A 244,024-nucleotide genomic window follows, 5' to 3' on the forward strand; every position below is an offset into this window, starting at 1 on the left:
TGGCAGGGAAGCTCTCTGGATTGCACAGGCCAGAACTGGTATGCAGTCTCTGGGCAACAGGAAGGAATCCTCCAGGCATGGGTGGTGCTCAGGAGAACCACAGGTAGGGGCAGAGTGCAGGTGTGCAGAGGGAGTGGGGACACAGGTGCAGGCAACAGGCCTGGAGCCCACAGTGGCCTCATCAAAAGGACACTCAAAGCCATGGAATGTATGGTGTGTGAAGAAAAGTGTTTAAAAAAGAGTTGATGTGATAAATTTTGGTGGATTCACACAGTGAACTTCTGTTCTGCAATGGAAGTGAATAAATTGTAGATGCATACAACAGAATAAAAGTTCTATAAATATTGAGTGAAAAATGCTAGCAACAAAATGATGTGCATAGGATGATTCCATTTGTATAAAATTCCATAATGAGCCAAACTATACAGTTTTGTTATGTGTATGTGGAATTTCAAAATGTGAATCAAGGAAGTGATTATTATGAGATTCAGAAAAATCATGAAGGAAGGGTAGTGGTTGGTAAGGGTGGAGTGGATTTCATTAGGATGTGGGTTAGGAATGTGCCAGGTCATGGTGAGATCTTGGTGACAACTAGGTTGTTGTTAATCAAAAGTGTGCATGTGTGTGTGTTTTATACAATTTTCCTTGAGATATTTTAAAATAAAGTTTTAAATATTAAATATATATTTAGATACATAGAATTTCACACATGTATTGACATACGAAAAATAATATCCTCAAATGGCACTGGTTTGACAGAGTATTTGGTCAGTTAACATTTGCTGTATAAATTAAAAAATAAAAACAAACTGAATCTAAGAAAGGTTTAATTCTATCAATAATCATGTGAGATGATAAAACAGTTATACTTTGTTCTAATTTATTTATATTGTCAGTTCAAACTTCTCTTCTGAGTTCTAAATTCAACATTCCTGTGTGTCTCTATGGCACTTCTAGCTCAGTATCTCTGGAACCTATCTCATGATCTTTACACCTCCACACAAGCAAACCCCACCCAATGCCACCCAAGGGAAGGAGCAGCACACATCCTGTTGTCTCAACCAGAATCAGTGGAGTCATCCTGGACAATACTCTTTACCTCAGCACTCATAGCCACATTGTGTCAATCTTGCAACCACTTTTTCCCCAAAACATCCACTTCTTCCTAACTCCATTGTCATGACTTTAGAACAACCCACCAACATCTCTCTCCTGGATTCCTGAAATAAATTCCTAACTGGTTTTCTAACATATATTCTTTTTTTTTATTAATTAAAAAAATTTAACAAAATACTTAGAAATCATACCATTCTACATGTACAATCAGTAATTCTTAATATCATCACATAGCTGCATATTCATCATTTCTTAGTACATTTGCATCGATTTAGATAAAGAAATAAAAAGACAACAGAATAAGAATTAAAACGATAATAGAGAGAAAAAAAAAACCTATACCTCACATGCAGCTTCATTCAATGTTTAACATAATTGCATTACAATTAGGTAGTATTGTGCTGTCCATTTCTGAGTTTTTATATCCAGTCCTGTTGCACAGTCTGTATCCCTTCAGCTCCAATTACCCCTTCTCTCTTTTTTTTAATTAATGGAAAACAATAAATTAACCCAACATTTAGAAATCATACCATTCTACATATGCAATCAGTAATTCTTAACATCATCACATAGATGCATGATCATCGTTTCTTAATACTTTTACATCGGGTTAGAAGAACTAGCAACACAACCGAAAATGATATAGAATGTTAATATAGAGAAAAAAACAAAAGTAATAATAGTAAAAACAAAACAAAACAAAACAAAAACCTATAGCTCAGATGCAGCTTCATTCAGTGTTTTAACATGATTACTTTACAATTAGGTATTATTTTGCTGTCCATTTTTGAGTTTTTGTATCTAGTCCTGTTGCACAGTCTCTATCCCTTCAGCTCCAAACACCCATTATCTTACCCTGTTTCTAACTCCTGCTGGACTCTGTTACCAATGACATATTCCAAATTTATTCTCGAATGTCCGTTCACATCAGTGGGACCATACAGTATTTGTCCTTTAGTTTTTGGCTAGACTCACTCAGCATAATATTCTCTAGGTCCGTCCATGTTATTACATGCTTCATAAGTTTATCCTGCCTTAAAGCTGCATAATAATCCATTGTATGTATATACCACAGTGTGTTTAGCCACTCTTCTGTTGATGGGGATTTTGGCTGTTTCCATCTCTTTGCAATTGTAAATAACGCTACTATAAACATTGGTGTGCAAATGTCCGTTTGTGTCTTTGCCCTTAAGTCCTTTGAGTATATTCCCAGCAATGGTATTGCTGGGTCGTATGGCAATTCTATATTCAGCTTTTTGAGGAACCGCCAAACTGCCTTCCACAGTGGTTGCACCATTTAACATTCCCACCAACAGTGGATAAGTGTGCCTCTTTCTCCGCATCCTCTCCAGCACTTGTCATTTTCTGTTTTGTTGACAATGGCCATTCTGGTGGGTGTGAGATGATATCTCATTGTGGTTTTGATTTGCATTTCTCTAATGGCCAGGGACATTGAGCATCTCTTCATGTGCCTTTTGGCCATTTGTATTTCCTCTTCTGATAGGTGTCTGTTCAAGTCTTTTTCCCATTTTGTAATTGGGTTGGCTGTCTTTTTGTTGTTGAGTTGAACAATCTCTTTATATATTCTGGATACTAGACCTTTATCTGATACGTCGTTTCCAAATATTGATATGCATTGTGTAGGCTGCCTTTCTACTTTCTTGATGAAGTTCTTTGATGCACAAAAGTGTTTAATTTTGAGGAGTTCCCATTTATTTATTTCCTTCTTCAGTGCTCTTGCTTAGGTTTAAGGTCCATAAAACTGCATCCAATTGTAAGATTCATAAGATATCTCCCTACATTTTCCTCTAACTGTTCTATGGTCTTAGACCTAATGTTTAGATCTTTGATCCATTTTGAGTTAACTTTTGTGTAGGGTGTGAGATACGGGTCTTCTTTCATTCTTTTGCATATGGATATTCATTTCTCTAGGCACCATTTATTGAAGAGACTGTTCTGTCCCAGGTGAGTTGGCTTGACTGCCTTATCAAAGATCAACTGTCCATAGATGAGAGGGTCTATATCTGAGCACTCTATTCGATTCCATTGATCGATATATCTATCTTTATGCCAATACCATGCTGTTTTGACCACTGTGGCTTCATAATATGCCTTAAAGTCAGGCAGTGCAAGACCTCCAGCTTCGTTTTTTTCCTCAAGATGTTTTTAGCAATTCGGGTCACCCTGCCCTTCCAGATAAATTTGCTTATTGGTTTTTCGATTTCTGAAAAATAAGTTGTTGGGATTTTGATTGGTATTGCATTGAATCTGTAAATCAATTTAGGTAGGATTGACATCTTAACTATATTTAGTCTTTCAATCCATGAACACGGTATGCCCTTCCATCTATTTAGGTCTTCTGTGATTTCCTTTAGCAGTTTTTTGTAGTTTTCTTTATATAGGTATTTTGTCTCTTTAGTTAAATTTATTCCTAGGTATTTTACTCTTTTAGTTGCATTGTAAATGGGATTCGTTTCTTGATTTCCCCCTCTGCTTGTTCATTGCTAGTGTATAGAAATGCTACAGATTTTTGAATGTTGATCTTGTAACCTGCTACTTTGCTGTACACATTTATTAGCTCTAGTAGTTTTGTTGTGGATTTTTCCGGGTTTTCGACGTATACTATCATATCGTCTGCAAACAGTGATAGTTTATTCTTCCTTTCCAATTTTGATGCCTTGTATTTCTTTTTCTTGTCTAATTGCTCTGGCTAGAACCTCCAACACAATGTTGAATAATAGTGGTGATAGTGGACATCCTTGTCTTGTTCCTGATCTTAGGGGGAAAGTTTTCAATTTTTCCCCATTGAGGATGATATTAGCTGTCCGTTTTCATATATTCCCTCTATCATTTTAAGGATGTTCCCTTGTATTCCTATCCTTTGAAGTGTTTTCAACAGGAAAGGATGTTGAATCTTGTCAAATGCCTTCTCTGTATCAATTGAGATGATCATGTGATTCTTCTGCTTTGATTTGTTGATATGGTGTATTACATTAATTGATTTTCTTATGTTGAACCATCTTTGCATACCTGGGATGAATCCTACTTGGTCATGATGTATAATTCTTTTAACGTGTTGTTGGATACGATTTGCTAGAATTTTATTGAGGATTTTTGCATCTATATTCATTAGAGGGATTGGCCTGTAGTTTTCTTTTTTTGTAATATCTTTGCCTGGTTTTGGTATGAGGGTGATGTTGGCTTCATAGAATTAATTAGGTAGTTTTCCCTCTGCTTCGATTTTTTTGAAGAGTTTGAGGACAGTTGGTACTAAAGCTTTCTGGAATGTTTGATAGAAATCACATGTGAATCCGTCTGGTCCTGGACTTTTCTCTTTAGGAAGCTTTTAATGACTGATTCAATTTCTTTACTTGTGATTGGTTTGGTGAGGTCATCTATGTCTTCTTGAGTCAAAGTTGGTTGTTCATGTCTTTCCAGTAACCCGTCCATTTCCTCTAAATTGTTGTATTTATTAGCGAAAGTTGTTCATAGTATCCTGTTATTACCTCCTTTATTTCTGTGAGGTCAGTAGTTATGTCTTCTCTTCCATTTCTGATCTTATTTATTTGCATCCTCTCTCTTCTTCTTTTTGTCAATCTTGCTAAGGGCCCATCAATCTTATTGATTTTTTCATAGAACCAACTTCTGGCCTTATTGATTTTCTCTATTGTTTTCATGTTTTCAATTTCATTTATTTCTGCTCTAATCTTTGTTATTTCTTTCTTTTTGCTTGCTCTTGGGATTAGTTTGCTGTTCTTTCTCCAGTTTTTCCAAATGGATAGTTAATTCCTGAATTTTTGCCTTTTCTTCTTTTCTGATATAGGCATTTGGGGCAATAAATTTCCCTCTTAGCACTGCCTTTACAGCATCCCATAAGTTTTGATATGTTGTGTTTTCATTTTCATTCGCCTTGAGGTATTTGCTAATTCTCTAGCAATTTCTTCTTTGACCCACTCGTTGTTTAGGAGTATGTTGTTGAGCCTCCACGTATTTGTGAATTTTCTGGCACTCCACCTATTGTTGATTTCCAGCTTCATTCCTTTATGATCTGAGAAAGTATTGTGTATGATTTGAATCTTTTTAAATTTGTTAAGACTTGCTTTTGACCCAGCATATGGTCTATCTTTGAGAATGATCCATGAGCACTTGAGAAAAATGTGTATCCTGCTGTTGTGGGATGTAATGTCCTATAAATGTCTGTTAAGTCTAGCTCATTTATAGTAATATTCAGATTCTCTATTTCTTTATTGATCCTCTGTCAAGATGTTCTGTCCATTGATGCGAGTGGGGAATTGAAGTCTCCAACTATTATGGTATTTGTGTCGATTTCCCTTTTCAGTGTTTGCAGTGTATTCCTCACGTATTTTGGGGCATTCTGGTTCGGTGCATAAATATTTATGATTGTTATGTCTTCTTGTTTCATTGTTCCTTTTATTAGTATATAGTGTCCTTCTTTGTCTCTTTTGACTGTTTTACATTTGAAGTCTAACTTGTTAGATATTAGTATAAACACTCCTGCTATTTTCTGGTTTTTATTTGCATGAAATATCTTTTCCCAACCTTTCACTTTCAACCTATGTTTATCTTTGGGTCTAAGATGTGTTTCCTGTAGACAGCATATAGAAGGATCCTGTTTTTTAATCCATTCTGCCAGTCTATGTCTTTTGATTGGGGAATTCAGTCCATTAACATTTAGTGTTATTACTGTTTGGATAATATTTTCCTCTACCATTTTGCCTTTTGTATTATATTTATCATATCTGATTTTCCTTCTTTCTACACTCTTCTCCATACCTCTCTCTTCTGTCTTTTCGTTTCTGACTCTTGTGCTCCCTTTAGTATTTCTTGCAGAGCTGGTCTCTTGGTCACAAATTCTCTCAGTGACTTTTTGTCTGAGAATGTTTTAATTTCTCCCTAATTTTTGAAGGATAATTTTGCTGGATATAGGAATCTTGGTTGGCAGTTTTTCTCTTTTAGTAATTTAAATATATCATCCCACTGTCTTCTAGCCTCCATGGTTTCTGCTGAGAAATCTACACATAGTCTTATTGGGTTTCCCTTGTATGTGATGGATTGTTCTTCTCTTGTTGCTTTCAAGATCCTCTCTTTCTCTTTGACCTCTGACATTCTAACTAGTAAGTGTCTTGGAGAACGCCTATTTGCGTCTAATCTCTTTGGGGTGCACTGCACTTCTTGGATCTGTAATTTTAGGTCTTTCATTAGAGTTAGGAAATTTTCAGTGATAATTTCTTCCATTAGTTTTTCTCCTCCTTTTCCCTTCTCTTCTGCTTCTGGGACACCCACACCACGTATATTTGTGTGGTTCATATTGTCCTTGAGTTCCCTGATACCCTGTTCAAATTTTTCCATTCTTTTCCTGATAGTTTCTGTTTCTTTTTGGAATTCAGATGTTCCATCCTCCAAATCACTAATTCTACCTTCTGTCTCTTTGAATCTATCATTGTAGGTATCCATTTTTTTCCATCTTTTCTACTTTGTCCTTCACTTCCATAAGTTCTGTGATTTGTTTTTTCAGTTTTTCTATTTCTTCTTTATGTTCAACCCATGTCTTCTTCATGTCCTCCCTCAATTTATCGATTTCGTTTTTGAAGAGGTTTTCCATTTCTCTTCATATATTCAGCATTAGTTGTCTCAGCTCCTGAATCTCATTTGAACTATTGATTTGTTCCTTTGACTGGGCCATGTTTTCAATTTTTTGAGCATGATCCGTTATCTTCTGCTGGTGTCTGTGCATTTAGACAGATTTCCCTGGGTGTTGGATCCAAAAGTTTGCAAGATTTTTCTGTGAAATATCTGGGTTCTGTTTTTCTTATCCTGCCCAGTAAGTGGCACTCATGGCACACATTTGTCTGCTGTTCCCACCAGTAAAAGGTGCTATGGGTCCTTTAACTTTGGAAAACTCTCACCGTCCGGGAGGTTCGCTAGCCGAAGTGACTTGGAAGAGTGCCAGCCGGCCCGGGGTCCGAACACAGGGAGGGTCGCTGGCCGCCACAGCCCGGGAAAGCGCCCGTCCGAATTTTCTGTTGGCCCGGGGCGCCAAGCGTGGCAGGAGGGCACCAGCTGCAGCGGCCCGCCCGGGAGAGTGCACCATTCCCAGGGAGTCACGTGTTTGGAAGGGGCCTCCCCCATCACCGTTCTCCGCGGCCTGGGGATTTCCAATCCATTTCTCTCAGTTGGTCCGGGGGCCGCACGTGGTGTGGGCACCAGGCGCCGCAGTTTGAGGGGACTGCCTGTCCAATTCTCCCAGCCGGCCCAGGAAGGGGGAACGGAGTGACTCCGGCTGCTTTCCGCCCCACCCAGTGAAGCCCGCACCCCTCGGCGATCTCAGCACAGCGTGTTCTCTCAGCCAGCCAGCCGTTTCTGGATGGGGTACGCTGTCTTTTTTATCTCTGTCATGGCTTTGGGAGCTGTTCTGTATCGTTTCTACTCCCCTAGTAGCTGTTCTGGAGGAGAAACTAAAATCCGCGCATCTTACTAAGCCGCCATCTTCTCCAGAAGTCTTACATATATTCTTGACATTCTTTTTAAAAATAAGTTCACTTCACTAAAGCCAGAGTGATATTTTTGAAAGGCAAATTTTGTCATGCCATCTGGTTGCTTAAAAACCTACTTTAAGCATGACACTTTATTTAAATTTGCCTATGGTTAAACTAACTAAAGTATCCATTCTTGGAGGTCCTAAGTATATTGTTTGCTTTTTTGTAAATAAAAAAATGAAATTAAAAACTAAAAATAGAAAATGCCGTCCCCGTTCTCAGTCAACGCCTTCCTGGTCAGCATTCCATCAGTGATCACGCAGACAGACTGGACTGAGCCATGGCTGATAGGACTTGCCCTCTTCTGTGTCCTCAGCTTGCTGCTCACTTGTTTCTCATTCCAAAGTTATAAACTGCAGATTGGGCATTTTCTATGCCTAGTAATTTTAGTCTATTGTGCTGAATATATCAATGAAGTAGCTGTAATGAACTGGAGGTTGTTTTCAAAACACCAGTATTTTGATTCAAGAGGGATTTTATATCTATAGTATTTTCAGCTCCACTGCTCTTTAATGCCATGGTCATTGTGATTATGTGGGTATGTAAGACTTTGAATGTAATGATTGACCTGAGGAATTTACAAGAGAAAAGACAAAGAAAGAAGAGGAGAAGAAAAGAAGAATAATAGTATAACAGTTACTTTGGATTTTTTATGTTAATTTTTTTTCTTCCACCATCATTTCCAGTGTTAATGTATACATGTTATAGATATCCTTTAGCAACTGAGTCATTGTTTGAAAAGGTGAAAGATTGTTTTATTGTGAAATTCACAGTGATAGAGCACATGCTAAAGTTGTTTTTAAAAGAAACACTAATATCAGTCAGATTCATTAAACATAGTTCTATATTTATAATGTTTGCTGTGTTTCTAGTCACACTGTGTAAATAGTCTTTAATCAGAACCTTTCATAATTTGCTAATTAGTTCACACCATTTATGTAGTCAGTATTAATTAGAAAATGTTAAATCAATATAGAAATGTTAAACTTAAATAAAATTTACTGATATTCTACTCGTGGGCACCATTACCTATTTATCATGTTGTGTTTTTTAGTTTACAGCAGTGGTTCTCAACCAAGGGTGATTTTGTTCCCCTGGGAACATTTGGCAATGTCTGAAGACATTTTTTTTTTTTTTTTTTTTTTAAAGGAAAGACAGAGAGAAGGAAGGAAGGATAGAAGGAGGAAAGGGAAACATTTTTAAACATTTTCTTGTTTTTTTTATTGTATTCTGTTTCTCCGTTTTTGTTACATGGGGTGGGGCCGGGAATCGAACCGAGGTCCTCCGGCATAGCAGGCAAGCACTTTGCCCGCTGAGCCACCGCGGCCCGCCCCTGAAGACATTTTTGATTGTCATGACTGGTTGGTGCTATTAGTGTCTAGTAGGTTGAGCCATAGGATGCTGCTGAACACACTGCAATGCACAGGACAGTCCCCCACAACAAACGATTATCCAGCCTGACATATTAACTCTTCCAAGGTTGAGAAATCTTTTTAAAAAAGACTTTGGAACAAGGTCTTGAAAAAAATATATTTCAGTTTAATAATCCAATTCTTATGGCATTAGGTCTCTGTAAACATCCAGACAGAACCCATCCTATCAAAACAAAATGAATTTAGAGCCTACTTCACTTTTCTGTAATGGTGAAAAATATTGATAATGGAAACCATTAAGTCAAGATTCTACAGAAAATAATATGTTGAATGGGCCCTTTGTTTTTATTTTTCAGGATACAAAAATTTGAAGTGTAGAAATTTTGAATGAATATTTTAGCTTTTTCAATTAATAAGACTTTATGAGAAATAGAATGATTGCTTATATTCCTTCTTAAATTTCATATTTTTTTCTGTACTTTGGGTGCTCAGGAACACAAGGCTATCACTTTTATTAAAATAGGTATAATATGACATTATAATATTTAGTTTATCAAATAGTTCTTATACAGTAGGTTTTTGGTTCCTTTCAAATCTGGAACCTTAACTAGAGAATGATGAAGTGAATAAAGGTCCAAATTTTTTAAAATATGATGCTTAATAAAGGAAATGGTAATTGACTCTTGCTTTTGGTTTTAAAAAAAATGTATTGGGAGCATTTTTTTTTTAATTTTAACAGGCTTTTCCACCCAAAGTGAAATGTAGATTAAAGGATTTATATTTAGCAGTTAAAAGTTGACACTTTCTTGGATTATAAAATTAAATTTCAAATTTCAAATATATAACATTTTATAAATAATTTAAATGTTCTTAGTAGAAAAACCGTTTCTTGAATTTTCACTTTAGTTTTAGAACTAGACTTATTAAATTAAAACTAGACTTATTAAGTTTTCTTGATAAGTCTACTGGAAATCTTATCCTGAAATTTTTACCAGTCCTTGATTTGTTAAACTTTTCTGTTGAACATTTAAAAGTACTTTAAAAATATTTCATTGTTAAGTCAAATTTTAAACTTTAAGTTACTCTATTTATTAAGGATTGTATACCTGGTGTCCTGATAACATGCGTAATTTTACATTTCTGAAGATTTACCAGTTCAGCATGTTTAATGGTATTATGGGTTCAGAAGAATTCACTGCATCACAAGTTGATATTACAGAGTATAAAATCAAATCGGACCACTTATATTCAACTTGTGATGTAAATATACAAGAATGGTAGAGGATAATGCTGAGCTGTGTGGAGCTCTGCCACTGTAGGTTCCGCACTTCCCAGGCCTTTGTGGGGAGGCCTTTGTGCCTGATAATAAGAAATGGAATAAGAAACTGTTAGATAATGGATTCTACTCTTGGTATTGTCAAGTCAGCTGTGATACAGTTGACATAAAAAATGTAGGAAAAACTTTTAAAAATTGTACATTTTCATTATCCATAAATTATTTTGACTATCGAAATATGGACCTATCTGACTAAATCTGTTTTACTGGGAAAAATAGTGTAACAGTATTGTTAATTTTGCCTTAACTTTGTTTACGATGTTAACGGCTTATATCAATGTATAAACATGGCACGGGGTCTTTTTGTTTTGCTTTCTTTTTATATTTTGGAGTGGGGAGATGGAGGGCACTTATATTGATGGGTCTGTTTCAAAAAAAAACAAACTTCACTCGATTTTGAACTGTTTAATAAATTCTTACTCAGTGAAAACAAAAAACAAAAAACTAAAAACAAATAATAAAAAACCCTACATAATGTGGGGAGCAATTGTAGTTCAATGGTAGAATTCTCACTTGCTGTTGGCAGGCCTGCATTTGATACCCAGCCCATGTATTTTCCAAAACAAACAATAAAGCTAACAAAAAAATCAACAAATCATGCTGCAATAAATGGATAGTCATGTGGAAAAAGAATGCAATGTGACCCTGCCTTAAAGGATACAAAAACACACAAACACACACATGCGCACAAAGCAACATGATTCCACTGCACTAAGCTAAACACACACAAACACACAGACATAGAAGGTCCTTCCTTTACATGCATGATGTAAAACATGCATATTTTACATCAAATTTTGCATTTCCTGATTTTCTTCCATCAATATCAGCTACCCCTTCAAACTTAAATGTTGAAAGACAGACTTATTTTTTAATTACTTATTGCCATTAATATAAAGCAAATACCCAGAAATGTATTTGATGTATAATAGCCTCTCAATTAGAATTTATTTAATAAATGAAAAATGAAAAGAGAAATCAATGAAGAAAAGCCCTAACTATAATAAATTTACTCAGAAATATAACACTAAAATAGAATAATCAATTGTTTAATGCAATGATGTAAAGCATTCTAGCTTTAATGGAAGCGTAGATATGTGAGCATGAATAAATACCCAGGGGAAAGAAACTAGGTAGAAACCTAGTGCTGTTACATATGAAAACAATGTCTCATTGTTGACAAAGACTGTTCCCATCTCTTGACCAAAATGCCAGCCTCACTGCTTCGTGCCCCTTTCACACCAACTCCCTCCTTCTCACCACCTTCACACTAGGGAGCACAGAGAAGGACAACTTGAACTGCAGGGAATAGACAAAAACATGGCACGTTCAGACCCTAACTATTCTAAATACCAATGTGCCAGGAATTCTCCCTTATATCCCCCCCAATGAGACTCCTAACATGGCAGCTCTTTTTCTCCCTCCTCCTGTCTCTCTGCCCTTACCGGCTCCAGGCAACCACAGTACCTCCAAGGAAAGATTTTCCAAACCAAGTGGTTAGAAGTACAGAATTGCCTTTGAAGGAATGAGTAAAGGAAGGGGAAAAAGTGAAGGAAAAAGGCAGTTAGAAAGGAGGTAGAGTATAACCACTTCAGTAACAAGGACAAGGAAAGTTTGAAGGAAAGACAGAGTCCATTGACAGAAAAAGTAAGACAGGAAGACTAACTACTAGACAGAAAGTTTCAATATGAGGAGGCAGGAGGAGGGGGAGCAGCTGCTGCTGCAGGACTCAGTGCCCCACAGCTGGGAGAGGAGGTTTGTGTTCGAGGCTGAAGCACTGTGGGAGGAGAGCTCTTAAGTTGCTGACAGTAATAAGTGGCCACATCTTCAGCCTGGGCTCCACTGATGGTGAGAGAGAAATCTGTCCCAGACCCACTGCCACTGAATCGGTTGGGGACCCCAGGTGCCCGTGTGGATGCATAGTAGATGAGTTGTTTGGGAGACTGTCCTGGTTTTTGCTGGTACCAGCTTAAGTGGTCCTTCTTGCTGGAGCTACCCAAAATACTCTGGCTGGGCTTGCAGCTTATGGTGACCATCTCCCCTGGAGTCACAGCCACAGAGACTGGAGACTGGGTCACCACGATGTCCCCACTGGCACCTACAGGCAGAAAAGAACAAGATCACACAATAGATCACAAGTATACAAAATGCATATTCACATGTAGGTTTCCTCATTTATCAAATATAATCAGATATGTTTGAGATGGAATAGTCTGCACACTCTGCATGTGAAAACCATCTCTCCAGCTTTGTAAAGAGATTGCTCTTCTGAAGCTCTCACCTGAGACCCAGAGCCCCAGGAGGATGAGGAGTTGGGACTGTGACAGCATCTTGCTCACTGTCTGGTGCACTCAGGCCCCATCTCCAGGGAATCCCCATTAATAGAGTCTGAGCAGCTGCCGAGTCCCCAGGAGTCTACGCAAATCAGCACAGGGTATAAAGGGAAACACTGGGGTGCAGTAAGCTGTGAAGACAGATAACAGAAAGAAGGGGACAAAACAATATTACAACAGGAACTGTGAGTGTAGTCATGCAAAAGTCCCAGAAATCAACTGCAAACTATATTTTTCAACAAACTCTAGCAAAATTATGAAATTCAAAGCATTTTACTACCCACTTCTTATTTCAACCTAGCTGCAATCATCTTGTGTACCTAAAATTAATTTTGTAATAGAATATATATTTATATATATACCAGTGAGTGCAAAGTTTCTGAACATAATTGAACTTTTAAAATATTGGAGCAGGAACTATGTGGAATATATTCATATCATGGGATAGAATGAGGATGTAGTGCACAAATTATGTATCTGTCCAGTGTTCCGGACTTTAAATATGTATATGAAGTTATTTTTTCACATCTCAAAGTCACCTCAGTGTGTCCACAACCAGACCTCTGATACTGCTCTCAACCCAAATAATGTCTCTGAAAATGAGTCACCAGACACATAAAAGTTACCCTTGATCCTGCCCATTAGAACATGAGTTTTCAAATTACAAAGGAAGAGATTTCCAGCCTAAGAAGAACTGCACCACCTTGTGGTAATATGGAAAATAACCCCACCTCCCAAGGTCCCAGAGTAGGTTGTTTACTTACTTCTTCCAAAAATAAAAAAAATATGTGTAGAATTATACAAATAACAATATGAACCTCTCTACACCTAGGACATTAAATTATGAGAAAATGAAACAGAACCCCTTACTTCTTAACCTTTCACTTATCTGAGAGAGACAGACAATGAACAAGGGACATAATCTCAGCCTCTCATATCTAGATTCTCTGAGATTTCCCCCCTGCCACAAAGCCATTGATACAGGAAAAGTGGGGTGAGATGCATCCCAGGTCCATTTCATGGCCATCTCTCATCATGGACAGAGTCAGAGGAAGAGATAAAATTTGAGAAAGTTTAGCAATCTTATACGCAACATAATTTCTCCTGTTTCATAATGTCCACTTTTCCTGCAAAGCAACCACCCTTCTGCCACCAAGAAGTTTCCCTCAATGTGACACATACAAAGGCAGATATTGTTCCAGTTCTAATTAATGATACATTTATTTTTTCTTAGCTGTGTCCATATGAACCCAGTACATTAGGTGAAGCTGCAATTTCCAGGCATTCAGCAATGGGGTGACATAGACCCCAGGAAGACATTCCTACTCAGTCAAGTGTCCACCCTGTTCTTGGCCCACCACATATATGGGTTTTGAAGATGGTAGTACTTGCTTCATGTTTGCCCTCATCCCTCATGGTTTATTTTTGCTGCTTTTCCATGAAGTTAATATGCATCTATTCTTAATTTAAATTTCTGCTTTGTAATTGACCATTTTCTTGCTTCAATATAATAGAAGCTGCTTCCTGTGCCCACATGTATTAAAAAACTTGAGATTGTCATGAACAACATGGTGCTGCAGCAGGTTGTGTCATGTGAATGACAGCATCAGGGAGCCATGTAAAATGTAAGGAAATGTCCTCTCTGAAGAGTAGGGAGTTGACCTCTTGCATGAATAAATAGAGACTTGGCTTGCAAATCTCAGGGAAGAACACTTCCAAAAATGCACAGGATGTGGTCTTGGATGATTAAGAAAGTCAAAACTGTGAAAAGCAGACAAGGGCCTGATTCTAGGCAGCCATTAAATTCAAGATGAGCACTGAGGGTTTAGATTAAGTGCAGTTAAATACCATGGAACACAAATGACAATTGATTATTTGTTCGGCAGATATTTTTGTGTCATTTTATGAGCATTAACACTGTGAAGAACTGGGTAATGTGGAATCAGTACCCTTTCTGTGCCAGCTGGAAAGATAAAAAAAACTTCTATCATCTTCTCTAAAGCCATATCCTGTTTTTTTAAATTTAAGTTTTCTCAAACTCCTCACTGTCAAAAATTAAAATGTGGGCCAAACAATACTTGATAAAACCTAAAAAGAGCATTGAGGTAAGTAGAATTCTAAGAGGTTCCTAAAGTTTGCTGGCTGCCAGCAAGTACAAACCCTCTCCCAGTTGTTCAAACACTAATTTATATTCTGCTTTGAATTGATTTTGTATATTTAATGAAACCTTTGAATTTAATTGCAAATGAAATAAAATCTGTTGACATTAACAAGGGGAGACTATTAAAATGGGCCTGACCATTTCACAGGAACCCTTTACATATCATGCTGTATTGGCCAGAGATGGAGAACTCAGTAAAATTCATAGATAATTAAGATGTGACATGGCAGAAAATATCAAATGTTGACTATGGAGGCTGAGAGTCCACATGGCAAGGAATGAGGGCAGTCTCTAGGAGTTGAGGACACCCAGCCAGCAGGGAAATAGGATCTCAATCCTACCACCCAGGGAACTGATTCTGTCCAACAACATCAACTTGGAAGGGAAATCCAACTCTGGAAAGAACAGAGCCTCATGGACTCCTTGATTTCATCCTTCTTAGCCCCTGATCAGAGAACCCTTCACACTGTGCTCAGACAGACTCTTAACCTACAGCACTGAGAACTAATGAACTGTTCAATGGTTATTAACTAATAAATACTAATATGTGTTTATCAATCGATCTCCTGTTAAAGGAGCTTCCTGAACCCAGAGAGAAGAAACTGTCATCCCATTTACTTCATTATTGAGTGATGCTGATTCCTCTCTCCTCCAGTACAATGAGTGTGTTTTACACCTCTTCTACCCACGAATGATATCCTGTCATTAGACCACATCCACAGGATATGGGATGAATATTGGGCTATGAAAACACAAGGAAGAAAAGAATTAGCTGTAAAAATGGTCAGAATCTGTCCCTTTTTTGACTATATCTTCTTGCTCTCATATTGACAGAATTCCAAGCAGGAATCTGTCATAGAGGGTAGTGATCTTGGAACTTTTCTTGAAGAACTGAGCCACTCTGCTGCATATATTTTTTCTCACACTGCCCCATGCCCTTACTTAGGGAAACTCGGCACATGTGTTCCTGTTGCAGATCAGGCTAAGTGAGTTATAAAGGTTGAATCACACACAGGCAGCTTTAATATGCATCAGCATTCTCAAATAATTGCAGTCAATGTCATGTTCATTCCCGTTGCAGCTGCAGTGCCTGATGAAATTGCCCAATTATGTTGTAGGAAGAATAAGCGCATGTGATGAGTTAGCAAATTGTTACTAAAGAAGGAAAAGCTAATTGTTCATATTAAAATAATGAGATTGTTTGAAAATATATGGAATATTTGTGTATAGATTAAAATACTCTGCTATTCATTTCAAATGGGAGCGTTGCATTAGCAGTTACCACTATGGTCTTATGTAAGCCACTCAACATTCTTTCAACAAATTCGTGGAAAGCATATACAACATATTGTGCTGCTTTGAATCTCTTAACAGGAAAAATACATTAGAAAACATGGTTAAACCCAAATAAAGTCTGGAGTCCAGTTATTATTTTACCAATATAAACAGTGCAGTTTTGAAAATGAACCATGATCATGTAAGAAGTTATCATCAGGAGGAAGTGGGTGAGGCTGCACAGGAATTCTCCATACTATCTTTGCAACTTTTCTACATGTCTAAATTATTCCACAATAAATTTAAAAATTGAAAGAAAAGCAATTTACAACGTGGCATGTTGCTTGGGAAATGCTGAGTGAGACTATATTGCTACCGAGTGAGGTCTGCCGAAGGTGACAAAGTATTAACAAGCCTCTAAAACCAGACGTCATCTGGAGTAACATTATAGATCTTGCTCTGACTTTCAACATTTTATTTGCAAGTGAGAGCTGGACACTGCTTGAAAAACATCCTTCTCTGACGCCTTATGTTCCTCACTTTTAGGACCACTGAGTAGAAACACAATCCCTTAGAACAGAACTATTCTAGCCAGAGTATATGTCACAATGGATGGATGCAAAGGTTTTCCCAGAGGTTCATGGGCATGACAAGCTTTAATACACTTACTTTCTACATCTTTGTATTCTGCTCAAAGTCTTTCCTAAATGGGTTAGTCTAAGATAAGTCAAGTTGTGCTGCTGATTCTTTTTTCCACATCCAAGATCACATCACCCTCTTCAGATTTAATTTTAAAAAGCTGCTACTCAACCCATCATAAGCATTTCCTTGCATCCAAGCCTCTGTAGACCTGACTGAAGGGAATTCTAACATTCCCACTAGTGTCAACATAAAGAATGAATGACTCTGAAGACTGCAAACACTCCTGTGGTGCCCAATGTTTGGCATTCCACAAAATGGGAGAATCAAATTGAACAGTTGGTCCAAATATTCCACATTTAAGTTATGAATTACAAAATCAAATCACTGGTCTAGTTTTCATTGTTTAATATTTTTTGTCCCCCTACTTGCATTTCATATCTATCTGGTGAAAATTCTACTCGGAATTATTGAACCTAGCTAAGGTCAGCAAAATTGAGATTTTGCCACTTCCATGTACAATTGGAATTTACATTTCCAAATGATTTTGAACAATACTTGAAAAAAATTTACAGAATATTTTTCCAAATATTTGTTATCAATTAGGACATAATGGGTTGCTATATACAATTCTATAAGATCTCAAATTTCTGGAAATTAACTTATAATTGACATCAGAGTGAAAATGTATGGACTTTAATATTTTGTTTTTATTTACTATCAACATTGTATAAATCCCTATACAGTTACTGTGTTTGTGTATGTGTTTGTGCTTGCATGTATATTAACATGTGTGGTTAAACACATATAATATTTATATAAATCAATGCAGATTTTACCACTGGATTTTCCCTTTGAGTTAGTAGAAGAGTGCAGGCTACTTGGACATAATCATGAACATATGCCAAACAAAATCAATTACAAGAAAATTTCTTTACTTTTGGTATTCTAACTTTCTGAGAAAATTATTTTTACCACCACATTTTGCTAATTGAGAAAACCACTTTAGCAGAGATTTTATATTTTCCTCTATTATTTTCTAGTGTGACCTCCAGACACATTCTACCTACAAATATTTTACACTTAATTCACCTATGATTTCCATTGTTCTCTACTGTCCAGTCCAAGATACACCTGGCATCTTTGTGCACCAGGAGGACACACCACAAACTGAAGAACAATGAGCCACTGCACCAACAGACTGGAGGGACAGATGCATCCAGTACTTCACCCATCACCTTCTTAGGCTGCATGGAGTCAGTGATCCCAGCATGTAAAGGTGCATGGCCAGGAAAGCAGGAAGAGATTTTATAGGCCTCTCAGATGTAACTAATGGTTAAAGTGAGAGCTCTGTTCCCACACAAGAATCTCATAAACTTAGGTGAGGACAGAAACTGGGAGTAAAAGACCAAATAAAAGGTAATTGTGACCATCATGAGTTCCTTAAATGCAGCTATTATTAACACATTTGAAATGGGAATCTTAAACTTTTCAACTATGTATACACCCACCCCAGTATTATGGAATCAATAAACTTGTTATTTATTTATTTCTTCAACAGATAGAGATGAATTTTGCTAGAAAATGAATCTTATTCAGAGTGTCATCGATACTTGATATCAATGATTTAGATGATGTTTTTAGAATTTTGAACTGATGCTATTTAGGTGAAGCTTTGGAATAGCACTGCGGCTTCAATGGGCTGAGATGTTTGAGCATGTTGGAATTGGGAAAATGTATTTTGCATGTAGGATGAATGAATAATTTGGGGGCTGCAGGGAGACATTGGAGACTGACTAAAAGCCTGAGAATACCTGGTCCTAAATCTTGGCACCCATAGGTGTTACAAAATGTCAGAAGGGAAGGTAATGGAAGGGCAGAGCATAGGAAATTTGAAGATGCTGGACTTGAAGATTGGAGAAATATATTTAAAAAATAAAGCGAGAAGGGGTTCTGCAGCCACAATCAGTTGATGGAAGGGAGGAATATATTCATCCCAAAGCATCCCAAAGGAGTGCAGACTTAGAGACACCTTGATTTCAGACTAGTGATGCTGATTTCAATTTTTCAGCCTCCAAATTTGTGAGAGAGCTGATTTTGGTCATTGTATGTCATCAGGTTTCTCATAATTTGTTAAAGCAGCAGCAGAAATATAATTTAATCATTAAAACTTATTAATAATGGAGAATCAAAGGCATTTTTTGAATGAGACATGAAAATGCTATTAAAGATTGTGCCCAAATATTTTCTATACATCAGGTGCTGTTCAAAGCATTTTACGTGTCATGAATCACTTTGCCTCAAAATATCCTACAAAATACATGTAATTTTTATATCCACAATACATCTCAAAAAACTTTCCACTAGAAAGTATGTCATTTACTCAAGGACATATTGCAAGAAGGTATCAGAGGTATAAAAAAAATGATGCCTGAAGAAACAAAGCCATGGGGGAATTTGCACACATTTCTAATTAGGGTTAAAAATTGGGGAATGGCCTTTAATAGGAAGAGAATGACTAAGAGTAATACATTTCTATTGTTCAAAAATATTTTTGTTTTCCAAAGAAAACATAGAAATGAAAAGACCTGGGACAGGACTGTACAAGTACAAACAGGAAACCCTGAGCAGAAAGGCCTGGCTGGAACCGAGACTGCAGTATGGAAGAAGGGAGACAGGCAGACAAGGTTTCTGGTGGGAATTTTGACCTGAGAGGGCCAGAGTTATATCTTGATTTTTATCTGGAGGGTCACAGCCAGGAAGGGAGGTAATCACAGGTGACATGAAGGACACTGAGGGGAGTTGACATAGGAACATTTATGTCAAGAAGGCACAGGGAACTGGTAGTTGACACATCAGAGGAGAAAACTATTTGATCTCACATAGCAGAGGGCAGAGCTGCAGCTTTGCTTGTTCACTCATGAGAATCTATCTCTATGAAAAAAGGAGTTTTTGGTGATCCAGTAATCTCCTGATAACACAACAGAGGCTACATGGATAGAGGTGGTAGGTATATGTCCAAAGTATCTCAGGGTGTCAACACCATAATCCCTGGAACACATGCATATGTTACTTTACATGGCAAAAGGAACCTTGGAAATGTGATTAAGATATAGAGCTTGAATTGAGGACATGAACTAAATCAATTTGCATGAGTCCCAAAAATTGCAATCCCACAGGATGTGTTGAGAAAGATGTAATTGTGGAAGAGGCATCATAGAAATTCAAATTTTCTCTATTCAAGGTGGGAGTAAGGGGGTCTCAGTGTGGAAGCACCAAAAGTCAAAGAAATATATTCTTTACAAGAATCTCCTGTATGGAATGCAGCCATGCCAGCATTTTGATTTTTCATCACTGAGATCCTTTTATGAACGTGTCACTTCCCAGAGTATAAATGATGAGATTCTAACTTATTTTAAACAAAATAAGTTTGTGTTATTTTGTTTCAGCTCCCATAGAAAACAAATAGATCTTTACAGCATTTTCCTACACCAACTTCAACAACAGGAGATCCAAAAGTCATTTTGTCCTTAATTGTCAGGATAAACATCCTCTCTGGGAATCTGACAAGTTGTGAAAATCGAGGCCTGAGTGGAGAGGACACAGCAAGTGAGAGACTGAAAGACATAGAAATTGGTGTCTAATATTTTGAATAAATGTTCAGAAGTTGAAATATAAATTAGATTTGCAAAATCAATACTTTTTATTCAACACATGACATCCAAAATAGTGGTCTATGTAGAGCCCCTATTTTTAGTTCATCTATATCTTAATGTCTATACCATCTTAAAACAGTTATCATAAAAAAATACAGTATGATATTTTGAATGTCCTGTAGACAAGGAATGTATTAGTCTTAAAGGTGATTTGGTCAGGAATATGTTGTAAAACCTTGGCCTTGCATTTTAAATTCTGGCAAAGGCTAGAGGGGCAGAAGTGGGCTCTAATGTCCACCAGGTTGGAAAGGTCTCAGGTAGACCAGTACTCCCTTAACCTGGGATTCATCTGGGCCTCCATCCTCAGGGGAGCAGCTAATGACATCTGGAACAAATCTTTCTCTATGTCAAATGCCAGGAATTAGACCCACCCTGGTGGGTGCGTCTGGAGTTTTTGAACTTGACTTTGGTTTGGAGTCTATTTGGTAGCAGAAATAAATTTAAAACTTCTCTTGAGGAGCGCACTCCAGTCAAAAGTCTGAAGTATTCTTATGAGTAATTTTTGAGCTGCCAATATTAACAAGATGTCAGAGACTTCTCCACATCTTCAAAAGTAAGAGATCCTAAACATGAAAAGCATGAGTAATTACAGAGTCACAACAGCAGATCAGTCCCATTAGACTATAGATTTTCAAATTTCAAAAATTTTTTAAGGGAATGGCAAAAATGTGAAAATCTTCATAAAAAAACTATAATTGATAACATTGCACTCTCAATAAAGAACCTCCCTCCTAAAAACCACAAACCCAAGCCTTTTCCTTTGTTCATTATCTGAATTGCCACTTTCATGTGAACCCATGTGAACAGGCTTTTTAAAGATGTGACTTTTAGTTAAGGCATGGGCAACTAAATCAATTCAGGTTTTAATTGTGATTAACTGGAGTTTTTTTTTATAAACAAAATGAAATTCAGATATAGGGGAGAAGTCAGAGAGCAGCAAGATGTTGGAAGACAATAGAACTCAGAAGAAATAGAAAGTATTGCTGTGTGCATTGCCCTGTGAGGGGGGAGTCAAAAGCCAGGGGATGCTGACAGCCAGCCCCAGGGTACCACATCCTTTGTGGGGAAAGCAGCGCCTTGCTGATGCCTTGATTCTGGACTAGCTTATTCAAAAGTGTAGGTAAACTGTATTTCCTTATAGCAAAAAATTCCAGGGTGTGCCTGGTTCTTGACTGGTGGGGTGCAGTGCTCTGAGTGAGGTTGCAGAGCCCTCCCTTCATGAAAAGAGGGAGGGAAGGAGTAGTCATGACACAAATATTGGCTGCTAAATAAAATAAGATGGCAGGTACCCACAGCCTTAGTTCCTTCTGGACAGGCTTCCCCAACATTGTGAGACAGTCATCCCCATGTACATTAAAAAACAGGGGGACATGCACGGGAGGGGTCAAGATGGTGGTTTAGCAATGTGTGCATTTTAGTTCATCCTCCAGAATGACTACTAAATAACCAGAAACAGTACAGAACAGCTCCCGGAGCCCCGTCAGTAACTGAACACACAGTGTACCCCAGTCGGAACCAGCTGGATCGGCTGTGAGTCTCCAGAACCATGAATTCCCCAAGCTGCAGCAGCTGGCACCTGGTGCCCCTTCCCCACAGGTGTCTTCCTGAAGGGAAGGAAAGAGATTCTAACAGTAGCAGGGACTGAGTCCAACCAAACACCAATTGTGGCATTGATAAACAAATTCTGACTACTAAAAATAGGCCCCCAGCTCAGGCAAAACTGGTCAAGGCAGAGGTCACTTATTGGGCTAACTGAAAAAGAGGAAAGGGGATGAAACAGGTTTTTGTGACTGTTTCTACAGAGGCTTGGCTGCCTCTGGATTCAGCGGTGGGACTACTCGGGCTGCAACTGCCCCAGGAATAGGCAGAAACAGACTGCTTTCAGGGCTATATCCCACGTGTGCTTTCCCCAGGGGAGGGGTGAAGCTCAAATTAAGTAGAATTCCTCTCTCAAGCAATTCAGACCCCAGGGCTTGGCAATTTGAAGCCATTAAAACCAGCCTACAGCCTCTCCTCTGTCTCCACCACGACCCCAGCAGGGAGAGCCTTCCAAAGTTAAAGGAGCCACAACATCTTTTGCTGGTGGGACCCACAGACATACAAGCACCACATACTGGGCAGGATAAGAAAAGCAGAGCCCAGAGACCTCACAGGAAAGTCTTTCAACCTGCTGGGTCTCACCTTCAGGGAAAACTGAAGCAGGTGACTCCTTCCCCCTGATAGGAGGCCAGTTTAGTCCGGGAAAACCCGGTTGGAGTCTGTAATACCTATGTAGACCTCCTAAGGGTGGGGAGGGAAAAGGCACCTTACAAGTAGGACAAGAAACAAGAAACAAGAACTGAAAATTTACCCTCTGTTTAAACAAAACTTAAGCTAGAGACCCTGAAAAAGCTTAATTGAAGGTCAAAGAATAGATAAACAACAAACTCATCTAGCAAGAAAACCCTAGATAAGATAAGTGAAAGCAATCTCCAGAATGAACTAATTAAGGTAATTAAATGTTCAGACACCAGCAAAAAATAACAAATCACAACAGGAAAATTGAAGATATGGCCCAGTAAAGGGAACAAACCAATAGTTCAAATGAGATACAGGAGCTGAAACAACTAATTCAGAATATATGAACAGAAATGGAAAACCTCATCAAAAACTAAATCAATGAATTGATGGAGGACATGAAGAAGGTAAACAATGAACAAAAAGAAGAAATGGAAAGTCTGAAAAAACAAATCACAGAACTTATGGGAATGAAAGATACAGTAGAAGAGATGAAAAAAAAAAACAATGGAAACCTACAATGGTAGATTTCAAGAGACAGAGGTTAGATTCGTGAACTGGGGGATGGAACGTCTGAAATCCAAAAAGAAACAGAAATTATAGGGAAAATAATGGAAAAATATGAGCAGGGACTCAGGGAATTGAATGATAATATGAAGCGCACAAATATACGTGCTGTGGGTGTCACGGAAGGAGAAGAGAAGGGAAAAGGAGGAGAAAAACTAATGGAAGAAACTATGACTGAAAATTTCCCAACTCTTATGGGAGACCTAAAATTACAGATCCAAGAAGTGCCCTAAGAGAATACATCCAAATAGATGTCCTCCAAGACACTTACTAGTCAGAATGTCAGAGGTCAAAGAGAAAGAGAGGATCTTGAAAGCAGCAAGAGAAAAGCAATCCATTACATACAAGGGAAACCCAATAAGACTATGTGTAGATTCTCAGCAGAAACTATGGAAGCGAGAAGACAGTAGGATGATATATCTAAATTACTAAAACAGAAAAACTGCCAACCAAGAATTCTACACCCAGCAAAATTTCCCTTCAAAAATGAGGGAGAAATTAAAACATTTTCAGACAAAAAGTCACTGAGAGAATTTGTGATGAAGAGACCAGCTCTGCAACAAATACTAAAGGGAGCACTAGAGACAGATGTGAAAAGATAGAAAGGAGAGGTGTGGAGAAGAGTATAGAAAGAAGGAAAATTAGATATGACATATAAGATACAAAAGGCAAAATGGTAGAGGAAAGTACTACCCAAACAGTAATAACACTAAATGTTAATGGATTGAACTTCCCAATCAGATGACAGACTGACAGAATGGATTAAAAAACAGGATCATTCTATATGCTGTCCACAGGAAACACATCTTAGACCCAAAGATAAACATAGGTTGAAAGTGAAAGGCTGGGAAAAGATATTCCAGGCAAATAACAACCAGAACAGAGCAGGAGGAGTTATACTAACATCCACCAAAGTAGACTTCAAATGTAAAACAGTAAAAAGAGACAAAGAAGGATACTATGTACTAATAAAAGGAACAATCCAACAAGAAGACATCACAATCATAAATACTTATTCACCGAACCAGAATGCCCAAATATATGTGAGGCAAACACTGCAAACACTGAAAAGGGAAAGAGACACATCTACCATAATAGTTGGAGACTTCAATTCCCCACTCTCATCAATGGACAGAACATGTAGACAGAGGATCAATAAAGAAACAGAGAATTTGAATATTACAATAAATGAGCTAAACTTAGCAGACATTTATAGAACATTACACCCCCAACAGCAGGATACACCTTTTTCTCAAGTGCTGATGGATCATTCTCAAAGATAGACCATATGCTGGGTCACAAAGCAAGTCTCAACAAATTTAAAAAGATTGAAATCATACACAACACTTTCCAGATCATAAAGGAATGAAGTTGGAAATCAATAATAGGCAGAGTGCCAGGAAATTCACAAATACGTGGAGGCTCAACAACACACTCTTAAACAATCAGTGGGTCAAGGAATAAATTACAAGAGAAATCCATAAATATTTCCAGGTGAATGAAAATGAGAACACAACATATCAAAACTTATGGGATGCAGCAAGGCAGTGCTAAGAGGGAAATTTATTGCCCTAAATGCTTATATCAAAAAAGAAGAAAAGGTTCTCCAAGATGGCAGCTTAGTAAGGTACATGCGTCTTAGTTCCTCCTCCTCTAAAGCAACTACTAGGTGAACTGAAACAGTGCAGAACAGCTCCCGGGGCTACGGCAGGGAATGGACACACAGCGTACCCCAGTCTGGACTGGCTAGTCTGACTGCGAGACTCGGCTGCGGTGAGATCCCCGAGTGGTGCATGATTTCCCGAGCAGCAGCAGCTGCGGCGGTCGGAGCTACTCCCTCCCTCTTTCCTGGGCCGGCTGAGAGTCTCGGAGAGGCAAGTTTCCCAAGCCGAGGCGGCTGGCGCCCCTCTTTTGCAGGTGGCTTTGAGTCTCGGCTTCAAGTCCGCGGCTACGAGCCTCGGATCAGAGGGCTATCCAAGCCGTGGTGGCCCCCCCCACGGGCGGCTTCCTGGTCAGGTGGAGAATTCCCCGGGCCCGCTGTGGCCAGTGACCAGCCACAGGGTCCCGTCAAGCCGTGGCGGCTGATGCCGCCACCACGCACGGCCCCTGAACCAACGGAGAGAATTGGATCGGAAATCCCCAGGACGCGGAGATCAATGACCGGGGGGATCCATTCCAAACACTTGAGACAAACATGTGCCACGAGCGCCATTTACTGGGCAAGATAAGAAAAACAGAACCCAGAGATTTCACAGAAAAAACTTACAACCTTGTTGGGTCCAACACCCAGGGAAATCTGATGAAATGTGCAGACGCCAGCAGCAGAAGATAACTGTCCACGCTCAGAAGATTGAGAATATGGCCCAGTCAAAGGAACAAACCAATAGTTCAAATGAGATACAACAGCTGAGACAACTAATGCTGAATATACGAACAGAAATGGAAAACCTCTTCAAAAATGAAATCGATAAATTGAGGGAGGACATGAAGAGGACATGGGCTGAACATAAAGAAGAAAAAGAAAAACTGAAAAAACAAATCAAAGAACTTATGGAAGTGAAGGATAAAGTAGAAAAGATGGAAAAAACAATGGATACCTACAATGATAGATTTAAAGAGACCAAAGATAGAATTAGTGATTTGGAGGATGGAACATCTGAATTCCAAAAAAAAAACAGAATCTATCGGGAAAAGAATGGAAAAATTTGAACAGGGTATCAGGGAACTCAAGGACAATATGAACCGCACAAATATACGTGGTGTGGGTGTCCCAGAAGGAGAAGAGAAGGGAAAAGGAGGAGAAAAACTAATGGAAGAAATTATCACTGAAAATTTCCCAACTCTTATGAAAGACCTAAAATTACAGATCCAAGAAGTGCAGCGCACCCCAAAGAGATTAGACCCAAATAGGCGTTCTCCAAGACAGTTACTAGTTAGAATGTCAGAGGTCAAAGAGAAAGAGAGGATCTTGAAAGCAGCAAGAGAAAAACAATCCATCACATACAAGGGAAACCCAATAAGACCATGTGTAGATTTCTCAGCAGAAACCATGGAAGCTAGAAGACAGTGGGATGATATATTTAAATTACTAAAAGAGAAAAACTGCCAACCAAGACTCCTATATCCAGCAAAATTATCCTTCAAAAATGAGGGAGAAATTAAAACATTCTCAGACAAAAAGTCACTGAGAGAATTTGTGACCAAGAGACCAGCTCTGCAAGAAATACTAAAGGGAGCACTAGAGTCAGAACCGAAAAGACAGAAGAGAGAGGTATGGAGAAGAGTGTAGAAAGAAGGAAAATAAGATATGATATATATAATACAAAAGGAAAAATGCTAGAAGAAAATATTATCCAAACAGTAATAACACTAAGTGTCAATGGGCTGAATTTCCCAAACAAAAGACATAGATTGGCAGAATGGATTAAAAAACAGGATCCTTCTATATGCTGTCTACAGGAAACACATCTTAGACCCAAAGATAAACATAGGTTGAAAGTGAAAGGTAGGGAAAAGATATTTCATGCAAATAACAACCAGAGAAGAGCAGGAGTGGCTACACTAATATCCAACAAATTAGACTTCAAATGTAAAGCAGTTAAAAGAGACAAAGAAGGACACTATATACTAATAAAAGGAACAATGAAACAAGAAGACATAACAATCATAAATATTTATGCACCGAACCAGAATGCCCCAAAATACGTGAGGAATACACTCCAAACACTGAAAAAGGAAATAGACTCATATATCATAATAGTTGGAGGCTTCAATTCCCCACTCTCATCAATGGACAGAACATCTAGACAGAGGATCAATAAAGAAAGAGAATCTGAATATTACTATAAATGAGCTAGACTTAACAGACATTTATAGGACATTACATCCCACAACAGCAGGATACACCTTTTTCTCAAGTGCTCATGGATCATTCTCAAAGATAGACCATATGCTGGGTCACAAAGCAACTCTTAACAAATTTAAAAAGATTGAAATCATACATAACACTTTCTCGCATCATAAAGGAATGAAGTTGGAAATCAATAATAGGCGGAGTGCCAGAAAATTCACAAATATGTGGAGGCTCAACAACACACTCCTAAACAACGAGTGGGTCAAAGAAGAAATTGCTAGAGAAATTAGCAAATACCTCGAGGCGAATGAAAATGAAAACACAACATATCAAAACTTATGGGATGCAGCAATGGCAGTGCTAAGAGGGAAATTTATTGCCCTAAATTCCTATATCAGAAAAGAAGAAAAAGCAAAAATTCAGGAATTAACTATCCATTTGGAAGAACTGGAGAAAGAACAGCAAACTAATCCCAAAGCAAGCAAAAGAAAAGAAATAACACAGATTAGAGCAAAAATAAATGAAATTGAAAACATGAAAACAATAGAGAAAATCAGTAAGGCCAGAAGTTGGTTCTATGAGAAAATCAATAAGATTGATGGGCCCTTAGCAAGATTGACAAAAAGAAGAAGAGAGAGGATGCAAATAAATAAGATCAGAAATGGAAGAGGAGACATAACTACTGACCTCACAGAAATAAAGGAGTTAATAACAGGATACTATGAACAACTTTATGATAATAAATACAACAATTTAGATGAAATGGACGGGTTCCTGGAAAGACATGAACAACCAACTTTGACTCAAGAAGAAATAGATGACCTCAACAAACCAATCACAAGTAAAGAAATTGAATCAGTCATTCAAAAGCTTCCTAAAAAGAAAAGTCAAGGACCAGACGGCTTCACATCTGAATTCTATCAAACATTCCAGATAGAATTCGTACCAACTCTCATCAAACTCTTCAAAAAAATCGAAGCGGAGGGAAAACTACCTAATTCATTCTATGAAGCCAACATCACCCTCATACCAAAACCAGGCAAAGATATTACAAAAAAAGAAAACTACAGGCCAATCTCTCTAATGAATATAGATGCAAAAATCCTCAAGAAAATTCTAGCAAATCATATCCAACAACACATTAAAAGAATTATACATCATGACCAAGTAGGATTCATCCCAGGTATGCAAGGATGATTCAACGTAAGAAAATCAATTAAAGTAATACACCATATCACAAATAAAAGCAGAAAAATCACATGATCATCTCAATTGATGCAGAGAAGGCATTTGACAAGATTCAACATCCTTTCCTGTTGAAAACACTTCAAAGGATAAGAATACAAGGGAACTTCCTTAAAATGATAGAGGGAATATGTGAAAAACCCACAGCTAATATCATCCTCAATGGGGAAAAATTGAAAACATTCCCCCTAAGATCAGGAACAAGACAAGGATGCCCACTATCACCACTATTATTCAACATTGTGTTTGAGGTTCTAGCCAGAGCAATTAGACAAGAAAAAGTAATACAAGGCATCAAAATTGGAAAGGAAGAAGTAAAACTATCACTGTTTGCAGATGATATGACACTATACGTCGAAAACCCATAAAAATTCACAACAAAACTACTAGAGCTAATAAATGAGTACAGCAAAGTAGCAGGTTACAAGATCAACATTCAAAAATCTGTAGCATTTCTATACACTAGCAATGAGCAAGTGGAGGGGGAAATCAAGAAACGAATCCCATTTACAATTGCAACTAAAAGAGTAAAATACCTAGGAATAAATTTAACTAAAGATACAAAAAACCTATATAAAGAAAACTATAAAAAACTGCTAAAGGAAATCACAGAAGACCTAAATAGATGGAAGGGCATACCATGTTCGTGGATTGGAAGACTAAATATAGTTAAGATGTCAATCCTACCTAAATTGATTTACAGATTCAATGCAATACCAATCAAAATCCCAACAACTTATTTTTCATAAATAGAAAAACCAATAAGTAAATTTATCTGGAAGGGCAGGGTGCCCCGAATTGCTAAAAACATCCTGAGGAAAATAAACGAAGCTGGAGGTCTTGCACTGCCTGACTTTAAGGCATATTATGAAGCCACAGTCGTCAAAACAGCATGGTATTGGCATAAAGATAGATATATCGACCAATGGAATCGAATAGAGTGCTCAGATATAGACCCTCTCATCTATGGACATTTGATCTTTGATAAGGCAGTCAAGCCAACTCACCTGGGCCAGAACAGTCTCTTCAATAAATGGTGCCTAGAGAACTGCATATCCATATGCAAAAGAATGAAAGAAGACCCATATCTCACACTCTACACAAAAGTTAACTCAAAATGGATCAAAGATCTAAACATTAGGACTAAGAACATAAAACAGTTAGAGGAAAATGTAGGGATATATCTTATGAATCTTACAATTGGAGGCAGTTTTATGGACCTTAATCCTAAAGCAAGAGCACTGAAGAAGGAAATAAATAAATGGGAACTCCTTAAAATTAAACAGTTTTGTACATCAAAGAACTTCATCAGGAAAGTAGAAAGACAGCCTACACAATGGGAGACAATATTTGGAAACGACATATCAGATAAAGGTCTAGCATCCAGAATTTATAATGAGATTGTTCAACTCAACCACAGAAAGACAGCCAACCCAATTACAAAATGGGAAAAAGACTTGAATAGACACCTCTCAGAGGAGGAAATACAAATGGCCAAAAGGCACATGAAGAGATGCCCAATATCCCTGGCCATTAGAGAAATGCAAATCAAAACCACAATGAGATATCATCTCACACCCACCAGAATGGCCATTATCAACAAAACAGAAAATGACAATTTCTGGAAAGGATGCGGTGAAAGAGGCACACTTATCCATTGTTGGTGGGAATGTCAAATGGTGCAACCACTGTGGAAGGCAGTTTGGCGGTTCCTCAACAAGCTGAATATAGAATTGCCATACGACCCAGCAATACCATTGCTTGGAATCTACTCAAAGGAATTAAGGGCAAAAACTCAAACGGACATTTGCACACCACTGTTTATAGCAGCGTTATTTACAATTCCAAAGAGATGGAAACAGCCAAAATGTCCATCAACAGACGAGTGGCTAAACAAACTGTGGTATATACATACGATGGAATATTACGCAGCTTTAAGGCAGGACAAACTTATGAAGCATGTAATAACATGGATGGACCTAGAGAACATTATGCTGAGTGAGTCTAGCCAAAAACTAAAAGGCAAATACTGTATGGTCCCAACGATGTGAATCGACACTCGAGAATAAACTTGGAATATGTCATTGGTAACAGAGTTCAGCAGGAGTTAGAAACAGGGTAAGATAATGGGTAATTGGAGCTGATGGGATACAGACTGTGCAATAGGACTAGATGCAAAAACTCAAAAATGGACAGCACAATAATACCTAATTTTAAAGTAATCATGTTAAGACACTGAATGAAGCTGCATCCGAGCTATAGGTTTTCGTTTTGTTTTGTTTTGTTTTGTTTTGTTCTTACTATTATTACTTTTATTTTTTTTCTCTATATTAACATTCTATATCTTTTTCGGTTATAGTGGTAGTTCTTCTAAACCGATGCAAATGTACTAAGAAACGATGATCATGCATCTACATGATGATGTTAAGAATTACTGATTGCATATGTAGAATGGTATGATTTCTAAAAAAAAAAATGGACTGCACAATGCTACCTAATTGTAATGTAATTATGTTAAAACACTGAATGAAGCTGCATCTGAGCTATAGTTTTTTTTTCTTATATATTTTTGAATTTTTTATTTTTATTTTAAATTTTTCTCTATATTATCATTTTATTTCTTTTTCTGTTATCTTACTATTTCTTTTACTAAATTGATGCATATGTACTTAGAAATGATGATCATACATCTATGTGATGATATTAAGAATTACTGATTGCATATGTAGAATGGAATGATTTCTAAATGTTGTGTTAGTTTGTTTTTTTAATTAATAAAAAAAGAAGAAAAGGCAAAAATTCAGGAATTAACTGTCAACTTGGAAGACCTGGAGAAAGAACAGCAAACTAACCCCAAAGCAAGCAAAAGAAAAGAAATAACAAAGATTAGAGCAGAAATAAATGAAATTGAGAACATGAAAGCAATAGAGAAAACCAATAAAACCAGAAGTTGATTCAATGAGAAAATCAGTAACATTGATGGGCCCTTAGCAAGAATGACAAAAAGAAAAAGTGAGAGGACACAAATAAATAAGATCAGAAATGGAAGAGGAGACATAACCACTGACCTCACAGAAATAAAGGAGGTAATAACAGGATACTATGAACAACTTTACACTGATAAACACAACGATGTAAATGAAATGGATAAGTTCCTACAAAGGCATAAACAACCAACTTGGCTCAAGAAGAAATAGATGATCTCAACAAGCCAATCACAAGTAAAGAAATTGAATCAGTCATTCAAAAGCTTCCCAAAAAGAAAAGTCCAGGACCAGACGGCTTCACATGTGAATTCTACCAAACATTCCAGAAAGATTTTGTACCAACCCTGCTCAGACTCTTCAAAGAAATCAAAGTGGTGGGAAAGCTACCTAATTCATTCTATGAAGCCAACATCACCCTCATACCAAAATCAGGCAAAGATATTACAAAAAAAGGAAACTACAGACCAATCTCTCTAATGAATATAGATGCAAAAATCCTCAAGAAAATTCTAGCAAAGTGGATTCAGCTACACATTGAAAGAATTATACATCATGACCAAGTAGGATTCATCCCAGGTATGCAAGGATGGTTCAATATAAGAAAGTCAATTAATGTAATACACCATATCAACAAATAAAAGCAGAAAAATCACATGATCATTTTAATTGATGCAGAGAAGGCATCTGACAAGATTCAACATCCTTTCCTGGTGAAAACACATCAAAGGATAGGAATGCAAGGGAACTTCCTTAAAATGATAAAGGGAATATATGAAAAGCCCACAGCTAATATCATCCCCAATGGGGAAAAATTGAAAACTTTCCCCCTAAGATCAGGAACAAGACAAGGATGTCCACTATCACAAGGATGTCCACTATCACCACTGTTATTCAACATCGTGTTGGATGTTCTAGCCAGAGCAATTAGACAAGATAAAGAAATGCAATCATCAAAATTGGAAAGGAAGAAGTAAAACTCTCACTGTTTGCAGATGATATGATACTATACATCGAAAACCCTGAAAAATCCACAGCAAAGCTACTAGAGCTAAGCAACGAGTACAGCAAACTAGCAGGTTACAAAACCAACACTCAAAATTCTGTAGTGTTTGTATACATCCATAATGAACAAGCTGAGGGGGAAATCAAGAAACGAATTCCATTTACAATTGCAACTAAAAGAATAAAATACATAGGGATAAATTTAACTAAAGAGACAAAAGACCTATACAAAGAAAACTGCAAGAAACTGTTAAAAGAAATCACAGAAGACCTAAATAGATGGAAGGGCATAGCATGTTCATGGATTGGAAGACTAAATATAGTTAAGATGTCAATCCTACCTAAACTGATATACAGATTCAATGCAATACCAATCAAAATCCCAACAACTTACTTTTCAGAAATAGAAAAACCAATGAGCTAATTTATCTGGGAGGTCAGGGTGCCCCAAATTGCTAAAAGTATCTTGAGGGAACAAAGCAAAGCTGAAGGTCTCACGCTGCCTGACTTAAGGCATATTATGAAGCCACAGTGGTCAAAACAGCATGGTACTGGAATAAAGATAGATATATCGACCAATGGAATCGAATAGAGTGCTCAGATATAGACCCTCTCATCTATGGTCATTTGATCTTTGATAAGGCAGTCAAGCCGTCTCACCTGGGACAGAACAGTCTCTTCAATAAATGGTGCCTAGAGAACTGGATATCCATATGCAAAAGAATGAAAGAAGACCCGTATCTCACACCTTATACAAAAGTTAACTCAAGATGGATCAAAGATCTAAACATTAGATCTAAGACCATAAAACAGTTAGAGGAAAATGTAGGGAGATATCTTATGAAACTTACAATTGGAGGCGGTTTTATGGACCTTAAACCTAAAGCAAGAGCACTGAAGAAATAAATAAATAAATGATATCACCTCAAAATTAAACACTTTTGTGCATCAAAGAACTTCATCAAGAAAGTAGAAAGGCAGACTACACAATGGGAGACAATATTTGAAAATGACATATCAGATAAAGGTCTAGTATCCAGAATTTATAAAGAGATTGTTCAACTCAACAACAAAAAGACAGCCAACCCAATTACAAAATGGGAAAAAGACTTGAACAGACACCTACCAGAAGAGGAAATACAAATGGCCAAAAGGCACATGAAGAGATGCTCAATGTCCCTGGCCATTAGAGAAATGCAAATCAAAACCACAATGAGATATCATTTCACACCCACCAGAATGGCCATATCAACAAAACAGAAAATGACAAGTGCTGGAGAGGATGCAGAGAAAGAGGCACACTTATCCACTGTTGGTGGGAATATCAAATGGTGCAACCATGTGGAAGGCAGTTTGGCGGTTCCTCAAAAAACTGAATATAAAATTGCCATACGACCCAGCAATACCATTGCTAGGTATCTACTCAGAGGACTTAAGGGCAAAGACACAAACAGTCATTTGCACACCAATGTTTATAGCAGCATTATTTACAATTTTGCAAAGAGATGGAAACAGCCAAAATGTCCATCAACAGAAGAGTGGCTAAACAAACTGTGGTATATACATACGATGGAATATTATGCAGCTTTAAGACAGAATAAACTTATGAAGCATGTAATAACATGGATGGACATAGAGATCATTATGCTGAGTGAGTCTAGAAAAAAACTAAAGGACAAATACTGTATGGGCCCACTGATGTGAACCGACATTCAAGAATAAACTTGGAATATGTCATTGGTAACAGAGACCAGCAGAAGTTTGAAACATGGTAAGATAATGGGTAATTGAAGCTGAAGGGATACAGACTGTGCAACAGGACTAGATACAAAAACTCAAAAATGGACAGCACAATACTACCTAACTGTAATGTAATTATGTTAAAACACTGAATGAAGCTGCATCTGAGCTATAGTTTTTTGTTTGTTTGTTTGTGTTTTTTGTTTTTCTTCTCTTTTTCATTTTTTATATATGTATATATTTTTTATTTTTTATTATTATTATTTTTATTTTTTTCTCTATATTATCATTCTATATCTTTTTCTGTTGTTTTGCTAGTTCTTTTCCTAAATCGATGCAAATGTACTAAGAAATGATGATCAACATCTATGTGATGATATTAAGAATTACTGATTGCATATGTAGAACGGAATGATTTCTAAATGTTGTGTTAATTTTTTATTAATAAAAATATATATATATATGTGTGTGTGTAATCAAGTTGGTCCAAAATCTTGAGATGAACCCTGGCAAAACCAAAGTTGAGATATAGATTTCTCTACAAACCAAGTGGGAGACTTCAACACACCACTCTCTGCAATAGCACATCTAAACAGAGGATCAACAAGGACAAAGAGAACCTAAATATGATAATTAAACTAGTTCTAGCAGACATATATAGAACATTAAGTAAAAAACAGCACTATAAACATTCTTCTAAGTGCTCAATGGAAAGTTCTCCAGGACAGACCCCATGCTGGGGTAGAAACAACTCTTAATGTATTTGAAAAGATTGATATTGTAGAGCGTGCTTTCTCTGATCATAATGAAGTGAAGCAGGAAATCAATAACAACCAGAGAATTGGAAATATCTCTAACATATGGAGGATAAACTACATGCTCTTAAAAAATATTGCATCAAAGAAAAAATTGAAAGAGAAATTATGTTTTGTATTCATTGTTCCTGTTCCTTGTATTTTTTGTTTTTATTTCTTCATGGTTTTCTTGCTTTCTCTGGTTCTTTTGGAATCATTTATAATTTGATTTTCTTTTATTTATTTGCATAGCATTAAGTTCTTTTTAAAATTATTTTAATGCTTGCCCTAGACCTTACAATATATATTTACAAGTAATCTATACAAATTTTCAACCTACACTGTCACATTTCACGTGTACTGCAGGTAACATAAAACTTGTTCCAGTTCTTCCCCATCTCTTACAGCATTGTTGTAATGTATTGCTTGACTATTTCATAATATAACATAGAGACAAGTCATTTAACCATAAATTATCCAAAACAATAATGCTATTTTTAAGAACAGTTATCCAATATATCAGTTAAAAAAGGACAGAAAAGATTCTATTTTGCCTACATTTATTCCTTCTCAAATGCTTTTCCTTCCTCTAGATAAATCTGAGCTTCAAACCTATACCATTTCCTTCCTCTCTGAGCAAGTGTGTTTAACATTTCTCACAGGAAAAAACTCCAAATGCCTAGCAGTTTGTTTGTCTGAGACACTCTTTATTTCTCCTTCAATTTTAAGGGTAGTTCTGGATGCAGAATCCTAGATTATGGGTGTTTTTTTCTTACACTAAATATCTCACTCACCTCTTCTTGCTTGTATGGTTTATGAAAAGATGTTGAATGCAATAATTACCATTGTTTCTCTAAAGGTAGGATATTTCATTTCTCTGGCCTCTTTCAAAATTTTCTGTTTGTTTTTTATCCTCTGCAGTATGAATACAATACATATGGCTGTATTTGTGGGGACTTTATTTTTATTGGTGTTCTCTGAGCTCTCTGGACATGAGGTCTCATGTTTTTCACTAGTTTTGGAAATTTTTCAGCCATTACTTCATCAAATATTTCTTCTATCAATTTCTTTCTTGTCCCTTGGTATTCATGTTTGCATGTTACACATTTTAATTGCATTACAGTCATCTGATATTCTTCCATTATTCTCTTTTCTCACTTTGTTTTTAAGATTTGGTACATCCATTGCTATATCCTCCGTAGTGGAAAATGGATGTCCAGTCCTACCATCTAAGGAACTGATTCCATCAAACCACGTCATCTTGGGTTTCAACTTGCTAATGCTGTCAGAATGAAATACACTAGAAATGGACTGGCTTAAATAATGGGGATTTATTATGTTACAAGTTTGAATCTTAAGACTATGAAAATGTCCAAATTAAAGATCCAAAATAAGGATACTTTTTCAGAGGAAAGTCAGTAGCTTTCTCTCCAAACATCTGTAGACTATCATGTAGCTCCTTTGGAAACAATTCTGGCATTTGTTCTCTTAGTTTCCCTTGGTTCTCTCCAGGTCCTGGCTATTCCTGTGAGTCATTGTTTATAACTAGGGTAATTCTGCCTGTATCTTCACATGTCTTGGGCAAGGAAAGTGGATTCTCCCATGTATGTGGAAAGCATGAGTTTGCCCCAAAGGCAGAGAGTGGACATTCCTCCTCAGTGTTCAGGAAGGGTTTTGCTGCTTCAATGCTCTAAGTCTAGAAAGATTGTAGCTCTACTTCCTCCTTGATTTTAGGCTTGTTAGACCCTGAGCAGAGAACCTTCCACAGTATATCCAGACAGCCTCCTGACCTGTAACACTGTGATCTAATATATTGCTAGTTGTTTATTACATGATAGAAAATTTGTTCATTAATGTACCTCATGCTATACAAATAATTATATATTCAGAGAGAAGAAATAATCATCCCATTTAGCCCCTGGTCAAGATTCTGATGGCACTTCTGCTTCCTGAAGCAATGTGCTGTCTATCCATTTCACCCACAAATATTTTCCTAATACGTTTCCACATCACACAGTCTGGATTGAATACTGTGCTATAAAAATTAAAACAGAATTAACTTTAAGATGATCATGGTCTGTCCCTGATTGTTGTCATGGTCATATCCTCTGAGGATGGAAACAGCCCTCAGAAGGGCTCTCTTTTAGAGATGGGAGTGAGCTGGGGCCATCCCAAGCAGACCTGAAACATGCTGCTTAATTGTGCAGAAATGTCAGATGTACCAATGTGGATGTTTCCTTCCACCTGGGGCATCATTTAACTGTTTGCATCTTTGGCTTGATCTAAAAAAAAAAAACAAATTATTATTCTTCAATTTCTTTTAGATTGTATACATCCAATGTTAACATGGGAACAATCTCTTAATTAGAGATAAAATTTTACCTGGCATCCCCTTTTACATTTACATGGGAGCTCATAGTGCTCCATGCTCTTACTTGGAACACTCAATACTAGGTTTCTTGTTGCAGACATGTCACCAGACTGAGTGAGGTGTAAGGGTCAATTCACTTGCAACCACCTTTACCATTCATCAGCATTCTCAAATAACCTCTCATGGTCTCTGGGATCTCCTTTCCTCACTTGGCTCCAGGGCCCCATGAAGGTGACCAACTACCTCTTCTGTATAAATCAATGAATGTGATGAGTTTGATAATTGTTAACAAACAGACAAATGCTCCTCAGTAACATTGAAATAATGAGATTGGTGGACAAACCCATAAAATACTCATGGATAGAATAAAACATTATGCTATTCATATAAGATTGGAGCACTGCATTAGCAGTGACTATGACATTCTTTGGTAAAGATCACATAATTATTCTGTAACTAATTCATGAAAACCAAGTTGAATGTGGTGTCTTGGATCAGATCCTAGAAAAGGAAAAGGACATGAGAAAAGAAATGATTAGTATGATTAAAGTCTGTATATATTTAATATGACTCTGTCATGTAAATTACTTAGTTTCATAAATGTGGGATGATCATATAACATGTTACCTTAGGGGCAAGTGGCTGAGTTTGTATAGGAACATTGTACTATTTATGCATCTTTACAATAAAAAAAAACAAAATTTATTCCAGACTTAATACTTATTTTTAAAAGCAGATGGAAGGATTCCTTTGTATGTGTGAATTAATATTGGATCAGTCTGTCATGAATGACAATGTGAGGTCATCCTTCCCCCTTCTGGAGAGACATTTTAGCTCTTGTCTAGGCATTCAGCATCTCCCCTTGCAAGTGAGACCTGACAGTATTTGCAAAATATGTTTCTTTGACACCTGATTTTTCTTACCTCATTAGACCCATTTGTCCAAGCAAACATCACCTAGAGCAGCCCTCTCAAATTGGAGAAGTGTGCCCCTGGGTGACACCAAGGTTTTCTCAGAGCTTCATGTGCATAACAAGCTTTAAATCATTTAAATTTTTATAATCTTTTCTCTTGTGTAAAACTCTTTCCTAAAATAGATAAAGAGAAGAAGAGTATGGTTGTGCTGGTGACATTCCTATCCTATCTTCAAGTTAGATAATTTTTCTGATTTGTGCTTTAGTAATAAAAACATTCCAGCACTCACCTCACCCTAGATATTTCCTTGGGAACCAGAACCTCTGCAGCTTCAAATGCAGGGACATTCACACTGCCACCAGGATGGACATTGCAATTTGAATGACACCAGAGATGGGCTACAGTCCTGTGGTGCCCAATGTTTCATTCAATGAAAGTAAAAGAGGATCTAATTGAATTGTCAACCCAAATATTCTGGAATGCAATTATGGAATTTGAAAATTAAGTCATTGCAGGATTTCTTGCTCAATTTCTTCTTTCCTACCCAACTAACACTATCCAGTCCAGAAGCTCTTCTTTGATACTAAAACTTTCATTAAGAAAATTTAAATTATTAGAGTTAAAATGTGTTCTTTTGAAGTATATGAGTTTATTCATATATTATAGACATTTTTGTACTCTCTACAAAACTGTCTGTCTGCTAAGGAAACCAAGCAAAAGATGTGTCATTTTACATTTCTTTTTGCCCAAGGAAACATGGAATCAAAGATATAGAAAATAAATTTAGAAGAACCCTGATTTTATATAATGAAAAATCATCCCTCAGAATGATACTTAACTACTCAGCAGATAAAAATGGCAAACTGCTGTTAGGCCCAGTGTTCTTAAAACAAATTTTCCTTGGGAAATGCATATAAACATCCTTACACAGATGAATGACTTCTAGTTTTCATGTGTCCAGCCCCAAGACAGATGGTAAATAGCAAGTGCTTTATGTAAGTAACACATTTATCATATTTTTCTTATTGAGAAAGAAAAATTCAGTGGGTGATTTTTGTTTAACACTCACTTTTATTTATTTACCTTATTGCTCCCAAAAATGGTGCCATGTAATTTAAAAACAAACTGCAAACAAACAGTAATATTTTCACAATATACACCTACACTAAATGGAAGAAAAGAAACCACAGTAGTAAGATACAAACTGTCCTTTATTAACTGTACAGTTGTGCAGCAGGGCTCCTGAGCATTTACTCCAAAAACATTTTTTCAAATACATAACTGGCAGCTTCCAACACTAACACTGCAGCCACTGAGTGCACGTGGCCACTTCATGCACCAACAAGTGCACAGCACAGAGCAAAGCACAACTGGGCAGGGTACTAAGAGGCTGCAGGGACAGACACACCAACCAGGAGGATTTGGGTGTCCCAAGGTGAAAAAGGAAAGGGCCAGGACCAAAAGAAAGATGATCACATTCTCTCTCAGATTGAGCTATGTTTTTGAGACTTTTTTCCTTCACCACACTTAGATCTCATAAAGTAATTGTATCAGATGCTGAGAGTAAATTGTTAATAAATAAAATGTCTTTAAATCTGACATGACTTCTTTAAATGCAGCTATTAGTGACACTTTAATAGAAAATTAATAAATAACTGAGACAAATGCTTAGCTGGATTGTACTCTCTGTAAATTTATATGAAAAAACACTATTCAGAATGTATGAAGACAAAAATTACCCTCGATAGGAATGAATTCATCCACAAAGTGTAAATGACTCAAGGGCACATCATCTGCAAGGATTGTCACTGTCTCCCAGATGAGCTGCAGAACAGAATCAGGTGGGAAACTTGTTGTAAATATGACTCTTTCACAACTATACAAACAGTTCCAAGTTCCCCAAATTGGGATTTCAGAATCAGCACTTTAGCAAAATTTAAAGATTTTGTTTTTGTAGCCTGTCTCACCAGTCAGTGAACAGGCATTTAGAAACCAACTCTACAATACATAAGCAGTTCCCAGCAACATCGGGAACAAGAATAAAACTTATTTCACCTGGTTTATACGAGGATGAAAGCAGGTATTTGAAACATATTTTAAGATTTAGTTATTATCATAATTATCCAAATATTAAAGTATGGACAACCCAGCTAATGACTGAACATGACTGTTCAATGTAGAAATTAGTAATCCATGGCTGAATGCACTGTGAGGTGGGGTGAATGGAAAAGGACCAAGGTGCCGAGTATTCAAGCAAAGTAGGGCAACAAAAATGTTAGGCAGTAACAGGAGGACTCTGAAGTTGGAGGATATATTTATATTTTGATAAAAATTGAAGATGTAATAAATGGAAAGAAAGAGGCACTTGTGCAGCATGGAAACGATGGCAGTTCCCAAATGTGGTCCAGGTGCAAGGAATTGCTCAAAGCATTTACAAGTATTGGCTTATTGTGCCTCATGTCATTCCTAGAAAATAGAAGTAGTTACTTCAGCCATTGTACATATGTGAAAACCCAGTCACAGAATAGTAAACAAAGTTCCCAGAGCTAGCAAGGGTGAAAACAGTACAAAATAAATTTCATAACTTAAGGATCAAGGTCATGTTATACTCATTTATGGTATTTTGGTTTTCTAAAGCTGCCAGAATGTCATATAAGAGAAATAGGTTAATTTTGTTTCAGGTTTATTTGGTTACAAAATTACAGTTCCTAACCCATGAAAATGTCCAAATTAAGACATCAAGAGGAAGAAATCCTCTCTGAGGAAAGGCTGTTGGCATTCAGGGTTTCTCTGTCACAAGACACAACACATGTTATATCTGTTTGTCCTGCTCTACTGGTCCTGGTTTCAATGATGGTATCCAGAATATAACTGGGTATTTCTCTCTCTATTCTCCTGATTCACCTGATGTTCAAGTTTGCAAACTGCTAGAATGTAATATACCAGACACAGAAAGGCTTTTACAAACAGGAATTTATTATTAAGTTGCAAATTTATATGTTCTAAGGCTGTGAATGTGTTGAAATTAAAGCAAGATTATCCAAGATTAGAAGTGTCCAAGATAAGATATTCAGTGAAAGATTCCTTGGTTTAAGAAGACTGATGATGCCCACAGTCTCTTTATCAACAGGAAAGACAAACACAAACACGGGGACATCTGCTAGCTTTCACTCCAGGCTTCTGGTTTCATAAAGCTCTCATAAGGACATTTTCTTTCCTCTCTAAAGGTCTCTGGCTGTATGGGCTCTAAAGCCCTTTCCAAAATAGTTTCCTTTTAAAGGGCTCCAGGAAGCAATCCCACATTGAATGGGTTGAGACTCACAACATGGGAAAAATCAGAAAGCTCCCATTCCATAATATTGAATGAGAATTAAAGGATGTGGGTTTTCCGGGGTCCATGATAGATTCAAAATGGCACACATCCCTTTTAATCTCCCATAAAGGACTCCTGTGAAGGATTAAGACCCTCCACAACTCAAATTAAATATTCTAATGGTAGTTTCCCATCCATATTAGGTCTATCAGCACAAGAATGGAGTAAAAGAGCACTGTGTTTTGGGGGGATATATAACTGCTCTAAAACAGTGTATGTGGATACTTAGGTTTACAGAATTAGAGAAAGGTCTTCAGAAGGAGCGTCTATGAGAGAAATGACTTTCTTTCTTTTTGGTTTTGCTTTCTTTTGCTTTTAAAAGAAATGACAGAATTGAGCAAAGGAATTAAGGAGGGCCCTAAAGAGCTACAGCCAGAAAATGATGAATAGGAAGTCCTGGCTGGAAAGAGGGTCCAATAGGAAGGGACAGTGAGAAGCTGTACAGAATCAGTGGTAGGGATTTTTCATCTGAACTGGCCAGGATTATATCTTGAAAACCTTTGAAAGGGAGAAAATGGCAGGGAACAGTGAAAGAGAAGGAGATTGAGAAAGAATTAAAATGGGAAGTTTTAATACTGATTCATCAGAGTATAAATCTCACTGGGTCTCAAACAAGTCAGGGTTGCGTGGAATTTCCTTGCATCAGTCATGTGCATCCATCTGTACAGAACTTACTGACAATGGTCCTGACAATGTGCAGAACACAGAAGGTTTAGTGAGTCAGATTAATAACCCCAAAGACAATCTCAAAACTAATTTTGACTCTACAATCTGTTATCATGTATGGCAAAAAGGACTTTGAAAATATCATGATGTTCATAAATGCTGAGATGGCAAATTACCCTGGATTATCTGGAAGCCCCTGTGAAAACATATGAGCCCTTAAAAGAAAAGAATCAGGTTTGATAACAGTAATTCAGTGGCAGAATTCTTACCTGCCATGCTAGACACCAGGTTTCCATTCTCTTGCCTGCCCATGAAAAGGAAAGGAAAGAATCTCTCAGGACTGTGTTCAGAGAAAGATATAACAACAGAAGCAGGGTTAGGAGATGAAGTGCTTATTACTATGAAGACCAATGAAAGAACACACCAGCCAGGGCACTGGGAGTTCTCCACAAGCTGGAAAGGCAAGAAACAGATTCTCCCCTGAGGCTATGATAAGGGGGCACTACCACACAAGGATTTTGGCTGAATGACATCCATTTTGTTCTAATGATTTGCAGAACTGTAAATGAGATATTCTTAATGTTTGTGGGAGTTGTAACAAGAGCAATAGGCAACTAAAACAGAGATCTTTGCTGCATTATACTGCAGTGACCATCACAGAAAGAGATTAAAGAGACTGGACCTCTTAAATGTCTTCTGGACCCTGAAAACCTTCTTGAAAAGAAATCAGGAGGCAAACTCAAAAGCACATAGAGGAGGTAGGTAAGTCCAGGGTTGTGTGAACAGTAAACAACTGCTTCATAAGAGATTCACTGAAAAGCAGCACAAAGGAGGATGTTGTATTCAACAGTGACTCACAAAGGATAGTTGTAATGTTTCATACAAAATAATCTGCACATCTGCAGCCTGGAGCCCACTGATGCTGAGAAGGAAGTCTGTTGTTATCAACTGCCAGGGACCTGTAAGGGATGTCAAATGTCCAGTGGATTATGAGGTAGTGTGCAGTTTGGGGCCTGTCTTGGCTTCTGCTGGGTGCCAGTTTGAAAGTATCATGACCCCAGATAAGCCATGTTTGAATCCTATTCCAATCTGATGGGAGTGCCATTTCTATTAAAGCTGATTCAAATTGTAGGGTGGATTCTTTTGATAAGACTATCTCCATGAATTGTGAGACACCCAATTGTTGGAGTGACTTTTGATTAGAGGGAGATGTGACTCCACCCATTTCAGGAGGGTCTCGATTATTTTACTGGAATCCTTTAAAAGGAAATATTTTGGAGAGAGTCAGAATTGACAGAGGCCTCAGAGCTGACAGAGTTCTGAGCTGACACAGATGCTGCCACTGGGAGAGCAGAGACATGGATGTGTGGAGGTGTTTGGAGCCTAGGAAATGTCACCATGAGATGTTAAACAAGCCAGACCATAGGGGAGAGAAGGGAAGCCAATGGATGAAAGCCAGCCCTGGAGAAGCAAAGTGAGGAGCCCATACAGGAAGAGAGGCTGAAATCAATGGAGCCCAGGAGTAAGGGAACTGAAGATGTCAGCCATGTGACTACCCAGCTGACAGATGTGCTCCTGAACCATCAGCTTCCTTGAATTAAGGTATGTTTCCTTGGAGGTCTTAGTTTGTAAGACCTAAAGAAACTATAATTTCTTACAGTTCACAATGGTAAAATTGTAACTTAAATTCTCCTTTTTAAAAGTCATTTTGCATTCTGGCAGCTTGCAAACAAACATATGATAGTACCAGGCTAAGTAGTTCTTCTGACTGATGCTCCATAAAATACTAGGACTGGACTTGCAGCTGAAGGTGACCCTCAGACCTGGAGCCACAGCCAGGGAGACTGGAGACTCAGTGCCCCACAGGCAACTGCAATCAGAATGAACAACTAACACAGATGCAAGGGTTATGCCAACAAATTCAAAAACAGCTTGTCTACACTGTTTCCTTGTGATTATACATATCTCAGAGGCCTATTTCATACAATATTGTATATAATACTTTGCAGAAATTACAACTATTTCCATCTGTATCTAAAGTAGTCCTTCCTAGTATACAAAGATCTAAACTTTGTTTGATTGAGGTTCTTTTACACCTTCCACCAGAGTCCCAGAGCTGCAACATCAGAAAGAGGTAGGTATGTGACCATGACAGGTCACCCCTTGTCAACTTGGCACCTTGGGCAAAGTGGATACCAATAGCCAAAAGTGTGAAAGAGGACACTTACCTTACACTCTACACAAAAATTCATTCAAAGTGGATCAAGCACCTATATAAAACAACTGGTATAATGAGGCCTCTATAAGAAAATGTAGGGAAACATCTTCAAGACCTAGGAATAGGAAGTAGCTTCCTAAAACTTTATACCCAAAGCACAAGCTGCTCATCATACCTCATCTCAGACTCACAGCTCAACCCAGTCCTTTGGAGATGCAGAAAGGAATCAACCAGAGGAAAGTTGTTGGAACCCAGAGACCTGGAAAAAAGGCCAGCAGAGATCACCCTGTGCCTTCCCATGTAAGAAAGAACCTCAGATGAAAGTCTGCTGCCTTTCCTCTGAAGAACTACATGTTTTTAATAAATTTAAAAAAATGATATTTTATTAAAAATCAACCCATTTCTGGTGTGTTGCATTCTGGCAGCCAGTAAAGTAAAACACCTTCAAACTTGAACCCTAGAGACAGACTCATGTCTTTAACTGCTTAAAACCACTATTATAAAGCAAATATATTAGACTCCCAGAATTTATTTAAAAACTGTAAAATGCAAGAGAAATTAATGAAGAAAAGCATTGACTATAACAAATCCATTCACAAATATAACACTAAAATAGAATAATAAATTGGGTAATGCAAGCATGTAAAATATTCTAGATATAATGGAAGTGTAAAGACATTACTATAAAATAAATACCCAAAGGAAAAGAAACCTGATGGACATTTAGTGCTGTCACATATGAAAACACAGTCTTATTGTTGACAAAGGCTGTTTCCAATCCTTGATCAAGATGTCAGCCTCACTCCTTCATGCCCCTGTCACACTGACTCCCTCCTCCTCACCACCTCCACACCAGGAAGAGCAGAGAAGAACAACATGGCACATTCAGACCCTGACTATGATAAATACCAATGTACTGGGAATTCCCCCTTACATTTACCCCCTGAGAGACTCTTAACTAGGCAGCCCCTTTTCTCCCTCCTCCTGTCTTTCTGCCCTTACAGGCTCTAGGTGGCCTCAGTACCTCAAAGGAAAATATTCCCAACCAAGTGGTTAGAACTACAGAAATGTCTTTGAAGGAATAAGTAAGGGAAAGAGAAAGTGAAGGAAAAGTGCAATTAGAAAGGAGGTGAAGTATAACTACTTCAGTAACAAGGACAAGGAAGGCTTCAAGGAAAGACAGAGTCCATTGAAGGAAACTGTAGGAAGAAAGACTAAGTACTTGGCAGAAGTTTCAATATAAAGAGGTGGGAGGAGGGGGAGCAGCTGCCACCCTAGGACTCAGTGCCCCACAGCTGGGAGAGGAGGTTTGTGTTCGAGGCTGAAACACTGTGGGAGGATAGCTGTCATCTTGCTGACAGTAATAAGTGGCCACATCTTCAGCCTGGGCTCCACTGATTCTGAGAGAGAAATCTGTCCCAGACCCACTGCCACTGAATCGGTCAGGGATCCCAGATTCCCGGTTGGACGCACGATAGATGAGCAGTTTGGGAGCCTGTCCTGGTTTCTGCTGGTACCAGTGTAAGTAGTTGCTAACACTCTGGCTGGCCTTGCAGCTCATGGTGATGGTCTCCCCTGGAGTCACAGCCACAGAGACTGGAGACTGGGTCATCACGATGTCCCCACTGGCACCTGCATTCAGAAAAGAACAAGATCACACAATAAATCAGAAATATATAAATTCTATCCAAATGTAGGTTTCCTCATCTATCATATATAATCAGATCTATTTGATATGGAATAGTCTGTACACTCTGACCGTGAAAACCATCTCTCCAGCTTTATAAAGACATTGCTCTTCTGAAGTTCTCACCTGAGACCCAGAGCCCCAGGAGGATGAGGAGTTGGGACTGTGACAGCATCTTGCTCACCATCTGTTGCACTCAGGCCCCATCTCCAGGGAACCCCCATTAATAGAGACTGAGCAGCAGCCCAGTCCCCAGGAGTCTATGCAAATCAGCACAGGGTATAAAGGGAAACATGCTGTGCAGTGAGCTGTGAAGACAGATAAGGGAAGGAAGACGACAAAATAACATTACTACAGGAAAGGCGAGTGTAGTCCTGCAAATGCCCCAGAAATCAATGGAAAACTATTTTTCTCAGCAAACTTTAGAGAACTGCCGAATAAAATATTTAATTATCAACTTTATCATTCAAACTACCAATAATCCTCTTGTATGCTTAATATTTTAATGGACTATATTTGTCTGTGAGTGCAAAATATCTGAGTTAGTTGACCTAAAAATATGGTACCTGAAACTGGATGTAATACATTCATGTGATTGGATAGAATGAGGATTTAGTGCACAGATTATGTGTCTATCTCAGTCTATTCTGAATTTTAAGTATATATTTGAAGTTCTTTGACATCTCAAATCCCCTATAGATATCTCAATCCAGACCACCGATATTGTTCTGAACCCAAATAATGTCTCTGAAAATGAGTCACCAGATATTTACAGGTTGCCCTTGGCACTGCCTTTTACATCCACCAGTTTCTCAAATCACCATTCCTCAAACCAGTTTCACAAATAAAATATTACTTCACACACCTAAGGGGTAACTGCCCCACCTAGTGGTAATAGATTAAATAACTCCACCTCCAAAGGTATCAGAGCAGATTTGCACTAATTCCTACTGAAAACAAAAATATTTATAGAATTATACAAATACCAATACAAATCCTTCCAGGCCCAGAACATTGGGTTATGAATAAATGAAACTGAACCCCTGACCTCTTGAACCTTTCAATTATCTGGAGGAGGCAGACAATAAACGAATAATATTTCTGCAGCCTCTCTTATTCTGCTTTCTGTGATTTACTTCCTGTAGCAAAGCTGCTAATACAGGACAAATGGGGCAAGGTTCACCCAGGCCCATTGCATAGGACATCCCTCACCATAAGCAGAATCAGAGGAAGACTGAAAAAAATTGAGACAGTTTAACAATTTTGCACATAGCAAAATCTGTCCTGTATCATGATTTCCACTTTTCCTGAAAAGCAAACACCTTTCTGCCCCCAATAAATTTCCTTAATGTGGAACATCCTAAGGCATGTATCATTTCAATTCTAATTCATAATACATTTATTTTTCCATAGTTTGTCTCCTCATGAGCCCATTGTGTTATGTGAGGGTGCCATTTCCAGGTATCAGGAATGGGGTGGCACAGACCCAAACCAGCAGGAAGACATTCCTACTCAGTCAAAGGTCCACGTGTTCTTGGTCCACCACATATATGGGTATGGAAGATGCCAGTACTTTCTTCGTGTTTGCCCTCATCCCTCATGTTTTTTTTTCTAGCTGTTCCATGAAGTTGTTAATATACATGTATACTTAATTTGAACTTTACTTCATAATTGTCAGATTTCCTGCTCTGTTGCAGTAGAATTTCCTTCCTATGCCAACATATATTAAAGAACTTGAGATAGTCATGGATGACATGAGATGAAACAGGTTGTGTCATGTGAATGACTGAGTCAGAGGGGTCCACATGAAACATTGTGTGTGGAAATGTCCTCTTTGAAACTTGGGCAGTTGTCCTCATGCATGAGTGAGGCAGGGAGTTGGCCTGCAAAGCTCAGGGAAGAACACTTCCAAAAATGCACAGGATGTGGTCTTGGATGATTACAAAAGACAAAATTGTGAAAACCAAACAAGGGCCTGATTCTAGGGGAACCTTAAAGATTTGATGAAAGCTGAGGGTTTAGATTAAGTGCAGTGTGAGTCCATGGAACGCAAGTCAGATTTAATTAATTTTTTTTTAGCAGATACTCTCTGGCTTATTTTATGTGCATTAACACTGTGAGGAAATGGGAAGTGTGGAATGATTATCCTTTCTGTGCCAGCTGGGAATTTAACATTCCTATCCTCTCCTCTAGATTTTAAATTTAAATTTCCCCACTGCCAAAAATAAAATAGGGGTAAAACAATACTTCATAAAAGCAGCATTGTGGTAAGTAGAGTTCTAAGAGAGCTCTCAAGGTTCCTGAGTGCTGGCATGTAAAAACCCTATCCCAGTTCTTCAAACACTAATTGTATTCAGCTGTGAAGTGATTTGTGAACTTTATTTGCATATGAAATGAAACCTATTGACATTAAGATGAGTAGGTTATTCAAGTGGGCCTGACTATTTCACAGGACCCCTTGAAATATTCTTGTACTGCTCAGAGAATAAGAACTCAGTAAAAGTTCTTATTCTCATAGATAGGATTTGACATGGCAGAAAATATCTGATATTGGCTACCAAGGTTGAGGGGCCATGTTGGCAGGAAATGAGGGCAGCCTCTAGGACATGAGAGGCACAGACAGCAAGGAAATAGGATCACAATACCATGACCCAGGGAGCTGATTCTGTCCAACCACAACAGCTTGGAAGGGAACTCCAAGCTCTGGAAAGAACAGAGCCTCACTGACTTCTTGATTTTGTCCTACTAAGTCCTGGAGCAGAGAACACTTCACACTGTGCTCAGCCAGACTCCTGACCTACAGCACTGAGAACTAATGAACTGCTCACCGATTATTCAAAAATAAATACTAATATGTGTTTATCAATCAATCTCATGTTAAAGGAGATTCCTGAACACAGAGAGAAGAAACTGTCATCCCATTTACTTCATTGTTGAGTGATGTTGATTCCTCTCTCCTCCAGTACAATGAGTGTGTTTTACACCTCCATTACCCATGAATGATATCCTGTCATTAGACCACATCCATAGGGTTCAGGGCTGAATATTGTGCAATGAAACCAAAAAGAAGAACAAAATTAGCTTTAAAGATGGTCAGAATCTCTCCCTTCCTTGACTATAAGGCCATGTCCTCAAACAGTTGAAGGAATTCTGGGCAGGAATCTGTCATAGAGGGGAGTGATCTGGGGCCATCCCTAGAAGACTTGAACCTTTCTGCTGCCTGTGCATTTGTTCTCACTACCCCATGCCCTTACCTAGGAGCACGCAGCACACACTCACCTTCCTCTTGCAGATATGACATCAGGCTAAGTGAGTTATGAGGGTTGATTCACATGCAGCAGCTTTAACATGCATCAGAATCCCAAAGAATTATTGTGGTCTATGTAATTTTCGTTCTCCATTGTAGCTGCAGTCTCATGATGAATGTGATAATTTTCATTTTTGGATGAATGAGTGTACGTGATGATTTAACAAATTGTTACTAAAGAGGCAAAAACTAATTGTTCATATTAAAATAATGAGATTAGTTGGAAAACACATAGAATGTTCATGTACAAAATAAAATACTGTTCTACTGATTTCAAATAGGGGCATTGCAGTAGCAGAGACCAGGATGTCACAACATTCTTACAACAAATTCATGGAAAGCTCATATGACATGTGCTGATTTGGATCCTAGAATGGGAAAAATACATTAGAAAGCAAATGGTTAAACCTGAATAAAGTCTGGATTCCAGTGATTACTATTTTACCAGTATAAATAGCTCAGTTTTGCAAATAAACATTGATTATGTAAGAAGTTAGCATCAAGAGGAAGGGGGTGAATATGTAAAGGAACTCTCTGCACTGCCTCTGCAAATTTTCTATGAATCTAAAATTACACCAAAGGAAAATAAACATTATAGAAAACATGGAACGCTGCTTGGGAAGAGCTGAGTGAGACTGTGGTGTTACCAAGTGAGGTGTGCTAAAGATGACCTAGTGTAAGTTACCATTCCCAAAAGCCACACCCCACCTGGAGTGACATTAGTGATCTCACCCTGACATTCAGCATCTCAAATGAAAGTGAAAGCTGGACATTACTTGGAAAATGTGCTTCTTTGACTGCTGATTTTCCTCATCTCATTGGATCCTTTGGTCTGAAACACATCCTTCAGAGCAGAAATACTCAAGCCAGGGTATGCATCACCAAGGGTGGATGCAAAGGTTTTCCCAGAAGTTCATGGTGCGATCAGCTGTAATGTGCTTACTTTCTACATCTTTGTGTTCTGCTCAGTCTTTCTTAAATGGATCAGTCCAAGATCAATCAAGTTGTCCTGCTGATTCTTTTTTCCCACTTTCAACATCATATTAAAGCTTTTCTGCTTAAATTTAATTTTTTGCTTTTAATTAAGAAAAAAATGGTACCACTCAACTCAGCATAGGCAGTTCTTTGGGATCCAAACCTCTGTCATGACAAATGAAGGGGACTCTCACATTTCCACTAGTGTCAACATTAAGAATAAGTGATTCTAAAATCTAGAAACAGTTCCGTGGTGACCAATGTTTTACATTCAACAATATGGAAAGAGAATCTAATTGAATTGTTGGTCTAAATATTCCACAATTCAGTTATCTAATTTCCAATTCAAATCTATGGTCTAGTTTTCATTGATGATTGTTTTTTGGCTTCCTGCTTAAATTTAGTAACTGTCTGGTGAAACTTTTCCTGTTAATAATTGCACATAGCTAATGTCAGCAAAGTTAAGTTGTGCTACTACTTTGTATAACTGGAATACACATTTCCAATTTTTTTTTTACATTTTTTATTGTATAATATAACATACATACAAAGCAAAGAAGAGAAAGTGTGACTACATTTGAGCAACTAAACAGGTCCTCCAGATGTCACTCTTAGGCATACTTATAGGTAGGCCAAGCTTCTCCACTACCTACATACGTTTCAAAAGTTTAAGCCTCAAGACTAAGGGCTTGACCTATTGCTTTGGGTGTCTCTAATATTTCACACAATATCAGGGCATTCCCTCATGGTAAAGTGTAATAGTTCCACATTTTATCTCTCCTCTCTCAAGGGACTTTGCCAATACTTTTTGACTTTCTTCTTAATATATTCTTGGATGTATCCAGGCATTACATTACAATATACAGGATTAAATGCCCTCATTCTTATTCTGAGTTCCCTGTGTTTCAATCATTCAATAAGCTATCCAGAAGGCCAAGTTAGATTAAGTGCTTTTGAAAATCTTGGTTTCAGACAAAATAAACCTTTCTTCCCTTGGTCTCAAAGAGTAAGTGCAGTTCTAAATTATAAATAATGTCTTCCTAACCCTTGTGTTCTCAAATACTTTAATCCCAAACCGATCAGCTTTCCTCTTATCTCTCAATACCAGATTGTAGATATATATATAAAACAGCCTTTCAAAATCCAGAAATAATAATTTCCTCTTTGGACTAAATGTGTCTTCTATAAGAGCTTACAATCTAGGCCTCTTTTCTTACAAGTATATTCCAAAGGAGACCATTCAATAATTGTTCTTTAGTTTCTGGCTTATTTTGTCTTACCAAATGTCCTACAGGTTCATTGACATCGCCACATACCTCACAACTGTGTTCCTTTTTGTAGCAGCACAATATTTGGTCATACATATACACCATCATTCGCCAATCTCAGTCAGTGCATCCTTCAACCACCTGCATTGATTAGGCATCATGTATACTGCCTGAAGTCCACAGTCCATCAACACTCTAAATTTTTGATAATTTCATTGTTCCCCAGAGAAAAATAGCCAACAAACACCCTCTCATGAAATAGGAAAGCTAAACCTCCCCTTAACTCTTGTCACTCCACCCAGTGCTTATCCCTACTGTTGCTGTGGTACTGCTGTTGCTTTCCTATTAAACATCACCCATTGCATGCAATTGCAGTTTTCTTCCTGAGTTCTGGACTTAAACATTCTTTGAACATGAGTCATACAACTGAAGCAGTTCTTGTGAGAACTAATGTATATTTCTCATGCTAATCAGTGGGACACACAGGTCTATACAACCCCTTTAAATCTTGTTCACCTTTATTATAGTAATATTACTTATAGATCTCCTAAAGAACCACCTGCACTTCTATCTATTCCCTTCCATTTGAGTTCAACCATATTAGATAACTGTTCACCCATCTCTAGCTTTTATGTATCTCTAAGTCACTTATATCCTGTATTATAAGGCTCTAATTTGACCTTTACTGTGGCCATAAAAATGAAGTCTTACAGTATCTATCCTTTTATGCTTGGCTTATTTCACTCAGCCTTATGTCCTCAAGGCACATCCATTCGTCATGGACTTCAGGACATCGTTTTGTCTTAATGCTGACATTTTGTTAATCCACTCATCTTTTGATGGGAATTTGGACTGTTTCCATCTTTTAACAATTGTGAAATACGCTTCTATGAAAATCAGTGTGCAAATGTCCACTTGTGTCACTGTTCTCAGCTCTTCTGGGTATGTACCAAGTAGTGCTAGTGCTGGGTCATAGGGCAATTTGATATTTAGTTTCCTAAGGAACCACCAAACTGTATTCCATAGTGACGGTAAATTCCCACCAGCAGAGCATAAGTGTCCCAATTTCTCCACAGCCTCTCCAACATTTGTAGGTCACTGTTTGTTTAATAGCAGCCATTCTTATAAGTGTGAGGTGGCATCTCATTGTAATGTTGATCTGCAGTTCCCTTTTAGCTAATGAAAATGAGTATAGCTTCATGTGTTTTTGAGACACTGTATTTTCTCTTCAGAAAAATGCCTATTCATATCTTTAACCATTTTTAATTAGGTTGTTTGCTCTTTTGTTGTTGAATTGTATGATTTCTTTGGGTATGCAGGATATCAAACTGTCCAATATGTGATTTCCAAATATTTTCTCCCATTGAGTTGGCTGCCTCTTCACCTTTTAATGTAGTCTTTTGAGGAACAGAAGCATTTTATTTTGAGGAGTTCCCATTTATCTATTTTTTCTTTTATTGCTTGTGTTTTGGGTGTAAAGTTTAGGAAGATACCTCCTATTACTTGAAGGTAATAGTCTTGAAGATGTTTCCCTACATTTTTTTCTAGGAACTTTATGGTGCTAGTTCTTATACTTAGGTGTTTAATACATTTTGAGCTAATTTTAGTATGGGACAGAAGATACAGGTCATCTTTCATTCTTTTGGCCTATTGATATCCGGTTCTGCCACACACATTTGTTGAGAACACTATTTTGTCCCAGTTCAGTTTATTTGATGGCCTTATCAAAAATCTGTCGACCATAAATTTGGGGGTCTATTTCTGCACTCTCAGTTCAATTCCATTGGTCAATGCCTCTATCTTTGTATTATAAGGCTCTAATTTGACCTTTACTGTGGTCATAAAAATGGAGTCTTACAGTATCTATCCTTCTATGCTTGGCTTATTTCACTCAGCCTTAGGTCCTCAAGGCATATCCATGCTATTTTGAACATGATGGTTTTATAATAAATTTTAAAGTCAGGAGGTGTTAATCCTCCCACTTCATTCTTCTTTTTTGGATATATTTAGCTATTTAGGGTCCCCATCCTTTCCAGATAAATTTAGTAACTACCTTTTACAAGTCTTCAAAGTACGTTGTTGGAATTTTAATTGGAACTGTGTTGAATCTGTAGATCAATTTGGGTGGTATGGATACCTTAACTATATTTAACCTTCCTATCCATAAGCAGGGAATGTCTTTTCATCTATTTAAATCTGCTTTGATTTATTTTAGTAATGTTATGTAGCTTTCTATGTACAAGTCCTTTACATCTCTAGTTAAGTTCATTCCTAAATCCTTGGTTCATTTAATTGCTATTTTGAATGGATTTTTTTCTTTAACTGACTCCTCAGTTAGTTCATTGCTTGTGTTTAGAAATGTTACTAATTTTTCAAATAAATTTTATATCCTTCTACCTTGCTGAATTTGTTTATTAGCTCAAGTCACTTTGTTGTAGATTTGGCAGGATTTTCCAGTTATAATATCATGTCATATGCAAATGATAAGAGTTTGACTGCTTACTTTCCAGTTGATATGCCTTTTATTGCTTTGTCCTGCTTGATTCAGCTAGTTAACACTTCTTGTACAATAATGAAAAATAGAGGTGACAGTGGGTGTCTTTGCCTCATTCCTTATCTTGTGGGGAAGGTTTTCAGTTCCTCTGCATTGAATATGATGCTGTCTATTGATTCTCATATATGCCCTTTATTATACTCAGGAAATTACTTTTGATTCCTATCTTTTGAAGTTTATTTATCAGAAATGGATGTTGAATTTTATCAGATGCTTTCTCAGCATCAATCAAGATGATCATGTGCTTTTTCCTTGTGATTTGTTAACAAGCTGTATTACATTAATTGATTTTCTTGTGTTGAACCATTCTTGCATTATTGGTACAAATTCCAATCAGTTGTTGTGATTTGATTTGCTAATATTTTGTTGAGAATGTTTATATCTATGTTCATTAGGGTGATCAGCCTAAAGTTTTCCTTTCTTATAGCATCTTTACCCAGCTTTGGTATTAAAATTATATTAGTTCCATCAAATCTCTTAGGTAGTGTTCCTTTTTCCTCAATTTTTTGGAAAGGTTTGAGCAGGATTAGTATTAGTTCTTTTCAGAATGTTTGATAAAATTCCCCTGTGGATCCATTTGGCACTGGCATTTTTGTTGTAGATAGATTTTTCTTGCCTGACTGACACTTTATGATTTTGCTTGGAATGTTAGCATAAAATAATGCCCAGGGGAAAGAAACTTGATGGGCATTTAGTGCTGTCAACTATGAAAACAGGGTTTCGTTGTGAATAAAGATTGTTTTCCATCTATTGATCAAGGTGCCAGCTTCAATCCCCTCTCCCATTCCCTGCCCCCTCCTCACCAACTGGAAACCAGGTGTGGGAGAGCAGAGAGCAGCTTGAACTGCAGGGAATAAAAGGAAAAAGTCACACACTCAGACCCTAACTATTCGAAATACCAATGCACCAGGAATTCCCCCTTACATTTCCCCTCTGGGAGACTCCTAACTAGGCAGCTCCTTTTCTCCCTCCTCCTGTCTCTCTACTCTTACAGGCTCCAAGCAACCCCAGTACCTCAAAGGAAAATATTTCCAACCAAGTGGTTAGAACTACAGAATTGTCTTTGAAAGAATGACTAAAGGAAAGAGAAAGAGTGAAGGAAAAGGGCAGTTAGAAAGGAGGTAGGTATAACTGCTTCAGTAACAAGCACAGGGAAGGCTCCAAGGAAAGACAGAATCCATTGAAGGAAACAGTAAAACAAAAAGACTGACTAACTACTAGGAAGAAAGTCACAAAATGAAGAGGTGGGAGGAGGGGGAGCAGCTACTGCTGCAAGACTCAGTGCCCCACAGCTGGGAGAGGAGGTTTGTGTTTGAGGCTGAAGCACTTTGGGAGGAGAGATGTTTCTTTGCTGACAATAATAACTGGCCACACCCTCAGCCTGGGCTCCACTGATTCTGAGAGAGAAATTTGTCCCAGACCTATTGCCACTGAATTGGTTGGGGACCCCAGAAGCCCGGTTGGATGCAAGATAGATAAGCAGTTTGGGATCCTGTCTGGGTTTCTGCTGGTACCACTTTAAGTAGTTGTAAACACCCTGGCTGGCCTTGCAGCTCATGGTGACAGTCTCCCTTGGAGTCACAGCCACATAGACTGGAGACTGGGTCATCACAATGTCCCCACTTGCACCTGCAGTCAGAAAAGAACAAGATCACACAATAAATCACAAGTATATAAAATATATATTTACATGCAGTTTTCCTCATTTATCAATATAATCAGATCAGTTTGAGATGGAACAGTCTGTACACTCTGCACGTGAAAACCATCTCTCCAGCTTTATAAAGACAATGCTCTTCTGAAGCTCTCACCTGAGACCCAGAGCCCCAGGAGGATGAGGAGTTGGGACTGTGACAGCATCTTGCTCACTGTCTGGTGCACTCAGGTCCCATCTCCAGGGAACCCCCATTAATAGAGTCTGAGCAGCAGCCAAGTCCCCAGGAGTCTATGCAAATCACAACAGGGTATAAAGGGAAATATGCTGCGCAGTGAGCTGTGAAGACAGATAAGGGAAGGAAGGGGACAAAATAACATTATCACAGGAAATGTGAGGGTAGCCTTGCAAATGTCACAGAAATCAACTGAACACTGCATTTCAACAAACTTTAGGAAAATGTTAATTTAAAATATTTTATTATCAACTTTATGCTTCAAAAACTACCTGTCATCATCTTGTATACTTCATTTTGTAATTGAATATATGTGTAAGTGAGTGTAAAATTTCTGAACTTAATTAATTGACCTTTAAATATATGGTGCCAGAAACTATGTGGAATGTATTCATACAATTAGACAGTATGAGGACGTATTATGCAAATTATGTGTCTATTCTGAACTTTAAATATGTATTTGAAGTTCCTCTTTGACTGGTCAGTGTCACCTCAGTATATCCAAAACCAAACCACTGATATTGCTATCAACTCAAATGATGTCCCCAAATATGAGTCACCAGATACCTACAACTTGCCCTTGGCACTGCCCTTTAGGTCCACCAGTGTCTCAAATCACTAATGAAACATTCACAGACTGAAGGGGTCACTGCCCCACCTCATGGCAATGCATAAAATAGCTTCAGCTCCCCAAGGTCTCAGAGCAGATTTGTCATTTATTTCTACCCAAACCAAAAATATTTATAGAATTATACAGATATTGATACAAACCCTTCCAGGCTTAAGACATTAGATTTTAAATAAATGAAACAGAACCCCTGACCTCTTGAATATTTCTATTATCTAGGAGAGACAGACAATAAACAAGGGATATTTCTGCAGCCTCTGCTATCCTGCTTCTCTGAGATTTACCCCCTGCAGCAAAGCTGCCGATAAAGGATATGTGGGGCCAGGTCGATCCAGGTCTGTCACACAGGACATCCCTCACCATGAGTCAAAGGAAGAGAGAATAAATTGAGACAGTTTAACAATTTTGTCCATAACATAATCTCTCCTTTATCAAGATTTCCACTTTTCCTACAAAACAACCACCCTTCTGCCTCCAAAAATTTCCCTTATTGTGGAACATCCTAAGCATGCAGTATTCCAATTCTAATTAACAATACAGCTATTTTTCCATATCTTGTATCCTTATGAGCACATTACCTTAAGCAGGGCTGCCATTTCCAGGCATTCAGAAATGGGGCGACACAGACCCAAACCACCGGGAAGACATAGGATCACTATGTTTTTTGTCCACCACCTATAAGTGTTTGAAGATGCCAGTACTTGCTTCATTTTTGCCCTCATCACCCATGGGTTTTATCCCTTCTTTCCATGTAGTTAATACACATATAGTCTTAATTTAAATTTCTACTTTGTAGTTGACAATTTTCCTGCTTCAATACAGTAGAATGCCCTTCCTATACTGACATAGATTAAAAACTTGAGATAGTCATGGATGACATGAGATGAAACATGTTCTGTCATGTGAATGACTGAATCAGAGGGGTCCAAATGAAACATTGTGTGTGGAAATTTCCTCTTTGAAACATGGGCAGTTGTCCTCATGCATGAGTGAAGCAGGGAGTTGGCTCGCAAAGCTCAGGGAAGAACACTTCCAAAAATGTAAACGATGTGGTCTTGGACGATTAGGAAAGACAAAATTGTGAAAGCAGACAAGGGCATGATACTAAGGGAAACTTAAAGATTCAGTGAAAGCTGAGGGTTTAGATTAAGTGCAGTGAGAGTCCATGGAGCATGAGTCAGAATTAGCTATTTTTTTTTAGCGAGTACTCTCTAGGTCATTTTATGTACATTAACACTGAAATGAAGCAAGAAATGTGGACTCCTCATGCATTCTGTGCCTGCTGGGAAGCTAGCACTTCCATCCTTTCCTCTAAAGCCATATAATGAGCTTTTAAATTTATATTTACTAGAACTTCCCAGTGCCAATACAAAAAAATTGAACAATACAATATTTGATAAAGATAAAAACAGCATGTGGTAAGTTGACATTTTAAGAGGGTCTTCAAGCTTCATGGCTACTGGTATGTACAAACTCTATTCCAGTTCTTCAAACAACACTTATATTCTGCTGTGAAGTGATTTTGCATATTTAAGGAAATCTGTGGATTTTAACTACATATGAAATGAAATCTGTTGACACTGAGAAGGGGAGATTGTTCAAATGGGTGTGACCATTTCACAGGAGCCCATTAAATATTGCTGTACTGGCCACAGACTAAGAAATCAGTAATGTTCACCGATAATCAGGATCTGACAAGGCAGGAACTATCTGATGTTGAATGTGGAGGTTGAGGGACCGCGTGGGAAGGGATGAGGGCAGCCTCTAGGATATGAGGACAGTTAGCCAATAAGGAAATAGGATCTCAAGCCTACCACTCAGCGAACTGATTCTGTCCAACCACATAAGCTTGGAGGAGAATTCTAAGCTCTGGAATGAAGAGAGCCTCACTGACTCCTTGATTTACCCTCCTAAGACCTTGAGCAGAGAACCCTTCATGCTGTGCTCAGTGAGACTACTGACTTTCAGCACTGAGAAATAATAAAGTGCTAACTGGTTATTAACTGATAAGATCTAATATGTATTTATGAATGAATCACATGTTAAAAAGGGATTCCTGAATCCAGAGAGCAGGAACTGTTATCCCATTTACTTCATTGCTGAGTGATTTTTACTCATATTTCTTCCAGTACAATGAGTGTGTTTTATGTCCCTTTTACCAACAGATGATTTCCTATCTTTACAGCACATCCCCAGGATCAGGGCTGAATACTGTGCTATGAAAACACAAAAAAGAACAGAATTAGCTTTAAAGGTTTTCAGAATCTTTTCCTTCTTTTACTATAAGACCACATTCTCAGAAAATTGAAGGGATTCTAAGCAGGAATCTATCACAGTGGGGAGTGATCTGGGGACATCCAAAAAAGACCTGAACCTCTCTTCTGCCCGTACATTTGCTCTCACTACCTCATGCCCTTACCTGGGAAAATTCAGCACACATGTTCACCTTGCAGATATAACATCAGGCTAAGTTGTAAAGATCAATTCATACACAGCCAGCATTAACATGTGTCAGAGTTCTCAAACAATTGCTGTTGTCTATGTAAGGTTCTTTTCCCATTGTCACTACAGTTCCCTCATGAAAGTTCCCAATTACATTTTCAGATGAATTAGTAAATGTTATGATTTAGCAAATTGTTAATCAAAAAGCAGAAAAATTGTTCTTATTAAAATAATGAGATTGGTTGAAAACATATATAATGCTCATGTATAAAATAAAATACTGTGCTATTAATCTCAAATAGCAGTGACCATGTCATTCTTCAGTAAAATGTACCCAAAATTCTGGGAACAAATTCATGGAAAAACACATACAACATGTGATGCTGGTTTGGATCCTAGAACAGGAAAGGAACATTTAAAAAATGGTTAAACCTGAATAAACTTGGAGTCCAGTTAGTATTATTTAACCAGTTTGAGAAGTTCATCTTTGCAAATGAACCAGGATTTATATAAGATGATAGTATCAGGAGCAAGAGGGTGAAGGTGTAATGGAATTATCTGTACTTTCTATGTAACATTTCTATAAATTTAAAATGATTCCAAAAGTTTCTTTAGAGAAACATGGAATGACACTTGGGAAGAGCTGAGTGAGACAATACTGTTGTCAAGTGAGAGTTTCCAAGCATTATGAAGTGTAAGGTAACATTCCCAAAAGCCAGACCCCATCAGGAGGGATGTAGCTCTTGCTCTGACATTCAACATCTCATTTGCAAGTGAGATCTGGGCACTACTTGAAACACATGCTTCTTTGACCCCTGATTTTCCTCACCTCTTTGGATCCTTTTGTCCAAACACATATTGCTTAGAACAGAACAATTCAAACCAGGGAATGTGTCACCATGGGTGGATGCAAAGGTTTTCCCAAAGGTTCATGGGCATGACAAGCTGCAATGCAATTCCTTTCTACATCTTCAAGTTCTGCTCAAAGTCTTTCCTAAATTGGTAAGTCCAAGAAGAGTCAAGTTGTGCTGCTGATTCTCATTTCCCACTTTCAAGATAAAATTAACCATCTTCAAACTTTAATTTTAAAAAAAATGCTGCAATTGAACTCATTATAGGGATTTTCTTGGGATCCACACCTCTGTAGAACTAAATGAAGTGAATTCTTACATTCCCACTGGTGTCAACATTAAGAGTGAATGACTAAAGGTGGAAAAAGTTATGTAGTACCCAAAGTTTTCATTCAACAAAATAGAAGACTGACAGGACTGGGATGAAAGGAAGATGTAACTATGTAAGAGGCATCATAGGAAAGCAATGATCCTCCATTGAAATGTGGAAGAAAGGGGTCTCAGTGAAGGAGACCAAAAAGTCAAGGAAATATACTTCCCACAAGAGCCTGCAGGGTGTAAAGCAGCCATGCCAGCATACTGATTTTTAGTCAGTGTTCTAGTTTGCTAGCTGCCAGAATGCAATATGCCAGAAATGGAATGGCTTTTAAAAGGGGGAAGTTAATGAGTTGCTAATTTACAGTTCTAAGGCTAAGAAAATGTCCCAATTAAAACAAGTCTATAGAAATGTCCAATCTAAGGCATCCATCCAGGGAAACATTCCTTGGTACAAGAAGGCCAATGAAATTCAGGATTTCTCTCTCAAGTGAGAAGGCACATGACAAACTCAGTCAGGGCTTCTTTCTCAGCTGAAAGGCTACATAGTGAATGTGGCATCATGTGCTAACTTTCTCTCCTGGCTTCCAGTTTCATGAAGCTAATCAGGAGATGTTTTACTTCTTCATCTCCAAAGGTCACTGGCTGGTGGACTCCCTCTTGTGGTGCCACAGCATTCTCTGCTCTCTCTGAATCTCACAATCTCCAAAATGTTTCCTCTTTTATTGTTCTCCAGTAAATCAATCAAGACCATGTCATCACTAATCCAGTTGAACAATCTCTCTTGACTAAATCACATCATCCAGGGAGATGATCTGATTATAGTTTCAAACATATAGTATTGAATAGGGATTACTCTACCTTTATGAAATGGAATTTTGAGTACAACATGGTTTTTCTAGGAGGCATACATCCTTTCAAACCAGCACAGTCAGTGAGACCCTTTTTTATGGGCTTCTTACCTCCAGGAATGTGTAATGATGAGTTTCTAATTTTTGAGTCAATAGATCTGTGGTATTTTGTTTTCATCTACCATAAAAACCAATACCAAGATCTTTACTGCATTTTCCTATAGTAACTTCCCACAATGGGGAATCCAGAAGACATTTCATATATTAATTGTCAGAGCGCACATACTCTCTGGGAAACTGACATGTTGTGCAAATCCAGGCCTGTGTTGGGAGGAAGCATAGGGTGAGAAGTAGAAGGATTTGTGCTCAAGGAAGGCTCAGTGGGAGGACAGCTGTCATGTAGCTGAGAGAGAAGCCATCCGCCACACCTTTAGCCTTGAGCCTGCTGATGCTCAGAGTGAAATTTGTAGCTGACGCCCTGCCACTGAATCAGTGAGGAACCCCATTCAGCCAGGTAGATACACAGGAAAGGACAGTTTAGTGGCCTGTCTTCATTTTGCTGGATCCAGGCAAAGTAGATCTTCTGGATGAAGCTCTATGAAATGGTCTGGCTATATAGAGAGATTCTCTGTAGGAGACACAGAAACTGAGACCAGTGTTGACAAAAAAATCAGTTTGGACAAAAATGTAATATAAATGCGTTATGTCCAAAAAATTTTTTAAATATTTATTTACAATAACATGCATAAAATCGATAGAATTCATTATTGCACTCTTTATCTAATATCAGTTTTCCTAATTCTCAAAGATAATAATCTGGATGAAGGAAAGTGTTTAAGCCTCTCACCTTGGAATCAGCAACAAAACTGAGGATCTGTGTCTGTGACATCATCATCCTGTTGTTGACATGTTAGTCACTGCTTGGATTACATTGCAGAAAAAAAGGCCCATTGGTAAAGCCCTAGCAGCTGCCTAGGCCCAGAGGGGTATATTAGAATGCAGAGAGCAATTACAGAAGCAAATTCAGTGAGCAATCAGCTTTGAATGTATAAAAAGTAAAGGAAGAGCCGAAGACATCATCGCAGATAATATGACTCTGTGATGATGAAAGACATTGAAATCAGTATTTAAATTTCTAATAAATGTTCAGAATTTGAAATATAAAATGGATTTGCAAAATTAATAATTTCTCATTTAACTCCCTACAAGCAATAAGGTGGTCTATGAAGAGCATCTATTTTCAGGACATCTATATGTTAATATCTGTACCACCTTAAAACAGCTAAGACCTGAAAAGATAGTATGATATTTTGGATGTCTTATAGACAAGGAATGTATTAGCATTGAAGGTGCTTTGTTCAGGAATATATTGAAAACCTTGAATCTGCATTACAGTTTCTGGGAAAGACCAGAGGGACAGAAGTGGTATCCTAAAGTCCACTGGTTGGAAAGTTCTCAGGTAGACCAGTGTTCCCTTGACCTGGGATTTTCTTCACCTCTATCCTCATAGGAGTAGCAAGTGAAATCTGGAACAAACCTCTCTCTCATCTCAGATGCTGGGAATTAGACAGGGTGAATGAAGATCAAACACTTCCCTGTACCAACAACCCAGGTGGGTGGGTCTGGAAATTTCAAACCTTGAATTGGGTTTAAACTCTATTTGGTAGCATCCAAAAGCACAGGGAAGAAAGACATCTAAAACCTCTCTTGAGGACAGTGCTCTACTCAAAAGTATCAACTATTCCTATAAATTATTTTTGAATTGCTGAAATCAGCAAGATGTCAGAGACTTCTCACACCAACAAAAATAAGTGTATCTGAACATGAAAAGCCTGAATAACTACAGAGTAACACACAGCAGACAAGTTCTATTAGACTTCAGTTTTCAAATTTCCAGTGCTTTATTAAAGGAAATGATACAAATGTGAAAATATCTGTAAAGAAAGGAAACTATAAATAATAACATTGCACTCTTACTAATTCCTTCCCAAAAACACAGAGCCAAGCCTTTTCCTTTGTACATTATCTGAATCATGCCTTGCATGTGAACCCATATTAGCAGGATTTTTAAAGATGTGAGTTTTAGTTAAGACATGGGCAACTGATTAATTTGGGTTTTAATCAATATTAACTGGAGTTGTTTATAAACAGAATGAAATTCAGATTTACGGGAAAAGCCAGAGTGCAGCAAGACATTGGAAGACAACAGAACCCAGAGGGGATAGAAGATGTGGCTGTGTGCATTTCCCTGTTCCTTATCCTCTCTTGAGGACTCTAGAAAAGATGATTAACACCAACCTTGAATTGGGTGGGTCCTATGCCCTTGGAAAGAACCTAATTAAAATGTCCTGCCAACAATAAAGGATTAGAAGACCATAGCTTTTTTGGGGTACATACCTGATTCAAACCAGCACACATTTTCTTTTATCTTGAAAAAGGACAAACGGAAATAAGTTGTTGATCTGACAAATAAAAACCAAAAGTTGAAATGATTGAAGTAAGGATGATTTTCACAGTAATAACACTGAATGTTATTGGATTAAAGTCCTCAAGAAAAAAGACACATATTGGCATAATGGATAAAATACAGAATCTGACTATGGGCTTTTTAAAAGTGGCTCATTTTAGACAAAAGAATACGAATAAGTTGGAAGTGTAAGTACATAAAATCATATTGCACACAAGAAATAATGAAATAAAAGCTGGGGAATCTATACTAATACCAGAAAAAATAGACTTTAAATGCAATAAAATGCTATAAAGGATAAAGAAGGACACTATATACTGGCAAAGAGAAAATTCACTAGGAAGGAATAGCATTCACAAATATGCATATATCTAATCAATGTGGCCCAAATTCATGAGCCATACCATGGTGTGCTGGTTTGAAATGATGTATGTACCTTAGAAAAGCCATGTTTTAATCCTAATCCCATTTTATAAAGGCAGTCATTTCTTCTAATCCCTATTCAGTATTGAATGTTTGAAACTGTAATTAGATCATTCCCCTGGAGATAATGATTTTATCAAGAGTGGTTGTTAAACTGGATTAGCTGGAGGCATGTCTCCACCCATTTTGTTGGGTCCTGATTAGTTACAGAAGTCATATAAAACAGGAAATATTTTGGAAAAGGAGAGATTCAGAAAGAGCAGAAAGTCCTGTGACCACGAAGCAGAGTCCATCAGCTGGCAGCCTTTGGAGATAAAGAAGGAAAATCCCTCCTGGGAAGCTTCATGCAACAGGAAGCCAGGAGAAGAAGCTAGCAGATGATTCCGTGTTTGCCATGTGCCCTTTCAGATGAGAGAGGAACCCTGACCATGTTCACCATGTGCCTTCTCACTTGATAGAGAAACCCTGAACTTCATCAGCCTTCTTGAACTAAGATATCTTTCCCTAGATGCCTTAGATTGGATATTTCTATAGACTTGTTAGGGACATTGGGACCTTCTCTTGGTCTTGGAAATGTAAACTAGCAACTTATTAAATTCCCCCTTTTAAGAGCTATTCCATTTTGGGTATATTGCATTCCAGCGGCTAGCAACTAGAACACATGGCAAAACTGAAGTTGAGAAATAGATTTCTACATAAAAATAGTGGGAAATGTCAATGCACCACTCTCTGCATCAGAGCAGCTAAACAGAGGCTCAACAAAGACAAAGTGAACCTAAATAATATTATAAACAAACTAGATCTAACAGACATATAGAGAATATTGAATCAAAAAACAGCACTATAAGCATTCTTTGACATGCTCATGGAAAATTCTCCAGGATAGACCACATGCTGGGGTACAAACAGGTCTTAAAAGTTTTTAAATTATTGAAATAGTACAAAGTGCTTTCTCTGATCATAATGGAATGAAGGAGGAAATCAATAACAGATGAAGAACAGGAAATTTCACTTATATGTGGAGGGTCCAGAACATGCTCTTAAACAATTTTGCATCAAAGAAGAAACTGTAAGAGAAATTGTTGTTTTGTTTTCATTGCCCCTGTACATTTTATCTTTTGCTTTTATTTTATTGTGTTTTATTTTTCAACTATTTTCTTGATTTCTCTAGTTTTCTTTTGGTGATGTATATAATTTGATTTTGTCTAAACTTTTGCATATAGATTTCATTCTTTTTAAAATTATTTTACTGTTTGTCCTTGACTTTACAACTTAACTACATGTATTTTTAACCTACACTTTTGCACTTCACGTATAGTGTAGGTAACAGAAGAGTCCTTCCAACTTTTCCCCCATCTATTATAACATCGTTGTCATGTTTTGCTTTATTATTTTATAATACGATATTGTTTCAAGTCGCTTATCCATAAATTATCCAAAATAGTGTTGCTATTATTAAAAACAAACTGTTATCTGCTATTCAGTTAAGAACAAGAAACATAAAAGACTCTACTTTACCTATATTTATTCCTTCTCAAATGCTTTTCCTTTCTCTTGACACATCTGCATTTCCAACTTCTATCATTTCCTTTCTCACTCATCAACTTTGTTTACCATTTATAGCAAGAAAAAATTGTGAATTCCACCCAGGGTTTGTATTTCTGAGATCATCTTTATTTCTCCAGCAGTTTTAAGGGTAGTTCTGAATCTAGAATCCTAAATTTGTATCAGTGTTTTTTTCTTACGTTAAATATTTCACTCAATTCTTCATGCTTGCATGGATTATGGATAGATGTCCAATGCAACAAATACCCCTGTTTCTGTTGAGGTAGGATTTCTTTTTCCTCTGGCTTTTAAAAAATCTTCTCTTTGTTTTTGATTTTTTGCAGGTTAAATATAATATGCATGGCTGTCTTTGTGAGAGATTTATGCTTCCTGGTGTTCTATGGGTTCATAGATCTGAGGTCTCCTATTTTTCACTAAATTTGGACAATTTTCAACCATTATTTCATCAAATATTTCTTCTCTCACTTTCTTCCTTGTCCATTTGTTATTCATATTATACATGTCACACATTATTAATTACCTTCCAGCTGTCAGATATTCTTCCATTATTCTTTTTTTCTCACTTATTTTTCAGTTGAGAAAGTTATTAATATATCTTCAGGAAGAGGAAAAAGGATCTCAGTCCTACTATCTGAGGAACTGATGCTGCCAAACCATGTCAGCTTGTGTCTCAGCTTGCTAATGCTGTCAGAATACAATACACCAGATATGGTTTTGGCTTTGATAAAGTGGATTTATTAAGTGTCAGAAAGAGTCAGATGCACTGATATGGATGTTTCCTTCATCCTAGGACATTGTATAAGTGTTTGTAGTTTTATCTTCATCTTGTTAAAACATTACCATTCTTTAATTTCTTTTGGAATTTATAATTCCAAACTTAAGTTATTTACTAGATACTGCCAATATTAACGTGAGAACACTCTTTGAATTACAGATAAAATTCGGCGTGAAACAACCTTATACATATATTTGGCACAGCTCAAACTGCCTCATGCTCTTACCTGGGACACTCAACAGAGTGTCCCTGTTGCAGACATATCATCAGACGGAGTGAGTGGTAAGGGTCGAGTCACATGCAGCCACCTTATCATGCATCAGATGCTCACACAACTGCTCATGGTGTGTGGGATTCCCTTTCCTCACAGTAGGAGGGAGAAGAAGGTGCCCAACTACTTATTTGTATGACTGAGTGAATGTAATAAGTTAGATAACTGTCAATATAGAGGCAAAGGTTCATCAGTAGTCATGAAATAATGAGAATTTCTTTTGCATGGACAAAATCATAAAATGCTGACATAAAGAATACAATTTTATGCAATTCATGTAAAATTAGAGCACATTAGCAGTGACCATGACATTCTTCTCTTAAGATCACATTTTTCTGTAACAAATTCATGGGAAGCACATGCAATGTGGTGTCCTGGATTGGATCCTAGAAAAGGAAAAGGACATAAGTAAACAAAAGGTTAGCCTGAATAAAGTCTGGATTTTGGAGAATATGAGTCTTCCAATGTAAATTTCTTAGTTTGATAAATGTGCTGTTATTACATAATATGAAGTTTAAGGGTAAATGGTTGAGTGTATATAGGACATTGTACAATTTTTGCCCCTTTACAAAAAAAACTAAAATTATTCCAAAATTAAAACAATTTTAAAAGCACAGGGAAAGATACCTTAGTATAGCTCAGTGAATATTGGATGGGACCAAGGGAGTCTGTCACAAATGACATAATGTAAGTTAACCCTTCCTAAAAGTGAGACCCCATCTGGAGTGATATTGTAGCTACTGTTTTAGACATTCAGTCTCCTTCCTTGCAAGTGAGACCTGACAGTACTTGCAAAATATGCTTCTTTGACACTTGATTTTCCTCACCTTATGGGACCCTTTTGCCCAAGTATGCAACACCCAGAGCCGCCCTCTCAAACCTGGGTAAGTGTCCCTCTGGGCGACACCAAGGTTATCTCAGAGGTTCATGTCTAAAAAGAGCTTTAATGAAATTAAGTGCTAGATCTTTGTGTCTTGTGCAAACTCTTTCCTAAAATAGGAATGGTGGAGAACAGGCCAGTTGTGCTGCTGACACTCCTTCCACTTCCAAGTTCACTGTCAACCTTTGCTGCTTTAATATAAAAACAAATTCCAGCACTCATCTCACCACAGATATTTCCTTGGGTACCAGAAACTCTGCAGCATCAAATGAAGGGATGATTCTCACTCCCACTAGGGTGGACATTAAGAAAATGAATGAATCCAGAGGTGGCAACAATGTTGTGGTGCCCGATGTTTTGCATTCAACAAAAGTGAAGTAGGATCTAATTGAATTGTCTGCCCAAATATTCCAGAATGCAATTATGGAATTTGAAAGGTAAGTCATGACTGGAATTCTTGTTTAATTTCTTCTTTTCCTGTCTGAGTATATGATCTTTTCCATAAGTTTTTCTTTGATACTATAAATTTGATGAAGAAAATTCAACACATTATTGGAAATAAAATATATTCTTTTGTGTCATGTGAGTTCATTCACATAAAATAGGCACTATTATACTGTTTGCAAAATTATTATTCTGCTAATGAAGCCAAGCAAATGATGTGTCACTTTAAATTTCATATTTGGCCAAGAAAATGTGTAATCAAAAATAAGGAATACAAATTTAGAAGAATTCTCACTGTATCTAAGGAAAAATCATGCTTCAGAGTGATATTTAACTCTTCAGGAGATAAAAATGGCAAATTGTTGTTGGAACCCATGTTGTTGAAATAAATCTTTCCTTAAGACATGGATATAAACATCTTTTCAGGAATGAATGACTTCTAGGTTTCATGTGTTCAGCCCAAGACATATATATGGTAAAGAGCAGCAAGTGTTTTATGTATATTACACATGTATCACCTTGTACTTATTGAGAAAAAAAATTCAGCATGTGATTTGATGTTTTATTGGTTTACTGTATTGCACCCTAAGTGCCATACACTTTTATTGGTTTACTGTATTGCACCCTAAGTGCCATAAAATGTATAAACAAACTCTCATGAAATAATATTGTTACTATATACACTTACACTAAATGGAAGAAAAGAAACCACTGCAGTAAAAAGCAAACTGTCCTCTCTTACTTGTAAAGTTGTACAGTAGGACTCCTGAGTGTCTTTTCAAAAGTATAGTTTTTCAAATAAATAACTGATAATTTCCAACATTAATCCTGAACCCACTGAGTGCAACTGGCCACTTTGTGGACCGAGCCGTGCACAGCACAGACCAAAGTATATGTGGACAGTGTGCCAAGAGGCTGCAGGGACAGACACATCAAGCAGGAGGATTTGGCTGTCCCAAGGTGAAAAGGGAAATGGTCAGGAACAAAAGAAATATTATTGCAGGTCTCTCTCAGACTGAGTTGAATTTTAGAGAGTCATGACTTCACTGCACTTGGATTCACAAACTAATTGTGTCAGAGGCAGAAAGTTAAATATTAGTGCATAAAGTGTTTTTAAATGCCTCATGATTTCTCCAAACTGAGTGATTAGTGACACTTTAAGAGAAAATTTTTAAAAAACTGAAGCATGCTCACCTGGACAGTCATCTCAGTAACAGTATATAGACAGCACTGTTTCAGAATGTTATAAAGACAGCAGTTACCTTATTTAGCAAAAACTTCATCCATATAATGTAAATGACACACAAGGACACATCTTCTGCAAGGAATGTCATTGTTTCCAAGATGAGCTGCATATTAGAATCAGATTGGAAATATTGAAAATATGACTGTTTAGGTACAATACAAACACTTCCAAATTCCCAAAATTGTGATTTGTGTATTTGCATTTAAGTAAAAGCTAAAGATTTTGTTTTCATAGCCAGTCTCACCAGTAGGTGAAAAGGCATTTAAAAACCAACTCTGCAGCACATAAACAGTTCCCAGCACCATCAGGGAAAACAAGAAAACATTATTTCATCTGATTTAAATGAATATTAAAGGAGGTATTTGAAACATAGCATACATATTAGCTGTTATCATAATTATCTAAATATTAAAGTATTGAAAACCTGGCTAATGATTGAAGCATGACATTTCAATACAGAAAGTGAAAATCCATGGCTGATTTCCCTGTGAGGTGCAGTGAGTGGAAAAACACCATGGTGTCCACTGTTCAAGCAATATATGGCAACAAAAATGTTAGGCAGTAAACAGAGGACTCTGAGTTTGGAGGATTAATTTATATTTTGATAAAAATTAAAGATACAGTAGAGTGGAAAGAGGCACTTGTGCAGCATGGAAATGATGGCAGTGCCCACGTATGGTCCAGGTGCAAGGAATTGCTTGAAGCATTTACAAGGATTGGCTTATTTTGCCTCATGACATTCCTACAAAATAGATGCAATTATTTCAGCCATTGGATGCATGTGAAAACTAGACATAGAGCAGTAAAATAACTAAGTTCCCAGAGCAAGCAAGGGACAGAACAGCACAAAATAAATTTCATATTTTAGGGATCAATGTAAACTCATTTATTGTATTTTGGTTTCCTAAAGACACCAGAGTGCCATATACCAGAAATAGATTGAGTTTCATCTCAGGTACAATTTGCTTAAAATTTACAGTTCCAAGGCCATGAAAATGTCCAAATCTGGTATTTCTCCCTCTGTTCTGTTCCTTTACCTGCTGGTTAGATTGCAAGCTATTGGAATATGATGTACCAGAAACAGAACAACTTTTTCAAAGGGAAGTTAACCATTAGGTGCAACTTTACATGTTTTAAGGCTGTGAAAATGTCCAAATTACAGCAAGCTTATAGCAGTGTCCAATCTAAGTCATCCAGGGAAAGGTACCTTGGTTTAGGAAGATCAATGACAGCTGAGTTTCTCTCCCAACTGGAAAGGCACACATGGCCACATCTGCTAGCCCTCTCTCCAAGCTTCTTATTTCATGAAGCTCCCATAGGTGTATCTTCCTTCTACATCTCCAAATGTCTCTGGCTGTATTTGTTCTAAAAGTTTTTCCAATATAGTTCCTTCTTAAAGGGCTCCAGTAAGAAAGCCACATTGAACGGTTGGAGACACATCACTATGTGAACAATCCAAGAGCTCCCATCCAACAATGCTGAATGAGGATTAAAGCACATGGCTTTTCTGGGGTCCATGACAGACTCAAACTGGCACATCTAACTTTTGACCTCTCATAAAGGACGCCAATGAAGAAATAAAATGCACCTTGAATGAGTTGCATCTCCTCTCAAATGAAATATCCAAATGAAAAGTCCAAAGCACATTAGACCTAACCCACAAGAATGAAGTAAAAGAACATGGCCTTTATTGGGTTACATAGCATCTCTAGAACAGCACCTGTGGATACTATTGTTTACAGAATTAGAGAAATGTCTATAGAAGCAGTGTGAATGAGAGAAATGACTTTCCATCATTTTGGATTTGCCTTCTTTTGTTTTTAGAGAAAAAGCAGAATTGAACAAAGAAACTGAGTCTGACTACAGAGAACTATGGTCAGAAAGTGATGAGCAGAAAGTCTTGGCTAGAAAGATGTTCCTGGAAGGAGAGAGGGTGAGAAGCAGAACAGAGTCAGTGGTGGGGATTGTTAACCTGAAGTGGTGAGGATTATATCTTAAAAAGCCTTTGATGCGGAATAAAATGACAGAACAGTGGAAGAGTAGGGGATTGAGAAAGAATTAGAAAAGGAAAGTTTAATATTGATTCATCAATGTATAAATCTTGCTGCACCTCTAACCAGTCAGTGCTGCATGAGCTCTGCTTGCTTCAATCATGTGCATCCATCTGGATAGAATGTGCTGACAATGGAACTGATGATGTAAGGAACAAGAAAGATTAAGGAGTTATATTAATAATCTCTGAAGAGGGGACTGTATGCTGCTACCAAATGTGGCAAAAATGATTTTGAAAATGTCATGAAGCACACAGATGCTAAGATGGGGAAATACCCTGGATTATCTGGGTACCCCTGTGAAAACATATGAGTCTTTAAAAGGAAAAAAACCTCTTAGAATTGTGTTCAGAAAAACATGTAACTACAGAAGCAGGGTCAGGGGATAAAGTATTGATTACTATGAAGAACAGTGAAGGGGAGCAACATTCAGGGAATTGGGGGGTCTCTATAAACTAGAAAGGGCAAGGAAGAGCTTCTCCCCTGAGTTATCATAATGGGACACTGCAACACACTGATTTTAGCTGACTGAGATCCATTTTCCTCTAATGATTGGTAGAACTGCAAATGAGGCATTTCTAACATTTGTGGGAAATTTAAAGGAGCAATAGGAAATGAAAACAGAGATCTTTACTGCATTTTCCCACAGTGACCATCACTAAAAGGGAAGAAAGAGACCACATCCCCTAACTATTTTCTAGACCCTGAAAGCCTTCTTGGAAAGAAATCAGTGAGAATGCCCCCCTTTATCACAGGAAGAGATACTAAAAGCAATGGAGCCCAGCAGATGCCAGCCATGTGACAGCCAAGTGGACAGATGTGTTCCTGATCCATCAGCCTTCCTTGAACTAAGGTATCTTTTCTTGGAGACCTTATGTTGGACTTTTTTATGCTTTAGAACTGTAAAATTTTAACTTATTTAATTTCCTTTTTAAAAAGCTGTTCCAGTTCTTGTATATCACATTCTGGGGACTTGCAAACTAACACATGCTGGTACCAAGCTAAAAAGTTCTTGTGGTTGAGACTGGATAAAATACTGGTACTCACCATGGCACTGATGTTTAACCTCAGACATGCCACAGAGCCAGGGAGTCTGGAGACTCAGGCTTCACAAGTTCCCATGGGTCACCTGCAATCAGAATGAACCATTAGCACAGATGCACAGATTATGCCAACAAAATCAGTAAATGCTAGTCCACTCTTTGCTTCCTTCTGATTATACTTATCTCAGAAGCCTATTACATTCAATATTGGCTGTAATGGTTCAGGAAATTACAGCTATTTCTATGTGCAGCTGAAGTAGATTTTCCTAATCTAGAAAAATTAAAATCTTGTGTGATTGAGCTCCTTTTACACCTTCAACAAGAGACCCAGAACAGCAAAATCAGAAAGAGGTAGTGTGTGAAATGATCAGTTCTTTTGCCCTGCCAATTACAGCTCTTTTCACATCACCAAGGCACAGAGCCTGACTGGAGACCTGTGAGCAGCTGTGCAGTGCCAGAAGGGACTGTGCAAAGCAGGTAGGATTCATACAAGAAAATTGCATTGTGGATTGTGGAAGTATGTAATGTTAAATGCCAAAAAAATCATCAGAGAAAGTGTGACTTATTGACCATGAAACATGTAGTAACCAATTTAAAAAATGGAATTTGCAATAATTAATTTTAAAGTAAATATGTATTCAAAATGGATAGCATTCTCTTGTTACAAAAGCAGCAATCAACAATACAGGACAATCTAAATAAGATCCTCATATTGAATGTGTATATCTCCTTAATAAAATTCATCATCTGAAAAGGAGCACTGTCTTGAAAACATCTTAAGGGCACTGCAAATATGTGCCTTGACTCCAGATCCATTCAAAGGTCATGGCAGTGAAAGCCCAGAGCCCATCCAGGTGAGAAATTCTGAAGGCACATGCGCAGCATGAATCATAAGTGTATTCACAACAGCATTTCTCCTTATACTGCAGATTTTGAAACTATCACAGAGTTTATTTAAATGAATGAATAACAAATATGATAATATATAGAGAGAAAGCTAAACTTAAATGATGACCTTATACTCTCAAACATAACCAAATCAAAGTTTCTAGATCTTGTATAAGGAAAACCAAAATTGAAAACTGAATGTAGGCAATTGAGAGAAGTAGATAATTTACAGAACTAGAAGCCAGGGCAGAAGAAACTTTTCAAAAATACAATACTGGGAAAGAAAAATATGGAAAACAAATCACAGACATAAAGGATACAGGGAGCTGCACAAAGAGAACTAATATACATCTGAGGAAGGTGGATAATGGTCACATGTATATTTGAACAAATAATGATTGAGAATTACCCAGAATTAGTGGAAGAAACCAATTCACAAACTCAAGTGCCATCATACCAAAGCCAAAGTAGTCAATAGTCAATTGTAGTCCATAATGAAACCCATCTCAGAAAACTGCAGAATATCGAAGACAAAGAGGAAAACACGCAGTCATACATAAAATCACAGATACCTTCAGTGCAGCGATTCTTTAACATGGCATAAATAAGTTATATTTGGTAGCCCATTATCTTTGCCTAGGGATAAGCACTCCTTATGAGTGACCACCCCAGCTAGCCCTGCCTTCCTTGTAACCTGGTTCTCAGCCTGCAGCTCCATAAGGACTGGGTGGTAAGAGCTGCCCTCAGCTTCTCTGAATGGCCCCTGCTGCTCCTTTTCTAGACAGCCCTTTGCCATCTCAAGCCTTATAATTATTAGAAGGCCTGTAACTGCCCAGGCTTTGGATGATCAGAATCTGCATTCAGTTTCTCAAAAGAGGTGGCCTTGGCCACATCCATTGTTCTGTATAGTCTGAAACTTGTAATCTCCAGTACCTGTGGTTAAAGCCTTACTTTCCTCTCTGAGGCAAAAAAAAAGTGGCAAAATAAAAGTAAGAATCCATGTCCCTTCCATGACAGTTACCCTCACCTCCATAGGGGCCAAGTTTAGGTAAGCTTGGAATCCTCAACCAACTTTATTCTCCCCTTTCCTCCTCCATGTTCTTTAAGTCAATATAGCTGTCCTTTTCTGCACTCAAGTCTGGCTACCTAATTGTGCTTCTTCATTATCACCCAAAGAACTTCCACATATCATTCAAAACAACTGGCCTGGGAAGCAGGGTGATTTGATGCTGATTAACAAACCCAGGTGGGAATGCATTCAGATGCTCTTGGCTTAATTATCAGCTGTCCCAGTGGCCAGCACCATTTGGGAGGCCTCATTACTGGATGGTGTGCATTGGTGCTGCCTTGCACTGCTGCCCTCGGTGTATTCTGGGGTTACTTAGGTACCATCCCCAAGCCGTGGACCCATTAAAGGGCCAATATTCTGCAGAGAAACATGATACAGTTCCCTGGACACTGAAAATTTGGCTATCTGCCTCTGTACGGCCAGAGGGAGCTCCCAGAAATGGAGCAAAGGACTGGGTGAGACCATTGCAAATTCAGTGTAAATTAATTGGACTTAGTTCTGAAAAGATATAGAGGATGCAAAGTAGGAGCAGGTCCCAGATCCATTGTCCTCAGACCACTCAGAGCAAGTCCTCCTGGCCCTTCCTTTGGCTGTGCTGACACATCAGCCTGGTGCCCAAAGATAGCAATGAGAATGGGGGCTATGTTGACTGTCCTGTCTGAGCTGTGTCTTCCAGAATTTCTCCAAGGGTTTCACATCACCCCTAGGTGAGGGGAATTTTCCAGGGCCAGAGCCCTTACAGAGGGAAATATTCCTGCTGGGATAATAAGGCCCCACTTGGACAAATGTCCACTAAGATCTGAGACCCTTACGTTGCTGCTGTCTGCACTGTGGTCACTTGCCTCCCCTACTCCATGGGTTTAAAGGCTCCAATCCTTGATGCTCAGTGGTTAAGGATCTCATGGGAAAATGCTAGTGACCTGAGCACCTTGTTTGGGCTCTGCTGAAGACCCATAAAGAGCTTCCACCATACTGTAGAAAGGTGAGACACCCAGGTTGCGGGGCTGGGCTTGGTTGAGCACCACATCTTGTCAGAATGGTAGAGGGCTGCTCTCAAGTGCATGGGGTCTGGGAGCCTTGCACAGCAGGTCAGCCACTCAGAGGGTGACACCTGTTTGGCCCTTCCCCCTCTGAGCTTCAGCAGGACACCCTGGGGAGACAGAAGAATTGGAGACAGGACAGAGGGACCAGAAACGGTTTTCCTAATGACCTACAAGGTTAAACAAAACATGGATAGGAAGAAATTAAATCTGTAAGCAGAAATATTACCAGACTAGAAATTCAAATGCTTCTCAAGGGATTAGTTCAGAAGAAATATGAAACAGTAGCTGGCTGGCAACCTGCATTTGGGTCTTTTCACCCAAAGAACTTTCACATACCATTCAAAACATACTAAGAGAGCTGTCTTTTTCAGTAACGCCAATGAATTCAAAAGACAATATATCTTCAGAGTTGGAAGAAAATATCTACATGTCTAGAATTCTAAATGTAAAACTATCCCTCAAGAATAAAGGTGATCTCAGGAGATTTCTTGACTACCAATGAAAGCATAATTACGATCAGCAACTTCCCAGGGAATTTCCAAAGGATCTTTATGCTGATAGAATATCTCCACTGTGGCATGTTCAGGTACAAAGATAAGCGGAAAGTGATAAATATGGGTAATAAAAATGCACATTAATTACATAAACAGTAACACTGATATTTAGTGAAAGGTAAAGGAAAAGTAATGTGCTTAAAATAACTGTCAAAATTTGGGAAATAAACAGAATTTCAGTAAAATTCTGACTATCTAATCTAAGGATATTGCTTTAGCCATAAGGACAGTTGAAGATTGTATTCAGTTGTTAAATACTGCCAGAATGTAATATACCAGAAATGGAATGGCTCTTAAAAAGGCAATTCATTAATTTGTAAATTTACATTCTAAAAGTATAAAAATGTGCAAACAAAGGCATCCAGAAAAAGATATCTTGACTCAAGGATAGCTAATGGGTCCCGCACACTTCTATCAGGTGTGGCTGGAATCTGCTGATCCTTTAGCACCTCATTTCAAACAGCCTCCCTGGAGGCATTTTCTTTCTGCATCTAGAAATATCTGGTCTCCTGTTGACTCTGACAACTCTGTCACCTGTATCAGCTCTGAAGCTTTTTCAAAAATGGTTCTCTCTTTAAGGACTCCAGTAAGAAGCCCTGCCTGTAATGGGTGGAGACACCTCCTCAAGGAAACCACCTGTTCACAAGGCCCCACTCACAGTGGCTGGGTCACATCTCCATGGACACAACTTAGTCTAAAGACCCCACCAAGCCATATTTAATCAGGATTAAAGAGTCACTTTTCTGTGGTTCATATCGGTTTCAAACCACTGCAAAGATTTTAATTGATTTTGGTCACTAATATTGTAATGTGTGATTGAATTTATTGAGTAACCATTAAAAGAATTAAACGCCATTATATATAATGCCCTAAAAAAGAAGGCAACATTTCTTCTTCAACTAAAATGTAAAGTTCATCACATTTTGAGTCACACATAACCATGATCTTAGTCATTAAAAGGGGACACATTAAGGAATTGTAAAGCTAAAGAAAGATTGAAAGTAAAAGAATGGAAAATTATATGTATAGATTTATTTATTTACATATAATTATGATATAATTATAATTTATTTTTTATTTATATAAATAATATACACACAATTGTATATACAAATATAAATTATTTACATAAACTCTATGTTCATAAAATTACAGCATTAACTAAAAAAGTAAGATGGTTATAATAATATCAAAAATGCATATGATTTAAAACAAAAATCATTACTGGGGAAAACACTTCACTTCATGGTGATAAATGTTTCAATTCGCCATTAAAATGTAGCTACACTAAATTTTATGCATCTAATAACCAAACTTTAATAGGCAGAGAGCAAAAGGTGAACAATTGTAGAGAGGAAAAACATAAACACACAACGGTAAAAGTGGTTTAACTGATCCCCAATTTCAGCTTTGACAAACAACCAGTAAAATTTAATAAAAATAAGAAAACCTGAAAAACAGCAGAAAAGTTGTGAAAACCTGAACAGATTTACGCATTCATTCCATGGCACACATGGAACCACATAAAAAATGATCACATTGCGGGCCACAGTGGCTCAGCAGGCAGAGTTCTCACCTACAATACGAGGGACCTGGGTTTGATTCCCAGTGTCTGTCTGTGCTAAAAAATAAAAATAAAAAAATATCTTGGACAGAGACAGCAAACAAACATGAAAACATTTCAAAACACTGCGCACTCTCAAAATGTTTTCTCTGACTTTCAGACTATTGAGCTCGAGATCCATAATAAAACATGATTTAAAGATATCCATACATTTTACAAATAGTAATTTCATGTCTATGTTCCACTTCTGAAAAGCACAAGTAAGCTCCTACCAGACAGAATGTTCCAAAGGTAAAATAAACTCACTACCACATTCAAAATACTTGAAGCACTGGGTCCCAAACAAAGCCTGATAAATCCTGGATGAGAATCAACTTTTGGTAAAGGGAAGTTTAATATAAAGTATTGTTAAACTGTGACAGAAGCAACTTTGAGATGTGAGAGAACATCCCATGGCATCTGAGCAGAGGATATATCCCTGAGAGAAACACAGGGAAGTGGGGGACCCTCCCCAAGACTGGCTTTTAAACCTTCTTGGAGAAGGTGTCCTTTCAATCCTCTAAATGGCAGGGAAGGTCTCTGAATTGCACAGGCCAGAGCTGGCCTGCAGTCTCTGGCAACAGGAAGGAATCCTCCAGGCATGGGTGGCACTCAGGAGAACCACAGGTAGGGGCAGAGTGCAGTTGTGCAGGGGGAGTGGAGACACAGATGCAGACAACAGACCTGGAGCCCACAGTGGTCTCATCAAAAGGACACTCAAGGCCATGGAATGTATGGTGTGTGAAGAAAATAGTTTAAAAAAAGAGTTGATTTGATAAATTTTGGTGGATTCACACAGTGAACTTCTATTCAGCAATGGAAGTGAATAAATTGTAGATGCATACAACAGAATAAAAGTTCTATAAATATTGAATGAAAAATGCTAGCAACAAAATAATGTGCGTAGGATGATTCCATTTGTATAAAATTCCATATCGAGCCAAACTATACAGTTTTGTGATGTGTATGTGGAATTTCAAAATGTGAAGGAAGTGGTTATTATGAGATTCAGAAAAATCATGAAGGAAGGGTTGTAGTTGGTAAGGGGGGAGTGGATTTCATTAGGATGTGGGGCAGGAATGTGTCCGGTCATGGTGAGATCTTGGTGCAACTAGGTTGTTGTTAATCAAAAGTGTGTAGATGCATGTGTGTTTTGGAATTTTCCTTGAGATATTTTAAAATTAAACTTTAAATATTTAATATATATTTAGAATACATAGGATTTCACACATTTATTGACACATATGAAAAATAATATCCTCAAATGGCACTGGTTTGACAGAATATTTGGTCAGCTAACACTTGTTCTATAAATTAAAAAATAAAAACAAACTGAATCTAGGAGAGGTTTATTTCTATCAATAAACATGTTGGTTTATAGAACAGTTATATATTGTTCTAATTTATTTATATTGTCAGTTCAAACTTCTCTTCTGAGTTCTAAATTCAACATTCCTGTGTGTCTCTATGGCACTTCTACTTCAGTATCTGTGGAACCTATCTCATGATCTTTACACCTCCACACAAGCCAACCCCATCCAATACCACCCAAGGGAAGGAGCAGCACACATCCTGTTGTCTCAACCAGAATCAGTGGAGTCATGCTCGGCAACACTCTTTACCTCAGCACTCACATCCACCTCCTGTCAATCTTACAACCACATATTCCCCAGCACATCCACTTCTTCCTCACTCCATTGTAATGACTTCAGAACAACCCACCAACATCTCTCTCCTGGATTCCTGAAATAACTTCCTAACTGGTTTTCTAACATATATTCTTGACATTCTTTTTAAAAAAATAAGTTCATGTCACTAAAACCAGAGTGATCTTTTTGAAAGGAAAATTTGGTCATGCCATCTGGCTGCTTAAAATCCTCCTTTAAGTGGGCCACTTTATTTAAATTTACCTATGGTTAAACTAACTAAAATATCCATTCTTGGTGGTTCTAAGTATATTGTTTGTTTTTGTAAATAAAAATATGAAATTAAAAACTAAAACTAAATAATAAAAAAGCCCTATGTAACCTGGGGTGCAATTGTAACTCAATGGTTGAATTCTTGCTTACTGTGTGACAGGCCCAGATTTGATACCTAGTCCATGCACTTTCCAGTACAAACAAATAAGCTAAAAAAATCAAGTGATGCTGCAATAAAGGGATACTCATGTGGAAAAAGAATGCAATGTGACCCTGCCTTAAAGGATACAAAAACACACAGATGCACACATGCACATACAGAAACACATTTCCACTGCACTAAGCTAAACACACAAACACACACAGACATAGAAGGTCCTTCCTTATTGACCTCAAACATGCATATTTTACATCAAATTTTGCAATTCCTGATTTTCTTTCATCAATATCACCTACCCCTTCAAACTTAAACCTTGAGAGACAGACTTATGTTTAATAGCTTATTGCCATTATTATAAAGCAAATACCCAGAAGTATATTTGATATATAATAGACTCTCAAGTAGAATTTATTTAATAAATTAAAAATGAAAAAATAAATCAATGAAGAAAAGCCCTAACTATAACAAATTCACTCAGAAATATAACATTAAAATAGAATAATCGATTATTTAATGCCATGATGTAAAACATTCTAGCTTTAATGAAAGCGTAAATGTGTTAGCATGAAATAAATACCCAGGGAAAAGAAACTAGGTAGACACCTAGTGCTGTCACATATGAAAACAATGTCTCATTGTTGACAAAGACTGTTTCCCATCTCTTGACCAAAATGCCAGCCTCACTCCTTCATGCCCCTTTCGCACTGACTCCCTCCTCCTCACAACCTTCACACCAGGGAGAGCAGAGAAGGACAACTTGAACTGCAGGGAATAGACAAAAATGTGGCACATTCAGATCCTAACTATTCTAAATACCAATGTACCGGGAATTCTCCCTTATATTTCCCCCTTGAGAGACTTCTAATCTGGCAGCTCCTTTTCTCCTTCCTCCTGTCTCTCTTCCCTTACAGGCTCCAGGCAGCCACAGTACCTCCAAGGAAAGATTTTAAAATCAATTTGTTAGAACTACAGAATTGCCTTTCAAGGAATGAGTAAAGGAAAGAGAAAGAGTGAAGGAAAAGGGCAATTAGAAAGGAGGTAGAGAATAACTGCTTCAGTAACAAGGACAAGGAAGGTTTGAAGGAAAGACAGAGTCCATTGACAGAAAAAGTAGGACAGGAAGGCTAACTACTAGACAGAAAGTTTCAATATGAAGAGGCAAAGGGAGGGGGAGCAGCTGCTGCTGCAGGACTCAGTGCCTCACAGCTGGGAGAGGTTTGTGTTCGAGGCTGAAGCACTGTGGGAGGATAGCTGTAATCTTGCTGACAGTAATAAGTGGCCACATCTTCAGCCTGGGCTCCACTGATGGTGAGAGAGAAATCTGTCCCAGACCCACTGCCACTGAATCGCTCAGGGATCCCAGATGCCCGGTTGGATGCACTATAGATGAGCAGTTTGGGAGCTTGTCCTGGTTTCTGCTGGTACCAGGCTAAGTAGTACACCGATAAGATACTGTGTGAAAGACTCTGGCTGGCCTTGCAGCTCATGGTGACAGTCTCCCCTGGAGTCACAGCCACAGAGCCTGGAGACTGGGTCATCACGATGTCCCCACTGGCACCTGCAGGCAGAAAAGTACAAGCTCATACAATAAATTACAAGTATGTAAGCTATATATCCAAAGGCCGGTTTCCTCATTTATCATATGTAATCAGATCTGTTTGAGATGGAATAGTCTGCACACTCTGCATGTGAAAACCATGTCTCCAGCTTTATAAAGACATTGCTCTTCTGAAGCTCTCACCTGAGACCCAGAGCCCCAGGAGGATGAGGAGTTGGGACTGTGACAGCATCTTGCTCACCGTCTGGTGCACTCAGGCCCATCTCCAGGGAATCCCCATTAATAGGGTCTGAGCAGCAGCCATGTCCCCAGGAGTCTATGCAAATCAGCACAGGGTATAAATGGAAATGCACTGTGCAGAAAGCTGTAAAGACAGATAATGGAAAAAAAGTGTCACAAAAATAACATTACCACAGGAAATGTGAGTGTAACCCTGCAAACATCCCAGAAATCAACTGAACACTATAATTTTCAACAAACTTGAGTGAAATTATGAAATTTAGAATATTTTATTATCTACTTTATGCTTCAGACTACTTACAATCACCTTGTATTACTTAAATTAATTTTGTAATAGAGTAATGTGTCAGTCAGTGTAAAGTATCTGAACTTAATTGAACTTTTTAAATATGGTGCCATGAACTATGTTGAATATATTCATATCATGTTGTAGAATGAAGATGTAGTGCACAAATTCTGCATTTATCTCAGCTTATATTGAATTTTAAATATGTATTCAAAGTTCCTCTTTGACAGCTCAAAATCCCCTCAATATGCCCACACCCAGATCTCTGATACTGCTCTCAACCCAAATAATGTCTCTGAAAATGAGTCACCAGATACTTACAAGTTACCCTTGGTACTGCCCATTAGGTCTATGAGTTTCTCAAATCATAAGAGATTCACAGCCTAAGGGGCAACCACCCCACCTAGTGGTAATAGGTAAAATAGCTTCAGTTCCCAAAGACTCAGAACAGGTTCTTTATTTACTCATACCAAAAAAAAAAATTAACAGAATTATACAATAACAATATGAACATTTCTAGACCTAGGAAGTTTGATTATGAATAATGAAACAGAACTTCTGACCTCTAAACTTTCATTTTTCTGGGAGATACAGACCATAAACAAAGGACATTTCTGCAGCCCCTCCTATCCTGTTTCTCAAAGAGTATGTGTGGTTCTAAAATATAGACCCTGTCTTCCTTACTCCTATGTTCTGAATTATTTTAACCCCAACATGATTGGCTTCACTCTTATCTCTAAATATCAGATTATATATATGTATATATATATATACATATAATCTCAAAATCCAGAAATAATATCAGCACTCCAGACATAATGCAGATGCTCCAAAAGCTTACAGTCTAGGCCCCTGTTTTTCTTATAAGCATTTTCTTAAGGTGACCATACCATTGTTGTTCTTTTGTTTCTAGCTTATTTTGCCTCACGAAATGTCCCACGTGTTCATTTATACCATTGAATGCCTCATGACTTTGTTCCTTATTGTAGCAGCACAGCCATCACTCAGAAGTATACACCATCATTTGTCAATCTAATTCTCAGTCACTGCATCCTTCAGCCACCTACATTCATCAGACCTCATGTAGAGCCCAAAGTCCACAGTCAACCAACATTCTCTCTAGGTAATTTCATTGTTCCCATGAGAAAGAAAACTAATAAACATGCCCTTGCCAAATAAGAAATCTAAACCTCCTCTTAACTCTTCTTCCTCACCCCATTATTTACCTCTGCTGTTGCTGTGCTAGTGCTGATGGTTTCCTTTTGAACTTCACAGCATGCAATAACAGGTTTCCCACTCTACCCCAGATTTAATCACACGTATACAAGAATCAAATCTTTGAAGTAATTCTTGCAAGAGCTAATTCATATTTCTAGTGTGAATCAGTGACATGTAGGTCTATACCACCTGTTTCAATCTTGTTCATCTTCAATATGGTAATATTACTGATAGACCCACTAGAGAATCACCTTTGCTCCTACCTATTCCCTTACATTGGAGATCAACCCCATTACCTAATGGTTCACCCATCTCTAGCTTCTACATACCTCTCAGTCCCCTGTGTTCTGTATTATAAGCCTGTTCTGTATTATACCTATTTGCTGGTCATAAATTTGGAGTCATACAGTATCTATTTTATTGTGTTAGCTAATTTCATTCAGCATTATGTACTCAAAGGTCATGAATATTTTCATGTGCTTCAGCATGTCATTTTTTCTTACTGCTGCATGATGCTTTTTGACAGTGAAAATCTCCAAACACAACCTAAGACCAAATGTATAATTTGGGTCAATTGTTATTTGGTAAATAATAGAGTAGGATAATATACTACATAGAATTCTACAATGGTATTAAAATTTCTGTGCTGCTGATATATACATACCTCTCTCAACTCTTCATTGCAACACTAATTTATATTCTGTTTGGAGGGGTTGTTCAGATAAAAGAAATTCATTTACTTAGTGAGATTAGCAGAGAGAGCCTGAGTTTATCAATAAGTGCTTGTTCTGAGTGGAGAGGTCAGAGAGTGTGATGCCTGAAAGATTCAAAATATGAGAGGCATTCAAGGAGTGGAAGATTCTCTGAAGCTGAATCTGGAATGGAGGGGGCAATGACAAGGACTAAGGGCAGCTTCTTAGAGCTGAGCTAGCAAAGAAAGAGGGACCTAAAATTTACAACTGCAATGAACAGATTATGCCATGACAACTATGTGGGATTGGAAGTGGGCACCAAATTCTGGAAAGAACATAGCCCAACAGACACTTAATTTTTGCCTTGTAAAAACCCAAGGGAAAAACTGACCACCTATGTAGGGACTTAGATATACAGAACTCTGAGCTAATATGTTTCTGCCCAATAATTCATTATGAAACAGTAGAAAGCAGATACAGATAAAAATGGACTGCACATTAAAAGATGGGCCCTAAATCTAGATACAAGAAATGTTCTTTGCACTGCATTTATGGTGAAGATGAGATGCTTAACATTTGGCTCCTTATGTGAGATGATATGATTTCTGTGCTCTTTCTCCCACAACAATTTCCTAAATGTGTCCATGGCCACATGGTCATAGGGATAAAATTATTTTTGCCCCAGTAGTTTTGCTTTACCACATTTTTGTCAACTTCACAAAAAGATTGAGGACTTTAACTTAGTTAACAATAGTCAACTGTAATATAAGATATTTCACCACCAACAGAATGAATCTCCAAACCATTTTAAGGTGTCAAAAATTGCATGAGAAAAAATAATAATCATAGAAATAAATTGATTTTCTATTTGAAACATGAGGTTACTGATATCAAAATGGCATTATTTAATTATCTTCAAAATTATTCTTCTACTAATGAAACAAGCCATGAAAGTTATCATTTTGTTTTTCCACTCAGGAAAACAGAGATTTATTTTACAAGAACCTTTATTTATCTAGATGAAAGCTCACAATTCATAGTGGCACATAAATTCACCTTCAGCAGCTACACACGGTAAATTGCTTTGGGGACTAGTGCTCTTAAAATCAATACTTATATCTGAATTGGATGCTTATGTTGTTTAACAGATTCATGCGTTATTGCTTTCATGAGGTCAATATCATAGCACACAGTCAATATCAGCCAACTCTTTTGATGTCACACGTTTATTATTTCCTACTGGTTGAGAAAAAAAATCAGAAGTTAGTAGTTTGTGAAGGATGCCCTTTCAATTTTGTTTATGTTACTGCTGCCAAAAATGATTTCTTGGGAAAGAGGAAACTATTACAAACTACAAATAAAGAGTCACTGATTTGTACCATGCACAAGATGAGAAAACCACCTTAGCAAGAGTCTTCTCAGTATTCCCTATTTCTTCTATGGCAGCACTGCTCTGTCTCTATAACCCTCAAATATTGACCACAAACTAATTTCCAATTTCCAGCATTTTCCACTAACCCAGTGTTCTGGACTTAATTGTATGATACAAAAACATATGTCCAAGTCCTAAAGCCAAATCCCCTGAATGTGATCAGGTGTGGAAATAAGATTCCTGAAGATGTTGGATAAGGTAAGGCCAAAAAAGGACTATGGTGAGCCTTTACCTAATATGATTGGTAGCCTCCTAAGAAGAGGAAATTTAACTCAGATGGACAGACAGAAGAAAGTCACCATGTGACATGGAAGTCAGAAAATATCATAGATTCCTGGGAAGCCAATGGTAGAAATGGAAACAGAGCCATGCAAAATAATCTCACCTACAAGTTTAAGGGGAAACATGGCCATGCTTATGTATTAGTCATGGTTCTCTAGAGAAACAGAATCAACAGAAGATACCTCTAAATATGAGATTTATAAAAGTATATCCCAACTATATAGATGTTAGAGTCCAAAATCTGCAGGCAGGGTGTCAGCTGGCAGCTCCATTGAAGGTCCTCAGAGAATTCTCCAGGAAAGGATGGCTGTTTGAAGTGAAAAGGGAGTTTCTCTCCTCTGAATTCTCTTTAGAAGTTTTCTATTATTAAAGTAAGCATCACTCATTGCAGAAGACACTCCCCTCAGCCAACTACAGACATGGATGCACCCAACTTGCTCATGATTGAGAGTGATTTGTTCAGGAATATGTTGCAAAACCTTGAACTTGCATTTTTGAGCCTGGCAAAGGTCACAGGGTCAGAAGTGGGCTTTAAAGCCCATCAGGTTGGAAAGTTCTCAGGTAGACCAGTCCTCCTTTAACCTGATTTCCCTTGGGGCTCCATCCTCAGGGGAGTAGCAAATGAGATCTGGAACAAACCTTTCTCTGTGTCAGATGCTAGGAATTAGAGGGGGTGAATGAAGGCCAACACCTCCCCTGGATGCACAACCCAGGTAGGTGGGTCTGGAATTTTTGAACCTTCAATGTGGTTTGAAGTCTATTTGGTAGCATCCATAAGCATTTAGCAGAAATAAATTTAAAACTTCTCTTGAGGAGAGCCCTCCAATCAAAACACTCAGGTATTACCATAAGTAATTTTTGAACTGCCAGTATTAGCAAAATGTCAGAGGTTTCTAAATATCTTCAAAAATAAGAGATCCTAAACATGAAAACGTGAGTAACTACAGAGTCACAATAGCAAATAAGTCCACTAAAGTTAAGATTTTCAAATTTCCAAATTTTTTAAGTAAACGTAGAAAATGTGAAAATCTTTGTAAGAAAGGAAACTGTGAATGAGAACATTGCACACTTAATAGAGAACCTCCCTCCAAAAAATACAGAGCCAAGTCTTTTCCTTTGTTCAGTGTTTGAATCATGACTTGCTTGTGAACCCATGTTAACAGGCTCTTTAAAGTTGTGACTTTTAGTTAAGGCATGGACAACTGAATCAAATTGGGTTTTAATAGGGATTAACTGGAGTTTTGTATAAACAGATTGAAATTCAGATGTAGAGGAAAAGCCAGAGAGCAGCAAGATGTTGGAAGACAACAGAACCCAGAAGAGATAGATGTAGCTGTGTGCATTGCCCTGTGAGGTAGGAACCAAGGGTGAACGGTTGTTGGCAGTCAGCCCCAGGATACCACATCCTTTATGGAGAAAGCAGCGCCTTGCTGATGCCTTGATTCTGGACTAGCTTATCTCAAAAGTGGAGACAAACTGCATTTCCTTATAGCAAAAGTGTAGACAAACTGTATTTCCTTATAGCGAAAATCCCAGGGTGTGCCTGATTCTAGACTGGTGAGCTGCAGTGGTCTGGGAGAAACATGGAGACCCCTCCCTCTGGGAGAATATGGAGGGAGGGAACAGTCCTGACACACATATTGGCCTCTAAATAAAATCAGATGGCAGGGACCCACAGCCTTCATCCCTTCTGAACAAGCACCCCCAGGACTGTGGGACAATTATACACTAAAAAAAGGGGGTCAGAAAGCAGAAAACATAACATACCTATGCAAAGCTGTGGGTTATAGGTGACCAAAGAGCACCATCTGCTTAGAAGGCTGGGGAAGTGCAGTCTGAGAGACTGCTTTCCTGTCCCTTTCTCTAGGGACTTTTGGAAGGGGGCTGTGCTCCCTGCATGGGAACATGGTTCTGAATAGGCTGTGAAATACAGCAAAAATGAACCTTCAACAGAACCCAATCAAAAACTAAACCTTAGACAAGACAGGGAAAATACTTGTCAAGATAAACTTATCAGGATAATCAGATGTGCAGAAACTATGAAAAATTACAAGACACATTAACAAACAAGAAGATATGGTCACACAAATGATCAAATTAAAGAGTTAAAGGAAATAAAGAATTTACAATATTGAATCAATTATATTCATGCAAAACTGCTAAATAATTTCAGTAACAGTTAAAACAAAGGATATTGAGTAGCCATACGAGAACATAAAGGATTTTAAAAATACATAAAAATAGTAGAGTATGAAAATGACAGTTACTATAAATGAATTAAAAAATATTCTAGAAGCACAATTGCCAATTTGAAGGGGCAGAAGAAAGGATCAGTGAAATAGAAGACATAATAACTTAAACATGCTAAAACACAACTGGAGAAAGATATGGAAAAATTTGAGCTGGGTCTCAGGGAAATGATTGCCTAAACAAAGCATGCAAATATCCCATCCATGTTAAAGACAAAAATATGCAAATCAAAGAAGCCTAATTCTTTCAGTTTGCTAAAGCTTCCAGAATGCCATATACCAGAAAATGATTGGCTCTTACCACGGGGATTTGTAAGTTAGAAAATTATAGTTCTAAACTCAAAAATGTCCAAATGAAGGCATCCTGACAAAGACACCATACCCTGACTCTGAAGAAAGCCCTATGGCATCTGTATTTCTCTGACATGGGAGACACAATGTAATGTCTGCTGGCTCTTCTCTCTCTGACTTTCTGTGTGTCCTTGCTTGTGCATCCTTGAACATTTCTGCATCTGAGCTCTCTCCAAAATGTTTCTGGCTTTTATACTCTCTTAAAAGACTGTGGAAAAGAAGATTAATAACAACCTTGAGTTGGTTTGTCCCTATCTCCTAACCCAAAAGGGTGCCATGACATTTAAATACAAATTGTTACCAAAGAATAATTTTGTCACAATGTACACCTACACTAAATGGAAGAAATGAAACCACTGTAATAAGATAACAAATATCCTCTATTACTTGAACAGTTGTGCAGAAGGACTTCTGAGCATCTTCTCCAAAAATATCTTTTAAATAAATAACTGACAGCTTCCAACACTAACACTGCAGCCACTGAGTTCACTTGGCCACTTCGTGCACTGAGGAGTGCACAGCACAGAGCAAAGCACAACTGGGCAGGGTGTCAAGAGGCTGTAGAGACAGATGCACCAACCAGGAGGATCCAGCTTTAACACGATGGAAAGGGAAAGGGCCAGGGGTGGAAGAAATTTCTCGCAGGTCTCTCTCAGACTGAGCTGCGGTTTAGAGACACTGATTTCCCCACCACACTGGGATCCATAAACTAATTGTATCAGAGGCTGAGAAGGAAAACATTAATGAATAAAATATCTTTAAATCTGACATGGTTTCTTTAAATGCAGTGATTAGTGACACTTTAAGAAAACTTTTTACAATATGAGCAGATGCTCAGCTGGACAGCATTCTCAATAAACTGATATAAACAGCACTTTTCAAAATGACACAAAGGAAAAAGTTAACCTTGGTAGGAATGAATCCATCCACAATGTGTAAATGTGACAAGGACACACCATCTGTAAGGATGTCACTGTTTGCCAGATGAGCTGCATATTAAAATCAGGTGGGAGCCTTTGAAAATATGACTCTTTAGCTACCATATGAATAGTTCCAAATTCTAAGAATTGGGGTTTGTGAAACTGCATTTTAGCAAAATCTAAAGATTTTGTATTTGTAGCCTGTCTCACCAGTCAATGACCAGGTATTTAGAAAGCAGCTCTACAACACATAAGCAGTTCCCAGCAACATCAGGGATAATAATAAAATTTATTTCACCAGGTCTATATGAGGATTAAAGGAGGTATTTGAAAACATATCATAGGTATTAATAATTATCACAATTATCCAAATAAAAAGTATTGACAAACTGACTTTTAGATGTAGAAATTAAAAATCAATGGCTGAATTCACTGTGAGATGGGGTAAGTGGAAAAGTACCGTGGTGCTTTGTGTTCAAGACAGTATGGCAACAAAAATATTAGGCAGAAACAGGAGCACTTTGAGGTTGTAGGACATAGTTATATTTTGATAAAAATTGAAGATATAATAGACTGAGAAAAATTAGGCACTTGTGCAGCATGGAAATGTTGTTTCATGAAGCTCCCCTGGAGGTGTTTCCCTCTTCATCTCCAAAGATCTCTGGCTATGTGGGCTCTAAAGCTTTTTGCAAAGTGGTTCCCTCTAAAAGGGCTCCTGTAAGCAACCCACCTTGGATAGGTGGGGGCACATCACCACAGGAATAAAAAAAAAACTCTCATCCAAAAATATTGAATGAGTATTAAAGGACATGGCTTTCTGGGATCCATGACAGACTCAAACTGGCACACCTGTGTTTTACCTTTTCATAAATGACTCCAATGAAGGACTAAGACTCATCTTGAATGAAGTGGGTCACATCTCAAATGAAATATCTTAACCAAAATGTCCAACCCACAATAGGTATATCCCCACAAGAATGGATTAAAAGAACATGACATTTTGGGGGGTACATAAAAGCTCTAAAACAGTACCATGGATACTTAAGTTTAGAGAATTAGTAAAAGATCATTAGGAGATGTACATATGAGAGAGATGACTTTATGTTTTTTTATTTTACTTACTTTTTGTTTTAGAAAAATGCCAGGACCGAGCAAAGAAACTGAGGTAGGACAACAAAGAATTATGAAGAAAATGATGAGCAGAAAAGCCTAGGGGGAAAGAGGGTCCAGTAGGGAGGGAAGACAGGAGACAGTCCAGAGTCAGTGGTGGAAATTCAAACCTGAAATGGCCAGGATTATAACTTGAAAACCTCTGATGTGGGACAAAATGTCAGGGAACAGTGGAAGAGAAGGAGATTGAGAAAGAATTAAAATAAGAAAGTTTAATATTGATTCATCAGTGTATACATCTCACTGAGTCTCAAGCAAGTCATGGTTGCATGGACTTTGCTTGCCTCAGTCATGTGTGTCCATCTCTACAGAACTTACTGACAATGGCCCTTACAATGTGAGGAAACAGAAGGGATTGTGTGTCACATTAATAACCCCCAAGGACATTCCCAAACTAATTCTGAGTCTGCAATCTGTTACCATATAGGACAAAAAGAACTTTGGAAATATCATGAAGTGCATAGACAATGAGGCCAGAAATTACCCTCAATTATCTGGATGCCTTTTGGAAACATATGAGCCCCTAAAGAAAAGAACCAGGTGGTGTGACAGTGGCTCAGTGGCAGAATTCTTACCTGCCATGCTGGAGACCCAGGTTCCATTCTTGGTGCCTGACCATGAAAAAAAAAAGAAAGAATCTCTCAGTCCTGTGGTCAGAGAAACATGTGACCACAGAAGCAGGGTCAGGGAGAGGACGTGTTGAATACTATGAAGACCAAAGAAGCAGAGCACCAGCCAGGGAATTGGGAGGTCTATCAAAGCTGGAAAGGACTGAAGCAGATTCTCCCCTGAGGCTTCTACAAGGGGACACTGCCACAGCAGGATTTTAGCTGAGTGAAATCCACTTTGCTGTAATGATTTGCAGAACTCTTAATGAGTCACTTTCAATGTTTTTGGGAAAGCTTACAAGAGCTATAGGAACCTAAAACAGAGATCTTTACTGCATTATCCCACAGTGAGCATCACAAAAAGGGATTAAAGAGACCAGACCCCTTAAATGTCCTCTGGGCCCTGAAAACCTTCTTGAAAAGAAATCTGGAGGCAATGTCCAAAACAGATAGAAGAGGTAAGTAAGTCCATGGTTGTATGAAAAGGAAAAGTTTACTTCATAAGAGGCTAACTGACAAGCAGCACAGAGGAAGATGTTGTTTTACAATAGTGAATTGCAAGAGGAAAGTCATAACACTTCAGACAGAAGAATTCTGCCCATTTTCAGCCCAGAGCTTGCTGAGGCTGAGAGGGAAGTCTGTTGTGATCAACTACCAAGGACTTGTCAGGGATGCCAAATGTCCAGTGGATGTAGAGTTGATCAGCAGTTAGGGGCCTGTTCTGGCTTCTGCTATTTGCCTGTTTGAAAGTATTATGAACTCCAGAAGAGCATTTTTGAATTCTGATCCAATCTTGTGGGAGCAGCTGTTGCTATTAATCTTGATTCATCATTGTAGGTTGGAATCTTTTGATTAGATTATCTCCATGAATTGTGAGACACTTAATTGTTGGAGTGACAGTTGATTAGAAAGAATTGTGACTCCACCCATTTCAGATGGGTCTCAATTACTTTCCCAGAATCCTTGAAAAGAGGAAATGTTTTGGAGAGAGTCAGAATTAACAGAAGCCTCAGAGCCAACAGAGCCCTGAGGTGACGCTGATTCCAACACTGGGAGTAAGATACATGGGTGTCTGGAGATGTTTAGAGCCTGAGAGATGTCACTATGAGGTTTTAAACAAGCTAGACCCTAGGGGAGACATGGGAAGCCAAAGGATGAAAACCAGCCCTGGAGAAACAAAGTGAGCAGCCCATAAAGGAAGAGAGGCTGAAATCAATGGAGACCAGGAGCAAGAGAACAAAAGATGCTAGCCATGTGACTTCCTCAAGGAAGGCTGGGAAAGTGCAGTCTGAGCAGCTGCTTTCCCGTCTCTTTCTCTATGTCTTTTTGGAAGGAGTCTGCACTCCCTGCATGGGACCATGGTGGTGGTTAGGCTGTGAAATAAAACAAAATGAAATGGTCAACTTGAACCCAATCAAAAACAGAATCTTAGACCAGGGAGGGAAAATGATTTTCAGGATAAACTTAGCAAGATAATCAGGTGTCCAGAAACCCTGAAAAATTATGAGGGACATAAACAAACAAGAAGATATGGCCACACAAATGATCAAATTAAAATGTTAAAGGAAATAAAGTATTTAGAACCTCTAATCAATTATGTTCATGCAAAACCCCTAATTAATTTCAGTAATGTTAAGAAGATAAAGTATATCAACAAGCACAAGGAGAGCATAAAGAAGAATTCAAAAAATACATAAAAATAGTATGTTATGGAAATGAAAGATACTATGGATGAATTTTAAAATATTCTGAAAGGACAACTGGCAATGTGAAGGGGCCAAAGAAAGGATCACTGAAGTAGAGGACATAGCAACTTAAACACGCAAAAGAAGAAGTGGAGAAAAATGTGGAAAATTTTGAACTGGGTCTCAGAGAAATGATTGCAGTTCTAAACTTTAAACAATGATTCCACTTCTAAACTCAAAAAAAGTTCAAATGAAGGCATCCAGAAAAGACAACATACCCTGACTCTGAGGAAATACTGATGGCATCTGTATTTCTCTGTGACATGGGAAGGCACACAGTGATGTCTGCTGGCTCTTCTCTCTCTGACTTTCTATGTGTCCTTGCTTGTGCCTCCATGAACATTTCTGCATCTGAGCTCTCTCCAAAAAGTTTCAGCCTTTTATCCTCTCTTAAAGGATTCCAGAAAATTTCATTAACCACAACCATGAAATGGGTGGATCCTATGCCCATGAAAACAACCTAATCAAAACATCCTGCCAACAATAATGGATTAGAAGAGGGTAGCTTTTCTGGGGTACATAACATATTCAAACATGCACACCTTTTTATCTTAAAAATGGATAAATAGGGAGATAAGTAATAGATCTGACAAAAACACTCCAAAGGATAAGCATTGAACTAAGGGTGATGTACTGTTTTTAGGTTGACTGTTAATGGATTAAACGCCTCAAGAAAAAGAAACATATTTACATAATGGATAAAATACAAGGTCCAACTACTGACTTTTTAAAAGTGACTCCTTTAGACAAAGGGATACAAATAAGTTAAAACTGTAAGGACAGAAAATGATATTCCACACAAGCAGTAATGAAATAAAAGCTTGGAAAGCTAGCTCCTAATACCAGAAAAAAATAACGTTAAATGCAAAAGTTCTATAAGGTATAAAGAAGGAAACTATGTATTAATAAAAGGGACAATTCACCAGGAAGAAATAGAAATCATAAATCTGTATATATCTAATCAAGGTGGCCCAAATTCTTGAGATAAACCCTGGGAAAACTGAACTTGAGAGATTGGTTTCTCCACAATCATAGCAGGAGACTTCAACACACCACTCTCTGCAATAGCACATCTAAACAGAGGATCAACAAGGACAAAGAAAATCTAAATGATATGATAAATAAACTAGGTCTAACAGACATATATAGAATATTAAGTCCAAAAACACCACTATAAACATTCTTCTAAGTGCTCATGGAAAATTGTCCAGGATAGACCACATGCTGGGGTACAAACAGGGCTTAAAATATTTGAAAAGATTGAAATTGTAGAATGTGCTTTCTCTGATCATAATGAAGTGAATCAGGAAATCAAGTACAACTATAGATCTGGAAATATCACTAATATGTAGAGGTTGAACTGCATGTTCTGAAATAATTTTGCATCAAAGAAAAATTGAAAGAGAATTTATGTTGTGTATTCATTGTTTCTGTTTCTTTTATTTTTTGTTTTTATTTTATTTTGTTTTATTTCTCCATGATTTTCTTGCTTTCTCTGCTTTTCTTTTGGTGTCATATATAATTTGATGTTCTCTTATCTATATGCATAGCATTAAATTCTTTTTAAAATTATTTTAATGGTTGTCCTAGACTTTACAATATATATTTACTATTTATCTATATGCATTTTCAACCTACACTGTCACAATTCACATGTACTGAAAGTGACATAAGAGTTGTTCCAATTCTTCCCCCATCTCTTATAGCAGTGCTGTCATGTACTGTTTTATTATTTTACAGTATAACATGCTGTCATGTTACTTAACCTTTAATTATCCAAAATAGTATTGATATTATTAAGAACAAATTGTTATTTACTATATCAGTTAAAAAAGAAACAGAAAAAATTCTATTTTATCTACATTTATTCCTTCTCAAATGCTTTTCCTTTCTCTAGATAAATCTGAATTTCCAACCTAAATCATTTCCTTTCTCTCTGAGCAAGTATGTTTAACATTTCTCACAAGAAAAAATTACAAATGCCTCACATTTTGTTTGTCTGAGACACTCTTTATTTATCCTTCAATTTTAAAGGTAATTCTGGATGCAGAATCCTAGATTTTATGCATGTTTTTCTCTTACATTAAATATCTCACTCATCTGTTCTTGCTTGCATGGTTTATGAGTAGACATCCAATGTAATAATTACCCTTGTTTCTCCAAAGGTAGAATATTTCATTCCTCTTGTCTCTTTCAAATTTTTCTTTTTGTTTTTTATCCTCTGCAGTTTGAATATAATACACAAGGCTGTATTTGAGGGGAATTTATCTTTCCTGGTGTTCTCTGAGCCCTCTAGATTTGCAGTCTCATATTTTTCACTGATGTTGGAACATTTTCAGCCATTATTTCATCAAATATTTCTTCTGTCAATTTTTTCTTGTTCCTTGGTATTCATATTTGCATGTTTCACATTTTAATTGCATTACAGTTGATATATATTCTTCTGTTATTCTCTTTTCTCATTTCATTTTTAAGTAGGTAGATCCATTGCTATGTCCTCAGTAAGAGGAAAATGGATGTCAGTCCTACCACCTAAGGAACTGATTCCATCAAACCATGTCAGCTTGGGTTTCAACCTGCTAATGCTGTTAGAATGCAATATACCAGAAATGGATTGGCTTTAATAATGGGGATTTATTATGTTAGAAGTTAAAATCTTAATACCATGAAAATTTCCAAATTAAAGAACCAAAAAGAGAATACTTTCTCAGAGGAAAGTCAGTAGCTTTCTCTCCAAACATCTGTAGACTCTTACTTAGCTCCCCTGGAGCCAATTCTGGAATTTTGTCTCTTTGTTTCCCTTGGTTCTCTCCAGGTCCTGGTTATTCCTGAGTGTCCTTGCTTATCACTAGGGTAATTCTGCCTGTATCTCCACGTGTCTCAGGAAAGTAGAGTGGATCCTCCCATGTACATGGAAAGGATGAGTTTGCCCCAGAGGCAGAGTGTGGACTTTCCTCCTCAGTGTTCAGGAAGGATTTTGCTGCCTCAATGCTCTCAGGTCTGAAAATATTATAGCTTTACTGACTCCTTGACTTTGGGTCTGTGAGACCCTGAGCAGAGAACCTTTCACAGTGTATCCAGGCAGCCTCCTGACCTGTAACACTGTGATATATATGTGTGTAATATATGCTAGTTGCTTATTATATGACAGAAATTGTTTATTAATGTACCTCATGCTATAAGAAGAATTATAAATTCAGAGAGAAGAAATAATCATCCCATTTAGTCCCTGGTCAAGATTCTGATGGCGCTTCTATCTCCTGACGCCATGTGTTATCTGTCCATTTCACCCACAAAGATTTGCCTAATGGGTTTCCACATCACACAATCTGGATTGAATACTATGCTATAAAAATTAAAGCAGAATTAACTTTTAAGATGGTCATGGTCTGTCCCTGATTGTCCTCATGGCCATATCCTCTAAGAAGAAAACAGTCCTCAGCAGGGCTCTCTTTTAGAGATGGGAGTCAGCTGGGGACATCCCAAGCAGATCTGAAACATACTGATTAATTTGCCAGAAATTTCAGATGTTCCAATATGAATGTTTCCTTCCACCTGGGGCATCATATAACTGTTTGCATTTTTGTCTTCATCTCACAAAAAAAAACACAAATTATTATTCTTCAATTTATTTTAGAATATATAATTCTAAACTTAGGTTTATTACTGGGTACATCCTCTGTTAACATGGGAACAATCTCTTAATTAGAGATAAAATTCTTCCTGACACCCCCTTATACATTTACTCGGCAACTCACACTGCCACATGCTCTTACTTGGGACACTCAATACAAAGTTCTCTGTTGCAGACGTGTCATCAGACTGAGTGAGGTGTAAGGGTCCATTCACATATAGCCACCTTTACCATGCATCAGGGTTCTCAGATACCCATTCATGGGCTCTGGGATCTCCTTTCCTCACTCAGCTCCAGGACCCCATGAAGGTGACCATCTACCTCTACTGTATAAATGAATGAATGTGATGCATTTGATAATTGTTAACATAGAGGCATATGCTCATCAGTAACATTGAAATAATGAGAATGGTGGACAAGCTCATAAAATACTCATGGATAGAATAAAATGTTATGCTATTCATGTAAAATTGGAGCACTGCATTAGCAGTGACCATGACATTCTTTTGTAAAGATCACATAATATTTCTGTAACTAATTCATGAAAACCAAGTTGAATGTGGTGCTCTGGATTAGATCCTAGAAAAGGAAAAGGACATGAGAAAAGAAATGATTAGTATGATTAAAGCCTGAATTTTGTTTAGCATGACTCTGCCATGAAAATCTCTTAGTTTGATAAATGTGGCATGATCACATAACATGTTACCTTTAGGGGTAAGTGGCTGAGTTTGTATAGGAACATTGTATTATTTTTGCATCTTTTCAGAAAAAAATACAAAATTTATTCCAAAATTAAAACTTAATTTTAAAACACATGGAAGGATTCCTTTGTATATTTGAATGAACATTGGATGGGACCAAGGGAGTCTGTCATGAATGACAATGTGAGATCATTCTTCCCCCTTCTGGAGTGACGTTATAGCTCTTATAATAGACATTCAGCATCTCCCCTTGCAGGTGAATCATGACACTGTTTGCAAAATATGTTTCTTTGATACCTGATTTGTCTTGTTAGACCCTTTTGTCCAAGCAAACATCACTACAGCAGCCCTCTCAAATCTGGATAAGTGTGCCCCTGGGTGACACCAAGATTTTATCAGAGCTTCATGTGCATAAAGAGCTTTAAGCAATTCAATTCCTATAATTTTGTGTCTCGTGCAAAACTCTTTCCTAAAATAGATGAGGACAAGAATTGACTAGTTGTGCTGCTGACACTCCTTTCCTACCTTCAAGTTAGGTAATTTTTCTGGATTTGTGCTTTAGTAATAATAAAATTCCAGCACTCACCTCACCATAGACATTTCCTTGGGAACCAGAAACTCTGCAGCATCAAATGCAGGGACATTCACACTGCCATCAGGATGGACATTAGAACTTAAATGACGCCAGAGACAGGCAACAGTGTTGTGGTGCCCAATGTTTCATTCAACAAAATAAAGGAGGATCTAATTGAATTGTCAACCCAAATATTCCAGAATGCAATTATGGAATTTGAAGATTAAGTCATTGCAGGAGTTCTTGCTCAATTTCTTCTTTTCCTTCCCAATGAACACTATCCAGTTGAGAAGCTATTTTTCCATACTAAACATTTGATGAAGACATTTCAAATCATTATGAAGTTAAAATATATTCTTTTGAAATATATAAGCTTATTCATATATTATAGACATTATTGTACTCTTTGCAAAATTATTTATTTGCTAAGGAAACCAAGCAAAAGATGGGTCACTTCACATTTCTTATTTTTCCCAAGAAAACATGGAATAAAAGATACAGAAAATAAATTTAGAAGAACCCTCATTTTATCAAAGGAAAAATCATGCTTCAGAATAATACTTAACTATTCAACAGATAAAAATGGCAAATTGCTGTTGGGCCAGTGTTCGTAAAGCAAACCTTTCCTTGAGAAATGCATGCAAACATCCTTGCACAGATGAATATCTTCTAGTTTTCATGTGTCCAGTCCCAAGACAGATGGCAAATAATGAGTGTTTTATGTATGTAACACATTTATCATCTTGTTCTTATTGAGAAAGAAAAATTCAGTCAGTCATTTTTTGCTTAGCATTCAGTTTTGTTTGTGTAAATTTTTGCTCTCCAAAAGGATGCCATGAAATGAAAAAAACTGTTACCAAACAATCATCTAGTTACAACATATACCATACACCGAATGGAAAAAAAGAAACTACTATAATGAGATAACAAACTGTTCTCTATTACTTGCACAGTTGTACTGCAGGACTCCTGAGCATTTTCTCCAAAGAATATTTTTCAAATAAGTAACTGATAATTTCCAGCATTAAAAACTGCAGCCCAGCCTCTGAGTGGCAATTGGCCACTTCGTGCACCTAACACTACCCAGCACAGAACAACGTGCAATTGGATGGTGTGCCAAGAGGCTGCAGGGACAGATGCATCAAACAGGAGGATTTGGCTGTCCCAAGATGAAAAGGGAAATGATCAGAGAAAAAAGAAATATTATTGCAGGTCTCCTCAGATTGAGCTGCATTTTAGAGAGTGATCTCTTCACCACACTTGGATTCACAAACAAATTGTCTCAGAGACAAAGAGTAAAGTATTAATAAATAAAATGTTTTTAAACCCCCCATGATTTCTTCAAATGCTGTGATTAGTGAAACTTCAAGATAAAATTTTAAAAAAACGGAAACATGCCCAACTGAAAGTTATCTCAGAAAAAGTATATAGACCTCAGTTTTTCAGAATGGCACAAAGACAAAAGTTATCCTATATAGCAAAAAATTCATCCATAAAATGTAAATGACTCAAGGACACATCTTCTGCAAGGATGGTCATTGTTTCCCAGATGAGCTTCATATTAGAATCAGATTGGAAACATTGAAAATATGACTGTTTTAGTACAATAGAAACAGTTGCAAATTCCCAGAGTTGGGATTTGTGTATCTGCATTTCAGCAAAAACTAAAGATTTTGTTTTTATAGCCTATCTCAGCAGTTAGTGAACAGGCATTTAGAAACCAACTCTACAGCACGTAAGCAGATCCCAGCAACATCAGGCCCAACAATAAAATAAATATTATTTCACCTGATTTAAATGAATATTAAAGCAGGTATTTGAAACATATCGTAGGTATTAGTCATTAACATAATTATCTGTATGTTAAAGTATTGGCAACCTGACTAACGATTGAAGCATGGCTATTCAATACAGAAATTAAAAATCCATGGCTGAATTCACTGTGAGGTATAGTGAGTGGAAAAACACCATTATGTCCACTATTTGAGCCAGATATAAAAATACAAATTTTAGGCAGAAACAAGAGGACTCTGAGGTTGGACGATATAGTTATATTTTGATAAAAATTGAAGATATAATAGAGTGAGAAGAAAGAGGAACTTGTGCAGCATGGATGTGATGACAGGGCCCATGTGTGGTCCAGGTGCAAGGAATTGCTCAAAACAATTTACATGTATTGGCTTATTGTGCCTCATGACATTCCTACAAAATAGATGCAATTATTTCAGCCATTATGCATATGTGAAAAACATCCATGAGTAGTAAAATAACTAAGTTCCCAGAGCAAGCAAGGGTCAGACAGGACAAAATAAATTGCATACTTTAGGAATCAATGTGTACTCATTTATGGTATTTTGGTTTTCTAAAGTCAGCGGAGTGCCATATACCAGAAATGGGTTGAGTTTCATTTCAGGGATGATTTTGTTATAAATTTACAGTTCCAAGGCCATGAAAAATGGCCAAATTAATGAATCAGGAGGAACAAATCCACTCTGAGGAAAGGTTGCTGTCATCCAAATTTCCTCTGTCACATGAGGCCACACATGAGGGTGTCTGTTTATCCTTCTCTATTGATCTTAGTTTCAATGCCTGTCTCCAAAATGTACTCTGGGTATTTCTCCCTCTCTTCTCCTTCTTTCTCTGCTGTCTAGATTTCACACCACTGGAATATGATAAACCAGAAACAGAACAACTTTACAAAGGGAAATTGATCATTAAGGTGCAAGTTTACATGTTCTAAGGCTGTGAAAATGTCCAAATTAAAGCAAGCTTATGGCAGCATTCAATCTTAGGCATCCAGGGAAAGGTTCCTTGGTTTGAGAAGGTCAATGATCTCCAGAGTTTCTTTCTCAACTGGAAAGTCACACATGGCCACATCTGCTAGCTTTCTCTCCAGGCTTAGTATTTCATAAAGCTTTCATAGGTGCATTTTCTTTCTTCATCTCCAAAGGTCTCTGGCTGCATTGGTTCTAAAGGGTTTTCCAATATAGTTCCCTGTTAAAGGGCTCCAGTAAGAACACCACTTTGAATGGTAGGAGACACATCTCTTCATGAACAATCCAAAAGGCCCCATCCAACAATATTGAAAGAGAATTAAAGACATGGATTTTCTGAGGTGCATGACAGACTCAAATCCAGCACACCTACTTTTTAACCTCTCATAAAGAACTCCAATGAAGGAATAAGACTCACTTTGAATGGGATGTGTCTCATCTCAACTGAAATATCCCAACCAAAAAGCCCAATGCACAATAGACCTAACCCCACAAGAATGAAGTAAAAGAACATGGCCTTTATTGGGGTACACAACATCTCTAAAACAGCACTTGTGGATACTTAGGTTTACAGAATTAGAGAAAGGTCTTTAGAAGGAGGATAAATGAGAGAAATTATTTCCATCACTTTGGTTTTGCTTTCTTTTGTTTTTAGATGAAAAGGTAGAATTGAGCAAAGAAACTGAGTCTGACTGCAAATAACTATGGTCAGAAAATGATGAGCAGGAAGTCCTGGCTAGAAAGAGGGTCCAGGAGGGAGAGTGGGTGAGAGGCAGGACAGAGTCATTGTGGGGATTTTTAACCTGAAGAGGTGAGAATTATATCTTTAAAAGCATTTGGTGTGGAAGAAAATGACAGAGAAGAGTGGACAAGTAGGAGATTGAGAAAGAATTAGAATAGGAAAGTTTAATACTGATTCATCAGCACATAAATCTCACTGCACCTCTAACCAGTCAGTGCTGCATGGGCTTTGCTTGCTTCAGTCATGCACATCCATCTGCAGAGAACATGCTGACAATGGAACTGATGATGTAAGGAACAAGAAGAATTAAGGAATCAGATTAATAATCTTTGAAGAAGGGACTGCATCATGCTATTTAATGTAGCAAAAAGGATTTTGAAAATATCATGAAGTACACAGATGCTGAGATGAGGAATTACCCTGGATAATATGGGTGCCCCTGTGTGAACATGTTAACCCTTAAAAGGAACAGACCTCTCAGAACTGTGATCATGAAACATGTGCCAACAGAAGCAGGGTCAGGAGATGAAGTGTTGATTACTATGAGGAGCAATGAAGGGGAGCAACAGCCAGAGAACTGGGAAGTCTCTACAAGCTATAAATGTAGCTTGTAACTTTTTCCTTGAGGTTTTTCCTTGAGGTTATCACAAGGGAACTCTGCAACACAGTGATTTTAGCTGAATGAGATCCATTTTGCTCTAATGATTGTTAGATCTGTAAATTAGGCATTTCTGTGATTTGTGGGAATTGTTATACGAGCAAAAGAAACTAAAACAGAGATCTTTAATGCATTTTCCCAGAGTGACCATCATAAAAAGAGAATGAAGTGACCAGATCCCCTATTTCCTAGACCCTGAAAACCTTTTTGGAAAGAAATTAGTAGGTAAACCCTGAAGAAGATAGAGGAGGTAGGTAAATACAGGAAACAGCTACTTCATAAGAGACTCACTGACAAGCAGCACAGAGGAGAATGCGGTATTCAACAGTGAATCATAATGGGAGGAAAGTCATAATACTTCTGACAGAAGTAATCTGCCCATCTTCAGCCCATGGATGCTGAGAAGGAAGTCTGTTATTATCAACTGGCAGGGAACTGTCAGGAAACCCAGAACTTGGTAGATGCTGGAGATGAGCAGCTGGGGAACTGTCCAGGTTTCTGGTGTATACAGATTTGAAAATATTATGAACCCCAAAAAAGCCATGTTTTGTTCCTGATCCAATCTTGTGGTAGCAGCTATTCCTGTTAATCCTGATCCAATACTGCAGATTGGAATTTGATGAGATTATCTCCATGGAGATGTGGCATACCGAATTGTGTATATAAACTTTTGATTAGATGGTGATGTGACTCCATCCATTTCAGGTAGGTCTTGATTATTTTACAGGAATTCTTTAAAAGAGGAAACATTTTGGAGAAAAGAACTCTCAGAGCCAACAGAGCCCAGAGCTGACACAGAAGCTGACACTTGGAGAACAGAGACATGAATGTTTACAGATGCTTAGAGCCTACAGATGTCACCATGAGATATTAGGAAGCCAGCACCTGGTGGAAGTTATGGGAAGCTAAGAGATGACAGCCAGTCTGGAGAAACAAAATGAGGACACCCCCCTTTACGACAGGAAGAGATACTAAAAGCAATGGAGCCCAGCAGATGCAAGCCCTATGACTGCCAAGTGGACAGAAGTGATCCATCAGCCTTCCTTGAACTAAGGTATCTTTCCTTGGAGGCCTTGGCTTGGACTTTTTCATGGTTTAGAACTATAAAATTTTACCTTATTTAATTTCCCTTTTTAAAAGCCCTTCTAGTACTTATATATCACATTCTAGGGACTTGCAAACTAACACATGCTGGAACCAGGCTAAGAAGTTCTTGTGGTTGAGATTGGATAACATACTAGGGCTGGACATGGTGTTGATATTTAACCTCAGACATGACCACACACCCAGGGAATCTGGAGACTCAGACTTCACAAATTCCCCTGGTCATCAGCAATCAGAATGAACCATCAACACAGATGCATGGATTGTGCCAACAAATTAAAGTACACCTTGTCCACTCTGTTACCTTGTGGTTATACTTATCTCAGAGGCCTATTATGTTCAATATTGGCTGCAATGGTTTGGAAAATTACAGCTATTTCAGTGTGCATCTAAAGTAGTTTTCCTAATCTACAAAGATTCAAATCTTCTTTGATTGAGCTCCTTTTGCTCCTTCAAAAAGAGTCCCAGAGGAGCAGAATCAGAAAGATGTAAAATGTGACATGACCAATTCCTTTGCCCTGTCAATTATAGCTCTTTTCACATCACCAACATGCAGAGCCTAAATGGAAACCTATGAGCACCTGGGCAGTTCCAGATGGGTCTGTGCAAAGCAGGTAATGATCATTAAAGGAAATTGTATAGTAGATTGTGGAAGGATATAATGTTTAATGCTAAAAATATCATCACAGAAAATGTGACTTATTGATCATGAAATGTGTGGTAATCAATTTCAAAAATGGAATTTGCAACAATCAATTTTAAAGTAAATATATAGTCAAAATGGATAACATTGTCTTGATGCACAAGATGCAATCAACAATACAGAGAAATCTAAATAAGAACCTCAAACTGAATGTGTGTATCTCCCTAATAACATTCATGACCTGAAAAGATATTGGATGACTGGTAACTGGAGATATTTTAGTACCAAAGGAGCATTGTCCTGAAACCATCTAAGAACACTGCAAATATGTGCCTGGCTCCAGATCCATGCAAAGGTCATGGCAGTAATAGCCCAGAGCCTATCCAGGTGGGAAATTCTGAAAGCACATGGATATGCCTTCAGAATCATAAGTGAATTGACAACACAATTTCTCCTTACACTTCAGATTTTGAAACTATCACAGAGTTCATTCAAAGGTATGAATAACAAATATGATAATATATATAGAGAGAAAGCTACTTTTTAATGATGACCTTATACTCTTAAACATAACCAGATTATAGTTTCTATATCTTGTATAAGGAAAATCAAAATTAAAAACTCAGTGGAGGCAATTGAGAAACATACAAAATCTACAGAACTAGAAGCCAGAGTAGAAGAAACTTTCCCAAAATATAATGCAAGAAAGAAAAATTTGGAAAAAAACCTCACAGACATAGAGGATGTTGGGTGAGACCAATTCAAATTTAGTATGAATTAGTTGGCCTTTGTTCTGAAAATATATAGAGATGCAAAGGAGGAACAGGTCCCAGATCCATTGGTCTTAGACCACCCAAAGCAAGTCCTCCTGGCCCTGCCTTTGGTTGTGTCTGACACATCACCCTGATGCCTGCAGATGGCAATGAGACTGGGGACTATGTCGACTGTCCTGTCTGAGCTGTGCCTCCCAGAATTTCTCCAAGGGTCTCACACCATCCCTGAATGAGGAGAAATTTCCCTGGCCAGAGCCCCCAGGGGACTATTCCTGCCAGGGTATCAGGGTACCCTATGGACAAAGGTTCACTAAGATCTCAGACCCCTATGTTGCTGCTATCTGCACTGCAGTCACTCACCTCCCCTACCCCATGCATTCAAAGTGTCCAATCCTTGATGCTCAGTGGCCAAGGATCTCATGGGAAAATGCTAGTGACCTGAGCACCTCATGTGGGCTTCACCTTAGACCCTTAAAGGAGTTTCCACTCTACTGAAGAAAGGTAAGAGACCCAGGCTGCGGGGTTGGGCTTGGCTGAACACCACATCCTGTGAGCATGGTAGAAGGCTGCTCTCAAGAGCTTGGGGTCTGGGAGCCTTGCCTTGATGTACAGCCACACAGAGGGTGACACCTGTGGGCCCTACCCCTTTTGAGCTTCAGCAGGACACCCTGGAGAGACAGACAGCAGAACTGGAGACAGCACAGAGGGAATAGAAATGGCTTTCTTAATAACCTACAACGTTAAACAAAACCTGGATAGGAGAAAATAAATTCTGAATCCAGAAACATTACCATATTAAAAATTCAAACACTTCTCAAAGGTTTTGTTCAGAAAGAATGAGAAACAGCAGCTGGCTGGCAACCTGCATTCAGACCAAATTCTAAGGTAAAACTATCTCTCAAGAATAAAGCCTATCTCAGGAGATTTCTTGACTACCAATGAAAGCATCATTACTATCAGAAACTTCTCAGGGAAATTCTAAAAGATCTTTAGGCTGATTGAAAATATCCATTGGGGCATGTTGGGAAACAAAGATAAGTGGAAAGTGATAAATTTGGGTAATTATAATGCATATTAATTACATAAACAGTAGCACTGATATATAGTGAAAGATAAAGGAAAAGCAATGTACTTAAAATAACTGACAGAATTTGGGAAATAAATAGAAATTCATGGATCTAAGGATATTGCTTTAGCCACTAGGTCACTGAAGATTTTATTCATATGTTAAATGCTGCCAGAATGCAACATTACCAGAAATGGAATAGCTCTTAAAAAGGTAATTCATTAAGTTGTAAATTTACATTCTAAAACTATAAAAATATCCAAAGAAAGGCATCCAGAGAAAGATATCTTGACTCAAGAAAGGTTGCTGGGTCCAGCACTGCTCTGACAGGTGTGGCTGGAATTTGCTGATCCTTTAGCTTCTCATTTCAAACAGCCTCCCTGGAGGCATTTTCTTTTTGCATCTCAAAACATCAGTGTCCACTCTTGTCTCTGACAACTCTGTCACCTGTGTCAGCTCTGAAGTTTTTTCCAAAATGATTCTCCCTTAAATCACTCCAGTAAAAATCCCACCTTGAATAGGTGGAAACATATCTCCATGGAAACCACCTGTTCAAAATATTTCAGCCACAATTGAGTAATGAGGGTCATCCCCATGACATGGTGAGTTTTGGATGAACTGTGTGTGATAAGTGATGCTGTCAAGTCCTCTTACTGGCAGACTAGTTATCATTTCACTTGAGAACAGACATGTTGTATCTACCTGCTTTTGGATAAGGTGATATTTTGTTGTTTTTGCAATCCTTTTAGGGGATTGCCTGGATGTGTATCATATTCTGATTTAATTCAATAATCAAACTGTTTTCTTGTGGAGGCACTTCATGGATTGGCAGAAGATTTTGTTTTGAATTACATTTCCAAAACAGCTCTATTCAAAAGGATAGCATTAATCTGACAATTCTTAAATTGAACAGATTATCTGAAGGAATTGTGACCATGTAACATTTAAGTAAGTGATTCAGAATTATAAAGAAACACTCACTTCTAACTCTTCCTTATTTGGGGATTCTAGACAGATGAACTACATTATTGAATAAGCATTTTTATTATGGATTCAAAAATCCCATCAGGAGTACAATGGGGTGGGATAATATTGAAAGCCAGTACATTATCTACAGGTCCATCTCTTAACGATGTAATAGCTCCCTCTGTTATATTTAGAATGGGCTTATGAGAAAACAGTGTGGATGTTGCCTGAGGAAGATTCCCTTGCTTTGGAAATATTGAAATATTTGTTGGGGCTCTTAGGCTGCATCTCATGCAAATAAATTAAAGGGATTGATGGAATTCATACCATTTTTAAAGGAAATGAAAAGATTGTATGGATAACCAGAAAGAAAAATTAAGAAAAATGGAAGTGGAACTGTGAAAATTAAAGGCACTCTCACATTCATGGTGGCCTCCTCTTTTTTCTGCTGTAAGAAAATGATGGAATGAGATGTAGGTGAAAGTCTAAGCTACTGTGCACGTCAGGCAGGCCCATTTTGGTTAGATCCAGGCTTGATTATCAAGATAAATTTTGACTTGGGTGGGTTAGTTTTGGGCTGACCAAAGACCTTCATTAATAAACATTACGGCCTGTCTTTAGTGATTAAAAGACTCTAAAGCTTAAAAACTGGATAACTGGGTACAAATGTTGGTTAGTTACAAGGTTTTCACAATCACAGAGGCAGAAGATAAGGGCTATATAATAATTTTCAGAGATTAAGGCAGCCAGATTACAGTTTAGAGATTTCAGGTATTTCCTCTGTCTACTCCAGTATACCAGAAAGCAAAAAGAAGTATCTATATAATGATTCAGTAACCAAAATCATCCCTTAAATTCTGGTTTCTCAATTACAATATTCTCAGGAAGGAAAAGTTCTGGGCAAGACTTGCAGTAAGAGACAGGAATGAGCTGGGTACATCACAAGTAGATCCAAACCATGCTGCTTAAGGAGCCAGAAACTTTCAGATCCATTGATGTAGATGTTTCCACCTGGTGTCTCATGTGATTTAGGGTTAGAGAATTAGAGAAAGGTTTTTAGGAGGAGTATGAATAAGAGAAAGGACTTTCAATCTTCTTTGTTTTGCTTTATTTTGCTTTTAGAAGAAAAGGCAGCACTGAGCAAGGAAACTGAGGTAGGACTGTGAAGAACTACAATTAGAAGATGATAAGCACAAAGGCCTGGCTGGAAAGAGGGTCCAGGAGGGAGGGAAGGAGGGAGGGAGGCAGTCCAGGTCAGTGATGGGGATTCTGAATCTGAAGTGGCCAGGATTATAAATAGGAAAAAACCCTGATGTGGAGGAAAATAGCAGGAAACTGGAAGAGAAGGAAACTGAGAAGAAATTAAAATAGGAAAGTTTTTAATATTGATTCATCAGAGAATAAATCTCACTGAGTCTTTTATAAAGCAGTGGGTACAGTTGGGAGTTTGCTTAGTTCAGTCCTGTGCATCCATCTGTACAGAACTTACTGACAATGTGCCTGACAATGTAAGGAACACAGAAGGTTCTAATTGTCAAGATAATAGCCCCCAAATATGTGCCCAACCTAATCCTGGAACCTGCATTTTTTTTTTATCATTTATACCAAAAGGGGACCCTGGATTATTTGGGTGTCACCTAGGAAAATATATGAGCCCTTAACAGAAAGGAACTTCACAAGACTAGGTGAAGAAAGATATGACTACAAAGTAGGTTCAGGGGACTGCAGTGTTGATTATTATGAAGAATGAGGAATCAAGAGGTCTTTACAAGCTGGAAAAGACAAGAAACAAATTCTCCCCTGAGGCTACCACAAGGGGACAAGTCCTGTCACGCCTTGATTTTAGTTTAGGGAGACCCATTTTGTGCTAATGACTTGTAGAATTGTAAATGAGACATTTGAATGTTTGTGGGAATTGCTACAAAAGCAATAGGAGACTAAAGCAGAAATCTTTACTGTATTTTCCCACAGTGACCATCCAAAAAAAGGGATTAAAGAGACCCAAACCTAAATGTCTACTAGGCCCTGAAAACCTTCCTGAAAAGAAATCAGGAAGCACAGCCTCCTAGACAGATAAAGGAGTTAGGTTAACCCAGAAAAGAATGGACAGGAAGCAGCTGCTTCAGCCAGAAATTCACTGATCAACAGCACAGAAGAGGAGGTTGTATTCAACAGTGAATCACAATGGGAGGGAATATGGCTTTTCTAGGGTACACACATCCTTTCCAACCAGCACATTCCATGCTTTGGACCCTAAAAAAGACATGTTTTTTCATACTTATACAAAATACATTAATTCCATCACAATATCAGAAATCCTAAAACCATTTCAGTAGCAATACAAATGAAATATGAAGTTAGAAACAGTATAAACTCTTATCAAAGTTACTTACAGGTGTGGTCTGTTCTAAGGCAAAATTATCTTCAGACTCTGGACCTGTGAAACTCAGACATGTTATTTACTGCCAACATACAAAGGAGGAACTGTCATAGGATACATAATAACCGTTTCCGTACAGAAGAAGGAATGCATGGGTCACCAGACCCATATAGTTTCATAAACCTGCAGGGCAAAGTCCATTAGAATTCAAAGTCTGAGAATTATTTACCTTTGGGGCTTTAGAAAGCAGCAGTTCCACCCTTTCCAAGGGCCTATGCAGAGGCATGCCTCTCTCTGAATGCAATCGTGGGGGACATTGGGGAGACCACCTTTTTCTCAGCCCCACCCTCTCCAAGTCTCAGGGCTGCACCCAGGCTCTCTGCCATCTCCAGGGCACACACTCACCCCCTCCATATGGTGGCAGTCAGACTCTCCCCAAACCCCAAGGAATGTGCTTTGCCTTCTCCAAGGCCTGAGGTAGCATGATTCTTCCACTGAGATGAGGTGGAAGGCCCATCCTTGCCTTCCAGGCAAACTTACCTTCTCCAGGTGCTTGGGTGGGTCCACTCTCCTGGCTCAAAGATTCTTGACTTCAGACCCCAACCTCCATGGTTTTGCCTCAGAAGTTATTTTTCCTTCAATGTGTCCCTTCTCTGTCTCTCTCAGTCCTGACTGGCAGTGGTTCTCTTTATACAGATCTGCAACACTCTCTTTGGCTTTCCATGCAGTAGCCTTGGATTGTGCCCATCAGACATAAGGAATTTCCACAAATTCTTCCTGGATAGCTTCAGGTCCAATCCTGGCTTCCTCTGAAATAGCTGACTGGTTCTACATTTGGCCAAGTTCTCACTTAGGGCACTATTCTCTGGGCTCTCCCTTCCTGGAAGCCCAGAATTTTCCAAAACATCAATTTCTGGTTTCTTTGTACCCAAGAGTTCAGTTCTCAGCCTATGACTCTCCAGTCACATTTCACTATAATCTGTGAGAAGCCAGGATGCAGTTTCCACAATTAATTTGATCACGTCTGCTAAATATCCAAGTTCGTGGTTTTTAAAATCTGTCTTCAGCCAAAGCCATTAATCAATTTTTCCAGATTATCTGCTATTTTAAAATAAGTACTGCCTTCCTTCCAGTTTGTAATAACATGAGCCTCATTTCTGTCTAAGGCCTTATCAACAGTATTTTTAGAGTTTGCATTTCTAGCAACAGTCTCTTCAAAGCATTCTAGGTCTTATTGATAAGCTCCTCACAACTCCTCCAAAATCTTCCCCTTATTCATTTAAAAAGCCATTCCAGGGGCGGGCCGCGGTGGCTCAGCGGGCAAAGTGCTTGCCTGCTATGCCGGAGGACCTCGGTTCGATTCCCGGCCCCACCCCATGTAACAAAAACGGAGAAACAGAATACAATAAAACAAGAAAATGTTTAAAAATGTTTCCCTTTCCTCCTTCCTTCCTTCCTTCTATCCTTCCTTCCTTCTCTCTGTCTTTCCTTTAAAAAAAAAAAAAAAAAAAAAAAAGCCATTCCAACATGTTTGATATTTGCAAACCACAACAGCACACCACTTCTCTGATAACAAAATCTGTTCTAGTTTGCTAGCTACCAGAATGCAATAAACCAGAAACAGAATGGCTTTTAAAAAGGAGAGTTTTTATAAATTGCAAGTTAACAGTTTTTAGGCCATGGAAATGTCCCAATTACAGCAAGTCTATAGAAATGTCCAGTCTAAGTTATCCAGAAAAAGATGTCTTGATTCAAGAAAGCTGATGAAACCACTTCAGGGTTTCTCTCTCAAATGGAAAGGCACAGGGCAAACACGGTCAGGGTTTCTCTCTCAGCTGGCAGGGCACACAGTGAAAACAGCAGCATCATCTGCTAGCTTCCTTTCCAGTGTCCCTGGAGGAGTTTTCCTTCTTCATTTCCAAAGGTTTCTGGCTGGTGGACTCTGTTTCATGGTTCTATTGTTCTTCTCTGCTCTCTCCAAATCTCCTGCTTTCTCCAAAATGTTTCCTCTTTTATAGGATTCTAGTGAAGTAATCAAGACCCACCTAGAATGTGCAGAGACACATCTCCACCTAATCAGGTTTAACACCCACTCTTGAGTGAATCACATCTTCATGGAGATAATCTAATTAAAGTTTCCAACATGCAGTACTGAATAGGAATTAGAAGAAATGGCTGCCTTTACAAATGGGATTAGGATTAAAACATGGCTTGTCTAGGGTGCATATATCCTTTTTAACCAGCCCCAAATGTTTCACATAATGACCTGCAAGGATAAATGAAACCTGGATAGGAGGAAACAGAGTCTGAAATCAGAAATATATACCAGATTAGAAATTCAAACCCTTCTCAAGGATTTGTTTCCGAAGGAGTGAGAAATAGCAGCTGGCTGACTATCGGCATTTGTGCCTTATCACCCAAAGAACTTTCACATAGCATCCAAAACACACTTGAACAGAGAACTGACTGTTTCATTAGCAACAATGAAAGCAAAAGACGGTAGAATGATATCTTCAAAGTGTTGGAAGAAAATCTCTACATATCCAGAATTCTAAATGTAAAATAATCCATCAAGTATAAAGGCTATCTAAGGAGAAGTCTGGACACACAAAAAATAAAAGTATGTATTGCTAACAGAAACTTTGTAGAGACATTCTAAAGGTTGTTGAGGCTGAGAAAAAATATTCATAATGGAATGTTGAGAAGCAAAGATCAGTAGAAAGTGATAACTGTGGGTAATAAAAATATATGTTAATTGCACAAACAGTAACTGATATTTAGTGAAAGGTGAAGAAAAAGTAATGGACTTAAAATAACTGACAAAATGGTAAAAGTCAGTAAATAGAATTTAAGAGATCTAAGAATTTTGCTTTAGCCAGGAGGACAGTTGAGGGTTTCAACTAATTGTAGACATTAATAATATTGCTATGTGTGTTACAATTCAACAAATAAATCACTAAAATAATTAAAAACACATTATTTGTAATGTACTAAAGAGAAGAAGGAATAATAGAAATTACCCGGTCTACCCTGTATAAAAGGCAAAAGAATAGAAAAAACTATTGTAAATAAGGTATAATAAATAAAAAGCATGTTAAGAATTAATATACATTAGTAATTATTTTACTTATCAGATTTTCCTACTAAACTACAAAGTTATTCACATTATAAGAATCACACACACCCAAAACTGTAGTCCTTAAAAGGAAACACATCTAAAGCATCATAAAGCTTTAGAAAGGTTGAAAGTAGAAGAATGAAAAATTATATATATATATATATATATATTTATAAATTCATGAAATTAACCAAAGAAATAGATAGCTATAATAATATCCAAAATGCATATGCTTTAAGGCAAAAACATTACTGGTTAAAACACTTTAGTTCATGATGATAAAAGTTTTAATTCACCCTTAAGATATAACAAATCTTCTCGTCTTCCATGCTGGAGAGTCCAGTTTTATTTCTGGTGCTTGCCCATGCAAAAAAAAAAGATACTACAATACTAAATTTTATCCATGTAATAACCAAACTTCAAAATAAAGAGAGCAAAAAGTGAACAATTATAAGGAGAAAAAGCATTAGTACACAGCAATGGGTGTTATATTATCTCCCCACTCTCAGGTTTATAAAACAACCAGGAAAAGTTTAAAAAATAGGAAAATATGAAGAACAAGCAGAAAAAAAGTATTAAAGCATTAACAGAGCTATACATTCACTTCAAAATGCACACGGAACCACATAAAAAATTGATCATAGGCAGAGACAGCAAACAAACATGAACACATTTCAAAACACTGAAATGTACTGAGAATATATTCTGTGACCTGCATGCAATTAAGCTAGAAATCAATAAATAACATAATTTCAAAATATCTGTATATTTAAAAAATAATAAATTCATGCATACATACTACTTCTGATAAGCACAAGTAAGCTCCTAGCGGACAGAATGTCCCACAGATAAAATAAACTCACCACAAAATACAAAATACTAGAAACACTGGGTCCTGGGCATAACTTGATAGATTCTGGAAGAGAGTCAACAGTTGGGATACGAAAAGTTTAATATAAAGAATTATTATTATGATACAGGAGTAACTTAAAGATATAAGAGAACTCCACATGGTACTTAGGGCTTAGGGAGCATCCCTTAGAAGGACAAAAAAGGGATGTAGGGGTCCGGTCCCCAAGACTGGCTTTTAGAACTTCTTGGAGAAGGTGTAGTTGGAATCACTTGGATGGTAGGGAAGTTTGCTGGATTGCACAGGCCAAAGCTGGTGTGCAGTCTCTAGGCAACAGGAAGGAACCCTCCAGGCATGTGTGTATACACAGTGAAATTCCATTCAGCAATGAAAGTTAATAAACTACAGATGCATACAACAAAATAGATGCTCTACAAATATTGAGTGAAAATGCTAGCAACAAAATAATGTGTACAGGGTGATTCATTCCATTTATACAAAGTCCCATAATAAGAAAAACTATCTGGTACAGGGATGTATATGTGGAATTTTAAACTGTGAATCAAGGAAAAGATTATGAGATTCAAAGTAAGAGTTAATATCAAGTAACTAACCAAGGGTTATGGTTAGTAAGGGATGAGTAGATATCAGTGGGAGGGGGGACAGAAATGTGCTAGGTCATGATGAAAACTTGGTGACTACTAGGTTGTTGTTAATAAAAAATGTGTATGTGTGTGTTTTCTGCAATTTTCATTGCCATATTTTATAATAAAATTTAAAATAATATTTATCATACATATAGTTTCACAAATTTATCATTATGTATGAGAAATATTATCCACAAAGTATCCAGCACTGTATTTCACTTATAGTATTTGGTTAATTAATATTTTTTAAATAAATAATATATAAAAATAAACTGAACAAAGCATTAATTCTATCAAAGTTCATATAAGTGGATAGAACAGTATACCTTGTACTAATTTATATCACCAGTTCAAACTTCTTTTCTGAATTCTACACTCTTAGCATTCTCGGATGTCTCTATGGCACTTCCAGCTCAGTATCTCTGAAACCTACCTCATGATCTTTACACCTCCACACAAGCCAACCCCACCCAATTCCATGCAAGGGAAGAACAACACACACCCTATTGTCTAAACCAGAATTAGTGGAGCCACCCTTGACAACACTCTTTACCTCAACTGATCTAATCACAGACCTTAAAAGCTCTCTGTCCTCTGTTTAAACAGAGCTGAGGTCTATTCCCTCTGCTGGGTATATAAGCTCCTGAATAAAGTCATTCTTGCTGGTTTAACATTGTCGGTTGCAGTTTTTTTTTTCTTTGGCATTGATCAAGGATTTGGATGCAGTGAACAGAAACCAGTTGAGTCTCCCCTAAGCTGAAAATGAAATGACAAAGACTGAACATTCATAGTTTACAGATTTGAGGAGGAGTTTAGAGAACATGGTGTAGAAAATGTGCTGCTACCTAGATGGCATGGGTGGAGTCCAACATCCACAGAAATAAGTTTAACATGATCCTACTGTCACCACGAATAGGCAGTGGTCACCAGTCATAGGGCATTGTATAGTGGAAGCCTCTACTTCTGCCCCCATGGGAAAGAATTCTGTCAGCAATTATTTCACATCTGAGATTTGAGGATTAAGACAATTTCCAAATATATTCTTTCAAGAAATGCTTCATCATGAACAGATTTCTGTTCCTAGTGGTTGTAACAGCAATATTAAAATACAAATATATCCCTCTTTTTTTGTTAGCAAAAGTTACCCTCTTCTCTCATAGACAAAACCTAAGTAAATAATAAGAGCTTATAGTATTTTTAAACCAAGCCTGTGGTTTCAACTTCCTCCTCCTGTTTCTTTGCAGAAACATCCCCCAGCCACTATCCTACATCAATCTTATGATTTGAGCCTCATGAATAGAACCTTTACTGGGCTTTGGAGAACATCAGTCAGAAGAGAAGCTGCGAGATGATGTCACCAGCCCAGAGCCTCTGAATTCTGCTCTACTGTGTTCCAGATAAAAACATATTTGCCAGCTTAGAGCTATAGTTTTTTCCTCCAGAGGCATCTTTCTATTCAGATAGATCCATGGTATTAAAATGAAATACAAAATTAATGCTAAAGTAGCACAGGCCTGTCCACTTATCACAGGTATAGATTATTACAGCATCATTTTTACTTCTGTCCCTGAGTGGCACAGCATCTTCATATTCCTTCTCATTTCACACTCGGCACATGTGTTCCTATTGCAGATGTAACATCAGGCTAAGTGAGTTATAAGGGTTGATTCACACACAGACAGCTTTAATATGCATTGACATTCTCAAAAAATTGTGGTCAATGTAATGTTCATTCCCATTGTAGCTGCAGGGCCTGATGAAAGTGCCCAAATATGTTGTAGGATGAATGAGTGCATGTGATGATTTAGCAAATTGTTACTAAAGAAGGAAAAGCTAATTGTTCATATTAAAATAATGAGATTGTTTGAAAATACATGGAATATTCGTGTATGGGTTAAAAATTCTCTGCTATTCATTTCAAATGGGGGCATTGCATTAGCAGTGACCAATATGCTCTTGTGTTAGCCACTCAACATTCTTTCAACAAATTCATGGAAAGCATATGCAACATATGGTACTGCTTTCATTCTTTAAAGAGAAAAATACATTAGAAAAAATGTTAAACCCAAATAAAGTCTGGAGTCCAGTTATTATTTTTTTTACCAATATAAACAGTTCAGTTTTGAAAATGAACCATTATCATGTAAGATGTTAGCATCAAGAGGAGGTGGATGAGGCTGCACAGGAATTCTCTATACTATGTTTGCAAGTTTTCTACATGTCTGAAATTATTACAAAATAAATAAAAACATTAAAGGAATAAAACAACAACAACATGGCCTGTTGCTTGGGAAATGCTGAGTGTGACTATACTGCTACCGAGTGAGGTCTGCCAAAGGTGACATAAAGTTTTGACAATTCCCTAAAGTCAGACATCATCCGGAGTGGCATTACAGATCTTGCTCTGAAGTTCAACATTTTATTTGTAAGTGAGAGGTGGAAACTGCTTGGAAAACATCCATTTTTGATCCCTGATTTCCCTCACTTCTTGGACCGTTTGGTAGAAACACAATCCCTTAGAACAACTATTCTAACCAGGGTATGTGTCACAATGGATGGATGTAAAGGTTTTCCCAGAGGTTCCCAGGCATGGCAAGGGTTAACACAATTACTTTCTAAATCTTTGTCTTCTGCTCGAAGTCTTTCCTAAACAGGTTAGCCTAAGATCAGTCAAGTTGTGCTGCTGATCCTTTTTTCCATATCCAAGATCAGATCACACTTTTCTGATTTATTTAAAAGAAAAAAAAATTGCTACTTAACACATTATAGGCATTTTCTTTGGATCCTAACCTCTGTAGTCCCAAATGAAGGGAATTCTCACATTCCCAATAGTGGCAACATAAAGAATGAATGACTCTGAAGACTGCAAACACTCCTCTGGTGCCCAATGTTTTGCATTCCACAAAACAGGAGAGTCTAATAGAAGTGTTTGTCCAAATATTCCACACTTCAGTTATGAATTTCAAAATCAAATCATTGCTCTAGTTTTCATTGTTTAATTTTTTTGTCTTCCTACTTGCATTTACTGTCTATCTGCTGAAAATTTTGCTTTGAGTAATTATACCTAGCTAAGGTGAGCAAAATCGAGATTTTGCTACTTATGTGAACAATTGAAATTTACATTCCCAAATGATTTTGAATAATACTTGAAAATTTTTACAGAATATCTTTTCAAAAGTTCATTAACAATTAGGACATATGTGTTGCTATATATAATTCTATAATGGCTCAAATTTCTGGAAATCAACCTATAATTGACAGCAGAGTGACAAGTTATGGACTCAACTACTTTCTTTTTTTTACTATCAACACTGTATAAGTTTCAATTCAGTTACTGTGTGTGTGCATGTGTTTGTGCTTGTGTGTATATTAACATGTGTGGTTAAACACATATTTTATATATATATAAATAAATATTAACATACATATATATAAATAAATATTAATATACATATATATATATATATATATATATATATATATATATATATATATAAAAATCATGGTAAATTTGCCACTGCAGTTTCTCTTTCAGTTAGTGTAAGAGTTCAGGGTGCTTGGACACAATCATGAACATGTGTCAAACAAAATCAATTAAAAGAAAATTTCTTCACTTTTGGTATTCTCAGTTTGTGAGAAAATAATTTTTACCACCACATTTTGCTAATTGGCAAAACCACTTTAGCAGAGAATTTACATTATCCTCTATTATTTCCATGGCTGGCCTCCTGAGTCTCTCAACAAACAAATATTTTATGCTTAATTCACTTATTATTCTCTACTGTTCAGGCGAGGATCAACCTGGCATCTTTGTGCACCAGGAGGACAACGCACAGTCCAAAGCACAATGAGCCACTGCACCAACAGACTGGAGGGACAGATTCATCCAGTACTTCACCCATAACCTCCATAGGCTGCATAGAGTCAGTGATCCCAGCATGTAAAGGTGCAGGGCCAGGAAAGCAGGAAGAGATTTTATAGGTCTCTCTCAGATGTAACTAATGGTTAGAGTAGGAGCTCTGTTCCCACACAAGAACCTCATAAACTAAGACCAGGACAGACTGGGAGTAAAAGACCAAACAAAAGGTAATTGCAACCATCATGAGTTCCTTAAATGCAACTATTACTAACATATTTGAAATGGGAATCTTAAACTTTTCAACTATGCGTGCCCCCACCCCAGTATTATGGAATCAATAAACTTGTTTTCTATTTATTTGTTCAATAGATAGAGATTAGTTTTGCTAGAAAATGAATCCAACTAAGAGTGCCATAAATACTTCGTATCAATGATTTAAATGATGATTTGAGAAGTTTGAGCTGATCCTATTTAGGTGAGGCTTTGTAATAACACTGTGACTTCAATGGGTTGTGATGTTTGATCATGTTGGAATGAGGAGGATGTATTTTGCTTGTGCGATAAATGAATAAATATGGGGCTGCTGGGTACACACTGAAGACTGAAAAATAGCCTGAAAATACCTGAAAAATAGCCAGAAAGGGAGGTAATTGCAAGTGACACGAAGGACACTGAGAGGAGTTGAGGCAGGAAGGTTTACATCAAGAAGGCAGAGGGAACTGGTAGTTGACACATCAGGGGAGAAAACTCTCTGATCTTACACAGCAGAGGGCAGAGCTGCAACTTTGCTTGTTCAGTCATGAGCATCTATCTCTATGGAAAACGCAGTTTCTGGTGATTCAGTAATCTCCTGCTAATATAACAGAGGCTACATGGAGAGAGGTGATAGGTAGATGTCCAAACTCTCTCAAGGTGTCAATACTGTAATCTCTGGAACACATGCATATGTTACTTTATGTGGGAAAGGAACTTTGGAGATGTGATTAAGATACGGACCTTGAATTGAGGAAATCATCCTAGATCCTAGATTGTCTCCATGAACTAAATCTATTTGCATAAGTCCAAAAAATTGCAACCCCACAGGTTGTGATGAGAAGATGAAAGTATGGAAGATGAACCAGAGAAATTCAAATTATCTCTATGTGAGGTGGGAGGGAGGGGGTCTCAGTGTGGGAGCCCCAAAAGTCAAAGAAATATATTGTTTACAAGCATCTGCAGTATGGAATGCAGCCAGGCCAGCATTTTGATTTTTCATTACTAAAATCCTTTTATGAGCTTCTTACTTCCACGAATGTAAATGATGAGTTTTTAACATTTGACCCAATAAGTTTGTGTCATTTTATTTCAGGTCCCATAGAAAACAAATAAAATCTTTACTGCATTGTCCTACACTGACATCAACAACAGGAGATCCAAAAGTCATTTTGTCCTTACTTGTCAGGATAAACATCCTACCTGGGAAGCTGACAAGTTGTGAAAATCCAGGCATGAGTGGGGAGGACACATTGAGTGAGAACTACAGAGATTTGTGCACAAGACTGAAGTGATGTGGGAGGGACAACTGTAATGTAACTGAGAGAGAAGTAATCCACCACACTTTCAGCCTTGAGCCTGATGATGCTGAGACTGGAACATGTAGCTGACCTACTGTCACTGAATTGGTAGGGAACCCCTTTTAGCCAGATGGATACCCAGGAATTGGCAGTTTTGGGGTCTGTTTCTGTTTTCTGGATCCAGGCAAAGTAGATTTTCTAGATGAAGCTCTATGAAATGGTCTGAGTAAATAGTACTTTTCTTCAGGACACCAGAAGATGAGACCATAGTTGACAAATGAAATCACTTGGTCAAATATCTGATATAAATGCATTATTTTGAAAAAAATTTAAAAATATGTTTTACATCATTTTAAAAATCATTAGAATTCATTATTTCACTCTTTATCTAATATTAATTCTCTTAATCCTCAAAGATAATAATCTGGATGAATGAAAGTGCTTAAGTTCTCACCTGGGAATCCAAGCAACAGCATTTGAGGATCTGGGTCTGTGACATCATCATGCAGTTGTTGCCCTATTTGTCCCTGCTGAGGTCACAACGCAGCAAAAGGGCCCATTTGCAGCCCTGGCAACTGACTAGGATGCAGAGAGTCTGTACATTGCAGAGAGCAATTATTGAAGCAAACTGAATGAGCTGAGTTGTGGATGCATAAAAGGTAAAGAAAGAGCTAAAGACATCATCATTGCAAATAATATGACTCTGTGACACTGAGAGACACAGAAATCAGTGTCTAAAATTTCCAATAAATACTCAGAAGTTGAAATATAAAATAAATTTGCAAAATCAATAGTTTTATTAAACACACTTTGTCCACAAAGATGGTCTATGCAGGGTCTCTATTTTTAGTTCATCTATATCTTAATATCTATACCTTCTTAAATAGTTATCTTAAAAAATATAGTATGATATTAGTCTTAAAGGACTCCAGAGAATGTCAATAACCACAACCATGTATTGGGTGGATCCTATGTCCATGAAAACAACTTAATCAAAACATTGTACCAACAACTATTGATTAGAAGAGGGTAGATTTCTGGGGTACATAACAGATTGGAACCAACACACCTTTTAATCTTAAAAATGGATAAATAGAGAGGTAAGTGATAGATCTGACAAATAAATGCCCAATGGTAAAAGGGTTGAACTAATGATGAATCACAGGAATAATGTTGACTGTTAATGGATTAAACTCTTCAAAAAAAGACACATATTGGCATAATGGATAAAATATAAGATTCAACTATAAGCTTTTTAAAAGTGACTCCCTTTAGACAAAAGAATACAAATAAGTTAAAAGTGTAAGGACAGAAAATGATATTCCACACAAGCAGTAATGAAATAAAAGCTGGGAAAGGTATACTAACATCAGAAAAAATAGACTTTAAATGCAAAAGTGGTATAAGGTTTAAAGAAAGAAACTATATGTTAATAAAAATGTCAACTCACCAGGAAGAAATAGAAATCATAACTATGTATACACCTAATCATGGTGGCCTAATTTCTTGAGATGAATCCTGGCAAAACTGAAGCTCAGAGATAGATTTCTCTACAATCATAGTGGGAGACTTCAATGTACCACTCTCTGCAATATTGCATCTAAACAGAGGATCAACAAGGACAAAGAGAACCTAAATAATATGATAAATAAACTAGGTCTAACAGACATATATAAAACATTAAGTCCAAAAACAGCACTACAAACATTCTTCTAAGTGATCAATGGAAAATTCTCCAGGATAGACCACATGATTCAGTACAAACAGGTCTTAATATATTTGAAAAGACTGAAATTGTAGAAAGTTCTTTCTCTGATCATAATGAAGCAAAGCAGGAAATCAATAACAACTGGAGAACTGAAAATATCACTAATATATGGAGGTTAAACTGGGTGTTCTTAAAAAACATTGCATCAAAGAAAAAATTGAAAGAGAAATTATGTATTGTATTCATTGTTCCTGTTCCTTTTATTTTTTGTTTTTATTTTATTTTGTTTTATATCTCCATGATTTTCTGGCATTCTCTGGTTTTCTTTTGGTGTTGTATATTATTTGATTTTCTCTTATCTCTATGTATAGCATTAAATTCTTTTAAAATTATTTTAATGGTTACACTAGACTTTACAATACGTACTTGCAACTTATCTATACACATTTTCAACCTACACTGTCACACGTCACATGCACTGCAGGTAACATAAGAGTCGTTCCAATTCTTCCCCCTATCTCTTAAAGCACTGCTGTCATGTATTTCTTTATTGTTTTATGGTACAACAGAGATCATGTCATTTAACCATAAATTATCCAAAATAACAATGCTATTATTAAGAAAAAACAGTTACCTACTATATCACTCAAATAATAAACAGAAAATATTCTCTTTTACCTACATTTATTTCTTCTCAAATACTTTTCCTTTCTCTAGATAAATTTGAGTTTCCATCTATATCATTTCCTTTCTTTCTGAGCAAGTTTGTTTAACATTTCTCACAAGAAAAAATTGCAAGTGCCTCACATTTTGTCTGAGACACTATTTCTCCTTCAATTTTAAGGGTAGTTCTGGATGCAGAATACTAGATTATGGGTGTTTTCTTCTTACATTAAATATCTCACTCACCTCTTCTTGTTTGCATGGTTTATGAATAGACATCAAATGTAATAATTACCCTTGTTTCTCTAAAGATAAGATATTTCATTCCTCTGGCCTCTTTCAAAATTTTCTCTTTGTATTTGATCCTCTGCAGTTTGAATATAATACACATGGCTTCATTTGAGGGGACATTATCTTTCCTGGTGTTTGCTGAGCTCTCTGGATACAGGTCTCATGTTTTTCAATAGTTTTGGACAATTTTCAGCCATTATTTCATCAAGTATTTCTTTTGTCAATTTCTTTCATGGCCCTTGGTATTCATATTTGCATGTCACACATTTTAATTGCATTACAGTCACCAGATATTCTTCCATGATTCTCTTTTCTCACTTTATTTTTAAGATTAGGTAGATACATTGCTATATCTTCAGTAAGAGGAAAGTGGATGTCAGTCCTACCACCTAAGGAACTGATTCTGTCAAACCATGCCAGCTTGGGTTTCAACTTGCTAATGCTGTCAGAATACAATATACCAGAAATTGATTGGCTTTAATAAAGGGGATTTATTATATTACAAGTTAGAATCTTAAGACCATGAAAATGTTCAAATTAAAGAACCAAAATGAGGATACCTTTTCAGAGGAAAGCCAGTAGCTTTCTATCCAAATATCTCTAGACTCTCACTTAGTGCCTCTAGAGACATTCTGTGATTTGGTATCTTTGTTTCCCTTGCTTGTCTCCAAGTCCTGGCTATGCCTGTGAGTCCTTGCTTGTTGCTGGGGTATTTCTGCCTGTATCTCCAAGTGTCTCATGCAAGAAAAGTGGATCCTCCCATGTATGTGGAAGGGATGAGTTTGCCCCAAAAGCAGAGGGCAGACCTTCCTCATCAGTGTTCAGGAAGGGTTTTTCTGCCTCAATGCTCTCAGGTCTAGAAAGATTGTAGCTCTACTGACTCCTTGATTTTAGGCTTGTTAGACCCTGAGTAGAGAACCTTCCACAGTGTATCCAGGCAGCCTCCTGCCCTGTAACACTGTGAGCTAATACATTGTTAGTTGCTTATTACATGATAGAAAATCTGATTATTAATGTACCCCATGCTATGAGAAGAATTATAAATTCAGAGAGAAGAAATACTCATCCCATTTAGTCCCTGGTCAAGATTCTGATGGCTCTTCTATCTCCTGAAGCAGTGTGTTATCTGTCCATTTCACCCAGAAAGATTTTCCTAATGGGTTTCTACATCACACAATCAGGATTGAATACTCCGCTATAAAAATTAAAGCACAATTAACATTTAATACAGTCATGGTTTGTCCCTGATTGTCCTCATGGCCATATCCTCTGAGGAAGGAAACAGTCCTCAGCAGGGCTCTCTTTTAGAGATGGGAGTGAGCTGGGGACATCCCAAGCAGACTGAACATACTGCTTAATTGTGCAGAAATGTCAGATGTACCAATGTGGATGTTTTCTTCCACCTGGGACATCTATAACTGTTTGTATTTTTGCATTCATCTCAAAAAAAAGAAGAAAATAAACTATTATTTTTCAATTTCTTTTAGAATGTATAATTCTAAACTTAAGTTTATTACTGGATAGATCCTCTGTTAACATGGGAATAATCTCTTAATTAGAGATAAAATTCTACTTGACACCTCCTTGTACATTTACTTGGCACAGCTCACACTGTTACATGCTCTTACTTGGGACACTCAGTACAATGCTCAATGTTGCAGACATGTCATCAGACTGAGTGAGGTATAAGGGCCCATTCACATGCAGCCACCTTTACCATGCATCAGGGTCCTCAAATACCCATTCACAGTCTCTGGGATCTCCTTTCCTCACTTGGCTCCAGGGCCCATGAAGGTGACCAGCTACCTCTTTTGCAGAAAAGAATGAATGTTATGAGTTTGATAATTGTTAACAAAGAGGCATATGCTCCTCAGTAACATTGAAATAATGAGATTGGTGGATGACCTCATAAAATACTCATGGATAGAATAAAACATTATGCTATTCATGTAAAATTGGAGCACTGCATTAGCAGTGACCATGACATTCTTTTGTAAAGGTCACATAATATTTCTGTAACTAATTCATGAAAGCAAATTTGAATCTGGTACTCTGGATTAGATCCTATAAAAGGAAAATGACATTGGGAAATAAATGATTAGTATGATTAAAGTTTGGATTTTATTTAATATGACTCTGCCATGTAAATTTCTTAGTTTGATAAATGTAGGATGATCACATAACATGTTACCTTTAGGGCCAAGTGGCTGAGTTTGTATAGGAACATTGCACTATTTCTGCATCTTTTCAAAAAAAATCAAAATGTATTCCAAACATAAAACTTATTTTTTTAAAGCACATGGAAGAATTCCTCAGTATATTTGAATGAATATTGGATGTGACCAAGGGAGTCTGTCATGAATGACAATGTGAGATCATCCTTCCCCTTCTGGAGTGACATTATAGCTCTTATACTAGACATTCAGCATCTCCCCTTACAGGTGAAACCTGACAGTATTTTCAAAATATCCTTCTTTGATACCTGATTTTTCTCATCTCATTAGAACCTTTTGTCCAAGCAAACATCACCTAGAGCAGCCCTCTCAAACCCGGATAAATGTTCCCCTGGGTGACACCCAGATTTTCTCAGACCTTCATGTGCATAAAGAGCTTTGAAGCATTCAAATTCTTATAATCTTTTCTCTTCTGCAAAATTCTTTCCTAAAATAGATAAGAAGTGTCTAGTTTGTTGCTGACACTCCTTTCTTACCTTCAAGTTAGGTAATTTTTCTGGATTTGTGCTTTAGTAATAAAAAAATTCCAGCATTCACCTCACCATAGACATTTCCTTGGGAACCAGAACCTCTGCAGCATCAAATGCAGGGACATTCACACTGCCACCAGGATGGACATTACAAATCGAATGACACCAGCGATGGGCAACAGTCCTCTGGTGCCCAAAGTTTCATTCAACAACAGTAAAGGAGGATCTAATTGAATTGTCAGCCCAAATATATTGGAATGCAATTGGGGAATTTGAAAATTAAGTCATTGCAGGAGTTCCTGCTCAACTTCTGCTTTTCCTTCCCAACTAAGACTATACAGTCTAGAAGCTCTTCTTCGATCCTAAAAATTTCATTAAGAAAATTCAAATCATTAGAGTTAACATATGTTCTTTTGAAGTATATGAGTTAATTCATATAATATAGGCATTATTGTACTCTTTGGAAAATTGTTTCTTTGCTAAGGAAGCCAAGCAAAAGACATGTCACTTTACATTTCTTATTTCCCCAAGAAAACATGGAATCAAAGATATAGAAATAAAATTTAGAAGAACCCTCATTTTATCTAAGGAAATATCATGCTTGAGAGTGATATTTAACTATTGAGCAGATAAAAATGGCAAATTGCTGTTGGGCCCAGTGTTCTTAAAACAAACCTTTCCTTGAGAAATGCATGTAAACATCCTTGCACAGATGAATGACTTCTAGTTTCCATGCATCTAGCCCCAAGATATGGTAAATAGTAAGTGTTTTATGTAAGTAACAGATTTATCATCTTGCCCTTATTGGGAAAAAAAAAGTAAGCATGAGATTTCTGCTTATCACTCACTTTATCTATTTACCTTATTGCTCCTGAAGGCAGTGCCATGAAGCTTAAAAACAAATTGTAATCAAACAGTGATATTGTCACAATATACACCTACACTAAATGGGAGAAAAGAAACCCCTATAGTAAGAAAATAAACTGTCCTCAGTTACCTGTAAAATTGTGCAGCAGGACTCCTGAGAATTTACTCCAAAAAAAAACACAAATAAATGACTGGCAGCTTCCAATACTAACACTGCAGCCACTGAGTGTACCTGGCCACTTCATGCACTGAGGCGTGCACAGCACAGAGCAAAGCACAACTGGGCAGGGTGTCAAGAGGCTCCAGGGGCAAATGCACCAACCAGGAGGATCTGGCTGCCCCAAGGTGAAAAGGGAAAGGGCCAAGAACAAAATAAATATGATCACATCCTCTCTCAGATTGAGCTATGCTTTTGAGAGTTTAATCTCTTCACCACACTTAGATTTCATAAAGTGATTGTATCAGATGCTGAGAGTAAATCATTAATAAATAAAATATCTTTAAATCAGACATGATTTCTTTAAATGCAGCTATTACTGACACTTTAATAGAAAATTAAAAAAAAACTGAGACAAATGCTTAGCTGGATGGTACTCTCAGTAAATTCATATGACAAAAGCACTGTTCAGAATGGCATGAAGGAAAAAATTACCCTTGATGGGAATGAATTCATCCAAAAAGTGTAAGTAACTCAAGGGCACATTATCTGCAAAGATTGTCACTGTTTCCCAGATGAGCTGCATGTCAGAATCAGGTGGGAAACTTGTTGTAAATATGACTCTTTCCCAACTATACAAACAGTTCCAAGTTCCCCAAACTGGAATTTCAGACTCTGCATTTTAGCAAACACTTAAGATTTTGTTTTTGTAGCCTGTCTCACCAGTCAGTGAACAGGCATTTAGAAACCAACTCTACAACACATAAGCAGTTCCCAGCAACATTGGGAACAAGAATAAAACTTATTTCACCTGGTTTGTATGAGGAAAAAAGCAGGTATTTGAAACATTTTAAGAATTAGTCATTATCATAATTATCGAAATATTAAAGTATGGACAACCCAGCTAATGTCTGAACATGACTGTTCAATGTAGCAATTAATAATCCATGGCTGAATGCACCGTGAGGTGGGGTGTGTGTGGAAAAGCACCAAGGTGCTGAGTGTTCAAGCAAAGTATGGTGACAAAAATGTTAGGCAGTAACAAGAGGATTCTGAAGTTGGAGGGTATATTTATGTTTTGATAAAAATTGCAGAAGTAATAAACAGAAAGAAAGAGGCATTTGTGCAGCATGGAAATGATGGCAATGCCCAAGTGTGGCCCAGGAACAAGGAATTGTTAGAAGTATATTACACATATTGGCTTATTGTGCCTCAGGACATTCCTAGAAAATAGAAGCAATTATTTCTGCCATTAATCTATGTGAAAACCCAGCCACAGAGTAGTAACCAAAGTTCCCAGAGCTAGTAAGTGTCAAAACAGTAAAAAATAAATTTCATACCTTAAGGATCAAGGTCATGTTATACTCATTTATGGTATTTTGGTTTTCTAAAGCTGCCAGAATGTCACATAAGAGAAATAGGTTAATCTTGTTTCAGGTTTATTTGTTTACAAAATTACAGTCCCCAGCCCATGAAAATGTTCAAATTAAGACATCAAGAGGAAGAAATCCTCTTTGAGGAAAGGCTGCTGGCATTCAGGGTTTCTCTGTCACAAGACAGCACACTTGGTGATGTCTGTTTGTCCTTCTCTACTCGTCCTGGTTTCAATGATGGTATCCAAAATGTAACTGGGTATTTCTCTCTCTGTTCTCCTCATTTACTTGATGTTCAAGCTTGCAAACTGATAGAATGTAATATACCAGAGACAGAAAAGCTTTTACAAACAGGAATTTGTTATCAAGTTGCAAATTTACATGTTCTAAGGCTGTGAGGTGTCCAAATTAAGCCAAGGTTGTCCAAGACTATAAGTGTCCAATGTAAGGCATCCAAGGAAGGATTCCTTGGTTTAAGAAGATTGATTATGCCCACAGTCTCTTTCTCAACAGAAAAGACAAACAGAGACATGCAGACATCTGCTAGGTTTCGCTCCAGGCTTCTGGTTTCATGAAGCTCTTATGGGTACATTTTCCTTCCTCTCTAAAGGTCTCTGGCTATATGGGCTCTAAAGCCCTATCCAAAATAGTACCTTTTAAAGGGCTCCAGTAAGCAACCCCACATTGAATGGGTGGAGACACATTCCGTGGGAAAAATCAGAAAGCTCCCATCCCATAATATTAAATGATAATTAAAGGACATGGCTTTTCTAGGGTCCATGATAGATTCAAAGTGGCAGACATACCTCTTAACCTCTCATAAACAACTCCTGTGAAGGATTAAGACCCACCTTCAGAGCTCAAATGAAATATTCTAATGACAGTTTCCAACCCATATTAGGTCTATCAGCACAAGAATGGAATAAAAGAGCACTGCATTCTTCGGGGGTACAAAATCACTCTAAAACACTATATGTGGATACTTTGCATTAGCAAATTAGAGGAAGGTCTTTAGAAGGAGTATCAATGAGAGAAATGACTTTCCATCCTTTTGGTTTTGCTGTCTTTTGTTTTAAGAAGAAAAGACAGAATTGAGCAAAGGAACTAAGTAGAAACACAAAGAGCTACAGTCAGAAAATGATGAACAGAAATTCCTGGCTGGAAAGATGGCCCAGTAGGAAGGGACAGTGGGAAGCTGTACAGAGCCACTGGTGGGGATTTTTTAATTTGAAGTGGCCAGGATTATATCTTGAAAACCCTTTGATGTGGGAGAAAATGACAGGGAAAAATGGGAGAGAAAGAAATTGAGAAAGAATTAAAACAGAGAGGTTTAATATTGATTCATCAGAGTATAAATCTCACTGGGTCTCAAACAAGTCAGGGCTGCACGGACTTTGCTTGCTTCAGTCATGTGCATCCATCTGTACAGAACTTATTGAAAATGGGCCTGACAATGTGAGAAATGCAGATGGTTTTGTGAGTCAGATTAATAACCCCCAAAGACATTCTCAAAACTAATTTTGAGTCTGTAATCTGTTACAATATATGGCAAAAAGGACTTTGAAAATATCATGAAGTACATGGACGCTGAGATGGGAAATTACCCTGGATTATCTGAGTGCCCCGCTGAAAACATATGAGCCCTTAAAAGAAAAGAACCATGGGATGTGACATTCGTTCAGTGGCAGAATTCTCTTACCTGCCATGCTGGAGACCAGGGTTCCATTCTTGGTGCCTGCCCATGAAAAAAAATAAAGGAAAGAATCTCTCAGGACTGTGGTCAAAGAAACACATGACAACAGAAGCAGGGTCAGAAGATGAAGTGCTGATTACTATGAAGAACAGTGAAGGGGGCACCAGCCAGGGAATTGAGGTATCTCTAAAAGTGGAAAAGGTAATAAACAGATTCACACCTTGAGGCTGAAGGGACACTACCATACAAGGATTTTAGCTGAATGAGATCCATTTTGCTCTAATAATTTGCAGAACTGTAAATGAGACATTTCTAATGTATGTGGGAGTTGTTGCAGGAGCAATAGGAAACTAAAACAGAAATCTTTACTGCATTGTTCACAGTGATCATCACAAGAAGGAATTAAAGACACCGGACCTCTTAAATGTCCTCTGGACTCTGAAAACCTCTTTCAAAGTAATCAGGAGGAAACCTTCAAAGCAGATAGAGGAGGTAGGTAAGTCCAGGGTTGCGTGAACAGGAAACAGCTACTTTATAAGAGACTCGCTGAATAGCAGCACAGAGGAGGATACTGTATTCAACAGTGAATCACAACAGGAAAGTTGTAATACTTCAGACAGAAGTAATCTGCCCATCTGCAGCCTGGAGCCCACTGATGCTAAGAAGGAAGTCTGTTGTTATCAACTGCCAGGGACCTGTCAGGGGTGCCAAATGTCCAGTGGATTATGAGGTAATGTGCAGTTTGCAGCCTCTCCTGACCTCTGCTTCTGCTGTGTGACAGTTTGAAAGTATTATTATCCCCAGGAAAGTAATGTTTGAATCCTATTCCAATCTTATGGGAGCAGCCATTTCTATTAAAGTTGATTCAATTTTTAGGTTGGAATCTTTTGATAAGATTGTCTCCATGAATTGTGAGACACCCAATTGTTGGGGTGACTTTCAATTAGAGAGAGATGTGACTCCACCCATTTCAGGAGGGTCTCGATTATTTTCCTGGAATCCTTTAGAAGGAAATATTTTGGAAAGAGTCAAAATTGACAGAGACCTCAGAGCTGACAGAGTCGTGAGAAAACAATGGGAGAACAGAGACATGGGTGTCTGGAGATGTTTAGAGCCTGAGAGATGTCACCATGAGATTTTAAACAATCTAGACCCTAGGGGAGACAAGGGAATCCAAAGGATGAAAGCCAGCCCTGCAGAAGCAAAGTGAGGAGCCCATACAAGAAGAGAAGCTGAAATCAATGGAGCCCAGGAGTAAGGTAACAAAAGATGCCAGCCATGTGACTTCCCAGCTGACATAGGTGCTCCTGACCCATCAGCTTCCTTTGCTATCTTTCCTTGGAGGCCTTAGTTTGCACATTTTTATAGTTCAGAACTGTAAAATTGCAACTTATTACATTCTCCTTTTTAAAAGCCATTCCAGTTCTGGTATATCACACTCTGGTAGCTTGCAAACTATCATATGCTAGCACCAGGCTAAGTAGTTCTTCTGACTGACACTCCATAAAATACTAGGGCTGGACTTGCAGCTGAAGATGACCCTCAGACCTAGAGCCATAGCCAGGGAGACTGGAGGCTCAGTCTTCACAAGGTCCCCACAGGCACCTGGAATTAGAATGAACAAATAACACTGATGCACGGGTTATGCCAACAAATTCAAAAGCAGCTTATCCACACTGTTTCCTTGTGATTATACATATCTCATAGACTTATTTCATTCAAGATTGTGTATAATACTATCTGGAAATTACAGCTATTTTCATGTGTATCTAAAGTAGTTTTTCCTAATCTACAAGGATTTAAACCTTTTTTGCTTGAGGTTCTTTCACACCTTCCACCAGAGTCCCAGAGCAGCAACATCAGAGAGAGGTAGGTAACTGACCACGACAGTTCACCCCTTGTCAACTTGGCAGCTTGGGCAAAATGGATACCAGTAACCAAAAGAGTGAAAAAGGGACACTTACCTTACACCCTATACAAAAATTCATTCAAAGTGGATCAAGCACCCAAATATAAGAACCAGTACAATGAGGCCTCTAGAAGAAAATGTAAGGAAACATCTTCAAGACCTAGGAATAGTAGGTAGTTTCCTAAAACTTTTTATACACAAAGCACAAGTGACTCAGCATACCTCATCTCAGACTTGCAGCTTGGCCCAGGCCTTTGGAGATGCAGAAAGGAATCACCCTGGGGAAAGTTGTTGGCACCCAGGGGCCTGGAGAGAAGGCCAACAGAGATCACCCTGTGCCTTACGGTGTAAGAAGAAACCTCAGATGAAAGTTACTGCCTTTCCTCTGAAGAACCACTTGCTCTTAATAAATTTAAAAATTTGGCCTTTTATTAAAAGTCAACCCAATGCACCTGAGCAAGATGGTGGCTTAGAAGGTGCACGTGTTTTAGTTAGTCCTCCAGAGCAACTACTAAGTAACCAGAAAGAGTACAGAACAGCTCCTGGTGCCATGACAGAGACCAGACACACAGCGTACTCCTGTCTGGACCAGGTGGACTGACTGTGAGTCTCCAGAACAGTGAGTTCCCCGAGCCGCGCACACTTCCCCAAGCCGCGGTGGCTGGTGGCCAGCGCCCCTCCCCCACAGGCGGCTTCCCAGACTGGCTGCGAGTCTCTGGAACAGCGAGTTCCCCAAGCTGTGGCAGCCGGTGGCTGGTGCCCCTCCCCCACAGGTGGCTTCCCAGACTGGCTGTGAGTCTCTGGAACAGGGAGTTCTCCAAGCCACAGTGACTGGTGACTGGTGCCCCTCCCCCACAGGTGGCTTCCCAGAGGGAAAGGAAAGAGTCTCCAACATTAGCAGGGACTGAGTCCAATCAAACACCAATAGTGGCATTAATAAACAAATTCTGACTACTAAAAATAAGCCCCCAGCTCAGGCAAAACTGATCAAGGTGGAAGTCACCTATTGGGCTAAATGAAAAAGAGGAAAGGGGATGAAACAGAGCCTTCTGTGGCTGTTTTTACGGAGGCTTGTTTGCCTCTGGATTCAGCGCCGGGATTACACAGGCTGCAACTGCCCCAAAGGCAGAAACAGGCTGCTTTCAGGGCTGTCTCCCACCTGAACCTTCCCCACAGGAGGGGTGAAACGCAACCCAGGTGGAGTCTTTCTCTCAAGGAATTCAGATCCCAGGGCTTCGCAATTTGAAGCCATTAAAACCAGCCTACAACCTTTCCTCTGTCTCCACCACGCCCCCAGCAGGGAGAGCCTGCCAAAGTTAAAGGAGCCACAACATCTTTGGCTGGTGGGACCCACAGACAGACAAGTGCCACATACTGGGCAGGATAAGAAAAACAGAGCCCAGGGACATCACAGGAAAGTCTTTCAACCTGCTGGGTCTCACACTCAGGGAAAACTGATGCAGGTGATCCCTTCCCCCCAAAAGGAGGCCAGCTTAGTCCGGGAAAACCCGGCTGGAGTCCATAATACCTATGTAGACCCTCCTAAGGGTAGGGAGGGAAAAGGCACCTTACAAGCAGGACAAGAAACAAGAAAATAAGAACTTAAAATTTACCCTCTGGTAAACAAAACTTAAGCTAGAGGTCCAGAAAAAGCTGAACTGAAAGTCAATGAACAGATAGACAACAAACTCATCTAGCAAGAAAACCCTAGGTAACATAAGTGAAAACAATCTCCAGAATAAACAAATTAAGGTAATTAAATGTCCAGACACCAGTAAAAAATAACAAATCACACCAGGAAAATTGAAGATATGGCCCAGTCAAAGGAACAAACCAATAGTTCAAATGAGATACAGGAGCTAAGACAACAAATTCTGAATATATGAACAGAAATGGAAAACATCTTCAAAAACCAAATCAATCAATTGAGGGAGGACATGAACAAGGCAAGGAATGAACAAAAAGAAGAAATGGAAAGTCTGAAAAAACAAATCACAGAATTTATGGGAATGAAAGATACAGTTAAAGAGATGAAAAAAAAACAATGGAAACCTACAATGGTAGATTTCAAGAGACAGAGGTTAGAATTAGTGAACTGGAGGGTGGAACATCTGAAATCCAAAAAGAAACAGAAACGATAGGGAAAAGAATGGAAAAATTTGAGCAGGGAATTGAATGATAATATGAAGCGCACAAATATACATATTGTGGGTGTCCCAGAAGGAGAAGAGAAGGGAAAAGGAGGAGAAAAACTAATGGAAGAAATTATCACTGAAAATTTCCCAACTCTTATGAAAGACCTAAAATTACAGATCCAAGAAGTGCCCAAAGAGAATAGATCCAAATAGATGTTTTCCAAGACACTTACTAGTCAGAATGTCAGAGGTCAAAGAGAAAGAGAGGATCTTGAAAACAGCAAGAGAAAAGCAATCCATCACATAAAAGGGAAACCCAATAAGTCTATGTGTAGATTTCTCAGCAGAAACCATGGGGGCAAGAAGACAGTGGGATGATATATTTAAATTACTAAAAGAGAAAAACTGCCAACCAAGAATACAACACCCAGCAAAATTGTCCTTCAAATGATGGAGAAATTAAAACATTTTCAGACAAAAAGTCACTGAGAGAATTTGCGACCAAGAGACCAGCTCTGCAAGAAATACTAAAGGGAGCACTAGAGACAGATACGAAAAGACAGAAGAGAGAGGTGTGGAGAAGAGTGTAGAAAGAAGGAAAATTAGATATGATATATAAAATACAAAAGGCAAAATGGTAGAGGAAAGTATTACCCAAGCAATAATAACACTAAATGTTAATGGACTGAATTCCCCAATCAAAAGACATAGACTGGCAGAATGGATTAAAAAACAGGATCCTTCTATATGCTGTCTTCAGGAAACACATCTTAGACCCAAAGATAAACATAGGTTGAAAGTGAAAGGTTGGGAAAAGGTACTTCATGCAAATAACAACCAGAAAAAAGCAGGAGTGGCTATACTAATATCCAACAAATTTGACTTCAAATGTAAAACAGTTAAAAGAGACAAAGAAGGACACTATATACTAATAAAAGGAACAATTAAACAAGAAGACATAACAAACATAAATATTTACGACCGAACCAGAATGCCCCAAAATACGTGAGGAATACACTGCAAACACTGAAAAGGGAAATAGGCACATCTACCATAATAGGTGGTGACTTCAATTCACCACTCTCATCAATGGACAGAACATCTAGACAGAGGATCAATAAAGAAATAGAGAATTTGAATATTACAATAAATGAGCTAGACTTAACAAATATTTATAGGACATTACACCCCACAACAGCAGGATACACTTTTTTCTCAAGTGCTCATGGATCATTCTCAAAGATAGACGAAATGCTGGGAAACAAAGTAAGTCTCAACAAATTGAAAAAGATTGAAATCATACAAAACACTTTCTCAGATCAAAAAGGAATGAAGTTGGAAATCAATAATAGGCAGAGTGCCAGAAAATCACAAATACGTGAAGGCTCAACAACACACTCTTAAACAACCAGTGTGTCAAGGATGAAATTACAACAGAAATTAATAAATATCTCGAGGCAAATGAAAATGAAAACACAACATATCAAAACCTATAGGATGCAGCAAAGGCAATGCTAAGAGGGAAACCTATTGCCCTAAATGCCTATATCAAAAAAGAATAAAGGGCAAAAATTTGGGAATTAACTGTCCACTTGGAAGAACTGGAGAAAGAACAGCAAATGAACCCCAAAGCAAGCAAAAGGAAAGAAATAACAAATATTAGAGCAGAAATAAATGAAATTGAGAACATGAAAACAATAGAGATAATCAATAAGACCAGAAGTTGGTTCTATGAGAAAATCAACAAGATTGATGGGCCCTTAACAAGATTGACAAAAAGAAGATGAGAGAGGACGCAAATAAATAAGATCAGAAATGGAAGAGGAGACATAACTGACGTCACAGAAATCAAGGAGGTAATAATAGGATACTATGAACAACTTTATGCTAATAAATACAACAATGCAGATGAAATGGACAAGTTCCTAGAAAGGCATGAACAACCAACTTTGACTCAAGAAGAAATAGATGACCACAACAAACCAATCACAAGTAAAGAAATTGAATCAGTCATTCAAAAGTTTCCCAAAAAGAAAAGTCCAGGACCAAACATCTTCACATGTGAATTCTACCAAACATTCCAGAAAGAATTAGTACCAACCCTGCTCAAACTCTTCACAAAAATTGAAGTGGAGGGAAATCTACCTAATTCATTCTACGAAGCCAATATCACCCTGCAAAGATATTACAAAAAAAGAAAACTACAGACCAATCTCTATAATGAATATAGATGCAAAAACCTCAATAAAATCCTAGCAAATCGAATCCAGCAACACATTAAAAGAATTGTAGATCATGACCAAGTAAGATTCATCCCAGGTATGCAAGGATGTCTCAACATAAGAAAATCAGTTAATGTAATACACCATATCAACAAATCAAAGCAGAAAAATCACATGATCATCTCAATTGATGCATAGAAGGCATTTGACAAGATTCAACATCCTTTCCTGTTGAAAACACGTCAAAGCATAGGAATACAAGGGAACTCCCTTAAAATGATAAAGGAAATATATGAAAAACCCACAGCTAATATCATCCTCAATGGGGAAAAATTGAAAATTTTCCCCCTAACATCAGGAGCAAGACAAGGATGTCCATTATCACCACTGTTATTCAACATTGTGTTGGAACTTCTAGCCAGAGCAATTAGACAAGAAAAAGAAATACAAGACATCAAAATTGGAAAAGAAGAAGTAAAACTCTCACTGTTTGCAGATGACATGATACTATACGTCAAAACCCCTGAAAAATCCACAACAAAACTACTAGAGCTAACAAACACGTGTGGCAAAGTAGCAGGTTACAAGATCAGCATTCAAAAATCTGTAGTGTTTCTATACACTAGCAATGAACAAGCTGAGGGGGAACTCAAGAAACAAATTCCATTTACAATTGCAACTAAAAGAATAAAATACTTAGGAATAAATTTAACTAGAGACAAAAGACCTATATAAAGAAAACTACAAAAAACTGTTAAAAGAAATTGCAGAAGACCTAAATAGATGGAAGAGCATACCATGTTCATGAATTGGAAGACTAAACATAGTTAAGATGTCAATTCTACCTAAATTGATTTACAGATTCAATGCAATACCAATCAAAATCCCAACAGCTTATTTTTCAGAAATGGAAAAACCGATAAGCAAATTTATCTGGAAGGGCAGGGTGCCCCGAATTGCTAAAAGTATTTTGAGGGAAAAAACGAAGCTGGAGGTCTCACGCTGCTGGGCTTCAAGGCATATTATGAAGCCACAGTGGTCAAAACAGCGTGGTATTGGCATAAAGATAGATATATCAACCAATGGAATTGAATAGAGTGCTCAGATATAGACCCTCTCATCTATGGACATTTGATCTTTGATAAGGCAGTCAAGCCAACTCACCTGGGACAGAAAAGTCTCTTCAATAAATGGTGGCTAGAGAACTGGATATCCATATGCAAAAGAATGAAAGAGGACCGATATCTCACACCCTATACAAAAGTTAACTCAAAATGGATCAAAGATCTAAACATTAGGTCTAAGACCATAAAACAGATAGAGGAAAATGTAAGGAGATATCTTATGTATCTTATAATTGGAGGTGGTATTATGGACCTTACACCCAAAGGGAGAGCACTGAAGAAAGAAAGAAATAAATGGGAGCTCCTCAAAATTAAACACTTTTGTGCATCAAAGAACATCAAGAAAGTAGAAAGATAGCCTACACAATGGGAGACAATATTTGGAAATGACATATCAGATAAAAGTCTAGTATCCAGAATTTATAAAGTGATTGTTCAACTCAACAACAAAAAGACAGCCAACCCAATTACAAAATGGGAAAAAGACTTGAACAGACACTTCTCAGAAGAGGAAATACAAATGGCCAAAAGGCACATGCAAAGATGCTCAATGTCCCTGGCCATTAAAGAATTGCAAATCAAAACCACAATAAGATATCAACTCACACCCACCAGAATGGCCATTATCAACAAAACAGAAAGCGACAAGTGCTGGAGAGGATATGGAGAAAGAAGCACACTTATCCGCTGTTGGTGGGAATGTAAAATGGTGCAACCACTGTGGAAGGCAGTTTGGTGGTTCCTCAAAAAGCTGAATATAGAATTGCCATATGACCCAGCAATACCATTGCTAGGTATCTACTCAGAGGACTTAAGGGCAAAGACACAAATGGACCTTTGCACACCAATATTTATAGCAGCATTATTTACAATTGCAAAGAGATGGAAACAGCCAAAATGTCCATCAACAGAAGAGTGGCTAAACAAACTGTGGTATATACATACGATGGAATATTATGCAGCTCTAAGACAGAATAAACTTATAAAGTATGTAATGACATACACGGACCTAGAGAACATTATGCTGAGTGAGACTAGCCAAGAACTAAAGGACAAATACTGTATGGTCTCACTGATATGAACCGAAATTATTGAATAAATTTGGAATATGTCATTGGTAACAGAGACCATCAGCAGATAGAAATAGGGTAAGATAGTGCGTAATTGGAGCTGAAGGGATACAGATTATGCAACAGGACTGGATACAAAAACTCAGAAATGAACAGCATAATTCTACCTAATTTTAATGTAATTATGTTAAAACATTGAATGAAGCTGCATGTGAGAATGATAGAGGGAGGAGGGCTGGGAACATAAATGTAATCAGAAAGAAAGATAGGTGTTAAAGATCGAGATGGTATAATCTAGGAATGCATAGAGTGTATAATAATAATGAAATGTACAATGTACAAATTTTAAAAATGTTTTTGCATGAGGAAGAACAAAGGATTGTCATTATTGCAGGGTGCTGAAAATAGATGATATCTAATACTTTAAAATGTTCACATTATGTGTGAGACTAAAGCAAAACATGTTTATTTGTTACAAAGTTTAGATTTTGACTAGAGCATTTCCTTATATAACTAATGTAGATAATTTGATTGAATGTCATAAGTACTTGGAATCTCAGGTAGCACATGAGTTTTTGTTGGTTTTCCAGAGTAATCCCCCGATGAATCCCAGAATGATTTGATCAGTGACTGGAAAGTATTTGTAAGTCCCCTTCAGGGAATGGTGAGAGTGGGGAGAAATTCAACTTCCCCAAGTTGAATTCTTGATATTCTCACAAGCAGTATGGACAACCAAAGCTATAGGCTGAGCCCCCAGTCTTGGGGTTTGTTCACATGAAACTTAAACCCACAAAAGGTAGGTGAAGTCTACTTAAAATTTAGGCCTAAGAGTCACCCCCAAGAGAGCCTCTTTTGTTGCTCAGATGTGGCCTCTCTCTCCAGCCAATATGATGAGCATTCTCACCACCCTCCCCCTCTCTGCATGGGACATGACTCCCAGGGGTGTGGACCTTCCTGGCAACGTGGGGCAAAGATCCTGGAATTAGCTGAGACTCAGCATCAAACGACTGAGAAAAACCCTAGAATGAGCTGAGAATTAACATCAAGAGAGTGAGAGAACCTTCTCAACCAAAAGGGGGAAGAGTAAAATGAGGCAAAGTGTCAATGGCTGAGAGATCCCAAACAGAGTTGAGAGGTTATCCTAGAGGTTATTCATATGCATTAAGTGGATATCACCTTGTTGTTCAAGATGTAGTGGAGAGGCTGGAGGGAATTGCCTGAAAATGTAGTGCTGTGTTCCAGTAGCCATGTTTCTTGATGATGATTGAACAATGATATAGCTTTTACAATGAGACTCTGTGAATGTGAAAACCTTATGTCTGATGTTCCTTTTAGCTACTATATCAACCGAAGAGTAGAACATATGGAATAAAAATAAATAACAAGGGGAACAGATGTTAAAATAAATTCAGTGTGAAATAGTGGTGGGTGAAGTTGAGGGGTAAGAGGTATGGTACGTATAGTTTTGTTTTTTTTTCTCTCTATTATCGTTTTTTTATTTCTTTTTCTAAGTCAATGCAAATGTACTGGGAAATGATGAATATGCAACTATGTGATGATATTGGGAATTACTGACTGTATATGTAGAATGGAATGATTTCTAAATGTTTTGTTAGTTAATTTTTTTTAATTAATAAAAAAAAGTCAACCCATTTCTGTTGTGTTGCATTCTGGCAGCTAGCAAAGTAAAACACCTTCAAACTTAAACCCAAGAGGCAGATGCATGTCTTTAATTCCTTAATACAATTATTATAAAGCAAATATAGTAGACTCTCAGAATTTATTTTTTTTATTTTTTTTTTATTTTATTTTATTTTATTTTTTTTTTGATTTTTTTTTATTAATTAAAAAAAGAATTAACAAAACAATTAGAAATCATTCCAATCTACATGTACAATCAGTAATTCTTAATAACATCACATAGTTGCATATTCATCATTTCTTAGTACATTTGCATCGATTTAGAAAAAGAAATAAAAAGACAACAGAATAAGAATTAAAACAATAATAGAAAGAAAAAAAAACAAAAAAAACAAAAACAAAAAACCTATACCTCACATGCAGCTTCATTCAGTGTTTTAACATAATTGCATTACAATTGGGTAGTATTGTGCTGTCCATTTCTGAGTTTTTATATCCAGTCCCGTTGTACAGTCTGTATCCCTTCATCTCCAATTATCCCTTCTCTTTTTTTTTTTTAATTAACGGAAAAAAGAAATTAACCCAACATTTAAAAAAAAAAGAAATTAACCCAGAATTTAATAACTGCAAAATAGAGAAATTAATGAGGAAAAGTATTAACCGTAACAAATTCATTCACAAATATAACACTAAAATGGAATAATGAATTGTGTATGCAAGCATGTAAAATACTCTAGATTTAATGGAAGTGTAAAGACATAAGTATAAAATAAATACCCAAGGGAAAGAAACTTGATGGACAACTAGCACTGTCAAATTTGAAAACACTGTCTTATTTTGACAAAGAATGTTTCCCATCCTTGACTAAGCTGCCAGCCTCAATCCTTCATTCTCCTTTGCATTGACTCCCTCCTCCTCACCACTTTCACACCAGGGAGAGCAGAGAAGAACAACTTGAACTGCAGGGACTAGACAGAAAACATGTCACATTCAGACCCTAACTATTCTAAATACCAATGTACCGGGAATTCCCCCTTACATTTCCCCTCTGAGAGACTCCTAACTAGGCAGTTCCTTTTCTCCCTTCTCCTGTCTCTCTGCATTTACAGGCTCCAGGCAGCATCGGTATATTAAAGGAAACTAGTCCCAATAAGTGGTTCGAACTACAGAATTGTGTTTGAAGAAATGAGTAAAGGAAAGAGAAGTGAAGGAAAAGGACAGTTAGAAAGGAGATAGAGTATAACTGCTTCAGTAACAAGGATGAAGAAGGTTTGATGGAAAGACGAAGTCCATTGAAGGAAAAAGTAAAGCAGGAAGACTAACTAAGACCAGTCACAAAGTTTCAATATGAAGAGGTGGGAGGAGGGGAACAGCTGCTGTGGCAGGACTCAGTGCCCCACAGCTGGGAGAGGAGGTTTGTGTTCGAGGCTGAAGCACTGTGGGAGGATAGCTGTAATATTGCTGACAGTAATAACTGGCCACATCTTCAGCCTGGGCTTTGCTGATAGTGAGAGAGAAATCTGTCCCAGACCCACTGCCACTGAATCGGTTAGGGACCCCAGATGCCCGGTTGGATGCACCATAGATGAGCAGTTTGGGAGTTTGTCCTGGTTTCTGCTGGTACCAGGCTAAGTAGTACACCGGTAAGATACTGTGTGAAAGACTCTGGCTGGCCTTGCAGCTCATGGTGACAGTCTCCCCTGGAGTCACAGCCACAGAGCCTGGAGACTGGGTCATCACGATGTCCCCACTGGCACCTACAGGCAGAAAAGTACAAGCTCATACAGTAAATTACAAGTATATAAACTATATATCCAAAGGCCGGTTTCCTCATTTATCATATATAATCAGATCTGTTGGAGATGGAATAGTCTGCACATTCTGCATGTGAAAACCATCTCTCCAGCTTTATAAAGACATTGCTCTTCTGAAGCTCTCACCTGAGACCAGGAGCCCTAGGAGGATGAGGAGTTGGGACTGTGACAGCATCTTGCTCACTGTCTGGTGCACTCAGGCCCCATCTCCAGGGAATCCCCATTAATAGAGTCTGAGCAGCAGATGAGTCTCCAGGAGTCTATGCAAATAAGCACAGGGTATAAAGGGAAATGTGCTGTGCAGTGAGCTGTGAAGACAGATAGCAGAAGGAAGGGGACAAAATAACATTACCACAGGATATGTGAGTTTGTCCTGCAAATGTCCCAGAAATCAACTAAAACTAGTTTTTTCAACAAACTTTAGGAAACTGCTGAATTTAAAATATTTTATTATCAACTTTATGATTCAAACTACCAATAATCATCTTTTATGCTTAATTTTGTAATAGAATATATTTGTCTGTGAGTACAAAATCTCTGAGTTAATTCACCTTTTAAAAATATGGTACCAGAAACTGTGTGTAATGCATTCATGTAACTGGATAGAATGAGGATGTAGTGCACAGAATGTGCATCAATCTGTCTATTCTGAGTTTTAAATATATTTGAAGTTCTTTGACATCTCAAATCCCCTCAAGATATCTCAAACCAGACCACGCATATTGTTCTGAACCCAAATAATGTCTCTGAAAATGAGTCACCAGATATTTACATGTTACCCTTGGCACTGTCCTTTAGATACACCAGTTTCTCAAATCACCATTCCTCACATCAGTTTCTTAAATAAACTATTCACTATCTTGTGAATACTTTACACACCTAAGGGGTAACTACCCCACCTAGTGGTAATAATTAAACAGCTCCACATCCCAAGGTCTCAGAGCAGATTTGCACTTATTCTTTCTAAAGCCAAAAATATTTATAGAATTATACAAATACCAGTACAAACCCCTCTAGCCCCAGAAAATTGGGTTATGGAATGAGTGAAACAGAGCCCCTGACCTCTTGAACCTTTCAGTTATCTGGGAGAGGCAGACAATAAGCAAAGGACATTTCTGCAGCCTCACCTATCCTACTTTTCTGTGATTTACCTCCTGTAGAAAAGCTGCTAATACAGGACAAATGGGGCAAAGTGCACCCAGGTCCATTGCATAGGACATCCCTCGCCATGAACAGAATCAGAGGGAGACTGAAAAGATTGAGACAGTTTAACAATTATGTACATAGCATAATCTGTCCTGTATCATGATTTCCACTTTTCCTGCAAAGCAACCACACTTCTGCCACCAAGGAGTTTCCAAAATGTGGAATATCCTAAGGCATGTATTGTTCCAATTCTTATTAATAATACATTTATTTTTCCATAGTTTGTCTCCCTATGAGCCCACTACACTAGGTGAGGGTGCCATTTCCAGGCCTTCAGGAATGGGGTGGCACAGACCCAAACCAGCAAGAAGACAATCCTACTCAGTCAAAGGTCCACCGTGTTCTTGGTCTACCACGTATGTGGGTTTTAAGATGCCGGTACTTTCTTCATGTTTGCCCCGATCTCCATGTTTTTTTTCCCTGCTGTTCCATGAAGTTAATATATATATATATATATATATATACATGTATATATACTTAATATGAATTTTACTTCATAAATGTTCTGTTTCCTGCTTCAATGCAGTAGAATGTCCTTCCTATCCCAACATTTATTAAAGAATATGATGACATGAGATGAAACAGGTTGTGTCATACAAATGACTGAGGCAGAGGGGTCCACATGAAACATTGTGCGTGGAAATGTCCTGTTTGAATATGGTCATTTGATCTGCTGTATGAATGAAGTAGGGAGTTGGCCTGCAAAGCTCAAAGAACATGTCCAAAAATGCACAGGATGTGGTCTTGGATGATTACAAAAGACAAGCAAAGCTGTGAAAATCAGACAAGGGCCTGATCTTAGGGGAAACTTAAAGAGGATAAAAACTGAGGGATTAGATTAAGTGCAGTGAGAATTCATGGTGCATGAGTCCAAATTAATTATTTTTTTAGCAGATACTCTCTAGGTCATTTTATGTGCATTAATATGGCAAGGAAATGGGAAGTGTGGAATGATTATGCTTTCTGAGCCAGCTGGGAAACCAGTGCTTCTATTCTCTCCTCTAAAGTCTTATAGTGATTTTTTTAATTTAAATTTCCCCAAACTCCCCGCTGCCAAAAATAAAATTGGGGTGAAATAATACTTGGTAAAAAGAGCATTGTGGTAGGTAGAGTTCTAAGAGGGCCCTCAAGTTTCCTGAGTGCTGGCATGTACAAACCCTATCCCAGTTCTTCAAACACTAATTATATTTGGCTGTGAAGTGATTTTGTGGACTTTATTTGCATAAGAAACAAAAACTATTGACATTAAGATGGGTAGGCCATTCAAGTGGACATGACTATTTCACAGGAGTCCTTTAAATACTTTTGTACTGCTCAGAGACTAAGAACTCAGTAAAGCTCACAGATAGTTAGGATTTGACATGGTAGAAAATATCTGATGTTGGCTATCAAGGTTGAGGGGCCATGTTGGCAGGGAATGAGGGCATCCTTTAGGAGATGAGAGGCACAGACAGCAAGGGAATAGGATCACAATACCATGACCCAGGGAGCTTATTCTGTCCAACCACATCAGCTTGGAAGAGAACTCCAAGCTCTGGAAAGAACAGAGCCTCACTGACTCCATGATTTTATCCTTCTAAGTCCTGGAGCAGAGAACCCTTCACACTGTGCTCAGTCAGACTCCAGACCTACAGCACTGAGAAATAATGAACTTCTCAGTGGTTATTAACTGATAAAAAACTAACATGTGTTTATCAATCAATATCATATTAAATGAGGATTCCTGACTCCAGAGAGAAGAAACTATCTCATTTACTTCTTTACTGAGTGATACTGACTCCTCTCTCCTCCAGTAGAATGAATGCATTTTACACCTCTTTCACCACAAATGATTTCCTGTCATCAGACCACAACCACAGGTTCAGGGCTTAATATTGTGCTATGAAAACCAAAAGAAGAACATAATTAGATTTAAAGATAGTTCAAATCTGTCCCATCTTTGACTATAAGAATCATGTTCTCAGACAGTTGAAGGAATTCTAGGCAGGAATCTGTCATAGAGGGGAGTGACCTGGGGACATCCCTAGAAGACTTGAACCTCTCTGCTGCCTGTGCATTTGCTCTCCCTACCTCATGCCCTCACTTGGGAACACTCAGCATACGTGTTCCTGTTGCAGATATAACATCAGGCTAAGTGAGTTGCAAGGGTCAATTCACATGCAGTAGCTTTAACATGCGTCAGTCTCCAACACTTGTTGTGGTTTATGTAATGTTCATTCCCCATTGTAGCTGCAGTCCCATGATTAAAGGGCTAATTTTCTTTTTTGGATGAATGAGTGCATGTGATGATTTAAAAAATTGTTGCTAAAGAGGCAAAAACTAATTGTTCATATTAAAATAATGAGATTAGTTGAAAAACACATAGAATGTTCATGTACAAAATAAAATACTGTGCTACTGATTTCAGATAGGAGCATTGCATTAACAGAGATCAGGATGTTCTTCTTAAAATCATTCAGTGTTCTTGTAAAAACTTCATGGAAACCTTATACAACATGTGCTGGTTTGGATCCTAGAACAGGAAAAATACATAAGAAAACAAAAGGTTAAACCTGAATAAAGTCTGTATTCCAGTTATTATTATTTTACCAGTATAAATAGCTCAGTTTTGCAAATGAACCATGCTTATGTAAGATGTTAGCATCAAGAGGAAGTGGATGAGGATATCAGGAATTCTCTGTACTGTCTCTGCAAATTTTCTATAAATCTAAAGTTACACCAAAAGAATAAAGCGTTATAAAAAAACATGGAATGCTGCTTGGGAAGAGCTGAGAGAGACTGTGGTGTTACCAAGTGAGGGCTGCTAAAGATGACCCAGTGTAAGTTACCATTCCCAAAAGCCACTCCCCATCTGGAGTGACATTAGTGATCTCTCCATGACATTCAGCATCTCAAATGAAAGTGAGAGCTGTACATTACATGGAAATGTGCTTCTTTGACCCCAATTTTCCACATCTCATTGGATCCTTTGGTCCAAAACACATCCTTTAAAGTAGGAATATTCAAACTAGGGTAGGTGTCACCATGGGTGGATGCAAAGGATTTCCCAGAGGTTCATGGGCATGACCAGATGTAATGTACTTATTTTCTACATCTCTGTGTTCTGCTCAGTCTTTCTTTAGTGGATCAGTCCAAGATCAATCAAGTTGCCCTGCTGATTCTTTTTACCACATCCATCATCATATTAAACCTTTTCTGCTTAAATTTAATTTAATTAAATTTAATTTTTTGCTTTTAATTAAGAAAACATAGTACCACTCAACTGAGCATAGGCAGCTCCCTGGGATCCAAACCTTTGACATGACAAATGAAGGGGACTCCCACATTCCCACTAGTGTCAACATTAAGAATAAATTACTATAAAATCTGGAAACAGTTCTGTGGTGACCAATGTTTTACATTCAATAAAATGGAAGGAGAATCTAATTGTATTCTTGGTCCAAATATTCCACAATTCAGCTATGAAATTTCCAATTCAAATCTTTGGTCTAGTTTTCATTGATCATTGTTTTTTGTCTTCCTCCTTAAATTTAGTATCTGCCTGGTGAAAATTTTGCTGTTAATAATTGCACCTAGACTTCCAGAGAAGATGGCAGCTTAGTAAGACGTGCGGATCTTAGTTCCTCCTCCAGAACAGCTACTAGGGGAGTAGAAACGATACAGAACAGCTGCCAGAGACACGACAGAGATAAAAAAGACAGTGTACCCCACCCTGGAACGGCTGACTGGCTGAGAGAACCCACTCCGGTGAGATCGCCGAGGGGCGCGGGCTTCACCGGGCGGGGGATTAAGTGGCCAGAGTCCCTCCCTTCCCCCTTCCTGGGTCATCTGGGAGAATTGGACAGGCAGTCCCCTCAAGCCCTGACGGCTGGCACCCACACCATGCATGGCCCCCCGGACCAACTGAGAGAATTGGATTGCAAATCCCCAGGCCGCAGAAAACGGTGATGGGGGGGCCCACTTCCAAACACGTGACTCCCCGGGAACGGTGCACTCTCCCGGCGGGCCGTGGTGGCTGGCGCCCTCCCACCGCGCTTGGCGCCCCGGCCCGACTAGGAAATTTGGACGGGCGCTCTCCCGGGCTGCAGCGGCCGGCGACCTGGCCTACTTTCGGACCGCGGGCCAGCTGGCACTCTTCCAAGCTGCTTCAGCTGGAGAACCTCTCCGACGGTGAGAGTTTTCCAAAGTAAAAGGACCCACAGCACCTTTTACTGGTGGGACCCGCAGACAAACGTGTGCCACGAGCGCCACCTACTGGGCAGGATAAGAAAAACAGAACCCAGAGATTTCACAGAAAAATCCTCCAAATTGTTGGGTCCAACACCCAGGGAAATCTGACTAAATGCCCAGACGCCAGCAGAAGATAATGGATCATGCTCAAAAAATTGAAAATATGGCCCAGTCAAAGGAACAAACCAATAGTTCAAATGAGATACAGGAGCTGAGACAACTAATGCTGAATAAATGAACAGAAATGGAAAACCTCTTCAAAAACGAAATCGATAAATTGAGGGAGGACATGAAGAAGACATGGGCTGAACAAAAAGAAGAAATAGAAAAACTGAAAAAACAAATTACAAAACTTATGGAAGTGAAGAATAAAGTAGAAAAGATGGAAAAACAATGGATACCTACAATGATAGATTTAAAGAGATAAAAGATAGAATTAGTGATTTGGAGGATGGAACATCTGAATTCCAAAAAGAAACAGAAATTATTGGGAAAAGAATGGAAAAACTTGAACAGGGTATCAGGGAACTCAAGGACAATATGAGCTGCATAAATATATGTGTCGTGGGTGTCCCAGAAGGAGAAGAGAAGGGAAAAGGAGGAGAAAAACTAATGGAAGAAATTATCACTGAAAATTTCCCAACTCTTATGAAAGACCTAAATTTACAGATCCAAGAAGTGCAGTGCACACCAAAGAGATTAGACCCAAATAGGCATTCTCCAAGACACTTACTAGTTAGAATGTCAGAGGTGAGAGAGAAAGAGAGGATCTTGAAAGTAGCAAGAGAAAAACAATCCATCACATACAAGGGAGACCCAATAAGACCATGAGTAGATTTCTCAGCAGAAACCATGGAAGCTAGAAGACAGTGGGATGATATATTTAAATTACTAAAAGAGAAAAACTGCAACCAAGACCCCTATATCCAGCAAAATTGTCCTTCAAAAATGAGGGAGAAATTAAAGCATTCTCAGACAAAAAGTCACTGAGAGAATTTGTGACCAACATACCAGCTCTGCAAGAAATACTAAAGGGAGCACTAGAGACAGATACGAAAAGACAGAAGAGAGAGGTGTGGAGAAGAGTGTAGAAAGAAGGAAAGTCAGATATGATATATATATAATACAAAAGGCAAAATGTTAGAGGAAAATATTATCCAAACAGTAATAACACTAAATGTTAATGGACTGAATTCCCCAATCAAAAGACATAGATTGGCAGAATGGATTAAAAAACAGGATCCTTCTATATGCTGTCTACAGGAAACACATCTTAGACCCAAAGATAAACATAGGTTGAAAGTGAAAGGTTGGGAAAAGATATTTCATGCAAATAACAACCAGAAAAGAGCAGGAGTGGCTATACTAATATCCAACAAATTAGACTTCAAATGTAAAACAGTTAAAAGAGACAAAGAAGGACACTATATACTAATAAAAGGAACAATTAAACAAGAAGACATAACAATCATAAGTATTTACGCACCAAATCAGATTGCCCCAAAATACGTGAGGAATACACTGCAAACACTGAAAAGGGAAATAGACACATCTACCATAATAGTTGGAGACTTCAATTCCCCACTCTCATCAATGGACAGAACATCTAGACAGAGGATCAATAAAGAAATAGAGAATCTGAATATTACTATAAATGAGCTAGACTTAACAGGCATTTATAGGACATTACATCCCACAACAGCAGGATACACCTTTTTCTCAAGTGCTCATGGATCATTCTCAAAGATAGACCATATGCTGGGTCACAAAGCAAGTCTTAACAAATTTAAAAAGATTGAAATCATACACAACAATTTCTCAGATCATAAAGGAATGAACTTGGAAATCAATAATAAGCCAAGTGCCAGAAAATTCACAAATATGTGGAGGCTCAACAACACACTCTTAAACAATGAGTGGGTCAAAGAAGAAATTGCAAGAGAAATTAGTAAATACCTCGAGGCGAATGAAAATGAAAACACAACATGCCAAAACTTATGGGACGCAGCAAAGGCAGTGCTAAGAGGGAAATTTATTGCCCAAAATGCCTATATCAGAAAAGAAGAAAAGGCAAAAATGCAGGAAGTAACAGTCCACTTGGAAGAACTGGAGAAAGAACAGCAAACTAATCCCAAAGCAAGCAAAAGGAAAGAAATAACAAAGATTAGAGCAGAAATAAATGAAATTGAAAACATGAAAACAATAGAGAAAATCAATAAGACCAGAAGTTGGTTCTATGAGAAAATCAATACGATTGATGGGCCCTTAGCAAGATTGACAAAAAGAAGAAGAGAGAGGATGCAAATAAATAAGATCAGAAATGGAAGAGGAGACATAACTACTGACCTCACAGAAATAAAGGAGGTAATAACAGGATACTATGAACAACTTAACGCTAATAAATACAACAATTTAGATGAAATGGACGGGTTCCTGGAAAGACATGAACAACCAACTTCGACTCAAGAAGAAATAGATGACCTCAACAAACCAATCACAAGTAAAGAAATTGAATTAGTCATTCAAAAGCTTCCTAAAAAGAAAAGTCCAGGACCAGACGGCTTCACACGTGAATTCTACCAAGCATTCCAGAAAGAATTAGTACCAACTCTCCTCAAACTCTTCAAAAAAATCTAAGCGGAGGGAAAACTACCTAATTCATTCTATGAAGCCAACATCACCCTCATAACAAAACCAGGCAAAGATATTACAAAAAAAGAAAACTACAGACCAATCTCTCTAATGAATACAGATGCAAAAATCCTCAATAAAATTCTAGCAAATCATATGCAACAAAACATTAAAAGAATAATACATCATGACCAAGTAGGATTCATCCCAGGCATGCAAGGATGGTTCAACATAAGAAAATCAATTAATGTAATACACCATATCAACAAATCAAAGCAGAAAAATCACATGATCATCTCAATTGATGCAGAGAAGGCATTTGACAAGATTCAACATCCTTTCCTGTTGAAAACACTTCAAAAGATAGGAATACAAGGGAACTTCCTTAAAATGATAGAGGGAATATATGAAAAACCCACAGCTAATATCATCCTCAATGGGGAAAAATTGAAAACTTTCCCCCTAAGATCAGGAACAAGACAAGGATGTCCACTATCACCACTATTATTCAACATTGTATTGGAGGTTCTAGCCAGAGCAATTAGACAAGAAAAAGAAATACAAGGCATCAAAATTGGAAAGGAAGAAGTAAAACTCTCACTGTTTGCAGATGACATGATACTATACGTCGAAAACCCAGAAAAATCCACAACAAAACTACTACAGCTAATAAATGAGTACAGCAAGGTAGCAGGTTACAAGATCAACATTCAAAAATCTGTAGTGTTTCTATACACTAGCAATGAACAAGCTGAGGGGGAAATCAAGAAACGAATCCCATTTACAATTGCAACTAAAAGAATAAAATACCTAGGAATAAATTTAACTAAAGAGACAAAAAACCTATATAAATAAAACTACAAAAAACTGTTAAAAGAAATCACAGAAGACCTAAATAGATGAAAGGGCATACCGTGTTCATGGATTGGAAGACTAAATATAGTTAAGATGTCAATCCTACCTAAATTGACTTACAGATTCAATGCAATACCAATCAAAATCCCAACAACTTATTTTTCAGAAATAGAAAAGCCAATAAGCAAATTTATCTGGAAGGGCAGGGTGACCCGAATTGCTAAAAACATCTTGAGGAAAGAAAACGAAGCTGGAGGTCTCACGCTGTCTGACTTTAAGGATTATTATGAAGCCACAGTGGTCAAAACAGCATGGTATTGGCATAAAGATAGATATATCGACCAACGGAATCGAATAGAGTGCTCAGATATAGGCCCTCTCATCTATGGACATTTGATCTTTGATAAGGCAGTCAAGCCAAATCACCTGGGACAGAACAGTCTCTTCAGTAAATGGTGCCTAGAGAACTGGATATCCATATGCAAAAGAATGAAAGAAGACCCATATCTCACACCCTATACAAAAGTTAACTCAAAATGAATCAAAGATCTAAACATTAGGTCTAAGACCATAAAACAGTTAGAGGAAAATGTTGGGAGATATCTTATGAAACTTACAATTGGAGGCGGTTTTATGGACCTTAAACCTAAAGCAAGAGCACTGAAGAAAGAAAGAAATAAATCGGAGCTCCTCAAAATTAAACACTTTTGTGCATCAAAGAACTTCATCAAGAAAGTAGAAAGACAGCCTACACAATGGGAGACAATATTTGGAAATGACATATCAGATAAAGGTCTAGTATCCAGAATTTATAAAGAGATTGTTCAACTCAACAACAAAAAGACAGCCAACCCAATTACAAAATGGGAAAAAGATTTGAGCAGACACCTATCAGAAGAGGAAATACAAATGGCCAAAAGGCACATGAAGAGATGCTCAATGTCCCTGGCCATTAGAGAAATGCAAATCAAAACCACAATGAGATATCATCTCACACCCACCAGAATGGCCATTATCAATGAAACAGAAAATGACAAGTGCTGGAGAGAATGTGAAGAAAAAGGCACACTTATCCACTGTTGGTGGGAATGTCAAATGGTGCAACCACTGTGGAAGGCAGTTTGGCGATTCCTCAAAAAGCTGAATATAGAATTGCCATACGACCCAGCAATACCATTGCTCAGAATCTACTCAAAGGACTTAAGGGCAAAGACACAAATGGACATTTGCACACCAATGTTTATAACAGCGTTATTTACAATTGCAAAGAGATGGAAACAGCCAAAATGTTCATCAGCAGACGAGTGGCTAAACAAACTGTGGTATATGCATATGATGGAACATTATGCAGCTTTAAGACAGGATAAACTTATGAAGCATGTAATAACATGGATGGACCTAGAGAACATTATGCTTTGTGAGTCTAGCCAAAAACTAAAGGACAAATACTGTATGGTCCCACTGATGTGAACCGACATTCGAGAATAAACTTGGAATATGTCATTGGTAATAAAGTCCAGCAGGAGTTAGAAACAAGGTAAGATAATGGGTAATTGGAGCTGAAGGGATACAGACTGTGCAACAGGACTAGATACAAAAACTCAAAAATGGACAACACAATAATACCTAATTATAAAATAATCATGTTAAAACACTGAATGAAGCTGCATCTGAGCTATAGGTTTTTCGTTTTTTTTGTTTTTTTGTTTGTTTTGTTTTTGTCTGTCTGGTTATTTGTTTGTCTTTTTTTACTATTGTTATTACTTTTATTTTTTTCTCTATATTAACGTTCTATATCTTTTTCTGTTGTGTGGCTAGTTCTTCTAAACCGATGTAAATGTACTAAGAAACGATGATCATGCATCTATGTGATGATGTTAAGAATTACTGATTGCATATGTAGAATGGTATGATTTCTAAATGTTGGGTTAATTTCTTTTTTTCTTTTTTTTCCGTTAATTAGTAAAAAAAAAGAAACAAAAGAAAAAAAAAAAACAGTGTCAACTGGCCTAAACAGAAGTTATCCACTGAAATAGCTTTCTGAAAGCAGATGTTAATTAATCCTAGATGGATGTAGTTGTAGCCTACTAAAGCATTAGGGCGGTGTTAAATATTACTAAGCTCAAACCAAGGACATTCTCCTTGATTCTTGATACAATCAAAATAATTGAAAATTAATTAAAAAGGGGATAACTTTTCAAAAAAAATAATAATTGCACCTAGCTAATGTCAGCAAGATTGAGATTTTGCTACTGCCTTGAATAATTGAAACATGCATTTCCAAGGTTTTTTTTACATTTTTTTAATTCTATAATATAACATACATATAAAGCAAAGAAGAGAGAGTGAAGCCACATTTGAGCAACTAAGCAGGTCCTCCAGATGTCACTCTTAGGCACACCTGTAGGCAGGCTAAACTTCTTACTACCTATGTAAGCTTCACAAGTTTAAACCACAAGACCAAGGGCTTGGCCTATTTCTTTGGGTGTCCGTAATATTTTACACAGTATCAGGGGATTCCCTGACGGTAAAGTGTAATAGTTCCATATTTTCTCTCCCATCTCTCAAGTGATTTTGCCAATATTTTTTATTTTTCTGCTTAATATATTCTAGGATGTATCTAGGCATTACATTATGATATACAGGTTTAAAGGCCCTCATTCTTATTCTGGGTTCCCTGTGTTTCAATTGTTCAATGAGTTATTCAGAAGGTAGAGTTAGATTAAGTGCTTCAGAAAATTTTGGTTATAGACAGAATAAACCTTTCTTCCTTTGGTCTCAAAGAGTAGGTGCAGTTCTAAAATATAAATAATGTCTTCCTTACCCATGTGTTCTCAAATTCTTTAATCCTGATGTGCTCAGCTTTCCTTTTATCTCTCAATACCAGGTTGTAGATATATATAAAACAGTCTTTCAAAACCCAGAAATAATAATTACCTCTTTGGACTAAATGTGTCTTCTATAAGAGCTTACAATCTAGGCCTCTGTTTTCTTGCAAGTATTTTCCAAAGGAGACCGTTCAATAATTGTTCTTTAGTTTCAGGCTTATTTTGTCTTATCAAAGTTCCGACAGGTTCATTGACATCACCACATGCCTCACAACTGTGTTCCTTTTTGTAGCAGCACAATATTCGATCATATGTATGCACCATCATAGACAATCTACTTCTCAGTCAGTGCATCCTTCAACCACCTGCATTCATTAGGTGTCATGTACACTGCCTAAAGCCCACACTCCATCAACACTCTCAATTCTATATAATTTCATTGTTCCCCAGAGAATGATAACTAATAAACACCTCTCATGAAATAGGGTTAACTCTTGTCACTCCCCTCATTGTTGACCCCTACTGTTGCTGTGGTACTGCTGATGCTTTCCTGTTAAACATAGCCCATCACATGCAATTGCAGTTCTCCTCCTGAACTGTGGACTTAGACACTCTTTGTGCATGAATCAGACATTTGAAGAAGTTCTTGCAGAGCTAATGCATATTTCTCATGTTAATCAGTGGGACACATAAGTCTATAAAACCCTTTAAATGTTGTTCAGCTTCAATATGGGTATATTACATATAGATCCCCCAAAGAACCACCTGCACTTCTATCTATCCACTTATATTTGAGTTCACCCTCTGTGCTGGTTTGAAAGGATGTATGGACACTAGAAAAGCCATTCTTTAATCAAAATCCCACTTTGTAATGACAGAATAATTCCTATTCAATACCATATGTTTGAATCTGTAATTAGACATCTCCCCAGAGGTGTATCCCAATCAAGGGTGGTTGTTAAGCTGGATTAGGAGAGATGTGTCTCCACCCATTTGGGTAGGTCTTGATTAGTTTCTGAAGTCCTATAAAAGATGAATCATTTTGAAGAATGGGAGATTCAGAGAGAGCAGAGAATGCTGCAGCACCACAAAGCAGAAAGTCCATGAGCCAGCGACCTTTGGAGATGAAGAAGGATAACGCCTCCCGGGGAGCTTCATGAAACAGGAAGCCAGGAGAAGAAGCTAGCAGATGATTCCATGTTCACCATGGGACATTCCAGTTGAGAGAGAAGCCCAGCCTGTGTTCCCCATGTGCCTTCTCACTTGAGAGAGAAACCTTCAACTTCATCAGCCTTCTTGAACCAAGGTATCTTTCCCTGGATGAAAACCTTTGATTGGTCATTTCTATAGACTTGTTTTGATCAGAACATTTTCTTGGCCCTAGAACTTTAAACAAGCAACTTGTTAATTTCTCCTTTTAAAAGCCATTCCATTTCTGGTATATTGCATTCTGGCAGCTAGCAAGAAGGAATAACCTCATTAGCTAACTGTTCACCCATCTCTAGCTTCTATGTACCCCTAAGTCACTTATATTCTGTAGCATAAGGCTCTAATTTGATCTTTACCATGGTCATAAAAACGGAGTCATATAGTATCTATCCTTTTCTGTCTGGCTTAATTCACTCAGCATTATATCCTCAAGGCACATCCATCTGTCATGGTCTTCAAGATGTCATTTTGTCTTAATGCTACATAATATCCCATCATACGTATATACCACATTTTGTTAATCCACTAATCTGTTGGTGGGAATTTGGACTGTTTCCATCTTTTGACAATTGTGAAATATGGTGCTATGAACATCAGTGTGCAAATGTCTGTTTGTGTCACTGTTTTCAGCACTTCTGGTCATATATCAAATAGTGGTATTCCTGGGTCATAGGGTAATTCGATATTTAGTTTCTTAAGGAACTGCCAAACTGTGTTCCATATTGGCTATACCATTATAAATTCCCACCAGCAATGCATAATTGTTCCAGTTTTTCAACATCTGCTCCAACATTTATAGTTCACTGTTCATTTAATAGCAGCTATTAGGTTTGAGGTGGCATTTCATTGTACTGTGGATCTGCAGTTCCCTTGTAGCTAATGAAAATGAGCATAGCTTCTTGTGTTTTGGAGCCATCTGCATTTTATCTTCAGAAAAGTGCCTATTCATATCATTAACCCATTTTATAATTAGGTTGTTTGCTCTTTTGTTGTTGAGTTGTATGATTTCTTTCTGTATGCAGGATATCAAACTTTGTCCGATATGTGATTTCCAAAAATTTTCTCCCATTGAATTGGCCATCTCTTCACCTTTTTGACAAAGACTTTTGAGGTACAGAAGCATTAATGTTGAAGAGTTCCCATTTATCTATTTTTTCTTTTGCTGCTTGTGCTTTGGGTGTAAAGTTTGGGAAGCTACCTTCTATTAGTATCTCTTGAAGATGTTTCCCTACATTTTCTTCTGGAAGCTTTATGGTGCTAGTTCTTATATTTAGGTGTTTGATAGATTTTGAGTTAATTTTTGCCTGGGACATAAGGTATGGGTCCTCTCCCATTCTTCTTGATATCCAGTCCTGCCATGCATATTTATTGAAAACACTGTTTTGTCCCAGTTCAGTGGTTTGATGGCCTTATCAAAAATCAATTGACCATAGATTTGGGGTCTATTTCTGCACTCTTAATTTGATTCCATTGGTCAATACTTCTATCTTTGTGTGAATACCATGCTGTTTTGATCACAGTGGTTTTATAATAAACTTTAAAGTTAGGAATTGTTAACCCATCCACTTCATTTTTCTTTTTTGGATATTTTTAGCTATTTGGGTCTCCTTCCTTTCCAGATAAATTTGATAACTCACTTTTACAAGTCTTCAAAGTAGGTTGTTGGAATTTTATTGAGAATTATGTTGAATCTGTGACCAATTTGAGTTGAATGGACATCTTAACTATATTTAACCTCCCAGGAATGGAGAATGTCTTTTCATCTATTTATGTCTTCTTTGATTTCTTTTAGCAAATCAAATGTTACACACTTTTCTGCATACAAGTCCTTTACATCTCTACTTAAGTTCATTCCTAAATGCTTGATTCTTTAAGTTGCTATTTTGAATGTATTTTTTTTTGTAACTGACTCCTCAGCTAGGTCATTGCTTGTATATAGAAATGTAGGTAATTTTGCATGTAAATTTTATATCCTGCCACCTTGCTGAATATGTTTATTAGTCAGTTAACTTTGCTGTAGATTTTTCAGGATTTTTCAATATAATATCATGTCACTTGCAAATAATGAGAGTTTTACTGCTTCCTTTCCAATTTGGATGTCTTTTATTTCTTTGTCCTACCTGAATGATCTAGCCAGCACTTCTAGCACAATATTGAAGAGTAGGGGTTACAGCAGGTGTCTTCGTCTCTTTCCTTATTTTGGGGGGAAAGCTTTCAGTTCCCCCCCCATTGAGTATGATGTAGGCTGTTAATTCTCATATATGCCCTTTATCATATTCAGGAAGTTATCTTTGAATTCTGTATTTTGAAGTTTATTTATCAGAAATGGATGTTGGTTTTTTTGGAATGCTTTTTCACCATCAATCAAGATGATCATGTGATTTTTCCTTTGTGATTTGTTGACATGCAGTATTACATTAATTAATTTACTTGCATTGAATCATCTTTGTATTCTTGGTACAAATCCCAATCAGTTGTGATGTGTATAATTTTCTTAATGTCATGTTGGATTCAATTTGCTAATGATTTGTTTAGAATGTTTGCTTGTATGTACATTAGGCAAAATGACGTGTGGTTTTCTTTGCTTATAGCATCTAAACTCAGTTTTTTTGTATTAAAATGTTCTCCAATACATTTAACTCTGTTTTAACCTTTGATATTTAGCTTCTATTTGCTTTAATGTTAGTTTGCTGTTCTTTCTAAAGTTCCTCCAGGTGAGCCATTAAGTCCTTGGATTTTGCTTTTTCTTGTTTTTTAAAATCAGGATTTAGGGCAATAAATTTCCCTCTGAGCACAGACTTTGACACATCCCATAGGTTCTGACATGTATTTGTTGTGGGGCATGCCCAAAGAGAGACCACACAATTCAAACTGCAAGCCAATTTGGAGTCTTTGTTAGACAGCTGACAACTGCCTCAGAAACTTCCAAGAAGGTAGATTCAGCAAGCAGCCCCTAGAGGTTTCAAGGTGTGCTTATAAAGGCTCAAATTTTGTGGTGGTTTTGCAGTTGCTAGCAAGCAAGTGTATCATAGAAGCAGAAAAATACCATTAGCTGTTGCCAAACACATCCCATTCTCTCAGTTTCCTAACATTGGTTACTGTTTAACTCTTGGGGACATTCCACCCCAGTGTTGTGGGGACTTTCCCTACTTGAGCCAGATTGATTGTTCCCATCCCTCCACGTTCCCCACTGGTTTTATGAGAGAATCAAATCATTGTTTCTTTATTTTGATTATAAATTTGCTGATACTGGGTTCCAAGGACTAATAATTTAATGGTTTGTATTTTTCTTTGCACGTATGAGGTTAGGCAGTTGATTATATCCCAACATTAAGCCTAATAACATGAGAATTAGGGACCCTGCTATGGCAGACAAGAGCGTGGTCAGCCATGGGGACCAGGAAAATAAGTTTTCATATCACTGGCAGAGGTCCCGCCCACCAGGCCTCCAAGGTGGCTGGCTGAATCTTCTTTGTCCAGACTAGGTCTCCACGCTGCACCTGAAATAGATCTTTTTTGGGGGCAGGATTTATCGTTCCCTGATTGGCTACTTTTAACATTTCCCGAGTTGACTGGGTGGTAGATTGTAGGGCCTATAATGATTTTAGAAGAGAATGGTTATTTAATTCAGCTATTTTCCCCCCAGTTTAGGGTTTACTGGAGGTGGTCATTTAAACATGATTTTATATAGAGTAATTCCCTTAACATAGGGAGTATATTTAGTTTTTAGGAGGGCAAATGGAAGGAGACTCACCCAGTTTTCACCAGTCTTGAGCTTTAGCTTATTTAAAGTTTCCTTTATTGTTTTATTCATTCTTTCAACTTGCCCTGAACTCTGTGGCCTATAAATGCAATGTAATTTCCATTTGATATTTAATATTTTTGCTAACAATTGGGTAACTTGGGCGATGAACACCAGCCCATTGTTGGACTCCATTGCAGTTGGGAGGCCAAATCAGGGGACAATTTCAGAAACTAGCTTTTTTATTATTATTTGTGCTGTGTTGGTTCTGGTAGGAAATGTCTCAGTCCATCCGGACAAGGTGTTGATGAAGACTAATGGGTATTTGTATTCATATGGACCAGGTAATATTTCCTTGAAATTTATTTCCCACTGTTCCCCTGGGGCTTGTCCCCTCAGCCTAGTTCCTTGGGGCATTTCTTTTCCTTGGCCAGAATTTAACTGGGTGCAGTTGTGGCATCTGGATGATACCTGCCGGGCTTGTTGTTGCAATTGTGGAATGTAGTAATCTCTCTGTAATAGTTTAGTTGGTTTCATACTGCCCAGGTGTGTATTTTGGTGAACCTGGGAAACCAAATTTTTCCCCAGGTGCTCTGGCACTAGGATTCTCTCATCTGGGAGAATTTTTCAACTGTCTGGATCTGTTCTAGTGCCCAGAGTTTCTTCCAGTCTAATTTCTCCCCTGGTATATTTTGGAGGGCTTGGCAGCACTCACCCCTGTAAGACAAGAAGTATCTGTTGTGTCCCCACTGGTTTTTGGGTAACCTCTTTTGCCATTTTATCAGCCAGGGCATTTTCTCTGGCAATTTGGTTTTGGCAGTCTGATGTCCTTTGAAATGTATAATGGCTGCCCTTTTTGGCAACCAAATAGCCTCTAGCAAGGTGAGTATTTCTGGCATATTTTTATTTCCTTTCCTCCAGATGTCTAAAGTCCCCGGTCCTGACATAGTGCCCCATGGACATGCTCAGTTGTGAAGGTGTATCTGCTGTCCATGTAGATGTTGACAACCTTTCCTTTTCCCCATCTTAGAGCCCTGGTTCAGAGCTATTAGTTCAGCCTTCTGGGCCAAAGTCCCATGTCCTAGGGCCTGAGCCCAGATGACCCGGTCCACAGTTACCACTGCTGCCCCCACATATCTGATACCCTCTGAGACATAACTGATCCCATCTGTATATAATTCTTCATCAGGATTTGGCCAGGGGTTGTCAGTGAGGTCTGCTCTCAGGTTCATGAAAGATTCCAAGTTCTCACGACAGTCATGTATGGGCTCGGATGTGTCACCATCCGGAAGCAAGGTGGTGGGGTTAAGAGCTGACATTTTTAGGAAGGAGATTCTTGGGGGATCCAGTAGCAATACCTGATACTGGGTTATCCAGGCATTTGAGAGCCATCTCTCAGGCAGTTTCCTTAGTAATGTTTCTATTGAATGTGGGGCCACTATGTGTAAGTCTTGACCCAGATCAATTTAGATGCTTCTTTTATTAAAATGGCAGTGGTGGCAATGGCTCAGAGGCAGCTTGGCCACCTGGCTGCCACATAGTCTGTTTTCTAGACAGGTAGGCAACTGGCCTTTTCCATGGTCCTAGCATTTGGGTGAGGATTCCTTTTGCAATTCCTCAGGTTTCAGCGACATGTAGTTGAAAAGGCTTGGACAGGTCAGGCAAGGTTAAGGCAGGGGCACTCACAAATACCTGTTTCAGCATTTTAAAAGCTGTTTTGCTCAACCTCGGCCCAGGTTAGAGATTCCTCCTTCCCCACTGTGTACAGGGGTTTTGCTATTCCTGCAAACCTGGGAATCCGGAGCCAGCAAGATCCAACTGCTCCTAAAAACTCCCATACCTGCCTTTTTGTTTTTGGCTGGGGTATTTTTAGGATAGCTTCAATCCTATTAGAAGACAGAATTTTTTTTCCCCCTTCTAATTCATACCCTAAGTATGTTGCTGAACTGGTACCGAGTTGGGCCTTTTTGGCTGAGACCTGAGAGCCCAACTGGGCTAGTTTCTGTAGTAAGTTTTTGGTTGCCTTTTTGCAGTTTGACAGATTATTAGCTGCCAGTAAGAGGTCATACACATATTATAGGAGGATTATGTCTGGATGGTGTGGCCTAGAATGAGCCAGATCCTGGCTTAAGGTCTCATTGAACAAGGTGGGAGTATTTTTGAAACCTTGCAGCAACCGAGTCCATGTTAGTTGTCCAGAGAACCCCCCTGTCTGGGTCAGTCCATTCAAAAGCAAGTATAGGTTGACTTACTGCAACCAGGGGAAGGGAAAAGAAGGCATCCTTTAAGTCCAGAACACTGTAGACCTGCTGGTGGGGCGGTAACAAGCTCAAGAGTGTATATGGATTAGGCACAGTGGGGTGAATCATTTCAATTCTTTTGTTTACCTCCCGTAGATCTTGCACTGACTGGAAATCATCGGTCTTGGGTTTTTGGACTGGTAGAAGGGGGGTGTTCCAGGCCGAAAGGCAGGGGACCAGAATACCTGCCACCAGGGGTCTTTTGATATGGCCTGCAATGCCTCTTTAACCTTTAAGCTTATTGGGTATTGTCAGACTCTGATTGGGTTGATGGTGCTAGTCAGCTGGACAACAATGAAGGACCGGTGGGCAGCTAATCCTGGTAGATTAGCTTTTGCCCATACACCTGGTATTTTTCCTTTAAATTACCACAGATATGGGCCTGGGGCTGGCAGCACCATCTCTGCAGTGATTTAATACTCTTCCAATAAGGGGCAAGTGAGGAGGACTGCTGAGGGGTTTGTATTGAAGGACAGCTCAGTCAAATCGTTTTTGAAAGAGATGGTGGCTAGTAATTTCTGGAGAAATCTCTCCCCAAAAGGGGGTATGGACACTCTGGCATTACAAGAAATGAGCTGGTGACAGTTCCTTCCCCAAGGTTAGTGATCCTAGTTTTAGTCCATGGGTAAGACTTTGTCTTTCCCATTGTTCCTTATATGGGGATTTTTTTATTAGATATGGGCGCTTCTGGTTGCTGGAGTGTGGAGAAGGTCACCTCAGTATTCACAAGAAATTTTATAGGCTTGCCCCCAATTTCTAAGGTGACCCTGGGCTCCGGGATACTCAACAGAATGGAGCCCCGACCCCGTCAATTTGCCTCTTCAACCAGAACAGGGGCCGGTTTCATTTCTTTAAGTCCTCTTTTAGGGCATTCATTTTTCCAATGTCCGCTCTTTTTGCAGTGGGTGCATTGGTTTGCACCTAGGACCAACATTTTCCTTGGCTTTCCTTTTTTCAATGGTTTTCCCATTTTTTTTTTGTTTTTCCTGTTCAACCATTGTTATTCTCATCTCTGTTATTAAAAGTATTTTGGGGGCGGGCCGCGGTGGCTCAGCGGGCAAAGTGCTTGCCTGCTATGCCGGAGGACCTCGGTTCGATTCCCGGCCCCAGCCCATGTAACCAAAACAAAAAAACAAAATACAATAAAACAAGAAAATGTTTAAAGATGTTTCCCTTTCTTCCTTCCTTCCTTCCTTCTCTCTGTCTTTCCTTAAAAAAAAAAAAAAAAAAAAAAAAAAAAAGTATTTTGGGCAATCTCTACCAGTTCGGACAGTAGTATGCCTCAAGGAGGTGCTCAAGGAAAGCAGCTGGAGATTTGTCCAGCTTTTGTACAGTTTTGCTTACTTGAGACAAATTGTTTGGCTTCTTGGCTGCCACTCTCCCCAGAACAGAGTCTGGCAATACCAATCGAGAGCCTCATTAACTTTATCAGTGTTGGGGTCCCATCCGGGATGGGTGGAGGGGAACACAGCCTCTAATCAATTTGATTCAGTAGTAGGTTGTCCATTAGGTCTAAGAATTAACTTTTTTACCTATCTCCTGACTCGGTCTCATTCCTCAGAGGTGAAGAGGGCCTGGAGCTTTTGGCAGTCATCCCAGGTGGGCTGGTGGGTAAAAAAGACAGTCTCCAAGAGGGAGATGAGCCCTTGGGGCTTTTCAGAGAAAGAAGGATTCTGGCTTTTCCAATTATATAGATTGCTAGAGGAAAAGGGAATATAGACCATGAAAGGTGGGCAGTCATCCCCCAGGCAGGGCCAACCTACCGCAAGGGTAAAATTGGAATTCCAGAAGAATCCGGTGATTGTAAACCAGAAGAAGGGTGGTAAGTAGAGCCACTTCTGGTATGGGGGGATTGAAGGTCACCTCCAAGCTATCAGAGGGGCTGGTTGCAACCTCTTGGCTGTTTTTCCTCTCTGGTCTTAGAGGAGGCAGAGGGGCTGCTGGGTATGGGGGAGGGCCAATCAAGAGCGGATCCTCTGATGGTCCTGTCAATACTGGGATCCCATTAGTCTTTTATTTTAGAGAGTTTTTATTAAGAGGGCCACTTTGGCTCGGGGGGGGCTTTCTTTTTGGGACCCCAGTCAAGACCGTAACCACTTGGTCTTTTCTGTTAAAATTTTAACCCAAATCAGTATATAGGGGATTTGGTCAGTGTGGCCTGGATTACCAAGAATTGTCCTTTGGAGTTTATAAGCCACAGATAGATCTGTGGTTCCCTCAGGAGGCCACCCATAACTAAAAGTTGGCTACTCCCATGAGCAGAATTTTTTCAAGTTCAAGGCGTTGACAGGGGCTCTGCAGTCTCCAGCCTTCCACTGAAATTCCTGGAAATTTTTCAAAAACATTGAAGAGGAGTACAGAAAGATAAGCTTGACTGACCCATGACAATTATGACAAGATGACACAGAATGTGACAGAGTGACACAGAATGTGATGAGACCAACGGATGAGAGAAGGGACAAAGTAAACCAAGACACACAAAAGCCTTATCCTTAATTGATTCCTAATCAGAAGCCCTGGGCAATGTCTTGCTCCCAGACCTGACCTTGGAAGTAATGCTGCGTCCAGCCTTCCAGAGGTCTCCACTGGATCCAAAAACAGACCTGTACTCACTGGTGAGGTTTCCAGAAACAGATGACTCCACCAGATTTTGTAAAATTTTGGAGGGTCCTGTAGAACCAGCCTGGTTCCTGGTCCTTGCCTGGGGTGGAAGAATGTCTCTCTGAGGCCTTCCCCTAGGCTGGACCTCTGGGGTGATCCCCAGGACCTCTGGTCACCAGATGTCCCATTAGGGATTATCTCATTGGGGCCTCCAAATGTTGTGAGGCACACTGAAAGAGAGACCACATAATTCAAAACTGCAAGCCAATTTGTAGTCTTTATTAGCTGGCTGGCAACTTCCTCAGAAACTTCCAAGAAGGAAGATTCAGAGAGCAGCACTTAGAGGTTTCAAAGTGTGCTTATAAAGCTGAAATCATGTTGTGGTTTTGCAGTTGCTAGCAAGCAAGCATATCATAGGAGCAGAAAAATGACATCAGCTGTTGCCAAAACATATCCCATCCTCTCAGTGTCCTTAACATTTGTTATTGTTTAACCCTTGGGGACATTCTGCACCAATGTTGTGGGGACTTTCCCTGCTTGGGTCTGATTAATTGCACCTGGCCCTCCACAGTTTCTCATTTTCATTCACCTCCAGATAGCTACTGATTTCTTTAGCCATTTCTTCCTTGAACCACTGGTTGTATAAGAGGGTGCTATTTAATCTCCATATATTTGTGTGCGTTCCCATTCCTTGGTGCTTATTGAGATCACTCTTCATTCCATTTGGGAGCAGAGAAAGGTTTTAATTATTTTAGTGTTTTTAAATTTATAAAGACCTGTTACTTTGATTGATCTATTTTGGAAGTTGATTTCCTTCAGTAGTCTAAAGCCTTGTATTTCAGGGATGGATGTGAAACAGGAGGCAGGGCACAGGGAGGGCACAACAGTACAGTGATGCATTGTACAGAACTTCCTGACAATGATCCTGACAGTGTAAGCAACACAGAAGGTTTGGCAGTCAGATTAATAACCTCCAAAGATGTTCTTAACCTAATACTCAAGCCTGCAAAATGTTACCATATGTGGCAAAAAAGACTTTGAAAATATTATGAAGTACACAGATGATGAGATTGGAAATTACCCTGAATTATGTGGGTGCCCCTGTGAATGCATATGAGCTCTTAAAAGGAATGAACCTCTCAGACAAAGACACGTGAGAATAGAAGCAGGGTCAGGAGATGAAGTGCTGATTACTATGAAGAACACTGAAGGGGACGCTGGACAGGGAATTGGGAGGTCTCTACAAGATGGAAAGGGCAAGAAACAGATTCTCCCCTGAGGTTGCCGCAAGGGGACACTGCCACACCAGGATTTCAGCTGATGAGATCCATTTTGCTTTACTGTTTTGCAGAAGTGTAAATGAGACATTTCTAATGTTTGTGGGAATTGTTACATGAGCAATAGAAACTAGAACAGAGATCTTTACTGCATTTTCCCACAGTGACCATCACAAAAAGGATTAAAGAGACCAGACCCTCTAAATATCCCCTTGCCCTGAAAAAAACTTCTTGAAAAGAAATCAGGAGACAACCTCCCAGGAAGATAGAAGAGGTAGGTATTTCCAGGGCTGTGGGAACAGGGAGCAGCAACTTCATAAGAGATTGACCGACAAGCAGCCCAGAGGGGGAGGTTGTATTCAAACAGTCAATCATAATGGGGGAAATTCATAATATTTCTGACAAAGTAATCAGCCAATTTTCAGTCTTGAGCCCACTGATGCTGAGAGGACAGTCTGTTGTGATCAGCTGACAAGGACCTTTCAGGGATGCCAGATGCCCTGTGGATGCTGAGGTGATGAACAGCTAGGGGACTGTCCTGGCTTCTGTTGTGTGCCAGTTTGAATCTATTATGAACCCCAGAAAAGGCATGTTTTAATCCTGACCTCATCTTCTGGGAGCAGCCCTGATTCTATATGGTAGTTTAGAATCTTTTGATTAGATTATCTCCAAAGATGTGGCATGTCCAATTGTGCGTGTGAACTTTTGATTAGATGGAGAGGTCTCCACCCATTTCAGGTGCATCTTGTTTATTCCACTGGAATGCCTTAATAGAGGGAATATTTTGAAGAGAGTCAGAAATGATCAAATCCTCAAAGCCGACAGTGCCCTGGGCTGAAAGAGATGCTGACACTTGGAGAATAGAGACATGGATGTTTGGAGATGTTGGAGCTTAGCATGAGCTGTTAAGCAAGACAGAACCTAGAGAGAGCCAAAGGAAGCAAAAAGATGAAATCCAGCCCTGTAGAAGCAAAGTGAGGAGCCACATAAGAACAGAGGGTGAAAGCAATGGAGCCCAGGAGCAAGGGACAAGTACATGCCAGCCACATGACTATCCAGCTGACAGAGGGGTTCCTGAATTTAACTTGTTAAATTCCACTTATTTCTTCTTTTCTTGTCTTTTTCTTTTTAATATGCAATGCTTCATGAATTTGTGTGCCATCCTTGCACAGGGGCCTTGCAATTCTTCTCTGAATTATTCCAACTTTAGTGTATGTGCTACTGAAGTGAGCACAATTTCACTTTTTAAAAGCCACTCCAGGTCTGGTATATCACCTTCTGGCACCTTCAAAACTAGCACATCCTTGTAGCAGACTGGTTCCTGTGGTTGAGACTGGAGGAAAGACTAGGGCTGGACTTGCAGGTAATGGTGACCCTAAGGCCTGGTGAGTCAGTCAGGGAGACTGGAGACTCAATCTACACAGGTTCCCCTGGGACACCTGCAATAAGAATGAATGATAATGCAGATGCACAGATTATGCCAACAAATTCTAAAACAGCTTGCCCACACTTTGTTTTCTTGTGGCTACAACATACCTCAGAGATCCATTACATTCAATACAGTCTGTAATATATCTGGAAATTATGGTTATTTCAGTATGCATCTAAAGTAGTTTTCCCTAATCCTCAAAGATTTAAACCTTGTTTCATTGCGGCTCTTTTACACCTTCCACTAGAGTCCCAGAGCATCAACATCAGAGAGAGGCAGGGATATGCCATTACCAGTGTCCTTTGCCCTGCCAATCACAGCTCTTTTCCCATCACCAAGGCATAGAGCCCAGCTGGAAATTTATGCACAACTGGGCGGTACCAGAGGGGCCTGTGCAAGGCATACAGTGGTCAGAGAAACAAATTGCATAGCAGATTGTGGATGGATGTAATGTGAAGTCCCAAAAATATCATCACACGAAATGCAACTTTTTGACCATGAAACATGTAGTAATCAATTTCAAAAATGAAATTTTCAGTAATTTATTTCAAAGTAAATATGTATTCAAAATGTATAAAATTCTCTGTTTACACAAGCAGCAATCAACAATAAAGAACAATCTAAATAAGAACCTCATATTAAACATGTCTATCTCCTTAAAAAATTCATGATCTGAAAAGATATTTGATTGCCTCTAGCTGGAAATATTTTGGTATCAAAGGAACGCTGTCCTGAAGACACTAAGGACACTGCCTACATGTGCCTTGGGCACTGGATTCATGCACAGGCCACAGCAGTGAGAGCCCATAGCACCTCCAGGTGGGAAATTCTGAAGGCGCATGTGCAGCATGAATCATAAGTGAATTGACAACTGCACTCTCCTTATGGTTCCAGATTTTATAGGTATCAGAATTTTTTTAAAAGAATGAATAAAATATAATATAGTACATATATAGAAAACTAAATCTTAAGGGTGATATTACACTCTTCACTATAACCAAACCACCAAGCCAAAGTTTCTAGATCATGGATAAGGAAACCCAAAATTGAAACTGAATGAAGGGAATTGAAAACAGTAGAGAATTTACACAGTTAGAAGCCAGAGTAGAAAATACTTTCCAAAATACAATTCTGAGAAAGAGAAAGATGGACAAAAAACCCACAGACATAGAGTATCCAGAGGGATGTACAGTGAGAAGAACTAATATATATCTGAGGAAGACAGATAATGGACAGATGCATATTTCAACAAATAATGGTTAAGAATTACCCAGAGCTAGTGAAAGAAACCAATTCGCAAACTCAAGTGCCCATGATACAAAGTGAAATTAATAAATAAGACTCTATACTGAGACACATCTCAAAAACTGCAGAATTTCAAAGACAAATAGGAAAACAGACAGTCATACAGAAAAATTACAGCTCCCTTTCAGTGTGGCAATCTTTTATAGTGGCACAAAATAAGTTGTGCTTGGCAGCCTATCATTTTTGCCTATGGATAAGCACTGCTCTTGACTGACCACCACAGATAGTCCTGCATTCCTTGTAACCTGGTTCTAAGACTGCAGCTCCCTGGATGGGGTGGTAAGAGCTGCTCTCAGCTTCTCTGAATGGCCCCTGCTTCTTCTCCAAACATCACTTTGCCATCTCAAGCTTCATAATTATTAGCAAGGTTTGTGTCTCCATAGAGTTTGGATGATCAGAATCTGTACTCAGTTTCTCCAAAAGGCCTGTCTCTTGCACTTCTGCTTTTTGCTCCATTTAGTTTGAAACTTGGAATCCCCAGTATCTGCAGGTAAAGGTTTGCTCTCAAATCTGAGAGACAATAAAAGCAGGAATCCATGACCAATCAATGACTGTTACCCCCTTATCGTATAGGGGCCAGATTTAAGTAAGCTTGGGATACTCGACTATCTTTATTCTCCGCTTTCCTCCTCCATGTTCTTTAAGTCAATATAACTGTCCTTTTCTGCCCTCAAGCCTGGTTGACTAATTGTGCTTCTTTGTTATCACCCAAAGAACTTCCACATACCATCCGAAACAAGTGGCCAGGAAGCAGGGTGATATTGATGCTGCTTAACAAAGCCAGCTGGAAATGCATTCAGGTGCTCTTGGCTTAATTATCAGCTGCCCTGCCTTGAATGGTAGAGACACTTCTCTGAGGAAACCACCTGTTCAAATGGTCCCACCCACAACTGGGTGAGTTACATCTCAATGGAAGCAATTTAGTCTAAAGATCCCACCAAGTAATATTGAATCAGGATTGTAGAATCGTTTTTCTGGGGTGCATGACAGTTTCAAACCAGCACAAATATTTTAATTAATCTTGGACCTTTATGTTGTTATGTATGTTATAATTTGTCAAATAACCACTAAAAGAATTAAAATCAGATTATATATAAGGCACTAAAAAAGAAGAAGAAAGGGTAATAACAATTATCCATCAACACAAAAGCATGGTAGGAAATAACAAATATTTTAGTAATTATCTTGCAGATCAGATTCTGCAATTAAAATACAAAGTTCATCACATTTTATGAATCACACTCTCCCAGAATCATAGTCCTTAAAAGGAGACACATCTAAAGCAGCATAAAGCCATAGAAAGCTCAAAAGTAAAGTATGGAAAATCATATAACCATATATATATATATATAATTACAACCTTATCCAAGGAAAGGGCAGTTATAAAAATATAATAAAGCATATAAATGCATATTCTTTAATGCAAAAATCATTACTAGGTAACACACTTCACTTCACATTGATGGATGTTTCAATTCACCCAAAAGAAAAAATAATACTGAATTTTACCCATCTAATAACCTCAAATATGAAGACCAAAAATTGAACAATTATAAGGAAAACAAGCATAAATACACAAAGGTAAAGGTGGTATGTTAGATCCCCACTTTCAGCTTTATAAACAACCAGGAAAAATGAATAAATACAGGAAAATCTGAAGAACAAATAGAAAAAATTATGAAAACATTAACAGATATACACATTCACTTCAAGCCACACATGGAACAACCAAAAAAAAAATGCTCATAGGGGTGCATGGAGAGCGTAGCTGTTAGAGCTCCTGCCTGCCTTCCATGCAGGAGACCTGGGCTCATTGTCTGGGCCATGCACTCAAAAAAAGAGCTGATAGGTAAAGAGAGAAAAAGGACATGAACACATTTCAAAATATGGAGTACTCTGACCTGCAGGAAATTAAGCTAGAGATAAAAAATAAAAGAAGATTTAAAAATATCTATACACTTTAAAAATATTAATTTTGTGTCTATGCTCCACTTTTGAAAAGCACAAGTAAACTCCTACCAGACAGAATGTTCCACAGATAACAATAAATTCACCATAGAATTTAAAATACTAGAAGCACTGGATCCTGAAAAAAGAAGACAGATTTTAGAAGAACATCAACAGATAGGAAAGGGGAAATTTAATATTAAGAATTATTAAACTATGATAGAGGAGTAACTATGAGATGTAAGAGAATGTGACATGGGACCCTAAACTGCAGGTAAAGGTTTGCTCTCACATCTGAGACACAATGTGAGATACAGAGGGAAGTGGGGGTCCCTCCCCAAGACTGGCTTTTAGACCTTCTTGGAGAAGATGCAGTTTCAGTCCCCTGAATTGTAGGGAAGTTCACTGAACTGCACAGGCCACAGCTGGTCTGCAGTCTCTGGGCAACAGGAAGGAACCCTCCAGGCATGGGAGGGGCACAGGAGAACCACAGGTAGGGGCAGAGTGCAGGTGTGCAGAGGGAGTGGGGACACAGGTGCAGGCAACAGGCCTTGAGCCCACAGCGGTCTCATCAAAGGGACCTTCAAGGCCATGGAATGTATGGTGTGTGAAGAAAACTGTTTAAAAAAGTGTTGATTTGATATATTGTGGTGGATTAACACAGCGAAATTCTATTCATCAGTGAAAGTGAATAAATTGCAGATGCATACAACAAAATAGTTGTTTAATAAATATCTAATGAAATATGCTAGCAACAAAATAATGTGTTCAGGATGTTTCTATTTATATAAAGTTCTGTAACAAGCAAAACTACATGCATTAGTACTATCTGTCTGGAATTTAAAAATATGAATCAAGAAAGTGATTCTATGAGATTAAGAGAAAGGAAGAAGAGAGTGTTATGGCTGGTAAGTGAGGAGTGGATTTGAGTAGGATGTGGGGCACAAATGTGCCAGGTCATGGTGAGATTTTAGTGACTGCTCAGTTGTTGTTTACCAAAAATATCTATGTGTGTGCATTTTATGCAATTTTCATTGCCATATTTTATAATAAAAATAATATTAAATACAAATCTATGATACACATAACTTCACACATTTATTGTTACATATGAAAAATAATATCCTCAAATTACCCAAGCATTGTATTTGACAATGTATTTGGTCAACTAGCATTTGCTGAGTAAATTAATAAAAAGAAATAAAATGATTAGAGTAAAGCTTTAATTCTATCAATATTCCTGTTAGTTGATAGAACAGTTTTATGTTGTACCAATTTATTTATATTTACAGTTCAAACTTCTCTTCTGATGTTGAACATTCTTGAATGTCTCTTTGGCACTTCCAGCTCAGTATCCCTGGAACCTATCTCATGATCTTTATGCCTCCACACAAGCCAACCCCACCTAATTCCACCCAAGGGAAGGAGCAGCACACATCCTGTTGTCTAAGCCAGAATCAGTGGAGTCATTCTTGACAACACTCTTTACCTCAGCACTCACCTCCACCTCCTGTCAATCTTACAACCACATATTCCCCAACATATCCACTTCTTCCTCATTCCACTGCCATGGCTTTATACCAAGCCACCAACATGTCTCTCCTGGATCCCTGAAATAACTTCCTGATTGGTCTTCTTACATCTTTTCTTTATTCTTTTTTTTGAAAGTTAACTCCACTAAAACTTGAATGATTTTTCAAAAAGGCAAATTTAGTCATGTCATCTGTCTGCTTAAAAACCTACCAAATCTTTCCATAACATTAAGGTAAGCGCACACACATGCAAACATAGAAGGTATTCCCTGTTGGCCTCATGCATACATATCCTAAAAAGCTTTGCATTTTATGACTTTCTTTTATTGATATCTTTTACCCCTTAAAACTTAAATTCTCAGAGACAGGCTCATGTTTCAAATTGGTTATTACTATTATTATAGAGCAAACATCCAGAAGTGTACTTGGTATATAATAGATTCTCAATTAGAGTTTATTTAATATATGCAAAAGGAAAAGAAAAATCAATGCAGAAAAGCAAACTCATTTGCAAATATAGCACTAAAATAGAATAATGAATTGTTTAATGCAGTATATAAAATAATCTAAGTTTAATGTAAGTGTAAAGCATTTAGTATGAAATAAATACCCTGGGGAAAGAACCTGATGGACATCTAGTGCAGTCATATATGAAAACACAGTTTTGTTGTTCACAAAGACTGTTTTCCATCTCTTGACCAAATTGCCAGCCTCACTCTTTCATGCCCCTTTCCCACTGACTCCCTCTGCCTCACCACTTTGAAACCTCATGTGGGTGAAGAAGAACTGGAACTGCAGGGGAATAAAAGGAAACAAGTGGCACATTCAGACCCTGACTATTCTAAATACCAACATACTTGGAATTGCCCCTCAAGTTCCCATGCCTTACAGATTTGTAACATGGTAGCTCCTTTTCTCCCTTCTCCTGTCTCTTTGCCCTTACAGGATCCAGGCAGCCTGAGTACATCAAAGGAAAATATTCCCAACCAAGCAGTCCAAAAGGAAACTTCAGTGAATCCATCTCGCACTCTTGTGACCAACAGCAAGAATCTAATGCCTTTTCTCCAGCATACGCAAAGTCATTGTAAAGCATATAGACTTTTGTTTAAACAAAGGTGAATTCTACTCCCCATAACTTGCTATATATGGCCCTGAATAAAGTCACTGTGGCCTGTTTAACATTGTCTGGTCCAGTTTTTGTTCTTTGATTTTGGGCAAGGATTTGGATGCAAACAACAGTAATGTGTTGGGGCCCTTCTAAGCTAAAGCTGAAATGGCAAGCAACATCCATGGTTTACAGATTTGAGGAGTCTAGGGAACAAGGTGGACAAAATATATTGGAATGAGGATGGCATGTATGGAGTCCAAGAAATCACAGAAATAGTTTCATATGCTGCCATTGTCAGCACAGATGGACAGCAGACAATCCAGTTGGCCCATTCGCAGTGGACTCCAGTCATGGGACGTTGGATAGTAGAAGCCTCTACTCCTGCCCTCATCAGAGAGATTCAGTCAGTAAATGCTTAAATTTCATGATTTAGAATTCAGAAAATTTCCACATATATTCTTTTGTGGGTCATCATGAACATATTTCTGTTTTGAGCACCTGTACCCGCACTGCTAAAATATCAATATAACTCTCTTTGGCTTGTGAGAGAATCCCAGGCAAAAGGTGTCATCTCCTCTCATAGTCAAAATGTAAGTAAGGAATGAGAGCTTATAATATTTTAACCCATCCCTGGGGCTTCAGCAATCTCCTCTCTTTTTCTTTACCGGAACATTCCTGAGGCACCCCCTTGCCTCAACTCTGATGATCTGACCCTCATGAATGGAGCCTTTTTAGGGGGTTGGAGAATATCAGTGAGAAGAGAAGCTGTGAGATGGTTTCACCAGCCCAGAACCTCTGGTTTCTGCTCTACTATGTTCCAGATAAAGACATATTTCCCAGCTTACATATGCAGTTTTTCCACCAAATCATCACTCTATTTAGTAAAATCTATGACGTTAAAATAGGATATGAAATTAATGCTAAAGCTGCACAGTCTATCCAACTATCACAGTTAAAATTACTACCACATCATTTTATCTTCTGTCCCTGAGTGGCACTGCATGTCTGCAGCAGTACCTTCTCATGTCCTCAACACTGATGTTAAACAAATCATACCCTCTCAGTCCACTCCCTGGGCCCTCTGTGGTTGATCAATTGATATAATCTCCCAAATATTTGATGTCTCCCTAGATCCATTTCTTTTTTTTTTTGTATGCTGTATATTGGAAGTCACATTTCATTATTTTTCCATGTGAGTATTCCATTATTGCACCAACATTTCTTGAATTTTGTTTCTTTGTTTGCTTGTCTGTGGGGAAATTCATTGGCCTGGAATTGATCCCAGGTCTCCTGCATGGCAGGCAAGAATTTTACCACTGAAATGCACTTGCGCCCCCATGATCCATTTGTTTTGAAATGTATCTCTGTAGCCTTCTCATAAACAAGCATAGCAACTTGCCCTCTCATTTAATACAATCTGGTCATGTGAATTACATTGAACAAGAGAATGGAGTCTAAGCTTGAATTAACCTTTTAAGCTTTTACATTTCCTCTTGCAAACCTGACAAGAGTCATCAGAATCAGCAATGACTATTCTGGCAGAAGATGCAGAGATATGGACCAATCAACTCAAAGCCAAGCTGATGGCCAATAAAAGTCATGTGAAAGACAAGAGATATGTTTGTGCCTTTCTAGGCCTGGGAGGTCTAATGGGGTCTGGAAGCTACCTGGACATACAAGGACAAACCCAGTCAAGATGAATCAAGTCTACCAATATCAACAGAGCTAACCAATCAACAAGACAGCTTTGAAAATGCTTTTCATAAAAAGCACTGAATTTTGAGGTGGTTTATGATGTGGCAATAGCTTATACACCATTTTCTTTTCTTTCTTTTTTTGTTATTAATTTAAAAAATTAACAACAAACAAAGAAAACAATAAGATATCATTCCATTCTACATACTGTACTTTCAGGGATCATTTCTCTACTCCATTTTCTTTTAATACTTACCCTCTTTTACTATGAGAAAATATTTCCCCTCGCCTTTAGTTCTCTTCATAGCAAAATGACATAGGAAGTATTATGCTTATGTGTGAGCTTATTTTCTTTCTCAACAACTAGAATAGAAGGAGTGACCTTTTTATCTGACAAATAGTAAGCAATTAGTAATATTTTTAAAGGCTTTCAATTTTTAATATCAACTTTCAGAATCGTTATGTAGGTGTGTTCAGTTTACACTGCTCTGGCTTTCTCAGATAGTTCCTGAAACTGAAAATCTTAAACCAGTGTGTTGGAGAAAGTTGTGCAGAAATAAAACTAGTTCGCATGAAGTTTTCCTGTTTATGCAGCATAAATAAACATGTTAATTAAATATTTTCCAAAATATTCCACTTATAGCACACATAAAAGCCATGAATTTAGTCAATCAGAGATTATGGAAAGAGTGACAGAATTAATGGATGGCAGAACTGTTTTTGAAGGAATGACTATAATGGAAAGAGAAGTAGCAAAGGAAATGGGCAGTAAGAAAGGAGGTGGAGGATAAATACTTCAGTAAGAAGGACAAGGAAGGCTTGAAGGAAAGACAGAGTCAATTAAAGGAAAAAGTAGGACAGGAGGCCTAGCTACTAGACAAAAAGTTTCAATATTAAGAGGCAGGAGGAGGGGAACAGATGTTGCTGCTGCAGGACTCAGTGCCCTACAGCTGGGAGAGGTTTGTGTTCGAGGCTGAAGCACTGTGGGAGAACTTCTACTTTGCAGACAGTAATAACTGGCCATGTCTTCAGCCTGGGCTCCACTGATGCTGAGAGTGAAATCTGTCCCAGACCCACTGCCACTGAATCGGTCAGGGACCCCAGATGCCCGGGTGGAGGCCAGGTAGATGACTAGTTTGGGAGAATTTCCTGGTTTCTGCTGGTACCAGGATAAGTAGTTCTTCTGGTTGGAACTATACAAAAGACTCTGACTGGCCTTGCAGCTCATGGTGACAGTCTCTCCTGGAGTCACAGCCACAGAGGCTGGAGACTGGGTCATCACGATTCCCCACTGGCATCTGAAGGCCGAAAAGAACATACAATAAATCACAGATGTATAAAATATATACCCAAATGTAAATTTCCTCATTAATCATATGTAATCAGATCTGTTTGAGATGGAACAGTCTGCACACTCTGAGTGGGTAAACTGTCTCTCCAGCTTTATAAAGACCTTGTTCTTCTGAAGCTCTCACCTGAGACCCAGAGGCCCAGGAGGATGAGTAGTTGGGATTGTGACAGCATCTTGCTCACCATCTGATGCACTCAGGCCCCTTCTCCAGGGAATCCCCATTAATAGAGTCTGAGGAGCAGCCCATTCCCCATGAGTCTATGCAAATCAGCACAGGGTATAAAGGGAAACACACTGTGCAGTGAGCTGTGAAGACAGATAACGGAAGGAAGTGGACAAAATAACTTTGCCACAGGAAATGTGAGCATAGTCTTGCAAACATCCTAGAAATCAACTGCAAACTATACTTTTCAACAAACCTTAGCAAAATTATGAAATATTAAATATTTTACTATCCACTTTATGCTTCAAACTTTCTGCAATGATCTTGTGTACCTAAATTAAATTTGTAATTGAATATATGTTAGTTAGTGTAAAGTATCTGAACATAAATGAATTTTTAAAATATGGTAGCAGGAATTATGTGGAATATATTCATATCGTGGGTTAGAATGAAGACATAGTGCACAAATTATGCATCTGTCTCAGTCTATTTTGAATTTTAAATACATATATGAAATTCTTTTTCTACATCTCAAAGTCATCTCAATATGTCCACAACCAGTCCTCTGATACTGCTCTCAACCCAAATAATGTCTTCAGAAATGTGTCAACAGACATATAAATGTTACCCTTGATGCTGCCCATTAGAACATGAGTTTTCAAATCATAAATGAAGAGATTCCCAGTCTACAGGGAAATGCACCATATCATGGTAATATGGAAAATATCCCCACTTCCCAGGGTCTCAGAATAGGTTCTTTACTCACTCCTTCCAAAAATAAAACAATATGTGTAGAATTATTCAAATAGCAATATAAACCTTTCTACACCTAGGACTTTAAACTACGAGAAAATGAAACAGAACCCCTGACCTCTTAAACTTTCATTTACCTGGAAGAGACAGACAATGAACAAGGGACATATCCTCAGCCTCTCATATCTGGCTTCTCTGAGATTTCCCCCCTGCCACAAAGCTGTTGGTACAGGACAAGTGGGGCAAGGTGCATCCAGGTCCATTTCATGGTCATCCTTCATCATGGACAGAGTCAGAGGAAGAGATAAAATGTGAGACAGTTTAGCAATCTTATATGCACCATAATTCCTCCTGTTTCATAATTTCCACTTTTACTGCAAGGCAACCATCCTTCTGCCACAGAGAAGTTTCCCTTAATGTGGCATGTACTAAGGCAGATATTGTTTCAGTTCTAATTAATAATACATTTATGTTTCCGTAGCTGTCTCCATATGAACCCAGTATGTTAGGTGATGGTGCAATTCCCAGGCATTCAGCAATGAGATGGCACAGACCCAAACCACAAGGAAGACATTCCTACTCAGTCAAAGGTCCACCATGTTCTTTGTCCACCACGTATAGGGGTTTTGAAGATGCCAGTACTTGCTTCATGTTTGCCCTCATACCCCATGGTTTATTTTTGCTGCTTTTCCATGAAGTTAATATACATCTATTCTTAATTTAAATTTCTACTTTATAATTGACCATTTTCTTACTTCAGTACAATAAAAGCTCCTTCCTATGTCTACATGCATTAAAACCTTGAGATTCTCATGGACAACATGGTGAGTCAACAGGTTGTGTCATGCAAATGATGGCATCAGAGGTCCCCATAAAATGTATGGAAATGTCGTTTCTTAAGAGTAGGTAGTTGACCTCATGCATGGATAAATGGAAGCATGGCTTGCAAAGCACAGGGAAGAACACTTCCAAAAATGCACAGGATGTGGTTTTGGATGATTAAGAAAGTCAAAAATGTGAAAAGCAGACAACAGCCTGTTTCTAGGCACCCATTAAAGTCAAGATGAGAGCTGAGGGTTTAGATAAAGTACACTGAGATTTCATGGAACAAGTGTCAGAATTTATTATTTGTTCAGCAGATATTTTCTATGTCATTTTATGAGCCTTAGCAGTGTGAAGAAGCAGGAAGTTGGGATCACCAGCCTTTATGTGCCAGCTGCTCAGATAAAACTTCTATCATCTTCTCTAAAGCCATATCAGGATTTTATTAATTTAAGTTTTCCCAAACTCCTCACTGCCAAAAATTATAATTGGGGCAAAACAATACCTGATAAAACATAAAAAGAACATTGAAGTAAATATAATTCTAAGATGGTCCTCAAGTTTCCTGGCTACTGGCATGTACATACCCTATCCCAGTTGTTCAAACAGTAATTTAGATTCTGCTGTGAAGGGGTTTTGCATATTTAATGAAATCTATTGACTTTGATTGCAAATAAAATAAAATCTGTTGACATTAGCAAGGGAAGCTTATTCAAATGGGCCTCACCATTTCACAGAAGCCCTTTACATATCATGTTGTACTGGCCAGAGACAAAGAACTCAGTAAGGTTCATAGATAATTAGGATGTGACATGGCAGAAATTATCTGATGTTGGCTGTGGAGGCTGAGGGGCCATGTGGCAAGGAATGAGGGCAACCTCTAGGAGATGAAGGCACACAGCCAGCAGAGAATACATCTCAATCCTACCACCCTGGGAACTGGTTCCATCCAACCACATCAGCTTGGAAGAGAACTCCAAGCTCTGGAAAGAACAGAGCCTCACTGACTCCTTGATTTTATCCTCCTATACCCCAGAACAGAGAACCCTTCACTCTGTGCCCAGTCAGACCCCTGACCTACACCAGTGAGCAGTAATGAAATGCTCACTGGTTATCAACTAATAAATGTTAATATGTGTTTATCAATCAATCTCATGTTTAAAAAAATCCTGAACCCAGAGAGAAGAAACTGTCATCCCATTTACTTCATTGCTGAGTGATGTTGATTCCTCTCTCCTCCAGTACAATGAGTGTGTTTTACATCTCTGTTACCCATGAATGATATCATGTCATTAGACCACATTCACAGGATAAGGGGTGGAAATTGGGCTATGAAAACACAAGGAAGAAATAATTAGTCGTAAAGATGGTCAGAATCTGTCCCTTGTTTGGTTATGTCATCATGCTCTCACATTGATAGAATTCCAAGCAAGAATCTGTCATAGAAGGGAGTGATCTTGGAGCATTGTACAAAGAATGGAACCACTCTGCTGCTGACATATTTGCTCGCACTACCCCTTGCCCTTACCTAGGAAAACTCAGCACATGTGTTCCTGTTGCAGATATAACATCAGGGTAAGTGAGTTATAAGGGTTGATTCACACACAGACAGCTTTAATATGCATCAGCATTATCAAAAAATTGTGGTCAATGTAATGTTCATTCCCGTTGTAGCTACAGTGCCTGATGAAAGTGCCCAATTATGTTGTAGGATGAATGAGCGCATGTGATGATTTAGCAAATTGTTACTAAAGAAGGAAAAGCTAATTGTTCATATTAAAATAATGAGATTGTTTGAAAACACATAGAATATTCATGTAGAGATGAGAATACTATGCTATTCATTTCAAATGGGACATTGCATTAACAGTGACGAATATGTTCTTGTGGAAGCCACTCAACATGCTTTCAACAAATTCATGGAAAGCACATGCAACATACTGTGCTGCTGTGGATCTTTTAACAGGAAAAAATGCATTAGAAAAACATATGGTTAAACCTAAATAAAGTCTGGAGTCCAGTTATTATTATTTTACCAATATAAACAGTGCAGTTTTTAAAGTGAATCAAGATTATGTAAGAAGTTACCATCAGGAGGAAGTGGGTGAGGTTGCACAGGAATTCTCCGTACTATTTTTGCAACATTTCTACATACCTGAAATTATTCCAAAATAAGTAAAGAAACTCAAAGAAAAACAGCACCAACAACATGGCCTGTTGCTTGGGAAATGCTGAGTGAAAGTATACTGCTACCGAGTGAGGTCTGCCGAAGGTGACATAAGGTGTTAACAATTCTCTAAGCCAGGCATCATCTGGAGTGACATTATAGATCTTGCTCTGACGTTCAACATTTTATTTGCAATGGGAGCTGGACACTACTTGAAACACATCCATCTTTGACCCCTGATTTTCCTCAGTATTTGGACCATTTGGTAGATATGCGATTCCTTAGAACAGAATTATTCTAGCTAGAGTATGTGTCCACAGTGGATGGATGCAAACGTTTTCCCAAAGCTTCATGGGCATGACAATCTTTAATAGTTACTTTCTACATTTTTGTCTTCTGCTCAAAGTCATTCCTAAATGGGTTAGTCTAAGATCAGTTAAGTTGTGTTGCTGATTCTTTTTTGCACATCCAAAATCACATCACCCTCTTCTGATTTAATTTTAAAAAACAGCTACTAGTCAATCCATCATAGGAATTTTCTTGGGATACAAACCTCTATAGTCCCAAATGAAGGGAATTCTCACATCCTACTAGTTCCACACAAAGAATGAATGACTCTGAAGACAGCAAACCCTCCTCTGGTGCCCAAAGTTTTGCATTCCACAAAACAGGAGAATCCAATAGAACTGTTGGTCCAAATATTCCACACTTCAGTTATGAATTTCTAAATCAAATCATTGCTCTAGTTTTCATTGTTTAATTTGTTTGTCTTACTGCTTTCATTTAGTATCTATCTGGTGAAAATTTTGCTTTGAATAATTGCACCTAGCTAAGGTCAGCAAAATTGAGATTTTGCTACTTCTGTGAAAAATTGGAATTTAGATTCCCAAGTGATTTTGAATAATACTTAAAAAAAATTACAGAATATCTTTCCAAAAGTTCATGAGCAATTAGGACATATGTTTTGCTATATATAATTCTATAATGGTTCAAATTTCTGTTAATTAACCTATAATTGAAACCAGAATGACAAGGTATGGACTTGACTACTTTGTTTTAATTTACTATCAATACTGTATAAGTTCTTGCATGTTTGCATGTGTTTTTGCTTGTGTGTATATTAACATGTGTGGTTAAACATGTATAATAGGTTTATATAAATCATCATAAATTTTGCAATGGCAGTTTCTATTTGAGCTAGTAGAAGAGTCCAGGGTGTTTGGACACAATCATGAACATATGTCAAACAAAATCAATTAAAAGAAAATTTCTTCAGTTCTCTATATTCTAACTTTGTGAGAAAATTGTTTTTACCACCACATTTTGCCAATTGACAAAACCACTTTAGCAGAGACTTTACATTATTCTGTATTATTACCTAGAGTGGCCTCCTGACTCTCTCAACCTACAAATATTTTACACTTAATTCACCTATAATTTCCAATGTTCTCTACTGTCCAGGGCAAGGTTACCCTGGAATCTTTGTGTATCCAGGAGGACAGAGTACAAACCAAAGCACAATGAGCAGCTGCACCAACAGACTGGAGGTACGGATGCATCAAGTACTTCACCCATCACTTCTTTAGGCTGCATGGAGTCAGTGATCCCAGTATGTAAAGGTGCAGGGCCAGGAAAGCAAGAAGAGATTTTATAGATTTCTCAAAGATTTAAATAATGGTTAGAGTGAGAGCTCTGTTCCCACACAAGAATCTCATAAACTAAGACCAGGACAGAAGCTGAGAGTAAAGGATCAAATAAAAGGTCATTGCAACCATCATGAGTTCCTTAAATGCAGCTATTATTAACACATTTGGAATGGGAATTTTAAACTTTTCAACTATGTGTGCATACACCCTAAAATTATGGAAGAAAAAAAAAACTTGTTTTCTATTTATTCATTGAACAGATAGAGATGAATTTTGCTGGAAAATGAATCCTACTCAAAGTATCATCCATGCATGATATCAATGATTTAGATGATGATTTGAGAATTTTGAGCTGATGCTGTTTAGGTCAGGATTTAGAATAGCGCTGCAGCTTCAATGGGTTGAGATGTTTGAGCATGTTGGAATGGGAAGAATGTATTTTGCATGTGGGATAAATGAATAAATTTGAGGCTGAAGGTTACACACTGAGAGACTGAATAATGGCCTGAAAATACATGGTCCTAAATCTTGGCACCCATAGGTGTTACAAAATATCAGAAGGGAGGATGGAAGGGCAGGGCATAGGAAATTTGAAGATGGAGGACTTGAAGATTGGAGAAATATAGTAAAAAAATAAAACAACAAGGGGTTCTGCAGCCACAATCGGTTGATGGAGGTGAGGAATATGTTCTCCCCAGGAGCATCCCAAAGGAGTGTGGCCTTAGAGACACCTTGATTTAAGACTAGTGATGCTGATTTCAATGTTTCAGCCTCCAAACTTAATGACACATTGCAAGGAGGTGTCAGAGATGTAAAAAAAAAAAAGATGGCCGAAGAAACAAAGCCATTGGAGAATTTGCACACATTTGCAATTAGGATTAGAGATTTGGGGAATAGCCTTTAATAGGAAGAGAATGACTGAGAGCAATAATTTTCTATCTTTAAAAATATTTTTTTGTTTTCCAAAGAAAACATAGAAATGGAAAGACCTGTGATAGGACTGTACAAGCACAATCAGAGAACCCTGAGCAGAAAGGCCTGGCTGGAACTGAGGCTGCAGTAGAGAAGGAGGGGGACAGGCAGACAAGGTCTCTGGAAGGAATTTTGACCTGAGAAGACCAGAGTTACATCTTGATATTGATCTGGAGGGTGACAGCCAGAAAGGGAGGTAATTGCAAGTGACATGAAGGACACTGAGAGGAGTTGAGACAGGAAAGTTTACATCAAGAAGGGAGAGGGAACTGGTAGTTGACACATCAGGGGAGAAAACTCTCTGATCTTACACAGAAAGGGGTGGAGCTGCAACTTTTCTTGTTCAGACATGAGCATCTATCTCTATCAAAAAGGCAGTTTTTGGTGATCCAGTAATCTCCTGATAATATAACAGAGGCTACATGGAGAGAGGTGATAGGTGGATGTCCAAACTATCTCAAGGTGTCAATACTGTAATTCCTGGAACACATATATATGTTACTTTACATGGCAAAAGGAACTTTGGAATTGTGATTAAGATATAGACATTGAATTGAGGAATGAGCTAAATCTATTTTCACGAGTCTAAAAAATTGCAATCCCACAGGTTGTGATGAGAAGAAGATGTAACAGTGGAAGAAGCACCATAGAAATTCAAATTTTCTCTATTTGAGGTGGAAGTAAGGGGTGTCTCAGTGTGGAAGCACCAAAAGTCAAAGATATATATTCTTTACAAGAATATCTAACATGGAATGCAGCCATGCCAGCATTTTTATTTTTCATCACTGAGATCCTTTTATGAACTTCTTACTTCCAGGAGAATAAATGATGAGTTTTTAACATTTGAGCCAATAAGCTTGTGTTATTTTGTTTCAGCTCCCTCAGAGAACAAATATGAGATCTTTACTGCATTTTCCTACACTGAATTCAACAACAGCAGATCCAACAGTCATTTTATCCTTTATTATCAGGATATACATCCTTTCTGGGAATCTGACAAGCTGTGAAAATTCAGGCCTGAGTGGGAAGGGCACATCGAGTGAGAACTAGAGACATTTCTGCTCAAGGCTGAAGTGATGCGGGAGGACACCTGTAACATAACTGAGACAGAAGTCATTCACCACACCTTCAGGCTTGAGCCTGATGATGCTAAGACTAAAATGTGTAGCTGACCTAGTGCCACTGAATCAGTGGGGAACCCCATTCAGCCAGGTGGACACCCAGGAATTGGCAGTTTAGGGGCCTGTCTTTGTTCTGCTGCTACCAGGCAAAGTAGGTCTTCTGGATGAAGCTCTATGAAATGCTCTGGGTATATAGTCCTTTTCTGCAGTGGACATAGAAAGTGAGACCATAGCTTACAAATGAAATCAGTTTGGACAAATATCTGATATAAATGCATTATTTTGAAAAAAATTAAAAATATTTTTATAAAATCATTTTAAAAATCATTGGAATTCATAATTTCACTCTTTATCTAATATTAATTTTCTTAATCCTCAAAGATAATAATCTGGATGAATGAAAGCGCTTACGTTCTCACCTGGGAATCCAAGCAACAGCACTTGAGGATCTGGGTCTGTGACATCATCATTCAGCTGTTGCCCTATTAGCCCCTGCTGAGGTCACATTGCAGCAAAAGGGCCCATTTCTAAAGCCCTGGCAGCTGCCAAGGATGCAGAGGGTCTATACAATGCAGTGAGCAATTACAGAAACAAATTGAATGAGCTATGCATTGTGGATGCATAAAAGGTAAAGAAAGAGCTAAAAGCATCATCATTGCAGATAATATGACTCTGTGACACTGAAAGACACAGATATCAGTGTTTAAAATTTCCAATAACTGTTCAGAAGTTGAAATATAAAATAGATCTGCAAAATTAATAGTTTTTATTAAACACATGATATCCAAAAAGATCATCTGTGAAGAGCCTCTAATTTTAGGTCATCTATATCTTAATATCTATACCATCTTAACACAGTTATCTTAAAAGATACAGTATGATATTTTGGATGTCCTGTAGACAAGGAATGTATTAGTATTGGAGGTGATTTGTTCAGGAATATGTTGTAAAACCTTGACCTTTTGTTTTTGATTCTGGCAAAGGCCAGGTGGGCAAAAGTGGGCTCTAAAGTCCACCAGGTTGGAAAGTTCTCAGGTAGACAAGTACTCCCTTAACCTGGGATTCCCTTGGGCCTCCATCCTCAGGGGGGCAGCTAATGAGATGTGGAACAAACCTTTCTCCATGTCAGATGCTAGGAATTAGACCCACCCAGGTTGGTGTGTCTGGAATTTTTTAACTTGAATTTGGTTTGGACTCTATTTGGTAGCATTCACAGGGACTTAGCAGAAATATATTTAAAATTTCTCTTGAGGACAGCACTCCAACCAAAAGTCTTAAGTATTCTTATGAGTAATTTTTGAACTGCCAATATTAGCAAGATGTAAGAGACTTCTCAACATCTTCAAAAGTAAGAGATCCTAAACATGAAAAAACATGAGTAATTAGAGTCACAGCAGCAGATCAGTCCCATTAGACTGCAGATTTTCAAATTTCCAAAAATTTTTAAAGGAATGATAACAATGTGAAAATCTTTATAAAGAAAGGAAACTGTAAATGATAACATTGCACTCTCAATAAAGAACATCCTTTTAAAAAACCACAGAGCCAAGCCTTTTCCTTGTTCATTATCTGTATCATCACTTGCATGTGAACTCATTTAATAGGTTTTTTAAAAATGCAACTTTTAGTTAAGGCATGGACAACTGAATCAATTCAGGTTTTAATTGGGATTTACTGGAACTTTTTATAAACCGAACGAAATTCAGATGTAGGGGAGAAGCCAGAGAACAGCAAGATGTTTCAAGAAAACAGAAGCCAGAAGAGGTAGAAGGTGTGGCTATGAGCATTTCCCTGCGAGGGGGTAGTCAAGAGCCAAGGGAAGCTGGCAGCCAGCCAGAGGATACCACATCCTTTGTGGAGAGAGCAGTGCCTTGCTGATGCCTTCTCTCAAAAGTGTAGGCAAACTGTATTTCCTTATAGCAAAAATTCCCAGGGTGTGGGTGGTTCTTGACTGGTGGGCTGCAGTGGTCTGAGCAAGGCATGCAGTCTCCTCCTTCAGGAAAAGAGGGAGAGAGGGAGCAGTCATGACACAAATATTGGCCACTAAATAAAATAAGATGGCAGGTACCCACTGACCTAGTTCCTTCTGAAAAGGTTCCCCCAACATTGTGAGACAGTCATCCCCAAGTACAGTAAAAAACAGAGGGTCAGAGAGCATAAAACATAATGTACCTCAACAACACTGTGGGCAATATGTGACTAAAGAGCACCATCTGCTTATAAGCCTGGGGAAGTGCTGTCTGAGAAGGTGTTTTCCTGCCCCCTCTCTAGTGCCTTTTGGAAGGGAGCTGCACTCCATGCTTGAGTCCATTGCTCTGGTTAGGTGGCAAAATACAGCAAATGTAAACCTTCAATAGGAAACCAATCAAAAACAAAACCTTAGACAAGACAGGGAAAATAACTTCCAAGAAAAACTTACCAAGAAAATCAGATATCCAGAATCCATGAAAAAGTACAATGTACATTAACAAACAAGAAGATATTGCCTCACAAATGATCAAATTAAAACATTAAAGGAAATAAAGAATTTAAAACTTCTAATCAAGTATGTTCATGCAAAATCCCTAATGAATTTCCATAACATTTTAACGGTAAAAGATACCAAGAAGGCAATATGAGATAAAGAAGGATCTGAAAAAATACATAATATAGCAGATTTACTGGAAATGAAAGATACTGTAGATGAATTTAAAAATATTCTAGAAGCACATCTACCAATCTGAAGAGGCAGAAGAAAGGAACAGTGAACTAGAGGACATAGCAACTTTAACATGCAAAAGCAAAACTGGAGAAAAATATGGAAATTTTTGAACTGAGTTCCAGGGAAATGATTGTCCAAACAAAACATGCAAATATTTGCATCATAGGTGTCCCAGAGGGAGGACAGAAGGTTAAAGGACTAGGAAGAATATTGGGAATATGATGGCTAAGTATTTCCCATCCATGTTAAAGACAAAAATATGCAAATCAAAGACACATCACACTTTCAGTTTGCTAGAGCTTCCAGAATGTCATATACCAGAAATGGATTGGCTTTTACCAAGAGGATTTCTTAAGTTAGAAGCTTACAGTTCTAAGCTCTAAACAATGTCCAAATGAAGGCATCCAGACAAAGACACCATACCCTGATTTCAAAGAAAGGCCAATGGCATCTGCATTTCTCTGTGACATGGGAAGGCACACAGTGATGTCTGCTGGCTCTTCTCTCTGACTTTCTGTGTGTCCTTGCTTGTGCCTCCTTGAACATTTCTGCACCTGAGCTCTCTCCAAAATGTTTCTGCCTTTTATCCTCTCTTAAAGGACTCCAGAAAACATCATTAACTGCAACCACGAATTGAGTTGATCCTATGACCATGAAAATAGCCTAATCAAAACATTTTACCAAAAATAATGAATTAGAAGAGGGTAGTTTTTCTGGGATACATAAGAGGTTCAAACCTGCACACCTTTTTATCTTAAAAATGGAAAAATAGAGAGGTAAACAATAGATCTGAAAAATAAACATCAAAAGATAAAAGGGTTGAACTAAGGATGACTCACAGTAATAACGTTGACCATTAATGGAATAAACTCTTTAAGAAAAAAACACATATTGGCATAATGGATAAAATATAAGATCCAACTATAGGCTTTTTAAATGTGACTTCTTTTAGACAAAAGGATACAAATAAGTTAAAAGTGTAAGGACAGAAAATGATATTCCACACAAGCAGTAATGAAATAAAAGCTGGAAAAGCTGTACTAATATCAGGAAAAATAGACTTTAAATGCACACGTGCTATTAGGTATAACGAAGGAAACTATGTGTTAATAAAAAGGACAATTCACCAGAAGAAATAGAAATCATAAATATGTATATACCTAATCAAGGTGGCCCAAATTCTTGATACAAACCCTGGCAAAACTGAAGTTGAGAGATAGGTTTCTCTACAATCATAGTGAGAGAATTCAACACGCCACTCTGCAATAGCGCATCTAAACAGAGGATCAACAAGGACAAACAGAACTTCAAAAATACGATAAATAACCTAGGTTTAACAAACATATATAGAACATTAATTCAAAAACAGTACTATAAACATTCTTCTAAGTGCTCATGGAAATTCTCCAGGACAGATCACATGCTGGGGTATAAACAGGTCTTAGTATATTTGAAAAGATTGAAATTGTAGAACATGCTTTCTCTGATCATAATGAAGTAAAGCAGGAAATCAGTAACAACCAGAGAACTGGAAATATCATTAACATATGGAGGTTAAACTTCATGCTCTGAAAAAATATTGCATCAAAGAAAATATTGAAAGAGAAATTATCTTCTGTATTCATTATTCTGGTTCCTTGTAATTTTTGTTTTTAATTCTCCATGATTTTCTTGCTTTCTCTGGTTTCTTTTGATGCCATTTATAATTTGATTTTCTCTTATTACATACACAGCATCAAATTCTTTTAAAATTATTTTAATGGTTGTCTTAGACTTTACAATATATATTTACAACTTATCTATACACATTTTCAACCTACACTGTCCCACATCACATGTACTGCAGGTAACATAAGAGTCATTCCAATTCTTCCCCCTATCTCTTATTGCATGGTTGACATGTATTGATGTAATATTTTATAATATAAAATACAGTCATGTCATTTAACCATAAATTATCCAAAATAATAACACTATTATTAAGAACAGTTTTGTACCCTATCAGTTTAAAAAAGAATCAGAAAAGATTCTATTTTACCACATTTATTCTTTCTCAAATACTTTTCCTTTCTTTAGATAAATCTGAGTTTCCAAACTATATCATTTACATTCTATCTGAGAAAGTGTGTTGAACATATCTCACAAGAAAAAATTGCAAATGCCTCACATTTTGTTTGTATGAGTCACTCTTTATTTCTCCTTAAACTTTAAGGATAGTTCTGGATGCAGAATCCTAGATTTTATGGGTGTTTTTTTCTTGCATTAAATATCTAACTCACCTCTGCTTACTTGACTGGTTTATGAATAGATATTGAATGTAATAATTACCCTTGTTTCACTAAAGGTAGGATATTTCATTCCTCTGGCCTCTTTCAAAATTTTCTCTTGGTTTTTGATCCTCTCCAGTTTGAATATAATACACATGGCTGTATTTGAGGGGAATTTATATTTCCTGGCATTCTCTGAGCTCCCTAGACATGCGGTATCATATTTTTCACTAGTTTTGGACAATTTTCATCCACTATTTCATCAAATATTTCTTCTGTCAATTTATATCTTGTCTCTTGGTATTCATCTTTACATGTCACACATTTTAATTGCATTGCAGTCTTCAGATATTCTTCCACTATTCTCTTTTCTCACTTTATTTTTAAGATTGTGTAGATCCATTGCTATATCCTCAGTAAGAGGAAAATGGATGTCAGTCCTACCACCTAAGGAACTGATTCAATCAAACCATGTCAGCTTGGGTTTCAACTTGCTAATGCTGTCAGAAGGAAATATACCAGAAATGGGCCAGCTTTAATAATGGGGAGTTATTATGTGACAAGTTAGAATCTTAATACCTTGAAAATCTTCAACTTAAAGATCCAAAGTGAGGATTCCTTCTCAGAGGAAAGCCAGTAGCTTTCTTTCTAAACATCTGTAGACTCTCACTTAATTCCTCTGGAGTCAATTCTGGGATTTTTGTCTCTTAGTTTCCCTTGGTTCTCTCCAAGTCCTGGCTATTCTAATTCTGCCTGTATCTCCATGTGTCTCAGGCAAAGGGAGTGGATACCCCATGTATGTGGAGGGAGGGAGTTTTCCCCAAAGACAGAGGGTGGACCTTCCTTCTCAGTGTTCAGAAAGGGTTTTGCTGCCTCAGTGTTCTCAGGTCTAGAAAGATTGTATCTCTACTAATGCCTTGATTTTTTGCTTGTTAGACCCTGTGCAGAGAACCTTCCACAGCATATGCAGGCAGCCTCCTAACCTGCAAAACTGCAAGCCAATATATTTTTAGTTGTTTGTTACATGATAGAAAATTTGTTTATTAATGTAATTCATGGTATAAAATAATTACAAATTCAGAGAGAACAAATAAATCATCCCACTTAGAACCTGGTCAAGATTCTGATGGCACGTCTACTCCAGAAGGAATGTATTATCCCTTCCATCTCACACTCAAAGATTTTCCTAATGGGTTTTCACATCACACAATCAGGATTGAGTACTATGCTATAAAAAATAAAGCAGAATTAACATTTAAGATGATCATGCTCTGTCCCTGATTGTCCTCATGTCCATATCCTCTGAGGAAGGAAACAGTCCTCAGCAGGGCTCTCTTTTAGAGATGGGAGTGAGCTGGGGACATCCCAGGCAGACCTGAAACATATGGCTTAATTGTGCAGAAATGTCGTATGCTCCAATGTGAATGTTTCCTTCTACTTGAGACATCATATAACTGTTTTTATTTTTGTCTTCATCTACAAAAAAACAACTATTATTGTTCAATTTCTTTTAGAATGCATAATTCTATACTTAGGTTTGTTACTGGATACATACTCTGTTAACATGGGAACAATTTCTTAATTAGAGATAAAATTCTACCTGACACTCCCTTATACATTTACTTGGTAGCTCACACTGCCACATGCTCTTACTTGGGACACTCAGTACAATGTTCCCTGTTGCAGACATATCATCAGACTGAATGAGGTGTAACGGCCCATTCACATGCAGCCACATTTACCATGCATCACGGTTCACAGATACCCATTCACGGTCTCTGGGATCTCCTTTCCTCACTTGGCTCCAGGGCCACATGAAGGTGACCAACTACCTCTTCTGTATGAATGAATGAATGTGATGGGTTCAATAATTGTTAACATAGAGGTATATGCTCATTAGTTATATTGAAATAATGAGATTGATGGACAAACTCATAAAATACTCATGGACTGAATAAAATGTTATGGTATTCATGTAAATAAGAAGCACTGCATAAGCAGTGACCATGACTTTTTTTGTAAAAATCACATAATTTTTGGTAACCAATTCTTGAAAACCAAGTTGAATGTGGTATGCTGAATTCGATCTTAGAAAAGGAAAAGAACATAAGAAAAGAAATGATTAGTATGATTAAAGTGTGAATTTTTTTAATATGACTCTGCTATGTAAATTTCTCAGTTTGATAAATGTGAGATGATCATATAACATGTTACCTTTAGGGGCAAGTGGTTGAGTCTGTATAGAAACATTGTACTATTTCTGCATCTTTACAGAAAAAACAACAAAATTTATTCCAAATTTAAAACTTATTTTTAAAGCACATTCAGTATATTTGAATGACTATTGGAAGTGACCAAGGGAGTCTGTCATGAATGACAATGTGAGATCATCCTTCCCCCTTCTGGAGTGACATTATAGCTCTTATACTAGACATTCAGCATCTCCCTTTGCAAGAGAGACCTGTAAGAATTTGCAAAATATGCTTCTTTGACACCTGATTTTTCTCACCTCATTAGACCCTTTTGTCCAAGCAAACATCACTAGAGCAGCCCTGGCAAACCTGGATAAGTGTTGCCCTGGGTGACACCAAGATTTTCTCAGAGCTTCCTGTGCATAAAAATCTTTAAAGCATTTAAATTCCTATAATCTTGTCTCCTGTGCAAAACTCTTTCCTAAAATAGGAAAGGAGAAGAAGTGTCTAGTTCTGCTGCTGCCAATCCTTTCCTACCTTCACGTTAGGCAATTTTTTCTGGATTTGTGCTTTAGTAATAAAAAAATTCCCGCATTCACCTCACCATAGACATTTCTTTGGGAACCAGAACCTCTGCAGCATCAAATGAAGGGACATTTACATTGTCACCAGGGTGAATGTTACAAATCAAAGGACACCAGAGAAGGGCAACAGTCCTGTGGTGCCCAGTGTTTCCTCAACAAAGGAAAAGGAGGGTTTAATTGAATTGTCAGTCCAAATATTCCAGAATGTTATTGTGGAGTTTGAAGATTAAGTTATTGCAGGAGTTCTTGCTCAATTTCTTCTTTTCCCACCCAACTAACCCTATCCAGTCCAGAAGCTCTTCTTCAATACCAAAAATGTTATTAAGAAAATTCAAATGATTAGAGTTAAAATATGTTCTTTTGAAGTATATGAATTTATTCATATAATATAGACATTATTGTCCTCTCTGCAAAATTGTATCTCCTCTCAGGAAACCAAGCAAAAGACATGTCACTTTATATTTTTTATTTCCCCAAGAAAACATGGAATCAAAAATATAGAAAATAAATTTGGAAGAACCCACATTTTATCTAAGGAAAAAACATGCTTCAGAGTGATATTTAACCATTGAGCAGATAAAAATTGTAAATTGTTGTTGGGCCCAGTGTTCTTAAAACAAACCTTTCCTTGAGAAATGCATGTAAACATCCTTGCACAGATGAATGTCTTTTAGTTTTCATGTGTCCAGCCCCAAGATACGGTAAATAGAAAGTTTTATGTGTGTAACAGATTTTTCATCTTGTCCTTATTGAGAAACAAAAAATCAGTAGGTGATTTCCATTTAGTGCTCACTTTTATTTATTTACCTTATTGTTCCTGAAGACAGTACCATGAAGTTTAAAAACAAACTGTAATCAAATAGTAATATTGTCACAATCTACACCTACACTAAATGGAAGAAAAGAAACCCCTATAGTAAGATAATAAACTGTCTTTGGTTAATTGTACAATTGTGCAGCAGGACTCTTGAGTATTCACTCCAAAAAAATTCTTCAAATAAATGACTGGCAGCTTCCAACACTAACACTGCAGTCACTGAGGGCACCTGGCCACTTTGTGCACCAAGGAGTGCACAGCACAGAACAAAGCACAACTGGTCAGGGTGCCAAGAGGCTGCAGGGAAAGACACACCAACCAGGAGGATCCAGCTGCCCCAAGGTGAAAAAGGAAAGGGCCAGGAGCAAAAGAAAGATTATCACATTCTCTCTCAGATTGAGCTATATTTTTGAGAGTTTGATCTCTTCACCACACTTAGATCTCATAAAGTAATTGTATCAGATGCTGAGAGTAGATCATTAATAAATAATATCTTTAAATCTGACACAATTTCTTTAAATGCAGCTATTACTGGCACTTTAATAAAAACTTTTAAAAAAACTGAGACAAATGTGTAGCTGGATGGTACTCTCTGTAAATTTATAAGACAAAAGCACTGTTCAGAATGGCATGAAGAAAAAATTGCCCTTGATAGGAATGAATTCATCCACAAAGGGTAAATTACTCAAGGGCACCTCATCTGCAAAGATTGTCACTGTATCCCAGATGAGCAGCAGATCAGAATCAGGTGGGAAACTTGTTGTAAATGACTCTTTCACAACTATACAAACAGTTCCATGTTATCCAAATTAGGATTTCAGAATCAGCATTTTAGCAAACTCTTAAGATTGTGTTTTTGTAGCCTGGCTCACCAGTCAGTGAACAGGCATTTAGAAACCAACTGTACAACACATAAGCAGCTCCCAGCAACATCGGGAACAAGAATAAAACTTATTTCACCTGGTTTATATGAGGATGAAAGCAGGTATTTGAAACATATTTTAAGAATTAGTCAATTTTATCATAATTATCCAAATATTAAAGTATGGACAACCCAGCTAATGACTGAACATGACTGTTCAATGTAGAAATTAATAATCCATGGCTGAATGCACTCAAGGTGCTGAGTGTTCAAGCAAAGTATGGTGACAAAAATGTTAGGCAGTAACAAGAGGGCTCTGAAGTTGGAGGATATATTTATTTTGATAAAAATTGCAGATGTAATAGACTGAGAAGAAAGAGGCACTTGTGCAGTGTGGAAATGATGGCAGTGCCCAAGTGTGGTCCATGTGCAAGGAATCACTAGAAGCATTTACAAGTATTGGCTTATCATGCCTCATGACATTCCAAGAAAATAGAGCCATTGAACATATGTGAAAACCCAGCCACAGAGTAGTAACCAAAGTTCCCAGAGTGAGCAAGGTCAAAACCGTACAAAATAAATTTCATACCTTAAGGATAAAGGTCATGTTATACTTGGTTTTCTAAAGCTGCCAGAATGTCATATAAGAGAAATAGGTTAATTTTGATGGGTCTATTTGGTTACAAAATCACAGTCCCTAGCCCATGAAAATGTCCAAATTAAGACATCAAGAGGAAGAAATCTTCTCTGAGGAAAGGCTGCTGGCATTCAGGGTTTCTCTGTCATAAGACTCCACACATGTGATATCTGTTTGTCCTTCTCCATTGGTCCTGGTTTCAGTGATGGTATCCAAGATGTAACTGGGTATTTCTCTCTCTATTCTCCTGATTCACCTGACGTTCAGGTTTTCAAGCTGCTAGACTGTAATACACCAGAAACAGGAATGCTTTAAATTATGTTGTAAGGCTGTCAAAATGTCCAAATTAAAGCAAGATTATGCAAGATTAGAAATGTCCAATATAAGGCATCCAGGGAAAAATTCCTTGGTTTAAGAAGAATGAGGAAGTCCACAGTTTTTTGGTCAACAGGAAAGACAAACAGAAACATGGAGAAATTAGCTAGCTTTCACTCCAGGTTTCTGGTTTCATGAAGCTCTCACAGGGACATTTTCCTTCTTCTCCAAATGTCTCTGGCTGTGTGGGCACTAAAACCCTTTCCAAAAGAGTTCCCTTTTAAAGGCTTCAGTAGGGAACCCCATATTGAATGGGTGGAGACACATTGTAGGGGAAAAATCAGAATGTTTCCATCCATAACATTGAATGAGAATTAGAGAACATGACTTTTCTGGGGTACACAACAGATTCAAAGTGGCACACATACATTTTACCTCTTATTAAGGACTCCTGTGAAGGATTATAGACACACCTTCACAGTTCAAATAAAATATTCTAATGACAGTTTCCAACCCATATTAGGTCTTATCAGCACAATAATGGAGTAAAAGAACACTGCATTTTGGGGGGTACATAACAGCTCTAAAACAGTATATGTGCATACTTAGGTTTAGCATATTAGAGAAAGGTCTTTAGAAGGAGTATGAATGAGTGAAATAACATTTCAACTTTTTGGTTTTGCTTTCTTTTGTCTTTAGAGGAAAAGACAGAATTGAGCAAAGGAAATAAGCAGGACTACAGAGAGCTACAGTCAGAAAATGATGAGCAGCAAGTCCTGGCTGGAAAGAGGGTCTGGTAGGAAGGGACAGTGGGAAGCTGTACAGAGTCAATGGTGAGGATTTTTAATCTGAAGTGGCCAGAATTATATCTTGGAAACCCGCTGATTTGGGAGAAATTGAAAGAGAAAAATGGGAGAAAAAGAAATTGAGAAAGAATTAAAACAGAGAGATTTAATATTGATTCATCAGAGTATAAACCTCAGTGGGTCTAAAACAAGTCAGGGCTGCATGGACTTTGCTTGCTTTAGTAACGTGCATCCATCTGTACAGAACTTACTGACAATGGTCCTGACAATGTGAGGAATGCAGAAGGTTTTGTGAGTCAGATTAATATCCCCCAAAGACATTCTCAAAGCTAATTTTGAGTCTGCAATCTGTTACCATATATGGCAAAAAAGACTTTGAAAATATCATGAAGTTCATAGATGTTGAGATGGAAAATGACCCTGGATTATCTGGGTGGCCCTGTTAAAACATATGAGCCCTTAAAAGAAAAGAACCATGTGATATGACAGTGGCTCAGTGGCAGAACTCTTACCTGCCATGCCAGAGACCAGGGTTCCATTCTCCATGCCTGCCCATGAAAAAAATAAAGGACAGAATCTCTCAGGACTGTGGTCAGAGAAATATGTGACAACAGAAGCAGGGTCAGGGAGATGAAGTGTTCATTACCATTAAGAACAGTGAAGGGGCACCAGCCAGGGAATTGGGAGGTCTCTAAAAGTGGAAAAGGCAATAAACAGATTCACCCCTTGAGGCAACCACAAGGGAACACTGCCACACAAGGATTTTAGTTGAGTCAGATCCATTTTGCTCTAATGACTGGCAGTACTGTAAATGAGACATTTCTAATGTTCGTGGGAATTCTTACAGGAGCAATAGGAAATTAAAACAGAGGTCTTCACTGCATTTCCCAGAGTAACCACCACAAAAAGGGATTAAAGAGACTGAACTTCTTAAATGTCCTCTGGACCCTGAAAACCTTCTTGAAAAGAAATCAGGAGGCAACCTCAAAAGCAGATAGATGAGGTAGGTAAGTCCAGGGCTGTGTGAACAGGAAACAGCTACTTCATAAGAGACTCACTGACAAGCAGCACAGAAGAGGAGGTTGTATTGAACAGTGACTCACAACAAGAAAGTCATACTTCAGACAGAAGTAGTCTGTCCATTTGCAGCCTGGAGCCCACTGATGCTGAGAAGAATGTCTGTTGTTTTCAAATGCTAGGGACCTGTCAGGGGTGCCAAATGTCCAGTGGATTGTGAGGTGATGAGCAGTTCTGGACCTGTCCTGGCTTCTGCTATATGCCAGTTTAAAAGTATTATGATCCCAAGAAAAGCTATGTTTGAATCCTATTCCAATCTTATGGGAGCAGCCATTTCTATTAAAGCTGATTCAAATTGTAGGTTGGAATCTTTTGATAAGATTATCTCCATGAATTGTGAGACACCCAATTGTGTGAGTGAATTTTGATTGGAGGAAGATATAACTCCACACATTCCGGAAGGATCTCAATTATTTTGCTAGAATGCTTTAAAAGGAAATATTTTGGAAAGAGTCAAAACTGACAGAGACCTCAGAGCCAAGGAGTCCCAAGCTGACACAGATGCTGACACTGGGAGAACAGAGACATGGATGTTTGGAGATGTTTGGAGCCTGGGAGATGTCACCATGAGATGTTGGACAAGCCAGACCCTAGGGGAGACAAGGGAAGCCAAAGGATGAAAGTCAGCCCTGGAGAAGAAAAGTGAGGAGCCCATACAGGAAGAGAGGCTGAAATCAATGGAGCCCAGGAGCAAGGGAAATAAAAATGCCAGCCATGTGACTACCCAGGTGACACAGATGTTTCTGACACATTAACCTTCCTTGAATTAAGGTATCTTTCCTTGGAGGCCTTAGTTTGCACATTTGTATAGTTCAGAACTGTAAAATTGTAACTTATTAAATTTTTCTTTTTAAAAGTCATTTTGCATTCTGGCAGCCCATAAGCTAACATATGCCAGTACCAAGCTAAGTAGTTCTTCTGACTGAGACTCCATAAATTTTAGGACTGGACTTGCAGCTGAAGGTGACCCTCAGACCTGGAGCCCCAGCCAGGGAGACTGGAGACTCAGTGCCCCACAGGCAACTGAAATCAGAATGAGCAATTAACACAGATCCAAGGATTATGCCAGCAAATTCAAAAATGGCTGCTCCACACTGTTTCCTTGTGATGATACATATCTCAGAGACCTATTTCATACAATAGTATATATAACACTTTGTGGAAATTACGGTTATTTCTATGTGTATCTAAAGTAGTTTTTCCTAATATACAGAGATTTAAACCTTGTTTGACTGAGGTTCTTTTATACCTTTCACCAGAGTTCCGGAGCTGCAACATCAGAAAGAGGTAGGTACCTCACCATGACAGTTCATCCCTTGTCAACTTGGCAGCTTGGGCAAAATGTATAACAATAACCAAAAGAGTGAAAAAGGACACTTACCTTACACCCTATACAAAAATTCATTCAAGGTGGGTCTAGCACCTAAATATAAGACCTAGTGCCATAAATCTTCTAGGTGAAAATGTAGGGAAACATCTTCAAGACCTAGGAATAGGAGTTATCTCCCTAAAACTTTATACACAAAACACAAGCTGCTCAGCATACCGCAACTCAGACTCACAGCTCAGCCCAGGCCTTTGGAGATGCAGAAAGGAATAACCCCAGGGAACGTTGTTGGAACCCAGAGACCTGGAAATAAGGGCAGCAGAGATTGCCCTGTGCCTTCCCATGTAAGAAAGTACTCCAGATGAAAGTATGCTGCCTTTCCTCTGAAGAACTACATGCTTTTAATAAATTAAAAAATTTGACCTTTTATTAAAAGTCAACCCATTTCTGGTGTGTTGCATTCTGGCAGCTAGTAAAGTAAAACATCTTCACACGTAAATGTGAGAGAGAGAGACTCATGTCTTTAGTAGCTTAATACCATTATTATACAGCAAATATAGTAGACTCTCAGAATTATTTAATAATTGCAAAACAAAAGAGAAATTAATGAAGAAAAGTATTAACTATAACAAATCCATTCACAAATATAACACTAAAGTAGAAGAATGAACTATGTAATGCAAGCATGTAAAATATTCTAGATACAATGGAAGTGTAAAGACAATACTATAAAATGAATACTCAAGGGAAAAGAAACCTGATGGACATTTAGTGCTGTCAAATATGAAAACACTGTCTCATTGTTAACAGACTGTTTCCCATCCTTGACCAAGTTGCCAGCCTCACTCCTTCATGCCCTTTTCACACTGACTCCCTCCTTCTCACCACCTTCACACCAGAGAGAGCAGAGAAGAACAACTTGAACTGCAGGGAATAAACAGAAAACATGGCACATTCAGACCCTAACTATTCTAAATACCAATTTACCTTTAATACCCCCTTACATTTCCCCCCTGAGAGACTCCTAACTAGGCAGCCCCTTTTCTCCCTCCTTCTGTCTCTCTGCCCTTACAGCTCCAGGCAGCCTCAGTACCTCAAAGTAGAATATTCCCAATGAAGTGGTTAGAACTACAGAAATGTCTTTGAAGGAATGAGTAAAGGCAAGAGGAAGTGAAGGAAATGGGCAATTAGAAAGGAGGTGGAGTATAACAGCTTCAGTAACAAGGACAAGGAAGGCTTCAAGGAAAGAAAGGTCCATTGAAGGAAACAGAAAAACAGGAAGACTAACTAACTACTAGGCAGAAAGTTACAATATGAAGAGAAAGGGAGGAAGGGAGCAGATGCTGCTACAGGACTCGGTGCCCTACAGCTGGGAGAGGAGGTTTATGTTCGAGGCTGAAGCACTGTGGGAGGATAGCTGCTACTTCACTGACAGTAATAACTGGCCACATCTTCAACCTGGGCTCCACTGATTCTGAGATAGAAATCTGTCCCAGATCCACTGCCACTGAATCGGTCGGGGACCCCAGTTACCCGGTTGGATGTGTAGGAGATGAGCAGTTTGGGAGCCTGTCCGTATTTCTGCTGATACCAGTGTAAGGAAGTGCTAACACTCTGGCTGGCCTTTCAGCTAATGGTGATGGTCTCCCCTGGAGTCACAGCCACAGAGGCCAGAGACTGGGCCATCATGATGTCCCCACTGGCACCTACGGTCAGAAAAGAATAAGATCACACAATAAATCACAAGTATGTAAAATATATATTCACATGTAGCTTCCTCATTTATCATATATAATCAGATATGTTTGAGTTGGAATAGTCTGTAAATTCTGCATGTGAAAACCATCTCTCTAGCTTTATAAAGACATTGTTCCTCTGAAGCTCTCACCTGAAACCCAGAGCCCCAGGAGGATGAGGAGTCGGGACTGTGACAGCATCTTGCTCACTGTCTGTTGCACTCAGGTCCCATCTCCAGAGAATCCTCATTAATGGAGTCTGAGCAGCAGCTGAGTCCCCAGGAGTCTATGCAAATAAGCACAGGATATAAAGGGAAATGTTCTGTGCAGTGAGCTGTGAAGACAGATAATGGAAAGAAGGGGACAAAATAACATTACCACTGGAAATGGGAGTGTAGTCCTGCAAATGTCCCAGAAATGAACAGAACACTATAATTTTCAACAAATTTTAGAAAAATTATGAAATTTAAAATATTTTATTGTCCACTTTATACTTCAATCTACCTGCAGTCATGTTTTGTACCTAAATTATTTTTTAACTGAATATGCATCAGTGAGTGTAAAATTTATGAACTTAAATGACCATTAAAAACATTGGGCCAGAAACTGTGTGGAATACATTCATATAATAGGATAGAATGAAGACGTACTGTACAAGTTGTCTATTCTGAATTTTAAATATGTATTTGAATTTGTTCTTTGACATCTCAATGTCACTTCAATATATCAAAAACAAAACTATTGATTTTCCTTTCAACCCAAATCATGTCTCTAAAAATGTGTCATCAGATACCTACAACTTACCCTTGGTGCTGCCCTTTAGGTCCCCTAGTTTCTCAAATCACATGTGAAGTACCCACAGACCTAAGGGGCCACCACCCCACCTCATGGTAAAAGGTAAGATAGCTCCAGTTCCTGAAGTATCAGAGTAGATTTGTCATTTATTCCTACCCAAACCAAAAAGATTTATAGAATTACACAAATACCCATGCAAACCCTTCTAGACCTAGAACCTTAGGTTCTGAATACATGACACAGAATACCTGACCTTTTGAACCTTCATTTTATCTAGTAGAGACAGACAATAAACAAAGAATATTTCTGCAGTATCTCCTATCCTGCTTCTCTGAGATTTACCCCTGTAGTAAAGCTGCTAATAAGGAACAAGTGGGGCCAGGTATGTCCAGGTCCATTGCACAAGACACCCCTCTCCATGAATCAGTGGAAGAGAGAAAAAATTGAGACCAATTAACAATTTTGCATATAATGTAATCCCTCATTTATCATGGTTTTCACTTTTCCTGCAAAACAACCACTCTTCTGCCTCCAAAAATTTCCCTTATTATAGAACATCCTAAGGCATGAATTATTCCAATTTGAATAAATAATACATTTTCCCCCATATTTTGTATCCTTATGAGCACATTAACTTATGTAGGGGTTTCATTTTCAGGCCTTCAGGAATGGGGTGGCAAAGGCCCAAACTACCAGGAAGACATTTCTACTCAGTAAAAGGTCCACCATGTTCTTGGTCCAACTCATATATGCATTTTGAAGATGCCAGTACTTTCTTCATGTTTGCCCTCATCCCCCATGATATTTTTCCTGCTTTTCCATGAAATTAATGCACATATATTCTTAATTTAAGTTTCTACTTTATAACTGACAGGTTTCCTGATTCAATGCAGTAGAATGTCCTTCCTATGCTGACATATATTAAAAACTTGGGATAGTCATGGATGATGTGATGATGAAACAGGTTGCATCATGCGAATGACATGAGGGGCCCACATGGATAATTTTGTATGGAAATGTCTTGTTTAAGAGTGGACAGTTGACCTCATGCATGAATGAAGTAAGGAGTTGGCTTGCAAAGCTCAGGGAAGAACACTTCCAAATATGCACATTATGTGGTCTTGGATGATTATGAAAGACAAATAAAACTGTTGAAAGCAGACAAGGGTCTGATCCTAGGGGAACTTTAAAGACTGGATGAAAGCTGAGGATCCAGCTTAAGAGCAGAGAAAATCAAGGAGTCAAAATTTATTTTTTTTTAGCAGTTTCTTTTTAGGTCATTTTATGTGGATTAACACTGCGATGAAGGGGGAAATGTGGAATTCTTATCCTTGCTGTGCTGGATGGGAAACTATCACTACTATTCTCTTGTCTAAAATAATATAATGATTTTTAAATTTAAGTTTCCCCAATTTCACCACTGCCAAAAATAAAATTGAAGCAAAACAATACTTTGTAAAAAAGATCATAGTGGTAAGTTGAATTCTAAGAGGGCCCTCAAGTTTCCTGTCTTTTGGCATGCACAATCCTTATCCCAGTTCTCCAAGAAATAGTTATATTTTGCTGTGAAGCTATTTTTCATATTCACAGAAATCTGTGGACTTTAATTGCAGATGAAATGAAATCTGTTGACATTACGAGGGAAGATTGTTCAAAAGGGCCTGACCATTTCACAGGAGCCCTTTAAATATCGCTGTGCTGGCCAGAGAATAAGAATTCAGTATAACCCATAGATAATTCAGATGTGACATGGCAGAAACTATATGATGTTGGCTGTGGAGGTTGAGGGGCCATGTGGCAAGGAGTGAGGGCAGCCTCTAGGAGATGAGGACACACAGCCAGCAGGGAAATAGGATCTCAATCCTACCACCCAGGGAACTCATTCTGTCCAACCACATCAGCTTGGAAGAGAACTCCAAGCTCTGGAAAGAACAGAGCCTCACTGATTCCTGAATTTTATGCTCCTAAGACCCTGATCAGAGAACCCTTCACACTGTGCTCAGCCAGATTCCTGGCTTACAACACTGAGAACTAATAAACTGCTCACTGGTTATTAACTGATAAAGACTAATATGTATTTATCAATCAATATCATGTTAAAAGGAGATTCCTAAATCCAGAGAGAAGAAACTGTCATTGCATTTACTTCATTGTTGAGTGATATTTTGACTCGTTTTCCTTCTAGTACAATGAGTGTGCTATGTTCCTTTTACCCACAGAAGATTTCCTGTTATTTGACCCCATCCCCAGGATCAGGGCTGATATACCATGCTATGAAAGCACAAAAAAGAACAGAATTGCTTTAAAGATGCTCAGAATCTGTCTCTTCTTTGATGATAAGGCCATGTTCTCAAGGAATTGAAGGAATTCTGAGCAGGAATCTGTCATAGAGGGGAGTGACTTGGGGACATCCCTATAGACCTGAACCTCTCTGCTGCCTGTGCATTTGCTCTCACTACCCTTTGTCCTTACCTGGAGCACACAGCACACACACATCTTCCTCTTGCAGATATTACATCAGGCTAAGTGAGTTATGAGGGTTGATTCATATGAAGCAGTTTAACATACATAAGCATTTCCAAGCAATTGTCATGGTCTGTGTAACGTGCATTACCTGTTGTAGCTGCAGTGGCCTGATGAAATTGCCCAGTTACATTTTCAGATGAATTAGTACATGTGATGATTTAACAAATTGTTACTGAAGAGGCAAAAAATAATTATTCATATTAAAATAATGATATTGGTGGAAAAACACATAGAATATGCATGCATAAAATAAAATATTATGCTATTTATTTTAAATAGCAGTGACCATGATGTGCTTCTGTAAAAGGTACCCAACATTCCTGTAAGAAATTCATGGAAAGCAAATACAACATGTGGTGCTGATTAGTTCCTAGAACAGGAAAAGAATATTTGAAAAAAATGGTTGAACCTGAATAAAGCCTGGAGTCCAGTTAATATTTTACCAGTATGAAAACTCAGTTTTGCCAATGAAGCAGGATGATGTAAGACGACAGCATCAGGAGTAAGAGGATGAGGGTATACAGGAATCCTCTTTACTTTCTCTGTAACTATTCTATAATCTAAAATGATTCCAAAACTTTCTTTAGGGAAATAAGAATGACAAGCTGAGTGAGACTATACTGTTGTCAAGTGAGTGTTACCAAGGATGACAAAGTATCAGATAACATTCCCAAAAGCCAGACCCCATCAGGAATGACATCATAGCTCTTGTTCTGACATTCAACATCTCATTTGCAAGTGGGAACTGAACACTACTTGCAAAACATGCTTCTTCCACCCCTGATTTTCCTCAACTCCTTGGATCCTTTGGTCCAAACACATATCCGTTAGAACAGAACAATTCAAACCAAGGAATGTGTCACCATGGGTGGATGCAAAGGTTTTCCCAAAGGTTCATGGGCATGACAAGCTGTAATACAATTAGTTACTACATCTACAAATTCTGCTTAAGTATTCCCTAAAATGGATTAGACTAAGAACAGTCAAATTGAGCTGCTGATTCTCTTTTCCCACTTTGAAGATCACATTAACCATCTTCTACTGTAAAAACAAAGCTACCATCCAACTCATTATAGGCATTTTCATGGGATCCAAAACCTCTGCAGCATGAAATGAAGGGAATTATCACATTCCCACTAGTGTCAACATTAAGATGAATGACTGCAAAGGCTGGAAACTGTTCAGTAGTGCAAAAGTTTTGCATTCATCAAAACAGTAGATTTGCAGGACTGTGATGAATGGAAGATATAACAATGTAAGAGGTGTCATAGAAAAGCAATATTGCTCCATTTGAATGTGGTAAGAAGGGGATCTAAATGAGGAAGCCCCAAAAGTCAAGGAAATATATTTTCCACAAGAGCCTCAAGTGTGTAATGAAGCCATGTTGGCACTTTGAGTTTTAATCAATGAGACTATTTTATGGGCTGCTGACTTCCAGGAATGTATAATGATGAGTTTCTAATGTTTGAGCCAATAGGGTTTTGGCATTTTGTTTCACTTACCATAAAAAAAAATATTGAGATCTTTACTGCATTTTCCTACAGTGGCTTCCCACAATAGGGGATCCAAAAGACATTTCACATCTTAATTGTCAGGGTGCACATACTCTCTGCTAAACTGATGAGTTGTGCATATCCAGGCATGTGTTGGGAGGAAGCATAGGGTGAGAATTAGAGAGATTTGTGCTCAAGGCCAAGCTCTGTGGGAGGACAGCTGTCATGTAGCTGAGAGAGAAGCTGTCCATCACACCTTCAGCCTTGACCCTGCTGATGCTCAGAGTGAAATGTGTAGCTGACCCCCTGCCACACGAACCAGTGGGGAACCCCATTCAGCTAGGTGAGTGCCCAGAAGCTGAGAGCTTAGGGGCTTATTCATGTTTTGCTGGATCCAGGCATAACATCTTCTGGATGAAGCTCTATGAAGTGGTCTGGCTATATAGAAATCTTCTCTACAGGAGACACAGAAAGTGAGACCAGTGTTGACATGTGAAATCAGTTTGGACAAAAATCTTATAGAAATGTATTATGTTCAAAAAATTTTTAAATATACTTTTACAATATCATTTTTAAAATCATTAGAATTTGCTATTGCACTCTTTACCTAACATCAGTTTTCCTAATCCCCAAAGATAATAACCTGGATGAAGGAAAGCATTTAAGTCTCTTACCTTGGAATCAGCAACAAAATTGAGGATCTGCATCTGTGACATCATCATTCTGCTGTTGAGATGCTAGTCCCTGCTCAGATCACATTGCAGGCAAAAGGGCAAATTGGGAAAGCCCTGGCAGCTACCTAGGGCCCAGAGGCGTATATTACAATGCAGAGTGATTAAAGAATCCAATTGAGTGAGCAAAGAGCTGTGGATGTAGAAAAGGTAAAGGAACATTCAAAGACACCATTGCAGACAATACAACTCTGTAACACTGAAAGAAATAGAAATCAGGATCTAAATTTCCAATAAATGTTCAGAAGTTAAAATACATATTAAATTTTCAAAATCAATGTTTTTTTTTTATTTAACATGCTACAACAAATAAGATGATTTATGAAGAGCCTCTCTTTTTGGGACATCTATATCTTAATATCTATACCATCTTAAAACAGGCAAGAGATGAAAAGATAGTATCATGTTTTAGATGTCCTATAGACCAGGAATGTATTAGCATTGAAGGTGCTTTGGTCCAGAATATATTGCAAAATCTTGAACTTGCATTATACCTTCTGGTAAAGACCAGCGAGGCACAAGTGGTCTCCTAAAGTCCATCAGGTTTGAAAGTTCTCAGGTAAACCAGTCCTCCCTTAACCTGGGATTCTCTTGGCACTTGATCCACAGGGGAGAAGGAAGTGGGATCTGGAGCAAATCTCTCTCTCATCTCAGATGCTGGGAGTTAGAGGGAGTGAGTGAAGAGTAGCCCCTCCATTGGCTCCACAACCCAGGTGGGTGGGTTTGGTATTTCCAAATTCTGAATTTAAATTAAATTCTATTTGGTAGAGTCCACAAGTACTTGGCAGAAACAAATCTAATACCTCTCTTGAGGAGACCACTCTACTCAAAAGTCCCAACTACTCCTATAAATAATTTTTGAATTGCCAAAATCAGCAAGATGTCACAGATTTCTCACATCTAGAAAAATAAGAGAACCTGGGCATGAAAAACCTGAGTAACTACAGAGTCACAGACAGAACATAAGCTTCATTAGACTTCTGATTTTCAAATTTCCAGTATTTGATTAAAGGAAATGATAAAAATGTAAAAAATCTTTGTAAAGAAAGGAAACTATAAATGATACTATTGCATTCTTAATAATTAAACTCCCTCTAAAAAAATAGAGCCAATCCTTGTCCTATGTTCATTATCTGAATCAATTCTTGCATGTGAACAAATATGAACCAGCTTTTTAAAGATGTGACTTTTAGTTAAGGCATGGGCAACTGAATCAATTCAGGTTTAATCAGGATTAACTGGAGTTGTTTATAAACAGAATGAAATTCAGATGTAGGGGGAAAGCCAGAGAGCAGCAACACATTGGAAGACAACAGAACCCAGAAGAGATAGAAGGTGTTGCTGTGTGCATTGTCCTGGGAGGGGGGAGTCAAGGGTCAAGGGATGCTGGCAGTGATCCCCAGGACACCCCGTCCTTTGTGGAGAAAGTAGTGCCTTGCTGATGATTTGATTTTGGACTTACTTATCTCAAAAGTGCAGGCAAACTGTATTTCCTTATTGCAAGAATTCCAGAGTGTGCCTAGTTGTAGACTTGTGGGCTGCAGTGTTGTAGGAGAGACATGGAGCCCCCTTCTTTCAGTAAAAGAGGGAGCAAGGAAAGAATACTGACACACATATTGGCCACTAAATAAAATAAGATGGCAGAGACCCACAGCCTTAGTCCCTTCTGGACAGGCACTGTATGCATTGTGAGACAATGATTCCCTATATACATTAAAAACAGAGGGGTCAGAGAGCAGAAAACATAATGTACCTATGCAGGGCTGTGGGGGACAGGTGACCAAGGAGCACCATCTGCCTAGAAGGCTGGGGAAGTGCAGTCTGAGGAGCTGCTTTCCTGTCCCTTTCTCTAGGGCCTTTTGGAAGCGGGCTGCACTCCTTGCATGGGACCATGGCTCTGGTTAGGCAGCAACATACAGCAAAAGGAAACCTTCAACAGGAACCTGATCAAAAATAAATCTTAGACAAGATAGGGAGAATCACTTTCAAGATAAACCTTTCAAGATAACTAGATGTCCAGAAACCATGACAAATTACAAGGCACATTAACAAACAAGAAGATATGGGCACATGAATGATCAAATTTAAAAATTAGATGAAATAAAGAATTTAGAATGGCTAATAAACAAATTTATGCAAATCTCCTCATTAATTTCAATAACACTTTAAAAGACAAAGGATATCAAGACAGCACAATGAGAGCATAAAGAGCAATTCTAAAGAATATATAACTTAGCAGATTTATGGAAATGGAAGATACTGTAGATGAATTTAAAAATATTCTAGAAGCAAAACTGCAGATATTAATGAGGCAGAAGAAAGGATCAGTGAATTAAAGGATATAACAATGTAAACATGTAAAAGATAAACTGGAGAAAAATATGGAATAATTTGACCTTGGCCTCAGGGAAATGATTGCCAAAGCATAGCATATAAGTATTTGCATCATAGGTGTCCCAGAGGGAGGGGAGAAATGTAAAGGGCCAGGAAGAATATTGTGAACATGTGGCTAAATATTTCCCATCCACACAAAAGGCAAAAATATGCAAATCAAAGATGCCTAACTCTTTCAGTTTGGTAAAGCTTCCAAAATGCAATATACCAGAAATGGATTGGCTCTTACCAAGGGGATTTATTAAGTTATAACCTTACAGTTCTAAACATTAAAAGGATGTCCAGATGAAAACATTCAGACAAAAACACCCTGGATCTGAAGAAGGACTATGTCATCTGTATTTCTCTGTCACATTGGAAGGCACATGGTGATGTCTGCTGGCTCTTCTCTCTGAATTTCTTTGTGTCCTTGCTGCTGTCTCCCTTGGCATTTCTGTATTTGAGCTCTCTCCAAAATATCTGTGCCTTTTATCCTCTCTTAAAGGACTTCAGAAAAGATGACTAATAACAACCTTAAATTGGGTGGTCCTATCCCCATGGAGACAATCTAATCAAGAATGTCCCACCCACAATAGTGGATTAAAGGAACATAGCTTTTCTGCAGTACATAACAGATTCAAATCTGCACACCTTTTATTATATTAAAAAAGAATAAACAGAGAGATAAGTAATAGATCTGACAGTTTAAAACCAAAGGACAAAATGGATGAAGTAAGGATGACTTTCACAGTAATAATATTGAATGTTGATGGGTTAAACTCCTCGAGGAAAAGACCCATATTGGCATGATGGATAAAATATATGATCAAATATAGGCTTCTTAAAAATAACTCATTTTAGAGAACAGGATAGAAATAAGTTGAAAGTGTAAGGACAAAAATGATATTCCACACAAGCGGTAATGAAATAAAAGCTGGGGAAGCTATACTAATACCAGAAAAAATAGACTTTAAATACAAAAAATGCTTCAAGGGATAAAAAAGAACATTATATATTAGTAAAGGGAAACTTACTAGTAGGGAAAGTTCCTAACTTACTAATAGGGAAAGTGAAGGGAAACTTCACTAGGAAGGAATATCATTCATAAATATGTATATACCTAATCAAGGTAGCCCAAATTCATGAGCCAAACCATGGTGTGCTGGTTTGAAATGATGTATGACCCTAAAAAAGCCACGTTTTTATCCTAATCCCATTTTGTAAAGGCAGTCATTTCTTCTAGTCCCTATTCAGTATTAAATGTTTCAAACTCTAATTAGATCTTCTCCCTGAAGATGTGATTTATCAAGAGTAATTGTTAAACTGGATTAGCTGGAGACATGTCTCCACCCATTTGGGTGGGTCTTGATTAATTACTTAAGTTCTATAAAAGAGGAAACATTTTGGAGAAGTAGAGATTCAGAGAGAGTAGAGAACGCTGCAACACCACAAAGCAGAGTACACCAGAAAGCGACCTTTGGAGATAAGGAAGGATAACGCCTCCTGTGGAGTTTGATGAAACAGGAAGCCAGGAGAAGAAGCTAGCAGATGACACTGCGTTTGCAATGTGCCCTTCAAGATGAGAGAGAAACCCTGACTGTGTTCACCATGTGCCCTTCCACTTGAGAGAGAAATCCTGAATTTCATCGGCCTTCTTAAACCAAGGTATCTTTCCTTCAATGGATGCCTTTGTTTGGACATTTCTATAGACTTGTTTTAATTGGGATATTTTCTTGGCCATAGAGCTGTAAACTCACAACTTATTAAGTTCCCCTTTTGAAAAGTCATTCCATTTCTGGTATATTGCATTCCAGCAGCTAGCAACTAGAACACATAGCAAAACTGAAGTTGAGAAATAGATTTCTCTACAGTAATAGAGGGAAACATCAATGCACCACTCTCTGCATTAGAGCATCTACACAGAGGATCAACAACAACAAAGTGGAAATAAATAATATGATAAATACACTAGATCTAGCAGACATATAGAGAATATTGAATCCAGAAACAGCACTATAAACATTCTTCTAAGTGTTCATGGAAAATTCTCCAGGACAGACCACATGCTGGGGTACAAACAGGCCTTAATAAATCTGAAAATATTGAAATTGTAGAAAGTGCTTTCTCTGATCATAATGGAATGAAGGAGGAAATCAATAATAGCTGAAGAACAGGAAACTTCGCTAAGATATGGAGGGTAGAGAACATGCTCTTCAAAAATGTTGCATCAAAGAAGAAACTGTAAGAGAAATTGCTGTTTTGTATTCATTACTCCTGTACATTTTAATTTTGCTTTTATTTCATTGTGCTTTATTTTTCCATTATTTTCTTGCCTTCTCTAATTTTCCTTTGGTGATATAAATAATTTGATTTTGTTTTACCTTTATGTATGTTGATTACATTCTTTTTAAAATTATTTTACTCATTGTCCTCGACTTAACAACTTATCTTATATGTCTTTTTAGCCTACACTTTTGCACTTCACATGTAACGCAGATAACATGAGTCCTCCTAATTTTTCCCCCTATTTATTATAACATTGTTCTCATGTTTTGCATTATTATTTTATAATACATCATTGTTTCATGTCTCTTAGCCATGAATTATCCAAAATAGTGTTGATATTATTAAAAATAATAAATAAATAAATAAATAAATAATATTTATTATGAAAAATAATTTAAAAACTGTTATCTGCTATATCAGTTAAGGAAAAGAAACATAAAAAAATTTTACTTTACCTATATTTATTCCTTCTTAAATGCTTTTCCTTTCTCTAGATACATCTGCATTTCCAACTTCCATCATTTCTTTTTTCTCTCAATAACTTTGATTATATTTTCTTGCAAGAAAAAAATTGCAAATGCTAACTAGGGTTTGTTTCTCTGAGATAGTTTTTATTTCTCCTTCAGTTTTAAGGGTAGTTCTGGATCTAGATTTCTAAATTTGTATGGGTGTTTTTTTCTTACATTAACTATTTCACTCAACTTTTCCTGCTTGCATGGATTATGAATAGAAGTCCAATGCAATAAATATCTCTGTTTTTGTTGAGGTAGGAGTTCTTGGTCCTCTGGCCTTTTTAAAATTTTCTCTTTGTTTTTGAGTTTTTTCAGTTGGAATACAATATACAAGGCTGTACATGAGGGACATTTATGCTTCCTGGTGTTCTCTGAGCTCATAGATCTGAGGTCTTATGATTTTCTCTAATTTGGGACAATTTTAAGCCATTATTTCATCAAATATTTCTTCTCTCATTTTCTTCCTTGTCCATTTGGCATTCGTATTATATATGTCATCCATTCTTAATTGCTTCTCAGTTTTCAGATATTCTTCCATTATGCTGTCTTCTCACTTTATTTTTATGTTTGGAAAATTATCAGTATCTCTTCAGGAAGAGGAAAAAGGATCTTAGTCCTTCCACCTAAGGAACTGATTCTGCCAAATCATGTCAGTGTGTGTCTCAGATTGCTAATGTTGTCAGAATGAATATACCAGATATGGTTTTGACTTTAATAAAGGGGATTTATTAAGTGTCAGAAAGTGTCAGATGCACTGATACGGATGTTTCCATCATTCTAGGGCATTATATAAGTGTTTGTAGTTTTGTCTCCATCTTGATAAAATGTTACTATTCTTCAATTTCTTTTAGAATATGTAATTGTAGGCTTAGGTTATTTACTAGATACTGCCAATATTAACATGGGAATACTCTTTAAATTACAAATGAAATCTACTTGACACAACCTTATACGTATATTTTACACAGCTCAAACTGTTTCATGCTCTTACCTGGGACACTCAACACAGGGTCCCTGTTGCAGACTTATCATCAGACTGAGCGAGTGGTCAGGGCCGAGTCACATGCAGTCAACTTTACCATGCATCAGGGGCTCAAATCACTGTTCATGGTGTGAGGGATTCCCTTTCCTCACTGTAGGAGAGAGATGAAGGTACACAATGACCTCTTTGTATGAATAAGTGAATGTAATGAGTTAATAACTGTTAACACAGAGGGAAAAGCTAATCAGTAATCATGAAATAATGATTTTTTTTGGTGGACAAACTCATAAACTATTGATGTAAAGATTACAATTTTATTCAATTCATGTGAAATTAGGGCACATTACCAGTGACCATGATGTTCTTCTCTAAATATCACATTTTTCTGTAACAGATTCATGGAAACCAAGTGTAATGTGGTGTCCTGGATTGGATCCTAGAAAAGGAAAAGGACATGAGAAAGCAAAGGTTAGCGTGAATAAACTCTGGATTTTAGTGAATATGACTGTGCCAATGTAAATTTCTTAGTTTGATAAATGTGCCATTATTATGTAATATGAAGTTTAGGGGCAAGTGGTTGACCATGTATACGGACATTGTACAATTTTTAACTTTTTACAAAAAAATTAAAATTATTCTAAAATTAAACAATTTTAAAAGCACAGGGAAAGATTCCTTAGTATAGCTGAAAGAATATTGGAAGGGAGACTGTCATAAATGACATAACCTAAGGTAACCCTTCCTAAAAGTGAGACCCCATCTGGAGTGACATTACAGATACTGCTCTAGACATCCAGTCTCTCTCCTTGCAAGTGAGACCTGACAGTATTTGTTAAATACGCTTCTTCGACACTTTATTTTCCCCACTTATTAGACCCTTTTGTCCAAGCATACATCACTCAGAGCAGCCCTCTCAAACCTGGGTAAGTGTCCCTCTGGGTGACAGCAAGGTTATCTCAGAGGTTCAAGTTCATAAACAGCTTTAATGCAATTAAATGCTAGATCCTTGCATCGTGTAGTTCCCAGCAGTATCGGGGACAGCAACAAAACATTATTTCACTTGATTTAAGTAAATATTAAAGGAGGTATTTGAAACATATCATAAGTATTATTCATAAACATAATTATCTATATATTAATGTATTGGAAAGCTGGCTAAAGATTGAAGCATGACTATGCAATACAGAAATTAAAAATCCGTGGCTGATTTCACTGTGAGGAGCACTGAGTGCAAAAACACCACAGTGTCCACTGTTCAAGCAACATGTGGCAACAAATATGTTAGGCAGTAAACAGAGGACCCTAAGATTGGAGGATATAGTTATGTTTTGCTAAAATTTGAAGATATAATAGAGTGAGAAGAAAGAGGCAATTGTGCAGCATGGAAATGATGGCAGTGCCCAAGTGTGGTCCAGGTGGAAATTATTGCTTGAAGCATGTACATGTATTGGCTTATTGGGCCTCATGGCAGTTCTATAAAATAGATTTATTTCTTTAAAAAAAATTGTTTCAGCCACTATATGTATGTGAAAACTAGTCACAGAGTAGTAAAATAACAAAGTTTCCAGAACAAGTAATGGTCAGAACAGTACAAAATAAATTTCATACTTTAAGGATCAATGTATACTCATTTATGATGTTTTGATTTTCTAAAGAAACCAAAGTGCCATATACCAGAAATGGGTTGAGTTTCATGTCAGGTATGATTAGGTTACAAACTTACAGTTTCAAGGCCTTGAAAATGTACAAATTAAGGAATCAAGAGGAAGAAATCTTCTCTGAGCAAAGGCTGCTGGCATCCAGATTACTCTGTCACATGAGAACACATATGATGATGTCTTTTCATCCTTCATTACTGACACTGGTTTCAATGACTGTTTCCAAAATGTATCTGAATATTTCTCCCTCTGTTCTCCTTCTTTCCCTGCTGCCTAGATAGCAAGTTACTGGAATATAATATACCAGGAACAAAACAACTTTTACAAAGGGGAATTGATCATTAAGGTGCAAATTTACATGTTCTAAGGCTGTGAAAATGTCCAAATTACAGCAAGCCTATAGCAGTGTCCAGTCTAAGGCATCCAGGGAAGGTACCTGCTTTCAGAAGGTCAATGACAACCACAGTTTCTCTCTCAACTGGAAAGGCACACATGGTGACATCTGCTAGCTTTCTCTCCAGTCTTCATGTTTCATGAAGCTCTCATGGGTACATTTTCCTTCTTCATCTCCAAAGGTGGCTGGCTTCATTGGTTCTAAAGGGTTTTCCAATATAGTTCCCTCTTTAAGGGCACCAGTAAGCAAGGCACTTTGAATGATTGGAGACACATCTCTATGTGAACAATCCAACAGCTACCAAACAATAATATTAAATGAGGATTAAAGCACATGGCTTTTTTGCGGCCCAAGACAGACTCAAACCAGCACACCTTCATTTTAACCTCTCATAAAGGACTCCATTGAGGGGATAAGACCTACCTTGAAAGGAATGTGTCTCATACCAACTGAAATATCCTAACCAAAAAGGACAATGCACATTAGGTCTAACCCAAGAAGCATGAATTAAAAGAACATGGCATTTATTGGGGCATATAACATCTCTAAAACAGCATTTTCAGATACTTAGGTTTACAGAATTAGAGAAGGGTCCTTAGAAGGATTTAAAATGAGAGAAATGAATTCCAATCATTTTGGTTTTTCTTTCTATCATTTTTATAAGAAAATGCAGAATTGAGCAAAGAAACTGAGTCTGAAAAAAAAGAATTATGGTCAGAAAATGATGAGCAGAAAGTCCTCCTAGAAAGAAGGTCCAGGAGGGAGGGTGGGTGAGAGGCAGGACAGAGTCAGTGGTGGGGATTTTTAACCTGAAGTGGTGAGGATTATATCTTAAAAAAACTTTGCTGTAGAAGAAAATGATGGAGAACAGTGGAAGAGTAGGAGATGAAGAAAGAATTAGAATAGGAAAGTTTAATATTGATTCATCAGTTTATAAATCCCACTGCACCTCTAACCAGTCAGTGTTGTGTGAGCTTTGCTTGTTTCAGTCATGTACACCCATATGGAGAGAATGTCCTGACAATGGAACTGATTATGTAACGAACAAGAAAGATTAAGGAGTCAGATTAATAATCACCGAAGAAAGGACTGCATCCTGCTATCAAATGTGGCAAAGAAGATTTTGAAAATATCCTGAAGTACACAAATGCTGAGATGGGAAATTACCCTCCATTACCTGGGTGCCCCTGTGAAAACATATGAGTGCTTAAAAGGGAAACATGTGACAACAGAAGCAGGGTCAGGAGATGAAGTGTTGATTACTGTGAAGAACAATGAAGGGGAGCAACAAGCAGTGAATTGGGAGGTCACCACAAGCTACAAAGGGCAATAAAAAGCTTCTCCCCTGAGGTTGCCACAAGGAGACACTGCAACACAGTGATTTTAGCTGAGTCAGACCCATTTTTCTTTAACGTTTTGCAGGACTGTAAATGAGACATTTCTAATGTTTGTGGGAATTGTTACAGGAGCAATAGGAAACAAAATCAGAGAGCTTTACACCATCATCTTACCTGACCATCACAAAAAGTGAATAAATAGACCAGATACTCTAACTATCTTCTAGAACCCTAAAAACCTTGAAAATAAATCAGCAGGCAATCTCTGAGGAAGACAGAGGAGGTAGGTAAATCCAGGAAACAGCTACTTCATAAGAGACTCGCTGACAAGCAGCACAGAGGAGAATGCTGTATTAAACAGTGAATCACAATGGGAGGAAAGTCATCATTCTTCTGACAGAAGTAATTTTCCCATCTTCAGACGAGCCCACTGATACTGATAAGGAAGTCTGTTGTTATCAACTGATAAGGAATTGACAGGAACACCAGGTACCTGGTAGATGCCAAGGAGATGAGCAGTTAGGGAACTGTCCTGGCTTCTGCTGTGTACAGGTTTGAAAGTATTATGAGCCCCAGAAAAGCCATGTTTTAATCTTCATCCAATCATGTGGGAGCAGTGTTACAGAAAAATCTTCAATATTGAATCTGAATACCTTCAATATTGCAGATTGGAATTTGATTAGATTATCTCCATGGAAATGTGGCATACCCAACTATGGGTATAAATTTTTCATTAGGTGGTGATGTGATTCCACCCATTAGAAGCAGGTCTTCATTACTTTACTGGAATCCTTTAAAACAAGAAACATTTTGAAGAACAGAACCCTCAGAGCCAACAAAGCCCAGAGCTAATGAAGAAGCTGGCACATGGAGAACACAGACACGAATGTTTGGAGATGCTTGGAGCCTACAGACCTTACCATGAGATGTTAAGAAACTAGCACCTTCAGAAAGCTAAGAGAAGTCAAGAGATGAGAGCCATCCCTGGAGATGCAAAGTGAGGACTCCCCCTTTACCACAGGAAGAGACACTAAAAGTAATGGAGCCCAGCAGATGCCAGCCATGTGACTGCCCAGTGGACAGAGGTGTTCCTGATCCATCAACCTTTCTTTAACTAAGGTATCCTTCTTTGTAGGCCTTAGCTTGGATTTTTTATGGTTTAGAACTGTAAAATTGTAACTTTTAAAATTCTCTTTATTGAAAGTCGTTCAAGTTCTGGTATATCACATTCTGGGGACTTGCACACTAACACATATTGGAACCAGGCTAAGAAGTTCTTTTGGTTGAGACTGGATAAAATACTAGGGCTGGATATGGCACTGATATTTAACAGACATGGCCACACAGCCAGGGAGTCTGGAGACTCAGACTTCACAAGTTTCCCTGGGTCACCTGTAGTCAGAATGAACTATTAACACAGATTCATGGATTATGCCAAGAAATTCAAAAACAGCTTGTGCACTCTTTGTTTCTTTGAGGTTATACATATCTCAGAAGACTATTATGTTCAATATTGGCTGTAACAGTTTAGGAAATTGCAGCTGTTTCAGTGTGCACCTAAAGTAATTTTTCCTAATCTAGAAAGATGAAAGTCTTGTTTGATAGAGCTCTTTTTATACCTTCAAAAAGAGTCCCAGAGCAGCAAAATCAGAAAGAGGTAGTATGTAACATGATCAGTTCATTTACCCTGCCAATTACAGCTCTTTTCACATTCCCAATGCACAAAGCCTGAGTGGAAACCTATGAGAATCTGGACAGTGCCAGAGGGGTCAGTACAAAACAGATAGGGTTCAGACAAGGAAATTGCATTGTGGATTGTAGAAGGATATAATGTTTAATACCAAAAGTATCATCAGAGAAATTGTGACTCATTCACCATGAAACATGCAGTAATAAGTTTCAAAATTGGAATTTGCAATAATTAATTTTAAAATAAAAGTATATTCAAAATGGATAGCATTCTCTTGTTACACAAGGTGCAATCAACAATACAGGACAATCTAAATAAGAACCTCATATTGAATGGGTATATCTCCTTAATAAAATTCATGATCTGAAAAGATAAAGGATTACCAGTAACTGGAGATATTTTAATAGCAAAGGAGTATTGTCCTGAGTTCATCTTAGTGACACTGCAAATATGTGTCCAAGCTCTAGATCCATGCAAAGGTCATGGCAGTGAGAGCCCAGAGCCCATCCAGGTGGGAAATTCTGAAGGCACATGTACAGCATGAATCATGAATAAATTGACAACAGCATTTTTCCTTATACTTCAGATTTCAAAATTATCAGAGCGTTTATTTAAAGGAATGAATAACAAATATTAGAGAAAGCTAAATTTTAATGATGACCTTATACTCTTAAATGAAACCAAATCAATGTTTCTAGATCTTGTATAAGGAAAACCAAAATTGAAAACTGAATGTAGGCAATTGAGAGAATTAGAAAATTTATAGAACTAGAAGCCAGAGGAGAAGAAACTTTCCAAAAATACAATACTGGGAAAGAAAATATGGAAAAAAAAACTCACAGACATAGAGGATTTTGGGAGATGCACAGAGAGAAGAACTAATATGCATCTGAGGAAGACAGATAATGGGCAGATGTATATTTGAAGAAATAATGATTGAGAATTACCCAGAACTAGTGAAAGAAACTAATTCACAAACTCAAGTGCCATCAAACCAAAGCCAAAGTAGTCCATAGTTCAATAGTAGTTCATAATGAGACCCATCTCAGAAAACTGCAGAATATTGAAGACAAAGAGGAAACCATGCAGTCCTATATAAAATCACAGATGCCTTCAGTGCAGTGATCCTTTATAGTGGCATGAATAAATTATACTTGATAACCCATCATTTTAGCCTAAAGATAAGCAGTCCTCTTGAGTGACCACCCCAGCTAGCCCTGCTTCCTTGTACCCTAGCTCTCAGCCTGCAGCTCCATGTGGACTGGGTGGTAAGAGCTGCCCTCAGCTTCTCTGAATGGCCCTGGCTGCTCCTTTTCTAGACAGCCCATTGCAGTCTCATGCCTCATAATTATCAGAAGGCCTGTAACTGCCCAGGCTTTGGATGATCAGAATCTGCATTCAGTTTCTCCAAAAGCCCTGTCTGGGCACTTCTGCTTTTGCTCTGCGTAGTTTGAAACTTGTAATTCCCAGTGTCTGTGGTTAAAGCCTCACTCCCTTCTCTGAGCCATGATAAATGTGAGCTCTGGGTAACTAGAGTTCTGGGTTCCAGTTCTGGATAATTCTCAATCATTATCTGTTCAAATATACATTTGCCCATTATCTGCCTTCCCCAGATGTATATTAGTTCTTCTCTCTGTGCATCTCCCTGTGTCCTCTATGTCTGTGAGTTTTTTCCACAACCCTTCCATAACTGTTACCCCCTCCCCTATAGGGGTCAAGTTTAGGCAAGCTTGGCATCCTCAACCACCTTTATTCTCCACTTTCCTGCCCCATGTTCTTTAAGTCAATAAAGCTGTCCTTTTCTGCACTTGAGTCGGGCTGGCTAATTGTGCTTCTTCATTATCACCCAAATAACTTCCACATATCATCCAAAACAATTGGCCTGGGAAGCAGGGCAATTTGATATGGATTAACAAACCCAGGTGGGAATACATTCAGGTGCTCTGGGCTTAATTATCAGCTGTCCCAGTGACTAGCACCATTTGGGAAGCTTCATTACTGGATGCTTTGCATTGATGCTGCATTGCACTCCTGCCCTTGGTGTATTTTGGGGTTACTTAGGTACCATACCCAAGCTGTGGATCCATTAAAGGGCCAATATTCTGCAGAGAGGCATGGTAAACCTCCCTGGACACTGATTAATTTGGATATCTGCCTCTGTAGGGCAAAAGGGAGCTCCCGGAAAGGGAGCAAAGAACTGGGTGAGATCATGGCAAATTTAGTATAAATTAATTGGCCTTTGTTCTGAATAGATATAGAGGCCGCAAAGGACAAGCAGGTCCCAGATCCATTGGCATTAGACCACCCAGAGCAAGTGCTCCTGGCCCTTGATGATACTGTTTAACTCAGCACTCACATCCACCTCCTGTCAATCTTATAACTACGTATTTCTGAAACTATCCACATCTTCCTAACTCCACTTCCATGGCTTTAGACCAACCCACCAACATCTCCCTCCTGGATTCCTGAAATAGCTTCCTAACTGATCTTCTAACATCTATTCTTGACATTCTTATTAAAAAATAAGTTTACTTCACTAAAACCGGAGTGATCTTTTTGAAAGGCAAATTTGGTCATACCATCTGGCTGCTTAAAAACCTACTTTAGGCATGACACTTTAAATTTGTGTATGAGATGATCATGTGATTGATCAGTTGATGCAGAGAAGGCATTTGACAAGATTCAACATCCTTTCCTGTTGAAAACACTTCAAAGAATATGAATACAAGGGAACTTCCTTAAAATGATAGAGGGAATATATGAAAAACCCACAGCTAATATCATCCTCAATGGGGAAAAATTGAAAAATTTCCCCCTAAGATCAGGAACAAGACAAGGATGTCCATTATCACCACTATTATTCAACATCGTGTTGGAGGTTCTAGCCAGAGCAATTAGACAAGAAAAATACAAGACATAAAAATTGGAAAGGAAGAAGTAAAACTATCACTGTTTGCAGACGATATGATACTATACGTTGAAAACCCGGAAAAATCCACAACAAAACTACTAGAGCTAATAAATGTGTACAGCAAAGTAGCAGGTTACAAGCTCAACATTCAAAAATATAGTGTAGCGTTTCTATACACTAGCAATGAACAAGCTGAGGGGGAAATCAAGAAGCGAATTCCATTTACAATTGCAACTAAAAGAATAAAGTACTTAGGAATAAAAAAAATTGTGTATGGTTAAACTAACTAAAGTATCCATTGTTGGTGGTTCTAAGTATATTGTTTTGTAAATAAAAAATCAAATTAAAAACTAAAAATAAATAATAAACCCTATGTAACCTGGGGTGCAATTGTAGTTCAATGATAGAATTCTCACTTGCAGTGTGGCAGGCCTGCATTCAATACCCAGCCCATGCGCTTTCCAAAACAAACAAAGAAGCTAACAAAAATATAAATAATTCATGCTGCAATAAAGGGGTAGTCACCTGGAAAAAGAATGAAATGTGACTCTGCCTTACAGGATACAAACACACACACACACACACACACACACACACACACACACACGAACACAGAAACACCTTTCTGTTGCTTCCTGTTGAAACGGAGCTCAAAGGATATTAAGGAATGAGAAAAAAAGAAAGGAAGAAAGAAAGACACAGACGGGCTCAGGGGGTCTGAAGCTTGAGTTTATTTCAGACAGACTTCAGACAATTTTATTCTTAACCATATCCTGCTTATTACCACAGGATGACAATAGGCATGCATGCATTTCCTGAGGGAACAAAGTTCTTATCTTTCAGTGTTCTTCCTTCATACTTAAAATAACCATTTGGGGTAAACAAACATTCTCTTCATCCTAGACTGTCTTACATAAATCAGATAACATAAAGCAGCTTACTGCCGCCACCACCCTAATGCCATCTATCCCAAGTAGTTCTGCAGGTCTTATGTTAATCCTATCTCCTACACCTTTCCACTGCACCAAGTTAAACACACACACACACACACACACACACACACACAAACATACAAGGTACTTCCTTATTGACCTCAAACATGCATATCTTACATCAAATTTTGCATTTACTGATTTTCTTTCATCAATATCTGCTACCCCTTCAAACTTAAACTCTGAGGGACAGACTTATTTTTTAAATTGCTTATTGCCATTATTATAAAGCAAATACCCAGAAATGTATTTGACAAATAATAGAATCTCAATTAGAATTTATTTAGTAAATGAAAAATGAAAAGAGAAATCAATGAAGAAAAGCCTTAACTATAACAAATTCACTCACAAATATAACACTAAAATAAAATAATCAATTGTTTAATGCAATGATGTAAAACATTCTAGCTTTAATGGAAGTGTAAATATGTTAGCATGAAATAAATACCCAGGGGAAAGAAACTTGGTGGACACCTAATGCTGTCACATATGAAAACAATGTCTCATTGTTGACAAAGACTGTTTTCCATCCTTGACCAAGTTGCCAGCATCTTTCCTTCATGCCCTTTCACACTGATCCCTCCTCCCCACCACCTTCACACCAGGGAGAACAGAGAAGAACAACTTGAACTGCAGGGAATAGACAAAAAACATGGCACATTCAGACACTAACTATTCTAAATACCAATGTGCCAGGAATTCCCCTTACATTTCCCCCCTGGGAGACTCCTAAGTAGGCAGCTCCTTTTCTCCCTCATCCTGTCTCTCTGCCCTTACAGGCTCCAGGCAGCCTCAGGACCTCAAAGGAAACTAGTCCCAATGAGTGGTTAGAACTACAGAATTGCCTTTGAAGGAATAAGTAAAGGAAAGGGAAATAGGAAGGAAAAAGGCAATTAGAAAGGAGGTAGAGAATAACTACATCAGTAACAAGGACAAGGAAGGCTGGAAGGGAAGACAGAGTCTACTGAAGGAAAAAGTAGGACAGGAAAAAAAACTACTAGGCAGAAAGTTTCAATATGAAGAGGCAGGAGGAGGGGGAGCAGCTGCTGCTGTAGGACTCAGTGCCCTGCAGCTGGGAGAGGAGGTTTGTGTCCAAGGCTGAAGCACTGTGGGAGGAGAGCTGATGCGTTGCTGACAGTAATAAGTGGCCACATCTTCAGCCTGGGCTCCACTGATTCTGAGAGAGAAATCTGTCCCAGACCCACTGCCACTGAATCGTTCGAGGACCCCAGATGCCCGGTTCGATGCATCATAGATGAGCAGTTTGGGAGCCTGTCCTGGTTTCTGCTGGTACCAGGCTAAGAGGTTCTTCTGGTTGGAACTGTACAAAAGACTCTGGCTGGCCTTGCAGCTCATGGTGATGGTCTCCCCTGGAGTCACAGCCACAGAGACTGGAGACTGGGTCATCACGATATCCCCACTGGCACCTGCAGACAGAAAAGAACAAGATCATACAGTAAATCACAAATATATATAATGTATATTCACATGTAGGTTTCCTCATTTATCATATATAATCAGATCATTTTGAGATGGAATAGTCTGTACACTCTACACGTGAAAACCATCTTTCCTTCTTTATAAAGACATTGCTCTTCTGAAGCTCTCACCTGAGACCCAGAGCCCCAGGAGGATGAGGAGTTGGGACTGTGACAGCATCTTGCTCACCGTCTGGTGCACTCAGGCCCTGTCTCCAGGGAATCCCCATTAATAGAGTCTGAGCAGCAGCCGAGTCCCCAGGACTCTATGCAAATCTTCACAGGGTATAAAAGGAAATGTGCTGTGCAATGAGCTGTGAAGACAGATAATGGAAGGAAGGGGACACAATAACATTAGCACAGGAAATGTGAGTGTAGTCATGCAAACATCTCAGAAATCAACTGTAAACTACACTTTTCAACAAACTTTAGCAAAATGATGAAATTTAAAATATTTTACTACTCACTTTATGGTTCAACCTAGCTGCAATCATCTTGTGTGCCTAAAATTAATTTTGTAATAGAATATATTTACCAGTGAGTGAAAAGTTTCTGAACATTTAAATATGGTAGCAGGAACTATGTGGAATATATTCATATCATGGGATAGAATGAGGACGTCGTGCACAAATTATGCGTCTATCTCAGACTATTCTGAACTTTAAATACGTACAAGAAATTCTTTTTTGACATCTCAAAGTCACCTTAATATGTCCACAACCAACCTCTGATACTGCTGTCAACCCAAATAAAGTCTCCAAAAATGAGTCACCAGACACGTAAAAGTTACCCTTGGCACTGCCCGTTAGACGAGTTTTCAAATCACAAATGAAGAGATATCCAGCCTCAGAACAACTGTGCCATCTTGTGGTAATAGGGAAAATAGCCCCAACTCCCAAGGTCTCAGAATAGGTTCTTTACTTACTCCTTCTAAAAATAAAAAAAAATACGTGTAGAGTTATACAAATAATAATATGAACCTTTCTATGCCTAGGACATTAAGTTATGAGAAAATGAAACAGAATCCCTGACCTCTTAATCTTTCATTCATCTGGGAGAGACAGACAATGAACAAGGGACATATCCTCAGCCTCTCATATCTAGCTTCTCTGAGATTTCCCCCATGCCACAAAGTTGTTGATTCAGGACAAGAGGGGCGAGGTGCATCCAGGTCTATTTCATGGTCATCCCTCACCATGAACAGAGTCAGAGGTAGAGATAAAATTTGAGACAGTTTAGCAATCTTACATGCAACATAATCCCTTCTGTTCCATAATTTCCACTTTTCCTTCAGAGCAACAACTGCTCTGCCACCAAGAAGTTTCCCTTAATGTTGCACATACTAAGGCAGATATTGTTCCAGTTCTAATTAATAGTACATTTATTTTTCCCTAGCTTTCTCCATATGAACCCAGTATGTTAGGTGAAGGTGCAATTTCCACATATTCAGGAATGAGGTGGCACAGACCCAAACTACCAGGAAGACATTCCTACTCAGTCAAAGGTCCACCATGTTCTTGGTCCACCACATATATGGGTTTGGAAGATGCCAATACTTGCTTCATGTTTGCCCTCATCCCTCATGGTTTATTCTTGGTGCTTTTCCATGAAGTTAATATGCCTTTATTCTTAATTTAAATTTCTATTTTGTAATTGACCATTCTCTTGACTCAGTACAATAGATGTTCCTTCCTGAGTCTACATACATTAAAACCTTGAGATTGTCATGGACAACATGGAGATGCAACAGGTTGTGTCATGTGAATGACGGCATCAGGGGTCCACATAAAATGTATGGAAATGTCCTCTCTGAAGAGTAGGTAGTTGACTTCATGCATGACTAAATAGTGACTTTGCTTGCAATGCTCAGGGAAGAACACTTCCAAAAAAGCACAGGTTGTGGTCTTCAATGATTAAGAAGGTCAAAACTGTGAAAAGCAGACAAGGGACTGATTCTAGGCACCCATTAAAGTCTGGATGAGAGCTTAGGGTTTAGATTAAGTGCAGCGAGATTCCATGGAACACGAGTCAGAATTAATATTTGTTCAGCAGATATTTTCTATGTCATTTTATGAGCATTAACACTGAAAAAGCAGATAATGTGGAATCATTACCCTTTCTGTGTCAACTGGGAAGATAAAGCTTCTATCCTAATCTCTAAAGCCATTCACAGTTTTTTTAATTTAAGTTTTCCCAAACTCCTCACTGCAAAAAATTAAAATTGGGGCAAAACAATACTTGATAAAACATAAAAAGAGCATTAAGGTAAGTAGAATACTAAGAGGGTCCTCAAGTTTCCTGGCTGCTGGCATGTACAAACCCTATCCCAGTTGTTCAAACACTAATTTAGATTCTGCTATGAAGTGATTTTGCATATTTGATGAAATTTTTTGACTTTGCAAATAAAATAAAATCTGTTGACATTAACAATGGAAACTATTCAAACGGGTCTGACCATTTCACCGGAGCTCTTTACATATCATGCTGTACTGGCCAGAGACAAATAACTCAGGAAAATTCACAGATAATTAGGATGTGACATGGCAGAAAATATCTGATGTTGCCTATGGAGGTTGAGGGGCCACATGGCAAGGAATGAGGGCAGCCTGCAGGAGATGAGAACACACAGCCAGGAAGCAATATGATCTAAGTCCTACCACCCAGGAAACTGATTCTGTCCAACCACATCAGCTTGGAAGAGAACTCCAAGCTCTGGAAAGAACAGAGCCTCACTGTCTTCTTGATTTTATCCTAAGACCCTGAGCAAAGATCCTTTTATGAGCTTCTTACTTCCAGGAGTGTAAATGATGAGTTTCTAACATTTGAGCCAATAAGTTTGTGGTATTTTGTTTCAGCTCCCATAGAAAACAAATATGAGATGTTTACTGCATTTTCCTACACTGACTTCAACAACAGGAGACCCAAAAGTCATTTTGTCCTCTCTTGGAAACTGACAAGTTGTGAAAATCCAGGCCTGAGTGGAGAGGGCACATTGAGTGAGAACTAGAGAGTTGTGTTCAATGCTGAAGTGATGTAGGAGGGCAGCTGTAATGTAACTGAGAGAGATGTAGTCCACCACACCTTCAACCTTGAGCCTGAGGATGCTGAGACTGAAATTTGTAGCTGACCTAGTGCCACTGAATCAGTGGGGAACGCCATTCAGCTGGGTGGACACCCAGGAATTGACTGTTTAGGGACCTGTCTTTGTTCTGCTGCTACCAGGCAAAGTAGATCTTCTGGATGAAACTCTGTGAAATGCTCTGGGTATATCATGCTTTCCTCCAAGAGACCAGAAGATAAGACAATAGTTGACAAATGAAGTCAGTTTGGACAAATATCTTATATAAATGCATTACTTTGAAAAATATTTTTAAATATTTTTTAGGACATAATTTTAATAATAATTAGAATTCATTACTTCATTCTTCATCTAATATTGATTTTCTTAATCCTCAAAGATAATAATCTGGATGAATGAATGTGCTTAAGTTGTCACGTGGGAATCCAAGCAACAGCATGTGAGGATCTGGGTCTGTGACATCATCATTCAGCTGTCACCCTATTAGTACCTGCTGAGGTCACATTGCAGCAAAAGGGCCCTTTTGCAGCCCTGGCAGATGCCTAGGATGCAGAGGGTCTATACAATGCAGAGAGCAATTACAGAAGCTAATCAAATGAGCTATGCATTGTGGATGCATAAAAGGTAAAGAAAGAGCTAAAGACATCATCATTGCAGATAATAGGACTCTGTGACAGTGAAAGACACAGAAATCAGTGTATAAAATTTCCAATAAATATAAAGAAGTTGAAATATAAGATAGATTTGCAAAATCAATAGTTTTTACTAAACACGCTGCATTTAAAAATATGGGCTATGATGAGCCTCTATTTTTAGTTCATCTATATCTTAATATCTATACCATCTTAAAACAGTTGTCTTAAAAAGATGGTATGATATTTTGGATGTCCTGTAGACAAGGACTGTATTAGTATTGAAAGTGGTTTGTTCAGGAATATGTTGCAAAACTTTCAACTTGGATTTGGAGTCTGGGAAAGATCAGAGGGGCAGAAGTGAGCTCTAAAGTCCACCAGGTTGGAAAGTTCTCAGGTACACCAGTCATCCCTTAACCCGCAATTCCCTTCGGGATCCATCCTCAGTGGAGCAGCAAATGAGATATGGAACAAACCTTTCTCCATTTCAGATGCTAGGAATTAGACCCACCCAGGTGGGTGGGTCTGGAATTTTTGAACTTTAATTTGGTTTGAACTCTACTTGGTAGCATCCAAAGGCACTTAGCAGAAATACATTTAAAACTTCTCTTGAGAGCACTCCAATAAAACTCTCATGTATTCTCATAAGCATTTTAGAACTGCCAATATCAGCAAGGTGTCAGAGACTTCCCAAAATCTTCAAAACTAAGAGATCCTAAATGTGAAAAACATGAGTAATTACAGCATCACAGCAGCAGATAAGTCTCATTAGACTTCAGCTTTTCAAATTTCCAAAAATTTTAAGGGAATGATAAAAACAAGAAAATCTTCATAAAGAAAGGAAACTGTAAATGATAACATTGCTCTCTCAATAAAGAACCTCACTACAAGAAAATACAGAGCCAAGCCTTTTCCTTTGTTCATTATCTAAATCATCACTTGCATGTGAACCCATGTTAACAGGCTTTTTAAGGATGTGACCTTTAGTTAAGGCAATAGCAACTGAATCAATTCGGGTTTTAATCAGAATGAACTGGAGTTTTTAATAAACAGAATGAAATACAGATTTAGAGGAAAAGCTGGAGAGTAGCAAGACATTGGAAGACAACAGAACCCAGAAGAGTTAGAAGGTGTTGCTTTGTGCATTGCCCTGGAGGAGGCAGTCAAGAGCCAAGGGATGCTGGTAGCGAGCCCCAGGATACCACCTCCTTTGTGGAGAACGTAGTGACATACTGATGCCTTCATTCTGGACTAGCTTATCTCAAAAGTGTAGGAAAATGGTATTTCCTTATAGCAAGAATCCCCAGGTGTGCCTGGTTCTAGACCGGTGGGCTGCAGTGGTCTGGGAGAGGCATGGGGTCCCATCCCTGAAGGAAAAGAGGGAGGGAGGGGACAGTTCTTACACACATATTGGCTGCTAAGTAAAACAAGATGGCAGGGACCCACAGCCTTAGTCCCTTCTGGACAGGCACCCTTAGGATTGTGGGATAGTTACCCCTATATGCATTAAAAACAAAGGGATCAGAGAACAGAAAACATAATATACGTATGCAGGGCTGTGGGGAACAGGTGACCAAAGAGCATCATCGGCTTATAAGACTGGGGAAGAGCAGAGTAAGGAGCTGTTTTCTTGTTCCTTCTTCTAGGGCCTTTTGGAAACGGTCTGCATTCCCTTCATGAGACCATGGCTCTGGTTATGCTGTGAAATACAACAAAATGAAACTGTCAACTTAAACCCAATCAAAAACAGAATCTTAGCCAAGGGAGGAAAAGTGATTTTCAAGACAAACTTGTCAAGATAATAGGCATCCAGAAACCCTGAAAAATTACAAGTGACATTAACAAACAAGAATACATGGCCACACAAATGATCAAATTAAATGTTAAAGGAAATAAAGAATTTAGAACATTTGATCATTTATGTTCATGCAAAACTCCTTATTAATTTCAGTAATATTAAAAAGATAAGGGATATCAACAAGCACAAGGAGAGCATAAAGAAGAATTTTAAAAATACATAAAAATAGCAGTTTTATGGAAATGAAAGATACTGTGGATGAATTTTAAAATATTCTGAAAGGACAACTGGCAATGTGAAGGGGCCAAAGAAAAGATCAGTGAAATAGAGGACATAGCAACTTAAACATGGAAAAGAAAAACTGGAGAAAAATGTGGAAAATTTTGAACTGAGTCTCAGGGAAATGATTGCAGTTCTAAACTCAAAACAATGATTACACTTTTAAACTCAAAGCAATGGTCAAATGAAGGCATCCAGACAAAGACAACATACCCTGACTCTGAGGAAAGGCTGATGGCATCTGTATTTCTCTGTGACATGGGAAGGCACACAGTGATGTCTGCTGGCTCTTCTCTCTCTGACTTTCTGTGTGTCCTTGCTTGTGCCTTGTTGAACATTTCTGCATCTGAGCTCTCTCCAAAATGTTTCTGCCTTTAATCCTCTTTTAAAGGACTCCAGAAAAGTCATTAACTGCAACCATGAATTGGGTGGGCACTATGACCATGAAATAACCTAAGCAAAACATTTTACCAACAATAATGGATTATAAGAGTGTAACTTTTCTGGGGTACATAACAGATTCAACCATGCACACCTTTTTTCTTAAAAATGGATAAATAGAGAGATAAGTAATAGATCTGACAAATACACTCCAAAGGATAAAAGAGGTGAACTAAGGGTGACTCACTGTATTAACATTGACTATTAATGGATTAAATTCCTAAAGACAAGGACATATTGGCATAATGGATAAAATACGAGGTCCAACTACTGGCTTTTTAAAAGTGACTCTTTTAGACAAAAGGATACAAATAAGTTAAAAGTGTAAGGACAGAAAATGATATTCCACACAAGCAGTAATGAAAGAAAAGCTGGGAAAGCTATACTAATACCAGAAAAAAATTGACATTAAATGCAAAAGTCCTATAAGGTATAAAGAAGGAAACTATGTATTAATGAAAGGGACAATTCACCAGGAAGAAATAGAAATCATAAATATGTATATACCTAATCAAGGTGGCCCAAATTCTTGAGATGAACCCTGGCAAAACTGAAGTTGAGAGATATGTTTCTTTACAATCATAGCGGGAGACTTCAACACACCGCTCTCTGCAATAGTGTATCTAAACAGGCTGAACAAGGACAAAGAGAATCTAAATAACATGATAAATAGACTAGGTCTAACAGAAACATATGGAACATTAAGTCCAAAACACCACTATAAACATTCTTTCAAGTGCCCATGGAAAATTCTCCAGGATAGACCACATGCTGGGGTACAAACAGGGCTTAACATATTTGAAAAGATTGAAATTGTAGAATGTGCTTTCTCTGATCATAATGCAGTGAATCAGGAAATCAAGTACAGCTATAGATCTGGAAATATCACTAATATATGGAGGTTAAATTGCATGTTCTGAAATAATTTTGCATCAAAGAAAAATTGAAAGAGAAATTATGCTGTGTATTCATTGTTTCTGTTCCTTTTATTTTTTGTTTTTATTTTATTTTGTTTTATTTCTCCATGATTTTCCTGCTTTCTCTGGTTTTCTATTGGTGTCATATATAATTTGATTTTCTCTTATCTATATGCATGGCATTGATTTCTTTTTAAAATTATTTTAATGGTTGTCCTAGACTTTATGATATATATTTTCTACTTATTTATATGCATTTTCAGCCTACACTGTCACAGTTCACATGTACTGCAGGTAACATAAGAGTCATTCCAATTCTGCCCCCATCTCTTATAGCATTGTTGTCATGTATTGTTTTATTATTTTACAGTATAACATAGTGTCATGTCACTTAACAATAAATTATCCAAAATAGTATTGCTATTATTAAGAACAAAGTTTTGTCCACTACATCAGTCAAAAAAAGAAACTGAAAAGATTCTATTTTACCTACATTTATTCCTTCTCAAATGCTTTTTCTTTCTCTAGATAAATCTGAGTTTCCAACCTATATCATTTACTTTCTCTCTGAGCATGTATGTTTAACATTTCTAACAAGAGAAAATTGCAAATGCTCCCACATTTTGTTGTCTTAGACACTCTTTATTTCTCCTACAATTTTAAGGGTAGTTCTGGATGAAAAATCCTAGATTTTTTGGATGATTTTTTCTTACATTAAATATCTCACTCACCTCTTCTTGCTTGCATGGTTTATGCATAGACATTAAGTATTATAATTACCATTGTTTCTCTAAAGGTATTATATTTCATTCCTCTGGCCTCTTTCAAATTTTTCTCTCTTGTTTTGATCCTTTGCAGTTTGAATATAATACACATGGCTGTATTTGAAGGGAATTTACCTTTCCTGGTGTACTCTCAGCTCCCTAGATATGCAGTCTCATGTTTTTCACTAATTTTGGATAATTTTCCACCATTATTTCATCAAATATTTCTTCTGTCTATTTCTTTCTTATCCCTTGGTATCCATATTCACATGTCACACATTTTAATTGCATTACAGTTGTCAGATACTCTTCCATTATTTTGTTTTCTCACTTTATTTTCAAGATTAGGTAGATCCATTGCTACATCCTCAAAAACAGGAAAGTGGATGTCAGTCCTACCACATAAGATTTGATTCCATCAAGTCATGCCAGCTTGGGTTTCAAATTGCTACTGCTGTCAGAATGCAATAAACCAGAACTGGATTGGCTTTAATAAAGGGGATTTATTGTGCTACAAGTTAGGGTCTTAAGACCATGAAAATGTCCAAGTTAAAGAACCAAAATGAGGATACCTTCTCAGAGAAAAGCCAGTAGCTTTCTCTACAAACATCTGTAGAGACTCATTTAGCTCCCCTGGAGCCAATTTTGGGATTTGGCTCCTTAGTTTCCCTTGGTTCTCTCCAGGTCCTGGCTATTCTGTGAGTCCTTCTCTTATCACTGGGGTAATACTGCCTGTATCTCCACGTGTCTCAGGCAAGGAGAGTGGATCCCCCCATGTATGTGGAAAGGATGAGTTTTCCCCAAAGGCAGAGCACGGACCTTCCTCCTCAGTGCTCAGGAAGAGTTTTGCTGCCTCAATGGTCTCAGGTCTAGAAAGATTTTAGCTCTACTGACTCCTTGATTTTAGGATTGTTAGACCCTGAGCAGAGAACCTTCCACAGTGTATCCAGGCAGCCTCCTGACCTGTAACACTGTGTGCTAATTTATTGCTAGTTGCTTATTGCATGATAGAAAATTTGTTCATTAATGTACCTCATGTTAAAAGAAGAATTATACATTCAGAGAGAAGTGATCATCATTCCATTTAGTCCTTGGACAAGATTCTGACAGTACTTCTATCTCCTGAAGCAATGTGTTATCTGTCCATTTCACCCACAAAGATTTTCTTAATGGGTTTCTATGTCACAAAATCTGGATTGAATACTGTGCTATAAAAATTAAAGCAGAATTAACTTTTAAGATGTTCATGGTTTGGCCTGATTGTCCTCATGGCCATATCCTCTGAGGAAGGAAACAATCCTCAGCAGGTTCTCTTTTAGAGATGTTGGTGAGCTGGGGACATCCCAAGCATACCTGAAACATACTGCTTAATTGGGCAGGAATGTCAGATGTCCCAATGTGGATGTTCCCTTCCACCTGGGATATCATATAACATTTTGTATTTTTGTCTTCATCTCAAGAAAAACAAACTATTATTCTTCAATTTCTTTTAAACATATAATTCTTAACTTTGATTTATTACTGGATACATCCTCTGTTAACATGGGAACAATCTCTTAATTAGAGATAAAATTCTACCTGACACCCCGTTATATATTTACTTGGCAGCTCACACTGCCACTTGCTCTTACTTGGGACACTCAGTACAAGGTTCTCTGTTGCAGACATGTCATCAGATTGAGTGAGGTGGAAGGGCCCATTCACATGCAGCCACCTTTACCATGCATCAGGGTTCTCAGATACCCATTAATGGACTCTGGGATGTCCTTTCCCCACTTGGCTTCAGGACCCCATGAGGGTGACCAACTATCTCCTCTATAGAAATCAATGAATGTGATGAGTTCAATAATTGTTAACATAGAGGCATATACTCATCAGTAACATTGAAATAATGAAATTGGTGGACAAACTCATAAAATACTCGTGGATAAAATAAAACATTATTCTATTCATGTAAGATTGGAGCACTGCATTTGCAGTGAGCATGACATTCTTTTGTAAAGATCATATAATTTTTCTGTAACTAATTCATGAAAACAAATTTGAACGTGGTGCCCTGGATTAGATCTTAGAAAAGGAAAAGGACATGAGAAAATAAATGATAAGTATGATTAAAGTCTGGATTTTATTTAATATGACTTTCCCATGTAAATATCTTAGTTTGATAAATGTGGCATGATCACATAACATGCTACCTTTAGGGGCAAGTGGTTGAGTTTGTATAGGAACATTGTACTATTTCTGCATCCTTTCAGAAAGAAAACAGAATTTATTCCATAGCTAAAACTTATTTTAACAAGCACATGGAAGAATTCCTTAGTATATTTGAATGAATATTGGATGTGACCAAGGGAGTCTGTCATGAATGACAACGTAAGATCATCCTTTCCCTTTCTGAAGTGACATTATAGCTCTTATACTAGACATTCAGCATCTCCCCTTGCAGGTGAGACCTGACAGAATTTGCAAAACATGCTTCTTTGAGACCTGATTGTTCTTGCCTCATTAGACCCTTTTGTCCAAGCAAACATCACCTACAGCAGCCCTCTCAAACCTGGATAAGTGTGTCCCTGGGTGACACCAAGATTTCCTCAGAGCTTCATGTGCATAAAGAGCTTTAAAGGACTTCAATCCCCATAATTTGGTGTTTTGTGCAAAACTCTTTCCTAAGATAGATAAGGAGAATAAGTGTCTAGTTGGGATGCTGACACTCCTTTCCTACCTTCAAGTTAGGTAATTTTTCTAGATTTGTGCTTTAGTAATAAAAAAATTCCAGCACTCCCCTCACCATAGACATTTCCTTGGGAACTAGAACCTCTGCAGTATCAAATGTAGGGACATTCGCACTGCCACTAGGATGGACATTAGAAACTAAATGATGCCAGAGATGGCAACAGTCCTGTGGTGCCCAGTGTTTCATTAAACAACAGTAAAGGAGGATCTGATTGAATTGTCAGCCCAAATATTCCAGAACACAATTGTGGAATTTGAAAATTAAGTCATTGCAGGAGTTCTTGCTCAATTTCTTATTTTCCTTCCCAACTAACACTATCCAGTCCAGAAGCTCTTCTTCAATACTGAAAATTTCATTAAGGAAACTCAAATCATTAGAGTTAAAATATGTTCTTTTTAAGTATATGAGTTTATTCATATAATATAGACATTATTGTACTCTGTGCAAAATTGTTCCTCTGCTAAGGAAGCCAAGCAAAAATGTGTCACTTTACAATTCTTATTTCCCCAAGAAAACACGGAATCAAAGATATAGGAAATAAATTTAGAAGAACCCTCATTTTATCTAAGGAAAAATCATGCTTCAGAGTGATACTTAACTATTGAGCAGATAAAAATGGCAAATTGCCATAGGGCCCAGTGTTCTTAAAACAAATCTTTCCCTGAGAAATGTATGTAAACATCCCTGTGCAGGTGAATGACTTCTAGTTTCCATGTGCCCCAAGACAGATGGTAAATAGCCAGTGTTTCATGTAAGTAACACATTTATCATCTTATCCTTATTGAGAAACAAAAATTCAGTAGATGATTTTTTTTGTTTAGCACTCACTTTTGTTTATTTACCTTATTGCTCCCATAAATGGTGCCATGAAATTAAAAAACAAACTGTAATCAAACAGTAATATTGTCACAATATGCACCTACACTAAATGGAAGAAAAGAAACCCTTATAGTAAGATAATAAACTGCCTTCTGTGACTTGTACAGTTATGCAGCAGGACTCCTGAGCATTTACTCCAAAATATATTCCTCATAAATAACTGGCAGCTTCCAACACTAACCCTGCAGCCACTGAGTGCACCTGGCCACTTCGTACACCGAGGAGTGCACAGCACACAACAAAGCACAACTGGGCAGGGTGCCAAGAGGCTGAAGGGACAGATGCACCAACCAGAATGTTCTGGCTCCTCCACAGTGAAAAGGGAAAGGGCCAGGAGCAAAAGAAAGATATCTCTCTCCTCCAGCAGAATGAACATATTTTACACCTCTTCACCATAAATGATTTCCTGTCATCAGACGACATAGACAGGTTCAGGGCTGAATATTGTGCTATGAAAACCAAAAGAAGAACAGAATTAGATTTAAAGATGGTCCAAATCTGTCCCTTCTTTGACTATAAGAACCATGTTCTCAGAGAGTTGAAGGAATTCTGGGCAGGAATCTGTCATAGAGGGGAGTGATTTGGGGACGTCCCTAGAAGACCTGAACCTTTCTGCTGCCTGTGCATTTGCTTTCACTACCTCATTTCCTTTTCTGGGAACAATCAGCACATGTGTTCCTGTTGCAGATGTAACATCAGGCTAAGTGAGTTATAAGGGTCAATTCACATGCAGCAGCTTTCACATGCATCAGAGTCTCAAACAATTGTAATGCTCTATGTAATGCTCATTACCCATTGTAGCTGCAGTGCCCTGATGAAAATGCCCAGTTATGTTTTGGATGAATGAGGGCATGTGATGATTTTGAAGATTGCTACTAAAGGGGCAAAAATGAATTGTTCACATTAAAATAATGAGATTTGTGAGAAAACACATAGAATATTCATGTATAGAATAAAATACTATGCTGTTCATTTCACATGGGAGCATTGCTTTAGCAGTGATGATGATCTTCTGTAAAAGGCAGACAACATTCTTTTTACAAATTCATGGAAAGCTTATACAACATGGGGTGCTGGTTTGGAACATGGAACAGGAAAAACACATTAGAAAAAAATGGTTAAACCTAAGTAAATTCTGGACTCCAGTTAATATTATTTTACTAATAAAAATAGCTCAGTTTTGCAAATGATCCATGTTTATAGAAGATGTCAGCATCAAGAGGAAGTGGTGGGAAGGTGTGTAGGAATTCTCTGTACCATCTGCCAGTTTCCTATAAATCTAAAGTTACTCCAAAAAAAAAGCATTATAAAAACATGGAATGATGCTTGGGAAGGGCTGAGTGAGACGATAATGTTATCTAGTGAGGGCTGCCAAAGACGATGTAACATGTTAACAATTCCCAAAAGTCAGACCCCATCTGGAGCGACATAAGAGATCTTACCCTGACATTCAACATCTCACTTGCAAGTGAGAGCAGGACACTACTTGAAAAACATGTTTCTTTGACCCTTATTTTTCCTTACCTCATTGGACTGTTTGATCCAAACACAAATCCCTTAGAGAAGAACTATTCAAACCAGGGTATGTGTGGCCATGGGGGCTGCAAAAGTTTCTCCAGAGGTTCATGGGCATGACAAGCTTTAATGCAATTGCTTTCTACATCTTTGTATTCTGTGAAAAGTCTTTCCTAAATGGATCAGTGAAAATCATTCAGCTTGTTCTGCTGACCCTCATCTCCCACTTCCAAGATCACATTAGACTGCTGGAGCATTCATTAAAAAATAGCAATGCTACCACTCATTTCATCATTGGCATTTCCTTGGGACCCAAACCTCTGTAGTGCCAAATGAACGGTGCTATACAAATGATATTGAATTATTCAAATGATTTTACTCAAAATGTTTTTGAATAATATTTGAAAAAAAATACAGGATTTCTTAACAAAAGTTCATTAGCATTTAGGATACACAGGTTGTTTTATATAATTCTTCAAGGATTCATAATTTCTGAAAATTAATTTGTAATTGACAAGGAAGTGGAAATGTCTGGACTGGACTACTCTGTTCTTATTCACTGTCAACACTGTGTGAGTCCCTATTCAGCTACTCTGAGTGTGTGTGTGTTTGTGCACATGTGTATGTTAACATGTGTGTTAACCACATATAATACATATATAAATTATTGCAAATTTTGACCATTGCAGTTTCTCTTTGAGTTAGTAGAACATCCTAGGTTGTGAGATACAATTATGAACATGTGTCAACCCAAATCAATTTTTAAAAATTTCTTCAACTTTAGTTTTCTCATTTGTTGAGAAAATTATTTTTAACACCACACGTAGCTAAAATAATAAAAACACTTTAGCAGGAGACTTCACATTATCCTCTATTAATTCCATGGCAGAACTCCTGAGTGTCTCAACCAATATTGGTCTCTCAACCAATATTTTATATTTAACTCACCTATAATTTGCAGTGTTTTCTACTGATCCTATGAAGGCTGATCTCTCATCTTTGTTCCTCCAGGAGGACACAGCACAGACCAATGCACTGTGCCAACAGACAGGAAGGACAGATGCATCAAATACTTCACCTATCACTTCCTTAGGCTACATGGAGTGAATGTTCCCAGGATGTAAAGGTAAAGAACCAGAAAAGCAAGAAGGGGTTTTACAGGTCTCTCTCAGGTTTAACTAATAGTTAGAGTTAGAGCTCTGTTTTCCACATAAGAATCACATAAACTAAGACCAGGGCAGAAGATGGGAGTAAAAATCCAATAAATGTAATTGTAACCATCATGAGTTCATTAAATATAGCTGTTATTAAAAATTCGTACTGGAAATGTCTTAAAATTTTCTACTATGCATGCACTCCCATAGTATTATAGAGATAGTAAATTTGTTTTCTACTTATTTTTTTCCACAGATAGAGATGAATTTTGCCAGAAAATAGATTCTACTAACAGTGTCACCAATACTTGACATTGATGATTTAGATGACGATTTGAGAATTGTGAGCTTATGCTATTTAGATGAGGTTATGGAATTGCATTGAGGCTTCAATGTGTTGAGATGTTGGCATGGGAAGAATGTATTTTGCATATGGGATAAATGAATAAAATTGGGAGTGAAATATAAACACTGGAGACTGAATAATAGCCTGAAAATAACTGGTCCTCAACATGGTACCCACAGGTGTTACAAAATCTCAGAGGGGAAGGAAATGAAATGGCAGAGTCTAAAGGGATTTGAAGATGGTGGAACTTGAACACTGGATAAATGTAGTAAAAAACAAACAAATAAACAAGGGGTTTTGGCACCCACAATGACTGATGGAGGTGAGGGATATATTCTACCCAGAGCCATCTGATGAGAGTATGTCCTTAGAGACATCTTGATTTCAGACTAGTGATACTGATCTCAATTTTCCAGCCTCCAGTATTGTTCGAGAGTTTATTTTTGTTATTGTAAATCATCAGGAGTCTTCCAATTTATTAAAACAGCCACAGAAATATAATTCAATCATTAAAACTTAATGAATAATGGAGAATCAAAGGTATTTTTGATTGAGAGATGAAAATGCTACTAATGGCAATAATCGAGTATTTTCTATGTATCAGGTGCTGCTCAAAGTATTTTATGTGTAGTGATACATTTTGCCTGAAAAAATCCTATAAAATAGCAGCAAATTTATATCCATTATACATCTGAAAGACCTTTCCACAGAGAAGATAAATAATTTACTGAAGGACACATGGGAAGGAGATTTCAGATATGTAAAAAAAAACCTGATACCTAATGGAAGAAAGTCCTTGGGGAATTTGCGAATGTTGATAATTAGGGTTAGATAATTGGGGAATGGCCCTTAATAGGAAGAAAATGACTGAGAGCAATCATTTTTTATCTTTAAATTTTTTTTCAATGAACATAAGGAATGAGAAAACGCATTGGGACAAGACCAAACAACTGTAGCAGGTAGTGTCTGTTTGCCCTAGCCATTTCCTCTCACAGCAGGCAGGTCCCAGTTTACTCAGACTATGCAAACTTTGAGATGTCTCACTCGCCCTGGGAATGTCTGAAACTACACATAAAAGATGAGACAAATTCCTGTAGAGCTGCCTTCCCTTCTGTACATCAGCATGTAGTCTGATGTGCTGCTAAACTCTTTTGGGTGCTCAGACTCTCAGAGGCTACTTGGGTGAACCCTATAGCCATAGACAAGTAAAACCTCCTTCCTGAAACTTCAGAGCCTTGGTTTGATATATTTCCATGTAATGTTTCTGGAGGCTTGCAGCCTTGTTCCCAGTTGTGCACAACACAACTACAATCAGAAAACCCTCAGGTGAAAGGCCTGGCTGAAACTGAGGTTCATGTATGTGTAAGGCAGGAGACAGGCAGACAAGATCACTGGTTGAAATTTTGAACCTGAGAAGATCTGTCTTCTTATCTTGATAGTGGATTTGGAGGATAGTACCAGGGAGGGGAGATAAAAGATGAGGAATTGAAGGAGATGGAGAGGGAGTTAACATAGGTAGGTTTAAGTCAAGAAGGCACAAGTAATTGATAGTTGATACAACAGGGTAGAAAACTCTCTGACCTTGCATGGCAGAGGGCAGAATGACAGATTTGCTATTTCACTCATGAGCATATATCTCTGACACAGGCAGTTTCTGGTGATCCACAAATCTCCTGAAAGTATAACAAGGGTACATTGAGAAGGGATGATAGGTAAATGTCCAACCTATCTAAAGGTGTCATCGCTATAATCCCTGGATTATGTGCACATGTTATCTTACATGACAAAAGGAACTTTGAAGATGTGAGTGACTTGAATGGAGGAGATGTCACAGACTTCTCACACCTCCAAAAATAAGAGAACCTGAACATGAAACACATGAGTAACTACAGAATCACAGACAGCAGATAAATCCCATTAGACTTCAGATTTTCAAATTTCCAGAATTTTATTTAAGAAAATGATAAAAATGTGAAGATATTTGTAAAGAAAAGAAACTAAATATTGCACTCTTAAAGAACCTTGCTCCAGAAACATACAGAGCCAAGTCTTTTCCTTTGTTCATTATTTGAAACATCACTTGCATGTGAACCCATGTTCACAGGCTTTTAAAGATGTGACTTTTAGTTAATGCATGGAGAACTGAATCAATTTGGGTTTTAATCAGGATTACTGGAGTTGTTTATAAACTGAATGAAATTCAGATTTAGGGGTAAAGCCAGAGATCAGCAAGACATTGGAAGCAATGGAACCCAGCAGAGACAGAAGGTGTGACTGTGTGCATTCGCCTGTGAGGGGGGAGTCAAAAGCCAAGGGCTGCTGGCAGGCAGCACAGGGATACCAGATCCTTTGTGGAGAAAGCAGAGCCTTACTGATGCCTTGATTCTAGGCTTGCTTATCTCCAAAGTGTAGGCAAATGGTATTTCCTTAATGCAAGAATCCCAGGGTCTGCCTCCTTCTGGACTGGTGGGCTGCAGTGGTCTGGGGGAGACATGGAGACACCTACCTTCAGGAAAAGAGGGAGGGAGGGAACAGTCCTGACACAAATATTGACCTACAAATAGAATAAGATGCAGGGACCCACAGCCTTAGTCCCTTGTGGACAGGCACTCCCAGCATTGTGGGACAATTATCCCCACATACAAAAAAAAAATCAGAGGGTCACAGAGCAGAAAACATAATGTACATATGCAGGGCTTGTGGGACAGGTGACCAAAGAGCACCATCTCCTTAGAAGGCTGGGGAAGTGCAGTCTTAGAAGCTACTTTCCTGTCCCTTTCTCTATGGCATTTTGGAAGGGGATTGCACTCCGTACATGGGAGCATGACACGGGTTAGGCTGCAAAATATAGCAAAATGAAACCTTCAACATGAGCCTAATCAAAAGCCAAATCTTACACAAGAGGGAGAAGCCAACTTTCAAGATAATCTTGTCAAGATAATTAGATGTCCAGAAATCATAAACAATTACAAGGCACATTAACAAACCTGAAGATATGGCCACTCAAATGATAAAATCAAAAATTAAAGGAAATAAAGAATTTAGAACATCTAATCATATAGGTTCATGCAAAACTCTTAATTTCTGTAAGTCATTAAAGAGATAAAGGATATCAAAAATATACAAGAAGATCATAAAGAAGAATTCTAAAGAATACACAATAATAGCAGTTTTATAGAAATGAAAGGTACTGTAGAAGAATTTAAGAATATTCTAGAAGCACAACAGCAGTTTTGAAGAGCCGCAAGAAAGGATTAGTGAAATAGAGGACATAGCATCTTAAACACGCAAAAGAATCACTGGACACAAATATGGAAATATTTGAGCTGGATCTCAGGGAAATGGTTGACAAAAAAAAGCATACAAATATTTGAATTATAGGTGTCCCAGAGGAAGGACAGACAGGCAAAGGGCCAGTAAGGATATTTCCAACATGATGGCTAAATACTTCCCATCCATGTGAAAGACAAAAATATGCAAATCAAAGTCACCTAATTCTTTCAGTTTGCTAAAGCTCTCGGAGCACAGGATACTAGAAATGGATTGACACTTTGCAAGGGGATTTATTACATTACAAACCTGCAGTTCTAAAGCCAAAACAATGTCCAATTCAAGGCATCCAAACAAAGACACCCTGATTCTGAAGAAAATTGGATGGTGTCTGTATTTCTGTCACATGGGAAGGCACATGGTGATGTCTGCTGGCTCTTCTTTCTGTGAGTTTCTGTGTATCCTTGCTTGTGTCTCCTTGGACATTTATGCATCTCGGCTCTTTCCAAAATGTCTTGATTTTATCCTCTCTTAAAGGACTCTAGTAAAGATGATTAACAACAGCCTTGAATTGGGTGGGTCCTTTCTCCATTGAACAAGTTAAACAAAAACTTACCACCAAGAATAATGGATTAGAAGACCACATCTTTACTGGGGGTACATAACAGATTCAAACCAGTGCAGCAACATACTCCAAAATAGAATAAATCTGCATCACTCTTGCACAAATACTAAGCAGACATAAAAATGCCAAAGAGGAGAGAATCCTGAAAGAAGCAATAGAAAAGTGATTCATTACATATAAGAGAAACCATATATCTAAATGCTGACATTTCATCAGAAATCATTGAGAGAAGAAGCCAGGGATACGTTTACACATTTATGTTAGTGAAAGAGAAAATTTGTCAACCATCATTAAACAAAGTGATCCTTAAAAAGCAGGGGAAAACTTAAAATAGTCACATATAAACAGAAGCTGAGAGAGTTTGTCAATATTATCTTGCCCTTCAAAAATACTAAAGGGAATTCTGCCAGCTGAAGAGACAAGCAGGAGATAGAGTCTCAGTGTAGTGTATAAAAATGATGATTTTCATCAAGGGCAGGAGGGGAACTCCTTGAAAGGGAGCAATGGATTGGGTGAGACCAAGGCAAATTTAACAAATTAATTGGCTCTTACTCTGAAGAGATATAGAGGATACACAGAAGGAGCAGCTCTGGAGATATCAGTTTTAGGCCATTCAGGCAAGGACTCATGGGCCTGCCTTTGACTGTGGCTGACAAATCACCCCAAGGCCTGAAGATGGCATGTGTTGAGGAAGGAGACTATGTTGACTGTCCTGTCTGAGCTGTGACTTCCAGAATTTCTCCAAGGCTTTCATAATATCTGTGCTGGTTTGAAAGGCTGTATGTCCTCTAGAAAAGCCATGTGTTTTTCAAAGTCTTATCTTGTAAAGACAGAATAATCCCTGTTCAGTCTTGTATGTTTGAAACTGTAATTAAATCATCTCTCTGGACATGTGATATAATCAAGTGTGGTTGTTAAACTGGATTACCTGGAGATGTGTCTCCACCCATTTGGATGGGTCTTGATTAGTTTTATAGGACTGGAATCCTATAAAATGGAATGACATGAGAGAAACCCAGACAATTCAGAGAGAGAGCAGAGAAGGCTGCAGCACCATGAAGCAGAGAGGCCACCAGTCAGTGCTTTGGAGATGAAGAAGGAAAATGCCTCCAGGGTAGCTTCATGAAACAGGAAGCCAGGAGAGAAAGTTAGCATATGATGCTGTGTTCACCATGTGCCCTTCCATCTGAGAAAGGAGCCCTGATCATGTTCACCATGTGCCTTCTCACTTGAGGGAGAAACCCTCAACTTCACTGGCCTTCTTGAACCAAGGTATCTTTCCTTGGATGTCTTTGATTGGACATTTCTATTGACTTGTTATAACTGGGATATTTTCTCAGCCTTAGAACTGTAAACAAGCAACTTATTAAATTCCCCTTTTTAAAAGCCATTCTATTTCTGGTATATTTCTTTCCAGCAGTTAGCAAACTAGACCAACATCCCTGAGTGAGGGGAACATTTGTCTGGACAGAGCCCATATGGAAGGGAATATTCCTGCCAGGGTAACAGGGCACCCCATGAACAAAGGTCCACTATGATCTGAGACCCTTATGTTGCTGTTGTCTGCACTGTGGTCACTCACCTCCCCATCCCTGTGGGTTTAAAGTGTCCTCTCCTTGATGCTCAGTGGCCAAGGATCTCATGGGAAAATGCTAGTGACTTGAGCACCTTGTGTGGGCTCCACCTTAGACCTGTAAATGAGTTTCCACCCTACTGAAGAAAGGTGAGACACCCAGGCTTTTGGGCTAGGCTTGGTTCAGCACTGCATCCTGTCAGCATGGTAGAGGGCTGTTCTCAAGAGCATGGGGTCTGGGAGCCTTGCACAGTGGTTCAGCCACTTGGAGAGTGAAACCTGTGGGTCCTCCCTGCTTTGACCTTAAGCAGGACACCTTGGAGAGAAAGACAGCAGAATCTGAGACAGGACAAAGGGACCAGAAATGTTTTTCTTAATGACCTAGATTAGCAAAACCTGGAGTGCAATAAACAAATTATGCAACCATAAATATTACCAGACTAGAAATTCAAAGTTCTCAAGGGATTTGTTCAGAAGGAGTGAGAAGTAGCAGCTGGCTGGAAACCTGCATTTGTGCCTCATCACCCAACGAACTTTCACATTACTTTCAAAACACACTCAGAGAGCTGACTTTTTCCATCAGAACAATGAATGTTAAAGACACTGAAGTGTTATACTCAAAGAGGTGAAGAAAATATCTTCATGTCAAGAATTCTAAATGTAAAAATATACTGCAAGAAAGTGAAATCACTGCCCTCCCTCTACCTGGGTCATGGTATCCAGTGGTGAAATTCTCCATGGCAGGGTGGGAGATGACTCCTAGGGATGAGGCTGATCTGGAACAGTAGGATAAACATTCCATCCAGACCAAAAGGGGGGAAAGAACTGTAACTAGTAAAGTATCAGTGGCAGAGAGTATTCAAATAGAGTTGAGAGGCTACTCTGAAGGTTACAGTTTTGCAAGCTTCATCTGGACAATTGCTCCCTACCACAACTTGCCAAACCCTAACCAAAACCATTCCAGCCAATCCTAAAGAACACCTAGGGCAATATATAAGATTCTACAAAGATTTCATACACTTTAGTAACATTCTAGAAAAGTACAACCTCCATGTGGGCCACTGGACCATATAAGCCCTGAAATTTAAAGGTTGCAGCCCCTCCAGAACATAAGCTACTTCCCTCTCCCTACCCCCTATTAGTGATAGATCCTTCAAACGTGAAAATGTTAGAATGGTCATAGCCCAAATACCCCTTAAAAGGAAGATATAAAGATCAAAGTTGATGCTGGAGTTATACAGAGAAGAAAGGATTTAACAAATGTATATGATTGCTGAATCATTAAATTGATATGTTTTTTATTGTATCTTAGAGCAGATAGACATAAAATCCCCAAATTGTGGAATCGTAAGCCCTGCCAAACTCTGAAATTGGTTCTACAACTAATTGTGATGCTGTGCTTTGAAATATATATATATTTTTGTATATATGTCATTTTACACAAAAAAGAAAAAAACATCTATTGTGATATTTATTCCATCTAGCCTCCCATATACTGGAGCAGCTAGATGAAAAATCTGAGAGGATCACGTAGTAGCCCATGACAAAACCTGGGATCTGTCCTGTAAATATGTGTTGAAGAGTGCTTTGAAAACTACTGTTTTTTTCTTTCTTTGTTGGGTATATATAGTACATTATACCACAAAAAATTAAAATATATATATATATATATACTGTAAGAAGAAAAGCTATCTGAGGAGATTTCTTGACAAACAAAAAGTGAAAGTATACATTACTATCAGAAACTTTCCAGAGAAATTCTAAAGGATCCTTAAGCTGATCAAAATTATTCATGGGGGAATTTTGTGAGACAAAGACCAGTAGAAATTCATGATAGTGGTTAATAAAAATGCATATTAATTGCATAATCAGTAATAGTGACATTTAGTGACATGTAAAGGTAAGGCAATGTACTTAAAATAACTGGCAACATTGTTTAAGTCAGTATGGGAACTGAAGAGTATTTAAGTGATCTAAGGATATTGCTTTAGCCATGAGGACAGTGGAACATTGCATTAGTTTGTTAAGTGCTGACAGAATGCAATATACCAGAAATGGAATGGCTCTTAAAGAAACAATTCATTAAGTTGAAAGATCACATGCTAAGACTATAAAAATATCCATGCCAAGGTATCCTGAAAAAGATAACTTGACTCAAGAAAGGCTGCTGGGTCAGCACACTTGGTTTGGTTCTGGATGATGTCTGTGAGTCCTCTAACTTATTTAAAACAGCCTCCCTGGAAGCATTTTCTTTCTGCATCTCCAAATGTCTGGGCTCCTGTTGACTCTGACAACTCTGACAGCTGTGTCTGCTATGAAGTTTTTTCCAAAATGGTTCTCTCTTAAAGGACTCCAGTAAACAACTCCACCTTGAATGTGTGGAGACACATCTCCATGGAAATTGCCTGTTCAAAAAGTCCCACCCACAACTGGGTGGGCCACACCTCCATGGAAACAACTTAGTCAAAAGATCCCACCAAGCAATATTGAATCAGGATTAAGGAATCACTTTTCTGGAATACACAACAGTTACAAACCACCACAGAGATTTTAATTAATTTTAGACATTAACATTGTTATGTGTGTTATAATTTCTTGAATAACCACTAACAGAATTAAAAGCACATTATATATAAGGCACTAAGAAAGAAGAAGGGATAATAAAATTATCCAGTCAACATAAAAGCATAATAGGATCTTATGTATCATATTCTCCAACTAAAACAAATGTCTTCACATTTTATGAATCTCACTCACCCAGAATCATAGTCCTTAAAAGGATTAATATTGAAAGCATCATAAAACTATAGAAAGGTTGAAAGTAAAAGAAATAAAAATGACATATATATGTTCAAAATTGTAACATTAACAAAAAAATAATAAAGCTGTTTACGGTAGTTATAATAACATCCAAAATTCATATGCCTTAAAGCAAAAATTGTCACTACGTAAATCACTTCATGATGACATCTGTTTCAACTCACCAAGAAGATCTAACAATACTGAATTTTACCCATCTAATAAACAAACCTCAAAATATAGAGAGCAAAAAATGAGTAATTATAAAGAGAAAAACCATAAATGTACAACGGGAAAGGTGGTATCACTAATCCCTAGTTTCAGCTTTATTAAACACACAGGAAAATTGTATAAAAATAAGAAAATCTGAAGAACCAGCAGAAAGAAATATCAAAACATTAACAGATTTACACATTCACTTCAATCACACTTGGAACCACACTAAAAAAATGCTCATAGGTGGAGAGAGCAAACACACATGAGCACGTTTCAGAACACTGGACACTTTCAAAACAGTTTTTTTTACCTTCAGGCAACTGAGCTACAGATCAATAATAAGACTTGGTTTTAAAATATCCATGTATTTTTAAAATAGTAATTTCTTACTTATGTTCCACAGCTGACAAGCACAAGTAACCTCCTACCAGACAGAATGTTTCATAGAAAAAATAAACTCACCACAAAATTCAAAATAATTGAAGCACTGGATCTTAACAAAGCCTGGTAAATCCTGGAAGAGAGTCAACAGTTTGGAAAAGGGATGTTTAATATAAAGAATTGCTAAACTGTGACAGAGAAGCAACTTTGAGGTGAAAGAGAACTCCACATGGTATCTGAGCAGAGGATGCATCCTTGAGAGAAACACAGGGAAGTGGGGGACCCTCCCAAGACTGGCTTTTAGACCTTCTTGGAGAAGGTGTCATTTCAAACCTCTGAATGGCAGGGAAGTTTGCTGGATTGCACAGGCCAGAGCTGTCTGTAGTGTTTGGGCAACAGGAAGGAGCCCTCCAGGCATGAGAGTGGCACAGGAGAACCAGAGGTAGGGGCAGAGTGCAGGTGTGCAGAGGGAGTGGGGACACAGGTGCAGGCAACAGGCCTGGAGCCCACAGTGGCCGCATCAAAGGGACCCTCAAGGCCATGGAATGTATGGTGTGTGGAGAAAATTGATTAAAAAAGAGTTGATTTGATACATTTTGGTGGATTCACACAGTGAACTTCTATTCAGCAATGAAAGTGAATAAATTGCAGATGCATACAACAGAAGAGATGTTCTATAAACATTGAATGAAAAAAGCTAGCAACAAAACAATGTGAATTGTGGGATGATTTCATTTATATAAAACTCCATAACAAGACAAACTATATGGTTTTGTGATGTGCATGTGAAATTTCAAAGTTTGAATCAAGTTAGTGATTATTATGAGTTTCAGAAAAATCAAAAAGAAAGAGTTATGTTTAGTAAGGGAGGAGTGGATTTCGATAGGATGTCGGGCAGAAATATGCCAGGTCATGGTGAGATCTTGGTGACTGCTAGGTTGTTGTTAATCAAAAATGTATAGATGTGTGTGTTTTATGCAATTTTCATCAAAGTACCCCACAGTGTATTTGACAGTCTGTCAATTAAAATTTGCTGAGTAAATTAAAAAAATAAAAATAAAGTGAATGTAGAAAAGCTTTAATTCTGTCAATAATCATGTTAGTTGATAGAACAGTTATATCTTGTTCTAATTTATTTGTACTGTCAATTTAAACTTCTCTTCTGAGTTATAAATTCTTCACTCCCATGTGTCTCTATGGCACTTCTCACTCAGTATCTCTGACACTTATCTCATGAGCTTTACACCTCCACACAAGCCAACCCCACCCAATGCCACTCAAGGGAAGGGGCAACACACATCCTATTGTCTACACCAGAATCAGTGGAGTCATCCTCAGCAATACTCTTTACTGCAGCACTCATAGCCAGCCCCTGTCAATTATACAACTACATATTCCCCAATGCATTCACTTCTTCCTGTCTCCACTACCATGGCTTTAGATCAACCCACCGACATCTCTCTCCTGGATTCCTGAAATAACTTCATAATTGGTCTTATTACTTTTATTCTTGACATTTTTTATAATAAGTTAACTTCACTAAAACCAGATTGTTCTTTTTAAAAGGCACATTTCTCATGCCATCTGGCTGCTTAAAAACCCACTTTAAGCATGACATTTTCTGTAAATATGCCTATGTTTAAACAAACTAATGTACCCATTGTTGGTCATTCTAAGTGTATTGTTTGTTTTCATAAATAAAAAATAAAATTAAAAATAAAAATAAATAATAAAAAGCCCTCTGAAACCTGGGGTGCAATTGTAGTTCAATGGTATAATTCTCGATTGCTGTGTGGCAGGCCCGGATTTGATACCCAACCCATGCACTCTCCAAAACAATCAAAAAAGCAAACAAAAAATCAACAAATCATGCTGCAATAAAGGGATACTCACCTGGAAAAAGAATGAAATGTGACCCTGCCTTACAGGATACAAACACACACACACACACACACACACACACACACACACACACATAGAAGGCACAGCCTTATTGGCCTCAAACATGCATATCTTACATCAAATTTTGCATTTCCTAATTTTCTTTCATCAATATCTGCTACCCCTTCAAACTTAAACTCTGACAGACAGACTGATTTTTTAATTCCTTATTACAATTATTATAACACATACCCAGAAGTGTATTTGGCGTATAATAGATTCTCAATTAGAATTTATTTAATGAATGAAAAAGAAAAGAAAAATCAATGAAGAAAAGTCTTAACTATAACATATTCATGCACAAATATAACACTAAAATAGAATAATCAATTGTTTAATGCATCAATGTTAAGCATTCCAGCTTTAATGGAAGTGTAAATATGTTAGCATGAAATAAATACCCAGGGGAAATAAACTTGGTTGACACCTAGTGCTGTCACATATGAAAACAATGTCTCATTGTTGA

The 244,024-nt window shown here is 38.0% G+C and overlaps 1 long non-coding RNA gene, 1 other non-coding gene, 4 pseudogenes and 1 gene segment (V, D, J or C); 1 reads left to right on the forward strand and 6 right to left on the reverse strand.

The window, feature by feature from the left end:
- The first annotated feature begins 7,876 nt into the window (after window positions 1-7,876).
- On the forward strand, window positions 7,877-8,407 carry LOC143661722 (transmembrane protein 18 pseudogene; annotated as a pseudogene).
- Window positions 8,408-12,064: 3,657 nt separating this feature from the next.
- On the reverse strand, window positions 12,065-12,744 carry LOC143661201 (immunoglobulin kappa variable 4-1 pseudogene; annotated as a pseudogene). The gene is made up of 2 exons (XR_013164440.1): window positions 12,664-12,744; window positions 12,065-12,480 (listed from the first exon to the last, which is right to left on the reverse strand). The product of XR_013164440.1 is annotated as an immunoglobulin kappa variable 4-1 pseudogene (transcript).
- A 33,003-nt stretch (window positions 12,745-45,747) lies between these two features.
- LOC143661202 (immunoglobulin kappa variable 3-11 pseudogene) lies at window positions 45,748-196,267 on the reverse strand (annotated as a pseudogene). The gene is made up of 2 exons (XR_013164441.1): window positions 196,210-196,267; window positions 45,748-46,145 (listed from the first exon to the last, which is right to left on the reverse strand). The product of XR_013164441.1 is annotated as an immunoglobulin kappa variable 3-11 pseudogene (transcript).
- LOC143661723 (uncharacterized) lies at window positions 67,050-72,633 on the reverse strand. The gene is made up of 3 exons (XR_013164785.1): window positions 72,451-72,633; window positions 69,369-69,455; window positions 67,050-67,168 (listed from the first exon to the last, which is right to left on the reverse strand). It is a non-coding gene; the product is annotated as an uncharacterized LOC143661723 (long non-coding RNA).
- Window positions 80,733-81,493, reverse strand: LOC143661337 (immunoglobulin kappa variable 4-1-like). The segment is given in 2 exon segments: window positions 80,733-81,240; window positions 81,424-81,493. Coding segments are annotated over 2 exon segments (462 nt in total).
- On the reverse strand, window positions 163,853-163,959 carry LOC143661790 (U6 spliceosomal RNA). The gene has a single exon (XR_013164842.1). It is a non-coding gene; the product is annotated as a U6 spliceosomal RNA (small nuclear RNA).
- A 21,481-nt stretch (window positions 196,268-217,748) lies between the features above and the next one.
- Window positions 217,749-218,417, reverse strand: LOC143661203 (immunoglobulin kappa variable 4-1 pseudogene; annotated as a pseudogene). The gene is made up of 2 exons (XR_013164442.1): window positions 218,348-218,417; window positions 217,749-218,164 (listed from the first exon to the last, which is right to left on the reverse strand). The product of XR_013164442.1 is annotated as an immunoglobulin kappa variable 4-1 pseudogene (transcript).
- Between the last annotated feature and the right edge of the window lie 25,607 nt (window positions 218,418-244,024).

Source organism: Tamandua tetradactyla, chromosome 17, assembly GCF_023851605.1.
Source record: "Tamandua tetradactyla isolate mTamTet1 chromosome 17, mTamTet1.pri, whole genome shotgun sequence".
Taxonomy (NCBI): Eukaryota; Metazoa; Chordata; class Mammalia; order Pilosa; family Myrmecophagidae; genus Tamandua; species Tamandua tetradactyla.